General features: G+C 45.4%; 1 protein-coding gene across 1 annotated transcript; it reads left to right on the top strand.

Annotated features, from left to right (window-relative positions):
* Positions 1-21,039: 21,039 nt before the first annotated feature.
* IL7R (interleukin 7 receptor) lies at positions 21,040-229,153 on the top strand. The gene is made up of 8 exons (XM_069233382.1): positions 21,040-21,160; positions 25,587-25,728; positions 42,820-42,974; positions 85,620-85,768; positions 101,528-101,702; positions 140,887-140,974; positions 156,758-156,833; positions 225,321-229,153. Exons 1-8 carry the CDS (start codon positions 21,040-21,042, stop codon positions 225,789-225,791), a joined length of 1,377 nt encoding a protein of 458 aa, XP_069089483.1. The 3' UTR covers positions 225,792-229,153.
* Positions 229,154-288,358: the final 59,205 nt, after the last annotated feature.

Here is a 288,358-nt window from a genome sequence, read left to right on the forward strand (position 1 = left end):
CTAGCCCAGGAAGGCACCGATTAGCCTGGTGCTAAGCCATCAGGATGCAAATGTCACACCCAAGCTCTTTTTTTGGTGTGACTGTCTAGAGGGAATTCACAAAGCCCAGCTGACACCCACCCCAGATGTGTATTCAGAAACAGGCAGAGACGCAGAATAGTTAAAGTAAGAAAATGCTAACTTTCTAAAAGTGGCATTTTCAGACATACAATTTAAAATCTGACTTTGCCATTAGTTGTGGTTTTAAACTGTGAGACACCAAACCCCACATTTCTATCTTGTCACAATTGTAAATTACACTTTAAAGATATTTTAAGGCAATCCCAGTGTTAACCTATGAGACATATAGGCCTTGCAGTAGTGAAAAACGAATGTAATACTTTTTCACTACCAGGACACGTTAAACTTAAAAGTACATGTCCAACCTTTTAAATACATTGCATCCTGCCCTTAGGGTTAACTAGGGCCTAAGTTAGGGGTGACTTCCATGTAATAAAAAGGAAGGTTTGGGCCTGGCAAGTGTGTACAGGTCAGAATGGCAGTTTAAAACTGCACAGACAGGATCCGCAGGTGCACACCTGAGACATGTTTAAAGGGGCTACTGAGTGGGTGGAACAATCAGTGCTGCAGGCCCACTAGTAGCATTTAATTTGCAGTTCCCGGGCACATGTAGTGTACTATACTAGGGACTGAGAAATACATTAAATATGCCAATTGTGGATAAACCAATGTTACCATGTTTAGAGTATAGAGCACCTGCATTTTAGCACTGGCCAGCAGTGGTAAAGTGCCCAGAATCCTAAAGCCAGAAAAAATTAAGTCAGAAAAACAGGAGAGTTGTAACGTGCCCAGAATCCTAAAGTCAGCTAAAATTAAGTCAGAAAAACAGGAGGTCAGAAGGCAAGAAGTCTGGGAAAACCACGCCAAGCATGCAGAGTATAACAGGACTACCACCTCCATTATGTCTGCCGTTGTTTGGATGTAGTATTCAGTTAGTTCTTGCACTCCTTACAATCCGCTCAGGGGTGCTAGATTCCTCTGGCATGGAAAGGCACGGTCATCTGAGTTTAATATTCTTGTGACTCTTGTCCAGTGATTGGGTCTGAGTCCTTGATTTCTAGATTTCTGTAACTTTGCTGAAATGTGAAACAGAATGTAATGATGGCCTGACCAGTCAATTAGGATTACAGAGTTGATGCCTATAGCGCCTTTCTTGGATGTGATTAGATCAAGCATAGTTCCTTTGGCGTGAGTCAGGCCGGTGAGGCTTGCACAAGATTTTGATCAGTGTGGAAGTTGACTGAAGTGGACACTAGTGAGTCATCCTCATTGTTCCAAGTGGGTGACGCATGGAGAGTACTATTATTGTTTCCATTATTTGTTTGAGGAACAGCTGGTTAACCCCTGGGGGTGATATATAAGATGTAATTTACCTAGTGACTTGTCTGCTGTGAAGATTACAACATCCATGTATTTCCATGTATTCTCAGACGAAAAGGTTGTCCACTGGGAAAGGGTTTGTGTGTAGGGAGTCTATGAATGACTGCAATCCCTCCTCCTTGCTGCTGCAGACGGTCTAGGTGTTTGAGGGTACCCACATCCATGAAGGGGCGGATGATTGATTTAGCCACGTTTCAGTCAGAAATATCAGGTCCAGCTCATGGTAAAGGATAGCTTTGGCAATGTCTGTGGCATGTTTAACACCTGGTCTGCAGTTGTGTAACAAGTATTTTAGGGCTACTACTGGCTCCCGGGAAGAGGCTGCATGGGTAGGTATATGCTGTATTGAGATTAGGTTCTCATGGTTTACATGCTGCCCCTTGTGTCGTGCTCTACATGAGATGGTGTTCACCACCAGTGGTAAGCTATAGGAAGGTAAAGAAGGGGTTCTTTATAGTAATGAAGCAGGGTTCCAATCTCTACTGTGGAAAGCTAGCTGCTATATCTCTTGAGTTAGATCTCTTGGCCATGGTAGAGTGCTAGATTCTTGTTTTATGGGGAAGAGGCTGTGGAGAAAGGGAAATAGCCCAGGGTTTGAGCCTGTCTTTAACTCTTGTACTGTTCACTCTTAGGTTTGTCAAGATGATTTTTAACACCTTATTAAGCTTGTCAATTTTGTGTTCCATCAGACTTTGACATTAAAGCCATGGTGGGATGGGCTGTTGCCTACGGTTTCACATGTTCTCAGTAAGTAAATTGCAGAGTTGTACTTCATGATGGTCAGATTGTTGGCTTGCTCTGTGTGTGAGAGCGTTGGAATGCTTGCTATCAGAGTTGCAGATTCTCAGAGTCAAGATGTCTGTTTGATGGCTGAGTAGGTGTCTGTCTCCATATGGGGCAGGCAGTGTTCCACTGACATATTTAGGTAAGCAAAAGAGTTCATGGCAGTCTTCTGTGTGTCGGATGGGCCCTAGTCGATTAGCACCCTGCTGTACATTGTTGGGGAGCCTTGTCGGGTTTTGTAGGAGGTTTATTGATGTTGGTGCAGGGTAATACCTGGAATTTCAGTTCCAAGGGTTTGATAGTGGATTGTTGAGTTGATCCATTCGGCCCTTCTATAGAACAAAGTCTCAGTAACAAGGGGTGGGCTAATTCAGATTTAGGTTTAGTAGTCTTTGCAAAATCGGCTTTCTCGTCATTGAGTCTCATTGAGGGTTGTGGGTCACTGTCTGCACTAAACCAAGAGCCAATCCCTTAGGGTGATGGTGCGTTGTGAGATGGTAAGATGAGGATCTTAGCAGTAGTAGTTCCTGAAGTGGGTGGAGGGCCCTGCCAGGTGAGGTGGTCAGACGTCGCTAAGAGTGGTCAAATGACCATCCAAATTTGTGTGGTCCTTTAGCTTGTGGCAAAGCCAAACAAAGGTAACCAGGTTGGGTTTGATGTTTGATGGGGAGGGCACAATGGAGTGTTTGAACCCATGAGATATCTTCGGTGGAGCTCAAAACCTCTAAGAGTGTATTAAGTGAGCCTTTTCACCGGGCAGGGTGGCATATAAAGGAGATGAGATCAGTTTTTAATGCTCCTTTGGTCATACAGAACTATGCCAGAGATGACAGTTTATGGGAGGTATTTGAGGAGTCTATGATTGAAATTCTTTTTGTTTGAAAGGAGTTTGGGTCTTTTTTTAACCTTTTTTGGTCATTGTACTGGTTAGCCAGTCCTGGTGAGAGATGTGACATCGGCCTAATCTGACCTCAGGCATGTTGGTCCTACAATGGATGGTACTACTGGCAATTGATCATGGTGTGGTGATAAGTGAGATTACTAGTGCTTTAGTATATCTGCCATTTGTATAGGAATAGCACACCATTTGTCTTGGCTTTAGGTACTGGGTGTAAATTACCCAACTCAATGGCACTTCTTTTATCAACCTCAGTAGCATGAAAAGGTAACTGATGGACTAGAATGTGAAACTGTGATCTTCACATTACTGACAGAGCTCCGTACTGGATGCATTATTCCGATCAGTTGTTTTACCGCAATTATTAAGGACATATGCCTCAAAATATCACTCAACCTGCAACATCCAAATCCCACAACAACTTTTCCATCTTACCTCATTTACACGTAAGTGGAATGTTGGTTTCTCTTGTTAAACCTTCACACATGAAGTTCACTAAATGGCATGGAAACTATAACAAGTACTAAAGCAGATTAACCCAGGTTAGTGAAAAGGTAAAAGAATCATGCCAGGACCTAGTAGCTCTGATGTTCTCTGCACATCATGTGCCACTTCTTTCATCTCTAAAAACTTGGTATCGGGCAGTGAATGTCGAAATAGGCAGGCAGGGCTGGTTCTGTGGCAGAGCAGTACTAGGCAGGTGTTTTTGGTGCCACCAACAGAGGTGCACCAGATTGCCACTAAAACTAACATAACTGACTCATTGCCTGAGAAAATGGCTGTATATGTTGTTTGCTTAAGGCATCAAGAGTATTTGAAACAGCCCTGTAGCAGGGGCTTGAAGAAGTTCTACGACACTCCTTGCACATGGCAGCACATGAATACTCTCAGGCTGCTAGGATTGAGTGTTTCTAAAAAAGCAATAACTCTGGGCAGGAAACCACATGCAAGTTGACCGGCTTGAAGGCTATTTTTACATTTTGTTACTAACAGCTTTAGCTGTCTGTTGCATAAGTCTTGTCAGATATTATATTTTGTGTGCATTCCTAAAATTGTAAGACATATTGGCTTTGCCAATCTTTTGTTTAAGTTTTGGACTGTAACTGTAACACCTGATACGATTTATATAATTTAATTAGGTAGTTATATCTCAGTAAAGACCAGTAATAGCTTTATAATATGGTGTTGACTATTGTTCTTTATAGATTCTCAGGAAACAATCCAAATTGCACCTGACGTGAGATGAGATTTACGATAGCAACTGGCCTATCATGTTTCTACTTCATGAAAAGAGATGTGTGACACTAAGGGGGTTATTCTAACTTTGGAGGAGTGTTAATCCGTCCCAAAAGTGACGGTAAAGTGACGGATATACCACCAGCCGTATTACGAGTTCCATAGGATATAATGGACTCGTAATACGGCTGGTGGTAAATCCGTCACTTTTCCATCACTTTTGGGACGGATTAACACCTCCTCCAAAGTTAGAATAACCCCCTAAGTCTTCCAAATGTGTTAAAAAAGCCTCAATAGCTGATTGAAGGGGCTGATCAAAGACTCCTAGAACTTGCCTCTCAATCTGAATGATTACTATATTGGACACAAACAGTTTTTCAGTGAGAATCATGGTCTAATTAGTACACGTGGGTCTTAAAGGAGGTCTTGACCAGCAAAGAGGTTTACCCATGTGTTGTTTACAAACTCAAAAATACTCAGTTCAAAGAAAGTCTCTTTGAAGAAGAAAATAGTATCTTGATGGTGTCATGACGAAGTGTGTTTTTCCAAAGATATACTCTGTGTCTGGCCTATGTACAAATTATTGACAATGAAATGCTTATGGGTATCTTGAACAAGGTCAGTATACTAAGAAATCTAGGTCCAGGCAACTACGTGGACATGATGATGTAAATATGAAACTATGGGTCTCCAGAAAAAACCCTATAGGTACTTCAGTAGAGCTGTTGCGAAGAGTCATGCTGACTCTATGGAGAAGTGTTAGTGTATCATGGATAACCGTACATTAGCTCTTGCATGCGGGTAGTGCATTGGAAAAGTGATGGGGAGTTTGATAGAAAGGATGACTAATTAATTGTTGGAGGCGGCACATTCTGGTTGGCTGAGACAAGGCCCTATCCTGAACCTGTCACTCCCGTCAGGGGTAGGTAATTACATTCACTGCATAACCTGTGCTCACCCTTAGGTGGCAAGGAGCAGTCAGGCTTGTCACAGAGGCAACATGTAAAGCAACGGCACAGCAGTTCCCCACCACAACCATGCTGAGTGGCACAAAGGGGAATTCACACACTGTGTAGGTATATAACAATTGTATTCAACACACACATTTTCAACACATCATGAGTACCGTGTAAATCTGGGCATAAATCACTTTTAGCAATAGATTTCCCAATATTAGGCCCAATTGTGTGTAACACCAACAACAGTATGTACAAGTGAGAAAACTATACTTCACCCCCCACACCCGCATGCTGTGGCAAACGTTGTCAGCACAAGACCCACCCTAGAGTTTAGCAACTTCAAATGTAACACATAAATTCAGGGTGTACCCTGGTTCCCAACGTTAGCAGCAATAAGTACATACAAGGTTTGGAACACTTCTACAAAGCACTGCAGGCTAGGCCGCACTAGTACATCATAATGCCAACCTGGGGAGAAAAGACAAGTTGGGGGGGTGGGGAAAAAAGACAACAGCCGATTCAGCTACAATTAGCAAGGAGACATTAGGGCTCCCAGTAGGAGGTTCAATCAGAGGTCTGCAACACCAGGGACTAGGGCCACCAGCTAGCCTTTGCTGAGCTCAGCCCAGCCAGACAATCCAATATTTCCAAATAGTTACCAACTTCAGCACCTCTGGAACTGGTACTGTTGCAGTGTGTTGACTTGAGTTGCTATCGACAATTCTGGTTGAACACAAAGAGTTACTAGGTCCACACCACCTGTACAAAGAGGTGCTGCATCTGGTGCATGAAGACTTGAATTGCAAGTCCCTTTCACACCACAAGACGTTTTGCTGTGATGTGGTCCCCATGATAAAGGGCTACTCACCTGAGGTGTGGGCAATACTTGGCAAGCTCCGCCCCAGGCAATTCCAGTCACTTGTGGAATGCACAGATGTGCTCTTCCTCCGCAACCAGTGGAATGAAGGTGAATTTACAGGACACACAAAGCATTTTAGAACCTAGAAATGCCCAATTCCTAGAAGTGGCATTTCTAGGGCATTAATAACAAAACCACCTTTACTATCAGAGGGGGTTTGTCATTCTAAATCCAATAATACTAAACATCATGAGGCTGCTCCCCAGCAATCTACTATTACAGCAAGAGCGCATAAGACTCTTTCTCCCATGATACCTTATGAGCTGAGCAGCTGTCATGGGCAGTGCAAACAGACATGTGTATTCCACACTCCCTGGGCACATATGCCCTAGCGCACATACAAGCCTGGAGAGGCAGGCTGGAGACTTAGGTTAAAGCCACTACAAAGATGCAAGTGCGCCAATAATGGCCTGCACTATCAGGCTCAGTTCCTATATTAGAATACACATGTGCAAGTGTGCACACTCTGGCAAGTGATGCCAGATCCAGCATTTATATAGGAAACCACTTGTGTGCCAGTGTGCACATACAGGTTACTGATGCCAGTCTCCATCTACACATGGCAACACCTGTGTGCAAGTATGCACACACTGGCAAGTTGGGTCAAACTCACTATATGTATGATGCCACGGTGCAGGTATGCACCTAGCGGCCAGGTATACAAAGTTCAGCATATATATGAACATCAACGTGCACATGGGCACGGAGAGGACAGCTAGGCCAAGCTCAATATTTCTTCAGACATCCCTATGCAAGGGGTCACATATTGGCAAGCTAGGCCTGGCGCAACATACATGAAACCACCATGTTGTAGGTCAGCACCCCCTGGCCTGTTGTGCCAGGCTCAGCACCTCGAACGTCCCTCTGGTGCAAGTGCACACCCAGAGACCTGCCATGGCTGGTCCTGCGCACGTTGGTTAGAGTCACCTCTCACCCAGTAGAGGACATGCACGTGCACTTCTACCCTTCACATACTGTAGGAGAGTGCCAATGGCCCAAGGTCAATATTAGAGGACTGGCACATCCCATGGGTACAGCCGACCCCCCCCAGGTAGGGGATACTTTGTGGGAGTCTTCCCTACCAGGGCAGACTAAACCTTTGTATACTTGCCCTGTCCTACACCTACCACCTGCCCCTCATCGGGTCCCTCCTTGTGTCACGTAGGTTCTCGTTATCCTAATGAGACTACTGGATCTGAGTGGAAGAATCACCTGTACTGCGGGGGACTGAGTCTGATCCCGCACCATGTGACACCTATCAGCCTAATCCGGGTTTGTTCAGGCTAACTAGCAGTGTCTCATCTCCACCCAAGAGTAGGGATGATTGGGGCAACCGGGCGCATGATTTAAATGACTCGTCAGGGGAATCATGGTCACTCAGATCTCATCTGTTCCTCTCAATTACATTAGCCTCACATATGCAAGGACAATCAGAGGCAGAGTATTGTTCAATAAAGTTTTATTGAAGTAACTGCATCTTAGATAATAAGGCATGTATTGCAATAACTAGGACGATGAAGCACAATAAGATTAAAAGTGTGACAAGGAGAGTAAACACAAGAATAACGCTACCATATTGTCACTAAGGTTTATCAGGATAGTTCCTACCTAAGCTATGCTAGAGCACAGCAGGTTAAGCTCTAATTCTGCCCTTCCGGTTCCCCCTGGGAAGACATCATCCCTAATAAATTAGCAAGGAGCCTGTAGTCTACATAAGCAGCTGCAGCTGCAGCGAAGCAATCAGCAATCAGCATACAGTTGTGGTCATCTGGCTGGAATATCCCTCTAATGTACATGGGTCAAAGTAGTGTTTTATAATAAAACAGTTGATGTTCCAAGAAATGATCCCCACGTAAGAGAGTGCATGTTTCTGTGAACATTGGAGACAAAGTGTACCACTTTTGCCGGCAACCTATCTTACTGCAGCCTTGAGAAAAGCGCAGAGTGAAAGAAATGTCTTGTTTAAGAACGTAATGATGACCTAGGTGAAGAACAGCTAAATAGAGAAAATAAAACAAGACTGCAAATGTGTCTACTGTTAAAATAATATAACGAAGATAAAATAAAACATATCTAGGTTAAAGTGCACAGCGGCAGGCCTAGGTTGCTAAAATAACATGTATAAAACTATAGCTAAAATGGCTACACAACACAGGGGAGGCGTAAAACTGGCTCTAGTTTGGCTCCTGCAAAGGGACTGCCACCCTGAGTGCAGACACACTAGGTCCCGCTCAGGCCAATCCAATTGGGCCTAAGACATGGTTGAAGGGTCTTCTAGGAGGTGACACAAATAGTGCAACTTCCCCCTAGCAGCCAGGGCTGTACCTTTTTTGGAGGGTCCTCCTGGGTTCAGCATCTCAACCACAACCATAACTGCCCCTTCCTAACATAGGTTGGAAGGGCACATGCACTTTCCCACTGCCATGCGGAGTCCTAAGGTCAAGCACGGGGAGTCAGCAAAGACTGGGAGGCAAAAGCAAAAAGTTTCAGGAAAATTTCCTAAGAAGTGCTGTGTCCAACATTAATGATGGATCCATTTCAGGGAATAGAATTATAAAATGTGGGGGTAAATCTCTGCATCTGTAATGTGACCTGCAGTATTGGTAAAGTATTTTATTTTTCTTGGTGAAGCCTAGGAGTAGCATTGAGGACAAATTTAGAAGCTAAGTGGCTGTTGCATCGGAGGAACATGGGATGAGTTCATTTTCCTCAGGAACAGATTCACTACTATCCTGTCTTTTGTAAATGATTTCTAATTCTCAATATTTTAATTTTCATGTACTTTATTTTTCACCAGTTCACTCCACTACTGTCCTGGTCTGCAACTGCTGAGGGACTCCAGAGCAAATTTACCTCTGGCTAGGATTTGGCGAAGTACGTTCATCCATGTCTTCTGCTAGAAGACTTAGCTGCCTTCCCTGCATTGACAGCACCAGCATATAACAGAGGAAAATAATGTATATACTACATCAATGTGGCAGGGACTACTTGAAGAAGGGAGAAAAACAAAACATAGGCCCTCATTCTGACCTTGGCGGTCGGCGGAGAGGCGGCGGTCGGACCGCGAACAGACCGGCGGTATTAAAAATGGCATTCTGACCGCGGCGGTCCCCGCCGCGACCGACCGCCACTTCCCCACTCCGACAGCCACGGCGGTCATGACCGACGGGCTGGAGTCTGCGCACTCCGGTCCGGCGGTCGACCCAAGACCGCCAACGCTATCATGACCCTGCTTACCGCCGCGGTTTCTTGCGTTCGGGAACCGCCATGCGAACCATGGCGGTAGGCACTATCGGGGCCAGGGAATTCCTTCCCTGGCACTGATAGGGGTCTCCCCCACCCCCCACTGCCCCCCGAGTCCTCCCCCCACACCCTCCACCCCCCTGCCACCCCCCAGAGGTGGTACGAACCCCCTCCCCACCCCCACCACGACATGCACATACATGCACCCCGACATGCACACACCCCCAACATGCACATATACACACCCCCTACACACACACATACACAACGGGGACACATACCCGCACACATACATGCCGACATGCGCACCCGCCGAACTACACACATTGCCCATAGGCACAGCAGCAATCCCCGCCCGCATGCACGCACTCACACACCCCCTCTACACACTCACACCCCCATGCACGCACACATCACACAACACCCCCCCACCCCCTCCCCTCACGGACGATCAACTTACCTTGTGCGTTGGTCCTCCGGGAGGCGACGGGAGCCATAGGGACGTGACCGCCAACAGAAGACCGCCAACAGAAGACCGCCACACAGAAATGTGGGTCGTAATTCTGGGGGCGGTGTTCTGCTGGCGTGGCGGTGGAGGTTGACCAGTCTCCACTTTCCCGCCGACCGCCAGTGTGGCTGCTGGCGGTATTCCGGCGGAACGCTCCCAGCAGTCGGAATACGCGCAGCGGCATACCGCCGCGGTTGGCGGTCTTTACCGCGGCGGTAACTCGGCGGTCTTGCGAAAAGACCGCCAAGGTCAGAATGAGGGCCATAGTCCATAAAGGAGTGGAAATGTAAAAAGAGGAAGATTCTGACTAGGGACAATACTTCTTCACTGCAGTCTTGAAGCTCTTTATTTTGCAAGCATTTGTGCATGCTTGTGGTATTTGGTTCCATAGAAGAAATCTTGTCTTGCAGGGCACTTTCCACCAGCTCTTTTATGTTACCATTGGTGGTAGTCAGTTTTGAGTCTCTGGAAGAGCACAGATGTCCTTGTTATTCACCCTGATTCAAAGGGTTTTGTGCAATAATTAAGAGTTAGGTGATGAATGGACGTCCACGTGATGCTTGGTATGTTACTCATAACCTGTGTATCAATGGATACCTAGTTCACTTTGGAATGCGCTAAATGGAGATGCTTGTCTTTTTTCAGTCCAAATATGAGTCTGGTAGCTCTGTTCCATAAACACTGCAGTTTGGATGTGAACTTCTAGGAAGCATCGAGGTAAAGCATGACCAGTAAACTAGTCTGATGGAATGATATCCTAGATAAGGCAAATTAGTCAAAAGATACCTAGCATGTAACAAACATTTGCTAGATAGCATAGGTGGACATGACCATCTTGAGCTTGCAGGTTGAATGAGAAAACAGAATATGTCAAGACTCCAAGGGTGAGCACATTTTTAACAGGTGCTGAAAGAGGATCAATATTCAGTGGCAAGTTGACAGGAATCTCTGAAGGACTGGATGTTTCAAAAGTCAGAATGTTGTGATGTTGTTTCAAAAGGCAGAGGGAGATCCTGTCCATTTATTCCTTTATGACACACAGACATTGCTATGGCTATGGTTTCTGGGTAGTTCTCGTGTAGGTTCAGTAACATTAGGAATTGTAAATAGGCTATATAGGCATCTGAAGGTTAATGTCATCTGCTGCAATTAGGTCTGCCAGCAGGGGTCAATATTTGTTGAAGAGGAGGCTAGAGACTGGCAATCTCTAGGAAACACATAGACCAGTGGTTCTCAACCTGTGGTCCGGGGACCCCTAGGGGTCCGCGAACCCACCTCAGGGGGTCCGCGACTGCTTAGGAAGTAAAACAATATTAGCAGATTAGGTCCACAGTTTTTAGTAATGACTCAGTGGAGGGGTCCCTGGATTCCAATAATGATTCAGTGGGGGTCCCTGTGTTCCGGTGATGATAAAGTGGGGGTCCACAGAAGTGAAAAGGTTGGAAACCACTGACATAGACTATAGATTTGTCCTCAGGTAGTGACTGTCCAAGCTTGCCACCATGGGGCAGATTTACAAATGTCACACACTACAGCATAGCAATTAAAGTTGCTGCACTGACTTGCATGAGGGAGGGAGAGCAGGAAAGCACCATATCTACTATGATTCTGTACTATCCTTCCCTCTCCCTAGCACTGGTGAACAATCAGGCTACTAAGCGGCACACACACCGTCTAAATAATGTCTACCAGAGGTTTTGTACTGTAAGAGTACAATTCCAGTACAAAATATATGTTTGGACTCATCTCATTTTCTCATTCTCATTTTAGATGTGTGCTGTACAGTGCAGCAAACATGGAAAGTGGTAAAGATTAGGATAAATAAAAGCATTTCTACTTTCAATGCTCGCTTCAAAGAGATGTTTTTTGGTGCAAAGCACTATCTACTATAGTTAGTAGAAAGGGGATGCATCAAAAACCATGGGTGATTGCATGGTATTTGTAATTGTAATTGCATTTATATAGCGCTTACTATGGCTGACGAGGCACTTAAGTGCTTTACACCAGGCAGTACTCTGCTCTGGAACCCAAAGTTAATGGTTAGATCATTGTTGTTGGTTACTGTTAGTTATTGGGATTAGTCTTGTTTGCTCAAAGCAAACCATTCTGTGCAGTCATTTCTAATTTTTATGGTGGACTAAAGTAACACTGGTTTTGGGCGGGGGGATTAGTTGAAGCACTCGGTTGGTGAGATTAATGCAGGAGTTAGAGGAGATTAGGTATTTATTGTTAGATTGCATAGCTATGACTATAAGCAGAAGCAGGAGAGATTGTGAAATGAGTTGTGGGAAATTTGCTGAAATAGAGAACAGTCAAGCATGCATGTGTCAGAGTAGGTTATGCTCATAGATAGGAGGCATGTAGAGAATAGAGGGGAAGGAGAGGAACATTTGAAAGAGAGAAGAAAGAAAGGTGAGGCAACAAGTTTTAATCAAAATACAGCTTTTTAAAGGTCGGATTTAAGAAATGTAGTGAATATTTTTGAAATAGCTTCCAGTTTGTTGATGCAAGAATGTAGAAAGAAACAGCATTATTTACTTGTGCTAATTGTGCTATATTTGTAATTTTCAATAGACACTAGAATCATGTAAAACACCTTTCTGCTGCTAGGCGACTGCTAGACCACTGATCCAGACGGATCGATTGATCAGCTCAAGGGTTCAAAGTGGAAAATAATGCCTGGATGCATATATCAAGTAAATACATGGGAAAAAATGTACACATTGAAAAAGAGATTCTGGTGTTCATTTTCAGGTTTGACTCAGAGTGTTCATCATACAGCAGAGTGGTATCACTCTCTGTTGCATTGGCACCTGATGGAAGGTGAGGACAGCTTCCCAGATAGTGGAAGTGTACTACCTTAATTCCACTGGCTGGAGGGCAGAGGATACAAACACTGGTGTGAGTGTGGGGATGGTGGAAGGGCTACCTTTACAAATTCAATTAACGCTTTTGTTAACAAATGGCTGCTGATTAGACTTCCTGAAGCACTGCCGTTTTGTAGATGCTATGGGTGAGTAGGGGTGGAGCTGAAGGTTGAAACGGATCCTTTAGGTTAGAGCAAGCCTTTATCTACCGTGATCACATTTCAGTGCAGAGACCTCACACCTTGTTGTTCCTCTGTTATATGTGCTGGAGACAGTCCTGTTGTGAGGGACCACACAAATGTTGCGCCTGGAGTGCAATGTGGAAGAAATTTGAAATATAAACATATTGACATTTACCTTTCCTGATCAGAAAAGGTAGCTGTTGCGGTCCTTCTGCTTTTGTGGATTAGTGCAATTTTAAAAGCAAGATAACAGAATAAAAACTAAATTCGTAGAGATAAACAGTTTCAAAGTAAGCTGACCGGTGGCGACAGGGTTAAAGTACCTCTACCTAATGGTAGCAGCAAACACACAGTCAGCTTTACGTGTTAGCATATGCCCCTTACTGCTCACATGTTTATACTACTAATAACTGTGAAATAAGTACATGAGAAAGGCAGCTGTGCAGGCAGAGTTCTCAAAGTGCTAACTCATATTCCATTCACAACAAAAACAAACTAGTGCTATGGCTAGGGTCAGACTGGCCAGTCAGGTGTTCAGGAGTTCTTATGACAGGCAAGTGACTGGAAGAAAAGCATAGTTTGTGATGTTACTGGCTCTCTGAGGTGCCGAGGCTTAACCAATGTTAGAAATGGACAGGCCTCTCAGAAAACCCAATTGTTTATTTATAGATCAGTCCGTTGGCCAGAGGTGTAGCAAGAGTGCCATTGGCCTTAAACAAGGAAATGGCTAATGTGCCCTGTTTGAGTAAAATAGAAGCCATGATTAATTGAACCCATTATACCCATTGGGCCTGGTGCAACAAGTCACCTATGCTAATTGGACGAGCACTCCTTAGGCAGATATAACCCTATAAACCATTGATTTAGTCCAATTTATTAAAACTAATTATTCTTGATTTGTAGGGTATTGTGAGTTAGCGATGACGGGACACTTTTGGTTCCTGAAAGACTCCGTAGAACTGTGCCATGAGTATTTGGGTGTTGTGAATAAATTTCATGTTTAGAATATTGAGTTTGAGGTTACAATAAAGACGTGTAAGACTAAGTTCCATATCCTTGTGGCGTAGTCATTTACGAGTAATCCCGCTGGGGAGGATGCTACAACTGGTGATGGGTTAGGGGATATATAACCCCAAGATCAAGGTATGGCATACGTGGAGTCAAAGTGCCACTCCAGGCAGTTTGAAGCTTTTGAAGAAAACAAAAGCCTCATTGAGGCGTAGTCATTTACGAGTAATACGGCTGGGGAGGATGCTACAACTGGTGATGGGATAGGGGATATATAACCTCAAGATCAAGGTTTGGCATACGTGGAGTCAAAGTGCCACTTCAGCCAGTTTGAAGCTTTTGAAGAAAACAAAAGCCTCATTGAGAAGTTTAAGCATGGTTGGACAAGAACTTGCAAGTAAGGCCATGAAAGAAGTGCTGCGCCACAACATGACACTGAGCTATAAATCTTACTATGCTAAAGGCAGTAACAACCAGGTGCAAGCGTAGAAGCAGATAATGCAGAGAAACAGTAGAGGTGGTGATAATCAGATATATAAAGAATACGATCACACTTACTGTTGGACTTTTGCTTATGCAGGGTCATCCCCAGTCTTTTTGCCTACTGCCTCCTATTTTTTTCTGACCTGTTGCTGTTGGCTTTTCAACTCTGAGCACTTTACCACTGCTAACCAGTGCTAAAGTGCATATGCTCTCCGTGTAAATTGTATGTAATTGGTTTATCCATGATTGGCATATTTGATTTACTAGTAAGTCCCTAGTAAGGTGCACTAGAGGTGCCAGGGCCTGTAAATCAAATGCTACTAGTGGGCCTGCAGCACTGGTTGTACCACCCACATAAGTAGCTCTGTAATCATGTCCCAGACCTGCCACTGCAGTGTCTGTGTATGTATTTTCACACTGTAAATTCGACTTGGCAAGTGTACCCTTGCCAGGCCTAAACCTTCCCTTTTCTTACCTGTAAGGCACCCCTAAGGTAGGCCCTAGGTAGCCCCAAGGGCAGGGTGCAGTGTATGGATAAGGTAGGACATATAGTAATGTGGTTTATATGTCCTGACAGTGAAATACTGCCAACTTCGTTTTTCACTGTTGCAAGGCCTGTCTCTCTCATAGGATAACACGGGGGCTACCTTTAAATATGATTAAAGTGTAGATTCCCCTAGAGAGTAGATGGACATGTGGAGTTTGGGGTCCCTGAACTCACAATTTAAAAATACATCTTTTAGTAAAGTTGATTTTAAGATTGTGCGTTTGAAAATGCCACTTTTAGAAAGTGAGCATTTTCTTGCTTAAACCATTCTGTGACTCTGCCTTGTTTGTGGATACCCTGTCTGGGTCAGTTTGACAGTTGGGTTGTTTTTCACCTCGCACTAGACAGTGACACAAAGGCGGCTGGGGTGTAACATGCATTTCCTGATTAGCCATCTCGGCTAGGAGGGAGGGGTGGAGTGGTCACTCTCATCTGAAAGGACTGTGCCTGCCTCTGACAATGCCGGCTCCAACCCCCTGGTGTGTGTCTGAGGCCTTCCCTGGGCAAGGCAGGATTTCACAAGTAGGCGTGAGTCCCCTTTGAAGAAAGGTGACTTCAAAGACTAAAATGGGTATAAGAAGGGCACCCAAATCTACAGACTTTAGAAACACTTCTGGAACCAAGAGGAACCTCTGCCTGGAGAAGAGGAAGCTGAGGAAGAAGTGCTGCCCTGCCTGTGACTGTGCTTTGTGGAGCTTTCCTGCAGTGCTGCTTCTACCAGAGTAAGAGGGCAAAGTCTGGACTTTGTGTGCTTTCCATCTTGTGAAGAAATCTCCAAGGGCTTGAGTTAGAGCTTGCCTCCTGTTGTTTGAAGTCTCAGGGACAGCAAATACTTCTCTCTGCCAGCACCTGGAGTCTCTGGAGAGACTCCTGCTCTGACAAGTGGTGCCCTATCCAGTCCCTGGGCCCTTGAAAGGAAAGCTGGTGGAAATCCATGGAAATCGACTTCGGATGAATCCGGACCGACGCCGCTGCTGAATCCGGTGACGCCGCCTGCACCAGACGCCGTGACCTTCGCTGGAACGCGACGCTCTTCGCAGGCCCGACGCCGCTGCAGCCCCGCTGAAGTCCGCTACTCCGTGAAAGTCGCTGCACCACGTCGTGACCGACGCCGCTCGAAGTGCACGGATTCAACGTTTCGCACAGACGCCGCGATTCCCGACTTAGCGCATCGGCTTGTTTTCACTCGTCACCAAAGGTACTATACTTGGGGGTCTACACGACTCTGTGTCCGGCGCCGCTGGTGTCGGCTTGTTGGGAACGACTCAGTCACGATGCTGTGTTAACATCTCATTGAAGCATTTTTGTTTCTAAGCGCTATTTTTGAGTTTAATCTTTAGAAATTCATAACTTGACTTGTGTATGTCGGATTTTTGTCGTTTTGGTCTTGTTTTGTTTAGATAAATATTTCCTATTTTTCTAAACCGGTGTTGTGTCATTTTGTAGTGTTTTCATTAAGTTACTGTGTGTGTTGGTACAAATACATTACACCTTGCGCTCTGAAGTTAAGCCTACTGCTCTGCCAAGCTACCAAGGGGGTAAGCAGGGGTTAGCTGAGGGTGATTCTCTTTTACCATGACTAGAGTGAGGGTCCTTGCTTGAACAGGGGGTAACCTGACTGTCAACCAAAGACCCCATTTCTAACACTTACCAAAACCTGAGGAAAGAGAGCCATCCAATCTCAGGACCGGGCACTGCAACACAAGCAGAAGCATAGGTTGTGCTTAAGAGGCTGGTGGATTACGTCAGACTGAATGAAAGGCTGTGAGTGGCGATCAGAATAGTGAACTTTTTCAATGGCTGCTGGAAAGAGCGCAAAATATGGCACCGCCACCCTCCTGAAAACACCGCCTCACTTTGATACTGCCAAAAAGCAAAATATTGGTGCCAGATGGACTGCCTGGATGGAAATATTTGATGATTTCATCAATTCACTGGAAGAAACAGACAACAAAAATATTGAAAAATACCTCAAAAATCTTGCTGCTGAAGCAGTAAAAGAGGTAATATGGAAACTGCTGTGAATTGAAGAAGTTACATACTGTCAAATTAAAGAAGTGTTAATTCTCAAGTTCAATCCAATGCTGAATGCCGATTATGAGAGATATGTTTTCAGTCAGGACTGACAGTAAGTTGGTAAAACAACAACATATGTTTTGAGAGGCTTGATACGCTCGTCAGTAAGTTCAATTAATTCAATGATGAAGAAGCCATACGTCTCTGAATTATTGACACTCGGAGACCTGTGTCTACTCTGCCTGCAGCCGCCTCAGTTCTCTGAGCTGGCACAGCAGATCTCAAGGCTAAACATAGCACAGCCCTGCCTTTTTCTATATGTTTCAATATTAATAAAAAACTGCAAATTGAAAAAAGTGAGCTACTGTTTTAATCCAGCAGCTTTCACAAAGTTATGTATAACTTCTCAGAAAGAGAAATTCCCCATGTGAAAAAAAATCCCTGGCCTTACAGTGAGCCAGACACCTATCACACTCACTACAGCACACACTGAACTGTCTTAGCCATTGCGTAAAACGTAATAAGAATCAATGCAATGGTACTCGTATTTACCGCAAAAGGATAAACTGCTGAGTCAGTCCTGCAAGTTATACATTGCTGTCAAAGAGACAGCAAAAAAATGATGGCTGGAAAGGTCAGAATCAATTATCTTTAACTACTGTGGAATCCAATGTCAGCATTCCGCTCCATTATTTTGAGCTCATCTGAGTCATTACAGCAGGGTTCTAACCATACTGTATGCAAACTAACCTTGGCATTAAACGTTTTGGTGCTGGCCTGGGTTGGGTTGCTAAGAGCCATCCTCTGAGAAAAGAAACACGTGTTGGCCTTTCTTGGCCCTCATGGTGAAATAGAAGGAAGGGCTGGACACAGAAGAGCATACACCTACCATTCACGGAGACTCAGAGCAGGGTCAAAAAAGGCGTGCCTGTGGCTACTACTTAAGAAGCAGAGGCCTAGGTAAGGCCACTGTAAAAAGGCAATTGTAAAGCTGTGGCGTTTTATACATAAACATGAATTTGCCACACACAACTACATAATCCAATTCCTACAGCACTATCTGCTGATTTTAAGAAAAATAGTTGTCGATCTCACATGGGTCACAAGTTAATAAACCTTTTCCCATATAGGGCTTCATACCATCGTATTGCTGTGTTTACATAATGAAGTGCTATTTTTACCAAAGTTAAAGGCAAAATAATTTACTGGCCTCAGGGTCCAGGGTGTGTGATACACACTTCATGTAAGCAGTGAGTGTCTGGGTCACACAGGGATGTTGCCAGTAGAAGGCAACGACTTCTCTCTGTTTTCCACAATTAACTTGAAACTCCCGATTTCCCTTCTTTTCTTGCACCCATCAAGTCGCGGCCAGCACACTTCATGCCACTTCCAGTGGTGATGAAGATGCGGATTTAGTCCCATTTGTTTTTTTCCATCAGGGGTTGCCTTCAAGACTTAGGACCATCTGAGGAGGGGCGGGTGGGTGCGGTGCGACAGGGAGGGGAATGGGCGACAGGGAGAGGTGGGAGCAGGGGGGTGCTAAAACATTAAATTATTTTAAAAAAATAAAAATAAACTTACCTTAACTCGCTGCATGCCGCTCCTCTGTCGCAGGGTGCAGGCACAGGCTTCCAGCCTGTCTGGTGCCAATCCTGACGCTGCTCAAAGCAGGGTCAGGATTGGCTTGGAGCGTCCAGCCAGGGTGCTCCCAGACAGACTGGGAGCCTGTGCAGGCTCTCTCCAGCCCGGCAACTATGTTCCTGGGCTGGAGAGAGCCTACTGCGCATGTGTGTTTGGCAGGCCCAAGGCGGGCAGCCAAACACACATGTGCTGTGAGGGAGAGTGCTGAGCACTGTCTCTCAGTGCACGTCAACCCTGTGGCTCGCCCCTTTCAGAACGAAAGGATAATTAACATAGTTTATTATCTTTTTATTCTGAAAGGTTTGCAGCTTCCGCTGCTGGTGGGGGTGGGGGGGCCACGCTCCTCCGCCCATATGGAGGAGCCACCCCTGTTGATTATTTACATCATCTTATGGTGATTATCGGTGAATACTTCTGTTTTTAATTAGTAGAAGTTCGTTGATCCATTACTCAAGAAAGAGTTATCAAGAGGTTTGATGGCATTTTTACACTATGGGGTGTTTCTTCAATTCTAAAGTCTGACAATAGTCCTTGAATAGTCGAGAATTCCGAGACTTTCTTACTCATCACACTGTGAAGCATCAGAAAATCACACATCTTTGGCCACAAGCAAATAATGTTGTGGAACTCTTTATGAGCACACTTAAAAAGACTGTTGAGTGTGTTAAGTTGGAGAAGCTTAATCTGAAGTCAGCTGTCCATGCTACTCTTTGAACTTATTGGTCGACTTCTCATTCACTGACAGGTGAACGTCCTGCCACATTGATGCTTGGGAGAGCCATGACAATCAGCTTATCACAATGGACCAACCGAAGATGGACAACAGATTGCGAACTTCATCAAACAGATTTGTGTCATAAACAAAATATGAAAGTATATGATGACAAGCGATGTGTCAAGAACATTGTTTTCAATTAAGGTAATCGAGTATTGGTGTGACAACAGAGAAAACGCAACTCTGATGCTCCCTTTGATGCAGAACATTTCAAAGTTGTAGCTAGTAAGGGACATGAGTTGACTTCTAACTGTCCTGGATAGCACATTACGCAAGATTCCTCGCACTTCAGACATCTGCCTCATCATTTGCCAGTTCCTGATGTCAGAGATGAGACTGGTTCAATTGAGACTGTAGAGAGCCCCTTGACTGCACCTGTCCCACATCAACGGGACGTCATGGACGTTACTCTTCTCTTTTCACAGCCTAAGGGGACACGATCTGACCATTTGATCAGAGCTCCATGAAGACTAATAGAGGAATTGTAATATGTATATCTGTAAAAAAAATATATTTTTTCATTCAACAAGGGGGAGATGTAATGTCTTGTGATTTAGTAATGAAGAGACCCTTTTGGTTCCTGATGGACTCCGTATAACTGTGACCTACGTGTTCACGTGTGGTGCATAGATGTCATGTTTAGAATACTGACTTTGCAGTTACACACAGAACAATAAAGACGTGTAAGACCAGTATCTGTGTGTGGCATAGTCATTTACAAGTAACCTGGCTGGGGAGGAAGCTACACCATATATCATGGATATTACAAACAGTAAACAGTCAATCAGGTTACTTTAATCTTGAAGATCTGAAACAGAGTTTTTATAGCTATAACAAGGTGCTACAGAGAGCTATTTCTCTGGTACACACCTTCTCACACAGCAGTACTTAATGTAATGGTGAACCGATAATATCTGGGCAAAAGATGTTTACCTACTTCTTCAGCCAAGTCCGTCTTGGGGTCACAGGGGTTGAGCTGGAGCACGTTTCCCAGGAGCAGCAGTAGGACAGGTCTTGGTGGTTGCCAGTGAGAGGGATGTCACAGTCTTCAGAGCTCTAGCACAAGCAGGATGTTGTGCGAGTAAATGAGGCATCCGTGTTCAAGCACAGTGATTTTAGGGGATAGGGCATGTGAGGTTCTGGTACATAATTGTGTTATTGTACCTGCACAGCAGATGTCTTAATTGTGTTGGGCACGACTCAGCCAATCATCCTAAGGAGCAGCACATACTGACGGGCCAAGGGCGATATAGAAAGAGTTATTTAGATCACCCAGGCACCGCTCCTCCGCTATGGTGCCCCGCCAGCAGCTGCAAACCTTTTACTACAAAACGACTATGCCTGGGACAGAGGTGGAGGGCTCAGCACTCCCCCTCAGTGCGCATTTATGTTTGGCAGGCCATCTTGGGCAGGCCAAACCCACATGCGCAGTAGACTCTCTCCAGCCCGGCACTGTGTTGCCTGGTTGGAGACAGCAGACACAGGCTCCCAATCTGGCTGGAAGTGCCGTGGCTAGGTGATTCGGCCAATCCGAATGCTGCTGTCCTGCTGCCCACAGCATGACAGCAGCATTCAGATTGGCTGCAGGGCAGGCTGGGAGCCTGTGCCTGCAGCTGCAGCAGAGGAGTGGCGCGGTGTCGGCGGCTGCGATGCAGGTAAGTGTTTTTTTATTTTTTTGTTTTTAATTAATATCCCCCCACATGCCGCCCCACCCCAACAAAGCCCTGCGAGCCGCTCCTGAGATCACCTCTGAACCACAAGGCCATAGCAATAGCCGATATACTGAAACCATGGCCTTCCATTGTGAATATTTCGGGACGAAAGGACCCAGAAATGCTAAGCACCTTTGATAAATTTTCTCAGTAGCCCAGTGCACCCCCTCCAACCTCCAAGGGTTTTTCCACAGAGATGATGAAATACCAAGCATGGGCACGAACATGTGATTAAGAACGGGCTGCTGCACATCCAGCTAATTTTACAGACCTGCACTGAAGCTAGTCGGCAGCACTGGAACAGAGGAAGAGGCCGCTCCTATACTCTGCACCTGGTGTAGCAAATGAACTGATGAAAAGCTTACAAGGCTATTAATAGGGGAATGTGAGAACCGGCAAGGAACTCTCAAAGGATGATCAGGTTGGCCGAGGGGGGCCATTACACACTGGAACAGGAGAAAACATGACCTAGGCCCATATCTATACTTCTTTAGCGCTGCATTTGCGTCATTTTTTTACGCAAAAGCAGCACAAACGTACAAAATAAAATTGTATTTTGTAAGTTTGCGCCGCTTCTCCGTCAAAAACCAGCGCAAATGCGGCACTAAAACAGTATAAAAATGGGCCTTAGTTCTGATGGCACACAAAAATGTTCTCTTAGTGAAAGTTCCTGGGCAGGAATTTAGCACGCAAAGGAGGGACATTTACCACAATGCACCAATAAAAGTGAAGCATTTAAGACAAATACAACAAAGAACGAATGGCAAGAGTTGGCGTGGTTAAAAGCCCAAATTGAATAGAACACGTCTTGCAGACAGTAATGCGTGCTGCCAAGCTCAATCTAAAGAAAGCGTGGCTCTGGACCTAGAACCACTAACCCCAAATCAGGACCACCGTCCTCAGAACCAGCACACATGAGCCCAAAACGTTAATATTTAGAAGAAGGGCCAGCTTTAGCATTGCTGACTCGGGCTGCGACAGTGTTTGTTGGGGCCTCCCCTCCCCCAGTGACCACCTCCGCCACAGATTCCCTCACTAACACCCTTAAACAGTGCCTGCAAGTCTCCATAACCACTCTCTCTCAGATGCATGTAATTAGTTTTATAGCGCCACTAATAATAGTGTAGCATGTCAGAGCACTTTACATCACAAACATGTGATACAGAGACAAATCAATCATATGTGGATAAATCAGTGTATTGGAAATTTTGATTAAGACAAAAGACGACAAGGTGCAGGAGTCATGTCATCCAAACTGATAGGCAGTATAGTTTAAGTGCTCTGATCTCAGAATGTAAAAAGCACAACCACAATTGGGTTTTGTCTTTTCTAATAAGAATTGAATTCTACCCAAATGAACCCTTTTTGCAACATTAGGATAATGAATGACTGGGGAAAAGATCAAATCTCTCTAACATACCTTGCAGTTTCCATGCAGCTCCTCGATAATAACCCTCTGTGATACCTTGTGAAGAGTTAGAACTTCCACTTGACAAAACTCGAGCTCTCTCCATAAGGTTCATTTATGACCGGCGTTATCTTGACATTTCAATTGTTGAAAATTGCTGGCAGCAAGGAATGCAGCAGCAGGTGCTTTTAAAACCATAACAGGCACCCCCACCCGAAGTCAACGACAGGTGCGGTGGCACCAGTCGCACTGCCCTAGAGCCGGCCCTTTTCAGAAGTGACATATACCCCTAAACGGAGCCAGCATTTGCTGGATCCAGACACCAGGAGCTAGAAAAGAAAAGACAGACCACAGCACAGAATCAGGTATTTCCTCAGATATCCACTGCACTTGTGCCCCCCAATTTCCAGGCCCTCATGAATAGAGTGAGGGTATTAGTGGTGAGTAAGAAGGCAGTAATGAAGCCTGTAGGAGTAGACAGTGAGGGTCACACCTGGTAGGGGCCAGCCAGAGAATAGAGTAGTGTAATTCCTCCCCTCAGCATCAACACCCCCCACCCTCTCCTATGGTGCAAAGGCATGTGAGGCCTACTTTATGGCCTAGGCCCAGTATGCTTATAGCATGCTTTGAAATCATACTAAACTGATGAAATACAAGCAGGATTTCAAACATCATAGAGACATGCTAGGGAACTTGTTGCACTACACTACATGAAATGAAGAGAACAGAAATGTCCTATATTTATTAAGATAATGCCTGTTCTCTCCTTGCTCTGATACACTTGCAATAGCCTAGCGCCAATTCAGACATTCTTATGCCATGGTGCAAGGGTGCCTATGTTGTTGTCAGGAGTGCTTCTGTGCAGGAAATCCGGCTTTACTGATCTAACAAGGGTGTGGAATTCCTATAGCCATACACCCAGGACATATTGTTTGGGATCAAGGACAACAGGTTTTCATGTTTATTTTGTCCTTGGGACAAGTGGGCCCAACCTCCTGCAGCACGAACCCTTTGGCTGCCAGTTTACAGTATCACATTATGTACCAGGGAAGGGTATCACATTATACACCAGGGAAGGGAAGTAAAGGTAATATTTGTGTTAATCGGTCAGTGCCATTCAAACTTATATTTATGGTTCATTAATGCAAAGCCTTTACTAATAGGGTGAGCACTTTAGGGAAATGTTGTAAGCTTGGCCTGCACTGCTGACAGTGGTCCTAGTAAAAAAAATTGTACACACGTTTGTAAATCTTAACAATATGAGGTGACATATAATGCTCCCAGAATGCTCTCTGATTAGATGCAAATATTTGCAGAAGCTTGAAAGCAACATTAAGGAGTCTTTGCTTTAAGTTGAATGGTCACAAAAATATAACTAAAACAAGTTTTGCTAAACTACTGTCAACTTTTAAGTACCATTTCTCTGAAGCATCTTCTACTATAATGTGTTGATGCATGCTACTATTTCCAAAAAAGGAAAATTTGTGAAGCCAGTTACAACAAGATTGTGAGAAACATGAAAATAAATAATCATCGACAAAGCCAATAGGTTTGACATTGGGGGTCGGCCTTTTGTTTTGTTAATGGTGTCTTGTCTTAAGTAAAGTAACAAAAGTGCACCCATGCATTCATCCTGGAATTAGTGTAGATTTACAGATTTCACAGATTCACAATAGTTTACAGAAGTAGGCCACGGAATAATGCTCCTGGAAAATTTTAATGAATTGCATGTTAGCACATGCAAAACTGCATGAATTGATTTGTTCATGTGAAAATCTGTTGAGTGTTTACAAGTTCACTTTCCCTCCAACCACTTTTTTCCCCATTATGGAATATGTTTTACTTCTGCCGTTGTCAGGAGTAAATTTCCAACCTTCCTCAGTATGGGAACAAATCAGAGACGGACTGGTGAAAACCTCTATAACATGTAAGTAAGTAGGTTTGCACAGACTCAAAAGTGCATTCCAATCCTGGAGCTATTGCTTATCACTAACTCCAGCCCTAGTATGTGGAAAGGTGGCAAACTGTGTGAATTGCTGTAATTCAAACACTACCATAGTATGAGCTCTGGCATAATCAGAAGAGCTCATATATAATTAGATGCTTGCCACAATATATCACCACAATTTGTGACAACAAAAGGACAAGTGGAATATTTTCACAGGACAAGTAGCGTTATAAAGCAAACTGTCCCATGGACAAGTAGATATTTTATTATTTTCCACACCTCTGCCTAGCTAAAGCTGGGTTTGCGTCAAACCACGAGTGAATGTACGGGTGAACACCTATGCTCGACCCACGTAATACCTCCCCAACAGGGGGAATGGCACAAAGCTATGGAAATCAAGATTTCCATGGCTTTGTGAATCTCAATTAATATTTTGCATCATGGCTGCACCAAAAACATGGCACAGCCATGATGCAAAATGTTTTTAAATATGGGCCCAGGTGTGGGCAGATCTATTACATCAGTGCTCAGCAGGTGCTAGGCAGAGAATGCACTATGCGACTAAACAAATCATAACATTTACAGTGTTTTGTTCCTTGATTTAGTTTGCTGTCCTATTTACCAGGAGCATATCTCTGTACACCAGCAGTTTTATCCCTGGTTGGTGAGGCTTTCTTAGAAGGCCCCTTTTTACACCAGGAACTAAGGGCATAATATGTCAAAGGGTTTTACCTACTCGGTGACTGGGGGAAATGTGTTGACACGCAAGTGCCTAGAATCCGTAATTTTTAGATGTCACTTAATGAGAATGTTTTGCCAGCCGCCAGGACGTTGTCCACGTAAATCAGTTGCTAACATACTTCTTTGCTTGTGCCACCTTGGGATTGTATTCATTAAACACAATTACCGTACTTTATATTACAGTACCAACATATACATGATTGGAGACACTGTGACGTTAAATATGTTGTTCCTGCATATTATAATATTATGTTTTATGTATTGCTTTCTAGGACAACTTGAAGACATTGAACCAGAACCCCGCGAGTATGAATGTTTTATAGTATTGTCATCACTAGACATCAACATGCACAAGTTAACTTGTTTCTTGAAGGAGTCAATTCATAAATATTCCAACACAACATTCAGTGCATGGTAAGAATCAAACCGTTTGTTGAATTAATATTATACAAAATATATGCCAATAACACACATTACTTTACAAAGGATATAATATATATGCCCTTTAACGACCTCTGACCTTGATTTATACAGTCATCTTATCATCTCTAACCTTGATTTATACAGTCATTTTATCATCTCAAGCTATTTTGCCCGCCATCCTTTCTAATCTATGGTGCTCTGTTTGGTGATAGAATTAGACTGTGATGGCGTGCTGTTGTATTATATCATAAACACATCTGAGTTTATACATGCCTGGGTCTGGTGGGCATCCATCCAGTTTCTCCTTTCTAAAACCAAGGAAGGAGAAGAACTCTGTGATGGGACACCAATAAGTAACATGTTTGGGCATACTTGTACTTAAAACAGATCACTCCTCTTCAGTGTATGTTTTAGCTCCAAAATGCCCTGTTTTAGCTTTGACTGCTTTTGAGTTAAGTTGCAGGAGTAAGGGTTTACAACGGAACACTGGTAGCCTGTGTGTTGCCATTCCCTTTTTGCAGGGCACAAGTCCTAAAAAACAGAAGTGGGAGGACTAACCTAGTTAGGGATTATGCAAATTACATCACAGCACATGACATCACATGTGGCACTGGAGGAATTGATAACACATGAAGTGGCATCACAAAGCATTACTTCACAGGAAGTCGCATCACAAGAAGTGATCTTAAGACCTCACATATATGTTTAGCAGGTCTACAATGAGTACATATGAGTGCATTAGGAGTATACCTGCAAACACTCCTGACTTAGGCAGAAGACTCACACTTTTGTAAGATACACATAAAACAATGTTGCCTTTTGCCAGAGTAAAGCTTCCTTTACCTAAGCCTTTGAACAAACTATCTCCACTGCCAGCCTACTCAACCTGGCAAAACTACCCAAGTGGGAGATGTAGGAATAGCAATAGACACCATCAACTATGCCAAGTAATCAGAATCTATACTAGAGTAAGCTTGCTAATTAGAACTTTGCATATCCTAGACATGTTGCACTGTCAACATGGTGCACTAGAGGCAGCCTACTTGACCTACTTATTTACAGTAACACTGACCTGTGGGCTTGCCTATTAACCCCTTTCGCTGCTAGGCCTTTTTCACCCCAGTGCTGAGCCCTTTTTTGGCTATCTGGGGTAATTTGTGCTTAGGGCTCCATAACGTTTTTCCAGATCTGCGTCCTTTTTGACCAACATCCTGGGGATTGTAAAGGTGCACATGGTTTGTGAACTACCTGGAGGGGGGCAAGAAAGTAGGCAAAATATGTAAAAATGTTGAGTTTTTTTGTAAAATAGGGGAAAAGTGCCCCAGAAAAAAGTTTCAGGAACATGCTGAGCTGAATCAAAAAAACAATTTTCCAGTGACACAATAAATATACCACAAATGAGACTCCACACACAGGATTATATGTAAAAATAGGTCTCTATATTGTGTATGCCTAAGAACAAAACAATATAATTCATACGAATTGGGCATTCAAGGCAAATACTGTAAGATGACTCAATACTCTGATAAGTTGCATTAGGGCATGAAATTCAGTAATTTGGGCAAAAGAAATTCCCAGTTACCACCATAAAAATACAAATCACCCTGTATTATTATCAAAATGCTGGCATTAATAATCCTTTATAGGTACAGGTATTAACAGGGTTACGATAATTTTCAGATAGCCTGGAGGAAAGAAAAACACTGATGTGAACGAGTAGACCGCAGGAGTACCTGCGCGTCTACTACATATAATGAAGTAACTTTTCTGGTACAAGACTTCTGCACATGCAAAGCTTTGAAGGGGGGCCTCCGTGGAGGACTCACCCCACCAGGAAAAAACACGAATGTAATAGATTCCACAAGGTCACCCTGCCAGTGACACACACACCGCCAGCCTATGTGGAAAGACCTCTCCCGGTCCTTCCGCATACAGGATCACTCGCCGGACCCTGCCCCTGCTCACACTTGGTGGTGGAGACGATCAGTCAGGGGCCAGCCTATGCCCACAACCACAGACAGTGAGGTTGAGGGGTAGTCGCATCGGCTATGAAGAGTTCTGATGGCTGCTATGGCAGTGGACCTCTAGACCAGGGCCCTTGGAGATTAATATTCCCATATCCGGCACTCAAGATAGATTCAAACAATGCCTTGCCAGTGCATACACGGAGCACATGACACTTTAGGACAGCCGCTCTCCTCTCAGTTGCCTCAGTATTGTCGTAGTTTGGACTCTTGCTCTAGGCAAGACTGCTGGGTTAAGGATGACAGTACTTTTGTTTGTAGGCGACTATGCCTATCCTACAACAAGTTGCAACTGTCGACCTAACCTTACCGGCTCACTAGCAGCACCTCACCAGAAACACAATAGTAAAAGGTGATTTGTGGCAGCCTTTACGCATGGTCTCGAGAATAGGACATCTCAGGGAGTGTCGTGGTTAAAGGAGATTACCCCTTTCTCGCAGATACATTATGTCTCATTCAAACACAGGCAAATGACAAAGCTGCATCAAAGTTTCAATAGTTTTTATTTAACACAACTGCAATTTGCGATATGTTGCATGGGCTGCAATGATTAGGATAATGAACAGTGCAAGAAACAGAATTGTGAAGACGAGAGTCATTATTACAAAGACCCCCACCATCTTGCAATATTATGTAAAGACATAAGAGGTGTAATATGCCTTAATACCCTAATATGATAGGCCTAACCTCCTACCTAAAAGAGAGCTGGGTTTGTTAAACCTAATCTTCAATGGCATGTCCATGAGAGGAGCCCCCAACCCTCGATACCTTGGAATGAGGTCTCCATCTCAGACTCCGCAGGGACACAAAGACGGGGTCAGCGTCAAGACAACGTGCAGCATCGATATCAGCGATGGTGGCGATGCCCTCTGGCCAGAATCCCTCTGATTATCTGTCTAAAGTGCAATGTATTTATACAGATCTACCAGGACCCCTGACGTAGGTGTGTTCCCAAACAATAGATAACAGACATGCTTGGGACAGCAATTATTATAAACAAATCCCTCGAAAGTATAGAGAGGGAAAATCCCTAAGTGTGAACACCTACTGTTTGTTTGTCTTTGTTGCTTGATCTTGACGCCTTAGCACGGTGGCACTGATAATGCAAAGCATCACAAACGGCTGAACTATAAACAAGGCAGCCAGCTTAGATGAATTAAATAATTAAATGGGCTAAGACAGAGCAGGCTAAGTAGGTTAATAGTCACTAGGTGACGGGGGCACAAGTCTGCAAGCCAAAGGCTAAGCTAACTCCTGTAATTCCATTAAAACAAACTAGGATTCACTACAGTATAGGAGAATCCTGGCTCTCATGGCAACACAAGGGGGCACTCCTCAAGGGTTTTCCTTTGGCGGTTGGGTGCTCTAGCCAGTCTCCTCACCCTGGGTCACTATTAAGATGACAGAAACACTTCACCCACACTGGAGGGAGAAATTAAGCACTCAACATGTGCTATGTGCTTAATCTTTTGTTTGCCACATGCTCACAGGGAAATAAGGTGCTCCTCACACAATAAGTAGTAAATGAAGCACTCACCATGCGCTGAGTTCTAAAGTGCTCTCCACATGCTGTAGGATATTAAACAATGCTCACCATGTGCTAAACTTTAACAGCAGCTATAGTTGCAGGGCCAGCAACCAATGCTCCCCACGCACTGGGCCCCTGGGAGAACACTTGGGGGGGGGACAAACAATAGGCAGGCAGACTAGCACAAACAGACTTGTAGTCTTAGGGGCGATCCCTCATTGTAGTGCCACAGTGTCCTTGTAGAACAGAGTCAGGGAGCAGCTTGCAGCAAGGCAACTAGCAGAATAGCAAGCCAGTGAGTCCTTTATGCCACCCAACAGCAGCAGGGCAACAACAGAAGAGCAATCCAGAAGAGTACTTTTATGCAGGGCAGCAGTCCTTTTGCTGACGTTCACTTCCAAAAGTGATCTATAAACAAGAGTCAGAATCCCTGTTCTTGTACTCCAAAATGTCTTTGGTCAGTGGGTGACTTCAAAGGGACCCTTTTAAGTGTAAATCTACCCCTTTCAACCCAGCCCTTGCTTCAGGCTTCAGTAGGGGGTAAATCAGCCCATTATGTGAGGCGAGGACACAGCCTCTACAAATGTAAGTGTGCCCCGCCTCCCTCTCTCCCAGCCCAGGAAGATTATCAGTATGCAGATGCACACAGCCCCTCCTGTGCAATGGCTGCCTGGAAAGTATGCACAAAGAGTAGCTGTCACTCTGCCCTAGAAGTGGATTGAAGTCAAGCTGAAAAGCACCAAGAGTTATAAGCACAGAGAACTGCCAACTTTCTAAAATAGTAATGAAAAATCTAACTACGCCAGTGAGCAGCATTTCTCACTACCATTCCAAACATACCAAACATGGCCATGCTACTCTCAATTATCAGTTAAGAATATATAAAGGAATTCCCACTGCTAACCTATGAAAGGAGCAGCTCTCACAGTAGTGAAAAACAAAATAATACCTTTTACATACACAGCACACTGCCCATAGGGGTACCTAGGGCCCACCTAAGCGGTGACTTAGGTGTACTAAAAGGGGAGTTTAGGCCTTGGTAAGTAGTTTGAATTGCCAAGTCAATGTAGCAGTAGACTGCAAACACATGTGCTGCAGTGGCAGGCCTGAGACAAGTTTGAAAGGCTACTTCTGTGGGTCCACTAGTAGCATTTAATGTATAGGCCCTGGTATATGGCATACCACTTTACCAGGGACTTACAGTGTTGCATTGGCTCTCATTGTACCAACGAGTCTGCTGGATTGGGTGGCAGCATCTCCTGAATTGAGGGGAACTGAGTTTAATCCCACACCATGTGACAACTGTCGGCCTAGTCCATTTCGGGCCAGCTACCGGCACCTCACCTATGCCCCACAGCAGGGTGATCTGTGGCAACCGGGCACATGACACTGTGACTTCCTAGGGAAATCGTGGTGGATCAGATCTCATCCTTTTCTCTCAGTTATATTTGTCTCACAAATGCAAAGACAACAGAAGCAGGGAATGATTCAATAAGATTTATTGAATCAGCTGTGTCCTAGATAAAATAACATGAACTGCTATAGTTAGGATGATAAAACATACTAGAAGCAGAATGGTGACAAGAAAAGTAAAACACAAGAAAAGTATTGCATACTGTCACTGTACAGGATGTGTGATTCCTACCTATGCCACTAATGTTCTATGTTAGAGCACAGAAGGATAAGCCCTAATCCACCCTTCAGGACCCCTTCCGGGAAGACATCATCCCCCATACCTGAGTATGACAGTAGTGAAGGAGCCTGCCATCTTTTGAGACACCATCCCCGTATAGGCCAGGGAATCGGTAGTCTCAGTGAGCAGCTGTAGCAAAGTCAGACAGCATGCAATAGTGGTTATCTGGCTGGAACCTCCCTCTTTCATGCAGGGGACAGAGAGATGTTTTTTATAATAAAACAGCTAGTATTCTGAGAAAAATGTCCCCATGTAAAAATGTGTATGTTTCTGTGAAATGTTAGAGATGTGGTGCACCACTTGTGCCGACAACCCTATCTTGTTGCAGCCTTGAATAAAACACAGAGGGAAAGCATGTCGTGCTAAGAAATATTAATGCTTTCCTAAGCAAAAGGACCGCAAGGATAAAGGAAAAGGAAAAATCAGCACAAATGTGATTGTTTCTAGAAGGATAAAATGAAATAAAATGAAACATTACTAGGCTAAAGGGCACAGACAGCAGGCCTATTTGCTAAAATAACGTGCCCACAGACTTCACTAAAATGGCTTCACTACAACAGGTAAATTGAAAATGCCAAACAGGTGTAAGCCAATGATACTAAGCTTTAGGGAATGGAGCACATGCACTTTAGCACTTTTTAGCAGTGGTGAATTGCCCAGCGTCCTAAAGCCAACAAAAAGAGGGTAAACAAAATAGGAGGAGAAAGGCTAAAAGTTTGAGGATATACCTGCAGAAAGGGCCATTCCAATAGGGCGCTTCAGCAATTTAACCTCAAGCAGTTAAAGGTGAAGTACTTTCGTCATGGATGGAAGTCAGCTTGTCGACATCTCTCCCGTCTGAAAATTTCACAGCTAGACATTCATCACCGTGCAAGGCACTGTACTGTCCCCGCTCACATTTTTCACAAACAAGCTCTTCAAGGGTAACCTTTACAGTTAGAGTGGATTGTGCCACAAGCAACAGTGTCTACTTCGAACAATTCCCTCAACAATTGCACACCAGTGTAGAAGTTATCTACCTAAAAATGATGACCTTTGTTAAAAAGTCCTACACCAAGTTCCCACACAATTTTCTCACTAACTACGAAAGTGAACAGACAGCCAGGGGGGCAGTAGTGGAATCACTACCAATGTACACCCTGAAATTATAGACATATCAAGTAGTACTGTCAGTCAGCATATGCATCTTAATTCCATGGCATGCCCTCTTGCTTTGAATGCACTGCCTAAAAACCAAAAGGCCCTGGAACAGGACCAAATACTCATCCACAGCTATTTCTTTCCCTGGAACATAGATCTCTGAAAATGGATCTACAAAGTGATCAAGGCCAGGGCGAATATTAAAAAGACAGTTTCAATCAGGGTGATCTTGAGGCAACACTGGAGCATTATGCAACACTATGCAGCATCTGAAACAGAAGCAAATACCAATCATGACTCATGGTTGCAGGAAACATAGCAGTTGCCATCAAGGGACTAGTAGACCAATATGAAAACAGCAACGGCTTCCTAATCAAGCCCATGAATAACCAAAAACCAAGATCATCTTCAACTCATCCAGTTTTGTGGGAGTCCACCTGGTACCTCTAAAGCGGGGTTTAAGCCTGGCACTGTTATCCCTAAAATACTGTTCAGCAGAGAAATTAGTATGTTCAACAATCTCATCCAAAAATACACAATAAACAACTGAAGGACATTTATAGGTAAAAAAAATTCAGTATTCACTCTACACCCTGCAACACCAGTAAAGGCAGGCAACACCAGCTGGACCGTGTTTGGGGCAACCCAGAGTTCAGCACTTCCAATGGGAAGCCTTTCAGCCCCAGGCTTCAATCCAGATGCCTCTTGCTGCACATCAGTTTCCTCCTCTAAAAGAGGCACTTCCTCTGCACTGAGAGTAGCTTCATCATCAGATGATTTCCCTCGGACAGAAAATTCACTGCCAGAATCTTGGACTTCATCCTCTGCCTCAGATACAGAGCCAGTCTCATATTCATGGTCAGAGGAACATTTGAAAAGCATTCCTACTGCCTGCTGAGCAGTAATCCTGTGGCTAGCCATAATCCTTACTCATAAAAGTAACATGACAACTAAATCAACAATAACCAACACTGTGCAAAATAAGTAATAAACAAAGGGTGGCTTTATCAAACAGAAAGTAAAACTACTGACATATAGTAATCTGGAAGAAAAAGTCAATCAATACAAAACACCCAAAAAACCCATTTACTCAAATACAATACCACTCACTTGCCAGAGGCAGCTAGACTCAGGATCACCTGCACCTACTCTGCGCAGACACAGCACGCACCAACAACATCCCACTAGAAATGGAAAACAAAAGAACATTTCACACAAGACAACACAATGGACATTGTGCACAAATCCAAGGAGAATTTCACACACAATAAAACAGAAACCAACAATGCTGCCAATATTACACCATTTCCTAAAAACACATTCATGCAGGGCAATGATACTCATTTGGAGCAAAAAGAACGAAGCAGTTTTTCATTCCAAACACATGCAACCACACAAACTGCAAATATACCAGTGCCAAACCAGCAAGCATGAGTCACAGCAAAGGAAATCAAACGTTTAGCACTAGAATAGAAAGGAGAAATAAAACATTATGATCACAAAAGCAAATAAAGGTAAGAAATAAAACAGTTAACTTGATAAAACACTATGAAGTCTGCCTATCACAATCTAAATGCCAGGCGTACACATTGTCAGCTAGAAGCCAGTCAGCACACATGGTCAGTCAGATGCCAGTCAGCAAACACGCCAGGCAAGCTCCAGTACACACACACCACCAAGCAAGTGCCAGTCTACACACACACTGCCCGCCATGCATAAGTCCACACACACTGCCAGCCAAATGTCAGTACACACACAGCCAGCCAAATGCCAGTACACACAGTGGTTTTCTGCCTCCCTTGCGGGCAGATGGGCCTAAAAATATGGCCAAACTTCCCCAATGGGGGCAGAAATGGGCAAAATACATGACCCAGAAAAAGGGAGCGACCCTGGCGAAAGAGGCCGCTCCCCGACATCCCAAAAAGTAATATCCATAGTGTCTAGTGGCTTTCTGCCCCCCCTTGGAGGCAGATGGGCCTAATTGTATCACCAATCTGTCCCTATGGGGGGGCAGAAACAGCCAAAATATATGCCCCTAGTAAAGGAGAGTTACACTTGCCAAAGGGGTCACTCCCCGACATTCAAATAAATAATATCCCTGGTCTCTATTGGCTTTCTGCCCCACTTCAGGGCAGATCAGCCTAAAAATATGGCCAATCTGTCACCAAGGGGGGCATAAATGGCCAAAATACATTCCTCCAGTAAAGGGGAGTGACCCTTTCCCAAAGGGCCACTCCTCAAATGAAAAGCACACATAAAAATCACTGGTGGTCCAGTGGGTGCACTCCTGAAGCGCGACCACAGCCCCAAATTGCAATCGCGCAGCAGGAATGCAATGCGAAGAGACATCGGGGAAAAGGAAAAACTCTTTCCTTTCTACCAATGCCTTTGTCTGCCCCAAACCCTCCCGGGAGGAAACAATCCTATCTTTCCTACTAAGCGCTGGAAGCAAATGGCTTCCAATGTGTCCCAATGGCTTTTGATGACATTGCCTCGTGCCTGTGCACCAGAGTCATCAGATTGCCATGGGGGTTCGGTGGTGACAGTGGAAGCGCTTCAGCTGCCATCCCTGGAGGTGCTTTACAGGGACGGCCCACGGGTTGAGCCCCAGCACTTCCCCCGTGGATGGGTGCGGGGATGGCTTGGGGCCCACCTACAGACACACGCCTACCGTGTGCGAAGATGGCTTCAAGCATTCCCATGCATGCCAAGGGTTAACAGTAATCTCAACCTGAAGGAGCCAGCTCTAATGATCTTTTGTTTCTTACATAGCATAACTCTGAATTACATCAGTATCTGAGACCTAAGAGCATCATAACAACAAAGCTACCCTGTGCTATTGTGTTACAATACAGTACATTGCAAACTTTGAAACATCGCTGCAGTAGGGAGGTGCTAGAATGACAAAAAACAAGACCACCCACACCTCAGTAGAATTACAACTTGGCAACATTTAACACAGCCATATCCAGTGCTCGAATTTCCAGAGCTACAAAAAATTAACTTGTCTTGCTTTCATGGACTACAACTCCTCAACATTTAGTGATTGGAACTGGTAAATAAAGTGCATAATGTCAAATGTTTGGAAATCACTTTTGTAGTGGTGTGACAGATTTAAATACTTCTGCACAAAATTGAAACATTTGGGTCATGGAGGATCAAGCAGGATTGTGCAAGGCAGTCCTTATTTAAGTTGAAAAGTGTACAGCTGCTGCATCTGCCTGACACCAAAGCTTCAATTAATTAAAGACAAAGCATTAACCATTGATGTAAAAAGTGAGAAATTGGAAAAATAAAGAGATGTCCATCTAATGTCTGAAATGAACAATGTGAGAGCAGAAAACCTAGGTTCAATCCTGGCTTCCTAGTTTGGCCAAATTCAGTGATCCTGGGAGAATCTCTCTCTTGTGTTTGACTTAATAGGCTTTAATGCTGGACCATGTATTATAAGAATTGAGGATGCAGGGGAAGGAGGAACCAAATAGGTTCATGGCAGGGAAGAGACCTTTGATGAAGGTTATACTACAAGGTCCACCTGCCTCCTTACTCTCATGGAGCTCTAAAAAGGATGCTAATAAAGAAATGTGAACATATGAACCACATGGGTCAGTCTGTATGGCAAGTATGAGCCTTGTGAATGGAAGTTACACAACTGAATGCAAACAAATAGGATACTAACAGGATCCTTGTGAGGTCCTGCCGAAAGCCAACTACCCCGGTGAAGCCTTGTTGTGACCCACAGATATAGAGGATACTAACTTCCTTAGTCAATCCCATCTGTTTTAACTCTGTCACGTTGACCTTTGAAAATAAATTAATCTTCAGGACATCCTAGACTATTTCAAATCTAGGATCCCACCCAATAACCAAAGAGCTCCCTTGGTTACCAAGGTTGAGCCCGTCCAGATACACTAGCTATCTGGACAGTGACTCCATGGTGAAGCATGACACAAGTTCTGTGGGTGAAAATCCCTTTAATACCACAGGGTAATCCCCTTGGGCTATTACAGAGAGTTAGGCTAAGCAGAATAGGAGTTCCCTCCTGATGTTTTTGTATGGTTAGGCATTTAGGAAGGTGAGTGAGCCCTGCATCACTTCTCACTCCCTCATTCTTGAAATATAGCTATAAGAATGTAGGACACATAAAGGATGCATTTGACCCTTAACCATGATGTGGTTTTTGTCTGCCAGCCACACTCTAGCCTCATGCACCAAGAATTAAAGAGAAATCATTGATCTTTGCTGTTAAAAAGGAGAAATAAAGAGATGTCCATTTAGTGGCACAAAATTATGTGTTGCCCATGACCTCCATATGCAGGGTTTCGGGGGTGGGCAGGATAGTGATGATTGAGGGCTGTCGCCCTAGTGCACTGGTCTATCGAGAAGAGGGTCATCGTCCTGTGCAATGTTGTGACCTGAAGGGGCCCTTTTCCTTTGTGCGCTGTCACAAACCCTGTATGCTAGAAGGGAGGCCTTGGTGAAGTGAGAGGGCTGTTGACCTGAAGCACCATGCAGCTGTGAAGGAGAAGCAAGCCATTGCCCTTGAAGGAAGAGCAACAATTTGACTACCCCAATCCAGGATGGCCCAATGCCTGCTGTCAGATTCAGGGAGGCTTACCACGTTAGCGGAGGAGCATGTGGATGCCTGCTGCCTCTACCGTAGCATCCAGTCTTCTGCTCACTACTGGGATGCATGCCAGGGCACACAGAACCTCCACTCCAGCGAGAGCGGGTAAGACTGAATACTGGGCTGCCAATACTGGGCTTGCTCTGACTGACAAGATACAGCGCAGAGACACTTTCACTTTCTCAAAGCCATCATGGAACTTCTAATACTTGAACTCACTAGGAGGGCCTAACTGAATGTCGCCTCACATAAATAGGGAATAACCTTGTTCCTTTGACAGGGAAGTGGAACTCGAGAGCTGATCCAAGTGTGTCTGTCCTAAGAAGACTGTGTATAATATTTGTACACAACATACATTCATGGATGTACAGAAACTCCAATGCACCTCCCATGTATGCCTACCTGATGCACAGTAATGAAAGGCAGCGTTTTTCATTTGCAAAGCCTAGCAAAAACTATCCTGTGAGGCAGAATGCAGCATACATGAAAAGAGGAAATGATGAGGCTAAATAAAGATATTTCTCCTTGATAAGCCAGTCACAGTCAATCTGAATTAATAATAGTGGTAAAATAACTCTGGATGCTAATGCACTTGCTGGAGAGATGTACGTGTTGTCTAGCCTCAGTTTTGACTCAAAGTAGCATAGAGGGTTAATGTGTCTGCTGCAACACCTCGTCAGGGGTAGTAACAGCTATATAAGTGCTATTTATTTTGTGTAAATACTGGGAAAGACCAACACATTTGACATTCTTACAGTTCCTGTATATCTCCTATGCAGGGACTGAGCAAAGTCGAAAGAATGCCTCTCTTAAGAACATGTGAGGTCCTAACAAAGTGTGTACCTTTGTTTCCCCTCCACTGTATCTGCATCTATGTATGAGGCACCAGACTGCTCCCCGCCAGGAGACTCAGACAAAAGAAGCCCTGATGACCCCTGAAATTCAGCCTTTGTTATAGACCCAGTCCCAAATAAGAAAGCCTCCCTGCCTGCACTTTATTGCCGATCGAAAGCAGACAATATGCAGGTGCTGCTGAATGTGTCCTGGTGTGTAAAAATTACACTGGAACAAGTTCTGCATATTTTATGCTATGGGCCAACTTCTTGGCCGGGGGGACAATGTCCACCCTGTGAAAATAGTGGGTGGAAGCTATCCACCCACGTGTACCCCCAACTAAAAATGTTACAAGACCTGCAAGTCGAGTAATTTGAATAATCTACTTGACCTAACTGTAACATACTTGACCCGTAAATAGGTCTCAAATTGTGTGATCCTAGGCAAATATTTTGTTTTATAGTCGCCTTTTTCTTCATTCTCACGTATGAGTGCACCTTCAAGTATGCTAGTTCAGCATTTCTGCTGTACAAAAAAAATATTTTATTTGATTAAATAGACAATATGTTTGCTCCATGTATAATAAGTATCTAGCCCACATGTAGCGTACATATAAACCATGACTTGCCTCTTAGTTTACTAATAGCCTTGCCATCAGGGCAGGAGTGTTTCCCAGTATATGTTTATTAATAAATATATTACTAAAGCATGATGTGGTAGCGCACTGTCATTTACAGACAGTAAGGGGCTGATTTAAGAGCCCCTAGCGGTTCCTTGCACCACATTAGTGTCATTTTTTTAAGCTAATGTGGCCTAATGAGGCCAAAATCCCCACTCCACATTTACAAAGTGGCGCAATGCAAGCATTGTGCCACTTTGTAAACCTTTGCACTACATTATGCCTGCGCCATGCATAATGTATGCAAAGGGGACATTCCCCCTTTGGGGGGTTGAAAAAATGGCTCAAAGAAATCTAAGAAATTTCTTTGCATCATTTTTTTCGGCACCTTTAACACCTGCTAAGAGCAGGTGTAGAAAAGCGGCATACCATTGTTTTCAATGGTCCTCAAAGGGCTTTGCAGGATTAGCGTCAAAATATTTGACAATAGTTCTGCAAAGCTCTGAACTAGCGTCAAAATTGTTGACGCTAGTTTCTCTAACTACCTCCATGGTGCGCTGTTTGTTAGATACGGTGCACACATGGTGGTGATAGGGAGGCGCTAAGGGACGCAAGGAAGGTGGCACTGCACTGAGTGCAGCGCCACTTTTCTTAAATCAGGCCCTAAGTTTCCAAGAAATTTCCATAAACCTGCCCACTAACTTGCAGCTTAATTGATAAAACTATATAGTTCCTTAACAATAATTGGCGAAAATTGGGTTTCAGGGGGGCGGGGGTGTTACACCCCTCTAACAAATGTATTGTGTGATAAATAGTAGGGTGCAGGTGCCATCAGTCGGGTATGGTGAGGTGACTGTCGGATTTCATCAGGAATTATTACACACACAGGCAAAAACGCACATACACTCTCTCCTTCACTTTGTTTGGAAATACTTAAAAAATGTTGGTTATTTCTCTATATAATGCGCTTTTTCTCACTTAGTACCCATACCAGTCCTCAGTCCTCTCCCTTTCCACTGCCCCTCAAGCACCTCTCGTACACCCTACTTGTTATATAATGGATTTTAAAATCACCTGCAATCGTGATTGTCAGGAAATCTGAAGCTAACAACCCCCCCCCCACATATACTGACCAAGCTACGCCATAACAGAGTAATATAACAGTACGAACACTGTGGATGCAGTTATATTATGTGATATTTTAAATTATAGAGTTAACCTGCTGTATTTATTAATTGCCCTAATTTGATCTGTCAGTTTGATTTGTTTTCTGAAGGGGTTAAGCTAAAATGGCTGCAGGTAGCTTGTCACAACCATCAAAGCTGCTTTCAGAAGTGGGAGACCTGCTTTCTTCCTTGAAAGGAATGGAAAATACAGTTCGACTGATACCTGATAGCTGTAGAGGTGAAAATGTTTCAGAGGCCAGGAAGCAGGAAATACTTGGTATGGACAGGAGAAATGTTTTTGAGAGTCTTTAAGAACTGAAGAACTGGCTACCAGCAATGGTGGGGATGAAACCAGCGACATTTATAAAATACCGGTGAACAGGTTAGAGAAACATTTTGAAGTACATATAAATGTAGGCTTAGAGAGACACACATTTTTGCAAGACAACGGAAGAAAACAGAGAATGTGGAGAAACAGGGTTGAGAGAGGAGGTTGAAGCCTACGAGTGGCATTGGCCTTTAGAGGTAATGCCAAAAGATGGGACAAAAAAACAAAATCTGAATCATTAGATATTGGTAGAGAGTCACCCACTGTTAGACTTGACAGCCTTAGGGTGGTCATCCCCCAACTTTGTGCCTGCCTCTCTCCATTTTTCTGATCCTTTTTTTGCTGGTTTTAGGACTCTACACACTTTATCACTGCTGACCAGTGCTAAAGTGTTTGTGCAAGCTCCCCTAAACATGGCAACGTTGGCTCCTACCAAATTGGCATATTTAATTTAGCTGTAAGTCACTAGTAAAGTGCACAAGAGGTGCCCAGTGCTTGTAAGTTAAATGCTACTAGTGGTTCTGCAGCACTGATAGTGCCACCTACAACAGTATCCCCTTAACCATGTCTTGGGCCCGCCATTGCAAGGCCTGTGTGTGCAGTTTCACTGCCACTTCAACTTGCCATTTAAAACTACTTGCCAGGCTAAAACTCCACCTTTTCTAAATATAAGTCACCTCTAAGGTAGGCCCTAGGTAACCTATAGGGCAGGGTGCTTTATAGGTAAAAGGCAGGACATATACTTATGTGTTTTACATGTCCTGGTAGTGAAAAACTCACAAATTCGTTTTTCCCTACTATGAGGCCTGCTCCTCTCATAGGCCAGCATTAGAACTGACCGTATATAATTTTAAATGGTAGATTCTGATCTGAAATTAGTAGCCCTGTCAGGTTTAGTATAGCCAGAATGGTAATAAAAAATCCTGCTTACTGGTGAAGTTGGATTTAATATTACTATTTTAGAAATGCGAAAGAGGAGAAAATTCCAGTACATTGGAAAATCGCTGCAAGATCGCCTGCAGAAATCAGGCAACGCCTGCCTCCTGGATGAAAAATTAATGCATCGCCTACCAGATCAATTCAGTGCCTCTTCCTTCATACCAGCGTGTCAAAGATTTTCAACGCATCATCCCTGGGCATCAAACTATCCCCGCATCGCAGTGAAGAACCAAGGCCGCGCTCCTGGAAACCGATGCATCACCTTGCATTGTGGAAAGAAACAACGCATCATCTGTGCCACACTGGAAAATCCAACTCAGTGCCTTATTTTTCAACACATCTCCTTCACTGCACCCCCCTGCATTATTGTTTTTGACGCATCCAAAGGAATGTGTGTTTAAAGGATACAACCACTGACTCTTAAGGATTGAGACTCATTTAAACCTTTAAACAGTGATATCTTGACTTGTGCATATTGGATTTCTGTCGTTTTGGTCTATTTTATTCAGATAAATGTTATCCATTTTCCTAATCTGGTGTGGAGTACTTTTTGTGATGTTTTCACTGTATGAGCTGTTGCACAAATACTTTACACATTGTCTTCTCAGTTAAGCCTGCCTGATCTGTGCCAAGCTACCAGAGGGTGAGCACAGGATCATTTAGGTTGTGTAGTGACTTACCCTGACTAGGATTGTGGTCCCCACTTGAACAAGAGTGTATGCCTCTGCCAACTAAAGATCCATTTTCTAACAGCCATTAACAAATAAAGCTGAAGAATTGGTGATGTAGGAGGATGTATAACGTTTAGGTGTGATGCATGTATTGCCCTCATATCATCAGGCACAGTTGCAGGAAGGATCTAGACATCTTGTCTTGTCTCTGACATGCCCGGGCGACTATTTTTTAATTAGAATGACTTTTGGCTTGGCAGCTGCAGCAGCATGCTTCCAGAGGGTAATGAAAAAGGCTCTAGAGGTGATACATCAGATGATGCTTTTCCAGGATGATACTTCAGCATATGGCAAGGGTAGGGAGGATAGACATTTGATGAAAGTCTTGGAGGGTTAAGAGAGGAGGTGTCTCACTCTAAAGAAAGAGAAATTCCACTCTCATGTGGTTATCTTGGTCACACAATTTCTGATGAAGCATTAGCTCAAAATTGAATTTGATAAAGTTTTTAACTAATGCACAAGTTCCAACAGATAGAGATCAGCTATGCTCATTTCTTAATCTAGCCAAGTACTATTCCGAATTTGTGCAGAACAGTGTAGAGACTGCATATCATATGAGTGCATTGATGAACAGGTGAACTATCTGAGTGGTGAAATGAGTGCCAGCCAGCTTTCAAAATAATTAAGAAAAAAAACAGGGCGAATGCCAAATTTGGGTGACTTTGATGAACGCAAGAGGACAATTGTGACTGGAACCCGGTTTATGTGGATTAGGTGATGTGCTTACTCAGATTGCAGATGGTGAGGAAAGAATGGTGGCATTTGCCGTCAGACCCCGTATCGGTAGTGTGCAGCCACTCTGTGATTGGGTGATCAATTACTTTAAATTTATACTTTCAGTATAGCCTTTGTAGTTAGACTTTTATTTCAATCAAAGGTTAATGTCTTTCATTAGAAAGGTGGGGAAATCTTTTTATGTTACATTTATTTTTAAATAATAACATTACAAAATATTTAACATTAATTTGGGAGATATCCCAAAAATGTTTCTCAATTACTGTCAATTTGCTTGAATAGATAAGAGCCAGTGATCTCCAGTTTAGAACTTCTTACCCAGTTCAAACCATCAGCGAAGTTTCATCAATCAGTTTTTTCAAAACTTAAAAATCAAACAAACACCCACTCTTCTTCACAGCAATTATCAGCCATCATGTGTTTCACAAAAAATCACTTTATCCAGGCTGAAAAGTAATATGCATGATATTACAGTTCAATATTGTCACATTAAATCAGATTTATAAATCAATTATTCTAATTTTAAAAACATTTTTGTGCATTACAATTTATCCATTATATGGATAATATTAACATTTGTATAGTAAGAGTATCTAGGAATCCTTTCTACTAAACCTAGTTCACAAACATACAAGTGCATTAAGTGCCTATTAACATATGAGCATTTTCTTAAGGCATCACAACCCAAGGTAGTAATTCAATGTGTATTATTTTGCAGCTGCAAGAATCATGATCCATGCCCAGAAATGAAGAAGAAGAAAAGGAAATATGTATTGCAATCTGCTAACTTCAGCCTCCTTAATCCTTGCAAAATATGCATTTCCTCCATGAGAAAGGAAAAGCGGTGTGACGAGTATTTATTAGCGGAGATTGGTAAGGTAGACACGTAGCTTTGCTTTTACATCTGCTTTTTTAGGGCTGAATTCCACTCCATTTTCACTAACACTCTTATATAGATTTGCTATAAAGGAATTTTTAGGTGTAAAATAGCGGAGCTTACATTTCTTTTGGATGACCTATCGGGAAAAAAACGTTTGTTATGTATGGCTTCCATTGGAAGCCAGTAGAGTGAACACTGGTTCCATATCTATTTATCAGGTACCACAGCAGCACAGTAGTGGAAAATAAAAGTAAACTGACACTTTTATGATGTCAAAGGGAATTCCATGCTGCGCTGGCATTGCTCACATTTGAGAATGCTCGTATTTGGCCAATGTATTTGTTTTGTTGTTTTCAGAAAAAAAAATCATGCTTGCCTGTGTTTTGTGTTTCAGCTTTGGCACCATAACTTAGGGGGTCATTACGACTTCTGCGGTCTTTTCTAAAGACCGCCAAAGCTGCAGGCGCCACAATACCACCAGTGCTGGTGGTAAGCGTGGCGCCCTATTATGACTTTTCCGCTGGGCCAGCGGACGGAAACAGAGGGAAGTGAAATGCGCGATGGGGCTGTGCCTGGGGGCCCCTGCATTGCCCATGCCAAGTGCATGGGCAGTGCAGGGGCCCCCAGGGGCACCTGAGTCCCCCTTACCGCCAGCCAAACACCGCCATGGACAGGCTGGCAGATGGGGACTCATAATCCCCAGGGCAGCGCTGTTTGCAGCGCTACCCTGGAGGATTACGACCGCCTATTGGCCGCCTGGCAGTAAGCTGGTGGTACCGGCTGTTTGGCCATGGCGAATGCGCCACGGTCATAATACGCCTGGTGGACACCGCCAGCCTGTTGGTGGTACTACTGCCACCGCGGGCGGGGCGGTCCGGGACCACAGGTCTCCTTGTGCCGTCCTCCCCACTTTTCCCACAGCTCTGCTTGCCCACCCCTACCACTCCTCCGGGGTTGCTGCTTGCCCCTCCCACCTCCCCTCGCATCACTGCTTGTTCCTTTTTGAAGTGGTATCAGGATTGTATAGCATAAGTTTTTGCATACCATTTTCCTGTGCCCACGTGGCCTTCCGTGACACGACTTTGTTGTGTTTTTTTCTAACATAAATTATCTCTACTGGCTTGTATAGGCTCTCAAGCACGCCATTAGAGTAATTATATATCATTAGAGGACTTGAATGCTTAAAAGATGTGCTTTATACAGTTTCAGTTATCAAATGTCCCTTTTGGTAGATCACGTTACTGTGGTCGCAATAATGTTGCAGATGATAGACAAACTGCCACTGCTTACGGTTTTTGTTAACTCTACCACATTTATTCCCACTGCTTCGGTAGTTAACTTGTTTCTGCTCGGTAGCTACATATCTTTTTGGCCTGCCCACTAAATTTCAACTCTACACTAAACAGTCAACCATCCTTCAAAACCCAATGCCCCCTTCTCAGTTGAATTCCCTAAACGTAGCCATTCACTTGCTATGATGTACTGCCTGCAGTTAACAGCTACGCTGTAAAATCATACTAAGGCCCATATTTATACTCTGTTTGCCTCATTTTTTTAACGCAAATTCAGAGCAAACTTAACTCCATATTTATACTTTGGCGTTGGACACGTCCAGCGCCAAAGTTGTGGAGTTTGCGTCATTTTTTGGACGTGAAAACCTACCTTGCGCTAATGATATGCAGCTGCGCCTTATTTATCCTCCTGCATCATTTTGACGCACAGGAGGGGACGGGCCTTAAAAAATGCCACCCATCCTGATGTGCGCCGTTTTTTAACGCCTGAGTCAGGGCAGGCGTTAAGGGACCTGTGGTCTCCGACCATGGAAGCAGTCCACAGGTGCCCGTCCCTGCAGCAATGGACACCCCATGCCACCCTCGCCCACCCCTGGAGGACACCCATGGATGGGGGGACCCATGCCAGGTAAGTAGAGGTAAGTATATATATATTTTTTTTAAGTGGCATGGGGGGCCTAACTTGGGCCCCCTACATGCCACTCTGTGCCCAATGGCATAGTGGTCATCACATTCCTTTCTGCTGTTACTCACGCTGCACTTTTTTTCCTGTAGGGAAAATCTTTGTTCTCAAATCTAAAAATAAAAAAAAAACATGCACACACAGGACACAAATTAATTTGAATCCATTGGCAGTGGCAAAGTAAGTTAGAAGTTCGCTATTCGATGTCTAAAGCAAGAGACACCTCCAACACACCTAAAAAAAAATCTTGCTGCTGTGTTGCGGATAATATGCTGCATGTCTAAACACTTATACGGGCCAGACCTATTAGCTATGCCAATGCTTGTTTTATATTTGGGCAAAGTAGGGGAAGGAATTGCACAGTTGGCAGGCAGCTGCTTTATTTTTTATTTGGGCACAAAGGGAAAGGTAAATAGAGAGGTTGGTGGGGTTGAGTGGCTGGACACAAAGGCCATATTACAAGTGGGGCACACCAAATCTGTCCGTGCTGTGACGCACTCTTAAATTGGTGCTCCTGGTGCAAACAGCTACAGTGAACCTTACTGCCATCAATTTGCTGGTCTGAAGGCAAATGTAAACTTTTGCTGCCGTAAAGGAAGCCCACCAGTGAAATACAGGCAGACTGATTGAAGCAGCTGCTCCATCTTTCACTGTTCATGGGGTGCACGCCAGCACCACAGAGATACAGAGATCCCCTGCAGGAAGGTGCTTTGAGTGACTGCATCCGCCTGCATGGGGATGTCTCACCCTCATTCACTCCTCCTCTGCGCCTGTGTCCAAATATCGGTGCGCTCTCTGAGGTACAGTGCTTCCCTCCTTTGCATGAGGCCCCTTCCTCATGTAAATGAGGGAGCACCCTCTGACGACAGGGTTGTGGTCTTCGTGTGTCAGTGCTATCTGTATTGCAGAAGGATCTGCACAAGCATCTGCAGCCCCTTCTATAATGGTCAAGTACCGCTGTGGCACAATAAATGGGCCCACATGCCAATTGCGCTGGTCCCAGGGCACTGTACATAATATGAGTTTAGGTGCATTTTTGTTACATTCAAGTGTGGGGGTAATACTGAGAGTGGTGTAGAAAGGTGTCACAACACCAGATGCTGTTTTGAAAATGTGGGTGGTGGGGGTAGGCGGCATGACACCAGGGGCCGTATTACAAACAGGGAGTATTGTCCTTGCTGGCACCATGAGGGCACTATTAAACTGGTGGCCATGCACAGAAAGGGACATTGCGCTATATTACCGATAAAATGCTGCCAGCAGGTGCCCTGCTGGCAGCATTTTATCGGTAATATAGCGCAATGTGCCATTCAAATATTCCTTACATATCCCTAAAAGAATCACAGGAATAAAACAAAATACAATAATATAAAAAAACTATATAATAAAACCCATATCAATAAAAAGTTAAAAAGATAAAAACAAATAAAGTGACCTTCGGCTACGCACAGGACTCCAAAAAATCTCCTTAGAAACAGCCTATTCACATACAATTTATAGAAGCAAAGTGCATCAAGGTTCATGTTAATCAATTTAAATTACATTGCCAACAATGTTAAAGGTTACAAGAGAAAAGCTATAATTTGGAACAAACATAGTGCACTATGGGATAAATATTTCCATCAGACCAATTGTCACATCTCGACCTCATATGTTAGTGCTTCCAGATGTGACAGGAATTTCCTTCTCTTAATGGCCATTGCAACGAATGAGGATACGGAATTACAAATTACCATGTTTTCGAGGGAGCAAATATAATTACAATCTTCTTGATAATTCATCAACTTTCCATTTATGTATAATGGGCGTGATATTTGCTTTTTAATGTCCTTATAAAATTTACAAAACAGAGTAAAGTGCACTGTTGACTGAGAGGGTTTACCGTTATGTGGACTTCTAGGAAGCATCTGGGACCAGACCATCACTTTAGGAAATGCAACAAAGAAGTGTAGGGTACCCATCTGTAATTTTGTCATGTAAAATCCATGTTGAGTATTGCATACATTTAACAGATACTATTGAATCCCTTTCTCTACAGGGCCTGAATGGTAGCTGCATACTGAGGTCTTATTAATCCCTCACTTGTCCCTGTCAGCCTCTCTCTTCCTTAAAAGAACAGCTTTCAATTCCTTCCTACTATAGTGTAATGTATCAGAAGATTCCATGATACTCAAAGTTTCATCCACCATCTTTAGGAGGCTGTTAATGTAGGCCACCAATGGGATCTTCTCTTTGTAATCAAGATGCAACAATCTAATTTCAACTCTTTGGTAAATTTCGTACCAAACTTACTTCATTGGCTTTGCCAAAATAAAATGGGACTTATATGAATTGAGTCTTCAATAAACAGCATTCTCAGTTCCTTATCACAATATAAGAGGAGGATGTCCTAGGAATGGCCAGAAGTCTGGTTAGAAAGGAGTTTTCCTGCGCCTGTAGCGAGGTGCAACTGACCCATCTCCTCAATGAGGCCTTATAACTAACGCTAGGTAGACATTTGCTTTTATATAGGGTCAGTAGCTGTGCTATTTTGGCAGAGAATCTGAAAAGGGCTTCCGTAGATCTTAGAAATGTGTGATTCCCGACATCCAACTGTGATCCCCAATGACCATTACTAGAAAATTGTATACCAAGATAGGAAAATATTTGAGTCTCTGCTAAACCCTTCCCATGGATATGATGAGTTGTCTTGTTAACCTTCCCTTTTCCATAAACCATGGTGAATATTTTCTTTAAATGCATTTTCACATCTTTATTCTCCATATAAGAAGTAAAAGAGACAATCAAAATCTGGAACCCATTAGCAGTTGTAGAAATCAACACTGCGTTGTCAGTGTATAGGAGAACAGGTGTGGGGAATTTATCGACCCTAGTAGCATCAGCTTTTACTTTTTTCAGCGTCTCATCCACCCTATTAATGTACAGCGAAAATAAAAGGGGGGCAAGGACACAGCCTTACTGTAGCTTGCGTGTGACCTTGAAATGGGACGCACATTCCCCCCCAGGTCCGTATCTTACACAGGCAGTTAAATGATCATGCAATTGTGATAAGAGTGTAATAATTCCAATTGGTGCCCCGGTCTTGGTCAGAGTCTCCCACAATTTAGCATGATTATATAAATCGAAGGTGCTGGATAAGTCTGCAAAACGTAAGTGAATATGTCTCTCTTTTGCTACTGTATATTTAGTAATGAGGAGATGCAGATTGATACACTGTACCAATGTCCCTTCCGAAACCATATTGTGAGTCTGTGACAATGTGATTATCGGACACACAGGTTTCCATCCTCTCTAGGAGGATCCTACCCATTAGTTTAACCGTAGAGTCCATAAGGGATATTGCACAATAGCACTGTGCATCTCCCCGGTCCCCCATCTTCAAGATTGATGCTATGATACTCTATGTCAGGGAGGCTGGCACATACCCTCTAACTGCAGCTTTGCAGACTTGTGTTAATATAGGGGCCTATAAGGTGACATTAGATTTATAAGTATCTATTGGGACCCCATCAAGGCCGGGCACCTTTGAATTGGCAGACATTTCTAGGACACTAGTTACCTCTTCTAAACTTATTGGTGTTAGATGTATGGGTCCTATTAAATGAATTGCGGCAGGAGAATGACCTGTGCTGCGTTCATCAGGGTTAAAAATACCACCATAATGTTTTAACCAGATCTCCTGTTGTCCATGGCCTCCACCCTAGAAGTGGATGAGTCTTTAAGAAACGGCTGAAAATAATGTTATCTTTAGTATCAGATGCCTGCTGCAGATTGACACACGCCCTATCTTGCATCTAGTTTTTCCTCTCTGCTAGGCCTTGTTTATAAATAACTCTCAGGACAGAGATATTGCCCCTGTTTATGGAGGCAGCCTGCAGGGCTTTTTCCAGATTCCGGTTAGCACAAGAACAATTGCGATCAAACCAACTGTTCAACATTCTTTTAGTGGCTCTAATAATTAGTTTCAATTTACGTGCAATTTCTGACGTTAATATACAGAAGGCTTCTATGATTATGTGTGGAAGGGTATTCCAGTCTGTACAAGTCAAAATGTCTATGATAGTCCCTTTGATTACATTGACTAAAAGTGCAGTGCCATCAACATACGTCCACCTAAGATCAATACCATTATTACCCCGGATCTCAATATGATCTGCAAGTTGAAGACCTTGAGAATGGGAGGACTTAATATTAAAAACCAGCAGCAAAGGGTGAGGGTCACTGAAAGGACTCAGGTCAACCACAAGGGATTCAATCAATTCTAAGGCATTTATAGAAACCAAAACATGATCAAAAGAAGAATAGTGGCCATTCCTTTGAATGTTTAGGGTTGGAGCCCTGTCTAAATCTTGAAGATGTTCTAGCAATTCTAGATTAAATTTAAGGATAATTTTCTTATACGAATTATGAGGAAAATGGGGGTACTCATTCCTATTTTCTCTGACATATCCACAATTTTTGGCAAATAAAACATTACATTTACTGATGTTAAAATCTTCAAACAAGGTGACAATGTAATCCCCTGTGATATGCTTTGTAAAAGATTCCATCTCCCTTTCTGAGATCAACAATCACCCTAGTTTTAGTGCTATCAAAGATGTTATTAAAAAAGTTGATCAGAATGATGTTCGTAAATTCATTGGTTTGGCGATGGAAAATCCGAAAATTAAGTGAGCCAGAATAGTACTTTTTCAATAAAAGAGGGGCAGTTATAGAAATTAGCAATGCTAGCCCACCCTTGGCCCTTCAAGTGCTTGAGGGAATGGCAGGGGTAATAATGGAAATATAACAGTCAACGTGAAAATCCCCCTCTGCCCACGTTTCCTATAGGCAAAGCAGGTGGGTTAGTTTCATCATTCTGAGTTCCCCAATTTACTTTTAACACCCTCAATGTTCCAGGACCTAATACCAAGCTTGGCCCTCTCATTACTAATAGTAGGTGTCACTGGTCTTTCCCCTGGTGCATGCAATGAAGCAATTTTGAGGTTAAAAGATGATTTAAGCACAACAGTCCCCTGATGTCAGCCATGTTCATCTCAGCTTGTAAGAGGTGCGCATCTATTGGAAAGTGGAACAGAAATATACATATTGGTATTAGAGACAGAGGGAATATTAGCAGAGCCATTCTAAACATTATTCGGCAATGTAGGATTATGAAAGAAATCTAGTGCTTCAGCCATAATTTTCTCCCACATGTTTCTTGCACTGTTTTGACTACGACCAAGATCAAATAGAAGGGATTTGACCACCTTGGGAGACTGAAAATTTGCCACAATACAACATCCTGGGCCAATGTCCCAAAGGGCCCAACTCAATCAACTCTTCCCACCGTCAATACTTGATAATAATGAAAGTTCAGACTGCAAATCTGTTTTGACATCCAGTGTGTCACTCTGTTTTTCAAAGCTCTCCATGGCTCAAATGAATTGGAAGCTCTACATGGCTCAAATGAAAGAGCTTCTGAACTGGCACTCAGAGTCCCTGTACCGCATACTTTGCATCTTCCACCAGAGGTGATCCTGTACGTTATTGTCCTACCTGTCTTCGGACAATAATGTACAGGATTGCCTCTGGTGGAAGATGCAAAGTATGCGGTACAGGGACTCTGAGTGCTAGTTCAGAAGCTCTTTCAGGAATGCCAGAGATTTGTTCTGGGGCATAAGGTATGAGTGTGGAACCTTCATCAGTTATCAGAAGTACAAGCGACTGCAGTCTTAAGAAGAGGTAGGCCCCCATTTAGTCCCTTAGTTTGCGTTTTACTCTTTAAGTCTGCAAAAAAGGAATTATGCAGTGCAGAAGTTGAGGGCATGCCATGCTATTGGGCTGTGGCCTTATGTAGGGCTGTAGTTTTATTCACAGCTTCCTCTAATGTGGTAATCATTTCTTTAATCTCCTTCAGCTCCAAGATGAGCTTCTCCTCCAAGTTCTCCAACCTGTTGATAACTTTATTTAGTAGCATCTCCTGGTTTTCAATTGAAGCCAGGTCCTTCTCCTTGTCCAACCCTCTCTTGTCCCCCTCTACACTTTCTCTGATAGAAGTGCTCACTTTCTTTACTTTGTGAGCTTGAGGGGCCAGTGGTTGCAGACATTTCTTCTCAGGAGGTGAAGGTGACTAGCTGTTACAGGACAGCTCAGTTATCTGCAGGGGGCATTAGAAATGCAGGGGGTCTGGCTGTATTTAGGTAAATTATTCTTTGGTGGATTATCACAAGAGGGTGTGGTTCCCCGATCTAACAAAGCAATCTTTTCGGTGACATAGCACACGTAAAGCAGACTTTGTTGCACCCAGCCTTTCCTCTGCATTTATTAGTTCCATGTTTAGAATACTCATTACATTACTGAGGTAATTAGTAATGGTATTAGACAATTCTGCTGGCTTCGTACCATTACTTTCAGAGGATTGCACAAGTTTGCATACGCCCATATTTGACCTTATCACTAGCTGATATTTGGAATGATAATCCACAGGTGTCATAGGTGGAGGGGACATTCTTACCAATTTCTGACTTCAAACCCAGAATTCAAATCTTCCATAGCCATGACGGCAGGCTCAGCATGGCCTTGTCTGGCCACAGACAGATGCAGACTGGCCAGCTGTTGGCCCAGTCTTCACCCCCAGGCCTGTCCCACACTGCAGAAGTGCCAAGGGAAAGTTATTCTCACACCTCTGGGTGCAAGTGTGTCAATGGGTGGGCTTCCTGGGGTAGGAAGCAAGCTGGGTCCCATAGTCTTTGCAGCTCCTGCTGCCTCTATCACTCCAGTGCAGTGACCATCATGTACTGTGGGAGCAACAAGCAAAAGTTATCCTTGCGCCTCTGGGCACGGTGTGTGAATAAGTGGGCTTCCCGGGGTCAGGAGCAAGCTCGGTTCTGTATTCTTTGCAGCTCCCGCTGCCTCTATCACTCTGGTACAGTGACCATCCCACGCTGCGGAAGCGGCATGTGAAAATTATCCCCATGCCTTTGGGCACGGTGCATCAGTGGGCAGGCTTCACGGAGCCAGGGGCAAGCTGAGTCCCGTAGTCTTTGCAGTTCTATTGATCCGGCACAGTGACCATCCTGCGCTGCGGTAGTGCCAAGCGAAAGTTATCCTTGCACATGTGGGTGCAGTGTGTAAATGAGCGGGCTTTACAGAGCCAGGAGAAAGCTGGGTCCCGTAGTCTTTGCAGCAAATTCAAATTCAAGCCTGCCCAAAGGGCAGCCTTTTAGTGAATGAATTTCCTTCGGTGATTTACCTTTTATTTCCTTCCCAAACCAAAGTATTAGTACTTATGCTTTATTAAGGAAACACTCCAGTACACATAAGGATAGAATCTGGTAAGTAGATTTGACTGGATCATCTTCCTAGCCCCTTCTATAAGTCACAACTGGGAAGCTGAAATATCTGTTCCATTTATTTAAATTAGAATTCATGGTTTTCTTTAGCAGTATGATTTTGATTATCACATACTGTAACTCTTCAGCACCCATTTAAAAGGCAATCTCCAGCAAAGTTCAGAGAGAAGGCCTCTGTTTTTTCTAATTTTGAAGCCTGAAACTTTATCAAAGACCTCCAATTTCCTTAGCGAGTTGGGGAACAGTATTTGGTGGGTCGGCCAGTGATACCAGGACATTATTATAACCCTCTTTATACCATTAGTTGTCTCTAACTTCTGCACCAATGACTGTTTGGTAATAACAAATGTCATGGGACACAGAACAGCATTGTAATGTAAATAGGTGGAGTGAGAAGTCTTACATATTTTTCCCATCAATGTATACCTTATCTGAGAGGAGTTCATAATGTGTTTTTAATATCAAAAGGCCCTTTTTATCCATAACTTTCCAAGTGTCTTAAATACCGAAGACCAGGTCATTTAGTCAAATGCTTTATCATCATCTAACACATCTAATCTTTTCTATTAGATGTATGACGTGGCACATTTTCAAATGTGTGCTAAACCATAACAGAGTTTCATGTGTTGAAGCCTATTTATGAGTATCTAGCTTTACCATTGTTTGTCAGAATATTCTATACAAAAATATCTTCTGACATAACCATCTATTCTTAAATATAGCTTACAAAAGTATTGTCCCATTGGGTGTAGATTTTGTTTCATTAATTACAGTGATATTTTTCTAAGAACAAATGTTTATGTCAGACAATGTTCTGACTATGATATTCTGCTAAAATACAAATTATGAATCTATAATAGGTGGGTAGGAAACACACTTTGAATTTCCCGGGCATCCCATCTTGAACCAGTGCCCTGTTCATCCTAAGGTCCTTGCCATGATTTGCGGCCTACATTAACTATTCTGCGCTCTGCAGACACACAAGGACAATACTCAAAACTTTCATCCTTTCAGAGGAAGAAAAGACTAGCGATGCACATGGATTGTTGGCACCACTTAGAGAGAGGTTTCATGTCGTCTAAGAGCATACAATCAGTCAAGACTCCTCTACATCCATCACCAGCTGGAATTCAAAACATCATCAAACAATTACACACAGCATGCCCACAGGAAGCAAATCAGAGACCAAACCTTTTTACAACATGTCAGTGAATTTCTTTGTACCTTGCCCCGCATTTTGAGGAGCAATTACGTGTGAAGCAGAAAGAGGAAATAAGGGCAGAAGAACAACATCTTTTGGATGTCCAGGAATTTAATAATTGTCAGATACCACTTCTCACCAGATATGTTCCTTAACATTATATAGGCTGACAGCTGGAGCTAACTTCATCTGCACTCTCTCCTAGGCCATACCCATGTATGTTGAAAATACTATTTGTACTCCACTTCCTGGTCACTGGATCTTTCTAGAGGATCAGTGGGGACAATGTGGGCCTCTCACAAGAAAGCTAATCATTGCGTGTGTGATAGGTACTGAGATACATAAACAGATGAGTGCACAGGTTTAGATCTATGATACAGTTATTGGCAGAAAAGCAACTAGTGGAAAATAATCCTATACCATTGCCAACTTCTTCGGCTCTTAGGTGACATTGACTGCATTCAGTTGGCATTTCAGTCACAGACAGCACTCATTCTACAAAATATACAGTTGACCCTATATCAACGTGCAAGCTGCCCATGATGCCAAATGCTGCCTCACTATTGTATCTGCTCCCTGTTGTGCACACACAACAGCTCCAGTTACCAACAGTGTGCGCTAGCATTTCAGTTGGTTGATAGGAATTTTGGTGACATGTGAATACAAGTTAACTTTTATCTAGTTCAAACTTGGACTGCACATGTACCTGGAGTAATGATTCCCAGAGGTATTCACTTATAACTTTACCATATCACAATAAACACCTATGAGACAAACATTGAAAGCTGCATGTATGTCGGAACTGGCCCTTTCTGCAGGGTTATCCCCAAACCTTTTGCCTTCACCCTCCTGTATTCTGAGCCCATTTTTGATGACTTTTAGGACTGTGTGCACTTTACCACTTCTAGCCACTGCTAACGTGCTTGTTCTCTTGCTTTTCAACATGGTATAATTGGCTTACACCCAGTAATCATATTTAATTTACTTGTAAGTCCCTAGTAAAGTAGTACTGCATGTACCAAGGGCCTGTAACTTAAATGTAACCAGTGGTTCCGTAGCACTGATGGTGCCACACACTTAAGTAGCCTTTTAAACATTCCTCAAGCGTGCCATTGCAGCCTGTGTGTGCGCTTTAAACTGCTATTTCAACCTGTAAAATAAACCTTCCTTTTTAATACATATATCACCCTTAGGGTGAGCCCTACACAGCCCAGATGGCAGGGAGCAGTGTGTTTAAAAGGTTGGACATATATGTGTAAGTTTTGCATGTCCTGGTAGTGCAAACTCTCAAATTTGTTTTTCACTACAGCAGCAAGGCCTACCTCTTCAATAGGATAGCAGTGGGTTTCCTTATTACATTTATTAAGTGATAACTTTCAATTGGGAGCATGTGGGTACATCCAACTTGGTGTCTAAACAATTGTATTTGAAAAACCTTCTTTAATTGTAAAGTTGTATTTTAAGTCACAATTCTAAAAGTGCCACTTTTAGAAAGTTGGCTTTGTCCCAACCACTTGGTGCCTACAGCCTGTATCCTGGCTCACAGGACTAGGTGTAGCTGGCAGTTGGTCTTTGTGTATAAAAAGGGGGAATAGGTGTTGGCAAGTTGCACCATCTCTGTCAGGATGAGGGGTGGAGCTGCCACCTACAACACTCGCACATCACAAAGGCTCTGCCTCAGCACACTCACAAAGGGTTTCACACTAGTTTTTTGTGCCCCTAGACAAGCTGGGACCAGGGTAGGGGGGGGGGGACAAAATTCCAAACACACTTATGAGTGGAAACCTCTAGAAACATCTCCTACTACAAAGATGGCACCACAGATACATAATGAACCCTTAAACCCAACTCTTCTGTACACTTCTGGACCTGAGGAAGACTCAGAAGAAAGACTGTTGTGCTGCTCTGCTGCTCTCCTGCAAGAAGCACTGCCCTGCTACTGTGCTGCCCTGCTGCCTGAGTGAGAAGGACTGGAGCTCCATCTTGAACCAAGTGACTCTAAAGGCTAGTTGTCCATCTCTTGGTTAGAGGCTTAGGGACAGAAATGGCTCTCACCATCCTGAACCCTGCACTTGGACTCTGCCTGCTGTGAGTCCTAATGCCCCAAGTGGTGCCCCCCAGTCCTGTATCCTTGGAAGTGAAAAAGAAACTCTGCCAGCCCAGCTGTGGTCCCAACAGAACTGACCCAGTGTAACGCAATGCCTCGCAGCTCTGCATCAGAACTGCTGCTGTGCAAAGCATCCCTGACGCAGCACCCCACATCACAGCCCTATAGCTCGCCTGAACCAGAACTGAGCAACATGTCCTTGACGCGGGACCTCGCAACACTCTGCCACCAGGATTTAAGTTGCCTTGTTCAGCTGGCCTAACTTGGTCACTGCATCTGGGCCGCACTCCATGGCAGTCGGCCTGAGCTTGTGACTTTGTCCTGGTCCGGCATCACCAGATAACCACAGTTGGTGCTTTGTGCTTTTATTCACTATTTTTACCTAAACTTTTAAAGCTTCATGTCTCTGGTTGTTCTAATTGGATTTTTGTCCTTTTGGTGTCAAATCATTTATTCAATTTTACTTACGTTTTCTAAATTGTTGTGGATTTTTCCTGTGTTGTGTTTTCACTTCAATACCGTCTGTGTGCTGCATAAATACTTTACATATTGCTTCTAAATTAAGCCTGACTTTTTGCCAAACTACCAGAGGGTTAAGCACAGTTTAAATTAGGATTTGCTTGTGTTTCACCCTGACAAGAAGTGTGGTTTTTGATTGAGTAGGGTTTCACTCCCTCAACGAATAACCCAATTTCCTACAATATATAAAGTATATAACAATGGCTAGATAAACTCATTAAATAAAAATATCAGGTCTTTGTTGCAGATGATATGAGGTTTGCCCTCACCCTCCATCTCATTGCCCCTTTCCAACCTCATTTCTCAACAGAAGTACAGCAGGACACACACACACATATGTACATATGTAAATTATCACTGGTATATTCACACTTAGGATGCCTTAATCATATAAGACAGGGAGCTCCAACATTCCCCAGAAGTAGTGTGCAAGATCATTGTAGCCTTTGGAATGCTTTGTAACATTGCTGTGTAACAGGGTTTAGTTTGGTTGCTGCATCACAGTTGTTGAACAGTGTGGAGTCAATGATGAATGGTGGACTATGTAACCAACCCCACATGCCATCCTGAGACACTACTGATGTCACAATCAAACTTATTTCAATATTTCATATAAATAACTATATATATATATATATATATATATATATATATATATATATATATATATATATATATATATAGATATATATATATAGATATATATCCATAATTTAGGAAGCTGGCTCTGTATATACTATATCAAAGTGAAATATAGTGTGCACAGGGTCCAGGGGTTCCTCAGAGGCTTAACAGAGGCTAAAATAGATAATACTAATGTTCTCGTTTGTGGTAGTGTGGTCGAACAGTTAGGCTTATCAGAGGGTAGTGCAAAGCATTTTTTGTACACACGGAGACAATAGAAGAAGCACACACTCAATGACTTAATTCCAGACCAATGGTTTCTATTTAGCAAAGAAAGAATATATTTAAGTACAACACTTACAGTTTCAGTCTAAGGGTTTTAGGAAGGCCCCCGGTAGGGGTTCAAGTTAACCCCAAATACCCACCACTCGCAACATGGGCGGTCAGGTGCAGAGGTCAAAGTTGAGCAAATTTCACATGGGCACTTGCTCGCAGTCGCCTGGGGACCCTCGCTTGCTTGGTGGACCACCTGGACGCCGGGTCGTGGGAATCTGGTGCACAGGGGTCAAGACTCCCGCATCCGGAGTGAGGTGAGAGTCCTTGGTTGTAGATTTTCTTAGACAGAGCAGCTGTCCTCAGGAGTTCTTGGTCCTTTTTGGTGCAGGGCAGTCCTGTGGAGTTGGCAGAGGTCGCTGGTCCTGCTGGACGCATCACTGGTCTTTTGCGGGTTCTTTGAAGCAGAAGACATGTCGGTAGGGCTGGGGCCAAAGCAGTTGTCATCTTCCTTTTTCTCTGCTGTGGGTTTCAGCTCAGACGTCCTTCTTCTTGTAGGTCACCAGGAATCTGGTGATCTGGTTTCAGGGAGGACCCTAAATCCTAGATTTAGAGGCATTTTAGGGGTCAGAGGGCAGTAGCCAGTGTCTACTGTCCCTGAGAGTGGCTACACCCTCCTTGTCCCCACTTTCTCTGAGGAGGGGAGGCACAAACCTAATCCTAATGGTCCCAAACCAAGATGGAGGATTCTGCAGGGAGGAGATCACCTCAGCTCTGGACACCTTAGGGGTGGTCCTGGCTGGGGTGGTCACTCTTCCCTGTTTTCCCTAATTTTCTTGCCGGACTTGCCACCAAAAGTGGGACTTTGTCCAGGGGATGGGCTGCTCCACTAGCTGGATTGCCCTGGGGGACTGTAACTCGAGTCTTGAGCCTTTGAGGCTCACTGCCAGGTGTTACAGTTGCTGTAGGGGTGAGGTGTGAAGCACCTCCACCCAAGACAGGCTTTGTTTATGACCACAGACTGCACAAAGGCACTCACCCCATGTGGTAATAAACTTGTCTGAAAGTGGCAGGCTGGCACGGACCGGTAAGTCCTATACTAGCAGTTTGGCTAACATACAGGGGGCATCTCTAAGATGCCCTCTGTGTGCATTTTTCAATAAATCCCACACTGGCATCAGTGTGGGTGTATTGTGCTGAGAAGTTTGATACCAAACTTCTCAGTATTCAGTGAGGCTATTATGGAGCTGTGGAGTTCGTAATGACAAACTCCCAGACCATATACTCAGTATGACTACACTGCACTTACAATGTCTAAGAATGGACTTAGACACTGTTAAAAATGGGGTCTTTGGTTGGCAGTCAGATTATCCCCTGTCCAAGCAAGGACCCTCATTCTAGTGAGGGTAAAGGAGAATCACCCTCAGCTAACCCCCACTTGCCCCCTTGGTAACTTGGCACAAGCAGGCAGGCTAAACTTCAGAGCTCTAGGTGTAAAGTATTTGTACCAACACACACAGTAAAGCATTTCTCTTCCGATCATGTGATGGGGGCCTGACAGGCTTCAAAGGGAAGGAAAGGAATTTCCTTCACTTTAAAGTCTCTCAGAGCATTTCAGAAGCCGGATCGTGAAGCGATCCGGCTTCTGAAATGCCCAATAGACACCAAGGATTTTTTGTATAAAGGAAATTGGCATCAGGGGTCAATTTGTTTCAAGGCCTTTTCTGCACCCCCTGGCGGCAGGGCGGCCTATTGTTATTAGGCCGATCTGTCCCCAAGGGGGGCAGAAACCCCTAGGCACCAGGGATCATTTCTTTTTTTTTGTTTTTTTTGTTTTTGGTTTTGTAGAGTTGGGGAGCAACCCCTTAGGCAAGGGTTGCTCCCCTAGGGGGCAAATTATATTTAGGCCATTTCTGCCCCCCTTGGGAGCAGATCGGCCGATTTTTGTTAGGCCAATCTGCCACCAAGGGGGACAGAAACCACTAGGCACCACAGATTATTTTTTTGTGCCAATTTCACGCAAGGGGAGTGACCCCATAGGCAAGGGTCGTTCGGCAGGGGGGCAAATTTATTTTAGGCCATTTCTGCCCCCCCTGGGGGCAGATCAACCTATTGTTAGTAGGCCGATCTGCCCTCGGGGGGCAGAAACCTCTAGGCGCCAGGGACCATTTTTGTTTTTGTTTTTTTGTTTTTGTTTTTTAGAGGTGGGAAGTGACCCCTTAGGCAAGAGTCGTGGGGGCAGAAACCACTAGACACCGGGTAATTTTATTTTTGCGCCAATTTCACGCAAGGGGAGCGACCCCTTAGGCAAGGGGTGCTACCCTGGGGGGGGGAATTTATTTTAGGCCATTTCTGCTCCCCTTGGCAGATCGGCGTATTTCTATTAGGCTGATCTGCCCCCGGGGTGAGGGGGCAGAAACCATTTAGGCACCAGGGATTGGTGTGTGTGTTTTCTTTAGGGGGGCAGCCCCTTGAGTAAGGGTCGCTCTCCATGGGGGCACATTACTGTTGGCCATATCCGCCCCCCTTGGGGGCAGATTGGCCTATTTTTGGAAGGCCCCTTCTGCCCCCAAGGGGGGGCAGAAAGCCCACCAGAGACCAGGGAAGTTTTTTTTCTTCCAAAATAAGAGGGTGGGGTTATGGCCATACCTCCACCACAAATAAATTAGGCCAAAGTTGTTCTGCCCACCAGTGGGCAAATGGGGCAATTACCCCTGATCCACACCCCGGGGCAGAAAGTCTACAAGATGCCAGGGATTTTTTTTTTTAAATAGTGGGGTGGTGGCTACCAACCAGTATGGGCCTGGTTATGCCATCTCCCCAACTGAAGGGTGTAACAGTCTTTCAGCTCTCCCCAACACACTAAAACATCTTATCCCACAGCAAGCAACAAGACATTTGATTATTTTGGGTTTTGGTTTTACATTTGGGCCATGAGAGCTTGGCTAACTCTCAAAATCGGCCCACTTGGAATGGAGTGTTCTGCACTTTATGGACTTTGGGATGCTGACATGTAGAAAAATCCACAAGACCTAGAAATATCTGAAAACTAAACATCTGGCTGATTCTAGAATGGTGTGTTTCACATGCACCCCACACCATTTTCTTACCCACAATGCCCTGCAAACCTCCAACTTTGCTGGAAATCACACATTTTTCCCACATTTTTGTGATGAAACCTTCCGGAATCTGCAGGAATCCACAAAATTACTACCACCCAGCACTGTCTCATCTATACCGATAAAAATTCTGCTGCACTTGTCAGCCTAAAAATGTTTTTTTTCAAGCTGCCCTTTTGGACCCGCTTTGGTTTCCCCTCAATTTTCGACATGTTTTTGTCTCTTCACTCTCACAAGCTCTTGGCCCACCTACACAAATGAGGTATAATTTTTACCGGGAGACTGAGGGGAACGTTGGGTGGTAGGAAATTTGTCCCGGTGCGGTGATCCCACACAGAAATGTGGGAAAATTAGATTTTTTAGCTAAATTTTAGGTTTGTCGAGGATTCTGGGTAAGATAACATTGGGGGATCCACGCAAGTCATACCTCCCTGGACTCCCTTGGGTGTCTACTTTTCAGAAATGTCTAGGTTTGGTAGGTTTCCCTAGATGGCTGTTGAGCCAAGGACCAAAAACGCTGGTCCCTCCCCCCGCAAAAACAGGTAGTTTTGTATTTGATAATTTTTATGTGTCCAGATAGTGTTTTGGGGCATTTCTTTTTGCCGGAAAGTAGGCCTACCTACACAAGTGAGGTACTATTTCTATCGGGAGATTTGGGGGAACACTGGGTGGAAGGAAATTCATGGCTCCTCTCTGATTCCAGAACTTTCTGTCACTGAAATGATAGGAGAAAGTGTTTTTTGGCCAATTTTTGAGGTTTGCAAAGGATTCTGGGTAACAGAACCTAGTCAGAGCCCCACAAGTCACCCCATCTTGGATTCCCCTAGGTGTCTAGTTTTCAAAACTGTGCAGGTTTGCTAGGTTTCCCTAGGTGCCGGCTGAGCTACAGGCCAAAATCCACAGCTAGGCACTTTGCAAAAAACAGCTCTGTTTTCTGTGTGAAAATGTGATGTGTCCACTTTGTGTTTTGGGGCTCCTCTCAGATTCCAGAACTTTCTGTCACCGAAATGAGAGGAAAAAGGTTTTTTTTGGCCACATTTTGAGGTTTGCAAAGGATTCTGGGTAACAGAACCTGGTCAGAGCCCCACAAGTCACCCCATCGTGGATTCCCCTAGGTGTCTAGTTTTTAAAACTGTGCAGGTTTGCTAGGTTTCCCTAGGTGCCAGCTGAGCTAGAGGCCAAAATCCACAGCTAGGCACTTTGCAAAAAACAGCTCTGTCCATGTTGTGTTTTAGGGCATTTCATGTTGCGGGCGCTAGGCCTACCCACGCAAGTGAGGTACCATTTTTTTCGGGAGACTTTGGGGAACACAGAATATTAAAACAAGTGTTATTGCCCTTTGTATTTCTCGACATTTTTTCCTTCCAAATGTAAGACAGTGTGTAAAAAAGACGTCTATTTGAGAAATGACCTATAATTCACATGCAAGTATGGGCAGCCCGGAATTCAGAGATGTGCAAATAACCACCGCTTCTCAACACCTTATCTTGTGGACATTTTGGAAATACAAAGGTTTTCTTGATACCTATTTTTCACTTTTTATATTTCAGCAAATTAATTGCTGTATACCAGGTACAGAATGAAAACCCATTGCAAGGTGCAGCTCATTTATTGGCTCTGGGTATCTAGGGTTCTTGATGAACCTACAAGCCCTATATATCCCGCAACCAGAAGAGTCCAGCAGACGTAACAGTATATTGCTTTCAAAAATCTGACATCGCAGGAAAAAGTTACAGAGTAAAACATGGAGAAAAATTGCTATTTTTTTCACCTAAATCCAGCATTGGTTTCTCACCCATCTCTGTCACTAACTGGAAGGAGGCTAAAAGCACGAAAAATAGTAAAAATGGGGTATGTCCCAGTAAAATCTCAAAATTGTGTTGAAAAATGGGGTTTTCTAATTCAAGTCTGCCTGTTCCTGAAAGCTGGGAAGATGGTGATTTTACCACCATAAACCCTTTGTTGGTGCCATTTTCAGGGGAAAAACCACAAGTCTTCTTCTGCAGCCCTTTTTCAATTTTTTTTGAAAAAAACTAAATTTTCGCTGTATTTTGGCTAATTTCTTGGTCTCCTTCAGGGAAACCCACAAAGTCTGGATACCTCTAGAATCCCTAGGATGTTGGAAAAAAAGGACGCAAATTTGGCATAGGTAGCTTATGCGGAGAAAAAGCTATGAGGGCCTAAGTGCGAACTTCCCCAAATAGCCAAAAAAAGGCTCGGCACAGGAGGGGAAAAGGCCTGGCAGCGAAGGAGTTAAGCAACAAAATGTTCACTTTCTAAAAGAGGCATTTTCAAACACACAATCTTAAAATCAACTTTACTAAAAGATGTATTTTTAAATTGTGAGCTCAGAGACCCCAAACTCCATATGTCTATCCGCTCCCAAAGGGAATCTACGCTTTAATCATATTTAAAGGCAGCCCTCATGTTAACCTATGAGAGGGATAGGCCTTGCAACAGTGAAAACTGAATTTGGCAGTATTTCACTGTCAGGACATATAAAACACATTAGTATATGTCGTACCTTAAACATACGCTGCACCCTGCCCATGGGGCTACCTAGGGCCTACCTTAGGGGTGTCCTACATGTAAGAAAAGGGACGGATTGGGCCTGGCAAGTGGGTACACTTGCCAAGTCGAATTGGCAGTTTAAAACTGCACACACAGACACTGCAGTGGCAGGTCTGAGACATGATTACAGGGCTACTAAAGTGGGTGGCACAACCAGTGCTGCAGGCCCACTAGTAGCATTTAATGTACAGGTCCTGGGCACCTCTAGTGCACTGTACTAGGGACTTACCAGTAAAACAAATATGCCAATCATGTATAAACCAATTACATACACATTTTGTATATGAGCACTTGCACTTTAGCACTGGATAGCAGTGGTAAAGTGCCCAGAGTGACTGGGAAAATTTAGTTTCACATTTTACCCACACAAAACCATAGAAATTCAGCAGTTATAGTTATACTAATAATTATACTTATCTGAAGAAACTGTAATTCATGCTGTTAAGTAACTTTACACCTCGAGTTATAGTAACATAAGTATAACAATAAGTGTAACTATAACTGCTGCATTTTTATGGTTTTGTGTGAGTAAAACATTATTCTAACTATGACGTCCCTGTAACCTTTGTCTTTTTCAGTATATATATATATATATATCGCTCCAAAACATTTCATCCGTCCTGCCAAACTCCTTAAGATGGGTGCCTCCTTTATTGTGAGGGTGGACTCATGTATAACTCAACAAACGCACATGGGACACTCACGGGGTGTCCAAATCTGTATCATTCTCCTAAGCAGACGTGTTATATACATATATATATATATATATATATATATATATATATATATCACATTTATTTTTCAAAAATTTCCATCTTACAACTACACTCATCATTTACCGACAATTGTGCTTTTCACTTGCCCCAATGCACCTCACATTTACTCACAGAGACACATAACACATGCAGGAAAACATCCTCATAACTCAGCAAACAGTTTTTTTGTCTTCTCTAATTATTTAAAAATATTTGATAACCTATGTTGTTGTCATATACCGTTAGTTTGCCATTTTGAACTTCATATATGTTCTTGCCTTCTATTTTTATTACATTTCTACTTATTCTGCCTTCTTGGTGAACTTTACTGCCTAATTGCTTACATTTCTACACATTTTACCTATGTAGCAGACTTCACTGCCTCCAATATGTAGGCAGAGAATTCCATAGGAGAAGCAGAGAACTACATATCAGAAGCAGAGAAATGCAGCAATTGTGACAAACAGAAAATGGAAGACAAGTTTCAAATTACACGTTAACTATGTCTTTGGACCCTACACAACTCTCCACTGCATTTCGGCTAGGCTAGTGCCGTATAAAACCACATAGATACATTCTTTTAAGAAATAGGCCATTCCTGAGCCATCTAAGGTGGATCAACAATCCTCCTCCACCCTGCTGATTTTTTTGTTCCAGAAATCTTCCAAACGGCTGATGATAGAGATGAGCTGGCACCCAGTTTCCCCCAGGAAGTATTAGAGATTATGCGGAGGTGTCCTCCTAAAATAACATATTTATCACTTTGCTCATTTACAGACATGGCCAGACATGCAATACAAGTTTAAATGATGATCTGTTTATTTAAACGGTGATCTATATCAGTGGTTTCAGAGTAAAAAAGTCTCCCGCCATGTAGTATAGCAGCACCAGCGTGCAGGAGGAATTTCCCCCAGACTTCCTTGCAGGCTTTATTGAGCGGATTTGGGAGGAAATAAATAATGACTCGGAGACACTGTTGCGTCCCGAGATAAAAAGGCCGAGATGCAGGCAGTAGTCCATGGAAGAGAAGAGCCACAGCAAGCACGTCCGAGGATGCCCTTGAATGTGTCTCAATGAAATAAGGGGAGAATCCTAAGAAATATTTTGTATCTGGATTGAAAGTTACATATTCTCAAGTCTTTTTATGTCCCTGTTGTCTGTATTACTGTTGTCCACTTTTAAAGGGTATTTGAATAAATGAATACATTTTAGATGATTCAAATATAATTTTTCATATTTCATTTGTTTTAATTTGCTGTTGGCCCCTGAGAACTTGTTATGGAAAAATCATATGTGGTTTGACTAAAATGTTAGTCATTAGCGTCATATGGCCTTATGATTCGTAGGAGTTCCCCTGAGATGTTCTCCAGTGTGGGACTAACAATCTCCTCTTCCTCTTAAACTGTGGGGCTGAAGACATGGCACCTTGTAAAATGGTATAGTATCCTCCACGATTGATGGCTGTCTTCTGCTTGATAATGATATCATCATCAGACTCTCAGCCCCCAGGATCTGGAAGAAAATTGTAGCATATTTAGAAAGTAGAACTCGTGTATAGGCATGAGCATGAAATGTTGTGGGTTATTAGTAAGCAAAAGATGACACTTTAGCATAGATATATGATACATTAGGGCACTATACGTTGTTCTTTGTAGATTAGTATATGTCCATATTCATTAGATTAAATTAATATCCAACTTGCTGCTGCTATGAATGCTTCTATGTAGATACCAGCTGCTGAACTCACTGAATGTAGTGAATATGTATCCCTTGATACAACAGCTAGAAAAAAAGTGTAGAAAGTAAACCCCAGGCGTGTGACAGTAGCATTAAGAGAAATGTGATGGTTGACCCAAGTGATATGAACGCCAAACAAATGACTCACTGGATACAATTTTGTCTGAAATAACGAAGAGTGAAAATAAGTTAGAAATGGAGTTAGATAGTAGTACATCTATTCTGGTCACACAGTTACCTAACCAACAAGTAAGGAGCATAATTTCTGCTTGCAAAATGCTCCCTGATGCTGTCTGACAAGTAGGGAGGACGTTTTTGCGGGTTGGATGAGAGGGACACCTCCCTAATAAACTCTCAGCCGGGTCTTGTCTTGGTAGTGGCAGTCGGATTTACCGACGGCACCAAAAGTGAAATTAAGTCGCTGTTGCTACAGATTGGAAACTGGTGGGCGAGGGAACATATTAACAGGGATAGCCGAGCCAAGGGACTGTCTTGGTTCTAAGAGCGGGTACAAATGGAATGGAAATCATGCAACAAACTCCATGTAAAACTATGTTACTACAACATTCAAAAAGCTGTATTCCTTTAACATGCGGGTGCGTTTCATCTTAGATCTCTAGATTATATCACTGCATTTAGAGGCAATTATTAAAAGTGATAGTTGTAAATCATCAACCTCATGCCTTTCCATACCCTGACATCTAGGACACTAATGAAATCAGAGGCTAATCAATTCTCAGGTACTTTATATGTGCCCTAAATTCTCATTATAGATGCAGCAACATTATACATAAAAAAAAAAAATAGAATAGATTTTTGTATAGCTCAATTCTTCAATGAATGTATTTGAATGTACTCTTATTTGTGATTTTGAAGAAAAAGATACACAATGAATATAAAATATTTGCCTAGGATCACACAGTTTGTCAAGCAGGGAAGTCTGGAATGATCCTAGATTTTCTTTTCTGGCTTCATATTATGCTATTCACCATGAGATGGGTATGTCATTCTCTCGCTCATTTTACATGAAAGGTCACTGCTTTATTGTTAACTCTTGCCGCATGTGGTTAGAATGTGGCGGGAGGCAGATTCCACATGCAAGATCAGCTTGTTTTAGGTTTGATGTTTTAAGAGGACCTTGATAGTCCAAGAGGACCTTAAAATGAGCAGGCATCTAGCTCTATTTTCCAGTGGCTTGCCCACCTTTAAGACTGGTCCTGTGAGAGTGATCTTCAAAAAATGTGATACGCAGTCAGGGTTGAGGGCAAGGATCTAGTTGGGCACTCACTTCAGATCAATGTGTGCCTATATGACTTTAGGTGGGTCAGGTTCTGCACAGTGGCATAATGAAACTGGAGGGCCTGCCCCTTGCAAAGTCCTTGGAGCGGGCCCCCTACCCCTGGATCCAGTCAGGGGTCTGCCTCCCGTGCACAGTGTAGTATGCTGAGGGGGGCCCCTGAGGCTCGTTCCCCCCACACCGTGAAGGCTGCAAGGGCCGTTGTTACACCACTGGTCCTGCCAGGTCTCAGATGTGTAGCAATTAAGAATTGTCTTTGCAATGGGTTGCTATTGCATCCTAATTTCATGTCCTTTGCAGGAAAAAACTATGCTCGAATTCCCAACAAGGACTGTAGAAGCCTTGTGGCAATCCATAACAGCAATGCATTCCCTATTGTATTCCCTGTAACCATTTCATTTTAACTCCAACTTTCATTCCATAAGAGTATTTGTTTTTGGTTCCACTCCCCGCTCTAAACAATGTTTTTGTCAACATTCACAAAGTTGAAGGGGTCCCTTGGGACCCCTTCTAGTTTGCGATTGCCTTTCAGTAGTCAGTAAAACATTAATGATTTGGCATTGCATTTTCGTTGCAAAACATTAATACATCCCACTGAGAATTGGTATTTGAAAAGGACATCCTAAACATACTGCTTCCAAATACCAATTCAGTATGTAGTCAGTAACCCAAATTGTGTTACCGAATCTCACTTTGAGAATCATACATATCAAAAAGCCTTTTTTCAGTCACAAACAGCTCAATTCTGTAAATTTGACCTTTTGCAAATGGAAAAAAGCTTCATACATTTGACCATAACTGTCTAACAAAGTAAGAAGAAAATAGTGTGATGGGAAGTAATTGAGACACTTTGAAGACCACGGCCCCCTACACAAATCTTACCAATATTTAATTCAGTGTCAAATGTTCAAATCTGAAAAATTTTCAATTGTAATTATTCACACCAAAATCATTCCTGTTATTTTTTTGTTGCTTCTAACAAGCATTGGCAAAACTAATGGTTCGCTTTTTAAGCATGTTTGTTGCTGGTTTATATGTCTGGATGCAAAAACTTACAACTCACAAAGAGACATCCAAATACTGGCCAGATAGCGTGCTTTGTAAAGAATAGAAATTTAGTTTTCATACATTAAGCCAGTCGCGTAATACAAAGCCTAGGTATTTTTAAAAGGATTCCTAGTTACACCTCTTTGCCAGTACCCCTTTTGAGGACTCCCCACCTTTTTCGTTCCACTTTAAGCAGTGGCTGCCTGTGATGATGAACACAGTGATCTGATCAATGCACAGCTTTGGAGCTTCACATGTCTTATAGGCCTGTCTTATGTATATTATAGACACCTGGAACAGAGAGTTTCAGCATTTGAAATGAGCTCTTAAATTTCGTGTTGCCCATTGCAGTACTGAGTTTCCTCAGTTGCCATGTCCTTGTGTACATGAGTAATATCAGACTGCATACCACTTATTTTATCTTTCGCAGTCAAGACCTAACAAAATGAACCTTCGTTTCCTTTAACTAGGTTTAAGTTGGGTCTTAAAATCTACTGGCACTGCACAACCACTTCCCTAAGGTTCTGTCTGGACTGTAACCCATTTGACACTGCAGTGAAACAGTGGGTCACGGGGCCAGAGTTTTTGGTGGTCCCATAACACTCTGACAATAGCAGCGTGAATAGTTACATTTCATTGACAGTTCATTAGCATCCCAACGATTAGTTCTTATTGCACTTTATGTTGTTTCATTATGATAAAATATAATGGATGTTCTGAGAGATCAGGACACATGATTTACACAATTACTGTACTCCCAGTTGCATTATTGACCTTAGAAGCGGAATATGCATGTCAACAGCATGTTATAAGTCATTCTGATATTGTCCACCGCTATTTTTTCTGCTGTGAGCTTCTCATAGGGCCAGCAGTTGCCCACTCGAAGTGTCATGAAAGCTAAGAGCACATAAGACAAACCTATGTCGCTCAGCATGATCAGGATTCTTCATGTGATTCTGTAGCAGTGCTTCCCCATTACATAGATTTATCATGCTTTGTTGCCCTGCAGGTAGGTGCACATGCCCTTCAATTTCTAGCCCCTTACGCCTTAGCACCTTAGCATGTGCACAAAGGAAGCATCTCTGAACAGCAGGATCAAGGTCATTTACAGACATCCATCCACTTCCGCATCCATCTGGCCACACATGCATTTTCACACACAAGACCCATCCATACCTAAAAACATCCATACCCACACCAAAGGTATACACCTATATCACATGCATATTGTGACCTTTAATCCTCCCATACACACACTAGCCACCCGGCATCCTTGCACAAATATCCACAATTCAAAGCCATTTTCTTTTACATGCATTCTTCATTCATTTACTTGTCCATCTGTCCACGTAAATTCAGCATTCATAAAAACAAAATCATGAGCCATCAAGCCTCTCACTCACCAACTGACACCACCATCCACTTCTCCACAAATGTACTCAAGAATCAATACAGCTATTCACCCCTCCACACCAAAAAAGAATATAACGAAGTATTTTTTTATAATCACATGTTTACCCCTTGGGACACCTTGGAGCAGAAATAATAGATATTTATACTCAACCATTGATACATCACAGTTTTACTTGCTCAACTATCCATGACCTTACCTATCCACACAACCATACAACATGATCAAATAGGAAAGGATGTTTGCAATGCTGCTACATACTGTGTTGTACCTTTCATTTGAGTGAGGAGGCTTCGCTGATGTCTGTGTTCTGACTGTTCTGTGACAGTAGGAAGCTTGTACATCTGCTTAAGTGTCATGAAGGAAAGCTTCAACTGCTTTTACCATGCTGTAACTGTTCCATGAAGGAAAGACGCTTGCACTTTTGGCCATGCTGTACCTGTTCCATGAGGAACTGAAACCTGTACTGCTGTTACCTAGCTGTACCTGTTATGTGAGGGATCTGTGGTGCACTGCGATAATGGGAAGCTTGCATCTGATACACAGGAGTATCTGTTTTGTGAGAGAGGGAACTTGCACTGCTAATGCCCGCCTGTGCCTGTTCTGTGAGCAACACTTGAACCACTGATGGTGTGCTGTACCTAATCTGTGAGGGACGAAAGCTTGTTCTCTTATGTTTCAGGAGCATTAATTACACCCACTATTGTGTACCTGTGAGATATTGGGCTGTTGCTTGACTGGTGGGGTCTGAGCCATGGTCAAGTAACAGCCACAATTCGTTGCAGGGTAAACCACAAAAAGTCACTAAATTATCCTGTGTTTAACCCTGGGTAGCTTGGCACAAATAGGAGTTAGGCTGAACTTACTTGCAATGTGTAAAGTATTTATGCAGTACACAAACAGTAATAAAATGGTAACACAACACAAGAAGCATCCCAAACCAATTTAGAAAAATAGGATACATTTTCTTAAATTATTGGACACCAAAATGACAAAAATCCAATCAGTAGAACCAGGGTTATGAATTATTGAAGTTTAAGGTTCAAAACAGCGCCTAAAAGCACCAACCACGGAACAATGGCCGCGCAAGACTGGATCAAAGTCAAAAGTTAAAGCCTACCATGATGGAGCACAGTTCAAATACAAGAAGCGGATTGGGCCCAGTTAGCGCTTATCTTCAGACTTAGAACATTTTTGAGAGAAAAATGTCTGATAAAGTAGAAGTTCTACAGGGCAAGGCTACAGGAATGTTCAAGAAGGAAGTGTCGTCTTTGGATGGCCGTAGAGCGAAGCCAAAGTGAAGATTTTTACCTTCCGACTTGGTCATCGAAAAGGAAGACGAAAATCTCTTGTGGTATGAAGCAGAGCATTGGAGCTGAAGACAGTTCCATGAGGTCACATACCCCTCAGGCGAAGGACTGCTGAAAAAGATTTGGTGCTGTGGAGAAGAACATAGCAGGAAAACTGCGAAGTCAATCCGGCTGCACCTTGGGTGGATAGATTAGCAGATTCGTTCTGGTCTCTTCCTGGTTTTTTATGCACTTTGGGCCAAATTTTGTCTGTGCTCAGTTTTGGAAAATGGCAATCTGGACACATTTATCACCTAGCCCTTGGAGATACTTCTGGTAGTCCTGGGTGCATGGCTGGTCTCTGTGGGGTCAAGGCAGACTCCAGGCAGCAAAGCAGACCTTCCAGGTACACCAGCAGTCTAGCAGGGTGCACAGAGGTCACAGCAGCATGCAGTCCTACAAGAGTCCTTTTGCTGGACCAGTAGTGAACTGAAGAGTGCACCTTAACTATACAATTAAAGAGGGTTTATCATTGCAATTCCATATCCACCTCCTCTCAATTAGGAATTACAGCTTGTTAAATGTAATAAGGAATCTCCAATGTTATCCTATGGAAGAAGTAGCCCTAGCAGTAGTGAAAAACAAATTTTGGAGTTTTTGACAAGGATAGGTAATTACATAGTACCTTGCCCGATGGGGTCCCTTGGGCATACTTTAGGAGTGATTTACTTGTAAATAAAAAAGGGGAGTTTAATGCTTGCGCAAGTGGTTTAAATTCCAAGTCGACATAGCAGTGTGACAATGCATTCAGGCTGCAATGGCAGGTGTGGAACAAGCTTTAGGGTGCTACTTATGTGGGTGACACACTAAGTGCTGTGGGCCCACTGGTAGCATTTAATTTACAGGTCCTGGGTATATGGTATACCATTCTAAAGGAGACTTACAAGTAAATTAAATATGGCAATTAAATATGTGTCAATCAAACTATGTTTAGAGGCGCAAGCACAAGCACTTTAGCACTGGTTAGCAGTGGTAAAGTGCACAGAAGCAAACATCCAGAAAAAAAGGCAGGCAAGTAGGCAAAAGGTTTGGGGGAAGACCACTCTAATGCTGACAGGTCTTACAGTACCTGTCAATTAGCCCCACGATGGTGCATTTGGCTGTGGATACTAACCACAATTAAGAGCATCTAGTGGGTGTCCCTGATTTTTTTTCCTAAGATTGCAGAAATGGTCACCAATACAAAATATTGCTATGTATGCTCAGGCTATGTAAGGGCTGGGAAATTGTACTTAAATAGCAGCTTGTATAAACTCTGTGTATACTTTTTTCGTAAAATAGCGATTCTGCCTCAGTTTGCATCAAAATAATTAGCAATAGTCTAGACAGCTTTAAAATATTTTTGACATGTTTTCATCTGCTGTTTTTGTGTTCAGTGATCAAAGTTTCAATCCTCTTATAATAGCTTGGATGGTTAAAGTACATGCACCAGAGCATTACATGTAATGGTAGAGTTCACATTTGAAGTCTAATTAAGATAGCTTACCAGGGGAAATGCTTTTGTCCTTACTTGCTTCCTTCCTTTTGAATCTGTCTAAAGGCCCTTCATCATTTTCTGCACATGGGTGGTGGTGGAGGTGTTCATCTGGACTTTTTGTCTCCCATCCTCTTCCTACCTTAATCTGGTGCACCTACACTTTCTCTCATTATACCCTTCACGTTATTGCTTTCTAATGCCATGTGAATGCCAGTGGATGAGGAAACAACTACTGGGGCATCAACTGGCTATAGGCCATTCAGATGGTCCAGTGTTTGGCAGACCACTAGTGCATCCAGCTCAAGCCACACTTACACATCATTCTACAACAAAAGAACACATTAGACAGAATTCTTGCCACTATCATTTACGCAATATAACTCAAAACCATGCACTTGTTTAAGTGTTTGCTACCTCAGTGATATATCATTTCAAGGTATACCGACAAATTATTTTCTATTGTTAATCAACACATGCACAGTGAAAATGTTGGATAAAATCTACTACATTCACCAACAATTAAAGTGGCATCAAAGTTACATAATTAGGATAGATAGCTCATAATGTAACCACAGAGCACTGGACAATTGTACACCAGAGTAGAACAAATAAATTCATGCACATAATGTTTAAAAAAGAAAAAAATTGCACTAAGACAATTTAAAGGATTTTGAATTTGTTTTACATAAAACTGTAACGTGATACTGAACACAAGTACAGGATCCCACCACTGCCACCAAAAATGTTGGAAAATGGGTTATTGGTAAGGGCAGGTAGGTACCTACACCTAGCAACAAGCCACTAACCTCCACCTAGGTACAGTTAGGTCTCAGTAAATTAATCCCAGCTCAACCCTTGGTAGCTTGGCAACGAGCGTCAAGGCTTAACTTAGGAGACAGAGTGTAAAGCATTCAAATATCACAAAACAGTAATTAAATAAAACACAGGAAACAGTTTAAAAATCCAAAACCAATTTATAAAAATAGTTTATATTTTTATCTTTAAAATGACACAAAAACGAATAAAATCGGAAAAAGGGAACCGGAGATATGAATTTTTAAAGAATTATTACTTTTCTAGCGCTTAGAAACAAAAAGCGCCAATCGGGTCATCTGGTTGCACCTCGACCGGGGCAAAGTCAAAGTTTCAGGCCGACCGCGATGGAGCCCTGCTCGGCTACAAGTCGCGGGAGGCCTCGGTTAAAAAGTTACCTTCTGACTTAGTCTTTATTTTGAAGTTTTTCTTCACCGGGACGAACCTGCCAGTTGAATCCGACCTCCTGGAGCCCTTGTCCGGATACGCGATGTGGGTTTCCTCGGTGGAGATTTTTACCTTCGGACTTAGTCGTTTTTTCGAGATGAAAATCCTTCGACCGGGGTAAACCTGGATCTTGATCCGACGTCCGTGGAGCCCTTCTCGGATACGATGGCTGGGAGGTCCCGGTCAACTTTTTACCTTCGGACTTAGTCTCTTTTTCGGATGTTTTTCTTTACCGGGACGAACCACGAAGTCAGGCCGGGTCGCGGTTGAGGCAAGCCGGCTAGAATTTCCGCGGCGGGTCGGTCCCTCTCTGGAGCTTTTTTCCAAAAATTCTCAAATCTTTTCCAAACTTCTGGGGCTTCACCCAGATGTTCTTTTAAGGTTCTTTTGGGGTCCACAGCTCACCCCAAGGGTCCAGAAGTTCTGTGATGGTCCTTGGGGGGTGCGGACTTCAACTCCCAGAATGCACCTGGCGCAAACTCCTTTTTGGCCACTGGACAGTGGTCAGCTGGTCGCTTTCTTCAGGAGTTGGTGCAGGGGACTCTGGTTAGCAATTTTTCACCTGTAGCAAACAGGGAGTCCCTCCTTGAACCAGTTGAAGCCAGGCAAAGTCCTTCTTGTGGTGAAGCCCAAGTGTGCAGCTGGTGCAGTCCTTCTGAGTGCAGGTTCCAGGTGCAGGCCAGGGGTCCAGCAGGGCAGTCCTTCTTCTCCTTAAGTTCTTTCTTCTTGAAATTTGGTGGGGATCTGAGGTGTGGGTGCAGGTCTGCCAGTTTTATCTTTGCTCCTGGGTGAAAAGCAGGGGGGTCCTGGTTCTCCAATCAGGGGCAGGGTCCTTCCCCCTGCGATGACCACTTCCTGGGAAGTGTGGCAAAAATCTATCCCAGAGGGGAACATTCTCTAAAAATCCAACATGGCTGAATCTGATTTTTGGAGGTTACATCTGGCTGAGCCCACCCACTGGTGTGGCTAAAAATCATAAACACACCCCTCTCCTGCCCTCTCCTAATCTAATCAAGGGGGCACCTAGTTGTCTGGGGTTGCAGGATGTGGGGGTGTTGCTGGTTGCTCCAAATGTCCTTCTCTGCCTTTGAAGACCAGTTTGGCAGCCCTCCCCCTTCCTGCCTCACCATCTGCTGAGGGGAGATTCTCTCCCACAGGCACATTCCTTTGTGTGAAGCCAGGCCACTTCACACCTCATCAAGGCAGCTTGGCTAAGCTGCTACAGGCTGGCCAATCAGAGCACAGCAGCAAAAACAATGCAGGGCTGAAATTGGCAACTTTTTAGGTAAAGTCTAAAACTCTTTACCTGAACAAGTTATATTAAATCCAACAACTGGAAGTTGTGGGATTTATTACAACAATTAATTTGATACCAAATTCTTGGTATGCATCTTTTAAGGAGACTTTAAAATTTAAAATAAAGTCTCCCCATTCTAGCCTATGAAGGCCATTTACTTCAATGAGGGAAAAACGAATTTGGCTGTTTTTACCTCACCAGGGCTTATAAATCTATTTTTATAAAGTCCCTGCTTATAGTTACATGGCACCCAGCCCTACGGGCACATAGGGCACACCTTAGGGGTGACTTATATGTAAAAATAAGGTAGTTTAAGACTTTGGAACTACTTTTAATTCCAAAGTCGAATTTGCATATAACTTTAATTTAAAAGCAGCCAGCAAGGCAGGCCTGCCTTTAAAATGACACTGGGCACCTCAGCAGTGCACCAATGTGTGCACCACCTATGCTGTGGTCCCTAAACCTACATGCCCTACCATATACTAGGGACTTATAGGTAGGTTAACTTAGCCAATTATAATTAGCCTAATTTGCATATCCATTTTATACAGAGCACAGGCCCTGGGACTGGTTAGCAGTACCCAGGGCACCATCAGAGTCAGGAAAACACCAGCAAAAAGTGGAAAATGGGAGCAAAAAGTTAGGGGGCCTCTGCAATCAGCCCTGTTTTCTCACAATAGGGGTTTTAACTGGCCTGAGGTTCTGGGAACAGGCTGGCCATAAATCATGTCAGAATGCATGATGGAGAGGATACATTCACCCAAGGTGATGTGATGAAGACAAGTCATGTTCACCTCCAGGAACAGCTTTTGCCACCAGTATTCTGGAAAACATAAGATTCACATGCTGCCTCTCATTTTACCACTTTTTCCCCCATGGTGTATACCTCCACCTCCAATGCATTGACATAGGTTGTATCAAAAACTGTAATCTGAGAAGGTTGCTTGAGTTTTCTTCTTGATTGCTTGAGGTAAGTACATATCCTGCCAGCAGTCACAGTACCATCCTGCACTTAACAATACACTTCAATGGTGTCAAGTGTCTTCTTACAGAGTCCCCCTAGCAGGATACAGCCACAAAGGGTAAAGAAAGACCTCTTTGGCAATCTTGTAGCTCTTGAAGATGAAAATAAATACAGAAGTTAATAGAATGGGATCAAACCCCACCCACTGACATGAGGCAATAGGAAGAACTAACCATGGACATCCAGAAGTAGGTCCAACAGAAGTTTCAACTTTAAGACATAAAAATCTGGGACAGAAATAGTGGCAAGCGGACAAAGACCGTGATGACAAATAAGGGAACAAATGTGTGGTGATGCATTCATCACTTGTCAAAGGGGCCAGATGGTAAATTATAGTTCTCAAAAGCAGATATCAACAAACTAAGCAACATTTTAGAACACCTATTGCTGGTGATCATTAGTCATGCACAACTGGGTAAAATAATTGTTTTTTCTCTCTACACTGTTTTCTGCATTTAATGCCTCCTTATACATCATCCAAACAGGACCTGACATCAAAGGAAAAGACTGTACTTAATTTTGAATTGGGAACATGGGTTAGAATTCTGTAGGCAGACCACTGTCTTGGAAATGGCAGCTTATAAGGCTTACCCATGCTACTTTTCTGAAGCTCATGGTGTTAGACTGGCGCACAAAAAAGAAGCCTAGGCTTGAGAGCCTGGTGCTGAACTCTGAATTCCCATGATCACCCTTCTTGCCTCTCGCAATGACTAAGCACAGAAACACCAGTGTGGTTTAGGTGGTGATGACACTTAACCACACACTAAATGCCGAATCCAACAACTTCCTGCCTTTGTGAGAAGCGTACTGTCTTCTCCTATTTTGTTGCAATCCCTAGAAAGCTCTTGACACAGATATATTATTCCATTAACCCCTGCCAAATAGCCAACTTCTGCGCTCTACTGAGGGTGTTTATAGCCAGACTATATAGTTCCCTGTAGAGATCTACAACAAAATGAAATATAGGTCTATCGCCTCCTCATTGAAGTTCCTCTTGGTAGTGAGTGGAGTGGGCTGCATACTAGAGGTTGTAGCCAATCTCTGCCACTCATAACGTCATGCAGGCCTGTCACGATTTGTCATCCGGTCCCTAGGTGATGTTCATGAGGGCCATCTCTTGTCCTGCTTCTATACCGCAGTATATCAGAACACACTCTAAACATTTGCATTCCTAACTCCACATCACTTTCCATCCCAGTTTCCCTGCCATCATTCTGCAGCTTCATAGTCCTTGTAGTTTCCTCTGTTGCAAACCCCTGCCTAGATCATGTCCTGGTGCTGAAGATGTATTCTGTATCTTACTTCTGAAATCTTATGGTTATGTCGACCCTTTTAAAATTCTGGTCTTTTCTCTTTCTCGGCTCCGATCCACACTGAACTGCAGGTTTTCCTGAATTCCTTTTTGTGCCTTTTAGTTTTACAGGTCTTTCCCTTTCCAAGTCCCAAAGCCGCATTCCCTTCATTCAGTTCCTTGATGCGTACCACTAGAGTAATTGCTAACACTTGACTCTTTTATTTACACCTGTGCTACTGCCCTGAGCTTCTAGCAATTTCATCCCTGTGAGCTCGGTGTACTGTGGCTCGAAACAGTCCTTACTGCTGAAACTCCTTGTGGTCTGCCACTGTCCTGGTGCTCTGTTTGCATGCTTGTTCATTGATTTTGAGTGCTTTGGTTTCTATCATTTCTTGTTCCTGTCTTGCTACAGGACGTGTCCGTTTTTTGTTTTTTTTATGTCTGCATCTCTGCTTCTATGGTTGCCATGGTTTGTAGCTCAGCCTGCACACTTCCTGATCTGTTCTTGTTGCATGCAGGCTACTTGCCTTCTGCATATTTCTGTTCTGTTGATGCTAGTGTGCACATTTCCTAGTCTTGATTTCAGCGTCTATGTTTCTTTGTGCCTATTTCTAGCCTAGTTATGTTCCTGTTCTTTGATTATGGCCCTGATTCTCCCTGCGACCAGTTCTGTATTCAGTTTTCCTTGTTCTATTCCATTTACTACTTTTTTTGTGTCATTGTTGAAAACTTGACCATTGCTACCAAGAGTGCCAGTGAGACTCTGAGGCTTTTTGCTTCTGCCACATAGAGTTACCCAGTGCTCTTCATCCATAAGAGCTGCTGGATGTCTATAAGACTGTGAGATTTAATTGCTCCTTGCCTTATTTTAAGATATTGTGAGCTCATAGAGGGATCACTTTCAAGGAGGGCACAATCTATCATTTATTATCGTGCCTACCATTTTCCTGGTTGTACCTTCCTGTTGTTTGTAGTTGCACTGTAATCCCTTTTTCTCTTGTGCAAGCATTTGAGTATATTCTACAGGATTCTGTGAGATTCATTATTCCTTACCTTATTTTAAGATACTTTTAGCTCACAGAGAGATCACCCTCCAAGGAGTGCATAATCTGTCACTTAGTATAGTCTGTCTATCATGTTCCTGGTTGTACCTTCCTGTTGTTTGCATGTGCATTATATTCCCAGTTTCTCTTTTGCAAGCATTCAAGTTCATGTCTGGATTTTTGATCAGAGGGTGTTCGAACCTGTTTCCACTTCTTTTGTTCTACTCTCCTTCTCTGCTTTCAGGTACTGTCTTGTGTATGATAAAACCCTCCTCCTGAAATCCCTTGAGAATAAGAACTTTAATCGGGGTCCCTGACATGTCCAAGGGGAAGAGGGCAGAGCCAAGGATGGAGGCTGTATTGTGTTGCAGAGTTAATCTTTTCCTGATTTTTTTAGGTCATGTGAATACCATTTGCATATTCTTTTGTATTCAGAGCTGTGCATACCAATGGCAAACATCTCTGCTTTTGCTGTAGAGATATCAAGACAGAATTCTCAGCCTACATGCATACACCTGCACTCCAGTCATAAAGTTACCTGTGGCAACATTACAGTTGTAATGTCAGTCCTTAGAGTTCCACCCCATGGTGATACTTCCATCTGGAAATGGTAAATATATAAGCAGATAGTGGCATGTGCGGAATCTCTGTACATAGACTTCCCTAAATGAATAAGGTCCATTCACATCTCTTGCTGACAACGTGTTAGTGACATTGATATCTATTGACGATATTGATATCTATTTGTAGCATAAACATCTCTTGCAGGCACCTATTAGTCATTGTGGCCTCTGCATTCACCTGGCTGCATTTGCTGATGCTGGATGCAATGCCAGTGTTTATATAGTAAAGTGCCGTGGCACCAGGCTCCCAGTCTGTTCAGTGAAATGATTACTCATCTGTAGCTTTTAATCCACCGGCACCACCCACCAGAATGTTGTGTGAATCACAGTAGATTTATCAGCTCTCCTGCACTCGCAAAGAAAAGGTTGCAACCAGTACACTCGATATTTATTAATCATGATGCACAGCCATTGTAAAGTGTAGTGTACATGACAAGTGATCCAGAGAACGGAGTCACTTGTCATGGAAACGGAATGTGGAATGCGAGGAGATCAGGGGTGAGAATTCGACGGCAGTTTGAGCCGAGTCGTGTTTGATGGATGAGGCGTATTTGTAACTAATAAATGCATCCGAAAGATATACACGAAGATTACTTTTTACTGTTTCTGTGTCAATTTTACACTGGCGACGAGCGTTAAAAAAATGAAACGCCTCAACACCGCATGGTGGGCTTCTAAGTGCGAAGAGCGGCACTCGCTATAGACTCCTCACCGTGAGTGAACATGAGATTGATCGGCTGGAAATACTTACTTGGTTGTCGTTTTCATCGGCAGCAGAGAGGCTGTGTGATTTGTTGACAGCTTCTGTGTTGACAGCTTCTGCAGATTTTGAGAGAGGTGGTATTTCTCAAGTGGCAGACGAGCGTTGGAAGTCGTCAAGGAGCACCACTGGAGAGCGTTTATGGTAGTTCACTGTCAGAGGCCGAATTAATCAATCAGTTGGGGAGACTGAAAAGAAATTGTCTTAAAGGTGCAGTGACATCGGAGCTCTGATAAAGTGTTTAGCAAAACGTCTGGAGTCTACAGATCTTAAAGGGGCAGTGTCTTAAAGGGCCCCTTCGGTCATAAAGGAACAGGCACATTATTATTAAGCCACCAAGGTAACGGGTAAAGACTGTCTACTGTGACAATTAAGAACTGTACAGAAAGGTGCAGTTCTCAAAGAAAAGGATAACATTTTTAGTTTAACTGTTCTTGACTTTTTGTTTACTTATACTCAGTCGAGGAGTACGGTGACAGGCACACCTTAGGTCTGTTCATCTTTGCCTGTCCAGGAGTCTACGGAGCACACGGTGACAGGCACACCTTATCTCTGTTCATTTTTGCCTGTCTAGGAGTCTACAGTGACAGGCACACCTTAAAAAAAAAAAAATCATATTTTGAGGGGTAAATTTGTTTCGTAATGCAAAGGCAGATTTCAGTGTAAAATACACTATGGGGGTCATCCCGAACCCCGCCGCCCGCCTGGCGGGAACCGCCAGAAGACCGTACCGCGGTCAAATGACCGCGGCGGTCATTCTGACTATCCCGCTGGGCCGGCGGGCGACCGCCAGAAGGCCGCCCGCCGGCTCAGCGGCAAAGCCCCTTCAACAATGAAGCTGGCTCCGAATGGAGCCGGTGGAGTTAAAGGGGTGCGACGGGTGCAGTGGCACCCGTCGCGATTTTCAGTGTCTGCAAAGCAGACACTGAAAATCTTTATGGGGCCCCCAGGGGCCCCACGACACCCGTTCCCGCCATCCTGTTCCTGGCAGTAAGAACCGCCAGGAACAGGATGGCGGGAAGGGGGTTGGAATCCCAAGCAGCGCCGCCATGGAGGATTCCTATGGCCAGGGGAAAACCGGCGGGAAACCGCCGGTTTCCCTTTTCTGACCGCGGCTTTACCGCCACGGTCAGAATTGGCCAGGAAGCACCGCCAGCCTGTTGGCGGTGCTTCCGCGGTCGTTGGCCCTGGCGGTCGATGACCGCCAGGGTCAGAATGACCCCCTATATGTTTTTATCCTAGGTTATAGTATAGTTTTATGTAGCAAAGAAAACTATCATTTTTTTTCTTTTTCTTACTGTAGGAGATAATATATTGTTACTGAGTGAGGTTGTTCAAAATGCAGAACGTTACACCCGCCCCCCTTTTTCTTAACTAGTCCTGGTGAACCAATCTATCCTTTGTCTAAATGGAAGAAAATGTTTATTCATTACGCAAGAGTGTGTGGTCCGACTCTTAGTGCTAAGAGGAAGCATGCATTACTTATGCATTGTCTTGGTGGGGAAGGGCAGGAAGTTTTGAAAAATTTACCAGATTTGAACAGCAAGGAAAATAGAAATGTAAATGAGTTTGAGATTTGTATGTTGAAACTGGACAAACACTATTTATCAAGGATAAGCACAATTATGGAAAGATGTTATTTTGGGAAAAGAGAGCAAGGGAAAGATGAGACTGTGGAGGAGTACATTACAAGCTTGAGGAAGTTAGCAGCTTCATGCAAATTTGGGGTATTAGTAGATGAAATAATTTGTGACCAGTTTGTCTTGAAATGTAGCAGTGATAAAATTAGAGAAGAGTTGTGGCTGAAAGATGAATCACCTCTAGAGGAAGTTATCGGTGTGGCAAAAAGAGTTGAACATATGATGAAATGTGTAATGAAATTGAGTGCAAGTAAAAGTATTGTAACGGGGATGCTGGAAAAATTGAAGAAGTAGTGTATGAGGTAAAAGGTAAGGAAATTGTGACTGAGAAAAAAAAAGAGGAAACAGTAAAATTTAAAGGTGAGTGTTTTAGATGCTGTAAAAGTGGCTGCAAAGCAAATGCAAGTAATTGTCCAGCTTTCAATGTAATTTGTAATGGTTGTGGGAAGAAAGGTCATTTCTTCAAGTGTTGTCGCAGTAAAAAGAAGAAAAATGGTGTTGGAAGTCAAGTGAGAGAAGTTAAGGAAGTTTGACAGGAAATTGTTTTTCAGGTTGAAATCCGATCAGATAGATGTGAGCATCCTAGTGAATTTGTTCTCCTAGAAGGAGCTATGATATTGATGCGTTTTGATTCATGTTCTCAGTTGACAATCATTTACATTTTTTTTTTTATACTATAGGCTTAAAGTGCAGGAAGTTAAAGCAGATGGATGTGTATCCTGGAGGTTATGGTAAACAACCTACGAAAATGTTGTTTTTTGTTTGAAGGGCATATTGAATTCAAAGGAAGGCATACTATAGGGAACATTTATGTCTCCAATAAAGGTGATAATCTTTTGAGTTGGACACATCAAACATTCTTAGGTGTAGTGCTTAATCCTAATGCTCAACCACAGGTACAAGTTCAGGAGATCGCTATGAGTGCAAATTTGTAGAGAAATTTCCAGAGGTGTTTTCAGATAGTTTAGGCTGTCTTAAGGGTTATAAGCATAAGATTGAAGAAAGATGCAGTGCCTGTAGTCTCAAGAGTGAGAAGGATACCATTGGCGTTTCAAGAACCGGTAGTAGCAGAACTGAAAAGATTGGAAGAGTTAGGAGTGATTGAGGAGGTAGCAGCTACGGAATGGTTGGCTCCCTTTGTTGTGGCCAAGAAGAGTAGTAAAGAAATTAAGTTGTGTGTGGATCTTAGAGCTCTAAACAAAGAGTTCGCGGTGAGCTGGTTTCCTCTTCCTAACATAGAGGAAAGTATGTCTGTGATAGGTGTAGCAAAATATTTTTTGACTTTAAATTTAGCTTCTGCATATCATAAAGTCAAGTTGGAGGAAAGTTCAAAGGAGTTGACAGCATTTATAACGCCTTTTGGTGCTTATAAGTTCAAAAGAATGCCATTTGGTCTTGTTTCGGCAGCCTCTGTGTTTCAAAAGGTGATGAAAAAGGTACTGAAAGATTTGAAGGGAGTGAAATGTTATCAAGATGACATGTTGATTTTCTGTGATACAGCAGAGGAACATTTTGAAAGTTAATACAGAGTTGGAACGCTTAAGTAGAGCAGGTCTAACTCTTAAGAAGAGTAAATGTCGTTTTGGATTGGCAGAGGTGGAATATTTGGGTCATTTAATCTCAGGGGGTGGAGTAAGACCAAAGTCGGATTTGGTGAATACAATCACGGGGTTGGTCACCCCTCAGACAAAGGAGGAAGTTAGTTCCTTACTCGGGATGGTTGAATATTATGGCAGACATATAAGGAATTTGGCTTATAAGTCGGTGAATATGAGGAGTTTGTTAAAAAAAAGGGAGAGAGTTCAAGTGAGAAGTACGTTGTGAAAATGAATTTCAAAGTGTAAAATAAGAATTGGGGAAAGCACCAAGCCTCCAGGCGTTCAAACCAGGAAGGCAAACTTGTGTTGTCATGGATGCAAGTGCAAAAGGATTGGGTGCTCTGCTGGTGCACAACAATAAATGAGAGAAAATGTTAATTGCATGTGCATCAAAAACTTTGAGTGGAGAGAAAAAAACTATTCAGTAATTGAAGGAGAGTCTTTAGCTATTTACTGGGCTCTTAAATTAGACATTTTATATGGGGAACTGAGTTTGTAGTATTATCTGACCATAAAACACTAATTGAAGTTTTTGGAAACAGAGGACTGAACTGCATCTCTGCTAGAATAAGAAGATGGATAATTGGACTTCAGGATTTTAAATTTGAGGTTGCTTACTTACCTGGTGCATTAAATGTGATTGCTGATTGTCTTTCAAGACTAGTCGATGTTAACATTTCTGGGAATGAAAGTGATCAAGAAGTTGTGTTAGATGGAGATGTTTGTGTAATTGACAGCAATGTGGATAAAATTACCAATGGTGTGATAACTGAGCAGGAGTGGGAAGATGCACTTAAGGATGATACGGAATTGTCTAAAGTTATTGACACCATGAGAAATGAGAATTTTATTAAACTGGAAAAGGTTTGGAGTATGGTTAAAGAAGAATTAGCAATGGATAACCCAATGTTATTGAGAGGTACGAGACTAATTCCACAGTTTAGACTAAGGAAAAGAATAATAGATCAAGCACATGATGGTTATCTAGGAATTGTGAAGACTAAAGAAAATTTAAGGGCTAATTTTTGGTGGTCAGGCATAGATTTGGAAAGTGAAAGAGTAGTTCGTGAATGTGTTCAGTGCTCACTTAGTGACAAAATTTTGAAAACTCGTAATGTTCCCATGGTTTTTAGGAAGTTACCGGATAAACCGTGGAATGAAGCAGCTATTGATATAGTTGGTCCTTTACAGAATGAACATTCAACTCCTTATCTTATAGTTTTGTTAGATTTATATTCGAGATGGGTTGCGGTTAAAAACATGTATGATATTTCTTCTTCCAGTGCGAAGTTATTTTTAGAGGATGTATTTAGAAAAGAAGGTTTTCCTAAATCAATTCTGTCAGATAGTAGACCGCAATTTTGTTCCAAAGAATTGGAAAGATATTTAGACCACTGTGGCATCATATACAAAGAAAACTGCTGTTTATCATCCAGAAACAAGTGACGCTGTAGAAAGGTTCAATAGGTACATTAAAGAGAGATTTCAACTTGCAAGAGTAAATGGGATGGATTGGAAAAAAGAACTAATGAGAAGAATAACTGCATATCGGTTCTCGCCACATGCGACAACTTGCAAATCTCAGTTTGAGCTTTTCAGAAGAAGAGTTCCCAATGGTTGGATTGATTGGAGTAAGAACAAATTTAATTTGTTTGAGACTGACTGGAGAAGGAGAGAGGAAAGGTTGATACTAAAAAGGACACAGGATTATGATGTAAGAAAAAAAGTTTGTGAGAGAAAAGTTAATGTAGGTAATGAAGTGAAGATCAAGGCTCCAGCTGGATGTGCACAGTGGTCAAAATATACTAGACATATGAAAATTATCAAGTTATTTAACAATGCAGTTAAAACATCGGATGGGAGAATTTGGAACATGAACAGGCTTGTTCCTATTAAAGAGTCGATGGAGAAGAAGTTGGTTCCTTCAGGAGAAAAAGGGAACTTAGAGTCAAAACGGCGTTCAGGGTTTAGAAATGATTTTGACTGTCTAGGGAAAGAGTTTGATATGAAGAAAGGAAGAGTAACAGGAGGAGAAAGTTTCCTCAACATTTTAAAGACTATATACTAGATTGAGTGGTTTATCTTTCAGGGTATTGTAATGTATATTTTTTTTGTGTAGTTATATTTATGTATATCATTTTCTACTTTGTTTTGTTTTGGGATGGTGTGTTATTGTAGAACTTAGTTTTAAGTTCATTTAAAATGACAAAGGGAGATGTGTGGTATACATGACAAGTGATCTCGAGAATTGAGTCACTTGTCATGGAAACGGAATGTGCAATGCAAGGAGATCGGGGTGAGAACTCGGCGGCAGCTTGAGCTGAGTCGTGTTTGATGAATGAGGCGTATATTTAACTAATAAACGTATCCGAAAGATATACATGAAGATTACTTTTTACTGTTTCTCTGTCAATTTTACATAAACCCTTCCCAAATCAATGTTACATCGTGCAAAACTGAGCTGTTCTGGTGACGCGAGGGTTGCTCAATTACTCTGTATGACTTTTAAACACACACCATTGTGTGATGATGCTGGTAGTGGGTAATAAGCACTCTGCAATTCTGTTACATTTGGGAAACATTTAAAACACACAGAAGCATAGGACGGATCGATAGTACTGCGGTTTTCGCAAAATAATGTTATTATCATTTTCAGCAGAATATGCAATAGTCAAGGACAGTACTCAAAGTAACCAGAGATGAGTTCTCTCTAAGAATATAATTGGCCTACATTTAGGTTTAGTGTTCAATTATGGTCAGTTGAAAGAACTGAAAGTAGATTTTTATATAGCTGATGTTACAGTCTCACTGTAAATTGGAATTTGATGACAAATGGGGACTGGCTTATTGGGTCTCTCCATTATCCAGCCTGCTTCAGACTACACATATTCTAGAAAGTCTTCAGCCTTACATTTGTTCCCTTGTAAATATTACTATGAGTTGATAATATTTCTAGAATGCTAAAGTAGTTGTATGTCAGAATATCCAGCACAAAATTATTATTTTACAAAAATATGCCCTTTGCCAAAATATTGTGAAAGTAGGTATAGCTAGATAAGTATAGATCTTCTATTCTTTATTCCACATCTATGTATCTGGAAGATATATAGCCAAGGTACATGGACCTGGAGTTAAGTATAGGAAATCAGTACTTACATATATTTCACTTCACAATGTTTTTGTCATCGATGTACTGTCTACAATATTTTTGTTGCAATAATATTTAATCCTCAATCTTCTAGTACTATATAGCTAACAGATATATTTGTGTTAACCTGCCAAACGTTTTCTTTCTATTTTGCAGTAAAACCTGTGGCACCTCATAATTTAACAATAACATACCATGAAGAAGCAAAGGAGTACATCATCACCTACATGGCAGCAGCTGGATACCTAAAAGACAAATTAATCCACCAAATTGCAATACGCAAGAGTAACGGAACATGGGAAGAAGTAAGTATGGATTTGCTGTGTCAAATTTTGACAATGTATTTCAGCTTCCGTTCGAAATTGAAGTATAGGAAGTTTTCAAATAATATTCAGCTACCTTATAAAGTTTTTATCTCATGCTAAACTGCAGTCATCCTTCTAAAATAATAATGTTAAATTAATAATACAGTACCTTAACTAATCACCATATCTACATGCCGACACCGACTAGGGAACCTTCCATCTAGATAAAAGTATTCACTGATGCTAATGCTTCTCTCACACCAGAGTACTTCGACTTAAATTCCGACCAACCTCCTCCTCCATGCTCTGTTCACTAATTTGATGACTGGCTTTCTTTCCTGAAACATGATACAATCAGCCAGAGGAAGCACCAAACTGAATGTCTGACACCCTGTCTTGCTCAAAATAATTATTCACCATCTTAAAGAACATCAGTGGAGACAATCTCAGAGCGAGAACCATACTTTTTCTCTAAAATATTCAGTTAAAATATGATGACCACCTGGTTGGGTATTCCCATAAGGTTTATAATTATCTTTGGATTCCTGGAGGCCCAAACCTCAGAGGCGCTTGCCTAAAATTATACAAGAACTCACAATCCAAACAGACAGCTCTCAAGGAATTTGCCATTTTTAAGACCTGAGGATAAACACTTCCTTCACATCCAATTAAACTCCGATGGCTGCTTCTGTTTTTCTACCACTGAGGCCTGTAATGTTCAAAGGATTCCGAAGGAGCCAGATAATACGAGATGTTTTGTTTCAGGTGATACAGAAACCCATTATCCTAATAGCTACTACAACTATCATCACACCCTCTCAAGGAGTTTGTACAGTAGTTCTTTCGCTATTTTTTCGAGATGAGAACACCGTATTCCATTATATACTTAAAAATAAAGCCAATCCTTTCTGTCTCTTTATTTGCTTTGACTACAACCCATATATATTGAGAGAAAGACACAGAAAAATCTAACTAGCTAGAAACAATATGATACCTGGATGACAAGGTGAAATAACCTGGGATGATCAACATAAGCATGGATCTGAGACACACTCTTTTAACATTCTAGCAACTTTCTCCACCGACATTGGACATGAAGTCCGACAGTATGGCAAATTTCCAATTTCTATGTTAGTTAGACCATTTTTACAGCACATCTCCAGCCAATTAGAGCAAATATATTATTCCCACCAGTGGATCTATTTTGTGCCCCTCCAAAAGTTTGACCTGCTGGGTCAGCCGGAAGAGCCACCTTTGATGTGATAGAGGATGGACCTTCTACTTTGTCCATCTGTGAAACGTCTGAACAAAAGTATTTCAGTGGTAGCCATTTGAAAGGAAACATTAATACCTTGATTGTTTGGAAAGGATAGTTCAAATTGCCAGACAAAGTGAGAATGAATCTGTTTCAATGCAACAATACTGACTGAAAACCCATTTGGAAAATAGTGTCTATTGGATGAGGGATATAAAATGTGTGCATCCATTGTTAGGTTTACAGTTAACAATTTGTGGTTGAAATGCAGCTCAGCAGCACTGGGTCTGTGCCCTGCACGCAGTAGTATTGGTCTCAGCTAGGTCTGATTACAAGCAGAAACCGGACTGTGTTTCCTCTGGTAGTGTACTTCACATTTGTTGTATTATGGTTTGTGTTAGAATCTGTGCAGAGTGTCTCATTCAGGAAGCTTCTGGCTCCAAGGATAACTGCATGGTTTGTGATGTCACCATAGAATGTTGAGTCTGGTGAAGGTCCTGAGTCGAAGTGTGTGTGTGTGTGTGTGTGTGTGCATGTGCGTGTGTGTGTCTGAGTGTGTGTGTGTGTGAGAGAGAGAGAGAGAGACAGTTGAGTCTGAGATAGTGGGGTTGGAAATAGGTGACACGTGTTTGAATCACAAAGAGGAGTGAGCAGGATTTGCTTCTCACTTAAACATGTCTTCAAACAACCAACAACCTGGGAAGCTCTTAATTTTAGAGCACTACCAGTGGCATCTCTATTGTCTTAAACTGAAAAAGGCCTCATGCGCCTGAAATCATGACCAGTTCCAGTGACTTCAAATGCGTACTCACAGGAGTAAAGATGAAACAAGAGGATGCCATTTGTATGAAACTGTAGGAAGGTTCTACTTGATGCTGACCAGATAGGAGAGGTTATATGAGGCGATGACTGCAAGTGGCTGGTTGCCATTTGCAGATATCATATTCACTAAATACCGAGCTAAGGGTTGGAGTGAACCATATGTTTAAGGTAACATCCATGTCTACTGGGAAAAATGTGAAGAATGTTGAGGAGGGCAGCATATCCATAGAAATAGTCAAAATCAGAAAGCAACAACTCTCATTTAGCCTCAAAATTTCTGGGTAAATATAAAAAAATGATTCCTGACCACAGTTTTCTAGGATTCTGTAATGCTTATTTCAGTAGTTCATTTGAGTACCTTTTAGGGTTATTCGCTAGCATGGTGGCATGTTCGAATCGTACACAGGTTTGGTCAAAGCAGTGGTGGAACTGAAGCATACTGCAGAGATACAGAAAGAATACTGTGAGTCTCACCATTAGTACTGAAAAAGAACAGAACAATGCTGAAAAAAGTAGTATGCACTGATGAGAGAACAATGCTTAAAAATGCCATTGAACTGACAAAATAAGGTTCTGTCAGTAGTGACCTATGTAATATACTTTAAATGGTTAACAATTTAGGATTGTTTATGCGTGAAAAAGTAACCTTAATGCCAGCTTGTCTGATCACAGTACCTAAATATTGAAGAGCAATATTAGGAGGAAGGGCTTTGTCTGTGGTTACAGCTCAGGCATGGAATAGATTGGTGATTTAAAAGGTTGACGCTTGAGAGTTGAACCTTTTACAATTTCACAACACTCATGAAACCCATTTATTTACATAGATCCTCCCTTGAACAATTGAGTAGGCGAGTTGGTGTATAGAGTGTATCAGTTTGTCAGTGCCAGGACACCTGTGGGTAATCTCGCACTCTATAAAATAATAAATAAATTAAATAAATACATAATTTAATCCAAATCTATGTATGTCCAAATGTTAGTAACTGTGAAAATGAACTTGACTGAGCCAGCTAAGTGTACCTTTATGCACAGCTATGTCCATATTATGCTGTCAAATATTGACTAATTAGATTAATGCACAACTAGATTCAGTCAATCAAGCAGTAGATTTGTAGAGCGCTTCTTGTCTTCTATGTCGGATGGGTGGTGTGTGGGTTAGAGAAATGGAAGCGGAATGGAGGTGTCTGGTGAGGTAACTGATGTTCAGGTGGTGGTTCAAGCAGACCGGTTCCGCAGTTGTGTTGGGCCTTGTATGCATGGGTCAGGAGCTTGAACTGGCATATTTTCTGTACAAGGAGCCTGTGGAGTTCCCTGAAGTAGGGAGTGGGTTCATCTAGCGAGATCCAGGACAAGTCTGGCTCCAGTGTTCTGGTGTTGGTGGTGTCTTCGGAGAGGGAGATGATGAGTTGATTGCATTTTAAGGCAAGTTTGTTTCTTTTTATTTCATTTGCATTCTTCAAACTGTATATGACTGTGAATAATTAGTACTCATATTAAGTTGCAAACATCAATGCATTTCAGTTAATGTGATACTCTTCAAGAGAAGAAAATTAATCTACACTCTGATTAAATAGTGAGGCCTCTGTTACATGGGCTTCATTGTAAGATGTAACATATATTGCATCTGATCCTATCAAATCTAACATTGCAGTGTTTGAAAGTGTGATAAACTGCACCTATTTCATGCATAGGCACAATGGGGCCTAATATGTGGATTTTGATGTTTACCACACAACACTCTGCATACTCTGTTATTTAATGGGCCCTTTTCTGGTGGTAAATTTTAGCAGGTTTAATCTGCAGAAATGCATCTGGAGAGAGGTTTTGTTAGCTGTATGATTATTCTAATGTAACCTCTGTCCCTAAATGTATTGTACAATCTTTCTTCCTGTTTTTAATATTCACCGGTTTTGGACACAATCCTCTTGTTTCAAATGAATTGAGATCACTGACGTTGCTTCTTTAGTGGCAGGAAACAGAAAAGGTTACACTAGAATTGGCTATTGTGGTTTCAGTACTTGATTGTAATTCTTTTCTATATATGATGACATGGAAACCCAATAATGAAATTCCTTTTCTTTGTATGTTAAGGGTATATCTAATTCTGTTGTACCATGTATTCAGTTCTTCTGTGTTCTGTTGTAATTTGTTTTCCATATCCTTTCCTGAAAGGAAAATATCAGGGATAAATCTAACATAAAGTAGTAATTTTCCTGTCCACTCAAGTCTATTCAAATCCTGCTTGAACATGTTTGCATAGGTTGTAGCTGTGTATTCTCCATCAATGTTCTTCTCAGTTAAAGAAGTATCCTTTTTGCCATGTAAAATAGTTGAACTGTAAAGTGAAGTGCAACAGTTGTATTAAGAACATTGTATTGGTGTCCAAAACCTCATGACTGTGTAAAAACCAATCATCTGCTCCCAAATCATCACGACAGGGAATGGCTTTTCCAGAACCTAAAAACATGAGACAAATTTTCTTGGAGATTGATGGCAACCCTAGTACTGAGGTATTAGGTCTGCCAGCCTGCCTCTTTCTCAGTCCAGTCTAGACTGCAAAGTACTTTACGTCTACACAGGCCTCTTGAGTTAACCCGATACCCCTTATACACATTGATGTTAGCATGAAAAAGAGTGGTCCTAAATTTAATTTTCTCAGTCTATCCACCACTGCATCCAAGCCGCCTAGCCAGAGCTGAAGTGGGCCAACAGTGCCAACATGGTGCCCTGGCCCTTCAAAGATGAAGCCCACCCTGAGTTTGCCCATTGTCGACTTTGAGGCAGCTTCTGCAGCCTGTTTCTTTAGACCCCCCACAACCACGAGTGACCAGGAGACAGAAGATTGATGCCTCAGGTCACCTCTGCACCAATGAGAAAAGAACCAAGGATGTCCCCACATCTCCCAGCCTCGTGAGACATGAGCCTACTTATTGGCTTGGTCAGACCGGACCCTTAGTCCATGCCAGTAAACTGTTTCAGCAGGTCCCTCTGCAACCATGAGGAACTGCATCACTGAACTTGATGCCAAAAGACATCACTGCATGCAAGCCCCACAGCCCTAGGAGAAGTGGACAGACATGCCTGAGAACTTCAAGGTTCAAGCCCCCTTGTTGGTTCCTTCTGTTGGAGGTGGCATGTTCTGGTTGGCTGAGGCGAGGTCCTAGTCAGACAGAACCTACCAGTCCCATCAGGGATGGGCGATTACACTTAGCTGTATGACCTGCGCTTACCCTTGGATGGCTTGCAACAGAGCAGCCAGGCTTGTCGCAGGGGCAATGTGTAAAGCAATGGCACATCACTTCCACACAACAAATACACTGAGCATCACAAAAGAGACTTCTCTCAAGGAATATGTAAATAAAGTTTGTATTCAACACACACATTAATTAACAAACATGAACATCATGTAAATCTGGGCATAAATCACATTTAGAAATAATATCACTAGCAGTATTATGCCCAACTGTGTTAAAACAACATTAGCAGAATGTACAAATGAGAAAAATAATTATTTCTGTCCCACCTCCCTCATGCAGTGCCAACAAGCTGTCAGCACCCTAGCGATTTCCCCAATTCAATGTCACACAATTCTAGGATACACCCTGGTTTACAACGATAGCAACAATTTGTACATAGAGAGAACAGCAATACTTTTAGGTAGTTCCATGGCCTAAACCGCACAGGTAAAACCCAATGTCAACCGTGAAAGTCCTCAGACCAAGAAACAACGTGTACGCCACACCTCTGTGTGGTGTAGTCAGTCACAAATGGTCACTCACACTCTCCGCACTGCTACGCGGTGCCACGGATATCAGGCAGGCTTGTATAACATGCACTCGCTCACACTCACTTCAAGCACCCTAATGCGGTGCACTGATATCTGGCAGGTTATTGGTCACTGCACTCGCAGACCCCCCCCTTGGCTCCAAACCTTCTTCCACTCTCCAACCAGTTCCTACTCCACACCCCTGCCCCATCACAAGCTGGAGATGGTAGCACCCTTTCCCCATATACTAAACCACTTGCGGCTGGATTTGTACTTATTTAAGATCCCAGGGGAAAGGTTGGGGGAAGCCAAGAGATAACGGCTGATCATGCAATATTCGAAAAATGGAAATCTGGCCACCATTTGGGGAGTTCACTCAAGGGTCTCTGCACCATACCTTCCAAGGAATGCCGCGGTCTGCCAACCACGTGGGAGGGTCACTCTGGGACACACGCTGTTCACAGTAGCTCCTAGCCCAGCCAGGTGCTGAAATATACAGATAGTTAACCAAATCCTCACCTCCCTAGTAGGAGGCACAACTTCTGTGGCGCAATGGCACAACAGATTCTTCTGGCAGTATGCACCATGTTCCTGTAAGTGTATCTATACAGTGGGGCACGGGGAGTTATACTGTATTGTGTCTTTGAAGTTGGGGGAGGTTCAGAGGGTTCCCCTTTGAACCACAGATGTCTCCCCTAAATTTCAGTCCTGTCTGCCATGGGGCTATGGAATGCGGATCTTAAGTTTTAGTGGGGCCATGATCTGGCTCCGAGAGGCCAAGTGTCAGAACCTCTCTCTTGAATCTATACAGCCAGGACCACAAATGGAAGAGGTCTTCGTTCCAGGTGCACGCCCAAGTTTTATAGTTGTCGCTGGGGAATGCACAGATCTGCTCCTCCATCCCCCAGTGTGGACTTGAGTCACAATAAAAGGCACACAAAGTATTTTAGGGCAGTGAAATGTCAACTTTCTAAACAATTATTTGACAAAGATTAATTTTCGCAAAACAACCTTTACCATAGAAAGGGGTTTGTCAAGACAAATCCAATGATAGTAAACAACATGAGGCTGCTCTGCTGCAATCCACTGTTGCAGCTAGGTGTAATTATAAAACTTCTCCCATGTTAACCTATGGGCAGAGCAGCTCTCCTATGCAGTGGAAACACACAGGGGTATTCTTCACTCTCTCGGCATACATGTCCTTGCGGACATACAAACCTGCATTGGCAGGCTGGACACATTTTAAAAAGCACCATGTAGGAGGTTGGCATGGTTTGTACTGGGTACCTTGGGTACTTACACCTTATACCAGGTCCAGTTATCCCTTATTAATGAAGTAGTAGTGTTCTAGCAGCTTAGGCTGATAGAGGTAGCTATAGCAGAGCAGCTTAGGCTGAACTAGGAGACATGCAAAGCTCATGCAATACCACTTATAGTTACACAGTACTTATACACAAGTAAAGACAATACTCAGTGTTACCAAAATAAAGGTATGAATTTGGGTGACACAGTACCAAAAATATCTTAGAGACAACACTCCTTCTGGAGGTAAGTATTATGCACAATATATACACTAGACACCAAAATTAGACAAGTAAATAGTCATAGAACAATGCAAACAGTAGGAAATCCTATAGAATGCAATGGGAGAAAATAGGTCTAGGTGCAACAAAAACCATATACTAAAGAAGTGGAATGTGAATCACAAATTCCCCCCTAGACAAGTGTAGTGTGTGCAGAATCGCTGGGAAAGTAAGAATAGAGTAAAGGTAAGTAAATTACCCCACCCCAGAGCCCAGAAAAGCAGGAGTAAAGTACTGCAAGTTTCCTTAGAACACACTATACCTCGTTTTGGGGATTTTGCAGCAGCCAACCAAGTCTGCAAAGAACAACTGCTGGATTATTGGACCTGAAGACCTGCAAAGGAAGGGGACCAAGTCCAGAAGTTGAAAGAAGTTCCAGGAAGGTCAGGAGCCCCTGCCAACCCAGAAGAGGGTGCAAAAGAAGAGTCCCTGGTTAGTTGAAGACTGCAGGAATGCACCCTAGGAAGATGCCAGTGGGCTCCTGCATGATGCAAAAGATGGTCTATGGTGGGAAGATCGTTGCAGATGAGATTTCGTATTGGAAGGTGCCAACAAGCCTTGGCTACGACACAAGAGCATTTTTCATCAAAATGGCACTGGATGGACTCAGGAGGGACCTGGGGGCCTCAACTCTGTGTGAGGAGGAAGAGGGGGCTCTCAGTACTTTAGGGAGCCCTCAGGATGCCAGCCAGCACCCCCAGAAACCACAGGATCCGGGTTCAAAGGAGGTGCAAACCGTGGTGGATGCAGCACAACTAAAGAAGGTCCCACGCCACCAGAGAACAACTCAGCTAGTTGAGCGTCGCAGGGTGGAGTGCTGGGGACCTGGGCCAGGCTGTGCAGGAAGGAATTTTGCAAAGAGTGTACAGAAGCCTCAGGAGGTGAAGAAGACACAATACACAGGGGTACTGTCGTTCTTGGGGAAAGCAATGTCTTACCTCCACCAAACTGCATCAGCAGGACCTCAGGACAGTCTATGTCGATGATGTTCACCCTCTTTGTCCTTAGGAGCATGCTCGTCATTGTGAGAGGAGTCCCAGGGCACAGGTCGTTGTCTTGGAAGGTTCCTGCTTGGAGCAGGGGAGTGACTCTGTCACTCCACTGGAGATTTATTTGGTTCTTCTGGTGCAGGATGAAGACAGGGAGTCCCCAGAGCGTGCACACCATGGAAACTGTTGCAGTTGCTGACTTGGAGCTGAGGTTGCTGAAGAAAGGTGTCTCTTGTAGACACTTTGTTGCAGCTACAGCGTTTCTTGGAGCAGCTGTGTTTGATCCGAGGTCAGAACAGTCTGAAGTTATTGCAGAGGAGTCCTGAAGGAAACTTGCAAGGAGAATCTGAAGAGAACCCACAGGAGAGACCCTAAATTAGGGTTAGTTTTAGGGGTGGGGTGGGGGGTTGGGTATTTTTAGTATTTGGGGTGGGGGTCGGGGTGGTTTAGGTTTTTAGGGGTGGGGTGGGGGATTGGGGTGGTTTAAGTTTTAGGGGTGGGGTTGAGGTGGTTTTAGGTTTTAGGGGCGGGTGAGGGATTCTGGTAATTTTAGGTGTGGGTGTTGGGGTGGTTTTAGGTTTTAGGGGTGGGTTGGGGTCGGTAATTTTAGGGGTGGGGTGGGGGACTGGGGGGGTTTTAGGTTTTAGGGGCGGGGTGGGGGCTCGGGGTAGTTTTAGGGGCGGGGTGTTGCTGTGGTTTTTGGTTTTATGGGTGGGGTTGGGGTAGTTTAGGTTTTAGGGATGGGGTGGGGGTTGGGGTTGTTTTAGGGGTGGGGGTTGGGGTAGTTTTAGGTTTTAGGGGTGGGTTGGGGGGTCGGGTAATTTTAGGGGCGGGGTGGGGGGCTCAGGGTAGTTTTAGGGGTGGGTGGTTTTAGGTTTTAGGGGTGGGGTTGGGGTAGTTTAGGTTTTAGGGATGGGGTGGGGGTTGTTTTAGGGGCGGGGTGTGGGGGTTGGGGTGGTTTTAGGTTTTAGGGGCAGGGTGGGGGTCGCGGTAATTTTAGGGACGAGGTGGGGGTTGGGGTCGTTTTAGGGGCAAGAGTGGGGGGTTGGTGTGGTTTTATGGGAGGGGGTGGGGGAGTTGCGGTAATTTTTAAGGGTGGGGGCCAGGGGGGACGCATGCTGGAACCATGCATGCCGATTACTAATGCCTTTACCAGGAATGCCTTTACAACAAAAAATCGTTGTTAAGGCATTCATGGTAAAGGCATTAGTGGTAACAACGCGGTCATTGTTCCGACCTCGTTGTTCAGGAATGCATTGTTCCAGCATGCATTGTTCCAACATACAATCACATGGAATTGGCTCTCCCAATACCAGATTTGGAATTGGGGGACAATTCCATGATCTTAGACATGTTGCATGGCCATATTCGGAGTTACCATTGTGAAGCTACATATAGGTATTAACCTAGATGTAGTGCAGGCGTGTAATGGTATCCCCACACTCACAAAGTCTGGGGAAATGGCCCTGAACTATGTGGGGGCAATTTTGCTAGTGCAAAGGGTTCCCTCAAAATTAGTACCTTTGCAACTAACCTTCAGCAAGTGAAGGTTAGACATATAGGTGACTTATAAGTTACTTAAGTGCAGTGAAAATGGCTGTGAAATAGTGTGTGCACTATTTCTCCCAGGCTGCAATGGCAGTCCTGTGTAAGGGTTTGTCTGAGCTCCCTATGGGTGGCAAAAGAAATGCTGTAGCCCATATGGATCTCCTGGAACCCCAATGCCCTGGGTACCTAGGTACCATATACTAGGGACTTATAAGGGGGGGTCCAGTATGCCAATTTAAATTGGCAAATTAAGTCACCGGCCTACAGTGACAAATTTAAAAGCAGAGGGAGCATAATCACTGAGGTTCTGGTTAGCAGAGCCTCAGTGACACAGTTAGGCACTACACAGGCATACACATTAGGCCATAAATTATGAGCACTGGGGTCCTGACTAGCAGGATCCCAGGGAGACAGGCAAAACACACTGACATATAGGTTTTTTATCTATGAGCACTGGGGTCCTGGCTAGCAGGATACCAGTGACACAGTAAAAACACACTGACACACACTCACAAACAGGCCAAAATTGGGGGTAACCATGGTAGAAAGAGGCTACTTTCTCACACACCAAAGGTGCAAGTGCGCACACAGACCTGCTAAGTCAGGCGAGTTACATGTTTAAAGCACCATAGGTGCAAGTACACACACCTAGGCCAGCGCCACTTCCCAACACAGGTGGGAAGGCACGCATGCACTTTCTCAATATACTAACAGTGGGAAGAAGCCTAGGGCCCTAAGGCCACTATGGAGGAACCAGCAAAACCTACCAGAAAAAGCAAAACAGTTTGGGGAAACACCACCTCAGCATGTCAGGACAAACAGCCGCGGACTGGTCTTCCAGTCCTAAATTGCAGCAACTTTCCAACCGGACTTTTCCCCATTAAAGTGAATGGGACAGCTGACGCCAAAGCACACCTCTGCACCTGGACGTATCAGAGCCTCCCGAGGTGACTTGTTGGAGTTGCCTTGGACTATGCCCCTTACTCACCTTAAGTCCTGGAGAACAGTCCCGTAAGTTGCTGTGTAGGGCCCAAAACCAGTACATGTTTTCCCCCCAAAGGATGACATTACCACGCCCCAAAAATGCACTGTCAACTTTTGAAAACTGTAAAAAAGAAATATCTTGAAAAGTACTCACCTGATTCCGGTGATCTTGGTATCTGAATTTATATAAAAATATGTGTTATTTTCATAAATTGGTGTTGGATTTCTTTATTGAGTGTGTGTCTTTCTTGCTGTACGAGTGTGTGACTTCCATGCTTAGTACTACCCTCTGATATACCTAACTGCCTGACCACACTACCAAAAAAGAAAGCATTTGGAATGTCACTTGTCCCTCTGTGATACCTATGGGGATTGCTTGGACTCTTTGCACAGTGTACCTCACTTTGGATCACTATATAAAGAGCCAGCTTCCTACAACTCTGAATATCGACTCCAGAATATTGAGGGGACACAATATTGAGGATAAGATATTGAAAACAAATATCAACATGTAAGTATGTCTACGTTTTCTCTGCTTTACTTCACATATATGTACTTATGCAGTACATTATATTCAAGGTACATAGCTGTGGAGAGGATTAGTAAATCTGTAATTTTCGATGTGCACTTATCTCTCAGTAATTTGCCCCTCTATATTCCAACCTCGATATATTCTGGGGATTGATATTCAGTGGTAGAATTGATTAAACCAAAACTCAAGACAGACACAAATGAGCAGGTACAGAGCTCTTGTTGTGGAAAGACCTTGAGAAAAACATACAATGGGGGTATATTTGAAAGGCTGACCTCACTTAATCTGCAGTTTTTGTTTGGCTATCCCAACTTCAAAATGAGGCTACACGTACTTGAACAGTCGGGCTAAATGTGCAGTAGACAGCACTACAATGCATAATGTGTGTACTGTTAAAATGCATGTCAATGTGCAATAATGCAAAGGCTTTGGTAGCACTTTAGGTAGGTATAGAAAACGACTTAATGTATTAATACAAATAGACATAAAATACTTCCTCATCGGTTAGCATAATAAGAATGGGAAGGCATACAATTCAGTGGTCTCAATTCCATCCACCCGGGTTTCCTATTCCATTCTACTTATGGTTATCATACACCAAAGATGAGAGTGAGTCAGGCAGGCATTCATCTAGAATCATATTTTTCCTGCCAAGGACCGTAAAGATTTCTGCACTTGAGCGGTCATCTGCTCATTCCACCATTGGTGCCTTGTAAGCCTGCCTATGTGCGAGAACAAGGCCTAGAGGAAGAACAGGCTTTGCATATATGTTGCTGTATAAAGGGGCCATGTAGGGTTTTGCTGGGTATCTGCCAAAAGCTGACAGATGCCCCACCCACCAAACTCGCAGTCTCTCCTCTATTAAGAGTCAGAAAGGCACCACGTTTTCCACTGTGGATCCTTAACTAGCTCTGCAGGGGAAAACCTTTGGCTAATGGCCTACCACCAGGGAGCTGTCAGCTATTGTGCATTAGCAGGCCCACCCTATTTAGGGATGTCCTTCTCATACACACGTTTCCTGTTGAAGATTAAAATGCAAAGCTTTCCAGCCTTGAAGAGGAAACAGCAGAAGGTACTCCCACATGCTGGAAGAAAGCAGCCAGCATGTAAGGGCCATTTACATTTTTGTTTTGCTGGAATAAACCTCAACTTGATGTGTTTATTTATGTAAAAAAAAATAGAATAAAATGGCAGCTGTTAAACATGCAAGCAGCTGGCAGACATTTCAGTTTTGCAAAAAGTGCTAAAGCTACACCATGGCCAGCTCTGATGTTAGCTTTGTTGTGAATACCCCAAGGTATTTGAATCCCACTGGCCAGTTTGGATGCCCATCCATCAATTCCATTCTCAGCTGAACCAGAAAAGTGTTGTATTTGAACCAATTCATTCGGTGATTGGAATACTCCTTGTACTGATCCAATAGGTACATTGCTTGGAGGCCACGGATCTGTGAATCCCAGTAATAAAGAAGAAGGTTAGCCCCATGAAGTCAGGCCCTATTTTCCATGCACAGTGTCCACTCAAATCCTTGGATAAGCATCAATGTTTAGTGCGTGGATAAATAGCCAACGCATATAGCAGGGGTGATAAGAGGCACCTTTGCCTAGTACTCCATTCCAAGGGAAACAGGTCAGAATGTATACCATTGACCCAGAATCTATCCACAGGTGTCACATAGAAAGCCTGACAGACTCCAGAAATTAAGACCAAAGCATGTATTGGATAAGAGGGCAATTAAAAGCCCCATGAGATTGTGTCCGGGGCTTTTTCAAAATCAATTAATAAATGTGCCAGGGATCCTGTAAGGTGATGGGATGTTTCCAAAGCTTTGAGTAAACACTTAATGTGACATGCAGAGCACCCTTGCATGAAGTCACTGATGAGCATGGATCAGGATCCCTTTGGCATAGGTAACACGGTTTCCCATGACTTTGGCAAACTCCTTAACCTTCACAATTATAAGAGAGAATAGCTTACAGTATAAATAACAGTGTGCCATCTAACAGAAAGGTTTCAATCATTGTATGAGATTATGTTATCAGTATAGGTGACAGCCATTTAAATAATTTAACTGGAAAAAGCTGAACCTCAGGAATTTTCCAAACTGAAGGTGGCCGAGGATCCCCCTCCCTCAAAGTCCTTCACTGTAATTTGGCCTTCAAACAAGTTTCTGCCTTCCAGTGTCACCCTGTTGCAAGGAAGACTGTTAATAAATGTCCTCAGTGTTCCCTCAGAGGAAGGTAGACCGGAGTTATACAGAATCTAGTATAAGTTGGATATATTCCCTAGTGTTGAGCTAAAGTAAACCGATGCAACTTTTGTTCCATTCATATGCCAACTATGGTCTTACCTATTTTTAAGTCAATAAAGAAGCTGAGTATCCTTCTTACCATAATCATAAGCCCAGCACAGTGAGACCATCATGATTCCCCTGGCCTATCCCAGTAAATTCTATTTCAAAACCAATTTAGCCTGTTCCAAGTTGTAGAGCACTACCTGTTTGTCTTGGTATTTGGCATCAATGTCAAGCATGCAGACCCTTACTTACGCCATTTCCTCAGGATTATCCTTCTTTGAATAGGATATACATTCTATGGCCCTTACCTAAGCACTGGCATGAATGCATCCCCTGACACAATGCAGAGCCTACTGATCCATTGTTAGATTGAAAGTAAAGGTCTGCCTCTTACTTAAGATAGTTGATGAAGGCTTTATCTGCCAACCACCAAGCATCAAGGAGCTTCATTCTACTGTTGCATCAAATCAAGACTACACACCCAAGTCTTTAGGTGTGACTACCCAGTGGCAAGTGGCCTCAGAGGTTTTAGAAGTTTCACTGGATTTGAAGAGGACCTTCAGTTTTGCAGCTACTAGGAGTATATTATGAAGCTTTATTCATGAAATAGGAATCATACAGGATCTGTTCCCAGTTTCAAGCTGACATGTGTTGTGGACTATAAACTAGAGAAGCTGTACAAGCAACACCCTTGGAGGTGGCCACTGAAGGACTCCACTTTGGCAGTGTCAGCCATAACATATATTTCTTTGTCAACCATAAAACAGGCGGACAAATCATCATCTGGCACCTAGTTGTGAATACAAGTGTTTAGGAACCTTTTTGGTTAGTACCCTTCTGCCCCTTCAGAAATGCCCACAAATCAGGGATTGTTTCACCTTATGGCCCCTTCAGTATCTACAACCCGCTTCTTGAGTGGTGGTTAAAGCCAAATCTGTGACTTTAAATTCTCTAACCAATTCTGAAAGAACACACATTAGAGACATTGTCGGATTATAGTCAAATATACTTGTCTCATCAGATGAAGGTTTTCTCAGATTTGTTTGAGGGACAGATTTATTTATATTGAACAGAGCACAAGACTACTGTTATTCTCTGCTCTTACTTCAGCCTAGAATACATGTAGTTTCTTTCATGCAGCCCTCAGCAGCAGTGCTACATCCATTCCCACCAAACCAATCATGGTCTTGAGTGCTGAATGGGTTATTACTTGCAGATCTCTAGCCTAGCATCTGGCCTTCACTCCTGGGACCTTGGTGGCAGTCTTTGGAAAGTGACACAGCGGTCTGCACATTTATTGAGGCACTGTCACACCCTTGTGACTACACTACAGTCTGGGCAGCAATTTTTGGCCTCCAAACGAGGTCCCTAGACTGTGGATGGCTTTCTAGACCAAACCCACCATGCCGAACAGACCTGCACTGTAGATGAGGTACCAGCAAGCCCTGATGCAATATCACAGTTCTGCAAATGTTTACTATTTGACTCCAACTCATACCTCTTTCTATCACAACCCTACACTTTCTGCCTCTTTATTTCACTCTGGCAGGTGTTTTTTACATCTGCCTTCTCCTTTCCTTACTGCTTTGATATATTTCTGTTTCTTCTTTGTTTTTCTCCCTTTTCTTCCTTTCGGTCTCTTGTTTTGGTTCGAGTATGACGATAACAAAAATAACCCAGGGTGCACAAATGAGAGTTGGTGCCCGCCCACCTGCACAAATATAACAGAGACCAAGCTGAGGTACAATGAATGGCACATGTAACCTGTTGAAATCCAGTGTATTAATTAAATGGGTTGTGCAGCAAATGAGATATTAAAGCATGTGTTTTCGAGTCTACTAATTGCAGCATACAACAAACAAAATGCGGACTAAATGGGGGTAATAATCAATTTTGGAAGCATAATGTTTCCCACGATTCTGTCTGCTTGAATTTCTCAAACTAAACCCTTCAACTCATTTAAAACTCCTCCCTTTCATTTTAGCTTGAAGAGATCTCTTTTCTTCAATATCGTTTACTCGAACAAAAGTTGTCACGAGGTGCAAAGTATGAGGTTAAAGTTCGCTCCAAGCCACATGGGGATTACTTTAAGGGCAGTTGGAGTGACTGGAGTAAATCTCAGTACTTCGAAACCAGTGAAGGGGTCCCAGCACACAAAGGTATAGTATATGTTGTTTTTCCGCATTTGTATGCTCTTCAATGGTTGTAAGTGCGATATTGCAACAGGTCCCACCAAACCACAATTGTCGAGGGCGACAAAATGGATAGCAGATCTGAAAAGGTAAAAAAAAAAAAAGCAAATAAGAATATCCACCTCGGCAAGAATGTATATTTAAATATTACACAGCCGGCCTTAACGACTTTGCTATTATGGTGAAGACACTTCAAAAAGTGTTTTAGTTTGCTTATAGCACTGGTGATGTTTGACAAATCTGTACCGTGTTATCCAATCAAATAGCATAAGTTTCTAAGTTTAGGCATGTCAAGCTTTGTGCAAATCTGTTAAAAAGTTAAGTGTTCAGCGTAGGAGTAGTTGCTTTTTCCTACCCAAATAGCCCCGAAAGGAATTCCGCCAAATTTAGCGCGAAACTAGAATTTTAATTAAAAGAGTGCCGTACGTAGCTTGATGTGGTTAAACATGTTCAGTAGCTCTTTCAAAATGTCCGTTACAAATAGGCGACAGATATTGTATTGTATTGTAATAGTATTTATCTAGTGCTTACTACCCCTGACGAGGCTTCGAAGAGCTTTTCGGCGAGTAGCAGGCTACTTTGGAACCCAACAAGAATTAGTGATGGATTATTATCCGGAAATATGAGTACAGTTTTAGTATTATTATGAGTTAATTTGAGCCGCGGATATGAGAGTTTGTTAGATTGACTGGATTAATGGAGGGGTGGAGGAGGAAAGAAATCCAAAGTGTTAATTGGGAGTATATCCCTCATTTACCCATCCCAAAGGCTTGGGATGAGTAAAAGGGGATGGAGGAATTAAGAGTCTGTGGAAAGGTTTGGGAGATCATAGTAGCAGGGTGAGATAAAGAGGGAGAATTTAGTAGGGTTGTAGGTTCACTGCGAGCGGACTTCTGTTCCTTTTTGCGTGTTTGCTTTGCGCTTATGGTGGCCGTGGGCTCCCTCAAGTGAAGCTGTTTTACTTTTCAGTTTATGTGGCAAAAAAAGCCCGGTTAGGAGTTTACAAGGCTAATAGCTTTAACAGGAGTAACTGGTAATCTCAGCAGAGTTGAAATTATCACTAGAGGAATTACCACTTCTGAGATTACCACTACTGGGATTACCACTACTGTGACTGCTACCTCTGAGATTACCACTACCGTGATTGCTACCACTGAGATTACCACTGCAGGGATTACCACTGTTGAGATTACCACTTCTGAGATTACCACTACATTGAGTAAAATAGATTCAAGAGTAAGTGTACTGGCCATATGCTAACCTACACCTTAAAACACCACTACTGTGATTACTACTGCTGAAATTATCACTGCAGGCATTACCACTTCTGAGATTACCACTACACTGAGTAAATCAGATTCAAGAGTAAGTGTACTGACCCTATGCTAACCTACACCTTAAAATGAAACCTTACTTTATAGCTACCCACCACCCTATCTTTATGGCCATACAGTGCCCTCTCCTTAACCCAGTGGTTATATTGCGCCGGGGCGTGCCAGTGGGCCCACCAGTACAGATTTTGGAGAACCAGGACTCTTTCACTTTGTCCCATGGTGGTCCTATTGGTCTTAACAATGCATGGGCCTGCGCTGTCCATTAGTCCCACCCAGGCCCAGGCATAGACATGACTGTAGCATTCTCAAGTGGCAGGGACACCAAGCGCTTCATTTTACTGCATCCATTCTTATTTTAAACCATTCTTTGCCCAGGCAAAGACAAACTTTCACTTTCATAAAATAATATTTTGTACCCTGTAACAAGTCCAGCATTTCAGGATGTTTATTGAGTATTTTCCTGTTCTTTGTCCATTTACACAGGCATGCTATCAGTTTTAGATGGACCAGCCCCTTTGATATTTTAGTAGATGCTGCTTTGTTTCACTCTTTGCCTTTTTTTTCGGTAGAACACTAAAAATGTGCTCCCATGACATCGACCCTGTTACATGGATGTTTGCACTTTTGCAGTTACATGGATAATTGCACTTTTGCCAATAAGTTTCACTGCAAGTGGACTTCTGTTTCCTTTTGTGTGTTTGCTTTGTGCTCATGGTGGCCATCGGCTCGCTTATGTGAAACTGTTTTACTTTTCAGTTTATGTGGCAAGTAAAGTCCGTTAGGAGTTTACAATGCTAATAGCTTTAACTCGAGTAAATGCGAGACCCATTGCACTGCAAAAGCTTGTTTTATGTTTACCACCAATTGCTAGGTCCTTTGAGACACCAAATTTTCAAATCCTCCAAGTATAATGAATTTCAAAATGAAAAAATCCCATTGAAAGAGGGAGCATTTTTTCCCTTCATCCAATGCAGGATTCACTGACTGAAAGCTTTGAGTTGGCCATTTTACAGCAGCTCCAAGACAATGACAGTCATTGTTAGAAATTGGGTTTTTGGTTGGCAGTCAGGTTGCCCTCTGTCCAAGCAAGAACCCTCAATCGAGTCAGGGTAAGTCACACACAATCCAAATTATCCTGTGCCCACACTCTGGTAGCTTGGCACGAGCAGTCAGGCTTAACTTAGAAGGCAATGTGTAAAGTATTTGTGCAAGAAATCATACAATAACACCATATCGCACACAAAAATACACCACACAGTGTTTAGAAAAATATATAATATTTATCTGGATAATTGCAGGTCAAAATGAATAAAGATGCAATGTGAAATTGTAAAGATATCACTGAAAAGTGATATTAAGGCCCTCATTCTGACCCTGGCGGTCGGTGATAAAGCGGCGGCCAAGCCGCCAACAGGCCGGCGGTCTAAAATATGCAATTCTGACCCTGGCGGGAACCGCCAACACAGCCCGCCAACTTAACACTCCGACCGCCACAGCGGTACAAACAAACAGCGCGGCGGTTCCCGCCAACAGCCCGGCGGCAGACAAAGTACCGCCCACCCTATTACGACCCACCAATCTGCCACCTTTTCCGGGGCGGGAGCACCGCCGATAAGAACACGGCGGAAACAGACTACGAACGGGAAAACGCTCACCTCTACGCACTCCACGCGAGATTCCGGCAGTATGGAGCCAGAGTTGCAGGTCATCCCCGCACTCCTATTCCTCCTCATATACCAGGAGCACGCCCGGCGGCGCGGAAGACATCGGTGAGTACGGCACCTACGACACAGGGGAGGGAAAAGATTACCGGCACACACCCACCCACCCACACCCACTACAACACACACATCAATGCATTCCCACAGATCACTGTCACAACCCACAAACCACCCCCCTCCGAAATAATGCAAAGACCAAAAGAAGAGATCATAAACGGGCAGATATATTGAAATATGTACACCATTAATCCCAATAAATAAATAAACTATGTACAAAATATATACAGCTACTAAATGTAGTCCAACCACTGTCCGTGGATCACAGGGGTCCTGTGCAAAGGGGCAAGGCCCAGTCCCACGACAAGAACTCCACGGAGAGAACACTGCAGGGGCATCAGAAAGAAAATAGGACAGGCACCTCAGGGGGAAGGGAAGGGGGGGCACCTCAGCCACTTGAGTACACGACGCCAGATCCACGAGGGGACTCCATGACCACTGGCCCATCCTGGGGAGAGCAAAGCCACAGTCCAAACAGTCCATACAGTGGGTGGCCTGCCCACTGGGCCATCCTGGGGAGAGCAAAGCCACAGTCCAAACAGTCCATACAGTGGGTGGCCTGCCCACTGGGCCATCCTGGGGAGAGGAAAGCCACAGTCCATACAGTCCATACAGTGGGTGGCCTGCCCACTGGGCCATCCTGGGGAGAGCAAAGCCACAGTCCAAACAGTCCATACAGTGGGTGGCCTGCCCACTGGGCCATCCTGGGGAGAGCAAAGCCACAGTCCATACAGTCCATACAGTGGGTGGCCTGCCCACTGGGCCATCCTGGGGAGAGCAAAGCCACAGTCCATACAGTCCATACAGTGGGTGGCCTGCCCACTGGGCCATCCTGGGGAGAGCAAAGCCACAGTCCATACAGTCCATACAGTGGGTGGCCTGCCCACTGGACCATCCTGGGGAGAGCAAAGCCACAGTCCATACAGTCCATACAGTGGGTGGCCTGCCCACTGGGCCATCCTGGGGAGAGCAAAGCCACAGTCCATACAGTGGGTGGCCTGCCCACTGGGCCATCCTGGGGAGAGCAAAGCCACAGTCCAAACAGTCCATACAGTGGGTGGCCTGCCCACTGGGCCATCCTGGGGAGAGCAAAGCCACAGTCCATACAGTCCATACAGTGGGTGGCCTGCCCACTGGGCCATCCTGGGGAGAGCAAAGCCACAGTCCATACAGTCCATACAGTGGGTGGGCTGCCCACTGGGCCATCCTGGGGAGAGCAAAGCCACAGTCCAAACAGTCCATACAGTGGGTGGGCTGCCCACTGGGCCATCCTGGGGAGAGCAAAGCCACAGTCCATACAGTCCATACAGTGGGTGGCCTGCCCACTGGGCCATCCTGGGGAGAGCAAAGCCACAGTCCATACAGTCCATACAGTGGGTGGCCTGCCCACTGGGCCATCCTGGGGAGAGCAAAGCCACAGTCCATACAGTCCATAACAGACCCCACTGCCACTGGAGGAGGCAAGTTGGCCAGAGGACATCCTGCAGCCCTGCCCGAGATAGATCCTGCCCTGCCACGTCTGCCAAAGGGCCAGCGGTTCTTGCCCTGAAGGGCCCAGTTCAGCGGTTCTTGAGACGGCGGGGCCCAGTTCAGCGGTTCTTGAGACGGCGGGGCCCAGTTCAGCGGTTCTTGAGACGGCGGGGCCCAGTTCAGCGGTTCTTGAGACGGCGGGGCCCAGTTCAGCGGTTCTTGCCTTGAAGGGCCCAGTTCAGCGGTTCTTGAGACGGCGGGGCCCAGTTCAGCGGTTCTTGAGACGGCGGGGCCCAGTTCAGCGGTTCTTGCCTTGAAGGGCCCAGTTCAGCGGTTCTTGAGACGGCGGGGCACAGTTCAGCGGTTCTTGAGACGGCGGGGCCCAGTTCAGCGGTTCTTGAGACGGCGGGGCCCAGTTCAGCGGTTCTTGCCTTGAAGGGCCCAGTTCAGCGGTTCTTGAGACCGCGGGGCCCAGTTCAGCGGTTCTTGAGACGGCGGGGCCCAGTTCAGCGGTTCTTGAGACGGCGGGGCCCAGTTCAGCGGTTCTTGCCTGGAAGGGCCCAGTTCAGCGGTTCTTGAGACGGCGGGGCCCAGTTCAGCGGTTCTTGAGACGGCGGGGCCCAGTTCAGCGGTTCTTGAGACGGCGGGGCCCAGTTCAGCGGTTCTTGCCTTGAAGGGCCCAGTTCAGCGGTTCTTGAGACGGCGGACGGTCTATGGCCAACTGCTAATTGCCTGGTGGTGCCCTCCTGGGCAGCGGGGATGGTGCTCCTTCACTGCCCACCTGGGCTGTGGGTGGTGGGGCCCTCCTGGCCAGCTGGGCTGGGTTCTCCCTGGGCAGCGGCTATGGGGGTGGTGGGCTCTCCCGGGGCAGCTGTGCCGGTTCCTCCCGGGGCAGCGGCTATGGGGGTTGTGGGCTCCTCCTGGGCAGCAGGCCTGCTGCCTGACCTCTCCAACTTGCTGCCCTTGCCCTCCTTAGTCGTCGGCCTGTGGCCCTTTCCTCCCTTTGGAGCTGTGGCTGGTGACTGTCTCTGGGTGGTGTCCGGGGGGGATGTAGAAGGCGGGCTCCTGCGGCGCCCCTTCCGCCTTCTGCTCCTCTTCCCAGGGGGTGGGCTGGCTGTCCCCTTGCTGCTGGGCGAAGATCCAGACATGCGGGCTGGCGGGCTCCAATACCCCTGCACCCTTGTCAAGGGGGCTGCAGGGCTGGTGGTGGCTGAGGTGCTCTTCTTACCCCGACGAGAAGGAGGGGGGGGCTCAGGGTCAGGAAAGAAGTTAGTAGTGGCGAGGAAGAGCTTCTTGGGACAATGGAGAGTGGTAGGTACAGTGGGAATGGGAGTGGAGGGAGAGGATGTGGTTGTAGGTGAGTCACGTTTGCTGTCTTTGGGTGCAGGTGCAGGAGGGATAGGCTGTCGTGAGGTGGATGGCTGTTGGGTGGGTGGGTGGCTGCGTTTGTGTGGTGTGGAAGAGGGGGTGACAGACACAGTGGGAGAGGACACAGGGGACGTGTAAATGGCAGTGGGGGTGGTGACTGCACGTGTGCGGACTGGAGTGGAGGGTGTGCTGGTGATGGAAACACTGGCTGATGGTGAGGTGAATGGAGGTGTGAGTGTAGACGTCACAGGGAGGGAGGAGGGAGACGAGGAGGTGGGGGTCACAGAGGTGGTAGTGACTGTTGGCATGTCTGCATCGGAATGTTGCGTGTGTGAATGTCTGCGTGATCTGTGGTGCTTATGTTTGGATGAGCTTCTCTTGGGTGTTGAGGTGTGTGCAGGCTGGTCTGATGGTGTGGGTGGGACAGGCAGAGGAACAGGAGACTGGGAGGAGGGAGTTAGTAGAGGCAGGCAGGAGACAGGGACAATGGCTGCCGTCAGTGCTGAGGCCAGAGCCTGGAACGATCGCTGATGGGCAGCCTGACCCGAATGAATGCCCTCCAGGTACGCATTGCTGCGATGAACCTCCCTCTCCACCCCCTGGATGGCATTCAAAAGGGTAGTCTGCCCAACAATGAGCGTTCGGAGGAGGTCAATGACCTCCTCACTGAGGGCAGCGGGGGTAACAGGGGCAGGGCCTGAGGTGCCTGGGGCGAAGGAGATGCCCGGCTTCCTGGCAGAGCGGGCACGGGGCGAACGCGGAGGGGCTGCTGGGAGGGCGGAGATGGTGCGCTGGGTGGCGGCTGTACCTGTAATGGCGGGGGGCACGGATGGTGCCACCCCCGCATGGGAGCCCCCTTCCGAGGACGTGTCCGTGTCGCTGCAGGCTCCAGTCGTCCCCGTCGTGGAGCTCCCCTCGCCCTCCGTCTCACTGGTCCAGTCTGACTCTGTGGCATGGCCCTCCTGGGCCATGTGAGATGCAGCTCCCTCCTGCCCCGATGCCACTTCTCCTCCGCCTGATGATGCTGATGCACACAAGCACAGAAAGACAAACAAAAAGGGGGGGGGAGAGAGAAATAAAGGGATATTGAGTACATGGATCTCCGGTACAGTTAGCGGACATGACAGACACAGATGCCCCCTGCACTAAGTTGCGCACTTGGGGTACGCTACGCATTCCGTGGAACATGGCCTACACGCCTAGAGTTGACAACTGCACCCATGGATGACACGGCCCAGGGATGGCTGTACTGACAAACTACTGAGGGTGGTGGCTGGGGACACAGGGGCTTACGGGGGTGCCCAGCCTACAGATATCGCCCTGGCCTAGGGGGACCCCCAGCCCTCCTCCCCCACCCAGACACCTCCACTGCGCGACAACAGAGTAGATAATGCTTGTACTCACCCCCTTGTGTCTGCTGTGCTGCCCTCACGCGCCCATCCAATTCAGGGTAGGCCACCGCCAGGATCCGGAACATCAGGGGGCTCAGTTGACGGCAGGCACCCCGCCTACGTTGGGAGGCCATCCCCAGCAGAGACTCGGCGGTCTTCTTGGTCCCGCGGCGGATGTCCTCCCACCTCTTGCGGCAGTGGGTGCCCCGTCGATGGTGGACCCCCAGGGCCCGGACTTCCTTGGCGATGGCACGCCAAATCCCGATCTTCTCATGGGCGCGGACCTATGTGACACGTACAGGGAGGGAGAAATACCACGTTCAAGTTTCTCAGCATCGCCCCCCATCCCCGCCAGGCCCCCCGCCATGCCCAACATGCCCCCCATCCCCGCCAGGCCCCGCGCCATGCCCAACATGCCCCCCATCCCCGCCAGGCCCCCCGCCATGCCCAACATGCCCCCCATCCCCGCCATGCCCCCCGCCATGCCCAACATGCCCCCCATCCCCGCCAGGCCCCCCGCCATGCCCCCCGCCATGCCCAACATGCCCCCCATCCCCGCCAGGCCCCCCGCCAGGCCCAACATGCCCCCCATCCCCGCCAGGCCCCCCGCCATGCCCAACATGCCCCCCATCCCCGCCAGGCCCCCCGCCATGCCCAACATGCCCCCCATCCCCGCCAGGCCCCCCGCCATGCCCCCCGCCATGCCCAACATGCCCCCCATCCCCGCCAGGCCCCCCGCCATGCCCCCCGCCATGCCCAACATGCCCCCCATCCCCGCCAGGCCCCCCGCCATGCCCCCCGCCATGCCCAACATGCCCCCCATCCCCGCCAGGCCCCCCGCCAGGCTCCCCGCCAGGCCCCCCGCCAGCCCCAACATGCCCCCCATCCCCGCCAGGCCCCCAAGCCAGCCAGTGGCCCCAAATCCATATTGAATTAAACTCACTTGTTGGTCTGGAGGACCGTAGAGTAGCGCATACTGGGGGAGGACCCCATCCACAAGTTTCTCCAACTCCTCTCCAGTGAAGGCAGGGGCCCTTTCCCCAGTCGCAGCAGCCATTGTCCCTTCCAGACCGAGGTCACAGCAACACTTGCAGTATAGGTCCTCTCCTGTGAAAGTTCAAGTCGCAAGTGGATAAGTAGATAGAAAATGGCGGTCACGTCCGCGGCGGTGCGTACCGCGGCGGTGCGTCCCGCCACCGCCGGCGCCCTTCGCCATTGGCTCCTGAAACCCATAGGCTTCAATGTTAACCAATGCGGCTTCGCGCCGCGGTCTTCGCCCGCCGCCCGCCGCGGTGTGCCACGCCAGCGCATTGACCTCACATCCCATTGTCACACTTCACAGGTCAGGCAGCCGCCATTTCCAGGGCCCACATGGCTCAATTTCAACTGCGTCACACAGGCCTAGGCCTTGCATAGCCACTCAGACACGCCATTCACTGCATAGAGAATCGTATACTGTGCTAGCTGTGAGTACGTACCTGTGGGTTGCCTGACTGTGTGCTCCATGTTGTCCTTCTTAGGCACCGTCCGCAGGGTTGGGCGAGGAGACGGATGAATCCTCCCGTGTACCGACCGCTGGTGGACCTGTCGACAATGGAAGAACGCCACATTATCCTGACCTACCGTCTTAACCGTGCCACTATCCATGAACTGTGTGCCCAGCTGGAGCCCGACCTGATGTCCCCCATCCGCCAACCCACAGGGATTCCCCCTCTGGTGCAGGTCATGTCAGTACTCCATTTCTTGGCAAGTGGGTCATTTCAGACAACCGTGGGAATTGCTTCTGGGATGTCTCAGCCCATGTTTTCGAAGGTGTTATCCAGAGTGTTGTCTGCCCTGATGAAATCCGTGAGGAACTACATCATTTTCCCTGAGGTGGGCGAATTGGCTACAGTGAAGGGTGATTTCTACGCCCTTGGACATATTCCCAACGTAATTGGTGCCATTGATGGGACCCATGTGGCTTTGGTTCCCCCAAGAGACAGGGAGCAGGTGTACAGGAACAGAAAAAATTACCATTCAATGAACATCCAGGTGGTGTGTTTGGCTGACCAGTACATCTCGCATGTAAATGCCAAATTCCCAGGGTCAGTGCATGACGCCTACATCCTCAGGAATAGCAGCATCCCTTACGTGATGGAACAGCTACAGAGACACCGTGTATGGCTAGTGGGGGACTCTGGGTACCCCAACCTGTCGTGGCTACTGACCCCAGTAAGGAATCCCCGGACCAGGGCAGAGGAACGGTACAATGAGGCCCATGGGCGTACTAGGAGGGTGATCGAACGCACCTTTGGCCTCCTAAAGGCCAGGTTTAGGTGCCTGCATATGACCGGTGGATCCCTAATGTACTCACCTAAGAAGGTGTGTCACATCATCGTGGCCTGCTGCATGCTTCACAACCTGGCTTTGCGCCGCCAGGTGCCTTTCCTGCAGGAGGATGGTCGAGACGGTGGTGTTGTGGCAGCGGTGGAACCTGAGGAGAGTGACGAGGAGGAAGACGACGGGGCTGAAACAGACAACAGGGACAGAATCATTGAACAGTACTTCCAATAGGACACAGGTAACATTTCAAAGATAATTTAGTAAATGTTAACTACTCTGCAGCATCTCTGCTGCCTGTCTATTTGCCCCAGTGTATGATGACTGAGTTGTGGCTTTTCCCTCCCTATTTCAGATCTGGGGTCCCCACTACGAGTCCTGTGCTTCGTTTCCCCATGGACTACAGCTTTGTGGCAGCTGTTTGTTGACTTCACCATGTACAAGGACATATTTGCACTGTCATGTCAATTACAATCTATTGAAATCACAGCCAGACTCCTGATATTTTGGTGCAAAATAGGTGTTTATTGAAGTGCTCAAAATGGGATGGGTGGTTTCAAGTGGGTGGGGGCTATGGTGAAGGAATGTCCATGGCAGAGTCCAGAGTAACAGTCACACAGGTGCATTGTCCAGAGGCCTGTGGAGAGATGGAGCATGGGCAGTTCAAGGATGGACAGGGTGACAATGTGGGACAGTGGGATGACATCAGGTGGTATCCTTTGCTGGCGGGGGTCTTGACATCCTACTCTGTCTTCTTGCGAGATCTCAGGGCCCTCTTGCGGGGTGGTTCTTCTCCTGCAGGAGGTGGGGGTCTGGTGGGCTGCTGCTGTGCGGGGGCCTCCTGTCCACTAGCGCCGGCGGAGGTGGATGGCTGTTCTTGGTCCAGGCTAGTGGCAGGGGCCCTTGGGTGTTGTTCAGTGTCCGCCCTGCTGTTTACGAGGTCCTGCAGCAGCCCTACCATGGTAACCAGGGTGGTGTTGATGGCTCTGATGTCCTCCCTGTACCCCCGATAGTGTTCCTCCTGCAGCACCTGGATCTCCTGGAACCGGGCCAGTACCGTCGCCATCGTCTCCTGGGAGCGGTTGTATGCTCCCATGATGGTGGTGAGGACCTCGTGGAGAGTGGGTTCCCTGGGCCTCTCCTCCCCCCCCTGTCGCACAGCTGCCCGCCGAGTTGCCCTGTTTCCCTGGGCCTCTGCCCCCTGGCCGGTGTGCCCACTACCACTGCCCCCAGGTCCCTGTTGTTGTTGGGGTGGTGGGTTATCCTGGGTGCCCTGTAGTGGTAGACACACCGCAGATTGACGCGCCCTGGAGACAGAGGCATGGGCCCGCTGGGTGGGAGCTGTGCTGGTGTTCCCAGAGGGGTTAGGGTCTATAGTGGCCTGTGCCTGTGTGAGGGGAACCGACTGTCCAGAGGTCCCCGATGGTCCGGGCTGGTCATCGGTGTCCAGATCGACAGAGCTGCTGTCATCGCTGACGGCCTCTTGGGTGGGGGGTGTGGATAATTCTGGCCCCTCCGCCGCGGTGTGTTGACGGTCGGGTCCTGCAGGGGTATAGAGGTATGGTTATAGTTTCAATGTGTGGCATATGGGTGTATCTGTGGGTTCTCGTGTCCCCAAGTGCTGGCATTCGTGTGTGGGGGCTTTGGTGAGGGTGGCTTGTGGGGGGGATGTGTATATGCATTGGGCATGCTTTGGTGATGGGTGTCCATGCTTAGTGGACGCATGCAGGCCTAGGTTTTGGGATGTGTGGGTTGTGATGGTGAGACATTGGCGGGGAATAGGTGTGCTGGGGGTGGGGGTGAGGATGGTGGTGGGGGTGAGGATGGTGGTGGGGGTGAGGATGGTGGTGGGGGTGAGGGTGGGGGTGAGGATGGGGGTGGGGGTGAGGGTGGGGTTCGAGGATGGGGGTGAGGGTTGGGGTCTGATTTGGCATGCAGGTGGGGGGGAAGCAGTATTGAAGCTTCAACTTACCAGTATCCATTCCTCCGCCGACTCCTGCGAGGCCGTCAGGATGCAGGATGTTCAAGACTTCCTCCTCCCATGATGTGAATTGTGGGGGTTGAGGTGGGGGTCCTCCGCCAGTCTTCTGCACGGCGATGTTGTGCCTGGATACCATGGAACGCACCTTCCCCCGTAGGTCGTTCCATCGCTTCCTGATGTCTTCCCGATTTCTGGGGTGCTGTCCCACTGCGTTCACCCTGTCGACAATCCTCTGCCATAGCTCCGTCCTCCGGGCAATACTGGTGTATTGTATCTGTGTGCCGAACAGCTGGGGCTCTACCCGAACGATTTCCTCCACCATGACCCTGAGTTCTTCGTCTGTGAAGCGGGGTTGTCTTTGGGGTGCCATGGGGTGGTGTGTATGATGTGTGGGGTGGAGTATGTGTATTTAAGTGAGTTGAGTGTGGTGGTGTGTGTTGTTTTGTGTGTGGATAGTGTGTGGGTGATGGTGTTGAGTGGCTGTGGCTGTTATGTTTTGGATGCTGGTGTCTCGCTCTTGTCTTCTTTACGAATTTTTAAGCGTAGGGGTTTGTGGGTGATGTGGGTGTGTGTTTTATATTGTATTGTGTGTGTGGGAGTGGTGTGTGTATGTGTATCAGGTGTGTGGGATTCAAATCGTCCAATGTGGCTGAGTTTTGTTCGTTTGTGTGTATTCTGACCGCGCCGGTGTGTCCCGCCAATGGAATACCGCGTTTGAATGACCGCCGCGTGGATTCGTGGGTCGTAATGGCATGGGCGTATTTCTGTTGGCGTGGCGGTGGAGGTTTGGTCACCTCCACCTTTCCGCCGACCGCTGGTCTGGCGGTCTGTTGTGGCGGTCGGATTTTCGGAGGTTTGCCTTCTGCGGGTCAGAATGACCGTGGCGGGTTTCCGCGACCGCGGCGGGATTATGGAGGATTTCTGACCGGCGGTAGGCGCCTTTTACCGCCGAGGTCAGAATGACCACCTAAGTGTCTTAAGTCTTTAAAAAGCAAACAAAGTCTCTTTCAAGCACAAAGTACCTGGTTTACAGTGGAAAATCTCTGCAAAGGGCCGCAGAAGAAAAGATACGTGGAAAAATGGTGTGCGCGTCGATTTCTCCCCTGCACACACGGACTTGCGCCGTTATTTTTCACGCGGGGAAGTCAGGCGTCGTTTTCCGGCGCGCGGACAGTCTCTTTCTCTGGTTCGCAGGATTACCAGATGTCCCGGGGTCTGTGCGTGGATTCTTCGGCTTGTTTTCCAGCTGCGTGTCGTTCCGGGAGGCTGTGCGTGGAATTTTCGTTCTCACAGCAGGCGTCACGTCGATTTCCCCTCTGGAAGTCAGGCGGCGTTGTCCTTGCGAGGCTGTGCGTCGAAGTTCCGGTCGCCTCACAGGCGTTGCGTCGATCATCTTCAGTGTGCAGCGATTTTCTCGCCGCGGAGAAAGCTGTGCGTGAAAATTTTCGCCGCACGAAGAGTCCAAATGAAAAAGAGAAGTCTTTTTGGTCCTGAGACTTCAGGGAACAGGAGGCAAGCTCTATCCAATCCCTTGGAGAGCACTTTTACAGCCAGACAAGAGTTCAGCAAGGCAGCAAGCCTTTGTAGAAAGCAGACAGGTGAGTTATTTGAGCAGCCAGGCAGTTCTTCTTGGCAGGATTTAGTTTCTGGTTCAGGTTTCTTCTCCAGCAAGTGTCTGAGGTGGTAGGGCAGAGGCCCTGTTTTATACCCAAATGTGCCTTTGAAATGGGGGAGACTTCAAAGAGTGGCTTAGAAGTGCGCCAGGTCCCCTTTCAGTTCAATCCTGTCTGCCAGGGTCCCAGTAGGGGGTGTGGCAGTCCTTTGTGTCAGAGCAGGCCCTCCACCCTCCCAGCCCAGGAAGACCCATTCAAAATGCAGATGTATGCAAGTGAGGCTGAGTACCCTGTGTTTGGGGTGTGTCTGAGTGAATGCACAAGGAGCTGTCAACTAAACCTAGCCAGACGTGGATTGTAAGGCACAGAAAGATTTAAGCGCAGAGAAATGCTCACTTTCTAAAAGTGGCAATACTAAAATAGTAATATTAAATCCAACTTCACCAGTCAGCAGAATTTTGTATTACCATTCTGGCCATACTAAATATGACCTTCCTACTCCCATCAGATCAGCAGCTGCTACTTCAACAATGTGGGAGGGCAGCCCCAATGTTAGCCTATGAAGGGAGCAGGCCTCACAGTAGTGTAAAAACGAATTTAGGAGTTTTACACTACCAGGACATGTAACTACACAGGTACATGTCCTGCCTTTTACCCACACAGCACCCTGCTCTAGGGGTTACCTAGGGCACACATTAGAGGTGACTTATGTGTAGAAAAAGGGGAGCTTGAGGCTTGGCAAGTACTTTTAAATGCCAAGTCGAAGTGGCAGTGAAACTGCACACACAGGCCTTGCAATGGCAGGCCTGGGACAAGGTAAAGGGGCTACTTGAGTGGGTGGGACAACCAGTGCTGCAGGCCCACTAGAAGCATTTAATCTACAGGCCCTAGGCACATACAGTGCACATTACTAGGGACTTATAAGTATATTAAATAGTCCAATTGGGTATGATCCAAGGTTGCCATGTTTAAAGGGAGAGAGCATATGCACTTTAGCACTGGTTAGCAGTGGTAAAGTGCGCAGAGTCTAAGAGCCAGCAAAACAGAGTCCAAAAAGTGGAGGGAGGCAGGCAAAAAGTTAGGGGTGACCACCTTAAAGCATGTCAGGTCTAACATGTGTCCCCCCAACTGAAAGTGGGGAGAGCTACCCGACCTCCTGGGAGCTCTCATCGCTCAGGCGGAAGTATCTGGAGAGACCATCAGCGTTGGCTTGGTCAACCCCTGGGCGATGCTTCACCGTAAAGTCCATCCCCTGTAGGGAAATGGACCACCTCAAGAGTTTTGGATTCTCACCCCTCAGGCAGGCAAAAAGTTAGGGGTGACCACCCTAAAGCATGTCAGGTCTAACAGTCATTTTCTGCAGGTTCCCCCTTACTCGATTCTGTTAGTGAGCTCTCATGTTCCATTCTCACACTAAAGCAGTTGCCACCTAACATTTAGCAAACATTTTGTAAAATAAGTTTGTTGCCATTTAGGGACTCTATCAATGGCCTCATTGCTTTTCCTGAGATGCACTGAGAAATTAATACCAGTCCTAACAACCATAAGGTTTGGTATGTCAACTTTACGCAAGTTGCGGCCTATTTGTGGGATAACATTTGCACTGTTTAGTCAATAATTGGCCTGCTAGTAATGTGAGTCTCACCGCTGACTGTAACAAGGATATAATCGGTCTTTTGAAATTCATATTTTTATTCCTTATGGTGCTTCAAATGAAAACTGTTCAAATTTAAATAATACAATGATTTACCTGTATATTTCGGTCAGGCACAAGAGGTTGGTGCAATACCCGGCTTTGGGCCAGGCCAAGAAACTAACATTTGCTGTGCATAGCCAAAGCCTTTGCGTAGCCCGAGGAGGATGTGCAGGAGTTTGAAATCAGGACCTGGCCAAAGGTCCACAGCTGGCGAAGGGTGTTCATGGTGCTGGGTTAGGGCTTGGCTGCACACCACGTCCCAGGGCAAAAACCTGCTGCACACAAAGGAGAACATTAACGTGATGTGTGGATTGTTTTAATTAATTTCAGCTCTCATAATTACTCTTGACCACAATCCAGTTCAATGTTCTTTTATCCTACATGCCACCTCCGACAGGAGCCACCATGTACAAATCAGTCTTGGCCTTGTTCCCATAGAGCAAATCCATCCTGAACTGCCAGATCAGGTCTCTTCTAAATGGGAACGCAAACACCACCAGATCAGTTTCCTTCTATCTGGGCCTCGTCAGTACGGTGTCGCTTAAGGACTAAGACACAGTGAGCATGGTACTCATGAGTGTACACTGAGTAATTGCCAATGGCTGAGATTAATTAATCTCTGTAGATAACATTAGTTTGTACCTGACCTGTTTCTGCACCTGTAAAGTAATTAACCATCATGAATATGCCACAGTTTCTATTAATATTAGCCTCATTCCCCATCAATAGTGTCTAAGATCCCAAAGGCTGTGCTTGGCACAGATGGGAAAGGGGATGGGGACATGGAAGAAGACACACTAGAGACGTCATCGATTTATAGTCACACATGCTTGTCTCGTCAGAGTAAGTTTGTCTCAGATTTTTCTGAGAAACAGATTTATTTATACTAAACAGACTGCAAGACTACTGTTATTCTCTGCTCTTACTTCAGCTTAAGCTACATGTAGTATTTTCATTTATATGGATATTGCATGAATGATAACATTCACCAGGAAATGAGACATAACATTTACTCTAGTAACTAATGCACTATGGTCAACATTCAAAATATAAGTGGCAAACTATCTTCATCTTGTTAGAGCAAAAAGCATTGTCAGGAGACGGGTTTTGTTTTGCTGTCCTAAATCAGATGTTAATGCTCCACAACTTGAGGAACAGATCTGAAACAAAGGTTCATACAGAATCTACACACAACACTGCATAGGCTCAAGAGACAATCATTACTGCACCTCTTTGAGATCATGACAGCATCCCAGTAGGTAGGTGCAGAGGACAGTACAGGGGCCCAACAGGAGTTCCACAATCCTAACAAGTAGTATCTAACTCTCCCCCGCTATCATGAACCTCAGGTCTCTAAAGATGGCACTAGGTGAGGTTCAATAATTCCACAGATGAAAGGAAAGTCTTTGAGGTGACAATGTGGAATACATTTCAAGTAATGCTGCAAACAAAAAGCTTCTGGAAAAATGTTCTTGATAGGTGGCCTGAAGATAATCTCAACTGCAGAACCAGGAACAAATGGGAAGAGCGAAGCCCAGGCAGAGAAACACATGTAAAGAGCAGTGACTTCTCATTAAAAGGAGGGAAAACCAAGGAACAATCTAGCACCACTATTCTGGCATTGTGCTCCACCGCGGGACCCCTACTTCACACCCAGAGTGAGACACACAACAAGCTCACGCAACATTATACACTCTTGTACCAAACAACTGTGTTGGCAGACTCTGCGGACTTCAACGCATTTTTCTCCCCACTCTCCCTGCCTTGTCTCACGACTGAGCAGCAAGCAGAGCTGGATGACCCTATAACGCCATTTGAGATACAGGAAAGCATACGTGCCCTGGCTGTTGGCAGAACTCCCTGCCCAACAGCCTCCCGGCAGAATTTTATAAAGCTTATGCCCCCTAGATTGCACCCCGTCTGCTGTGACTAGACAACTAGCAATGCTCAACGCAGATTACATGATTCTGGCTAAAATTCTGGCGACACAATTAGCACCTCTGGTCCCAAAGGTGGTCCATTCGGACCAAAACGGGTTTGTACTAGTGTGCAGTCCTTCATTGAATCTCAGGCATTTCTTCTTTGTCCTGAAGTACCCATCACTTACTTGGCCTGAAGCTGGTTGTCTTGTATTGGACTTGAAAAGGCCTTTGATTCGCTGGAGAGGCCCTTACTGTTCGAGGTACTGCACCGATGTGGTCTCGGCCCCCACTTTTTGTGATTAGTGCAGTTGCTAACCACTCAGCCCCTGATTAGAGTCAAGACTGGCTCCACCATCTCCGGGCTGATTTTGTTTAGCAGGGGGACCCATCAGGGGTGCCCCCTTTTCCCATTGCTCTTTTCATTGGCGATGGAGCCATTGGCAGCGGAACTCCGACTTCAGGAAGAGGGCTGGGCATCCCACAGGGTGATGGGTCACATATTGTGTCCCTTGATGCAGACAATCTTCTTCCATATTTCAGAGACACCTCAGATATCCCTGATGATATCGCTGAAAGACTGCAGTCTTTCACCTCCTTGTCTGGTCTGCATATGAATTGGGTGAAGTTGTGCTTATTCCCTTTCACATTAGAATCGCAGGATACAGGCCTCGCACTTTCGGGTGTGCCCATCCTTTGGTAGCCCAGAACGTTTCAATACCTAGGTGTTCTCATATACCATTTTATGGAAAATCTGCATGAAGGGAATCTCAAGTGTGCGGTCACATCTATCCAAGCCCAGATGACTTTCTGGCACATGCTGCCACTCTCCGTGATAGGGCGAGTGGCCCTCCTGAAGATGGTGGTTCTCCCCCAGCTCCTATATTATTTCTCCAATTTACCTTTATACATCCTGACTAAGTTCTTTAGGGAATTTGAGCCCAGGATCAGAGAATCATGTGGAAAATGGGCCGCTGTTGAGTGGGACTAGCAAAATTATATGCGCCGCTGGATCAGAGTGGTCTTGCGATGCCGAATCTGGAACAATATTATTTAGCCTCTCAATTACAGTGGGTGGGTAGGTGGCTCTCGGGCCTCCAGGTGTTGGATACAGCTACCATGCTGCCACCTTGGATGCTATCCAATTTGTCCCATCTGTTCCATACGATCACATGCACAAGGGCACTAGACTCCCTGCTTTTGGGCATTGCACATTGCTGTTATCATCAGAGTCTCCATCTCACAAGTACAAAGGTTCATTATGCACCACCACTAGCTCTAATGGGCACACCTAGGAATGCCACGCCCACATCCACAGCAGAGCTAGAAACCTGGCACGCTGCAGGACTACGCATGTTGGGAGACCTGAACAAGGATGGCACTCTGACCCCTTTCAACAGCCTAATAGGCGGCAATTGCTTGTCGCTGGGCAGTTTCTTCTATACAACTCCTTATTAGCATCACTGGCTCGCACTGGGGAGACCTATCAACTGAACCTTCGAACCACTTGATGGTGAAGTATCTGCAGGTTATGGGAACGGGTAGGCACCTGGTGCATTGGCTAGCTAGTTCACTGCAAGCTCACACTACACCCACACATGCTACCATGCTCGCCCGCTGGGAAGGTGATCTTGCCCAACAGTGTACGGATAAAGAATGGGCCACAGTCATGGAAAGCCCCACTATTGTACCACACAATGCAAGATTTCACCTGATTCAGTTGGGCCTATTTCATCTGTGCTAAAATCAACCGGTACTTCCACTGCGCTATTTCAGCCTGTCCCCGATGCGCTCTGGTCGTGGTGGACCTACTCCATATGCTATGGTATTTTCCCCTTCCTGCACTCTTACAGGCAAGGCGTATTGGCCCGGCTATCTATTTGCACTACACGCACACCACAGCATACATGGGAATAATGTATATTAGATTTCTTCCCTAAGGCTAAGAAACATCAATCGACCTGAAGGTTCCTAGACATAGGCCTTCTGACGGCTAAACACCTTATCACCAGAAGGTGTAAAGCAGCAGAACCCCCTGAATGTGATCCCTCCTGGTGTGGGCACAGGTAGAGGGGGTGGTACTGTGCAGAGAAGATAACATGGGGTTGCGCAAGTACCCATTGGCTTCGAGATGGGTTGCAATACTGTCCGAACTTAAAGTGCTGAACAAGGTAGATAGAGACCCCCGATTCCGTGAGCTGCACAAGTAGGCTACTGTGGTCTGGAGGAGCTCCTCGGGCTCCACTCAAGGCCCTTTCACCTGAACTCATTCTTGGTTACGATCCAGGTGGGCCATCCTTAGCCTGGGCTTGCAGCTGTGGCGTGGGGGTGCCTGACTAGATGGGCCGGACCGGAGTATGGGGAGTATGGGTGAAGGGTAATTGCTGGGAACTGCAGACACAGGCTCCCGTTGTTGTCCCCAAATTCTTATGTTTTATGAAATTACTGAATCTTTCCTCCTTGATTGCAAAGCTATGAATAATCAATCATTATGGGGCCACTTCGGTCTTACTACCATTCTGTATTGTTGCATACGCTGATGGTCAGGGGTACATGTAGACCTTTGGTGTCGGCATGCTGCTCTGACTGCATTGCATGCCATGCTTGTTGTTAACTGGTTTATGTACCGTTGGGATAATACATGCTTTGGTTATACTGAATGTACTCAGGGCTGAATCCCTGGCTATCTCTTACTGCACATAATGTGTATTGATTGAAAGTATCAAAACTCTGACTAAAAAGATTTTTTTTAAAACAGGAAGGAAAGCCAAGTACTTAGCTATGCCCTAAGTGTGGCTGTTTTAGACTCAAGGATTATTGGATCCTGCAGTAGATCCTTGAATACCAGGATCCTAGAATCCTGCATGGATACTCCAATAAATGCAAAAAAATAATGGTCCAAACGGGGACTATCAAAAAATTTTTACAACAGGAAACAAATTCCCACAAAACAAATACTAATACATTACAACTCTATAAAATAGCAGAAAAAAAGAAGGGGTGGGAAAAGCAAAGAATAACAATAACACCACCAGAGCCATAAAAATTGCAATCAATCATGTATATTAAAGTTTTGTGATAAAGATGGAATATGAATTGCAGTGCACGCAGGCAGCCGCATATAGCCTTTCTGTTTTACTAATGAAAGACTTCTCCAATATCATTATAACAGAGGGTCAAGTTGTCGACTTTTCAACCCAATAACAATGGTCATTGAAAACCTTAAAGCAGGTTCTTCATCAGGACAGACAATGAGGGGAAACCTAAGATATCACAAAATACTGAACCAATTAGTATGGGAGAGCCCTTTACAATACTATTTGAATGAGTTTTCTTGGATACAAAGTTTCACACGATCACTCTCGGCCTGATTTGTCCTTTGTGTTTGCCCTATCCACATTGTTGAGGAAGGGTAATGTTTCTTGACATACCGCACTCAAGGACATTCTGGTCCTGCTTGGAACAGTGAGGACACACTCCCCATAGACGCAAAGCTCTTGCACCCTCGTCTGTACACATTTGCCTGCCCTACCATGGGTCGGTATTTTGTGCTAGCCTAGGTTGCCTCATCCTCAACATCCCTTGCCAAAGCCACATATCCGCCCACCTGAAAAACCTACACTGGCTCCCCGTCAACAAGAGGATCACCTTCAGGCTCCTCACCCACGCACACAAAGCTCTCCACAACATGGGCCCCGAATATCTCAACAGCCGCCTCTCGTTCTACACGCCCACCCGTCAGCTTCGCTCAGCCAGCCTCGCCCTCGCCACCGTCCCACATATCCGCAGAACCACCGCAGGAGGAAAATCCTTCACCTACCTGGCAGCCAAAGCATGGAACTCCCTTCCCGCACACCTAGGAACTACCCAGGACCATCTCGCCTTCAGGACGCGCCTCAAGACATGGCTTTTTTGAGCAGCAGTAACCCACCCCCCCTCCCTCCTCCCCAGCGCCTTGAGACCCTCTCGGGTGAGTAGCGTGCTCTATAAATGCATTGATTGATTGAATAATCTCACAGACTTTCACAAAATCACCAGACTTTCCACAGTACTTACACAATTTCTGTGTGTGTATGTCTGTTTTTTTCTTCGGTCTTTGGATGTAGGACTCGTTGCACTGTCTTACTGCACAAGTTCCTAAGATTCTAAAGTTTTTTCTCTTCTAACTGAGCATATACAACTTACGCTTCTCCACTCTTAGCAGGCAGATTTACTAGCTCTGCAAGAACACTGGTCGATTCTGTCCTTAGCTCTAATAAAATAGTGACACTTTTCTCCCTTTAAGCCAGCCAGTTACAGCTGCTAAATGATTAGCCCCGGGGGGCTTCCATGGTCCGCACAATTTAACACTTAAGGAAAGGGAGGCACTGACTGATTTGAGAAGGAATTATACTATTGTAATAAGAGAAGCTGGTAGGGGTGGAAATGTAGTTCTCATGTATAAAATTGATTATTTACAGGAAACTGCAAGACTGTTAAGTGACACAGATTGCTATGAATTGGTAACCTACAACACTATGAAACAGGTTGCCTCCTTTATCAACATGAGAGTTACTGAATGGGCAGAGTTGTTTAATCTCAGATGATGAATTTCGCTACTTACAGGTTAGGAATCCCCATTTACCGTGTATTTACCTCTTACCAAGGATCCATAAGGGGTGTGCCTTCCCTCTGGGTAGGCCCATCATAACAGGGGTGGCTTCCCCAACTGAACGGTTATCGGAGTATGTTGATACATTTTTACAGCCATTGGTTCAGAATGTACCATTGTATGTAAAGGAAAGTAAGGATATGTTAAATGAATTTGATGATGTGGAGTGGTCAGAGGATCTTATATTTGTAACATTGGATGTAGTAAGTCTTTATACCTATATAAAAAAGGACTTCAGTACCAGGGCAGTGAATCCTTCCTGCGCACCAAAACAGCTGATTGGTTAGAACATAATAAAATGATTTTGGAAATGATAAACAATTATTTTTTGTGTAATGGATGCTGGTATCATGGCTGGTTTCCGTTTGGCATATTGAAACTAATAAAAGCTGCACAGGAGCAACATATTTGGATGTTTTTACATTTGTTATGAATTTCGTTGGTGCCCCTCCATTCATAATACTGTTTTAAATATAATAATCATTATCTAGACAAGGGGTGTGTGACTTCCTATATAACAATCTTCAGCTTTCTCCAAGAAAAGGCAGACAAATGATATACTAAAAAGTAATTTCTCTTCACTAGTTGATAGACCTTTCCAAATAATCATATATATATATATCATGAATATTGAAAATCTCTGTGTGCGATAATTCTGCCCATTCCTCTATGAGAAGTAACAGGAGTTTTTGCTAAAGCATAAGCATATTTTGGTGGAACTCTGTCATTGCTGAAACATACAATAACTATTAGTAGGTTTTGATTTCTAAACGTGCTTGTTAAAAGTAATGGCACTGTTCCTTATTGTGTTTTATAAGGAATGTCATGCCTTACAAGCGAGTGATTCAACTGCTATTACCATTCTACTTGAACAGAAGGTTGTCACCAGCATACACTGATGTATGATTTTCTGGCCCAACACATTCTAGTCCCTATAATGTCTGTCTGGGTAGCAGTGACTTGATGGTATTAATGCTGCATCATCTTTCCGAGAGCAGCCCATGGCCACTACAAAATAATGTACACATCAACATAGAGATTGGGATTTAATCGCTGTTTTAAATATTCAGTGACTCAAAACTTGTTGTACAGTTGCCAGCTGGATAAAAGCTGTGTAGCATTTACCAAGAATGTAAAGTGTAGCTGAAAGTTCCTCTCAGATTTTTGTTGGGAATGACCTAGAGCACCCTTTCAGGAAGGAAGTGGAGATCAGGTCACACCTGGAGATGTGAGGCTTGCCTGAGTGAGTCTATACAACCACAATGTCCATGGCTGCCCAAGAGGGGAGCAAAGGAAGCATGGAGCCTGGAAGAATGGCCCAGGCAGCTGTTGCACTGCAACCCACCACATCTCAGCTCAGCATTGAAACAACTGCTGTGCGAGGCATCCCTGACGAACGGCACAGCAGCTGTTCAGAACCACCACTAAGCGACACATCTATTACAAAGGACCCCGCAAATAAGCCCTGCAGCTCATTGAAGCCGCTGCTGCATGATGCATCACTAAAGCAGGACTTTGCATCACAGTCCGCAGCTCATCAAAACAACCACTATGTATCACATCTTCAATGCCGGATCTTGCAAAACTATTTAACCAGGATCTAAGGTGCTTTGTTCAGCAGGTCTAACTTGGTCCCTCTATCTGTCCTGCACTCTCTCACAGTTGGCCTGCACTTCTGATGTTGTGGCAGTCCGATGCAACCAGATTACCACAGTTGGAGCTTTGTGCTTTTAAGCACTATTTCTACTCAGATCTTTAAAACTGCATATCTCTAGTTTTACTATTTGCTTTTTTGTTTTTTTGGTGTCAAATAATGTATTAAATTCTACTCTATTGTCCAAGTTGGTGTTGGATTTTTCTTGCTTTGTGATTTCACTTTTCTTACTGTTTGAAGTGCTGCATAAATTCTTTACACATTGGCTCTAAGTTAAGCTTGACTGCTTTTGTGCCAAGCTACCAGAGGGTTAAGCACAGGTTAATTTGGGGTTTGCATGTGTTTCACTCTGATGAAAATTGTCGTTTCTGCTTGAGTAGGATTCCACCCCCTCAACAAGTAACCCAACTTCTCATAGTCATCAATACATTATTAGACTCAGAAACAATTATCATTAATTATTCATTGCCCAATGATGAAAAAGCATAAAAGTCTATAGGCATATGCATATACTTTCTGCATCAAATCATACGAAAGTGATGACGTATTCTAAAACTACTAACAATATGAAGGAACATCAATGTCGGAAGGAACATCGATGTCGCAAAACATTACAAGATAACTAACTATGGGGGTCATTACGACCCTGGTGGTTGGCGATAATATGACAGTAAGTACTGCCAACAGGCTGGGGGTACATACCGCCATATTATAACATTGGAGGGTTGGCTGTAGCCAACCCGCCACTGTACCACTCCGATCACCACGGCGGTAACAGCCGCCGGGCTAGAGATATCCATCTCCAGCCCGGCGGCCGTCACTGTTCCACCTGCGGGATTATGACCCCACCTTCCGCCATGGTTTTCGTGGCTTTCTTAATGCCACAAAAACCATGGTGGTAGGCACTATCAGTGACAGGGAATTCCTTCCCTGTCACTGATAGGGGTCGCCCCTCCCCCTCCAGCTAGCCCCCCCCATAGCCCTTCTCCAAAGCCCACCCACCCCCCTACATTCACGCCCCCTTCACACACACACATTCCCTTTCAATAACTCAGATCCATAGGTCAGGGATGGGAGAAATCTGGCACTGAAGATCTGGAGCAGGTAAACCTGAGATGTGCTTCCAAGTTTCTTCTGCAGTAAACCATTTGCCAATTTCTGGGCCAACGCTCTCCTATGGAGGAGGTGATCCTTATAGGATAGTTTTGCATCTAAAAGCACTCCCAAATATTTATAGGATTTCACCTGCTTCATCTGGTTTTCGGCTACCTTCCAAGTAAATTTGTTGTAGAGAACACACAGACTGGCAGAAAAATTTATGACTTTTGTTTTCTTATAATTAAGTTCCAGGCCCCGAGTTTCAGTGTACACGGCCAGCTTGGTTATTAAACATTGTAAGGCAATCGGGGTCTGACTTATAATATATCATCCACTTATGGCAAACAGTTCACTGGTTCCCCACCTAACTTAGGTGGATCATATTTCACGTCGGACAAGAAGGCGGCTAAATCTGCCGTACAGATGTTAAATAGGAATGGCGCAAGGACATATCCTTGCTTAAGGGCCAATGGGTGTTGCAATCTTCAGAGTAAGCTTATCACCCTTACCAATTTTAACCTGCACCCAAGTATCAGAGTACAGATTCACCATGATCTCCAGTAACTCCTTGCCTGGCCATCTTGGACCATGCAAATGCCGCTTTCAGGTCCATGAAGCAGCATAAAGATTAGCTAATTTGTTCATTCTAGGCAAGAAGAGTTACTGTTAAGAGATTGATCAATGTGTTCAATCCTGCCGTAAACCCTGTCTGGGTTTTGGGTATGATGTTTTTAACTAACTCTCTGGCTTCCAGCTCTCTTAGAAAATTGGAGACAAATATTTTGTCCTCTACATCATTAAGGGTGATTAATCTGTAGTTCACAGGATCGGACCTGGTGCCAGATTTAAAGATAGTGTGCAAGATACTGCCTCTCCAAGATGACAGAATGGAGTCAGTAGAAAATGCCAGGGAGAGCAGGGGCGTAAGATAACCAGCCCAAAATGTTTTGGCACTGTTTAAACATGGTATTTGGGATGCCATTTGGTCCAGGAGCCTTGTCTGATCTCAATTTCTGCTGTACTTTGAATTCGATCAACCATGCACCTTCAGTGGTGGTCAGGTAGGGTGCTATTGAACTGGCTCCATCGGGGTTTGTGACAACTGATGGTGACGTGTTAGCTACTGGAGTCCCCAGATGCAATGCAGTGACATGATTTATCCAGTCCACTTCACAGATGCCTACTTTGTGATGGGCGAACCTGCCATTTGCCAGTGTGTTAATATGAGCCTAGAAGAACTTGCTGTTGTTCGATCTAGTTGACTGAAGGAGATTTTGCCACACGCTAGCCAGATGTGACTGTTTTACAGACCAGACGGCTTTCCAATTAGTTAATCTTAAGTTTGCGATTGTGTTTCTAACAGGGTGGCTGTTTAATGACTCCATTTTCCGTAGGTTCCTGATTTTTCTATTTAACTCCTTTTTTTGCCAAGAGAGTGACTTTGAGAACCAGACAGCCCCGTTTCTTTCTTTATAAAGACATTGAACTGTATTTATTGAAAAGTTCGCCATAAGAGCGGAGGTCAGTGTTTCCCATGGCATTAGCACAGATGACCCATGAGTAGTGTTCTGTTGGGAGATAAAAGCTGAGATAAAGAACATAATGGCTACCACTCCTACTGATGGTAAATTCGGTGACTATGAACAGAGGATACAACCACAATATGTCTTCCTCTTTGCGATCATAAATATTCACTTCGACTGATAACATTATCAATTTGTTGAATTGTGGCAAGCCTTTCATGATAACCATAACATTTTGTTTTTTTTGCATCAAATCATGTAAAAGTGGTGCAAACCCCGATAATAACTAAGGCTAGAAATGGGTGGTGACGCGATAAAACAATTAATGTTAACCATCTATACATAGGTATCCTGGCCCTTTCCTGACCTTCCCATTTCAGTTAACCAAATCACCAATGCACCCAAATGTCCTTGCTGCATACTTTAGATATAGACTCATTGGATTACACCCTTAACCACTCCAACATGGCCACCTTGAACAACATTGGACTCCCCCCACTCCTCTACATACTACTCTACATACATTTCTGACCTCCTCAATATGGCTATCACCATAGGACAGCAGACTATGCCCCCCATCTTTTGTACGTGCCCGTGCTTTAGCAATGCTTAAATACAGAGATATGAGAACCCTTCAGCCACACCAGACCTTAGTCATAAGTGAAAATAAGCTGCCTACAGTGGCCTCTTCACTCTCCGATCCTAAATACCCACTACAGAGGTAAGCTCATCCTCTCCCCAAATTGCTCCTTAATGTACTACAGTGTAGGAGGCTGGACTGGTTTGTAGTGAGTACCAAGGGGTACTTGCACCTTGCACCAGGCCCAGTTATCCCTTATTAGTGTATAGGGTGTCTAGCAGCTTAGGCTGATAGATAATGGTAGCTTAGCAAAGCAGCTCAGGCTGAACTAGGAGACGTGTGAAGCTACTACAGTACCACTTAGTGTCATATGCACAATATCATAAGAAAACACAATACACAGTTATACTAAAAATAAAGGTACTTTATTTTTATGACAATATGCCAAAGTATCTTAGAGTGTACCCTCAGTAAGAGGATAGGAAATATACACAAGATATATATACACAATAGCAAAAATATGCAGTATAGTCTTAGAAAACAGTGCAAACAATGTATAGTTACAATAGGATGCAATGGGGAAACATAGGGATAGGGGCAACACAAACCATATACTCCAGAAGTGGAATGCGAACCACGAATGGACCCCAAACCTATGTGACCTTGTAGAGGGTCGCTGGGACTATTAGAAAATAGTGAGAGTTAGAAAAATAACCCTCCCCAAGACCCTGAAAAGTGAGTGCAAAGTGCACCAAAGTTCCCCTAAGGACAAAATAGTCGTGTTAGAGGGAAAATGCAAGGAAAACACAGATCAGCAATGCAACAACGATGGATTCCTGACTGAGGGTACCTGTGGAACAAGGGGACCAAGTCCAAAAGTCACAAGCAGCTCGGAGATGGGCAGATGCCCAAGAAATGCCAGCGGTTGGTGCAAAGAAGCTCTTACTAGGCTGAAGAACTGTGAATACTGCAGGAACGACAAGGGCTAGAGACTTCCCCTTTGGAGGATGGATCCCCCACGCCTTGGAGAGTCGTGCAGAAGTGTTTTCCCGCCGGATGGACGCCAACAAGCCTTGCTACACGCAAATCGTGCGTTTGGCGTTTTTGGACGCTGCTGGGGCCCAGGAGGGACCAGAAGGTCGAAAATTGGACCTGCAGAGAGAGGGGACGTCGAGCAAGACAAAGAGCCCTCACTGAAGCAGGTAGCACCCGGAGAAGTGCCAGAAACAGGCACTACGAGGATGCGTGAAACGGTGCTCGCCGAAGTTGCACAAAGGAGTCCCACGTCGCCGGAGACCAACTTAGAAAGTCGTGCAATGCAGGTTAGAGTGCCGTGGACCCAGGCTTGGCTGTGCACACAGGATTTCCGCCGGAAGTGCACAGGGGCCGGAGAAGCTTGCAAAGTCGCGGTTCCCAGCAATGCAGCCCAGCGAGGTGAGGCAATGACTTACCTCCACCAAACTTGGGCTGAAGAGTCACTGGACTGTGGGGGTCACTTGGACGGTGTCGCTGGATTCGAGGGACCTCGCTCGTCGTGCTGAGAGGAGACCCAAGGGACCGGAGATGCAGCTTTTTGGTGCCTGCGGTTGCAGGGGGAAGATTCCGTCGACCCACGGGAGATTTCTTCGGAGCTTCTGGTGCAGAGAGGAGGCAGACTACCCCCACAGCATGCACAAGCAGGAAAACAGTCGAGAAGGCGGCAGGATCAGCGTTACAGAGTTGCAGTAGTCGTCTTTGCTACTATGTTGCAGGTTTGCAGGCTTCCAGCGCGGTCAGCGGTCGATTCCTTATCAGAAGGTGAAGAGGGAGATGCAGAGGAACTCGGCTGAGCTCATGCATTCGTTATCTAAAGTTTCCCCAGAGACAGAGACCCTAAATAGCCAGAAAAGAGGGTTTGGCTACCTAGGAGAGAGGAAAGGCTACTAACACCTGAAGGAGCCTATCAGCAGGAGTCTCTGACGTCACCTGGTGGCACTGGCCACTCAGAGCAGTCCAGTGTGCCAGCAGCACCTCTGTTTCCAAGATGGCAGAGGTCTGGAGCACACTGGAGGAGCTCTGGACACCTCCCAGGGGAGGTGCAGGTCAGGGGAGTGGTCACTCCCCTTTCCTTTGTCCAGTTTCGCGCCAGAGCAGGGGCTAAGGGGTCCCTGAACCGGTGTAGACTGGCTTATGCAGAATTGGGCACCTCTGTGCCCAACAAAGCATTTCCAGAGGCTGGGGGAGGCTACTCCTCCCCTGCCTTCACACCATTTTCCAAAGGGAGAGGGTGTTACACCCTTTCTCAGAGGAAGTTCTTTGTTCTGCCATCCTGGGCCAGGCCTGGCTGGACCCCAGGAGGGCAGATGCCTGTCTGAGGGGTTGGCAGCAGCAGCAGCTGCAGAGAAACCCCAGGAAGGGCAGTTTGGCAGTACCAGGGTCTGTGCTACAGACCACTGGGATCATGGAATTGTACCAACAATGCCAGGATGGCATAGAGGGGGCAATTCCATGATCATAGACATGTTACATGGCCATATTCGGAGTTACCATGGTGAAGCTACATATAGGTAGTGACCTATATGTAGTGCACGCGTGTAATGGTGTCCCCGCACTCACAAAGTTCAGTGAATTGGCTCTGAACAATGTGGGGGCACCTTGGCTAGTGCCAGGGTGCCCTCACACTAAGTAACTTTGCACCTAACCTTTACCAGGTAAAGGTTAGACATATAGGTGACTTATAAGTTACTTAAGTGCAGTGTAAAATGGCTGTGAAAATAACGTGGACGTTATTTCACTCAGGCTGCAGTGGCAGACCTGTGTAATAATTGTCAGAGCTCCCTATGGGTGGCAAAAGAAATGCTGCAGCCCATAGGGATCTCCTGGAACCCCAATACCCTGGGTACCTCAGTACCATATACTAGGGGATTATAAGGGTGTTCCAGTAAGCCAATGTAAATTGGTAAAAATGGTCACTAGCCTGTCAGTGACAATTTGGAAAGAAATGAGAGAGCATAACCACTGAGGTTCTGATTAGCAGAGCCTCAGTGAGACAGTTAGTCACTACACAGGTAACACATACAGGCACACTTATGAGCACTGGGGCCCTGGGTTACCAGGGTCCCAGTGACACATACAACTAAAACAACATATATACAGTGAAAAATGGGGGTAACATGCCAGGCAAGATGGTACTTTCCTACATACAGGCATCGAATAATTTAACTTTTCTTCTGTATCCCTTCTTCTTTACAGTACTATTTATCTTCAGCGAAACCAGAGGTATTTATGAAGCCTATATTATTGGCTGTTGGCAAACTATACTTAAACTTACAGCGTACTAGATGGCTTTTAAGTCACATTTGCTATTTATTTAGACCCATACCCATTTGGCCGAGGGGGAATTCTACACACTAACCCACACTGTAACACTGACAACTTGGGGAATGAACACGACACAAATAACTGTACGAATCAGAAATTAGATATTAAAATCTAGAACTTTGACTATGTTGATGGAGACCACGCTAGCCAACTTATTCCTTTATGCATTGATATCCAATCTGCATATTTTAGGAGCAATGAAGAACTTCAAAGCTCAAGCTTTCACTCGCAGCCTTCAAATTTCACATGGACTTAAGAATACTGATCTTTCAAAAGGTATATGAGAACTAGACATCTCCCACAAAGGCTCAGGTCCATCTGCTACCTAATACTTTATTTCCCCATATACTTCCAATTTAATTAGGCCTACCCACCCACTCCCTCTGATCGTGAGATGAGTACTGAATGATAACTTAGAGACTTTCCTGTCAATAAGCTTCCCCACCACCATACAGGAAACTGCAAAACCATGAAAGCATGTCCCTAACCCTGTTTGTTGGGGTCCCATGATATCCCACCTACTAGGCCCTTAAATTTGCTACCAAAAAGATATGTCCCATTAGTACCCTCCATAACCACAGCATGCGGATGAGACAAGTAACTAGAGTACTGCACTATCACATCCTTACTCCTTCTCAACTTCAGTGTAGTGTAACACTGGTGTGGTCACACAAAACAACCTTGAAATGTATATATAAAAGATTGTCAATTAGTTGTGTTGTACAATGTCTTAGAGCCACCTTGAAAAAGCCTCAGGCCTCGAACAAGACGATGCAAAACATGAATTGGCTACCCTGAGTTCTAAAGATTCTACATCAAATGAAATAAATGAACGATCTTCGTTAGATTCAAATTATAGGGCAGATTTGCTCAAAATCCAAGCAACGCAGTAGAGCAAGGCAAGTTGCAGCACTGCATTGCATAAATGAGAGAGAGCTGAATAGGTCCATATTTGAGTTATGGTGCTCTTCAGCTGTCTTCCTGCACTGGCTCACTTGAGACTGCCTAGCACCAGCGCAGGGAGCCTGCATTATGGGCAGGATTGTTTTTCTGCAGCAAGGGATGCCTACCTGGACAAATACAATCCTTAGAGGCATATCCATATTTCTATTTGTGCTGCAGAATGCAACACACATACAAAAAGAAAGTAACATGGAGGAATAAACATATCTCTCCTTGATAACCTTCACTGGGGAAGCATAGCATTTTGCTGCATTATCAGGTCTACTAGCTTTAGTGAATCTGGGAATGTGTTAAAATCCATGGCTGGATGCATGGGAATGCCCATGCTCCACCCATGGACATCTTCCCAGCGCAAAGCAGCAGTACTTTGTATTTACGAAAACAAAGTGGATTTACATGGCTTAGTAATTGGCAAAAATGATTTTGCACTGGGGCTGAGCCACAAAAAAGATGTAATCCTGATGCAAAATTATAGCAAATCTGCCCCATCTGTTTTTCTTAAATCCATATGATTGTTATTTGAGACTAATAAGAGCACTATTTTAAATTAAGGGTGTTAAGCATTCATGTATAAAAACATTTGTCTAACTGTGGAGCTATAGGCCCACACTCTTATCAACTGCATCACTTTCACCACCCTACAGCTAACTGGCAATTCGAATTAGGCAGGGCCTCGGGCTCTTCACTTTCAGGGCCTTACTATTTCAGGATAACGTTTGTAAAGTGGGCAGCCAACTCCTACAAATGTACAACGTTTCTTAATAAAGACGATATATGTCTGTGGTACCTTCAAATGTGTACATGTGAAATCATTAGCAGTGTGCAGACAGAATTCTGCATTACTTTACACGAGCTGAGGGTGGGATTCTTGTTCCCTGCAACACTTTTTGAGTCAGAATTTGTTTCCACCGCTGTATTTAATACATATTAGCTACTATTTAATACATGTTAGCTACTATACCACTGATCACATTAGTCCCGAACCTAAGCACAGTGCTGTATATTTCAATAAAATGGAGCTTAGCATGGTTACTGAGTTAAAGAGACATCATTTTGACTCATAGTTATCCATCACAGAGTGGATGACAGTCCTTAATGAATACTTTCTACCTCTAAACATTTAAAGGAGAGGAATTGGCGGGAGAATGGTAACAATTACAGCCCATCACTAATAAGGGAAAGTGCATACTTTAAAGTGAATTTGAATTTCTTATTCTAACTTCAGTCCAACTTGCATTATGAAAAGTGCCTACACTGAGCAGGTCGTATTTACTATTCTTCCTCCAGTCAAATAAACATTGAGGAAAGTGCATGTATTTGAAAGGAATGCATATTTACAGTTTTAACTAGGCCCACAATTATTGGGACATTTCAAATGTTCGAGAAGGGGGGAGTCTGATTTACTATCCATATTATACATTAGGGAAAGCACATTTTTTGTGGGGTTCTGATTTACTGTGTTAACTCCAATTCAACTTATGTTGGGGAACATGCATATATTTTGGAGTCAGATTTACTATTCTAACTCTGTTACCACTTACACTGGGGAATGTGTTATCTAATTGGAGTGGGAGGAGGGAGTCAAATTTACTAGGCTAACTACATTGTAGAATTGCGGGGGACACATTTTCTATTCTAAGCACAGTCAAACACACAATAATGGAAGTGCTGAAATTTGATGGGAGTCAGATTTACTAGTATAACTTCAGGCGCAAAAACATTGGTGGAAGTGAATATATTGTGGAAGAAGTAGATTTACTATTCTAAATTCAGACCCACTTATTTTGACCAAAGTGTTTATGTTGGGGGTGTCAAATATACCATTCTAATTCCAGGCCCATAGACATTGGGGAAAGCCTCTTTACTGAGCAATAGTCAGATTTACACTTCTTATATTGTTGTGGTGGCAGTTCTGATTTACAATTCAAACTCTACATTTTGGAAAGTTCATATATATGCGGAGAAGTGCAAATTTACTATTCTGACACCAGGCCACAAACACTGGAGTAGCGCAAATATTTTGCAAGGGAAGGGCTCAAATTTGCAACTCTAAGTCCAATTCCAATTACATTTACCTGAAAAAGTGCATATATTGGGCAAAGGGGAAAATACTATTTTAACTCCGCACCCACAAATGGTGAAGAAAGAATAGATGAATAATGGGGCTAGGGTTACATTACTATATTCTAATTGTAAATAATTAAACATGTTTAAAATTAAATATGTACTTGATACATATTCATGAATATCATATTATCAAGCACAGATTTTATTTAAATGTTTATATATACACACATATATATATATTTTATTGTTTTGCGGTACATGTGAGGTATTTAATTTATTTAAATATTGAATTTATTTCTGTATAAAACAGTAGGTAAAATATTGTAAATAAGTCAGTTTTATTATAAAATTATAGGAAATGAATACAATTAATGTAATTAATGTAAAGGTCAAAAACAATTCTAAACGCTAAACTGTTTTCCTTTAAAGTGAATATTAATTTAAACAGAGCACCCCATTTGTAAACTGAAATCTTCAAATTTTAAAAACTAAAATTAATATCACTAACATTCCCGAAATGTAATCTACAATATTTTTAAGCATTATAAATCAACAGATAAAATTATAATTATTTAATCCCAAAAAGTATTTTTAAAGTTAATCGGTAAAATTTACATATAACTATAAACTGCACTCCAAGCAACCCCACAACCATTTAATAGCATATTCTAAAACTTATTATATTTAAAATAAATTAGTAATGGAATTGAAAAAAGTAATAATGAATACATTAAAAATAAAATTGTAAGCAGAAAATTTAAAGAAGGGCAGTATTCAGTATTCAGATCTCTGGGTACATGAGGATTTGCACAGAGTTCAGAATTTACCAGCCCATGTGTAATAAGGGCCTATAAATTGTGTGATAAAGTGCAAATAAACAATTTCTCGCAACAGAAAGATAGAACAAATGTACTAGTAGTCTGTGGGATGTAGGACCTGATTACGATCTTGGGGGATGGGATACGCCATCACAAATGTGATGGGTATCCCGTCCGCCATATTACAAGTTCCATAGGATATAATGGAACTTGTAATATGGCGGACGGGATATCTGTCATGTTGGTGACGGAATGACCCTTCTGCCAAGATCGTAATCAGGCTTTGCTTTTTCATTTAGTTGTTTATGTCTTCTAGTGCTTGCTCTTAGTTTGCCCAAGATCATGGAGAATTGGAATTGGTATTTAGGTGCATCACATCATTCTACAGCCTGTCTTTCTTATGTTAGGTGTTGGGATTCACATCTTAAGGATTTCTGGTGTACTAAGCTGGCTGGGTCAATAATGGACTACTGATTGCCAAAAAGCCGTTTTCAGCATAAAGAGGGATGGGAGCCCAGAACAGCCTACAGTAACTTGTAGTGCTTGTGGTTTTGATCTAGAGCTGCATGCCTAGAAGCCCTCAGGGAAGACAGGTAATATGTGGCATCCTAAGTGAAGTCTTTGTTTAAGGCCTACTCAAGCCACTTAGAGATACATTTTGTGAAGGCTACTGACTGCTACCTACTGAGCTCCAGAACCACGATTCCTTGTTCCAACCAGCCACCAGCTCCACTAAAATGTCCAGCTAGTATGGGCTTGCCAGGCCAGAGCAGTGGTTTCCCTTCCCAGGTATCCTCCTTATCGCCAATGAGTGTTTGTTTCAACAGGGACATCAGTAGAGACTGATGGCTGATGCTGCAGACCTCCAGAAAAGAACCATTTGCTCAGACCAGCCAATAGCTTCCATCCCAAATTCCCTAAACACCCCCAGTTTTCAGTTATGTGCAGGATCTTGGCCTTAAGAGAATTTACGGACAATGTGAACCACAGACATCAACTGCAGAAAAGGCCCAAGCAAAACCAGTCCAAGGGTAGGACTGTCAATGACCAGCCTAAAGACAAAGGAGACTAACCTGAGCTCACCATCTAGGTTCTGCAGACTCTGTAATTTTACATTTGAGAAACTGTATCTGCCAATGTGTGGAGCCTGGTCTTGCTAAAAATTTAATGAATTGATCTAGCTCAGATAAAGGGAAGGTGGCCAATGGCAAGTAGGTAGCTTGTATTGAGAGGAGTGTCTGCCATAATTGTCAATATTTTACAAGATACATATGAGTTCTAAATTAATGTATTTTTAAAATGTTAAATGCTCTTCAAAGTGTATTTAAAGAGGTCCAACATTTAGTCGGTATAAGCCACACAGCTTAAGAAGTGAATTCAATTCAGACACGAAGGCTTGTTAAACCTGCAGCCTCTCAGATTCCTTTACCGTCATTAGACACCAACATACTTTTCCAGGTACATAAAGAGAGGACCAGAGGCCTTTTGGCTCAAAACCTTTCACAGTAGCTATGCAAATATCAGATCCGGGATTCTTAATTATGGGCCCCTTACATGAGTTAAATACATTTGCAAAGCGGCTCATGACAAAGTTTAAGTTTCTATTTCTATGTGGTATTTCTAAAGTGTGTTAAACCAGAAGGCATCAAAGCGCTAGAAAAGATGAGAGACAGAACATACCATGGCAATCCAAGCAAACATATCCACTACAAAAACAGGCCTGAAAGAATCTAATGTACAAAAAGCCACATTTTAAGTTATTTCTATTTGGTATTTTATCCTTCTTGAGTGCTTTTAAGACTGATTTTGAGACAGGAATGTCACCTGCTTGGTAAACAGGTGTTACCCCCCTTACCTGAGCACCAAACTTCACGTGTATCTTGCATGGTGGTTTTTATTTTAATCTAGCCTGTGCACAGAGGCCTGTACCTGACCACGTCAGGTCCTGCACGTGTCCTGTTATTCGGAGGGGCACACAAAGCATGCCTTCAATGTAGGCAAAGAACTACTGTCCTGGAAAGAGTGTATAAATTGGTGGTGGCAGCATATGGTGTTTTTAGAAGGGATTAGTAATGTGACCAAAACGTTTTATCTGTGCCACAGGGACTGAGCTTGTCGAAATGCTTGTTAGTATGAGTATTCCCAGATCCTTGCCCTGGCATCCTGTGGGTGCTCCAGGTTAGAGACAGCGCCAGAGCTACCTGCAGTGAGAAGCGTTGCTCTACACAAAGGCTGTGCCTAGAGTGAAGCTCGAGGAGGACACTAGAAAAGAAGAACCACTCCAACATATTTCTGCAGTGCCAGACAGTGGATCCACATCCAAATAAAGCAATATGTTTTTCTTTTTTTTAAATGCAGCCCGTTTTTGCTTAAAGGAAAATGGGCTGCGTTTAAAAAGCAAAAAATGAAATATAATTTCTTAAGAGTAGGCAGTGCTCTGTGGGGGCAATTTGAAATTGGTGTTTACTGCGATTCCTTTGCGAACGCATTCATGGTCACAAAACAATCATACATACCGCTGTGACTTGCAATTAGGAAGGGACGCCCTTGGCACCCCCCTTCCTAACTGCAACTCGCAAACCTATTTTGTGATTCAGTAAATAGATTACTGAATCGCAAAATAGCATTTGTACACACCAAAATTCTTTTTTTCTGTGCGCAAACGTCCTGATTCTGCGAATCAGGCAGTTTGAGCACAGAAAAAAACCTTTGTACAGCTGGCCCTTTGTGCTTTCGTATAATTACTGTTTTAGGAATGTACAGATAAGGGCTAAAAATATTTGTGTTAGTTAATTTTCTTAATTCGCATATACCACCTGGGACATTAAACTACTGGACATGTCAGTTCCAAAAAAGCCAGGTGGCAACCCTACCTGAAGTACTGAGAAGCCTGGCTGACTTCTGAGGAATGGAGAGAGCCTGCCTGGTCCTGGAGGAGTACAGCTTAGAGGAGAGAAACCCAGTGTGTCCTCGGAGACTGTAGGACATACAGAAAGCTGACTGCACAAGAACCCCACTGGTCTCTTATCCAGGGTCCAGGCAGGAAAGGCAACTGCCGTTATCTACGCAAGCCTAGTCTGGGGTGCAACTGTGTGATCAACAGAGACCCAAACAGGGATTTAACTGCCATGATAGTTGTAGGCTGAGAGAGGGGTTGCAACTACTGTGACTGTTGGCCCAATCCCAGGTGGGGCCATATTACCACATCCATTTCAGAACACTGCACCAGGGCTGCACCTGTGCTAATGCCACGGATTCAAAGGACTGACACTGGGACGGCAATCAGATGGACACAGAATGCACTTGACTTCCATGAACACCCCAGAGAACTTCTTACTCATTATGGCCTCCACAGCAGAAATGTAGGAGGACTGTGTGGGGTCAATGAGGACATGAATGTGCCATCACTGTACAGCAAGGGAGTAAGATTGAACAGTGTGTGTATTTGACTGTGAGCATGGAAGTGCTGCACCTGCACTTGATTGTTGACACAGAGGGATGCACGCAGCAGAGAGGGGGGCACCCAGTAGAGCATTGATAGGGATCTGGGAGAACGCAGCACCACAAAGACAGATCGCACCAACGAATACTAACATGTATAACACATTGCATTTTGCAGTGTTGAGGACAATTTAGTACAATTGTGTGATTAAAAAATACTTACTTTCTTTGAAAAACCAAGCCTCAGGCTGGGTCTTGTAAACATTGCGTCTCTTGAGGTATTGTTGACTGCTGAGCTTGTGTCCCCCACACCACCTCACTGAGAAGCCTGTGACTGCTTGCTCTCACTATCATGTGTGTGAAATGTGGTTGTACTTGGCTGAGTTTACAGAACTATAGTAGGACAGGCTCCAGGACACCAGTTGTAAACAACCATTGGCCCTACAGTTGGGACCCAGTAACTTCTGTCTGCCCCGTGGAACCTCAAACAAAATCTGACAACTGTATTGTATTTCTGGAATGGGTCCCTGCCCTCCCTAGAGGTACACATGAAATCCAAAATGAAATCCAAGATCCATGAGAAAATATAGCACTTCATTTGTTCTGCAATGTTGACAAGTGTTCTCCTGCTGTTAGAGCTGACCTAACCCAGGTAACAAGAATTTGCTTATTGTTTAAATGTTGTTCTCTTTGCAAGGGAAACCTCATTACTATTGGTTGGGTAGTTATCTCCAAAGTGCAGGAACCCCAACCTTTTAATGTTAGAGGCACCGGGGCCAGATTTACAAGGCCCTAGTGACACTTAGCGCCAGACTAGCTTCATTTTTTCTTTTTACACTAATGTGGCATTAAGGAGGACATTCTCCTTTGCCGTATTTACAAAGTGGGGCAATGCTTGCATTGTGCCACTTTGTAACCTCTTGCACCACATTATGCTTGCGCCAGGCATAAGTTATGCAAAGGGGGTGTTCCCCTGCAGTGAGGCCTATAAAATTGGTGCAGTGAAATTTACAACAATGCACTATGCCATTTTGTGCGTCATTTTTAACACCTGCTCAGAGCAGGCGTTAAAATTACGCACCCATTACTTTCAATGGGCCTCCCTTTACTTTACAGGATTAGCCCCACAAATTATGGTGCTAATCCTGCAAAGTACCAAAGTGGCTTCATACATTTTGACCATACTGCCCTAACGTGCACCATGGGGCGCTGTGTTGTAAATATGGGGCACAAATGGTGTCGTTAGGAGGGTTCAAGGGGGCGCAAGTAAAGTGGTGCGTCACGGCTGATGGGCCACTTTCTTGTAAATCTGGCCCGAACTATGAAAACAAATCTCCAGCTTGCTGATAAAGTTCTACCTTCCTTCCTTTTTCCAGGCATTGTATCTTTTTTTAAAAACTACACCCAATGTGTGGTACATAAAAACACACTCATTCATTTATGCAAGGGGCCTAATAGAAAAGTCTTTGGGAAGCATGGATTTGGGTGAATACATCTACAATTCATCCTTGTGTGTTTTATTTAATATGAATGCATTGGTAATCTTTTATTTTACAGACCAATTTCATGGTGTCCTTGTGCGCATTCCATAGCCCCACCAGCTCACTGGTGCATATAGCGCCCACCCATGTAAAATCTCTTGTATTTTTTGCAAGCAATTTGTTCACAGTACTGAGTGTGAATTCAATGTTATCTCATTTTATAGGCACAAATGTGACAAAATAATTGCGATATGTGCTTGGTCACATGTCCCTTGTTGTTTCATCATATGGTGCAAAGATAGCATGATTGTGGGACGATGTGCGGGTATGATCGTGACTGTAGTGTGGCCACCTCTTGAGTTATTCGTTGGATTGCTGAGCCAACCACCTGCACACTCTCTCCATCCGGTGTGTACCCGTTATATTAGATACTGCTATTGCCATACATATCGTCCTCCATTTGCCCGCATGCTATGATCCCCATTTCCTGCTCTTTTGACAATGTATATGCATGGCCAGTTAAACCCAAATCCCCTAGGGGTGAGCATGCTCCTTCCAGGTCTCTCAAAATGTGTATAACAAGTGAGATGAATACGTCTGTGGAGTATGTATGTATAATACTGATGTCTTTTGCTCTTCCCAGGGTTACCCCTGATGACCATCACACTATCCACACTGGGCATCATTCTGCTGGTCATCATGATTGTCATCGTTTTTCTGTGGGAAAGCAGGTACAGTGTTCCACTTGACTTAGGTACCTTGTCACCTTGTGCGAGTGACAGGCCTGTGATGTTCATGGACGATATGGGGATATAGGGTAGAGGTCCTTGAGGCATGCTGTATACCTGCTGTTTTTGTATTTATATATTGAATAATGTAATAGCTTAGTTTCATGGAGAGGCTACTGCACTTGATCAGCTCTTGATTCCCTAACCTCAAAAAGATATGGGCACCTCAAGTTCACTAAAAGGGAGATGTGGTTTTTATTAAATTCAATCTAATATTACCGAAAATATATATTGGAAATATTTTTGATATTGTAAAAAATAGAGATATATTTGTAATAACTTTAACTGTGCTTTTGGTCATGTGAGTCCTAAAATCTGGAACTCATTACCTCTGGAGCTTCAGCTAGCCCCCTCCAAATTGATTTTTGGGGAAAAGTTTGAAAACTTGGCTTTTTGATCAAGTTAAGTTTTTCTTGTCTGTGCGCAACTCTTCTTTCCAATCAGCCTCCTACCTCTGGGACACTTTGTGAGAAGTCGCCATGCGCTTTACAAGTAGCATAATTATTATTATTATTATTAATGTTTGTAAATTATGAACTGGCAATCTTTGCTTTTTCGCAGCCTTTCAACAAAAACAGTATTTTGTGACTCAACCTGATCCTAAAGAGGATGAGATGGAATCTCAAATGTTATACAATGAGCTGGTCCCTTTAAGGAAGAAAACCTTCATCTTGGAATGGAAGAGGCTCCCAGTTATGGAATGTTAAGGGATGTTCCTCGTGGAACTGCCTTTCCATGTTGAGATTTATTTTAATATATCTGGAAGTTTAGAAGGTTAGATGATAAACTAAACTTTACATAACGAATGCAGTTCATAATATATGTCATGTACAACACAAAAGATAAACCTCGATTTCCATATAAAACTACTTCTATACCCATGTTTTCATGTTTAGGTTGGATGTATTCTTCCAGTTTCTTACAATACGCCTCTTCATAGTTGTCAAACGGTCATGTGTATTGCATGATATGCTGAGTATGCGATGAGGTCGACTTTGGAACTGGCATCAGCTCAGCATCCTGTGATTCTCTGCACATCATTCAATCTTTCCGAATAGAAAAAAAAAACAATCTGACCTTGTGCAATGACACTGGGGCTCATAAAAATCCCTCAATGCCCTTGGGCCGAGTTTGCACTGAATAAAACTGCAAAAAATGGAGACTAAATCACTTTGTTTCTGGAAGTCCATACTGAGTAATACTCCACATCACCAAGACTACGGGAAGAAAGGTGTCATCATGACCACGCTAAATAGGACCACATTTTGATAGTGGGCTACTTCTCAGGATCAAAATTGTCATTTACACAATTTGCCAGATAGAGTTCTGTAAAGCCAATTTCTGTAGCCAACACAAGTGAATCAGTTTTTCAAAATGAATTACATTTGAACATCCATTAATTAGGACAATATGCGTGCATTTGTGCCATGAGGTTCTCCGGGACAGCCTATGTCCATGAATCAAGAGTGTAATTATACGCATTGACGTCAATTCACCAAAATGCCAAACATCACATGTTCTTTTCCCTCAGTGGCATCACAGAAAGTGACTCCAACGGCCTTTGATCCACTCTCAACTCCCCCCTACTGTCTGTTAGCTAACTTTTTTATTATCTTTCTCACCTCTCTTTCTTACCTGTTGCTGTCTCTTTCCCACTCCTGCTGTCTATCTGAACTGCATCTTTCTCACAGATCTTGTAATACACGTCTTCCTCTCACTCACCTGACTTTCTCATCTATTCTGTCTTTTTGTCTCTATTGCACCTGTCTTCCACCTCTCGTCTGTCTCTGTCCCAATATCAACATATTTCTGATGGATACAACTACCTGTGGATTCCTCACCTCATGAATACTCCCATGGCGCCAGCATTCGACGGAAATCTTCTTACTAGTCTCTGCACGTCGACGAGGACGTCACTGTTGCCCACGCAACGCCGTCTGACGTCATACAGGCAATAAGAGGTCCTCGACGACGTGCGGACGTCAGTTCCCTTTTTTCCGTGCATTCAAAACGGTTATCTTCGAGGGAGCAACTGTTACTCTTGCGGTTACAGTGTATATCTTGCTGCGTACTCTTTCTCTGTGGAAATAATGTCGCAGAGAAAGTCTGGATTTAAGCCTTGTCGTGAGTGTGGAGGCAAGATGTCGGTGACGGATCCTCATTCCGATTGCCTTTGGTGTTTGAGCTCCGACCACGACGTCTCGACTTCTGATTCATGTCAGCACATGAATCCGAAGGCCCTTAAAGAACGTGAGGCGAAGCTGTTTATGGCCAAGTCAAAGGAGAAGCATCACAAGAAGTCTTCTCCGAGACATCGGCGTCATCGAGACTCCCGGCGCCGTAGAGAATCTCGGCGTCATTCAAGGGAGGCTCGTTCCAGGTCTCCGGATCGGCGCCGAAGAACATGGGAGGTCAGCCCCACAGTGACGCCGCATCCTTCGACGCCGTTGCCCTCTCCGGCGTCTCCAACTTCGCCTGGACAGGCGTCGGTGATTGAGGTATTGGAGCCTCAAGTGTTTTCTCCGGCGCAGACGCCGAGGCCGGCATCGGGGTCGCCTCCGAGACAGGCACCCCAGTATCCGGCTTTTCCCACCCCTGGAGCCGATAGTTCCGCATTCTTGAATGCGATGTATGCCATCTTCCAACAGATGGCTCCAGGGGGTGCTCCGGCTGGGCCTTTGGCCTTTTCTTTGGGTGATCCTGCGCCTCTTCGGCCGGCACCCTTTATGCCCTTTCTCCCGTTTGGGAACGTGGGCTCGGCGCCAGTGTCGGCGCCGGTGGCCGCTCCGGTGGCTTCGGAGGGATTGGCCCCAGGGATTTCCATCCCGTCGACGTCGAGATTTCGGCCTGTGACTCCGTTGGGTCCATCCGTTTCAGCTGCTCTTCAGTCGGCGCCGAAGTTACCTGTGGCGCCGGATGCGGCGTCGGTGGCTTCGGAAGATCGGCGCCGATCTCCGACTTCGGCGGAGGCATTGTCGACTCCGCGGATTGAGCAACGACTGCATTCAAGGAGGCGTGCTCTCCGGGTACTAGAAGAGCAGGAGTACCAACGAGCCCTAGAGGAAGGAGAGCTAGAGGACTCGGGTGATGGGCTGCGTGGACTGGAGTCGGCCAGTGGGCTGGACACTTCCCCTGAGTGGGACCTTTCGTCCCCGGGGGAATATACTGAGGAAGCTGCTTCCTTTCATACAGTGGTACGGAAGGCAGCTAGTTTTTTGGACCTGCCTTTGCCGGTGGTGGAGGCGAAACAAAACCTTTTGACAGAGGTGTTGCATCCGGCCTCAGCCGCGGCGGAGCCTCTGTTACCTTTTAATGACGCTCTGCTGGATCCGGTTTTAGAGGTGTGGAAGAGGCCGGCATCTTCCCCAGCAGTTCACAGAGCCGTGGCCAGGAGGTATCGGACGGCTCCAACTGATCCTGGTTTCCTATCTAGGCACCCTACGCCGGAGAGCTTGGTAGTGCAGGCCTCCTGTTCGTCCAAGTCAGCGCCTGGTTCTTTTCCGACGGTGCCTGGGGACAGAGATTCAAAAAAGCTAGAGGCGCAGTCGAAGAAGATTTTTTCGTCTTGCAGTTTGGCGTTAAAAGCCACCAATGCAACCTGTATCCTGGGGAGGTATATTCATGCTCTGATGGATGACATCTCCTCTTCGTTTACAGAGCTTCCCCAGGGTCTTTTGGATCTTGTCTCTGATGCCCAGGCTGCTGCGACCCAAATTATCCAGACGGGACTGGATACCACCGACTCGGTAGCCAGAGCAATGGGCACAACTGTGGTGGAAAGAAGACAGGCCTGGCTCCGTAACTCGGGCTTTTCGGCAGATGTACAGTCCACATTGTTGGATCTCCCGTTTGATGGGGACAAACTGTTTGGGGCTAAGGCTGATTCGGCCTTGGAACGTTTTAAGGAGAGCAGGGCCACGGCTAAGTCGTTGGGACTCCAAGCTCCTTCTTCCACGGCCTCTTCCAGATTCTTCAGGAGGTTTCGTGGATTTGGGCGTGGCTCTTCCTCCTCTTCCTTTCGGGGAAGATATCAGCAACCTGCCTCCTCCCATCCCTATAGATCTTTTAGGGGGAGGGGTAGGGTCCGCACCAGGGGAGCCTCTCAGCAGCACTCTGCCTCTTCCTCATCCTCTGGCGGGGTGCAGCAGGGGAAGCAGCCTTAGGCTTCCACCATTTCCCACTCACTCCTCTCCTGTAGGGGGAAGATTACAGCATTTTCTCACCAAATGGGAGACTGTTACGTCGGACACTTGGGTTCTCAGTGTTGTGGGAAAAGGCTACACCCTTCCCTTTCGGGAGTTTCCGCCCCTCATCCCGCCCCGCCCTTCGTATTGTTCACAAGAACACCTCCTGTTGCTAGAACAGGAGGTAGAAGTCCTCCTTTTAAAGGGCGCGGTGGAGTTGGTCCCGGAGCAGGAAAGGGGTCAAGGAGTTTACTCAAGGTATTTCCTGATTCCCAAGAAGGATGGTCGTTTGAGACCAATTCTGGACCTGAGGATCTTGAATTGGTTCCTCAAGCAGGAAAAGTTCAAGATGCTGACCCTAGCACAGGTGCTTTTGGCGTTGAACATGGAAGACTGGATGGTGTCTGTCGACTTGCAGGATGCTTACTTTCATATCCCGATACTCAAGTCACACAGGAAGTATCTCCGGTTTGTGGTGGGATCGCAACACTACCAGTTTGCGGTACTTCCGTTTGGTCTTACTTCAGCACCTCGAGTCTTCACGAAGGTGATGTCGGTGGTTGCGGCAGAGCTCAGAAGGAAGGGGATAGCAGTATTCCCTTACTTGGACGATTGGTTAATCAAAGCCAAGTCCCCGGAGCTTGTGTTGCGTCATCTGCAGTCAACAACCCAGTTGTTGTTCGACCTGGGCTTTTCGGTGAACGAGCCCAAATCTCACCTAGAGCCCTCTCAGCGCCTCCTGTTCATAGGGGCAGTACTGGATACAACATTGGGTCGGGCCTTTCCTCCGCCTCAGCGGATTCAAGATATTCAGGATTTGGTTCCAATGTTTCGAAATGGAGCGGTAGTTCCAGTCCTCAAGGTCCTTCGTCTGCTCGGTCTTTTTGCCTCCTGCATTCTGTTGGTCACGCATGCTCGCTGGCACATGAGGGCTCTTCAGTGGTGCCTCCGAAGGCAGTGGTCTCAACACAGAGGGGATCTAGAGGGTACTGTCAAGATCTCCAGAGATGCTGCTGTGGATTTGAAGTGGTGGATTGCAAGCAACAATCTTTCACAAGGAAAGCCGTTCCAGCAGTCGCCACCAGTGGCCACAGTCATAACGGATGCTTCCACTCTAGGGTGGGGAGCTCATCTGGGGGATCTGGAGATCAAAGGTCTTTGGTCTCCAGAGGAACAGATTTTTCACATCAATCTGTTAGAGTTACGGGCTGTACGTCTGGCTCTCAAGGCCTTCCTCCCTTCCCTTCGTGGTCAGTCGGTACAGGTCCTAACGGACAATACTACCACGATGTGGTACATAAACAAGCAGGGAGGAGTGGGGTCGTACCTTCTCTGCAGAGAAGCTCTTCGACTATGGTCCTGGGCAAAGGACCATCGGATTTGCTTGATAGCAAACCATCTGGCCGGAGTTTTGAACGTGCGTGCGGACAGTCTCAGTCGCCACTTCTCGGCAGACCACGAGTGGCGTCTCCATCCAGATCAAGTCCGTTTAATCTTCCAGAAGTGGGGGTTTCCTCGGGTAGATCTGTTCGCCACTCGAGAGAACGCGCATTGTCCGTTGTTTTGCAGCCTTCAGTATCCGATGCAGGAAGCGTTGGGGGACGCGTTTCAAATGACCTGGTGCGGCCAGTTGCTTTACGCGTTTCCTCCCATACCCTTGATTCCTCGAGTATTGAGGAAGATTCGCCAAGACCGGGCTCTAGTAATCTTAATAGCTCCGGATTGGCCAAGGAGGGTGTGGTACTCCGACCTTCTCCAACTCTCAATGTGCCCGCCGCTCCGTCTCCCTTTCAGGGCAGACCTCCTCTCACAGTCGCAGGGGCAGGTTCTACACCCCAACCTCCAGAGTCTGCACCTACATGCCTGGAGATTGAACGGGGCAACCTGAGTTCCTTCTCTCTCCCGCCTGAGGTAGTGGATGTTATATTAGCGGCCAGGCGACACTCCACTAAATCTATCTACGCTAATAGGTGGTCTAAATTTGTTGCGTGGTGTGGAGAGAGGCAGATTGATCCTTTACATGCTCATCTATCGGACGTTTTGTCTTTTGCTCTATCTCTGGCGCAGAAAGGTTGTGCAGTGGCTACCATTAAAGGTTATTTATCGGCCTTGTCAGCCTTCATATGTCTTCCAGACCAACCATCTTTATTTAAATCCCCTATTGTTATCAGATTCTTGAAAGGTCTTCTAAATCAATATCCTCCAAAGCCATTCGTTATGCCGCAATGGGATTTGTCCTTAGTCCTGACTTTCCTTATGGGGTCCCCTTTTGAACCTATGCATTCTTGCCCCTTGAGGTATTTGGTTTTAAAAACAGTCTTCCTGATAGCTATAACATCAGCAAGGAGAGTGAGTGAGTTGCAGGCCTTATCAGTAAAACCCCCTTATACAACTTTTTATGGGGATAAGGTGGTGTTGAGGACCAAGGCTGCTTTCCTCCCGAAGGTTGTTTCACCCTTCCATTTGGCTCAGGCAATTACTTTGTCCACGTTCTATCCTCCGCCTCATCCTTCCAAAGAGGAAGAAAGACTGCACCGTCTGGACCCAAAGAGAGCGTTGAGCTTCTTTATCGATAGAACAAAGGATTTCAGGCTGGAGGATCAGCTGTTTATTGGATACGTGGGCAAGAGGAGAGGAAAGGCAGTCCACAAGAGAACACTATCCAGGTGGGTTGTTCTTTGCATTAAAATCTGTTACTCTTTGGCAAAGAAGGATCCTCCTGAGGGCATTAGAGCTCATTCCACCAGAGCTAAGTCGGCCACTTCGGCCTTAGCCAGAGGTGTTCCTGTGGTCGACATCTGCAAGGCCGCAACTTGGTCGTCCCTTCACACTTTTGCAAAACATTACTGTTTAGATTCTGAGGTTAGAAATGACGGCCATTTTGCACGGTCAGTGCTGCAGGATTTCTTGGTTTGACCATTTAGGCACCCACCGCCGGGCGTGGTACTGCTTTGGGACTCTATTCATGAGGTGAGGAATCCACAGGTAGTTGTATCCATCAGAAGAACGAGTTACTTACCTTCGGTAACGACTTTTCTGGTGGATACATTAGCTACCTGTGGATTCCTCACGGTCCCACCCGCCTCCCCGTTGCCTTTCTGGTCTTACCAAGTAATCTTTGAGTGTGCTCCTCTTAGTCTTTGAGGGTGCAATTGATATTGTATATAATATATTTATATATGTGTATATATGTATATATCTTTGTGTATATACTTGATGTGTGTATATATTTTAAAAGAGAGAGTTATATATATATATATATATATATAAAAGATTTATAGTTATTCATGCAATGTTGTGTATTTTTACAATATAATGCGATGTTGCCTTGCTCTTTCATTGCATTGCCTGTTTGTTCTCATGCACGTAAAAAATGATTGGTACTGACGTCCGCACGTCGCCGAGGACCTCTTATTGCCTGTATGACGTCAGACGGCGTCGCGTGGGCAACAGTGACGTCCTCGTCGACGTGCAGAGACTAGTAAGAAGATTTCCGTCGAATGCTGGCGCCATGGGAGTATTCATGAGGTGAGGAATCCACAGGTAGCTAATGTATCCACCAGAAAAGTCGTTACCGAAGGTAAGTAACTCGTTCTTCTCACCGTTCCTCCTCCCTGCCAGTCCCTCCTAAGCTGTCTCTCTCTAACTGGCATAACCACTATATATCCTTTTGAACTGTCTCTATGTCAACACTCTCAAATGGTTCGTGTCTATCAGCGACCACTTTCTCACTTCCCCCTCTCCCCGTCTCTCTTGGGTGGCTTTCTTACCTGTCTCTTTATTGTGCCTCTCTCATACCTGTCTTCCCTTCTTTCTAAGCTGTCTCTCATTTCATTGTTTCTATAATCTCTCTTAACTATCTCCCACATCGTTTGCCTCTACTTCTTTCTGAACAGACTCTTTCTCAAAATCAGTGCTTTAAATGGGCCGGTACTCTCCGGTACTGAGTACCGGCACTTTTTTATTTTGAGAGGGAGAGTACCGGCATATCTCAAGATAAACGTAATACTTTTAATTGGAGAGTACCGGCACTTCTCGGAAACAAGCAGGTACTCTATCACAGAGTACCTGCACTTCTATTTTTCCATTTAAAGCACTGCTCAAAATGATCACCTCTTCCACCTGCCTGCTTTTCTTTCTCAGCTGCCTTCTAATTACTTGCCCTACCTGTCCATCTCTGCGCTGTATCTTTCTTGCAAATCTCACCTACCTCCTTGGGCCTCTCAGGTGTCCATCGCCAGCTGTCACGTCATCACTTCTCTCACACCTGTTTGTCCTTCTCTTTCTCTCCTTTTTCCCATTTTTGTATATTTAAATATATGTCACAAACCTCACCATCATCCTCTCTCGCCGTTCCTCCCTTCTTTCTGACTCTCGGATGTCTTTTTGTCACTTGTCGTTGGATCTCGCACCCTTCTCTCTGTAGTGTCCTCTCGTTGCTCTTCCTTTCGTTCTTTAGCCCTCGTTTCCTTTCGTAGTATTTCCTCTCTTTCTATATCCCCCCACCCTTACCCCCTCTCCCTGTCTCCTGTATTTCATGCTTCCTCCACGTCCTCGGAGGCAGCAGGCGACAGTGAGGCGACTTTTCACTAAGGGCCGCTCTGCTTGCAACAAACTTTGCTTTCCAAATGTGTCACTTTCCTCTGACGCCAGGGGATGCAAGCACAGTGCTAGGCGGCGCAGGAGGCGTCAGGGGTCGCAGCTCCAACCCCTGGAACCCCCTAAATGACGTCTATAATTGTACACCTGCAAGTCTGTTTCCTTTAGTCCAATCTACAGTGCCTAAACCCTAACTCCCTCAGGAACAGGACTGGAAAAAAGTACATTGTACTCTCCACCGTAAATAGGGCGGACGGCGTTGTGCCATTCCTCGGATGGCCCACTACTCCGTCAAACCTTCGGAACAAGATTTCCATTGGTGGAATCCGCCCGACTCATGAGGCAAGTGGGCCAAGGGTGTGAAGGTCAGGGTACTCCGCCGTATTTGCTCTAAATCATGCAGTTAGTCTTCAAATAGCACTTCAAATGCAAAATAAAACTCACCTAATCTCTATGGACTCCATTTAGGGGTTGCCATGGGTCCCAGCTGTCAACCCCAACTTGCGACCCCTGGCCTCACAGGCAGCAACATCAGTTCCATGATCACTGGGGAAGCTCGTCTTTATGGACGCCGGTTGGGGCTCCACTCACTTTGTTTTCTGTCAATTTTGTACTACACTAATAGTGAATAATAAAATATTATTCACTATTAGTGTAATAAAAATTGAGTACAGCTAGCTGGAATGTGCCCTCCTATGGCAGGTGAGGTAAGATGTATGTTGTGTGCGCAATTGTGGCTGCGAGTGCGTTTATGTGAGAGAGTCTCTGTAAGTGTGAATGTGTGTATATGTGGAAGTATGTGTGTATGAGTAAAAGTGGAGGTCACAGGGCATGTGATGTCCCTTCCCCTACCCCAGGCATTTCGGTGAATTGACGTCCATGCTGATCACTTCCCATTTTTACATTTGTTGTCACCTCTCTCTACATTTTTACTAGGCATACATGAATAAACACCTGTCGACCCTTAGGAAGCCACACCCCTGATCCTCTTTTACCTTTAAGAAATGAACCGTATCTAGACTCAAAACATACATTGTAGTAAATAACAGCCAGGTTTCAGATCAGACCACTGAAACCGGCCCACGAAGTATTCTAGCCCAAATGTACAATACCATAGTACGAGCGCTCGCACATGGGCAAACTATGGCCCTAGTCCAAAGCAGCACAGACCGCCAGCACCGATCAACTTTCTCCCACAAAAACCAAAAACGAATTGAGTTGTACAGGACCAATCCCTGGTAATTAATGCAAAGAGAGCGCAACAGAAAAAGTTGTCCGAACAAACAGTCCAGGGATTTGGCACTAAGCTAATAAACTAAAGTTTATTTCTCGGTTTTGTATATCACGTTCAAACGGCAGTTTTTGGGCGAACCTCCTCATGAAAACATCATCACGCAACTCACTGTAGATTGTGCGGTGTACGGGTTTTCCTAGTTCGCACAACACAGAGCTGCAGTTTCTCAACTATAAGGCACCGAGAGCTGAAATTGCTTTAAGAAGGATACTTGTGTGTTAACTCAATACGCTTGACCTTAAGTAATGTGCAATGTCGTTAATTAAATATTTGTTCATGTTCATACTGCGGCTTTAAAATTGAGAGGCCTTGGAAGGAACGTACAAAGTTGGCCTAGTTCGAAATTCCCAAAGTACACAAAGAACAAGATATTGGTTCTTTTACTTAAAATAAGATATTGAGAACTTTATGGAGCAAACGTGTTGCACTGGAATTAATGATATTCAAAAAAATGAAATCTGATTGATGAATCATGTTAATAAGAATCATATGACCTCAAAGGCATCTTGTCTTTCTATTTTATATGGTGTCAGGGGATATTGACACTACATTGAGGTCTGCTCTAAGTCTAAAAAGAACCCTTTTGTGCCCCCCTAAACCTATAGTTTCTAAGCGATTTAATGACTAGTCTCCGTTGTTCTTACTTCGAAGCTAACCTGATACAACAGTTTAGGATTGGAGATAAATCATCTCGTGATGTTGAACTAAAATGTAGAACGCTTCAGCTTTTACACATCTATCTTCCATAAATAGGTTCAATCTTCATAAGGAGTTATGAAGGACCCAAGTCAAGTGTAGGAAGCTGGCCCGGTGTGTGGTGAGCACATATGGTGTTAACACCTTACACTAGGTATACCCTTTTAGCGAGGTGTAGACTGTGTCTAGGAAGCCAGGGCTTTCTAGAGGTAGCTGTGGATGAGCAGCCAAGGCTGTCTAGGAGACATGCAAAACTTTTGCAATACCACTGTAGTCACACGGCACTTACACAGATGAAAGAACCATGCAGTGTTACAAAAATAAAGGTACTTTATTATGGTAACACAAATACTAAAATACGGTATAGGCAAATTAGCAGGTGAGTAAACACACCATTATATACACATTAGAAGTCAGGAATTGGCATAGAAGGCAATAGAAAACAGTGAAATAGCAGAATGCATTGGAGACCCTAGGGGGAGACCAAACCATACACTAAGTAAGTGGAAGGCAGGAGTCAGTCCCCCACCCTAGGAGGTGGAATCTGTTGAGGTGTGCTATAGGTACTAGGAAACCCAAAAGGTAAGTATTAGGGTGTCCCTCAGTGACCAGGAGAGAAGAGGCAAGTACCTGTTTTTTCCTCAAACCCACAGGTAATTTTTGGAAACGGACTGTGCAAGACCAAAGCAAGACTGGAAGGAACAGAAGATGGATCCTGACAGAATAGGACCTGCAAGAGAAGGGGAGAGACCAAGTCCAGTTCGATCTGGAGTGTCCAGTTGGGCACGAGCCACTACCCACCCTTCTGGAGATGCAGGACCAGGTCGATGGTGGAGTCTAGGAGTCGGCTTTGCAGCACAGGAGCAGAAGAGTTCTAGGAGTGATGCAGTCAATGTCCCACGTCGGGAGATGAGTTGTCAGTGATGTAGAAAAACCACCAACAAGCCTTGGCAGAGCTGCCGGGTACCAGGAAGGTTCAGGGGGACTCAACTTAAGGAGGGGAATACCAGGTGAACCTCAGCAGTGAGGGGAGCATGAAGACGAGAATGCAACCCCCTACAGGCAACTCACAGGCAGCAGGCAGAGGAGTCACAGCGAAGCCACTCAGCACACCTGGAGAGGAGTACCACGTCACTGGAGCAGCAGGCAGGAGACTGTGCTTTGCCGGGAAGAGTGTTGGAGGCTAGGGCCACACGGAGCCTGGAGAAAGGAGAGCCAACAAGCCTTGGTAGCTGCAAGAGTCACAGTGCACAGGGGTACTATTCTGCAATGAGAGGCCGGGGCTCACCATCTCCCAAATTGGACAGCCGGAAGGGAGGACCACTCCAGACCACCACCTGTGTTGCAGGATCCACGCAGCTTTGCCTCAAAATAGATCCACGCGGCCGGACGTTGTTGCAGTTGGTGCCTGCAGATGCAGAGAAGTGACTCCTTCACTCCATGGGAGATTCCTTCTTACTTCTTGTGCAGGCTGAAGACTTGTCACCCTCGGAGGATGCACAGCCAGGCAAATGTTGCAGTTGCTGGAAGGAGCCAGAGAAACAATGTTGCAGAACAGATTTGTCACTGGAGTTGCAGCTTGTCAGTTCCTGGAGGGTCCAGTTGCAGTCCCGGCGGCCAGAAGATAAAGTAAACATTGCAGAGGAGTCATGCTGGAATCTTGCACATCAAATCTGAGGACCCACCCTGGAGGGAGACCCTAAATAGCCCATGAAGTGGGATTGGTCACCTAGAAGGGTGACCACCACCTGTCAGGAGGGGGCTGTGACATCACCTGCCTGACCTGTGCACTCAGATGCTCCCAGAGACTTCTGCCTACCTTGGATTCAAGATGGCAGAATCAAGTGGCCACCTGGAAAAACTCTGGGCACCGCCCCTCGGGTGGTGATGAACAGGGGAGTGGTCACTCAACTTTCCATTGTCCAGTTTGGTGCCAGAGCAGGGACCGAGGGTCCCTGGACTGGTGCAAACCGGTTTATGCAAGGAGGGCTCCAAATGTGCCCTTCAAAGCATACCGGTGGCTTGGGGAGGCTACCATCCCTATTTCCAAAGGGAGAGGGGGTTGCCTCCCACTCCCAAAGGAAATCCTTTGTTCTGCCTTCTTGGGCTTGAGCTGGTCAAGCAGCAGGGGAGCAGAAACTTGTCTGTAGGATGGCAGCAATGCGGGTTGCCAGGGAAAACTTTGCAAACTGGTAGGAGTAAAGCTGGTGGTCCTCTAAGGAGAGCATGGAATCATATAACCAATACTTGGAACAGTATTGGGGTATGATTCTGACATATTTGATACCAAACATGCCAGGGCCAGAGTTAGCATTATGTAGCTGGACATAGTTAGTTACCTATGTCCAGTATACAGGTAAAATGCCTTCCCTGAACTTACGAAGTCCAGGAAAATGGAGCTGGAGTTCGTAGGGGCACCTCTGCTCATGCAGGGGTGCCCTCACACACAGGTACTTGCATCCTGCCCTCTGGGCTAGGAGGGCTTACCATAGGGGTGACTTACAGTGACATGGTGCAATGACCTGTAGTGAAAGGGTGCATGCACCTTTTCACACAAGCTGCAATGGCATGCCTGCAGACAGATTTTGCATGGGCTTCCATGAGTGGCACAATACACGCTGCAGCCCATGGGGAACCCCTGGTGCCCCAATGCCATGGGTACGTAGGTACCATATACTAGGGACTTACATGGGGGCTCTAGTATGCCAATTGTGGGGTGTACTAAGTTAGGGACAACCACATTTAGAGGGCGAGAGCACAGTCACTGGGGTCCTGGTTAGCATGATCTCAGTGAACACTGTCACAACATACCGACAGCAGGCAAAAAAGTGGGGGTAACATGCCAAAAAGTGGGTACTTTCCTACACTAAGGACCTGATTTAAAAGGTTACGGTGAGTCATCTAAAGAAATCATATGGTGTATTTGGTGATAGAGCTTGCTGGGAACCAAGATGGCCAGAGCATCCTTGTGAGGCCAGGAGCAGCTCCAGCTTTGGGACACCTCTCTGTTGGCAAAAGCTAGAGGAGGGGTTGAAAACCACAGGGAAAGTGTCTGCAAATTGGCAGCACCTCTGTGGGTGCATCTTGGAAGACCTTCTGTTCTATAAATGCTGTTGTACAAGACTGAGACCCTGCAGCAGGAAAGATGACAGTTTGAGCACGCAAATCAGTACTCCTGGACTGTGGAGCAGCAACGCTTAAAAAACAAGCATTTGAAATGCAATGGGTCTCACGTTTGCTTGAGTTAGAGCTATTAGCATTATAAGTTACTAACCGGACTTTTCTTGTCACACAAAGTGAAAATAAAAAGTGAAACAGTTGACATGAGCAAGCCGATTCAAAGTGCCGGCGTGAGCATGAAGGAGACACACAAAAGAAAAAAGAAGTTCACTCGCAGTTAAAGTTATTGGCAAACGTGCAATTATCCATGTAACAGGGTCGGTCCTCAAGGCGGTAACAAAACCACCCTAAGGAGGGACAAATGTAAAGCAGTTACCAACGAAAAGAAAGGATTTTGAAATCACAAGCCCATGAACGAGTGATAGTGATGGGCGTGCGGTGGGCGTGGTTAAAAGCCCAGATACATACCAACACGTCAGAAAAGCAGCGCTTGCGCTGCTATGCTCAACCTAACAACAGCTCACTTGAGTGCAACACGCAAGCTCTCCTCTCCTCAGTGGAACCAGATTTTAAGGAGTGCTTTTGCGGGTGGAGACGAAGGCATAACTGAGTTAAGGTGAAGAGAATCAGCGAAAGGGGTAGAAGTAGATAAAAACCTTGATTGAATACACCCCATTTTCCTGCCACATTGATTATCCAGTTCTGGATACAGGAGTCTGTTAAAATGTCCAGAGCACAACAAGAGCTTATATCTCCAAAAATAAAAATATCCCCTTGCCCGAAGCAAGGGAGGATTTTTTTGCCCCAGACCTTCTTCCTCACTTACAACCCAAGGCTGAAAACAAGAACTGACAGAGGTCAAGGGAATTACCTTCATACAAGGAGAATCGCTGATAATGCCAGCCCTCAAAGCACTGCATAGTTTCTAGAGGCTGGAAAACAAGTTGTCAGCCTTGGTGCAGATGTGTGAAGAGATCAAGAAGCTATACAACAAAGTATGACAGCAGTGGCAAAAGCACCAAGAATCTTGTAGAGTCTCCCAGAAACTAGAGATTCCAGCGCTGTGCACATGCATCTATTGTTACTTTAATGAATAAAGTGCATTTCTTTAGAAAACAAAGCAGAGGCCACCAAGATCCAGATCCTGAAGATTCCAGCCTTTGCTGAAGGTGAAGGTCTACAACGAGAGATCTAACATTTCCTATGAGTAGTGACGCTTGAATGGGAGACTGGGTAATGGAGCTCAGTCTCAGTCATACGACTATCCACCACAGATGGACTCCTGGAGTGGGGGGGTATCAAGAGCAAGTGTGGACACATTGGCATTCATGTCCTTAACATGCTGACACACACCCCCAGCATTTTAAAGAAACCTCATTTGCAGACAGAGACATTAAAGCCCTACTTCAAGGATACATGACATGTGCCCCTGGAATAGGAGTAGATTTTACGGTGGCAATTCCACCATTTGAGATGGGCATTTGTGACATTTCTGATGGAGTTTCTTCCCCAAAATGGTTTTCCTAATGATGAGTACAATAATTTTGGCAGTGAAACTCCTGCTTTCCAGGCAAATGCATCTTGACATGGAAGACTGAGTTAGCCTCCCAAATTCTGGATGAAATTCTGCAAGTGCTATTTTTTTAATGTTTATTTCAAAGTTCCTTCATGACACTTGTGATTCTTCGGAGGCCTTAAAAATTAAAATTACCAATTGAAACATGCATATAGCTGCACATTTCTGCACCTCTTTGTACTGTTTGGCGTGTTCAATGCCCGCTGCCTTTTTGCTGCAATTTTTAATGTTTGTTTTTCATATTTCTCTAATTTCAGAATCAAACCCTATGCATGGCCCCATATTCCAGATCATAAAAGTACTTTGGAACAGCTGTGTAAGAAGCAAAGAAAGGTCAGCAACTTTCAGTGTTAATTGTACTACTCATTGTAATCTCCAATCTGTTACTATGGTCCCTAATGCAATAATCCAATATAATACTCAATATCAAATACTAGGTTTAACCATAAGTTCTATAAAAAAAATTGTAACAGTGCAGTGGGTGCCAGTGAACAACTTGCTCGTGCACTCTTATGTGTGAGGCACGTGTGATAGTGGCCCTCATTGTGGGTATCAAGTATAGAAGAACTGCACAGCCAGCTAATATAATACAAATTGTTAGAGTTCGGTGGTGAAGCTGCTGGCGTTTTGGTCCTTTAAACAATACCAGGACTCGCTAAAGTTCGGAGCCCAAGAGAGATCCAATTGAAGTCAGAAACACTTAGGAAAATGCTGGGTGCCAGATGGGCAGGAGAGGGAGCATGGCACTGTGGTCTTTCTTAGAGCAACGGACAGTCGGTCTTGGTTCAATAGCAGGTATCCTTGTTGGTATAAAAAGTGTTGTGAATGGAAGAGGTCAACAGCACGCACTGCAGGATGTGGGCTAGCGGGGAACACCAGGAGCCGCTGATATTTGGCGACTGCTCAGTATATTGAGACCGTTGGAGCAATGTCTGTGTGGTCTACGATCAGATCTCTGACAGCAATTCCAGTGCCAGCATATCTATCTATCAAGCCGTCTGTCTGATGCCTGTCTATCTATCTATCTATCTATCTATGTATCTATCTATCTATCTATCGATCTATCTAAATTATATATATATATATATATATATATATATATATATATATATATATATATATATATATCAACTGTTGAGTCCTGTGTGTTCGGACGCTGGCACTCTTGGACATGCGAGGTGCGGTACTCTAGCGGATGGACCACGCCGCTCAATATTTAACATGGCGTTGCTCCTCACAAAACAAAAATGAGTCACACAATTGTCCGGCTGCGCTCTCTCTCACTTATATTGCCTAAGATGTACAGTTTGCAGAAACCAATGTTTTTCGGTCCAAAATGAGTGCATTAGCGATCAATTAGGGGCCAGAGATATACAAATTTATTTCCACTTCATTTTCTCTTATTCTACTAAATGGATTTATGGAAAATACACAAAAGCATAATCTGCGTACCAATAACTACCTTTTTACTAATTTTCGTGTAATTCTGTCCAGCAGCCTGAGCTGTCGCTTTGTTCAAAGGCCCCATGGAAATAAATATGGGAAATGCAACTTTTTTTACCACCCCTTTTTCTCAGCCCCGGCTTGACAGATCACCATTAAACTTTCAGTGTGCAACAAGAATCACTGGCACACTTTTTTGGAAAATTTCCTCAAGATTCGCCAAACTGTGCCAAAGATATAGGCAAGTATAAAAAAAGCTTTTTCTAATGGTCCTACTTATATCTACAGGCGGTAGGTAAGATATATATATATATATATCTTACCAGTCACCTGCAGGTAGTTATAGTTAGGACCTGGTTTCCACAGAAAAAGCGATTTTTGACTTGCCTATATCTTTGGCGTCATTTAACACACGTCACAGAATATTTTAAAAAAGTGCCTTCTAGAGTCTTGTTCATGGAAAGTTTCAGGGTGACCTGTCAAGCGGGGGTTGAGAAAATGAGAGGGTCAAAAAAAGTGTGTTTCCCATGCTATTTCCCATAGAGATTTTAGACACAAATACACCCGATCCGCTGGACGGAATTACACCAAATTTGGCAGAAAGATAGCTCTTGGTCCAGAAAGCACGCCTTTTGTTATTTGGTGCAAATCCCTTTGTTAGTTTTTGAGATATCAAAGAAAAAATAGATTTGTATATCTGAGTTGAGTCTAAGAATAGATCTCATGGTAAGATATGATTGCCTGTCAGCACTTCAACCTGAAGTGCTGGCAGCCATCTTGGGACCAATATACATGATAGCACCCCATTGAAATGCGTTGTAGCGAATGGCAGGTTTTGAGGCTCACAAAAAGGAAAACATTTAAAGAGTTGTTAGAAATGGTCCTTTCTGCAGGGTTTTCCCTGTCTTTTTGCTTCTGACCTCCTGTTTGCGATCCATGTCCTAATAGTGAAATACTGCCAAATTCGTTTTTCACTATTGCAAGGCCTATTTTTCCCATAGGGTAACATGGGTATTGCCTTGAAATATCTTTCAAGTGTAGTTTCCCATTTAGAGGTGATAGAAATTTGGAGTTTGGGCTCTCTGAACTTACAATTTAAAAAATATATATTTTGGTGAAGTTGGTTTTTAAATTGTAAGTTTGAAAATGCCACTTTCAGAAAGTGTGCATTTTCTTGCTTAATCATTCTTGCCTCCTGCTAGAAGTCTCAGGGACATCAAAGACTACATCTGCCAGTACCTGGGTTCTCCTTCTGAGAGTCCTGACTCACCAAGTGGTGCCAAACCAAGTTCCTGGGCTCTTGGGATTAAGTTCTGGTGAAACCAAGAAGAAACCAAGTACATCGACTTCAGAGCGACTTCGGAACCGGCTCTCCTATCCGACTCTGCGCCGCTGCCTGCACCGGAGCCATGGTCCCCGCTGATTGCAACGACCATAACTGACGCTGCAGGCCCGACACCACTACAGTGTATCCGAAGTCCCACCACAGAGAGAATCTCGAGTGCTGTGTTACGGACATCCGTGACACCCGGCTCTGACTCTGCTGCAGCACTTATGGCCTCGTGGTGTGATCACGACACAGCAAAGTCCATACCTGGCATCTTGACCTGTTGGATTCATTGACCCCGTCAGATCGTAAGGAACCGACGCCTCAACACTGATGCCGCATCACCTTCCCTGCAACCGTAAAGGACCTACGCCTCACCTCCCCCTGCCTCACAATAAGGACCTGATGCCTCACATCCCTGATAGCAGTAAGGAACAAAAGCCACAACGGCTCCAGCGACGCGTCACCTCCCCGATTCCTTGCAACGTCTTTGTTTCCTTGTTTTCCAAAGGTACTGTGCCTGGGGTCCGTGCGACTCAGTGACCTGCCCTCAGTCCCTTGCAAGTGGCATGGACTGTTGGGAATGACTCGGTCAAGACGTCGTGATAGTCCCAGTTGGAGCTATTGTGTTTTTAAGTGCTTTGCTGAGATTTATTCTTTAAAAATTCATATCTTTTCTTGAGTATGTTGGAATTTTGTCTTTTTTGTCTTGTTTTATTCAGATGAATATTGGCTGTTATTCTAAACTGGGGTGGATACCTTTTGTAGGGTTTTCACTGTGTTAATGTGTGTGTGTGTGTGTGTGTGTGTGTATGTACAAATACTTTACACATTGCCTCTGATATAAACCTGACTGCTCTTGCCAAGCTACCAAGGTTGTGAGCAGGGGTTATCTTATCTGTGTGACTCCCTTACCCTAGCTAGAGTGAGGGTGGAATTACACGCCAGCCACTGCCAACTAGAGACCCCATTTCTAACACTGGTGATCAGCGGTGAAGATACAACTTATATTTTGTACTTGACATACAGTGATTGGTGTACACTACTTCCCTATCACAGGCCAAGACATAACCACAAACCGTTTTTTCTTGGCCTTCTCTTTTTTGCCTTCTTGAAACTTTGCAACCTTTTTACTATCCAGAAACTTGTCTCAGTCTGGGGACTCATCAGCATTTGCTGCAGCTTCGATGTTTGAGCAGGAGAGGTTGGAAACCTACTCGGTGCCTCAGCTCAAAAAGTTCTGTAATGAGCTGAAGTGTACTGATAAGGCCTCACTAAAAAGGACGAGCTGCAAAAGGTGCTGAGGGCCTGGTCGGCAGCAAAAGAAGCTGATGAGCACACAGAGGAGGAGAATGTTGTTGTGAAGGGAAGAGGAAGGAGGAGAACCTGCACAGGATTTGGTGGATAATCAGGATCTGCCTTGGAGGAAGGCACCTTCCAGGGCATGCAGCAGTGTTTCCTCAAGAGGCCTGACCCCAGAGGAGCAGGTGGAGAGGCAGGAGTCTAGACTGCTCCAGTTGGAGCTGGAGAAGCTGAAACTGAAGCATGAGATGGAGCGTCAGTTGGAACTAGCCAGGTTCAAAAAGGAGGCAGAGAAAGAGAAAAACGCTGTGGAGAAGGAGAAAATCACCATAGAGAAAGAGAAAATAACAATAAAGGAGAAGAGCATTCTTTTAGCTCAAGAGCTGAGCTTGAAGAAGCTGGGTCCAAAGAGCAGATCCAGCACAGATTGTGGCAGCAGTACTACAGTGCAATCTGAGTAGAAGGTCATATACCCAAGGATGTGGTAAAGGAATTTGTTGTGGGGGATGACATAGAGCAGTAGTTCATGGGTTATGAGGTGGCACTAAGGATGCACAGGGTCCCTGCGAGAGAGATTGGGGGGGGGCAGGAATGTGGAAGTATTTCTTAGTGGAGGGGAGGTACACCTTGTTGGCCTTAGAAGTAAAGGATCAGATGAGGTATCCTGCCATGAAGGATGGTCTGACCAGGAGGTATGGTCTCACCCCTGAGAGTTACAAGGTGAAATTTAGGGAGAGTGCTAAACGTGAGTCTCAAACTTGGGTGGCATATGTTGATTGTTTCTGTGGAGCACTGGATGGTTGGGTGAAGGGCAGTTAGGTAACAGACTATCAGGGGCTGTACAATTTAATTGCATGAGAGCACTTGTCTAGTCAATGATTTACAGAGCTGCATCATCATTTGATTGACAGCAAGCTTACTGACCCAAGGAAGCTTGCCAAGGAGGCGGTCCAGTGGCTCAGCACCAGCAAAGAAGTTGTATGTGGGAGACTTAGCCAAGGGTGAACAGGGTCCTCAGCAGAAGAAGGAGGGTAAGGTCAAGAGAGACACAGACAGGGTCCAGGATAAGGGGGAGTAAAAGGTTCCCATGTCCCTTCTGACAGTAACGAGGGAGGTTCTGGTGGCCGGTGGCCCAGGGCACCCCATTCTCAACCCTGTTACTTTGAGTGTTCCCAGCTAAGACACATGAAAGGAGACTCTGGCCCTCATTCTGACCTTGGCGGTCTTTTCGCAAGACCGCTGAGTTACCGCCGCGGTGAAGACCGCCGACCGCGGCGGTGTGCCGCTGTGCGCATTCTGACCGCTGGGAGCGTTCCGCCGGAAAACCGCCAGCAGCCACACTGGCGGTCGGCGGGAAAGTGGAGACTGGTCAACCTCCACCGCCACGCCAGCAGAACACCGCCCACAGAATTACGACCCACATTTCTGTGTGGCGGTCTTCTGTTGGCGGTCTTCTGTTGGCGGTCACGTCCCTATGGCTCCCGTCGCCTCCCGGAGGACCAACGCACAAGGTAAGTTGATCGTCCGTGAGGGGAGGGGGTGGGGGGGTGTTGTGTGATGTGGGCGTGCATGGGGGTGTGCGTGTGAGTGTGTAGAGGGGGTGTGTGAGTGCGTGTATGCGGGCGGGGGGTGCTGCTGTGTCTATGGGTAATGTGTGCTGTTCGGCAGGTGCGCATGTCGGCATGTATGTGTGCGGGTATGTGTCCCCGTTGTGTATGTGTGTGTGTAGGGGGTGTGTATATGTGCATGTTGGGGGTGTGTGCATGTCGGGGTACATGTATGTGCATGTCGGGGTGGGGGTGGGGAGGGGGTTCGTACCACCTCTGGGGGGTGGCAGGGTGGTGGAGGGTGTGGGGGGAGGACTCGGGTGGGTAGTGGGGGGTGGGGGAGACCCCTATCAGTGCCAGGGAAGGAATTCCCTGGCCCCGATAGTGCTTACCGCCATGGTTCGCACGGCGGTTCCCGCCCGCAAGAAACCGCGGCGGTAGGCAGGGTCATAATACCCTTGGCGGTCTTGGGACGACCGCCCGGCCGGAGTGCGCAAACTCCAGCCCCGCGGTCATGACCGCCGTGGCGGTCGGAGTGGAGAAGTAGCGGTCGGTCGCGGCGGGGACCGCCGCGGTCAGAATGCCATTTTTAATACCGCCGGTCTGTTCGCGGTCCGACCGCCGTCTCTCCGCCGACCGCCAGGGTCAGAATGAGGGCCTCTGTCTGTCCTCAGAAACCCCCCACTGGTGGATCCTCTATAAGGGTGACCAATGTGGCCATAAGAGTAGATAATCCAGAGGGACAGGTCATAGACCATGCTGAAATCCCCCTTCGTTGATAGGTGAATTCAGAGGGTGAGTTGGTGATCCCAGAGGGTGGGAGTCATAATTTCTACCAGGTAAAAGTGGACCTCAGAGCAATGACACTAGGGCTAGCCGGGCCATGGTTGTGAAAAGGTTAGATGCCCCAGAGCAGTATACCGACCAGGTGTGTAGAGTGACTCCAGCCCATGGGTAGGACTTTTCCCGTCCTATGGCTCTGGTGTCCCTAGAGTGGGGTTGAGAGGTGGTCCAAAGAAGGGTCATAGTTAGTCCCCAGATACCTGTAGACTGTATTCTGGGGAATGAGTTGCCCCCAGCATCAGAGGAACTGGGAAGGGTGGCCGCCAAAGGCGCTCTAACAGTTCAGTTTTCTGGGGGTCCACTCCAAAGTTGAAGTTACAGGACCCCAGAAATAGGGACGGGGGAAGGAGAGCCTATCCCGGTCCTCTCCTCTGCACAGCCTGAGGGTACAAACCTTAAGTTGAGTGACCAGTCTCAGGATACCACCCCTGAATTGGTGAGAGGTGAAGTCAAAAAGGGTGCAAGACACCTGAGGCTGCTGTGCCCCACTTTTCAAAACCACAGAGGCTAGAGACCCTCGGATGGCCTGGGGCCTGGCGTTTGACACTGACAGCTTCAGTTGCCTCTGTTGGTTGTTGTCCTTGTGGTCTGAGTTTTCCCTTGGTTGGGGACCGAAGTCAGACCCAAGGGATGGAATGGGCCACATCACACTGCTGGCCATAGTAGTACTGGCTGCTTACTGGGTTGCATTTGTGAGCAAGGTAAGGCTAAGTGCTTCACAGATGGAGTCCACATATGAGGAGAAGTGTTCCCCCTGGGGTAGTTCAGTGGGCCCCTGAGAGTATAGCCAGAGGGATCCTCCTGGGTTCAGAGAGGCATAGAACTGGCAAGAACCCCTGCAGTAACAGGTCACTGTCTATTACCCTAAGGAGTTAAATCCCGCAAGATATTGACTGGCCCTTTCTGCAGGGTTCTCCCTGTCTTTTTACATGTGACCTCCTGTTTTGGATCCTGTGCTGAATTTCATTTTTGCTGGCTCTAGGACTCTGGGCACTTTACCACTGCTGACTAGTGCTAAAGTTTAGGGGTCCCCGTGTAAATTGTATTTGTGATTGGTTTATCCATGATTGCCATTTGATTTACTAGCGAGTCCCTAGTATAGTGCACCGTGTGTGCCTAGAGCCTGTAAATCAAATGCTATGAGTGGCCTGCAGCACTGATTGTGCCACCCACATGAGTAGCCCTGTAAAGATGTCTCAGACCTGCTACTGTGGTGTCTGTGGGTACAGTTTAACTGCCAGTTCGACCTGGCAAGTGCATCCACTTGTCAGGCCCAAACCTTCCCTAAAACTACATGTAAGTCACCCCTAAGTTAGACCCAAGGCAGCCCCATGGGCAGGGTGAAGTGTATTTAAAGGATAGAACATGTACTGCCGTGTTTTACATGTCCTGATAGTGAAATACTGCTAAATGTATTTTTCACTATTGCAAGGCCAATCTTTCCCATAGGGTAACATGGGGATTGCCTTGAAATATCATTCAAGTGTAATTTCCCATTGGGAGCAGATAAAGATTTGGAGTTTGGGGTCTCTGAACTCACAATATAAAAATACATCTTTTGGTGAAGTTTGTTTTTATATTGTAAGTTGGAAAATGCCACTTTTAGAAAGTGAGCATTTTCTTGCTTAACCATTAGGTGCCTCTGCCTGTCTGTGGAATACAAGTCTGGGTCTGTGTTATCTGTGAATTAACTCTAGACAGTCGCACAAAGGGAGCTGACGTGTGCACTGCATATCCTGATGGGTCTTCCTGGGCTAAAGGGGTGGGAGGATCTGACACCTGCACTCGAATAGGGCTGTGCCTGTCCTTACACAAAGCAGTCTCCAACCCCCTGGAATATGTCTGGGGCCACGGCAGGAAAGGCAGGGTCTTGTGCACTACAAAGACTTTCCTTTGACGTTTGTCTACTTCAAAGGCAGAAATGCGCATACGTATTAGACCTCAATTTTAGAACCCTTCCGGACTTAGGACATATTGCCAGGAGGTAGAACTACAGGGAGTGCAGAATTATTAGGCAAATGAGTATTTTGACCACATCATCCTCTTTATGCATGTTGTCTTACTCCAAGCTGTATAGGCTCGAAAGCCTACTACCAATTAAGCATATTAGGTGATGTGCATCTCTGTAATGAGAAGGGGTGTGGTCTAATGACATCAACACCCTATATCAGGTGTGCATAATTATTAGGCAACTTCCTTTCCTTTGGCAAAATGGGTCAAAAGAAGGACTTGACAGGCTCAGAAAAGTCAAAAATAGTGAGATATCTTGCAGACGGATGCAGCACTCTTAAAATTGCAAAGCTTCTGAAGCGTGATCATCGAACAATCAAGCGTTTCATTCAAAATAGTCAACAGGGTCGCAAGAAGCGTGTGGAAAAACCAAGGTGCAAAATAACTGCCCATGAACTGAGAAAAGTCAAGCGTGCAGCTGCCACGATGCCACTTGCCACCAGTTTGGCCATATTTCAGAGCTGCAACATCACTGGAGTGCCCAAAAGCACAAGGTGTGCAATACTCAGAGACATGGCCAAGGTAAGAAAGGCTGAAAGACGACCACCACTGAACAAGACACACAAGCTGAAACGTCAAGACTGGGCCAAGAAATATCTCAAGACTGATTTTTCTAAGGTTTTATGGACTGATTAAATGAGAGTGAGTCTTGATGGGCCAGATGGATGGGCCGTGGCTGGATTGGTAAAGGGCAGAGAGCTCCAGTCCGACTCAGACGCCAGCAAGGTGGAGGTGGAGTACTGGTTTGGGCTGGTATCATCAAAGATGAGCTTGTGGGGCCTTTTCGGGTTGAGGATGGAGTCAAGCTCAACTCCCAGTCCTACTGCCAGTTCCTGGAAGACACCTTCTTCAAGCAGTGGTACAGGAAGAAGTCTGCATCCTTCAAGAAAAACATGGTTTTCATGCAGGACAATGCTCCATCACACGCGTCCAAGTACTCCACAGCGTGGCTGGCAAGAAAGGGTATAAAAGAAGGAAATCTAATGACATGGCCTCCTTGTTCACCTGATCTGAACCCCATTGAGAACCTGTGGTCCATCATCAAATGTGAGATTTACTAGGAGGGAAAACAGTACACCTCTCTGAACAGTGTCTGGGAGGCTGTGGTTGCTGCTGCACGCAATGTTGATGGTGAACAGATCAAAACACTGACAGAATCCATGGATGGCAGACTTTTGAGTGTCCTTGCAAAGAAAGGTGGCTATATTGGTCACTGATTTGTTTTTGTTTTGTTTTTGAATGTCAGAAATGTATATTTGTGAATGTTGAGATGTTATATTGGTTTCACTGGTAATAATAAATAATTGAAATGGGTATATATTTTTTTTTGTTAAGTTGCCTAATAATTATGCACAGTAATAGTCACCTGCACACACAGATATCCCCCTAACATAGCTAAAACTAAAAACAAACTAAAAACTACTTCCAAAAATATTCAGCTTTGATATTAATGAGTTTTTTGGGTTCATTGAGAACATGGTTGTTGTTCAATAATAAAATTAATCCTCAAAAATACAACTTGCCTAATAATTCTGCACTCCCTGTAGATGCTGTAGGATGCCTGTTGCTTGCTGTGCTGGCCTGCTGTTTGTTTCTTCTGCTTGGGAGTGAATGGACTGCGCTTTGCCTCCTACATCCCACTTCCAAAGGTTCTCGAATGGCTTGGACTGAGCTTGCCTCCTGTTAGAAGTCTCAGGGTCATCAAAGACTTCACCTGTCAGCACCTGGGTTCTCTTGCTGAGAATCCCGACTCACCAAATGGTGCCAAATCCAGCTCCTGGTTCCTTGGAAGTGAGTTCTGGTAAAACCAAGAACAAAACAAGTACATCGACTCCAGAGCGACTTTGGAACCAATGCTGCTGTCCGACTCCGCGCTGCTGGATGCAATGGAGCTGTGGTCCCCGCTGAGTGCCACGACTGGATCAATGCAGCTGGTCGGATGCCGCAACAGTGCCTCCGAAGTCCCGCCACAGCGTGAGTTCCGAGTGCCATGTCACTGATGTCCGACTCCGGCACAGCACTTGTGGCCCAGTGGTGTGATCACTATACCTCAAAGTCAATGCCTGGTGTCTTGAACTGTGGATTCATCAACCCCCCAAGATCATAAGGAACTGACACCTCGCTACTGACGCCGCATCACCTCCCCTGCCTCCCAGTAAGGAACCGGCACCTCACCTCCCCTGTAGCAGTAAGAAATCAATGCCTCACTGACTCCAGGGGCACCTCACCTCCCAGACTCCCTGCAACGTCTCTGTTTCCTCGTTTTCCAAAGGTACTGTGCCTGGGGTCGGTGCAGCTCCATGAGCTATTATGCTTCTAAGTGCTTTACTGAGATTTTGGTGGTCATTATGACATTGGCTGTGTACTGACCGCCACTGTTAAGGTGACGGTAATACTGCCAACAGGCTGGTGGTAATTATCGTCAGATTATGACCATGGTGGTGAGACCTCCCATAGACAGCCAATGTACCATACCAACCACCAGGGCGTTAACACCACCAACCACGGCGGTAGCCACCTACAGCTAGGCGGAAGACAAGGTACCACCCACCATATTATGACATAGCAAAGGGCTAGGATTTCCGGGGCGGTGGCAACTCCATCAAAAGCCTGGCGGAAACACTTCACAGAAAAGGAAAGACTTACCTTCAGGGACACAGAGGACTCAACGGCCGCCATGGAACCGAAACTCCAAGTCTTTCCGATGCTCTACCACACTATGGCCATCCTGGAGCACCAATGCCTACGAAGCCAACGATGGTGAGTACACCCGCCTAGCACACAAAGGAGGGAGGGAGGAAAAGGAGAGTGACACAGTCACGCACAACACACACCAGACACACACATAACCAGCTGCAGAGTAAATCGACTGCAACAGGACCATCGAGCAAAGAATGCAAGGACACATACCTGTACTACAAACACTGGTTCTGGAGGGGAGTCGTAGGCCACAGTCTCTGGAGTGGGTTTCATGCCCACTGATTCTGGAGGGAGCTCCTTGTCCACTGATTCTGGAGGGGGCTCCCTGCCCACTGGTTCTGGAGGGGAGTCTTAGGCCACAGTCTCTGGAGGGTGGGCTACATGGCCTCAGGTGGTGGATGGGGATCCTAGCCCCTCAGGTGGTGGAGGGGTATCCTTGCCCTCAGGTGGTGGATGGGGATCCTTCCCCTCAGGTGGTGGAAGGGTATCCTTGCCCTCAGGTGGTGGAGGGGTATCCTTGGCCTCAGTTGGTGGATGGGGATCCTTCCCCTCAGGTGGTGGAGGGGTATCCTTGCCCTCAGGTGGTAGATGGGGATGCTTCCCCTCAGGTGGTTGTGGGGGATCGTTGGGTTCTTTCCTGTGACGGGCCCCCTTGGCCTTTGTCATGTGACTTGCGTCCTTACATTCAGGTCTAGGAGGTGCTTCCACTGACCCCGTCCTCTGTCCCTTAGGGGTCACCACCATAGACCTCCGTTTTTGAGGTGTAGGTGTGTCCTTGCTAGGAGTGGCTGCCATCCAACTCAGGGGCCCCTTAGTGCCAGCAGCAGATTTCTTGGTGGGAGCAGTGGCAATCTGGTTGGCTGAGGTGCTGGGCTGGGTGGTTGTGACCTTGCACTTACTGGCAGGACAGTGGGGAGGGGAGGGAAGAGGTCAAGATGGACATGCAAAAGCTTCTTAGGGACTTTGGCGCGGGATGTAGGAGGAGGGATGGGCGTGGAGGTAGAGAGAGTGGTTGTAGGAGGTGTACGTCTGCTGGACTTGGGTGTAGCTGCATGGACAGTGTGCGTGTGTCAGGTGGATGGCTCTTGGGGTTCTGAGTGCTAGCGTTTGTATTTCTTTGGAGGGGGGCTGCCAGGGTTGGAGAGGCCAAACATGAAGTGTGGATGGATGTTGTGGTGGTGTCTGCAAGTGAGGTGGGTGTGCAGCATGAGGTGGTGATGGTGATGATGACTGTGCATGTGGTGTGGGGGGTGCATATCTGCCAGTCTGCTCTTGTGGTGTCTGTGGGCAAGGGTGTACAGGTGGCAGGGTCTGGGACTGTTGATGCAGTGCATGCAGGTGTGAGTGAGGACGTGACTGTGAGGGAGAAGGAGGAGGTGGAGGAGGAGGGGGAGACAGTGGAGGCAGTGGATGTTTTTGTGTGTGAAACTGTCTGTTGTTTGTGTGAGTGCTTGTGGCTTGATGTTTGGTGCCTGTGTTTGTCTGTGCCACTCTTATGTGATGTTTTGTGTGCATGGTTGTCTGTACGTGTGCATGGGATGGGTTGGGGTTGAGGAGACTGGGACTGGGAACTGGTAGTTGGAAGGGGGAATAGTAGGGCCAGGGACACTGGCTGCCATCAGAGAGGAGACCAGAGCCTGAAACAATCTCTGCAGGGCTGCCAAACCACTGTAAATGCCCTCCAGGCAGGCACTGCATTGCTGCATCTGGGATGCCAGCCTCTGTATGGTATTCACTTGGTTGACTGCCCTACAGAGATCGATCTCAGGAGGTCAATAGGCTCCTCACTGAGGGCAGCAGAGCTGACGGGGGCAAGGCCTGAGGTGCCTGGGGTGAAGGAGATGCCCACCCTCCTGGGGGAGCGGGCACGGGCAAAACAGTGGGGGGCTACTGGGACGGCAGTGCTGGTATGGGGGTGGCAGCTGTACCTGTAGCTGGGGTGGTTTCAGAGGTGTCCGCCACCACCAGGGAGCACCCATCGGAGGAGGTTTCAAAGTCAGTGTTGTCACCTCCTGTCCTCGTCGTGGTGCTTCCCTCGCCCTCCGTCCCACTGGTCCTCTCGGTGTCTGTGGAATCTGCCTCCTGGGTCCCGTGGGCCTCAGCTCCCTTACTCGCTGGAGCCCCTGCTCCTTCGCCAGATGATGCAAATGCATACATGGACAGGATGACTGAAGAAAATAGGGGTGGGGAGAACGAAAGTGAGCACTGGGTCAATTACAGCACCAACACCACAGATGGCATACACATCACCATCACACATGGGGACCAAGATTCCCTTGGCTAGGTAGCACAGCAGGATAAGAGCCAAACACTGCCATCTGCACCCCTCCTGAAACCTACTAAGCCCTGTCTGACATGGAATATCACCTAGCAAGCTATCCAGATTTTGCTATTCACCCTGTGGTGGATCACACAGCAATGTATGAGCTGGCATAAAGGGGCATCAACTGATCAAAACCCACCACCAGAATTCTATGGCAGGCAACAATGATGGTTGTCGCACACACTAGACTTACCCCCTTGTGGCTGCTGTGATGTGCTCAAGCACTGATCCAGCTCTGGAGAGGCCAACCCCAGTATGCGGGCCATCGGGGGTCCTGTTCCGATGGGCACCCCTTTCTCGTTGGGAGGCAGTGCCCAGCTGGGCCTCTGTGGTCTTCCGGGCCCAGCGTCTCAGGTCCTCCAAGGGTTTCATGCAGTGGCTGTAAACACCCAGGGTCCGCACCTCCTTGGAGATGGCACGCCACAAGCCCTTCTTCTAATGGGCGCTGACCTGCAGGGAAAACACAAACAGAGGGACACCATCAATCTGAATATCCAGCCTGACACACACATGGCGTTCAGACATCATTTGCCTCTCAAATGACACACACACATCACTCGGAGCCCTGCATGTACACTACCACCAGCCATACCCCCCCCAAATGACACACTTCCAGCACACACACACATCTCCATGCAGCCTTGTTGCATGCAACGTACCCATGCTGTACTCACCTGTTGGTCTGGAGGCCCATACAGCTGTACATAGAGGGGTAGGACCTCCTCCAATAGGCGTTCTAGCTCCAGGGGCCCTTTCCCCTGTCACAAAGGCCATGGCAGGTTCCAGACACAGATCACAGCAGCACATGCAGTGGAGGTGTTGTCCTGTGGACAGTCAGGAATCAAGTGCGGTTATAGTCAGAAAATAGTGGTCACGTCCGCGGCAGTGTACACCGTCACCGCCGCCGGTGATCCTCATTGGATACTGTACTCCATAGAGACCCATTTTAGCCAACGAGGAATTGCACGGCAATGCAGACCGCCTTCCGCCATGATGCCCAACGCTGTCAGAGTGACATCACTTCCACCTGTCCCTACATACAAGACAGGTGGTCACCGTGTTCTATAGCTGGTACACAATTTTCGAATGAAAACTGCGTCTTTGGTGTCGATTGAACATACATAGCCATTTACATTGTCTAGTTACGTACATTCTCTATGTTCACTGATGTGGTGGTTCCATTTTTCATTTTGTCACTTCCTTCTCACTCTTGTGTCCCTTAGGCACCTACCACTGTGAAGGAATAGGAGGAGGAGGCAAGCCCCCGTGTTCAGACCCCTTTTGGACTTGGCTACACTGGAGGATAGGCACATGATAGCCACCTATAGACTAGACAGGGCCACAATCACAGAGCTGTGTGCTCAATTGGAGCCTGATCTGATATCTGATATCCGTCATCCCACTGGGATCCCCCCTGTTGTGCAGGTCCTATCAGTGCACCATTTCTTGGCGACAGGCTCTTTCCAAGTGACAGTGGGCTTGGCTGCAGGAATGTCACAGCCAATGTTCTCAATATTCCTGGCAAGGGATTTGTCTGCATTGCTCAAAAATATGTGTAGCTACATCGCTTTCTCCTAAGTAGAAGATTTGGCCACTGTGAAGGCTGGATTCTATGCAATAGGACATATTCCAAATGTTATTGGGGCCATTGACGGAAAACATATAGCTTTTGTCCGCCTCGGGCAATGAACAGGTGTTCAGGAATATGAAGAGTTTCCACTCACTCAATGTCCAGATGGTGTGCCTGGCTGACCAGTACACCTTCCACGTCACTGCCAACTATCCTGAGTCGGTACATGATGTCTTTGTCCTGAGGAATAGCAGCGTCCCACAAGTGATGGCACAACTACAGAGGCACCGAGTGTGGCTTATAGTTGAGACTGAGTCCCAATGTATGTCAGTGTATGCCTTCAGGAGTCATCCCCCATGCCATTGTACAAGGCTGTGTGTCCCTCACTTCTTGCAGGCGACCCTGGCTACCTAAACCTGTCCTGGCTCTTGACCCCTGTAGGGATTCCAAGGACAGGGGCTGAGAATAGGCATAATGATGTTCATGGGCGTACCAGGAGGATTATTGAAAGGACCTTCAGTCTCCTGAACGCCAGGTTCAGGTGCCTCCATCTGACAGGTTGATCCCTCTGCTACTCCCCTGAGAAGGTCTGCCAGATAGATGTTGTATGCTGCATGTTGCACAACCTGGCCATCAGACGACATGAGGAGGGTGAAAATGCAGCTGTGGCAGCAGTGGACCCTGAGGACACTGAGGATGATGAGGGAGAGGATGAGGATGTGGACAACAGGACATAAGTTAAACGGCAGTACTTCAAATGACACACAGGTAAGACTGTAGAACTGACCATTCTGCTAATTAATTCTTTTTCTGTGTGGCAGTAGAATGATAGCAGTCACTTCCTTAGCCACTCACTTATGCCTTCCCATCTTGCAGAGTTTGGTGGGGTTGCAACTGTGTACTGATGTGATGACTACAAACTGCTACAGGCCATTTTTTGGATGGAAACACAAAGTACTGGACAATTGCACACGATGATACAGGTCACTACATTTCACATTTCTGTCGGATAAAGCACTATTACTCCAGTTGTGTTCAGGGTGTTTATTGAAGGGAAAATGATGAAGGAATTGTGCAATGGAAAGGGGTGATGGTAGAGGAAAGTCCAGGGTATTGGTCCAGTCTGTTTGTAGCACAGGTCCAGTGTCCAAAGGGCCATAGGAAGGGGAGCAATGGCAGTTCAAAGTTGACAAGGTGACACAGTGGAACACAAGGGGGACACTCAGGAGGGGCTCATTTCCTGGCAGTGGTCTCAGTCTCGACAAGTGTCTATGGTGTCTGTCTGGGTTGCAGGGAACGTTTGCGGTGTGGTTCACCTTCTGCAGGGGGAGGGGTGCTGGTGGCCTGTGGGTCCTGTGGCAGGGCCACCTGTCCACTAGCTACAGCAGATGTGGAGGGCTATTCAGTTGACTGGCTAGTGGAAGGGGGACGCTGGTGTGATGTGTACTCCCTCGTGATGTTGGGCATTTCACCCAGCACCCCTGCTATGGAGACCATTGTGGTGTTGAGGGCCTGCAATTCTTTCCTGATCTCTTGCTGGTGTTCCTCCTGCAGCCGTTGGTCCTCCTGACTGAAGTCTATCACCTGACCCATCTTGTCCTGGGATTATTGGTAAGCCCCCAGGATATTAGTGAGTGCCTCCTGGACATTCGGTTCCCTGGGCCTGTCTTCCCCCTGGCGCACAACTGTCCTCCAACCGTCCCTGCCCCCTTGTGTCTGTGTCTCCTAAACGGTGTACCCACTGCCACTGACCCAGGCCCCTGATTGTATTGGTTGTGAGGTGTGGACTGGGGTCCCTGTACAGGTGGGCACACTGCTGATTGACATGTCCTGGGGACAGAGGTCTGGGGATGTTGGGTGGCTGCTGTGGAGTTGAATACTAAGGGGGGAGGCTCTGTGGTGAACTGGGTGTGGCTGGGGTATCTGACTGACCAGTGGTCCCTGATGGGCCAGGGAGGTCATCAAGATCCAGTAGTCCAGAGTTGCTGTCTTCACTGGGGGCATCTTCTGGTAGGGGACTGGGTAGCCGTGGCACCTCCTCACCGCTGAGACGGGCTGGGGCACCTGTGGGGATGTAAGTGATGTATTATGCTTCATGTCTATGACATATTCTTCATCCCTAGCTTCCCCTATATTGTTGCTGTTGCCCTGCCACCTTTGTTTGTGTATGGTGATGTATTGTGGGATTGTTAGTTCTCCATGCTGTGCATCCATTGGTCATGGGTTATACATGCAGAGCTGGTAGTGATGTGAATGCAGTGGGTATGGCATGCAGGGCTTGGCATTCAGGTTAGTATATTGTGGTGGTGCACTTTGGGGGAGAATGGAGTGGAGTGATGGGTGGTGGTGGCATGCAGTTATGTGGGGGATAGGTTGTAAATATTGACTCACCAGTGTCCTGTCCTCTGGAAATTCCAGTGAGTCCCTCAGGATGCAATATTGCCAAGACTTGCTCCTCCCATGCTGTCAGCTGTGGGGGAGAAGGTGGTGCCTTGCTGCTATGGAACGTACCTTTCCAGGTAGGTCATTCCACCTCTTCCTGATGTTGTCCCTTGTTCGTGGATGCTGTCCACGGCATTCACCCGGTCCACAATTCTCCACCATAGCTCCATCTTCCTGGCAATGGAGATTTGCTGTACCTGTGCTCCAAACAGCTGTGGCTCTACCCTGACTATTTCCTCCACCATGATTCGCAACTCCTCATCAGTGAAATGGGGGTGCCTTTGTGAGGACATGGGTGTTGTATGGTGTGTGTTGTGCAGAGGGTGTTGAGTAATGTGGTGGGGTGTGGGGTGCGTGCCAGATAAATGGGTGTTTGTGGTGTGTGTGTGTAGTTGTCTTTGTGATTTGCATGGCTAGCTATTGGTTTTTTTTCATGTTAGCAAAGGGTTGTGGGTAATGTGGGTGTGTGTTTTATAGTCCTTTTGTTGGGTGTCTGTGGTGTGTGTATTAGTGTCAGGTTTGTGGTTTTGGTATTGGCCAATGTTGTGTTGTTTTGAATTTGGGTGGCCATTCTGACCGCGACAGTGTGTACCGCCAATGGTTTTCCGCCGTTGAATGTCAGCTGTGGTGATTTGTGGGTCAAAATGTGGAGGGGATTGTTTTGTTGGCGTAACTGTATGGGTGTTCGTACCAACAGTTTTCCACTAACCTTTGGTCTGGCGGATTTTTGTTTGTGACAGTATTCTGGTGGTTTGGTGTGTGTTTGTCATAATATGGTGAAAGGATGTTCGCCTCCGTGACGGTATGTTGGATGACATTGGCGGTAAGTGGGATTTACCACCAATGTCACAATGAGGGCCTTAATCTTTAAAAATGTGCATCTTTGCTTGGGTGTGTTGGATTTTTGTCATTTTGGTCTTTTTTTTATTCGGATAATTATTGCCTATTTTTCTAAACTGGTGTGGAGTCATTTTGTAGTGTTTTCACTGTTACCATGTGTGTGTGTGTGTATGTGTGTGTGTACAAATGCTTTACACATTGCCTCTGAGATAAGCCTGACTTCTCGTGCCAAGCTACCAAGGGGGTATATTAGCTGTGTGACTCTCTTACCCTGACTAGAGTGAGGGTCTCTACTTGGCCGGGGTGCAAACCACTGCCAACTAGAGACCACATCTCTAACAAGGGTGATAACAGACTTCATTTAGAATATAAATAATTTGTTGCTAAGGTGATTTTACCCTGTGAATAAGCCTTCTGCTGTGATTGATTTCATAAATCATGTTTGAGAGAAAACTGATTTCTCATGATTTTCCAGTAGAGGTTGTGGAAGGTGCTCCAGAGGCTAAAATGAGAGCATGTTATCTGTAAATTTGTACGATCTTTCTCAGCCATATGAGATTGAAGTCTGGCATTCTCAGTAAAACATGTACTTTCAACAGAAGCAGCCTGCCATTTGATTCCCTTATGTTCTACTGCAGCCTCCCAGTGTTCTAAAGAACAACTAGAGCGCTAACAGTCTTACTTATGACAAAAGTGTGGCACACATGAAGCCTCTCTTTTTTACTCAAACTAATAAAACTTAAAACATTTAATTTAGAAAGGAACAAAATGAGAGGGTTCATTGTATGATAGAAATTATGGTTAGTGCTGTAGAAAGACAAGTTAGGACATGTTACAGTTAGGAAACAGAATGTTAAAAAACATAGAAATTCACAAAGGTTACAAGGATGGTTTAAGCGTACAAAACCATAGAAATTCAGCTGTTATAGTTAGAGTTACTTCAAGTAATTATAACTCGTGCTCCAAGGTAAGTAGAACTTGCGCCTTCGCCATGGACTGCTAATTACCCCAGATATTACAGCACTCAGGACATCTTTTATAACACCATTGATAATGTCACTAACATTTACAGTTACATTATTGACAAGAAAGGCAAGGTCACGCATTAGAGTTAACTTAGGGCACTAGCTATAGTTACTTGAAATAACTCTAACAGCTGAATTTCTGTGGTTTTGTACGTATAAAATGTAGCCTAACTATAACGTCCCTGTAACCTTTGTTTTTTGAGTGAATTTCTGTGTTTTTTTTAATTCAATTTTGTAACTAAATATATATATACAGGGAGTGCAGAATTATTAGGCAAGTTGTATTTTTGAGGATTAATTTTATTATTGAACAACAACCATGTTCCCAATGAACCCAAAAAACTCATTAATATCAAAGCTGAATATTTTTGGAAGTAGTTTTTAGTTTGTTTTTAGTTTTAGCTATGTTAGAGGGATATCTGTGTGTGCAGGTGACTATTACTGTGCATAATTATTAGGCAACTTAACAAAAACAAATATATACCCATTTCAATTATTTATTATTACCAGTGAAACCAACATAACATCTCAACATTCACAAATATACATTTCTGACATTCAAAAACAAAACAAAAACAAATCAGTGACCAATATAGCCACCTTTCTTTGCAAGGACACTCAAAAGCCTGCCATCCATGGATTCTGTCAGTGTTTTGATCTGTTCACCATCAACATTGCGTGCAGCAGCAACCACAGCCTCCCAGACACTGTTCAGAGAGGTGTACTGTTTTCCCTCCTTGTAAATCTCACATTTGATGATGGACCACAGGTTCTCAATGGGGTTCAGATCAGGTGAACAAGGAGGCCATGTCATTAGATTTCCTTCTTTTATACCCTTTCTTGCCAGCCACGCTGTGGAGTACTTGGACGCGTGTGATGGAGCATTGTCCTGCATGAAAATCATGTTTTTCTTGAAGGATGCAGACTTCTTCCTGTACCACTGCTTGAAGAAGGTGTCTTCCAGGAACTGGCAGTAGGACTGGGAGTTGAGCTTGACTCCATCCTCAACCCGAAAAGGCCCCACAAGCTCATCTTTGATGATACCAGCCCAAACCAGTACTCCACCTCCACCTTGCTGGCGTCTGAGTCGGACTGGAGCTCTCTGCCCTTTACCAATCCAGCCACGGGCCCATCCATCTGGCCCATCAAGACTCACTCTCATTTCATCAGTCCATAAAACCTTAGAAAAATCAGTCTTGAGATATTTCTTGGCCCAGTCTTGACGTTTCAGCTTGTGTGTCTTGTTCAGTGGTGGTCGTCTTTCAGCCTTTCTTACCTTGGCCATGTCTCTGAGTATTGCACACCTTGTGCTTTTGGGCACTCCAGTGATGTTGCAGCTCTGAAATATGGCCAAACTGGTGGCAAGTGGCATCGTGGCAGCTGCACGCTTGACTTTTCTCAGTTCATGGGCAGTTATTTTGCGCCTTGGTTTTTCCACACGCTTCTTGCGACCCTGTTGACTATTTTGAATGAAACGCTTGATTGTTCGATGATCACGCTTCAGAAGCTTTGCAATTTTAAGAGTGCTGCATCTCTCTGCAAGATATCTCACTATTTTTGACTTTTCTGAGCCTGTCAAGTCCTTCTTTTGACCCATTTTGCCAAAGGAAAGGAAGTTGCCTAATAATTATGCACACCTGATATAGGGTGTTGATGTCATTAGACCACACCCCTTCTCATTACAGAGATGCACATCACCTAATATGCTTAATTGGTAGTAGGCTTTCGAGCCTATACAGCTTGGAGTAAGACAACATGCATAAAGAGGATGATGTGGTCAAAATACTCATTTGCCTAATAATTCTGCACTCCCTGTATATATATATATATATATATATATATATATATATATATATATATATATATATATATATATATGGTTATATTAAGGAAAATGTATTTCCCCTATACAAACCAAGTTTAAATTACACAAACTTTACAAATTCCTAAGTTATAGTTACAGCTTTCATTTACAATGTATTCGCCACCTTCAAATTATTTGAAGTAGTGACCTTGTTACACACTCTTTCAGGCCGCAAATCAGACAATGCTAACTATACCGCACCATTATACCATGCAGTGAGTTGTGACAAATAAAGTCTTTTGAGAAGTTATAATTGTTGTTAGTAGTGCTATGATTTCACATGCTATAAGTGATGTAGTATGCAAGGGTGTATTTTAAAATGAGTTTGCATATAAAGAATTCAATATATGTTAACTATAAATTATCCTTAACCCTTGTTTTTTCATTGTATGTTAACGGTTTTTATTTTTTAATAAAAATGTGTTTCAAATCACAGTGTCGAGTGTCATTGATAGGAGTGTTGTAAAGTGGAGTGTAGGACAGAACAATGAGGAGAGTGTTGTAGCATCCAGTGTCAGGGTGGAGTATTGTAAAGAAGAATAGAGTCAAGTAAAGTGGACTGACAGCGCATAGTGGAGTAAAGTGTTATACAGTGAAGTGGCATGTTGTGTCTTATAGTGGATTCAAGTGTCGTAGACTGGAGAAGCGAGTTGTACAGTGGAATGGCATGTTGAACAGTAGAGTAGTGTGTCGTAGACTTTCAGAGTTGAGTAGAGTGTTTTAGAGTATAGTAGGGTGAAGTAGAATGTCATAAATTGGAGTATTGTCAAATGTAGTATCATAGAGTACATTGGAGAGTGTTGTAGAGTGGAGCACCATGTCATCTAGTGGAGTGACGTATCATAAAGAGGAGTTGACTGGCGTGTTGAGTGTCATACAGTGTAGTACAGTGCAGTAGAGTGAATGGCATAGAGTGGAATAGAGTGACAGAGTGTCATCTAGTACAGTACAATACAGTACAGATGATACAAAGGGTTGTTTACAGTGTTGTATAGTGGACTAGAGTGGAGCTGAGTGCTGCACAGAGGAATACAGTATAGTGCAGTTTTGTACAGTGGAGTGATGGTGTATAGATAAGAGTAACGTATGGGAGAGTGGCATACAGTGTAGGAGAGTGTTGTAGAGTGGATTTGCATAGAGTACAGAAGTGTTTGAAACAGTGGAGCTTCATAGTGTGGATTGTTGTCAAGTAGCAGAGTGAAGTAAAGTCTTTTACAGTGGAGTATAGTTTAGTGGATTGGTATAACGTAGTGTGGAGCAAAATACAGTTGAGTGTATTGGTGTATCGTACAGCTGAGTGGAGGGTACTGGTGTAGTGTAGGAAGTAACCTGTTATAGGTTGGAGTTGGGTCCCTTACAGTAGAGTGGAGTCTTGTGTTGTAGAGAAAAGTGCGATATAGTGGAATAGAGTGTTGTACATTTGTGTGTACAGGCATAGAATGGAGCATAGAGTTGGACAGTAGAGTGTGTGGCGACAGAGTGGAGTACATTTTCGTAGAGTGCCATGAGGTGTGGCAAACTTTTATAGAGTGGATTAATATAGAGTGGATGAGAGTGTCATACAGTGGAGTGGTGTAGAGTAGAGTGACGAACAATGTAGTGGTGTAGAGTGGATTCCCATAAAGTAGACTAGCATACAGTGGAACAACACACAGTGGAATACTGTACAGTGGCGTGCAGAAGAGTGCAGTGGCATAGATTTGAATAGCATAGAGTGCAGGGACACAGAGTGCAGTAGGGTACAGTGGGTTTGCAAAGAATGTGGTGGCATACAATGAAGTGGCTTAGCATAGAGTCAAGGAAACTGCTATAAATTGGAGTGGCGTCTCATACAGTGGAGAGTGGAGTGCTGTGTCATGCAGTGTTGGAAACTGTCGTACAGTGTTGCACAATAGAGTATATCGGCATAGAGTTGAGTTCAAATTTGGACAGTGGAGTTTACATGGATAGAGTGGAGTAGAGTCTAGTAGAGTGGCATAGAGTGTAGTAGGCTTTTGTAGAGTGAGTTATATATAGTGGAGGATACAACACTGGAGTGACGTAGAGTGGAGTAGCGTACAGTGGAATAGCATAGAGTGAAGTAGTGTGGACTGGAGTGTCATAAAGTGGAGTGGCATAGAGTGTAATAGCGTATAGTGGAGTAGGGTACAGTGGAGTGGAGTACAGTTAAATGGTTTAGGCTGAAGTGGTGGATTGTGGGGTGGGGTTGAATGTAGTAGCATAAGTGGAGTGGAGTAGATTGAAATGTCACGCAGTAGAGGGGCAAAGATTGAAGTTGTGTACAGTATAATAGCATAGAATGGTGTGCCATACAGTGGAATAGTGTAGAGTGGAGTACAGTGGAGTGGCATACAGTAGAATAACATTGTTTGGAACAGTGTAGAGTGGAATGGCGTACAGTGGAATGGTATAGACTTGGGTAGTGTACAGTGGAGTGGGGTATAGTGAATAGCATATAGTGGAGTGGCATCCAATGGACTAGCGTAGAATGGAATGGCACAGAGTGGAGTAGAGTATAGTGGAGTGGCATACAGTGGAATAGTATAGAGTGGAGTGGTGTAAACTAGAGTGGCATAGACTGTAATAGTGTATAGTGGAGTAGCGTACAGTGCAGTGGTGTATAGTGAAGTGGTGTAGACTGGAGTGGCGTACACTGGAATGGGGTATATTGTAACAGCATACAGTAGCGTGGTCCACATTGGAGTGGCATCCAGTGTAATAGCATAGAATGGAGTAGAGTGGCATACACTAGAGTGGGGTAGAGTGGAGTAGCATAGAGTGGAGTGGCATACAGTGGAATAACATAAAGTGAGTTGTATACGGGGGAATGGCATAAAGCGGAATAGCATATACTAGAGTAGTGTATAGTGGAATGCCATACACTGAAGTGCTATACACTAAAGTGGGCTACAGTGGAGTGGCATACAGTGTAATAACATAGAGTGGATTGGCATATTGTGAAGTTGTCTATAGTGTAAATAGCGTAGAGTGTAGTGGCGTAGAGCAGAGCGTTGTACAGTGGAGTATAGTAAAGTATAATAATATATAGTGGAGTTGCGTACAGTGGAGTGTCGTATAATGGAGTGGTGTAGACTGGAGTGGCATACAGTGGCATGGGGTAGGGTGTAATAGCATATAGTGGAGTGTCCTACATTGGAGTGGGGTCCAATTGGATAGTGTAGAATGAAGTGCCTCAGAGTTAAGTGCCACACACTGGCGCAGAGTGGAGTGGCATACAGTGGAATAGCATACAGTGGAGTATTGTAGAGTAGAGTGGCAGGTAGTGAAATAGAGTAAAGTGGAGTGGCATATAGTAGAATGGCATAGAGCAGAATCGCATATAGTGGAGTAGTGTCCAGTGGAGTGATGTAGACTGGAGTGGCATACTGTGTAATAATGTACAGTGGAGTCTCAAACAGTGGAGAGGCATAGAGAGGAGTGGTGTAGAATGGAATAGCTTATGGTGGAGTGGCTACAGTGGCATGGGATACGGGTGTATGAGAACTTTAGCAGCAATGTAGATTATGGTGTGCAGAGCAACGCAAAACATCGAATTGTGCTGCCTTGCATTTCTCCGGATTCACCAGTCACAAATGGTGGCCTTGTGTTCCTTTGTAAAACTGACTTACATATTACATTGCCTATCCAGCACCATGAGTGGTACAAGGCCACAGCAATCCAGTAATACAGCTAGACCTTAGTTATATTTTGGGCCATGTTACACTGTAATATATTTGCAGTATACTGTGTAACATGGCAATGGTATGGAAGTTTATAATTGGGCTCTTCAATGTTACGGTCTTAGACATATTGGTAAGTTAATAGGTCCCTACATACTACCACTTTATTAAAGTGGTAGTAAGTAGGGAAGTGTACTTTTATTTTTCATTATATTTTTAAATAGATTTACGGTCATGTACTGCAGTAGTTCCACAAAATTTAGTGAACTTCTGTGAAAGTACAGAAATGACAAATGACAGATGTCACTAGGTTTAAATGCCTAGTAACTTAAAAAAGACTTACTCTACTTAAGTTTAGTACCCCAAAAAGTATAATCTCTGCACTATAATGTATAATCCTGCCAAATTCCATGTAAATCTATTCAGTCGTTTTCGCGCTACATCAAATACAATAGTCTATGGAAAATACATTGAAAAGAAATACTTTTTAGGACCCCCATTTATCTTTGCACCCCCTTACCTGATTCACCACAAATAATTACATCATCTCAAAATGTGGAAAATGCTATAGGTCTGGAAAGTTTTGTGGATTCTTCAGAGTGGTGGAACGGTATTAGGGTGGTAATAGCCAAGGAATTCCTATCTTTGGGAATACTAACTATAACTACAGAGGGGCAATCAGATTTAATGTGATTTATTTGTTTTTATCTATTGTCTTTGCTATATTTCTGTTTTAGTTTACTTAATCATGTGTCCATAAATGTGTCTTTTATTCATGCAATAATTCTGAAACTTTACATATGTAGTCTACTTAAATTTTTGGGCTTTCTTTGCTACTTTTAGTAGGATTGTCCTACATATCATACTCAAAGTGAATGAAAGCCAATCATTATTATTATAAAAAAAAAAAAATATATATATATATATATATATATATATATATATATATATATATATAAACACTTCGTTTGGCGCTTCTCTCTCTGCACCTAATCGCCGATGGTGCTTGGACTTAGACGCACGCCACTTCGTCTTTTACTTGAAATACACTTCCTTAAGTAAACATTAAGGCTCCAGCACTCCACGAAGGTTTGAAAGGTTTATTGTAACAAAGCAGGAACGCGTTTCGGCGTGACCGCCTTCTTCAACCTGCGGGCCGCCATTTTGGCCCCCTTTAAATATCCTTTGTAGTAACATTGATTTAAAGCAATACACTCCGCCATCTCATCACCTTCCCCAGCAGACGTGCCCTTTGGATGAGAACAGCGACCAGAGGGTCATCCAACACTTAGGTATCACAATGTGTTATTTGGTAAAACATTGGAAATTCGCCATGTGCCTTTATCTGTCCATATTCCAGGCCTAAATAGGTGTGATGCAGTTGTTTTCCCTGCCATGTGGCCCCCTGAAATTGCGGCAGCCTGACATGTAAGGTGGGACAAGGGGAAATGAGGTAACTGAGCTGGCATTGTACACCGTTGCGGTAGGCGGTTGAAGCACGCAGAGCAATTCAGCATTGGTTAACATTGGACCCTATGGGTCCCAGGAGCCAATGACGATGCACGCCGGCGGTGACGGTACGCTCCACCGCGGACGTGGCTGCCATTTTCTTACTGTTCCCTCACTTGATATCTGACCTTCAACAGGAGAGGACTTGCACTGCAAGTGCTGCTGTGACCTGTGTCTGGAAGTGACGATGGCTACAGTTTCTGGGGAAAGGGCCCCTGCCTTCACTTCGGAGGAGTTGGGGAAATTGGTGGATAGGGTCCTTCCCCAATACACGCAACTGTACGGTCCTCCAGACAAACAGGTGAGTACACTGTGAGCATGGTGGATGGAACATGATTGTATGGAGTGTTGTGGATGGAAGAGGGTGGGGAGGGGGACAGGCCAGCATGTCAGGATTGTGTGTGTATGTATGTCTGGGCCAGGGTGGGAGGTGTTTGGCAATGCATGAGATTAAATGTATGGGATAGAAACATATATTTTTACTTCACTTTTCCTCTAGGTCAGCGCCCACCAGAAGAAGGGTATTTGGCGTCCCATCGCCAAGGACGTCCGTACCCTGGGGGTCTACCATAGACGGAGCACCCACTGTCGTAAAAGATGGGAGGACCTGCACCGCTGGAGCAATAAGACGGCGGAGGCTCAGCTGGGGATGGCCTCCCAACGTGGAAGGGGTGCCTGTCGCACTATGACCCCCCTGATGTACCGGATCCTGGCGGTGGCCTATTCGGAGTTGGATGGGCGCTTGAGGGCATCACAGCAGCCACAAGGGGGTGAGTAGACTCTAATTCAGCCGACTTGGCGCACTTTACGAGGTGTCTGGGTGGGCGAAGTGGGCTGTGGGTTCCCATAGGCCAGGGCGAACTTGGTAGGCTAGGTCCCTTGTAGGCAGGCTCTGTGTCACCCCAACCCCACTACTGGTAATAGCCATCTATACCTAGTCAGGCTCCTGTGACTTCCAGGTGTGCAGCAATTGGGCTTAGGCCTCGTCCCCCATGGGCATGTGAACTTGCTAAGAACTGTTAGTGCATTGCTTAGTGCATAGGGCTGCTCCCTGTGTGTTGTGTCCGCCAATGGTAGTGGTGTTGCATGCACTGAACATGTGTTTCTTCTGTCTTCCCCCCCTTTTTGTTTTGTCTCCCTGTTCTTGCATGCATTTGCATCATCTGGCAGAGGAGCAGTGGCACCGGAGCAGGAGGGAGATGCAACCCACATGGCCCCAGAGGGTGAAGCAACGGAGTGTGAAGCCACCAGTGGGACGGAGGGCAAAGGGAGCTCCATGACGGGGACAGGAGCATACACCAGCGACTCCTTCTCTGATGGGAGCTCTCTTGCAGTGGTGGGCACCTCTATGCCCACCGCATCAACAGGTTCAGCCCCCCCCACCAGCACCGCCCTCCCAGCAGCCTCTCAGCGTGTGTCCCGTGCCCACTCACCCCGGAGGGTGGGCATCTCCTTCGCCCCAGGCTCCTCAGCCCCCCCTGCCACAGTCAGCCCTCCTGCCCTCAGTGAGGAGGCTATTGACCTCCTGAGATCCCTCACTGTTGGGCAATCTACCATTTTTAATGCCATCCATGGTGTTGAGAGGCATTTGCAATAAACAAATGCATAGCTGGAGGGCATTCATTCTGGGCAGGCGGCCCAACAGAGAGCATTTCAGGCTCTGGCCTCAGCACTGATGGCAGCCGTTGTCCCTGTGTCCAGCCTCCCCCCTCCAACTTCCTCCACCCAGACCCAATCCCCTGTACCTCAGCCTATCCCAAGCACACCATCAGACCAGCATGCACACTCATCAACACACAAGAGTTCACCACACATCCCACAAGCACTCACACAAGCACCATCCCCATGCAGACCCAGCAACATCCACTGTCTCCACTGTGTCCCCCTCCTCCACGTCCTCCTCCTCCCTTCCAGTCTCATCTCCACTCACACCTGATGCACTACATCCTCAGCCACTACCTCCATCACCAGCACGCACAACACCACACACTGCTCACGTGCAATCACCACCCCCACTGCCATTCACACATCCCCAGTGTCCTCTACCAGTGTGTCTGTGAGCCCTCCTCCCAAAGTACACAAACGCAGGCACACACCCACCCAACAGCCATCCACCTCACAACAGCCTCCGGCCCATGCACCTTCACCCAAATTCAGCAAACGTAAATCTCCTACAACCAGTACCTCTTCCTCCACTCCCAAACCCCCTCCATCTTCCCGTCTCAGTGTGTCTAAGAAGCTTTTCCTGGCTAACATTGACCTCTTCCCTACACCTCCCCCCATACGCCCCCCTAGGGCCAGGCTTTCCAGGTCCCAGCCCAACACCTCAGCCACCAAATCCCCAGGCACAGTGGTGCCAGCAACTGCGGTTTCATCGAGTGCGCCACCCATCAGGGCTGCCAGTGTGCCACCTAGCGAGGCCAAGGACATTCCACCACTTGCCAAGGTGAAGAAGATGCACACATCCCGGAGGGAGAAGCCGCACCTACCAGCCACCAAGGGCTCCTCCAAAACAAAAGGGGACAGTGGCAAGACACCTGCAGCACCATCAAAGGTGGAGAAGGGACACAAGCCGAAGAGCAGGTCAGGACAGGGCACAGTGGCTCCGACTGAGGGACTAGAGTCAGCCCTTCTGTCAACCACTACACCAACCTGTACGGCGGCGAACACTGCCACCTGCACCGCCACCAGCACCGCCACCTGCACTGCTACCTGCACGTCTGCAGCCTCAGCAACAGTCCCCAGCATCTTCCCCAGTGGGCAGCTGTCCAAGGATGCAGGAGACGTCCTGCTGTGTCCCTCAACAGGTGCTGACACATGCACCACCGCCAGCACCTCCGCCTCAGACACCGCCGCAAGCACCGCCACCAGCCCCGCGACGTGCTCAGACAGTGGCACCACAGCTGACATGGCTACCATCCCCAGTGGGCAGCCGTCCGAGGCTGAAGGAGACTTCCTGGACCCTGCCCAGCTTCCATGAGGCATGACTCTCATCACTGTTTGCACCTGCAGGTTGCAGGCAAAGCCACAGCAGGGTGGGGTATGTCTCTGCCTCCATGGCGGATCATGCTATCTGTTCCTAGGCAATCTTGTGGCACACACCTATGTGAGGTAATGGGACCAGCCACACTGCATGTGGAGCACTCTGGGCACCAAGCCCCCTCCAGAACCAGTGGATAATCACATCCACTACCTCAGTCCTTGGCACGATGAAGCACTCTGGGCACCAAGCCCCCTCCAGAACCAGTGGAGAATCACATCCGCTACCTCAGTCCTTGGCACGATGAAGCACTCTGGGCACCAAGCCCCCTCCAGAACCAGTGGAGAAAAGCATCCACTACCTCAGTCCTTGGCAGGATGAAGCACTCTGGGCACCAAGCCCCCTCCAGAACCAGTGGAGAAAGGCATCCACTACCTCAGTCCTTGGCAGGATGAAGCACTCTGGACACCAAGCCCCCTCCAGAACCAGTGGAGAAGCACGTCCACTACCACAGTCCTTGGCAGGATGAAGCACTCTGGGCACAAAGCCCACTCCAGAACCAGTGGAGACTGTTATCCAAGTGGGCAAACCACCCACTGGAAAGACTTGAGAGTCTGTGGCTTTGCACTCCCTAGGATAAAACAGTGGGCAAACCACTCACTGGAAAGACTTGAGAGACTGTGGCTTTGCACTCCCCAGGATAAAGCAATGGGCAAACCACCCACTGGAAAGACTTGAGAGACTATGGCTTTGCACTCCCCAGGATAAAGCAGTGGGCAAACCACCCACTGGAAAGACTTGATAGACTGTGACTTTGCACTCCCCAGGATACAGCAATGGGCATGGAGCCCCCTCGTGCAGCAGTGGCGTCATGCGTTCATCCGGCTGAGGTGCCCCCCTCCCCTTCCCCCTGAGGTGCCTGTTTAATTTTGATCTGATGCCCCTGCAGTGTTGCCTCCGTTTCGAGCCAGGTATCTTATGTGGGCTTCGCCCATGCATTTTGGGACCACTGGTCCACAGACAATGATTGGAACACTATCCGGATTAGTGTAGTTGGTGTACATATTTGTAATTACTGATTTTTGAACTTTCACTATCTGATTTTTATTGATTACACTTGTTACAATCATTTCCTTTTGTCCTTGCATTCTTCCAGGGGGTGAGGGGGTATATATGTAATGTTGCTGCATGCATTTGTGTGTATGGTGTTGTGGGTGAGGGTGGGGGTGGGGGTGGGGGTATTGCGTGTTGCGTACGTGTGTCACTCTCTTTTCCTTTCCCCCTCCCCTCTGTTGTAGGTGCAGTACCCACCATGGTCGTCAACGGCGTCTGTCCAGCTCCTCATACAGAGGAGGAAGACCAGCAAGGGCAAGACGTGTAACTCGGGCTCCATGGCGTCCTGGTTCCTTGTTTGGTGTCGAGAGGTGAGTGGTTTCCCTTCTGTGTACTGTTTCCGCCGTACTTTTGATAGGGTTGGTTCCGCCCCGGAAAATGTGGCGGATAGGCGTGTTGGAATACAGGGGGCGGTACTTTGTTCTCCGCCTGTCTGTTGGGGGTGACCTCCGCGCTGTTTGTTTCTACCGCCGTGGTGGTCAATGTGTTAAAGTGGGTGTCTATGTTGGCGGTTTCTGACATGGTTGTGATTCCATTTTTTTTTCCGCCGACCTGCTTTAACACCGACCACTAAGGTTGTAATGAGGGCCATGGTTTTTGTTTGGCTTGTTGGCTATAGCTTTATTTTGCGAGCCAGAGAGCACAGAAATAAAACGTATGTAGAATAAGATGTATTTTATTTGTTATGTATTTTTTTAAAGTTTTCCAATACCATGTGACCATAAATGGGTCTTCCATATATATATGCTTCATTGAAACTGCCTTTAGCACGATAGCTGAACCATGCGCTGCAGTTAGAACATTCCTTCAACACACATGTTGTTACAACAACATATCTTAGGGAAAGAGACTTTAAATTCCGTACTGTAGCTCAGACTGCAGTTGGAATAGTAAATTCCAGCGCTTTCCCTAGGGTCGGTTGTTGACACGATATGTGTGGTAAAGGAAAACATGGTTAAGACACAATTGTAAAAAATGTAATGTAACAGCATGGGTGGTAAAGGCATGCATTGTTCCACCATACATCTATGCTTCATACCACCTTGTCCTTGCCCTTTGAAAAAGACTAGGACACTCCTGTGCAGTGCTCATCAAGTGCAGTTTATTGCGAAAGCTTCTCACCGACACATGTCAGCTGTAGCCTTGGTCACAGGTCGTGGGTTACTCACAACAACAAATACAAATAGGCCCTCATTGCAACCCTGGTGGTTGGTGTTAAAGCGGCGGTAATACCGCCAACAGGCGGGCGGTAACAAAAATGGAATCATGACCACGGCGGAAACCGCCAACACATACAGCCACTTTAACACTCTGACCGCCACGGCGGTAGCAACAAACACCGCAGCGGTAACCGCCAACAGACTGGTGGAAGACAATATACCTACCACCCCATTACAACCCGCCCATCCGCCAGCTTTTCCGGGGCGGTACCAACGCCATCAAAAGCACAGCGTAAACAGTACACAGAAGAGAAACCACTCCCCTCTCAACACTCAAGGAAGAACCAGGACGCCATGGAGCCTGAACTACAGGTGTTACTCATGCTAGTGTATCTTCTCATATACCAGGAGTACCAACGCTGGCAACGACGACCACGGTGAGTACTGCACCTGGTACAAAGGGGACGGGGGAAGAGAGTGACACACACATAAAACACGCAACACCCCCACCCTCACCCCAAACACCATACACACACACATGCAACAACATAACATATACACACCGTAACCCTCTGGAATAACGCAAGGACAAAAGGAATGGAGTCAAAATAGTGTAATATTAGAAATTTAGAGAAATACGTTCATATATGAATAAACAGTATGTACAATATACACAAAATGAGGGACAATGCCCACACAAAAATAGTCCGTGGCCCACTGGGCTATAACACATAGGCCAAGCCCACACTTGACTCCTGCCTCAAAACTGAGAGAACACTGCAGGGGCATCAGGTCGAAAACATACAGGCACCTCAGGGGGAAGGGGAAGAGGGGCACCTCAGCCATAAGATGGTACTACGCCACTGCTCCTGGAGGGGGCTCCATGCCAACTGTTTGGTCCTGGTGTGTGCAAAGCCACAGTCTCTCATGTGGGTGCTTTGCCCACTGCTTGGTCCTGGGGAGTGCAAAGCCACAGCCTCTCAAGTCTCTCAAGTGGGAGGTTTGCCCACTGCTTGGTCCTGAGGAGTGCAAAGCCACAGTCTCTCAAGTCACTCAAGTGGGTGGATTGCCCACTGCTTGTTCCTGGGGAGTACAAAGCCACAGTCTCTTAAGTGGGTGACATGTTCCACTGGTTCTGGAGGGAGTTTTGTGCCCAGTGTGCTTCATCCTTGCAGGGATAGGGTGAGTGGATTCCTTTCTCCACTGGTTCTGGAGGGGGCTTGGTGCCCAGTGTGCTTCATCCTGTCAAGGATAGGGTGAGTGGATGCCTTTCTCCACTGGTTCTGGAGTGGGCTTGGTGCCCAGTGTGCTTTATCCTGCCAAGGATAGGGTAAGTGAATGCCTTTCTTCACTGGTTCTGGAGGGGGCTTGATGCCCAGTGTGCTTCATCCTGCCAAGGATAGGGTAAGTGGATGCCTTCTTCCACTGGTTCTGGAGGGGGCTTTGTGCCAAGTGATGCAGTACATGGGGGGTACCAGGTCACAGTCCCTCACCTAGGTGTCAGAGCCACTAGACTTGATGTGACCAGGATGCATGATAGTCCATTGAGGGAGGGCTACAGTCCATCCGCCGGTGGCTACGGCTGCACAGTGTTGGTAGTGCTGGTGCTGGTGGTGGTGCTGCCAGTGGTGGGGGTACGTTCCAGCCCTTCTCCTGCAGCCTCGGATGGCTGCCCACTGGGGCTGCTGCTGCTGGCAGTGGTGCTACTGTCAGCAGTGCAGGTCGTGTTGCTTGCGGCGGTGCAGGTGGCGGTGCTGCCCGTGGTGCAGGTGCCGCCAGTGGATTGGGGAGGCTCCAGCCCTTCTCCTGCAGCCTCGGACGGCTGCCCACTGGGGCTGCTGCTGCTGGCAGTGGTGCTACTGTCAGCGGTGCAGGTGGCAGTGCTTGCAGCGCTGCTTGAGGCGGTGCAGGTGGCGGTGCTGGCCATGGTGCTGGTGCCGCCAGTGGTGGGGGGAGGCTCCACCACTTCTCCTGCAACCTCGGACAGCTGCCCACTGGGGGCTGCTGACAGTAGTGGTGGTTGCGGCGGTGCAGGTGGCGGTGCTTGCGGCGGTGCAGGTGGCAGTGCTTGCCGCGGGGCAGGTGGCAGTGCTGGCGGTTGTGCTGGTAGCCACCAGGCCTTCACCTGCAGGCTCGAACAGCTGACATGCCTTGGCTGGTGTTTTGTACCCCTTCCTGCCCTTGGCAGATGGTGGTGTCACCTTGGGTCTAGCAGCTGGAGTCTTTGAGGTGGCCTTGCTGGGTGGTTGTGGCTCCTTCCCCTTGCTGGATGCTGTCCCCTTCTTCACCTTGCCAGGTGGTGGAATGTTCTTGGACTTGGCAGTGGTTGGTGGCACACTGGCTCGGCTGACAGGTGCCCCTTTAAGCCTCTGACAGCTGCAGACACCACAGAGGACGTGGATTTGGTGGGTGAGGTGCTGGGCTGGATTTTAGCCACCCTGGCCCGAGGTGAAGGACGGGGGGAGGGATAGGGAAGAGGTCACTGTTTGCTAGAAAGAGATTCTTAGGGACATTGAGGCGGGAAGAGGGTGAATGTTTGGGAGTGGAGGAAGAGGGAGTGCTTGTAGGAGGTGTCAGTCTGCTGTGTTTGGGTGCAGGTGCATGAGCTGGATGCTGTTGTGAGGTGGATGGCTATTGGGTGGGTGTGTGCTTGCGTTTGTGTACTTTGGGAGGAGGGGTCACAGACACAGTGGGAGAGGACACAGGGGACGTGTGCATGGATGTGGGAGTGGTGACTGCCAGTGAGGGGTGTGTAGTGATGGGTGTGCTGGAGGTAGTGGATGAGGATGTAGTGCATGCAGGTGTGAGTGGAAACGCTACTGGGAGGGAGGTGGACGACGACGACGAGAGGGACACAGTGGAGGCAGTGGATGTTGGTGTGTCTGCATGGGGATGGTACTTGTGTGAGTGCCTGTGAGATGAAATGTGGTGCTTGTGTTTGCCTGAGTCACTTATGTGTGTTGATTTGGGTGAATGCTGGTCTGAAGGTGTGCTTGGGATTGGCTGGGGTTGAGGGGATTGGGACTGGTTAGAGGAAGTTGGAGGGGGGAGGCTGGATACAGGGACAATGGCTGCCATCAGTGCGGAGGTCAGAGCCTGAAATGCTCTCTTTTGGGCCACCACGCCAGAGTGAATGCCCTCCAGGTATGCATTTGTTTGTTGCAAATGCCTCTCAACACTATGGATGGCATTCAGTATGGTTGACTGCCTAACAGTGAGGGATCTCAGTAGGTCAATAGCCTCCTCACTGAGGGCAGCAGGGCTGACTGGGGCAGGGCCTGAGGTGCCCGGGGTGAAGGAGATGCCCACCCTCCAGGGTGAGCGGGCATGGGAAACTCGCTGAGGGACTGCTGGGAGGCGGTGCTGGTAGGGGGGGGTGTCAGCTGTACCTATTGTTGGGGTGGGCACAGAGGTGTCTGTCACTGCCAGGAAGCTTCCATCGGACGAGGAGTCACTGTCTGTAGTGTTCCCTCCTGTCTCCACCATGGTGCTCCCTTGGCCCTCCATCCCACTGGTGCCCTCACCGTCGGTGATTCGGCCTCCAGGCCCATGTGAGATGCAGCTCCCTCCATCGCCGGTGCCTCTGCTCCTCCGCCAGATGATAATAATGCACACAAGGACAGGGTGACAGAACAATAAGGGGTGGGAGAGACAGAGGATACACTTGGTCAAGCCAGCAACACCACTACCGTTGGTGTACAAAACACACAGGGAGCTGCCCTGTGCACTAGGTCATACACTACCTGTTACACAGCTAGTCACCAGCCCATGGGGTACAATGCCTAACGCCAAGAGCTGCACACCTGAGACCCACAGGACCCTGCCCAGTAGTAGATGCCCACTAACACTATTGGGGTTGGAGTGCTTCTGGACTTGCCCAAATAGGGACCTACCCTGCCATGTTCGTCCTGGCATAGGGGAACCCACAGTCCACATCCCCCACCCAGGTAATACCTTAACGCGTGCAAAGTCATGATTCTGAATTTGTACTCACCCCCTTGTGGCTGCTGTGATGCCCTCAAGCGCCCATTCAACTCCAGATAGGCCACCACCAGGATGCATAATATCAGGGGGTCAAGGTACGACAGGCACCCCTTCCTCGTTGGGAGACCAGCCCCAGCTGGGCCTCCGCCGTCTTCCTTGCCCAGCGGCAGAGGTCCTCCCACTGTTTGTGGCAGTGGATGCTCCGTCTGTCAAAGAGCCCTAGGGTCCGCACCTCCTTGGCGATGCCAAATACCTTTTTCTGATGGGTGCTGACTGCAGGAAAAAGACAGCAGAAAAGGGATTAGTCATACCGTCCGGACAGTCGTACTCAAGGCCCACCATATCCCTCCTATCCCCTTATGCACATACATTGACCACCATACATGCAGCACTCTGCCCAGGACACCTCAGCCCCCCCATACATGTGGCTTACACACACACCACTCCATACATTCATGGCCCACTCATTATACTCACAGTGTACTCACCTGTTTGTCTGGAGGACCATACAGTAAAGTATCCTGGGGTAGGACCCCATCCACCAGTCTCTTCAACTTCTCCGAAGTGAAGGCAGGGGCCCTTTCCCCAGACACATGAGCCATTGGCGCGTCCAGACACAGGTCACAGCAGCACTTGCAGTATAGATCCTCTCCTGTTGAAGGTCAGGTAGCAAGTGAGTGAACAGATAGAAAAGGGCAGTCACGTCCGCAGCGGGCGTACCATCACCGCCGGCGTACATGGCCATTGGCTCCTGGAACCCATAGGGCCAGATGCATCAAACGATTTTGCACTTGCAAACGGTGCGAATCGCAGAAATCGGCTGTTTGCGAATGCAAAAACGTGGTCTGCGATGCATGAAAGGCATTCGCAGGCCAAAAACAAGGAATCACAAATTTTGCGATTTTTAGCGAAGCGACATGGTTTGCGTGTCGCATTTTGTGTCTCGCAATTTGCGACATGAAATACCAAATTGCTATTAGCATTTCGCAAATTGCGAGTCCGAATAGCGACTCGCAAATACAGATTCGGTATTTCACGTCGCAAATTGCGAGGTGCAAAATGCGACTCGCAAAACCATGTCACAATTCGATGCATCAAAAATTTGCAAATTGCGAATTTTGGCAGAATGGCCTTTTGCACATGCAAATTACCACGGATTGAGACCAGGTGGTAAACAGGTGCAACCTATATAAAGAGGCCCGGAATGCCTCAGACTCTTTTCCACAATGGCTGCACTCTATGTCATGGCGAGGAGAATGAGGATCTTGGCAGGTTTGAGGAGAGAGAGGAGGAGACAGGAGCGCTTTTTGAGAGGGTGCATTACCCTTTTTGACCAGACTGAGGAAGACATTTTTGAGAACTACAGGTTGAGCTCAGCCATGATACTTGACCTGATAGCTGAGCTACAACCCAACACACAGGACTAATAGCACACCCACCCATGTGCAGGTATTATGCTCCCTGCACCTACTTGCCTCAGGGAGCTATCAAGGGGTCATAGCAGCAGCTGGAGGGGTATCACAGAGTGCCCTCTCTAGATTTTTCAATGCATTTCTAAACGCCATGCTGAGCAGGATACACCAGTACATCAGATTCCCCAAAACCCCACAAGAAATACAGCAGACAAAAATCGATTTCTACCAGATAGCACAGTTCCCCCATGTCCTAGGTGCCATAGATGGGACACATGTTGCAATCTGTCCACCATCGGCCACAGAGTATGTGTACCGCAACCCTAAATACCAACATTCCATGAATATACAGGTGATATGCAATGCCTCCTATATCATAACTGATCTTGTGGCCAGGTACCCAGGGAGCACACATGATTCGTCCATCTTTCACTACAGCGGGATTCACACAAGACTGCTAGATGGGGAATTTGGAGAAGGATATCTACTAGGTATTTTCCCTCTTTAGAATGGTGCATTGATGGCAGTGTGACGTCAGATGGCTCAGCTACTCATTATACCCTCTGTTCCTTCCAGGAGACAGTGCCTACGCAGTGCGCACCTACATGATGACGCCCTACCTAAATCCTGCAACACCAGCAGAGCGGAGATACAATTCAGCACACAGGGCAACCCGCAATGTGGTGGAGCGCACCTTTGGCCTGCTGAAGAGTCGCTTCCGGTGCATCCACAAAAGTGGAGGGGCACTACAGTACAGCCCGGACATGACCTGTAGAATAGTGGCCACATGTGGGATCTTGCACAATATAGCTACCAGGGGCATACCTGTGGAAATATCAGAGCCAGCTCAGATGAGGATGATGATCCCATTCCACCCCTAAGCCAGCAGACAGGACCAGTGCAGCAGAGGGCAGGCCAAGGCGTGCTGACATCACGCACAACCATTTCAGATGTAAATTATGACAACACAGCCTCACTGACATGTATTCTGGTAGTTAGCACCTTTATTACCTTGACTTCAGGTAACATACATGTCACTAGGACAAAGTAATACACGAGTCATACATGAGCCATTTACAGTGTTGCACTATTGTCTTCATAGTTTACTGTAATTCAACATGTGAAGTTAGTCCCCTGTGGCCATCAATGTCACTTTTTACGGCCACGCATTCCACTTGAGTGCGCAGTGGCCTCACCGGCACCTCTTGTATCAGGCTCAGTGGCAGTGCTGTGCCTGGCACTGCAACGCCTAGGATCCATCATGGACACTGCAAGGCTGCTGAGGCTAGATGACTCCTCAGTATCCCCAACTCCAAGTTCACTGGGTGTAGCACTGCGATTTGCCAGCATAGTATCCAGAACGTTGGTAATCTGGACCAATCCCTGGGCAACATCCGACTGCTATGTGCTGCCTCCACCTGTGCGGCCACAGCATGCCGTGATATGAGGGCAGTAAATGTAGCTAGGCGATTTACTGATCTACAAAAGACACTGAACATCCCCATGAATTGCCTTTCATGCCTTCGGTGGCTAACTCGCTCATGCCTGATCTCAGTACAGAGTTCCTTTACTGCATTGGTCAGTTCCTTGGTGTTCTCCGCAGCTGTCCCTCATGCAGCTTGCAGATGTTTGTATTCAGACACTCCAACTGCTTCTGCAGCCCCTCCATGTTGGCATTGTGTGTCTGTATCTGCCTGTGCATTGCCCTCATGTTTTTGTTTTGCAGGCGCTGCACTTTGAGCATTGATGCTTCCAGGCCACCTAAGAACGATGGGCCCTCACCTACTTCCGTGTGCTGTGTGCCTGCATCGTAAGGCCTCATGCGGGGAGTTGAGTGACGCTGGGGCAGGGACTGCTGCCTTCCGGTGGATCTGGTTCTGGGGATGGAGTGTGGCCTTCATCCCGCATGTCATCGGAGTCCTGGCTCAAATCGGGGAGAGGTGACACCCTTGCCCTGCGTCTGATTGGCACGATACTCAGTGACTCGCTGGTGTTGGAGTCGGATGGAGGATGTGTTTCTGCATCCCCCACAATGGCACATTCTGCTGCTGCTGGGCCTGGGCCATCTGCAACGACAATGTGTAGCATGTCATTTATGTATGCATCACCAAATGTTGCACAATGGTAATAAATGTACACTTACATCGTATCACTATGTAGTGGGTGTTGTGTTCTTCTGGGTGTCGCTCTACTTAATTGCATTCTACGTGCTAATTTCAGCTCTGGGTTATGGACTACCACTCCCATAAGGCATTATTGTGCCACATCTGAGATGTGGAATGGAGTACTTATCAAAATGGTTTGCACTACTTGCTATTTCCTAAGGGGCATTTGTACATACACATATGGGGTTACATATCATTATTGGACTTACCTTTACTGGTGCTGGGTGTGCCGGACGTGTCAATGTCAGTGACCCCACTGACAGCTTCTGGAAGCAGTGTGGACTCCACCAGGTCTTCCATGGGGGTGGAGGATGTCTGGGTGGATGGTCTGCCTCCTGTGCTCCTTGCCTCCTTTAGCCTGCTGGCCACCCTCTCCTTGGCACGGGAACGCAGGTCGTACCACCTCTTTCTCATCTCCTCCACTGAGCACTGCGCAACCCCCACTGCGCAGATTTTGGTCTGGATGTCGGCCCAGAGTTTTCGCTTCTCACTCTCTGGGACCTGGAGTGAGCTCTTCCCAAATAGCCGGTCATGGCTCCTCACCACCTCCTCATTGAGCACCTCCAATTCTTGCTCACTGAACTTCAGCTTCCTCTTCCTCTCTCCCTTCTTCTTCCCATTAGCAGCATTGGCCACGTTGATGTCAGGTCCTGGCTTGCTCACAAACTTGTTCCCTGGGGCTGGTCTGGGACTCTCTGCTGCTCCTGTGGGTGTGGCACCTGCAAACAGCCTGGGCTGACTCACTTCCTGCTTGTGATGTCATCAGGCTGTGCCAGGTGTCTGTTTTCGCAATTTGCGATTTTCAAATACCGAATCACAAATAATTTTGCATTATATTGCATTTGCATTAGCGATTTTTAAGAAATCGCTATTTACAAATCGCAATTTTGTTACATTGCATTTTGCGACTCAGAAATAGCGATTTCTTAAAAATTGCTATTTGCGATTCGCTGAGGGTTTTTTTCATACATCTGGCCCATAGGGCCTAATTTTAACCAATCCCAAGTTGTGTGGCGGTCATCGACCGCCGACTGCAACGGCGCACAGCGCCAGCAGAATCACCTCATTTCCACTTGTCCCTCCTCACAGGTCAGGCAGCTGCCATTTCAGGGGGGCACAGGCCATGGCACCTAACTGCGTCACAGCAGACATTGGCACATCAACTGACTCTCAGATTCAAATACTGGTTCTGTAAATGAAAATATGCATCATTATTTCAATAGATGTGTGAATATGACCCTCGGCTTACCGTTCTCCTCCCTAGACTTCAACCGCTGAGGATGAATATGAGATGGAGACATCCTCCAGTGTTCAGACCCCTGGTGACCTGGCGACAATGGATGACAGACACATTATCCTAACCTACAGACTTGATAGAGCCACAATCCAAGAACTGTGTGCCCAAGCTATCTGCGAGCCCACAGGTATTCCCCCTCCAATGCAGGTCCTGTCAGTGCTCCATTTCCTGGCAAGTAGTTCCTTCCAAACAACAGTGGCCATGGCATCAGGGATGTCTCAGCCAATGTTCTCCAACGAGTTGACCAGAGTGTTGTCTGCTCTGCTGAAACACATGCGTAGCTACATCGTATTCCCCCAGGTAGAGGATTTGGCCACAGTGAAGGCCGGCTTTTATGCCCTGGGACATACCTCCAACATCATTGGTGCCATTGTTGGTACCCATGTAGCATTTGTCCCCCCCCCCGGAGAAATGAACACGTGTTCAGGAATAGAAAAAGCTATCACTCTCTGACTGTGCAGATGGTGTGTTTGGCGGACTAGTACATCTCCCATGTGAATGCCAAGTATCCTGGCTCTGTGCATGACACCTTTATCTTTAGGAATAGCAGCATCCCATATGTGATGGCTCAACACCAGAGGCACCGGGTGTGGCTAATAGGTGAGCCCAAGGTCCACACCCAGTTATATTTGTGTATGGGGTTGTCCCTAAGGGTGAGTGTGTGGCTAAAAGGTATCCCTTGATATCTGCAGGTGACTCTGGTTTCTCCAACCTCTCATGGCTACTGACCCCAGTGAGGAATGCCAGGAGAAGGGTAGAGGAACGTTACAAGGAGGCACATGAGCGAACAAGGCAGATAATTGAAAGAACCTTCGGCCTCCCGAAGGCCAGGTTCAGGTGCCTCTGTCTGACTGGTGGATCCCTGTTCTACTCACCCAAGAAGGTGTGCCAGATCATTGATGCATGTTGCATTTTGCACAACCTGACCTTGAGACGCCAGGTGCCTTTTCTGCAGGAGGATGAGCCTGGAGATGGTCTTGTGTCAGCGGTGGAGCCTGTGGACAGTGAGGAAGAGGAGGCAGAGGATGAAGATGTGGACAACAGACATTCTCTCATACAGCAGTGCTTCCGGTGACACACAGGTAAGACACTGTAACTTCACTTTGCATTGCAGTTTTGTGTAGGACATTGGACATGGCAGCATGATTTCCCTATGTCTATGGCCACTTACTGTACCCTTTGACATCTCTATTTTCAGATCTCTGTGCCCCACTCTGGCTCCTAGTGTGTTTACTGCTGCCCACTACAGGTCATACCAATGTATATATAACTGTACATATGAATTGCAATGTTTACAGATTGTTGAACTAATACATATTTCAATCAATTGACAGACTCCAGACTTGTATTTGTTCCAAGGGTGTTTATTTAAGTGCGAAGAAGTTGAGGGGGATGTGCAAAGGGCTTGGGTGATGGTGGAGTAATATCCAGTTAGAATCCTGTCTCTTTGTACCACAGGTGCATTGTCCAATGGGGCATAGGAAGGGGAGCAATGGCAGTTCAAGGTGGACAGGGTAACAGAGTGGGACACAAAGGTGACAAGCGGGAGAGTCTTATTTCCTGACGGGGGTCTTGGCAATGTTCTCTGGCTTCTGCCTGGATCACAGGGACCGTTTGCGGGGTGGTTCTACTTCTGCAAGGGGTGGGGTGCTGGTGACCTGTTGTTCCAGTGGCGGGGCTTCCTGTCCAGTAGCGCTGGCGGAGGTGGAGGGCTGTTCTTCGGTGTGGCTAGTGTCAGGGGCCCATTGGTGTGCCACTGCCTCCCTCATGGTGTTGGCCATGTCAGCCAGCACCCCTGCAATGGTGACCAGGATGGTGTGGATGTGTTTGAGGTCCTCCCTGATCCCCAGGTACTGTCCCTCCTGCAGCCACTAGGTCTCCTGCAACTTGGCCAGTATCTGGCCCAAGGTCTCCTGGGAATGGTGGTATGCTCCCAGGATCCCTGCAAGTGCCTAGTGGAGTGTTAGTTCCCTGGGCCTGTCCTTCCCCTGTCGCACAGCAATCCTCCCAGCTTCCATGTTGTCCTGTGCCTCTGTCCCCTTAACCGTGTGCCCACTGCCACTGACCCCAGGTCCCTGATTGTCTTGGGTTTGAGGGGTTGCCTGGGGTCCCTGTAGTGGTGGACACAATGCGGATTGACGTGTCCTGGGACAGTGGTATGTGCCTGCTGGGTGGGTGCTGTGCTGGTATTTCCTGAGGGGGGAGGGTCTGTGGTGGTATGGGAGTGTGCCTGGGTACCCGACTGTCAAGAGGTCACTGATGGTCCAGGTTGCTCATCGTGATCCAGGTGTGCAGAGCTGTCATCACTGTGAGCCTCTTCTGTGGGGGGACTGGATGTTGGTGGCACCTCCTCTCCGGTGACGTTGAGTGGGGATGTAAATGCAGTGTTATTGTATCTGCGTGTGCCATCTTGTGCATGGGTGTGTTTCCCTGTATGGTTGTGATTGCCCTGTCAGCTTTGCCTTGTGTGCGTGGTGATTTTGTGGGCTAGGTGATTCTCTCTAATGGGCATGCTTTAGTGATGGGTGTCCATGCAGGTCTGTGATGGGTGTCCATGCATAGGTGTTGCATGCAGGGCTTGGTATTGGGATGGGTGGGTTATGATAGTGGGGTATTTGTGAGGTGGTGGAGTGATGGGGGTGAGGGTAGGGGTAGCAGTTTGTGATGGCATGCAGGTAGGGTGGGGGATATAGTAGTAAAGATTTGACTTACCAGAGTCCAGCCCTCCTGCTACTCCTTCGAGGCCCTCAGGATGCATAATTGCCAAGACTGGCTCCTCCCATGTTGTTAGTTGTAGGGGAGGAGGTGGGGGTCCACTGCCAGTCCTCTGCACGGCTACCTGGTGTCTTGCAACCATGGAACGCACCTTCCCCCATAGGTCGTTCCACCTCTTTCTCATGTCATCCCTTGCTCTGGGGTGCTGTCCCACAGCGTTGACCCTGCCCACGACTCTGCCATAGCTCCATCTTCCTTGTAATGGAGGTCTGCTGCACCTGTGATCCGAATATCTGTGGCTCTACCCGGATGATTTCCTCCAACATGACCCTTAGCTCCTCCTCTGAAAAAATGGGGTGTCTTTGGGGTGCCATGGATGTGGTGTGAGTGGTATGTGTGAGGATATGTAGGGTGATGTGTTGTGGTGTGTGTGGATGGTGGATGGGTGATGGTGTTCTGTGGCTCAGATTGAGTGGGTGCTCCTGGCTTGTACCTCTCTCTCTGTTAGCTATCTTTTTTTTCATTGAAAGGGTTGTGGATAATGTGGGTATGTGTTTTATAGTGGTGTAGGTGTGGTTTGTGTATGTGTGTCAGGTGTGTGTAGTTTGAATTGTCCAATGTGGTGGAGTTTTGTAAGTGTGTGTGTATTATGAGCGCAGCGGTGTGTACCACCAATGGTTTACTGCGTTTGAAAGACCGCCACTGTGATTCGTGGGTCCGTATACTTTGGGTGTATTCCTGTTTGGCGTAACGGTGTGGGTTTTGGTACCGCCAGTTTATCACTGACCTTTGGTCTGGCGGACTTGTGTGGGTATCTGTATAGTGGCGGATTTCTCTGTGTGGGTCATAATACCCGCAGCGTTATGCCGCCGCGGTCACGGTATGTTGGCGGCCGTCAGCACAGCGGTAGGCATCATTTACCGCCAATGTTGTAATGAGGGCCATAGTGTTTTAGTGATGTAACAAAAGTGAAAAGGGACTCCCTATTCAAAATGTCTGCTCACACAGTTTCAGTGGTGGGCATCTTATAATGGAACTCAGGCCTACATCAAAGTAACTTATGTATTGGTGATGTATATTTGTTACATATGTTGCCCACATTGTTTGTGGTCCAGAGTGATCATGAAGACCCTTGGCTTAACTTTTTGAATCTTGACATTGATGTAGGCCTGAGTGCAACTAGTAACTTTAAACCTAAGTCCATATTTGTGAGGCGGTAGAGGTTTTTGAGAAAGGAATACTAAAAGAACTAGAAGTGATGAGGGTTAAACATATGGTGCACACTAAGAACAATCTACGTATATCTCAACGCACAGCGTTAGAGCAGCTTCTTAAGAGAGAGCATTGAGAATGCACAAGGTGGAACAAGCAGAAATGGAGAACATCGATGTGGAGGTTGGTGCCTACACCAGGGAGGGATACACTCCTAACAGTACTTAAGGAGATAGCAAAACCCAACCCCCGTATGAAGGATACACTGATGCATTAGTCTGGTTTAACTCCTGAAGATTGGAGAGACCCTCTATGATTCTCAGCAGTCTTGGGTTGTCTTGGTAGATGTCTCATTAAAACACTAAATAGGTGGGTGAAGGACAGTGAAGTGTAAACATATGATGCGCTATACAATTTGGGTATGTAGCTGCTCATCTTTAGTTTTTCTGAGTTACACCAGCATCTAGTAGACTCCAGGATGACTGCCCTCAGAAAGCTTGGAATGGCAGCTGATGTGTGGGTCCGTAATAGGGTGTCCAAGAAATCCCAGGGGGGTGATCCCAAAAAGGAGAGACAGGCTGTTTGACACATCTTCATGAAACCTTCTAAAAAAAAATGCTACTTTTTGCCTAGTTTGTGCATGGAAGGTTTGGGGTGATCCGTCAAGTGGGAGCTGAGAAAAAAAGAGAGGTTCCAAAACGCAAATGCCATATGCATTATCCAAAAACCATTTTGACCAGAGCTACTGCAAAAATTGCTGAACAGAATTATACCAAATTTGACAGGAGGCTTGATTTTAGTCCAGAAAGTGTGTTTTTGTGATTGGTGTAAGTCAATTCAGTAGTTTTTGAGAAACTGAGGTGCAAAGATCTTGTATGTATAGACGGTTGGGTTTGAGGGAGTCTCTCGAGTTCCTGGAACCACATTTTAAAAAATAGAGCCTTCTCATTGACCCAGGGAGCATTTCTTTTCCCTTGGGGCACCATGCTCTATCAGGACCGAACAGTCTGATTGGCTATCAGCAACATTGAGTAAAATGATGCTGGTAGCTGTTACAAGACTCTGAGACTTTGGGCCTTATTATGACCTTGACAGAGGGGTTTCCTCTATCACAAACATGACGGATATCCTGTCAGCCGTATTATGATCTCCATAGAATATAATCAAATCATAATTCAGCAGGTGGGATATCTGCCACGTTTGTGATGGAGGAAACCCCTCTGTCAAGGTTGTAATAAGTCCCTTAGTCCTCGGTCCTAAATTTAAAAAGTACAAAAAGTAAAAGGGGGCAGAGTAGGCATACTTGCACCCCCAGACCTTGTGAGGGGGGCCCAGAGGGACCACCCCTATAGCCCAAAATAAATAAAATTAATCTCGTTTTGCTGCAATCATGTGAGATCACAGCAAAAACAAGAATAAATACATGGTGGTCTGCTATTTTGCAAGAGTGGGGGTCCACTCTCCAAGCCGATTCAGGCCCCAGAGATCCATCCCCTGTGGCCAACTCTTACAAATGAGGAGGAGAGTGGGTGCCCCCCACTTCCAGAGCACTGTGAAACCCACCCAGGACCAATTTGCATATTAGAGGAGAGCCATAAAAGGCCCTGGGGACCCCTGTTTCCAAGGTGGACTGGTGCAAAAAAGGCAAGGGTTTCATGAAGTCATGAAGCCCCCAGCACCCCACAAGCCTCAGAAGGCCCCGGGGATCACATTCCCTGGTTCTGAAATGAACTGTAAAGGGAGGGTGGCTGCCTTGCCCTCCTCCCTGAGTCTTAAAAGGATCCCATGTCTTAGGGTCAGCTCAATTACTGTGTCCCGGGGAGCCCACCCCTGAGATAGAGTAGTTTCTCTGCGCGCACAAGCAAGGGCAGGGAAACATATGTTTGTTCCTGCTTGTGGGAGCATTTTTAAATCTTCTGCCCTGCTACGGATATCTGTTAGCCTTTATAAAGCCCTTCACGGTTAGCAAACCTCTTGTGAGGTACGTAGCTGACATGAGTAAAAAGTGGGTACTGAAAACAGTGCAGAGAGTTTACACTGTACCACACTATTTGCAGACAGCCAACCTCATGCCTCCATGTACTCCCTATACCCTTTCATATTTTGGCCTTCATTATGGCATTGACAGTAAATGCCACTTACCGCCGCGAGACAGCCGCCAACATACCGCTACGGTGCAAATATCCGTTCGCCATATTATGACACACAGACACACCAAACCGATAGAATACTGCCACATACACAAATATGCCAGCCCACAGGTCAGTGGTAAAGTGTCAGTACAAACACCCTTACCGTTACACCAACAAAACAAAACCCATCACATTATGGCCCACGAATCACCACGGCGGACATTTATTGGTGGTAAACCATTGGCGGTACACACAGGCGTGCTCAGAATGGCCACCCAAATACAAAATACCACAACACTGGCCTAAACGAAAATCACACACCTGACACTGATACATACACCGCAACCACCCACCCATAGCACTATAAAACACACACCAAAATTTCACACAACCGTTCACGAATACCAATAATCACCACAAGACTAACACAAAGACCACTGAGACAACTACACACACACACCACAAACACCCATCCATCTGTCACGCACCCCACATCCCACACCCCAGCACATCACTTAACACCCTCTGTACAACACACACCACACAACAATCATGTCCCCACTAAGCCACCCGCATTTCACTGATGAGAAGTTGCGGATCATGGTGAAGGAAATAGTCAGGGTAGAGCCACAGCTGTTTGGAGCACAGGTACAGCAAATATCTATTGCCAGGAAGATGGAGCTATGGCGGAGAATCATGGACAGGGTGAACGCCGTGGGACAGCATCCAAGATCAAGGGGTGACATCAGGAAGAGGTGGAATGACCTACAGGGAAAAGTACGTTCCATGGCTGCAGGGCACCAGCTCACCACCCACCTCCTCCCCCACAGCTCACAGCATGGGAGGAGCAAGTCTTGGCAGTACTGCATCCTGAGGGACTCACTGGAGTAGCTGACGGACTGGACACTGGTGTGTCAATATTTACTACTCACCACCCCCCATACCTGCATGCCATCACACACCCTCACTCCCATCACTCAATTTCATCCCATACACTGCACCTACACATCTGATTAACGCCAATGCCAAGCCCTGCATGCTATACCATTGCATGGACAGCCCTCTGAGCCCTGCACGTACGCCCATCACCAAAGCATGCACAGCATGGAGAACTAGGGCAAAAGCAACAATAGAGGGGAAGCTAGGTATATACAATATGTCACAGACATGAAGTATAATACATCACTTACATCTCCAAAGGTGCCCCAGCCAATCTAAGCAGCGAGGAGGTGCCACGACTATCCAGTTCCATAACAGAAGATGCCCGAGGGATGTCAGTAACTCTGGACTTCAGGATTTGGATGAACTACCTGGCCCATCAGGGACCACTGGTCAGTCGGCCACCCCAGCCCACTCACAGTCCAAGGCAGAGCCTCCCCATCAGTGTCCAACACCACAGCACCCACCCAAAATCCCTACACCTCTGTCCCAGCACATGTCAATCAGCAGTGTGCCACACCTCACCCCCAAGACAATCAGAGACCTGGGGTCAGTGGCAGTGGGCACACTGTTCAGGGGACAGAGGCACAGGGGAACAGGGACACTGGGAGAACCGCTGTGTGCCAGGGGGAGGACATGCACAGGTAACCGACTCTCCAGTAGGTACTCACTAATGTCCTGGGTGCTTACCAACAATCCCATGACAAGATGGGCCAGATCCTTACCAACATGCAGGAGAACAAGCGGCTGCGGAGGTACACCATCAAGGAGATCAGAGAGGTTTTGCAGGCCCACCACACCACCATGGTCTCCATAGCAGGGGTGCTGGCAGACATGGCCAACATCATGAGGGAATGAACAGCACACAAGCGAGCCCCTACCACTAGCCAGTCTACTGACCGGCCCACCACTTCCACTGCAGCTACTGGGCAGGAGGCCTTGCCACAGGACCCACAGGCAACCAGCACCCCTCCCCTGCAGAAGGTGAACCTCACCGCAAACGTTACCTGCGACCCAGACAGAAGCCAGAGACACTTGCCAAGACCACCGACAGGAAATGAGACCCTCCTGAATGTCCCCCTTGTGTTCCACCCTGTCAACTTATCCACTTTGAACTGCCTTTGCTCCCCTTCCTTCGGACCCTTGGACACTGGACCTGGGCTACAAACAGACTGGAACAATACCTTGGACTTTCCTCAACCATCACCCCATTCCTTTGCACTTTCTGTCAATAATTTGCACTACAATAAACACTCTTGAACACAACCTGAGTGAAAGTGTTTTATGTGCTGAAAATGGGCATATATTGGAACAGTCTCATCATGTCAACATCAGGACAGTGGGCACTCTACGGGCGACGAAAATGCAAAAACCCAGCCTTTATGCAAGAGCATAATTCATGCATTGTGTTTATATGCAGTATGTTAACTTTAGGCATTGCAGACTTTAATCTTGAAAAACACTATTAATGATGTTTGCAATAACTGTTCATTTGCAAGGTATTGCTGCAGACTTACTGAGTGTGTTAGGGTGTGGTCCCTTTCTAGGACCTTCTGGAAGCTTTCTCTGCAGCATGACTGGGTATGGTCTGTGGGCTGGGCCAGACTCTATATAAGAGAGCCAGCCCAGCTCCATGTGCTCACTGTTCAGAGGTCCTGGTGCGGAGCAGCAGCAACTTCCTGAGCTCCTGTTCCGGAGGCCTACCTTGAAGTTCCAGGCCTGCCCTGCATTATCTTGGTGATCCTTGAGCAGGGTGGTAAGGTGGAGGTTGGGCTGGGCCCCTGACCCCGTTCTAAAAAGACTCTTGAATTTTTGGGCCTACTCTTGAAACTTTCAGAGTACGCAAATCATTGCTCTGATGTTAACCGTGGTGTTCGGATTGGCAAAGGAGTGCGCGATCATTTCATGGCATTTGCATATTCTTGTAAGAATTGGCTATGTGCGCGATTCATTTCCTGCATGTCAAACTTCGTGTTCGGCTCGGCAAAGGTGTGAGTGATAATTTCATGGCATTTGCATATTCTTGGTAGAATCGGCTGTGGGCGCGATTCATTTCCTGCATGTCAAACTTGGTGTTCGGATCGGCAAAGGTTTGCGTGATCATTTCATGGCATTTGCATATTCTTGTTAAAATCGGCTGTGTGCCCGATTCATTTCCTGCATGTCAAACTTGGTGTTCGGATCGGCAAAGGTTTGCGCAGTCATTTCATGGCATTTGCACATTCCTGTTAGAAACGGCTGTGTGCGCGATTCATTTCCCGCATGTCAAACTTGGTGTTCGGATCAGCAAAGGCTGGGTGGAGGGAGTGGTCCTGCGACCAACCACATGCCATGCATAATGAGAGGCTGTGCTCACCGTGGGGTTGGCTGCCTGTGGGGAGTTTGGCTGCCTCTTGGTGGATTTCCATGAAAAAAACAAAGGTTATAGTAACTTCATAGTTAGGTGAAATGTTCAGTAACAACATAACATTGCAAACTTTAATAAACACAGAAATTCACCAGTTGTAGTTACAGTTATTGCAAGTAATTATAACTTGTGCCCTCAGGTAACTATAACTGGTGCCCTTGCCATGCAGTGCTAATTACCCCACATATTTTAAAATTTGCAATTAAATTATTGATGAGATAACTGTGTAGGGCTGGGCCCAAGTTATGATCTCAGAATTTAAAATTTAGATTTGTAGTACACACATACAATTTCACAATGTTGTTAATATTTGGACTCAAATACACTTGCTTTATTATTTTATTGTTCCATTTTTTATTTTCATTGTTAATACTGTAATCCAGCAGGAAGTTAATACGATTGTTGTCAAGTGTCTTGCTGAATGGCACGTTGACCACTCTTTATTATACAGGGACGCCACTGATGCTTGAGTGAATCATAGTAGCTCAATCACAAGCTGCTTCAATCCTAAACTGAAGAACGTGTTGGGCTACTGGAAAGGCAACAGTGACACAGTCAGCTGTTTAGGACCATGATGTGCTCTTGAGGTCAGAGGCGCTCAGCTGCTCGTGGGACATTTAAGAGAATAAGCACGAGGGCACCGGCATTTTGCCAAGTGACCCCATGTGATGTGTATTCTGCCAGGCCTCATAACGATGACCGATGTCTCATGATGTTCTGGGAAGAAAGCCTAGAAAGCCGGAATTGCATTGCGCAAAGACGCACTAAGAAATACAGAATCCAGTGCGGTTCGTATGAGCTACACCCTACAGGCAATGAAAGTGGCAGTCACAAAGAAACACATCTGTGTATGAATGTCGCTGTGAACAGGGCCGGAAGTATACAGACAGAACAAGGAATTCTGGGATGCAGGTCGAAGCTAATCACACCATCAGAAAGTAAGATCAGAAAAGATGAGCTAAAGCCTCAAGGCAGTAACTAGGAAATCAAAACGACATGAAATTTACAAAATCACACATAAACTAGACATCGGCTTTGAAGTATAGAGTAAGCCAGACCAGGTTCCCGCAATAGGACGATTGGAAGAGCTGTGAGCTCGTTGGGAAGATATAGCTGGCAGCTCAGACGGGGATCACTGGTACGAGGTGACTGGGACTTGAAAACAAAAATCAAGAGAAAGCTTGTGGCACAAAAAGAGGAACGGGAATCAGCAATGGAGGGCAGTTTTGAGTTCAGACAGAGGAAGGCCCAGAAAGCATATATGTCTGGATCAGTGAATCCAAAAGGTCTAGGAAACATGATAACACAGACTTCACCTCCAGGATGCAGCCTAGGCATTGTCCATGGGCCATAATGCATCAGAATGGCGGCGTGGAAACCAGGACTGAAATGAGATGTGGAGCAAGGTATACAATGGTGTAATATACAGAGTATTGTGTGGTAAACTGAGGCAAAGGCAGGATCCCTGGTGAGCACCACTGGGTGGAAGGATGGTAGAATCCTTGACACTTCCCTACTTTTTTATCTCTGTGAGGACATATATTTGTTGACACCGTTAGTACAGATTTCAGTCTCAATGCAGTCTCTATGAGCCAATCTCTTTGGCATCTGGTTTGCTACTTTACCTCTGTATGTAGCTTCCTTCAAGTGCAATTTTAACCATGGCTGGCATCTCCTGATGCTTTAGAGAAGAAATGTGGTCGATAAAACTATCTATGATGTAATTCATGAGATTATAAGCAGCGCATTGGAAGTGTTATTATTTACACTGCTGTTACTGTAAAGTTTTTAAAGTCTTCTAAATATTAAATGGCAAAAGGGCAGTGCTTAATTTGCAAAAGAATGAATGCCGGTCCCCGAAGCTTTGACTATGATACCGTCGTCGGCGCTAATAAATGTTAAAGCGTCGATTCCAAATCTGAATAGTGTTTAATCCAACTCATCCCTCTCTAATGCACTACGGGACACTTCCTGACCCTTTATCGCACTCATGCAGCTTCCTGCTTGCTCCTTTATAGACCTTTTGATAACTTTTCTTTCCCCTTTGTGTGTTTTGTCTCTCTGCCACTTGGGAAAAATTAAGAAAAATAAGTTCTGGTCCCAAAAAATTAGTGCCGGTGCCAGTGGCGGCCAGTCACTTTAGGAGGGAGAGGGGCGGTGGGAAGCATACTCACACGCATTCATTCACGCACGCATGCACATCCATTCACAATACTCATCAACATCCACACATACACGCATGCACCAAACATTCATTTAAAAAACACACACTTACCTTCAGCTCGGGAGTCCCATGAGGGTTGGGACTGCTGCCTTCCCTCACTGGCTGTCACAGTCACAGATCTGGGTTTAATCCATCGTTATTTTGCTCACCATGCCACCCCAGTTTGGACCCAGCCATATGCAAATCAGTCTTGACCCTGTTCCCCATGGGAACAGTCCAGCCCAAACTGCCATGCCAGGTCCTCCCTGGACCGGAAACAAGCATCCTAGGACCGGTTTCAGGGTATCACCTTTCATCAGCTAGGCTAGCTTGAATCCAGTGGCACAGTGAGCAAGGGACCCATGTCTGGTCATACCCTTTCCACTTAGGGCAACTTTAGCAACACAAAAGGATGATGGACGGAGTGTTGAAACTTTTCAAACACTCACCCCCAGTCACAGATCTGGGTTTAATCCATCTTTCTTTTGCTCACCATGCCACCCCAGTTTGGACCCAGCCATGTGCAAATCAGCCTTGACCTTGTTCCCCATGGGAACAGTCCATCCCCAACTGCCATGCCAGGTCCTCCCTGGACCGGAAACAAGCATCCTAGGACTGGGGTCCTAACTGGAATGGCATGGGCAGCAGAAAAACGATGGATTTAGGCTCAGATCTCTGTACTGGGGTGAATGTTTGACATTGTTCAGCATTCCGTCCATCACTTGTTCTTTTTGCATGAAAACTGTCTGTCAGGCTGACCTTTGCTCAGCTTGACAGCCAGTCTTCATGAGGGGCAAAAAGTGTGTGGGGGGGGGGCGTGGCCCCTCCGCCCTAAAGGACAGACCGCATCTGGTCAGTGCCCCCTTCCCCGGCAACCACCGGCTCAAATTAGGCACTGTAAAAGGCCTGTTCTTGTTGTAAAGCCAACTTGATTATTAACAATCGAGTCTTAAAAAACATAAATTGGTAGGTTGCCACCCTCATTCAGTTTGTGAAATTCATAGTTCCCCTAGCTATTGCCCATCACTTGAACATGTTTTGCCAGTACCCAGCAGAAGTGGCCTAAATGCAAACAATGTAGGTCTGTGCACTTCTGCAAAAAAATATCTGTCAAAGAGATTTTACTAAGTATTCGACACGTTGCTGCCATAATGGGCCATTACGACCTCATTATATGATTAAAATACAATTATAGACCTGGGAATTATTTTGGTTATTTACAATTGGCATAATAATCTTAATAAAAAACATTTTGCCATGGCTTTTGTTCATATTTCAGACAACGTCCTGCAGGCTACCTCGTTCTTCTCTTGAAGAGCTAAACTCAGGGTAGCTGAGTCACAAAAGCATTTACGATTAAGGGAAGTAGTACTGGGGGAGTACTCTTTCACATAGTTTTACATGCCTTTGTAAGTCAGTCCCAATTTGTCCAATTCCTTATTACTAAAAGTGCAAAGAGACCACAGTCCTTTCCGTTTCTATTAATTATATATAAATAGTTCCTGAATATAACCATATTACCCTTTTAGGTATTTGAAGACAGATCATAAAGGGGTATAAGAGGACATAAAAGTACTGCAGGAGTAAATGTGTTTGTGGATAGTCCCCTTAATTTTTCAAATCGCTGAAGGTAGAAGTGTAGTGTCAGTCTCCTCAAAATGTACTTTTACTCACTAGATGGTGCTAAGCACATATAGACTTTGATTAGTATTTTTTATGTCCTCATTTGTATGTTGCAAGGGAGCTCAGAATGGTAAGAACATGGAAGGCCCCCCCAAATCCTCATCCCAAAGGGGCGGAAGGAGCTTTGGGGGACCTGTTGCTCTCCCAATATAGCTCACAAGCCACCCAATACCAAACCTGTCATTGTGAGAGTTTGCTGCGAGGCAGGCCGATCGACCTCCCCTTTAACAGGTTTGTCTTGTGACAATACTTAATCATAGGACACCATTAGTCTATATTCCGGATACTAGGGGCCCTATGCCTGTGTCTATGAGCTGTACCAATTCTCCTATATCGCCCAAAACCTGAATCTCTTAGTTGGGGGTTGTGGGGGGGCATTTCGGTATAATCTATTGAACCTAATAATCAAGATACTGATTCCCAGACTGTCGGGGCTGAAGAGAGCACCCACTACAGACATATCTTGCGGCAATCCAAATAAAAAGAGTGATCATTTTTGATTTGTATGCTTTTTTTTTAGAAGGCCCTCCACCATCTAGCTTCTGTACCCACCACCTCCATAAACACCCTACCTACCTCTTGCCAAAGCTACTAGATCATGGGGTAGCGCCAGAACATATGGACGTCATCTGAATGTTCCTCATCACATTTGGGGCACCTCTTCCCCTGTCAGTTAGCCACAATTTTCAACTTCTTCAGTGTCCAGGTTCCATGTGTGGTGTAAACAGATGGTTTTTCCTCAGGAGTATAGACCTAGTTGTGATCCATAGCATACACATTGATACTTGCCATGGAGTTGTGGCATCCAGCAATGGTAGGTCCCTTCCCCAGATCTCTAAAGGCAAGGTGAAAGTCTCTTCCCCAGCATCCACTAGCATTCAGTACCGTTTTGAAACCTTCTTCCCCTGGGACTGTCTCTCAAGCAGTTTCCCCTCCCAAACAGAGTTTCCTTTTCCATCCTTGAACAAAGCCCTCACTCAGTTTGCAAGCTGGTAATACTTAAACTTACACAGAGCACCAACTGTAATTTCCATGAGGAAAGCCCAAGGAAGTAGAATAGTACCCTCCAAAATGTGTTCCCACTTAACAACTTTCTTTTCCCTCAAAGTAGTTGACGATTTATCCTTGAGACATTCAGGGGTTCCAGGGGAGTTCCAGATTGGTGCAAAACTACTGAAGTAGGCTATTCCTAATGTTCGCCTGATCTGGCACCAGAGCTTACAAGTGGCCTCCGGAATCTTTAGCCTGACCTTTTTGAAGCATCTTGGGTGTCCAAATGTAAAGAGAAAATTATCCTCTTCCGTGCGCTAATGATTCGTTGTGGCTTTAAAAAGAGGGGGTAAGGTAGAGTTATCAAACAGCAGCCCTCTTACATTCTTTAATTGGAATGCCATACAGTATTTATAGAGATCAGGGCTCACAGTACCTCTGTGCTCTTTCTTCCTATGTAACTTCCTCAATGTAATTCTTATCTTACTGGAGGACCATATAAAGCCTATAAAGCTACTCAGCTCCCCCTGCAGCTTCTTGAACCAGGCGGATTCACATTTTAAAGGGATTGCATTGAAGATAAGGGTAAACTTCAGGAGAATTGACATTTTCAAAATGTTTGACCTTCCTAAAAAAGAGAGAGGAAGCCCACCTCACACCTTTAATAATTTTCTGGTTGTTGTTACTTATTTATTAAAATTGACCTGGGTGATTTTATCTAGGTCAGTCATCACTTGAATCCCTAAATACCTTATTTCCTGTTTAACTAGAGGGCTGTTACAGTGGTAATTCCATTGCATGTTTTCTGTATTCTGCTGGTTAATACAGTGACTGGATTCCTTCCCAAAATCCTCCAATGTGCTCAGAATCATTGGGAGTGAGCCAGCCAAATCTCTTGTATAGACCATTAGGTTGTCGGCATGGAGTGCCACGTTCTTCTCTCACCCCTTGTATTCAAAGGGGATAATGCTTTGATTTGACCTAATTTTATTAGTCAAAAGTTCAATATAGACATTTACAAGTAGGGAGGAAGTGGGCAACCCTTGCGAGTCCCTCTTCAAGTCTTGATCTGTCAGGAAAGGCTACCATTTATCAATATCTTGGCTCCTGGAATTTTATGTAAAGATCCAACTGCCCTAGAGAAGACATCACCCAAATTATGTAGCTCAATCACACTTTGCAAAAAGGGCCAGCTGACTCTATCAAACGCCATAAGCATATCGAAGGTGAGCACTGCCAAGGGGAGATTATTCTTGATGGCCAGGTTGATGGAGCCCAATACAACATGCGGCAACTCATACAGTTGCCTACCTTTGATGAACCCTTTTTGATCATGTATTAGTGATCCCATCACTTTCTCTAGCCGTTTCACCAAACTCTGGGTATGGATCATATACTCTGCATTTAAGAGTAAAATAGGCATATATGATTCACAAATCTTAGGATCCTTGTTTGGTTTTAAAATTAAGTCAATAATAGCCTCATCCTAAGAACTTGGTGCATCTACCCACCCGACAAAAGCCGGATTTAATACTTCATCAAAGACTGGCACCAACTCTTATTTTAATAGAGCATATAGCTCATTTGGTAGGCTATCAGGACTGGCTGCCTTCCCTCTCTTTAATCTCCTACGTGCTTCTAACACTTCATTGGTACTCATCTCTGCGTCCAATTCCTGGATTAGATTGTCTTGTAAGAGGGGAATAGCAATTTCACCAAGATAGTCCATAATCTGCCCACTTGATACTTCTAAATTCTCTGTATGCAGTTTTTGGAAAAAAAGGAAGTAAAGGCCTATTCTATCTCCCTGTTGACTGTGCAAATACACATGGTATTCTCATTCAGAATAGACTTAGGGCCTCATTCTAATATCGGCGGGCGGCGGGCACCGCCCGCCGGACCGGAACCGCGAAATGGCCGCTCCATGGTCAGAAGACCGCGGATGCCATTCTGGCTTTCCCGCTGGGCCGGCGGGCGACCGCCAAAAGGGCGCCCGCCGGCCCAGCGGGAAAGACCCTGCAACAAGGAAGCCGGCTCCGAATGGAGCCGGCGGAGTTGCAGGGGTGCGACGGGTGCAGTGGCACCCGTCTCGATTTTCACTGTCTGCAAAGCAGACAGTTAAAATCTTTATGGGGCCCCCAGGGGCCCCACGACACCCGTTCCCGCCATCCTGTTTCTGGCAGTGAAAACCGCCAGAAACAGGCTGGCGGGAAGGGGTTCGGAATCCCCATGGCGGCGCTGCAAGCAGCGCCGCCATGGAGGATTCCCTGGGCCAGGGTAAACCGGCGGGAAACCGCTGGTTCCCCTTTTCTGACCGCGGCTTTACCGCCGCGGTCAGAATGGCCCTGGAAGCACCGCCAGCCTGTTGGCGGTGCTTCCTTGGTCCCCGGTCGTAATGACCCCCTCAATGTTGTTCCTAGTTTGCTTGACCTTTATTTTATAGGGTAATAGCTAGCTGAATTCCTCACCATACTCGTAATGAAACAACTTACTTGCCTCTCATGTTTTCCTCATTTTGATCTGTAAAGAATTTGCAAGGTCAGCCCTCACCCCCTTAATCTGCCTTTTTATCTCCTCCAAAATATGCATGTTGCTGCACAGTTCAGCCTCCCTCTGTAGCTTCTGGATAGTGAGCTCACAGTTTCTTATCTTTTTTTTTCCTATTTACAAGCAAATGCAGCTACTAGTTAGCCTGCCTCTAATGAAAGCCTTCTAGGTATCCTATACAACATGCATGGGATCCGAGCCATAATTTAACTGATAAAAATCCCTAGGCTCTTGCTTCAAATAATATATAACCTGTGGGTCCGAAAGCAGCGCTCAGTTTACCATCCATTGAGGTGGGGGCTGCGGGAGGAGGATTTATCCAGACTAAAGTGTAAACTCACAGCTGAGTGGTCAGATAGGTGTGCAGGCATGTGCTCAACCTTTTTAAAATTCCTACATAATTTCATATCTGGTAAAAAATAAAATAATTTCTAGAGTGGTGTCTGTATCCCGCAGGCGGAACAATGACGGCCGCCGGGCTGGAGATGAATATCTGCCGCCCGGCGGCTGTTACCGCCATGGCTGTCGGAGTGATACATTTACAGGTTGGCTTCAGCCAACCCGCCAATGTCATAATATGGCGGTAAGCACCGCCAGCCTGTTGGCAGTACTTACCGCCATATTATCGCCGACCGCCGGTGTCGTAATGACCCCCTAAGTCTGCTTCTACCATTGACAAATGTTGACACAATTCCTAGCTCACTCACAGTGCAGCCTCAAACATGACTACTCAGTTTCCCAAAGAAATCGTGAATACAGATCTACCCATTTGTTGTACCTTAAAGTACCCAAGATTAGACACAAGAAAGAATGTGAAATTGTCATCTAGAACATTTGTTGCACTAGTCTTATTCTTGCATAAAAAACATGAGCTGCGATTATTATGCAAACAAGACAAAGCAGGGTAACCAGCATTACAAAGATAGTAAAAAAGATAAACAGTTAAACCATGGATTAGTGATTATTTTGGTAAACTCCTATCTGTAACTACCTATACTGCTGAGGGCATAGTGGGAGCACCCTAAGCCAGATCTATAGGAAAAACCCATATGCCCATACCCGGATGAGATGTACCAAGATGGCAGGAAACAGGTCTGGTGTAGCACAGCTATTGGTCCTGGAAAAAAGGTAGGGTTGGCTTCAGAATCACCATCAGAGTCAGCCAAGCTGCATCTTGGGCACTGAATGCAGGCACACTTCCAAGATAAGCCCAGCGGAAGTGCTTCTCTGGCGCATATAATGCAGAGATGTTTTTTTAAATACAAGGACTCTCAGTGTCACACGGAGTCAGAGGTGCACGTTTGATGCTGTGATATGTCTATAAACGTGGAGCTGTATCCACTGGCAAACAAAATGTTCAGGCACCATGTTCTCTGTGCTCAACTTTGGACGGAGTGCGCAGATAAGATGTCTTACTATGAATGAGCAACATGTACAATGATTTCTCAGTACATTATCACATAAACAAGAAGCCATGAAAAAGGGAACAGACAGAAAAGAAATGCTAAGTTAAAAATTTGCATTTAAAAGTGGAGTCTCTAAACGGGCCCTAACGAGCCTTCACTACAAAACTTCATGGTTTTTCTAACACCATTCAAGCAAACAAGCCAGAAGCGGAAAACAATTGACTTCTGAGGTGCACATGTTGGAATCACACCTGAAAGGAAGATGACTTTGTAGAAATTTTGTCTTGGAAGGCAAAAGAAAAAGTAGCATTAGCTTCCATAACTTATATATACTTCTGCAAAGGGCCACTGTTTAAAGATTTTGTAGCAAAGCACGAGCTGAACAAGAGTGACCATTTCTTGCTCCATAAGACATCATTAGTAACAAAGATATGTAAGGTGCGGGTACAGAGGCGGAGTGGACGATTGGACTGGTTGCTGAGGGGACATGGCAAAGATTTTAATTCTGACTGCTGACCCGATAATAGCATAAGGTATGCGGGGAAACTATACCTGGCTTACCATATTAAAAGCTTAATGAACTCATATACCTATTTATGTTGGATGCCTAAACCCATTATTGAGCCACATGCTAACAGGTTAGGGATACGTGATGAAATATGATTAGGCTTTTCATTTTTTGCCCATGAATTATATATTAACTGCTGAGATGTTCATAATAGTCATGATCATTCTGAGACACTCGTTTTGTAGAGAAGTACTAAATAATGAATAATCATATTTTGAAGCCTTTGTACTGAACAAGCTTGTTATGTGGGTGAGTTTGAAGGGAAATTAAGTCTTGCTTAGTGCAGTTAAGGATTTGTTATATATGACTGATTACAAAAACAACAGAGGAGGCAATGGCTTTTTACATCTGGCATACATGCTTCCAAAATTAATAGATAACGCAAGCCTGAGATAGATGGTGGTTTTCAGAAGGAGTCTTGATTTGGGCAAAAGTGAATTATGCCATCTTGTATCTTTGTTTAAAGAATATGAGACCCTCATCCACTTTATCCACTTATGACACCCTCGTCCACTTTAGTGGTGTCCTGCACCTTCAGGTCTGCTTCTCACTCATCTGTAAATGTTTGAAAGCTCAGGTGGACTGCTATATAGGAGTCGTTATGAGAAATTATAGAAATGTGGTGCTAACCCTGTTTGTACAAATATTGTAGTCATGGGAACCAATGCCTGTCAAAATTATCTAACAGTGAACACAAATCATTTATTTATGTCCCCTGTAGTATGATTCATATGTTATAAGAGTGTTGCTCCTCCCTGTTATCTTTGAGTAACCATGTTTCTGATGGATACAACTACCTGTGGATTCCTCACCTAATGAATACTCCCATGGCGCCAGCATTCGACGGAAATCTTCTTACTAGTCTCTGCACGTCGACGAGGACGTCACTCTAGCCCACGCGACGCCGTCTGACGTCATACAGGCAATAAGAGGTCCTCGACGACGTGCGGACGTCAGTTCCCTTTTTTCCGTGCATTCGAAACGGTTATCTTCGAGGGAGCAACTGTTACTTTTTTGGTTACAGTGTATTTTTGCTGCGTAGTCTTTCGCTGTGGTAATAATGTCGCAGAGAAAGTCTGGATTTAAGCCTTCTCGTGAGTGTGGAGGCAAGATGTCGGTGACGGATCCTCATTCCGATTGCCTTTGGTGTTTGAGCTCCGACCACGACGTCTCGACTTGTGATTCATGCCAGCACATGAATCCAAAGGCCCTCAAGGAACGTGAGGCGAAGCTGTTTATGGCTAAATCGAAGGAGAAGCATCACAAGAAGTCTTCTCCAAGACATCGGCGTCATCGAGACTCCCGGCGCCGTAGAGAATCTCGGCGTCATTCGAAGGAGACTCGTTCCAGGTCTTCGGATCGGCGCCGAAGGACATGGGAGATCAGTCCCACGGTTACGCCGCATCCTTCGACGCCGTTGCCCTCTCCGGCGTCTCCGACTTCACCTGGACAGGCGTCGGTGATTGAGGTATTGGAGCCTCAGGTGTTTTCTCCGGCGCAGACGCCGAGGCCGGCGTCGGGGTCGCCTCCGAGACAGGCACCTCAGTATCCGGCTTTTCCCACCCCTGGAGCCGATAGTTCCGCATTCTTGAATGCGATGTATGCCATCTTCCAACAGATGGCTCCAGGGGGTGCTCCGGCTGGGCCTTTGGCCTTTTCTTTGGGTGATCCTGCGCCTCTTCGGCCGGCACCCTTTATGCCCTTTCTCCCTTTTGGGAACGTGGGCTCGGCGCCAGTGTCGGCGCCGGTGGCCGCTCCGGTGGCTTCAGAAGGATTGGCCCCGGGGATTTCCATCCCGTCGACGTCGAAGTCGGGATTTCGGCCTGTGACTCCGGTGGGTCCATCTGCTTCAGCTGCTCTTTTGTCGGCGCCGAAGTTACCTGTGGCGCCGGACGCGGCGTCGGTGGCTTCTGAAGATCGGCGCCGATCTTCGACTTCGGCGGAGGCATTGTCGACTCCGCGTATTGAACAGCGACTTCATTCCAGGGGACGTGCTCTCCGTGTATTAGAAGAGCAGGAGTACCAACGAGCCCTGGAGGAAGGAGAGCTAGAGGACTCGGGTGATGGGCTGCGTGGACTGGAGTCGGCCAGTGGGCTGGACACTTCCCCTGAGTGGGATCTTTCCTCCCCGGGGGAGTATACTGAGGAGGCTGCTTCCTTTCATGCAGTGGTACGGAAGGCAGCTAGTTTTTTGGACCTGCCTTTGCCGGTGGTGGAGCCTAAACAAAACCTTTTAACAGAGGTGCTACATCCGGCCTCAGCTGCGGCGGAGCCTCTGTTGCCATTTAATGACGCTCTGCTGGATCCGGTGATAGAGGTGTGGAAGAGGCCGGCATCTTCCCCAGCAGTTCACAGAGCCGTGGCCAGGAGGTATCGGGCGGCTCCGACTGACCCTGGGTTTCTATCTAGGCACCCTACGCCGGAGAGCTTGGTGGTGCAGGCCTCCTGTTCAGCCAAGTCAGCGCCTGGTTCTTTCCCGACGGTGCCTGGGGACAGAGATTCAAAGAAGCTAGAGGCGCAGTCGAAGATTTTTTTTTCGTCCTGCAGTCTGGCGTTAAAAGCCACCAATGCAACCTGTATCCTGGGAGGTATATTCATGCTCTGATGGATGACATTTCCTCATCGTTTACAGAGCTTCCCCAGGGTCTTTTGGATCTTGTCTCAAATGCCCAGGCTGCTGCGACCCAGATTATCCAGACAGGACTGGATACCACCGACTCGGTAGCCAGAGCAATGGGCACAACTGTGGTGGCAAGGAGACAGGCCTGGCTCCGTAACTCGGGCTTTTCTGCAGATGTACAGTCCACATTGTTGGATCTCCCGTTTGATGGGGACAAACTGTTTGGAGCCAAGGCTGATTCGGCCTTGGAACGTTTTAAGGAAAGCAGGGCCACGGCTAAGTCGTTAGGGCTCCAAGCTCCTTCTTCCACGGCCTCTTCCAGATTTTTCAGGAGGTTTCGTGGATTTGGGCGTGGCTCTTCCTCCTCTTCCTTTCGGGGAAGATATCAGCAACCTGCCTCTTCCCATCCCTATAGATCTTTCAGGGGGAGAGGTAGGGTCCGCACCAGAGGAGCCTCTCAGCAGCACTCTGCCTCTTCCTCATCCTCTGGCGGGGTGCAGCAGGGGAAGCAGCCTTAGGCTTCCACCATTTCCCACTCACTCCTCTCCTGTAGGGGGAAGATTACAGCATTTTCTCACCAAATGGAAGACTGTTACAACGGACACTTGGGTTCTCAGTATTGTGGGAAAAGGCTACACCCTTCCCTTTCGGGAGTTCCCGCCCCTCATCCCGCCCCGCCCTTCTTATTGTTCAGAAGAACACCTCCTGTTGCTAGAACAGGAGGTACAAGCCCTCCTTTCCAAGGGCGCGGTGGAGTTGGTCCCAGAGCAGGAAAGGGGTCGAGGATGTTACTCAAGGTATTTCCTGATTCCCAAGAAGGATGGTCGTTTGAGACCAATTCTGGACCTGAGGATCTTGAATTGGTTCCTCAAGCAGGAAAAATTCAAGATGCTGACCCTAGCACAGGTGCTTTTGGCGTTGAACAAGGAAGACTGGATGGTGTCTGTCGACTTGCAGGATGCTTACTTTCATATCCCGATACTCAAGTCACACAGGAAGTATCTCCGGTTTGTGGTGGGATCGCAACACTATCAGTTTGCGGTCCTTCCGTTTGGTCTTACTTCAGCACCTCGAGTCTTCACGAAGGTGATGTCGGTGGTTGCGGCAGAACTCAGAAGGAAGGGGATAGCAGTATTCCCTTACTTGGACGACTGGTTGATCAAAGCCAAGTCCCCGGAGCTTGTGTCGCATCATCTGCAGTCAACAACCCAGTTGTTGTTCGACCTGGGTTTTTCGGTGAACGAGCCCAAATCTCACCTAGAGCCCTCTCAGCGCCTCCTGTTCATAGGGACAGTACTGGATACAACACTGGGTCGGGCCTTTCCTCCGCCTCAGCGGATTCAAGATATTCAGGATTTGGTTCCAATGTTTCGAAATGGAGCGGTAGTTCCAGTCCTCAAGGTCCTTCGTCTGCTCGGTCTGTTTGCCTCCTGCATTCTGTTGGTCACGCATGCTCGCTGGCACATGAGGGCTCTTCAGTGGTGCCTCCGAAGGCAGTGGTCTCAACACAAAGGGGATCTAGAGAGTACTGTCAAGATCTCCAGAGATGCTGCTGTGGATTTGAAGTGGTGGATTGCAAGCAACAATCTTTCACAAGGAAAGCCGTTCCAGCAGTCGCCACCAGTGGCCACAGTCATAACGGATGCTTCCACTCTAGGGTGGGGAGCTCATCTGGGGGATCTGGAGATCAAAGGTCTTTGGTCTCCAGAGGAACAGATGTTTCACATCAATCTGTTAGAGTTACGGGCTGTACGTCTGGCTCTCAAGGCCTTCCTCCCTTCCCTTCGTGGTCAGTCGGTACAGGTCCTAAAGGACAATACTACCACGATGTGGTACATAAACAAGCAGGGAGGAGTGGGGTCGTACCTTCTCTGCAGAGAAGCTCTTCGACTATGGTCCTGGGCAAAGGACCATCAGATTTGCTTGATAGCAAACCATCTGGCCGGAGTCTTGAACGTGCGTGCGGACAGTCTCAGTCGCCAATTCTCGGCAGACCACGAGTGGCGTCTCCATCCAGATCAAGTCCGTTTAATCTTCCAGAGGTGGGGGTTTCCTCGGGTAGATCTGTTTGCCACTCGAGAGAACGCGCATTGTCCGTTATTCTGCAGCCTCCAGTATCCGATGCAGGGAGCGTTGGGGGACGCGTTTCAAATAACCTGGTGCGGCCAGTTGCTTTACGCGTTTCCTCCCATACCCTTGATTCCTCGAGTATTGAGGAAGATTCGCCAGGACCGGGCTCTAGTCATCCTAATAGCTCCGGATTGGCCAAGGAGGGTATGGTACTCCGACCTTCTCCAACTCTCAATGTGCCCTCCGCTCCGTCTCCCTTTCAGGGCAGACCTCCTCTCGCAGTCGCAGGGGCAGGTTCTACACCCCAACCTCCAGAGTCTGCACCTACATGCCTGGAGATTGAACGGGGCAACCTGAGTTCCTTCTCTCTCCCGCCTGAGGTAGTGGATGTTATATTAGCGGCCAGGCGACACTCCACTAAATCTATCTACGCTAATAGATGGTCTAAATTTGTTGCGTGGTGTGGAGAGAGGCAGATTGATCCTTTGCATGCTCATTTATCGGACATTTTGTCTTTTGCTCTGTCTCTAGCGCAGAAAGGTTGTGCAGTGGCTACCATTAAGGGTTATTTATCGGCCTTGTCAGCCTTCATATGTCTTCCAGACCAACCATCTTTATTTAAATCCCCTATTGTTATCAGATTCCTGAAAGGTCTTCTAAATAAATATCCTCCAAAACCATTCGTTATGCCGCAATGGGATTTGTCCTTGGTCCTGACTTTCCTTATGGGGTCCCCTTTTGAACCTATGCATTCTTGCCCCTTAAGGTATTTGGTTTTAAAAACAGTCTTCCTGGTAGCTATAACATCAGCAAGGAGAGTGAGTGAGTTGCAGGCCTTATCAGTAAAGCCCCCTTATACAACTTTTTATGGGGATAAGGTGGTGTTGAGGACCAAGGCTGCTTTCCTCCCGAAGGTTGTTTCACCCTTCCATTTGGCTCAGGCAATTACTTTGTCCACGTTCTATCCTCCGCCTCATCCTTCCAAAGAGGAAGAAAGACTGCACCGTCTGGACCCAAAGAGAGCGTTGAGCTTCTTTATTGATGGAAACAAAGGATTTCAGGCTGGAGGATCAGCTGTTTATTGGATACGTGGGCAAGAGGAGAGGGAAGGCAGTCCACAAGAGAACACTATCCAGGTGGGTTGTTCTTTGCATTAAAATCTGTTACTCTTTGGCAAAGAAGGATCCTCCTGAGGGCATTAGAGCTCATTCCACCAGAGCTAAGTCGGCCACTTCGGCCTTGGCGAGGGGTGTTCCTGTGGTTGACATCTGCAAGGCCGCAACTTGGTCGTCCCTTCACACTTTTGCAAAACATTACTGTTTGGATTCTGAGGTTAGAAGAGACGGCCATTTTGCACGGTCAGTGCTGCAGGATTTCTTGGTTTGACCATTTAGGCACCCACCGCCGGGCGTGGTACTGCTTTGGGACTCTATTCATTAGGTGAGGAATCCACAGGTAGTTGTATCCATCAGAAGAACGAGTTACTTACCTTCGGTAACGACTTTTCTGGTGGATACATTAGCTACCTGTGGATTCCTCACGGTCCCACCCGCCTCCCCGTTGCCTTTCTGGTCTTTCCAAGTAATCCTTGAGTGCGCTCCTCTTGGTCTTTGAGGGTGCAATAGATGTTGTATATAATATATTTATATATATGTATATATGTATATATCTTTGTGTATATACTTGATGTGTGTATATATTTTTAAAAAAAGAGAGAGTTATATATATATATATATATAAAAGATTTACAGTTATTCACGCAATGTTGTGTATTTTTACAATATAATTGGATGTTGCCTTGCTCTTTCATTGCATTGCCTGGTTGTTCTCATGCACGTAAAAAATGATTGGTACTGACGTCCGCACGTCGTCGAGGACCTCTTATTGCCTGTATGACGTCAGACGGCGTCGCGTGGGCTAGAGTGACGTCCTCGTCGACGTGCAGAGACTAGTAAGAAGATTTCCGTCGAATGCTGGCGCCATGGGAGTATTCATTAGGAGAGGAATCCACAGGTAGCTAATGTATCCACCAGAAAAGTCGTTACCGAAGGTAAGTAACTCGTTCTTTAACCACTAAATGATAGTTGCAGCTGCGGTCAGTGCATTCTTCAGGACAATGATCCATATGGAAATACTCTCTATTTAACTGTTCAGTCAAGACTTAACATCCCGTGCAGTAATAAGGGTGCTTGGTAGTAACAACAAACATTGGCAAAGTCAATAGGTCGGGGTTTAATGTACTAATGCATGGAAAGTAAAGTAGACCCTCGAGTAGAAAAGTGCAGCACAATGTAGAGACAGAGGCTTACAACCAAAAATCCAATAGCATGGGGTGAAAGAAAAATACTCCACTGGGCGGAGCCAATGCATGATTAACGAAATCTCAAGCCAGTTGCTGAAAGAGGCTGGTTGAAGAAACACCATTTTTTAAAGGGATAAATCCAAGGCCCACTGCATGTACATTGTGAGCAACAGGTCTGTTTGACAGCTACACTATCAAAACCTAGATCAAAATATGGAGAAAAAAAATAGTCTACTGGATCAGTTCTTGGAGCAGACAGGTGTTATACCCTGCTCCAAATACGAGAATGCAGCATATAAGCCCTTGAGGGTCCAATATAGGTAATCTTATTCAAGAAGTTTCCACAGAAGCATACCAACTTCTGAAATATGACCTAAAAAAGCACCATTCTGACTTTCGAAGTGTGATGTTCCTGAAGCTGGAAATCTGCTTCTCCTGTTCTGTTCTCTTTGTTTTCTTCTTTCTTTCCCATTTTCATTGTTATTTGATATCCATTAACTTGAATATTTTTCATGTATTTTCTAGTTTTTTTCTATGCTTAGTATGCTTGTAAACAATAATAAATTGTTTATATCAGTATTTATGAGTTAAGTGTTACATAATATGGTATTAATGTTAGAAATATTACCTCGGTTGGTCTTATTGTTATTGTTGTTTATGCAAGCTGCTATTAGAAGAATATTAAAGTCTACATATACCCTCCAGTAACGTTACGTCTAGATTTGGAGCTTACTGTAAATTTTTCAGGAAATCACTAACAATTGCTGGTGTTCCGCTGATTGACTGCGACAATCGAAGATTTCCATGATTACTTTTATGTGTAAATATTTTGGCATAAGGAAATGTTAGCGGTTACATTTCTGCAAGCAGACACTACAGTTCAGTTGCACTTATGCCCTTTGCACTATTATTTTTTCATGGGGAAAATGTTTTTCCTGTGTTAAAATCACTTCCCTGGATATTAGTTGTGGGGATGTTCCTCTAGTTTCACCATTTACTTATAAACATTTGGTAGCTTGTTTTAGATGTGAAACTTTCTGCAAATGTTTGGTTAATGTTCCCAGTAATTCCTTCAGCATGGTGGAATTCCTGTGTGAAAAGTTCCCATATCTGTAGGTAGAAATTAAGCTCTCCTGAGTGAGATTTGGAAATTAGTTTTTTTTTTTTTAAAGACGTTTTTTATTGAGTCAAGTACAAGAACATTTACTTAACATTGCCAGGACAGAGATATGCAGTTGTGAATATATATGCATAAGGAATATTGTACTTATAAATGCATATTAAACATGTACATGAGTTAGGCATATACAGAAATATAGTATCAAAGACTCCAAGTTTGAATAAAGAAAGAGAGAGGGAGAGGGAGAAGAGCTATAGGGATAGAAAAGGGAATCAAGTGATAGCCATGTGGAGAGAGAGGTAATAGACATTAGTTACAGCGAATGTAAGATGAAATAAGTATATATAAGAAGAAAAACAGGAAATATATTGACATTTTTTAAAAAGGAGGAGAAAAATCCATTTCCTTTGCAGTGCGTGAGAGATAGTTACTTAATGGCAACCATAGCTGATGACGTTTGAAGAAAGTTCCTGTTGAATCAAGCTTGTAGCTGTCAAGTCTATGATGATAACATACAGAATTCCACCACTGTCTGAGAGTAATGTTCTCAGACGATTTCCAGTTAGAAGTAATAATAGAGATTTCAATAGAAAGCAAAAGGTCCACCAATTTTCCAAGGGGCCTGAATGAACTCCAGATATTGTGTATGCCACCCAAAAACAGTAATTCATATGACATTGGTAAGGAGATCTGAGCTATTGCTGAAATGTGGGACCATATTGAGGACCAAAAAGTAGATAGGGATGGACAGGAAAAAAACATGTGAAAGTCAGTACCCTGCTGAGTGTGGCAGCGCCAACAATTGTCATTTTGTGCAAGTTTGAGTTTCTAAAGGCATACAGGAGTGTAGAAAAGTCTATTATAAAAAAATATATAGGGTCTGTGTGAGGTTTGCAGTGCGTGCAGTGGAATGTATCTTATACCATATTCTATCCCATAAAGAAGTAGGCCAAACAACACCAAGATCTGATTCCCACAATGTCTCAATAGGTGATTTGAGTCTAGGTGAAACAGACGTTCTTAAAAGTTTATAATGGAAATTAGATTTTGACCTCAAAAATACAATGATATGTGCATCATAAGCTTGCTTGTGTAGATCGCAATGTAATATATATCCGAGAGACCAGGTGAATCTCTGGATCATTGTTTTACCTTCTTTTAGGTCTCCATATATGGAAAGTAATCTAGCAGATCTATTTAGTTGCACTCAATGTGTGTGCCATCTTTTTATCCAATGTATCCCAGTGTATTCTTTGGAAATAACGATATGACTGCAAAATATTGACAATTTGGGAGGTGTTCTTCTGCAGCTAAATGTAACAATGTCTCGTAAATGATAATATTGAAGTCTACCTTTATTTTACTTACAGAGCCATGAAATAAGCTTCAATCCCGATTACTTTATGGATCTCCATATACATAAAGTGGATGGAATTCAGGCAAAGAAACAGAAAGACTGTTTCCTGGAAACCTCTGATATCCAAGGTCTGGTTGTGTCTGGAGAACACACAGTGGGATCTCCGCCGGCACCTGACATGTTGAAGGAATGTGCACTGATACAAGTAATTCCACTTGAGGGCCCCCAGGATGGAAGCCTCTGTGAGAGTGATGGTACCAGCTTGGTTACATTGGATGGTTCTACTGCACATGAACTTGAAAGAAGCAACTCTGGTGTTATTCAATTGTACGACTGTCGCAACGCGCACAACTGTATATGCGTTAAAAAAAACAGTGAAACTCCTGAGCTGCTAACCAATGCAATTAGGGGTTTGCGCCAAGAAGAAGCCTATGTCACAATGTCAGCTTTTCCACCCACTGGCATAACACAAAGAAGGCAGTAGCTTGATTTACCCTCTCCCACTGATAGCAATTAATACATGAAATGACGCACCCAATCCACGGCTACAAAAAATAGGACTGCAGGTGGACCTGTGCACATAAAGTACACCTGCAGTTCTAGGAGTTCCTTCAAGGTAGAAGTAGCACTCATTATTACTAATCTTGCATGCAGTGCTGACTATGTAAGCCCAGTTTATATCTATATCACACAGCATCCATAAACTGCAGGCTGGCAGCCTTAGACCAACCCATCTTCAGAACCTGCAGTCCATAAGCCTCACAATAATTCCTAGATACAAATTCCATTATGCATTCAAATATGACCAAATATGCAAAGGCGTAAAACATAACCAGTGTGTTTATCGCTTACTTCAATGCAACTACCTTACAGTAATACCTTCTCCCCTGAAGTGTTCCTTGAAGAACCCTGCTGCACTTCCTATGGGCATTACTGTCATACTATTAATGGTCATCTGAACTGCAAACTGAATTGCATTTTGGCACAGTTGTAAGTTGTTGCTAATACCAAACTCCCTGGCTTCTTACTAAAAGGTTGAACCTAGGGTCTGTTTAAGAAATGAAATCAGAACTAGGGATGTGCAAAGTTTGATTTATTGCAGCCTTCGTGTGAGTCCATGGAAATGTTTCCAACTTTGCAGTTAAGTTTTCGATTAAACACACCTGTGTAAATTATGACACTGCAACAATGTATGTCGCATCTATACCAACAACAAAATAGCTGTGCCTAAGATATAGACACCAGACAAAGTTTAGTGTTCTGCTACTGATTACACACATTGTGCAGTGAAAAGATCAACGAATTATAAAATTTCACAGAATAATAATTCCCAGCTTGATGTAGTTCCCTAAAAGGAAAAATTATTTTGCTATGGAGAAACAAATTGGCAAGTATATAATGGAAAACAACTCAGCCTTAGCAAAGGGTGATAATTGGGAATTCTGCAAACCTTCATCAGTGAAAAAAGACTTTGCATCTCTCTAATCAATTCCCATCAGATGGATTCCAAACAGCCCTCGCTCTACCATGATACTATAAGAATAGGATCAATTCACAGCAGATGGATTTCACACAGCCTTCAATGTACTGGGGTACTATTAGAATAGTAACAATCGCTACAAGATGGATTTCACACAGTCCTTGCTCTACCATAATACCAGAATAGTATCATTGCACACCAGATGGATTCCACACAACCCTCACCCTACCATGAAAAAATAATAATATTCATATCAGTTCTCATCATATGGATTTCACGCAGCCTTTGCTCTACCATGTTACTATTAGAATAGTAAAAATTCCTAGAAGATGGATTCCACACAGCCCTCACCATGACTCTATTAGAATAGTATCAATTCACATCAGATGGTTTTCACACAACCTTCGCTCTACCGTAATATTATTAACATAGTAACAACTCCCACAAGAATGGATTCCACACAGCCCACGCTCTACCATATTAGAATACTATCATTTCACACCAGATGGATTTCACACAGCCCTTGCTGTACCATGACAGTATACGAATAGTATCAATTCTGATGAGATGGACTTCACACAACCTTTGTTCTACCATAATACTATTAGAATAGTACCAATTCACACCAGATGGATTCCACACACCCCTTGATCTATCATGATACTATTAGGATAGTATCAGTCCACACAAGATGGATTCCTCTCAGCCTCCACTCTACCATGATACTGTTAGAATAGTATCAGTCATTTGAATGTACAAATCACGGGAGAGATAGTATGTACAAACTGGCTGCAGCAGAATCCTTTCCCTCTCACCAGCTTTCATTATTTTCATTCCTGTGAGAAGTGGTCTTTCCATTAAAGAAGCATACCCCAAGGGAAGGCTGGTTTGCACCTAAATAGAGTTCTGACCTATTATACTCATGAATTTAAATCCCAAACCCGTCTTAAGTATTTAGTATCTTTCCTAAGTATACTGAACCATGTGAATGTGAGAGAAATGGTTTGCAGCACTTAATCCACGTTTCTTTTCCTCTGTGACCATGGGACAGAAAATGTAATACGAAACAATTCTATGTTTAACTGACAAAATTACAATGTTCACTAAGTTGTTAGACTTTTATGTGGTATATTTGCTAAGATCCAAAATGCCATCCCAGCCTAGATCCTACCTACTCCATCCCTTTCCTGCTTCCGTAGGGACCTGAACCTCATCCGTTCAAGCAACACCTTCTCTTAGTCTCACAGGCGACCCTCGAAGAGTTCTCACCCTCACAATATCCCAGCTCACTGCATCTCCAAGCTGGAGACCTTCTGCTCCCCTCCATATAAACCTCACCCACACCCTCTCCACCTCCGGTTGGCACTCCCCCCTGCAGATGTGCCATTGCTCTCACCTCCCTCTCCCTGCGCTACCTGCGGTAAAGGCCCCCATGGTGTAAAATGCTTCATTGCTTTGTAGTAACGTTCATGCTACACATGCAGTGGTATACCTTGATTTTCCCTCTGATTTACATTACCTCGTCCTGCACTACCTTACTCACTAGGTAGGTCTCCGCTCTACAAATACCTATTCATTCACACATACCATATTACCTGGCAGTACTTGAAGTTCATCCTTTGGCTTCGGAACATGACTGCTGCTGCTCCTTGCTGCTAGCGCCGTTGTGCACACCAGAGACATATGTGCACAGGCAGTCATGCACACAATGCGCTCTGCTGCAAAATAGGCATACCTCTAGTTCTGCACGGTCTTCAACTTTACGTGTAAATAATGGGCGCACTAAACAACAGCAACATTACAATGCAACAAGCTGCCTCGTTTCATTCCACAAACAATAAAACGGGTAAAGCCAACTTCATGGAACATTCCTTCGGTCCCGTAGGCCTTAACAGAAGATTGTCAAGCACTACTATAGCTCACACTGACAGTAACTTGCAAACACAGGTTTGCCAGCTTTCCAGATTGTTTGCATCGCTGCTAACGTCCCTTAATTCAGTTAACAGTATCACATCAAGCCTGGGTGTATAGCGGTTGTTGGAGGTAACTGCATCTCATTGGCTTTCATTATCATTATACTTGTGGTCGCCTGAAATAACTCTGTCGCATATTAAACATTAAGGTCGCAGTTACCTTGGATATTTTTTGAGATCATCTGAATGGTTCTTTGTTATGGCTGCTTAACATTTTTTGACATTGTCCTATTTTGCTTGCAATAGAAATAGCCCATCGTGTTTTACAATGCTTGTGGTTGCCCGAGTTAATTGTTGAATCATATTAGAAATATTACAAGTAATATTTTGCACTGCTTAAGTTACATGTGTCACGTGAAATTTTATTATACAATAAACGTATGTTCGCTCGAATTAACTGTCTTTTCATTTGTTTCATATTCATTGGTTTTGGACAGCGCTGCACAGCACTGCAACGGTGTCTTCAGAATGGGCACCCACAGGCACAAACGTTTGGTGGGACAAGACTTTATAAAGGGCGATGAGTGGAAACATACCTCTGATATGTTTTAAAAAGGTCCTGACAGGTCCTGACATATTCCCAGGTCATTGATTGGGATGGTTGTTGGTTGAGCTGGTTGGCACAGGGCGGATTTTCAGGGGTGTTTGTTGTTATTGAGGATCCAAAAGTCAAACAGGGAGAGAGACAGTCAAAATAAAATGCATCAGTCTACTAGTGCACCCCATTTCCTCCACTCAGATTTCTGCATTTTGGCACAATGTTTAAGGTTTGGATTAGAATGGTAGAGAGGCACCAATGCTGTTTGGATTTTTTCTTAGTCTAAGCAAACATTCAAACATCAACTGATCCTTGGGATGCAAGGATGGCAACAGAGGCACATTTTTGTGTCGCATTCAGAAGCTGGTTGGGGGGTAAATTTTTACCTTCAGATAAGAAAACTCCAAACGACTCTGGCTCGTTGCCGTATCCCACACATGTACATCAGTTTTTTCCTAGGCCAGAATTTGTAGGGAACAGCAAACGTCCCATTTCCCAGTGTTCCCAAGCTTTTATAAATAAAAATAGTACCTCACACGTGTGGGGTGGGCCTATCATAACTGAACAGGCCACACCTGCGATTGGGTGAAGTAAATATAGTGTCAATGTGGTCTTCACATGGTCAGAATTTTAGCCTTTGTATGGCCCGTGTAATAGGCTCATTCAAACATGTAGGAGATATTTTTTATCGCCTGGATGTTAACTTTGTGGCTTTCTAAGAAAAAGTCAAGCAACACAGCGCATTGCGCTGCTTTGCACTACTTTGCGTCAGGTAGGCGTTCTGTGGGTAGTACATAGATTTTCTCATGTATTGACCAATGGATTTTGATGCACCACAATACCTACAAAGACATGTAGACATATGCGTCAAAACTGTCCCTGCCTGACACTGGCATAACATGGGTAATATTTTTATTTTGCCTTATCATTACCTCTTTGCATGTGTGCTGCATTTTGCATCACACATAGAAAGAGGAAATAGCCGCAAAGAATATTTATGTCCAGGAAGGTACCTACTTCTAGCACAAAAACTATCCTGACGACGCAAGCACCCTTGCACTACGGCACAATGGTGCCTGCGTTGAAGCTAGGCAGCTCAAATTGCGGCAGGGTATGGAGACAGCAGATCTGTGCCATTTCTTTTAGGACATGGCACTGTTCTGCTCTCTCAACGTGATGCAACACAGAGCATCGACTTTATTTGCTGAGCTGCATTGCACCACTTCTTTCTAAATATACCCCTAAGGGTGCATTAAGAAGGTATTGGACTCGAAGAAAAGATTCTCACTATTTCCTTGTGCCAAAAAGAGTACCATGACCTCAGGCCTATTTTAGACATTTGACCTCTGGATGCCTTCATGATGGCCCACACCCTGTCTGTCCTGGGCCATGATGACTGGATAGAGTCCTCGAACCTGCAGGATACGTATTTGCATATTTTCATTTTCATATTTTTTCATATACCAGTCCCGCAGTTCCACAAACGTTACCAGTGTTTCACAGTAGGCCAGGAACATTTTCAGTTTGCTGTGTTCCCTTTCAGCCTCATCAGCACCCTGAGGTGGTCACGAAACTGAAGGTGGGAGGCATGGAGCATCTGCAGAGGTCAGGGATGCCTATCTTCCTCTACCTTGATGACTGGCTGTTGAAAGTGCCACAGCCAGTCATAGACAAAGTACTGCAAACCTTCTGACATTATTAGGGATTACTGTCAATGAGCCAAACAATCAACCGACTTCTATGTAGAGTCTTCCATTAATTGGAGCTTTCCTGGACACAGTGCAGTTCTGGGCCATCCTCTGCTGCAATTAGTTCTAGACATTAGGCTGTGATCCCAAAATTTCAGCCTTACTCCTGGATAATGTTGATAGCATTCTGAGACTCCTTGCCCCCCAAGCCTTCTGCATCCTCCTTGTCAGCTATGCCAGGTGGCACATGCGGGTTCTGCAATGGAATCTAAGTTCCAGTGGGACCAGCATCAGGAAAGTCAGATGAATGTCATCCCAGTGTCGAGAGATCTGCAGTGGTGGCTGTTCGAATGGAACTGGTCACAAAGGAGGCACCTCTCCCTTACCCATCCAGAGCGGACAGTGGTGATGGATAATCCCTGTTGGGCTGCAGGGACTATCTGGGGGAGAGGATATCAGAGGACTTTGGTCTGCACATCAATCTGTTGGCGTTGAGGGCCATTCATTGAGTTCAGAAAGTCATCCTACCATCCATCAACGGACTGTTGTGGGCTCTCACTGACAGCATCACTACATTGTGGTATTGCAATAAACAGGGTGAAGTTGCAAGGTCCTGGACTCTGTGCAAGGAGGTATCTCAGACGTTGGTTGGTGTGCCAGGGTATTGCCCTGATGATGAACCACCTGGCAGGGTATCTAAATGCCAGAGTGGAGGAGTTAAGCAGGTGGTGTATGGCAGATTAGAAGTGGTGTCTACATCCCATGATAGCGCTGGGTATCTTCCAACATTGGGAATAACCCTGGCTAGATCTTTTCACCACTGTCTAAAACATCCAACGTTGAAAGTTTTGCACATTGGAGTTTCTTTATGAACCCTCTTTAGGAGATGCCTTACAACTGGAATGGAGCATGGGATTCCTATATGTCTTCCTGGCCATGTCTCTCTTTCACCTAAGGTCTGAAAAAGATCAAGAACAAGCAGTCCCACTTCATCCTACTGGCTCTTGATTGGGCCAGGACAGTGTGGTACTCTGAACTTCTGGGCATAAGCTTCTGCCCTCCGATCAGGCTACCACCTCAGCAACAAGACAGGATTCTCCATTTGACCCTGCACAATCTATAACTACATGCATGGAGAACGACACTCAGTAAGTAACTGCATTTGACCTATCGCCTGATGTGTGGGATATCCTTGCCACCAGGCACCCTTCCACAATATCCATTTATGCTGGCAACTGGGACAAATTTGCAGCCTAATGGGCAGCCATAGGATTGATCTCTTACAAGCAAAGCTGTTGGGCAGCAGATTCCTCACTATTAGCCTAATTCTACTGAGTGGCATCTTTTCAACATCTAGAAAGTCCTACGTTCGAGATCAGCACAGTGGTACCAACAATTGTTCAAGCTGAAAATCAGAAAGGGGAAATAGGAAATTGACATACTTATGCAGGACAAAGCTTATATCGCTTTGCATCCATCACTTCGGGCGGTACATCGCCACATGATGCCACCAACCGACACGTGGGATCACTCTTAAAGAAATATTTCCAGATCCAGTCTGGCACCGGAGAAGTATTCTAAGATAAGGAATCTGTGGATACATAGAGTATCCACCAGAAAGAGCAGTACCAAAGGTAAGCTGTTCTACAACATTGTTGTCACTGAATCATTTTATTACAGCTCTTTTTATAAATAGCCTTACCTAGGATGTGCTCCTATTTTTCTTATGACATGAATATCCAGGTATTTCCTCAATTGTGCTCAAGATTCAAGCGTAAATGCTTCTGTGGTATTCTTTCAATTTTACCTTCTTATGTTCGTAACTAGGGTCAGAATAAGGATACTAGTGAAAGGAGAGATTCTTTGCAAATGTATTTGTCGAGTTCAAAATAATCAGAAATGGGCCTTTTTTCAAAGGCTTTGCAGCATGATAATTAGTGTGGGAGGAAGACCATGCCAAGAAAACACTTATAGTTTATCACTGACATTGTTAAACAACTTGTTCAGGGCCAAAATGGCCTTTAATAAAACCAATGTGTTCGACTTTTGTTAACGGAGAATGTGCTCTATTCCACATACAATAATTTCGCCAAGATTCTCCTTTCCATATTAATCATTGAAAGTGTTGTACAGTTTATAGTATAGGAGCGTGTTTGTCTTCTTGGGTGGTAGGTTAATAATGGATTCTGTTAGAGTTCCTTGTGCTTCACCTAATCTTGTGAATAAAGTTATTTAGTGAAGGCAATTTCCTAAAAGACTCCATAGAATTCTCTTTTCTAGATGCACTAGATGCAGGGGCAGCGGAAAATAAAAATTCAATAGTTCTAAAATCAACATACGAATTAGTGCAATTCTACAGAGGAGCGTCAAAGGAAAAGGGTCCCATTTTTGAAACAGGGATTGTATTCTTTTAAGTATAGTTTAAATCATAAAGTTCATCTGAGTTTAATGCAGATTAAATCTTGAAACAGTGCATTGCTTGAGGATTGTACGACTTTTGTAAACTAGTTATTTATGTTTCTGAAACGCAAGTTTGACGATATAACCTCTGTTTCGGACTTATTCATTTTATAGCCATCCATTGCTTGAAGTTTGACAGATGGTTTACATGCTCTCTCCTGAATCTGCCTATCAGGTTAAAAAAAGCAATATATCTTTGGGGTATAATTTTTTTCACTATATTTGGAAGAAGTTGGGCTATGACATTATCCTTATTATTACAGTTGCAAACAGCTCTACAAAATATGCAAATTAAATGAGGAAATGGGGGCATCCCTATCTGGTTCTACATTGCATTTCAAAAGAGCCGACCACAGCAGAACTAATAATTAATGTGGCTTCAGATGTCATATACAAATTACTTAAAAGTTCAGTAAAGTGTACAGGAAAGTCAGATTTCCTAAATGTATTAAAAAGGGGTATCTGAAGAAAAAAACATTTTCCTGCATTTAATAAAAAAAGGCTGTAGCCAAAATCTATTTCGTATTAAAAACATCTAGAGCTTCAATTAAATAATGTGTATTAAAATATAGTTGATGTCCTGCAAGAAAACCTCTTTGATCATTGTGAATGAGAGTAGAGGCAACAGTTTTAATTCTTTTTGCTATCCATTTAGCTATAATCTTAGAATCTGTGTTCGTTCAGTATAATTATAAGGCGATAGGAATTGGAGTCTTCCGAGTTTTTATCTTTCTTCAAAATTTTTTATCTAAAGTAAATGAACCGGGTGCTTTTCCTCCTTCTGTAATACAACTAGCCAATTTTGATAACGGAAGGTTTTAATATGCTTGAAATGTTTTTAAAAAAAATTGTCCTTACAAGCCTTCACATTTAGTGATTTTGAAAATTACTGCATGTAAGTCCTCAAGATAAGAGGGTTGTATCATCAAAAGTGCAGCAGTGCCTATAAAGTGTGGGGTCTAGAAGGTCTGAAAAATATTCTCCAATTTAATCAAATCAGTCACCTTGCTTTTGGCAAGATCTGTTTATAATGTTGGAAAAATGTGATTTATCTCCTCCAATTTGTAATCCTATTGGCATGTATCTCTTTAATAGTTCTCCAAGGAGATATTTTGTGAGCCTGGCACAGAATTTACTCTCTCCATAAATCCTGTGAAGATAGGTGTCATTACTTAATTAACAATTTAGAAGATCATCCTTCAGCTGCGTTAATCAAATTCTAAAAAAAAATGCAATTAAATGACTACATAATTCTCATGTACCCTCAAAAATTCTGTTTCCAATATTTTTTTTAACCTCCTGTGTCTAGATCAAAAAGCGATATCTCAGTTTATTATTTGTGCTCCTATTGCTACCTTAAAAGCATCAGAAATCATAGTGGAGTTCATGTCCCTTGATTACTTCTGAAAAAAAATCCTTTATTTCATTTATTAGCTCTTGCGCCATATTTTATTCTCAATGTATATTTTATTATTATTACAATCTTAATCTTAATGTATATCCTATTAAAAGTCCAAGCCTTGGGAGTATCTAATTTGTCACAACCTCTGATAGTTATAACTTACAAGGAGTGATTCAAAAAATCATACGAAAGACATAAAAGTTACAGCAAGTCAATAACAGATGATATTCAAATAAAATTGATGGAGGCAGCAGAGTTATGTCTTGCTGAGGTGCAGTTGTACTCTATTTTAGTTTGAAAACGTGCCCTTCAAGAATCAAGGATATCTGACAATTCAGGCGCTTCAGTCCACAGATATAAAGTGCTCTGGGCACGGCAGTTCAGGCGCTTCAGTCCACAGGTGTAAAGCACTCTTGGCACGACAATTCAGGCGCTTCAGTCCACAGATGTAAAGCGTTCTTGGCACGGCAGTTCAGGCGCTTCAGTCCACAGGTGTAAAGCGCTCTTGGCACGACAATTCAGGCGCTTCAGTCCACAGATGTAAAGCACTCTTGGTACGGCAATCAAAGCGCTTCAATCCACAGGAGTAAAAGTTTCTTGGTACAACAATCAAAGTGACTCAGTCCACATACGTAGAGCGCTTCAAGTTCAATGAGTAAAACCTTTTCGGCCTTTATAGCTGTGAATGTGAAAGTATTTCTGGAGATAAGCAAATCATAGTTTTCTGTGTTTTTTGGAAAACATAATATGTGAAAAGCATATTTAATTCTTTGAGATTTTCTAGGTCATGATAAAAGGTTTATGTTATGAATGCATAGATGTTACAGGATTGATATTCTGAGTATAATCATAGTCCAAAGCTCTTGCCATCTCTTGGTTCTGAGGTCGTAGTTTATTCTTGTTCCATGATGATCATAGTCTAAAGTTCTTGCCATCTCTTGGTTGTGAGGTCGTAGTTTATTCTTGTTCCATGATTCAAAGAAGGGGCTTTGCCCTCATTTCAAAAGGGGTCTCCATCAGATATCGGAGATGCATTTGAGTCAAGAGTCTATTGATGAGTTATATTTCTATGAATGAGTAAATGCATACTTGTTCTAACCTTTTCTTTTCAGATCTCTCTCCCTGCTGTTCTGTACCCTAACTCCCTTCCCCCTGACTGGCTTCATCATAACTCTGTGCTATAATAGCTTTCTGAGTTGGTGATGCCGGAAGGTGGGCCTTTTGTTCAACAACGTGCAGATCCCAAGGAAAGATCACTGTGACAGAATAGTGAGCCCATAAGTTTTATACTTTCCTATTGGTCTGTACGTGAGCTGCGCAAAATGGCCACCCTAGATACCCTTATGCAAGTAGTCACTCAGATGCAAAGGGATTTGACATACTCCAAAAATGTTGCAGCTGATTAAGTTAATAAAGTAACTCAGTTACAGAGTAAGATGGATGGTTCTGAATCTGAGTCTCATCCTACACCTTCAGCACCTACTAACATAGCTGTGAATGTGCCGACACAGATTCCTTTGGCTGCATCAGAGAGATTTTCTGGGGACCCCAATAAGGTTCACATTTTTCTCACACAAGTGGAACTACATTTTACGTGTTGGCCCAGTGCCTTTCCGGATGCACAATCTAGAATTGCATTCTTTATATCATATCTGAATGGTGATGCAGCTACTTGGGCAGTGCCATTAGTCTGATTAGACAGTCCTCTTTTATGTAACTGGCGTCGTTTTGTAGAGGAATTTGTAAAGGCTTTTGACAGATGCGCAATAACTATGTCTGCAGACAAAGAGCTACTAGAATTACGTCAAGGAAACAAAGACCTGAAAACTTATTTGTCACACTTCAACCAGTTAGTAGTGAAAACCGCTTGGCCTGAGGAAAAAAGGTCAGCAGTATTTTATCAAGGGCTAAAAGACGAACAAAAAGATGTATTGGCCCAAGTTGAGCCACAACCAGAAACTTGCACTGATTTAATTAATCTAACCCTACGGATAGATCACAGACTTTCTGAAAGAAAAGGAGTAAGGAGAAAATGGGAAAAACCCAACTGGTGAATGGAAGGATCCAGACACTTTCAATTGTCTTCAGATCCTATGATAGAACCAATGGATATCGGAACTGTCCGCCCACCACTGACCAAAGAGGAGAAAGACATGCGACGAAAAAATGGTCAGTGTCTGTATTGTGGAAAAAAGGGTAATTTCGTAAAAGGATGTCAAAAGAAACCCAAAGGTAAAATTGATCCAACATTTGTGACAAAGAAAAAGATAGCGGGTGCTTTGGAAAATTCACAGGAAAACTAAAGTGCCCAAGAAAAAACAAAGGGGACCTCTTGGGCAAATTGATAATCCCTTCAGTGTGTTCTTGCACAAACCGTTATGTCAAACATTTTAGAATTTTAGTACAAATGACTGTGCGGGGAAAAAGACATAATATACAAGTTCTAATTGATTCAGGGACAACAGGAACTTTTGTGGACCAACAAACTGCACTAGACTTGCATATACCCAGCGTCAAGAAAAAGGTCCCAGAAGTTGTGTATGCAGTTGATGATAGTGAGTTGGCAGGAGGTCCAGTTACAAACCTCACGAATACAAATGATTTGCAAAGATGATGAGAATCAAAACCACTATGAGATAATTTGCTTCGATATAATCCAAGCACCTCAATATGGTTTTATTTTAGGAATACATGGTTAATGTTACATGATCCATGCATAGACTGGGGCAACCAGGTTTTGCATTTTTCTTCTTGTGCAAAGAAATGTTTTCAATCAAGACGAAACAAAGAAGGAAATCTTCAACACTCTATTTCTATTGCAGCTGAGAAGGACATTGATCTGCCACACAGTATTCAGAATATACTGATGTTTTCAGTGAAAAGAAAGCAAGCTCATTACCTGTTGTAGTTTGGACTCTTGCTCTAGGCAAGACTGCTGGTTAAAGGATGACAGTACTTTTGTTTGTAGGCGACTATGCCTATCCTACAACAAGTCGCAACTGTTGTCCCAACGTTACCGGCTCACTAGCAGCACCTCACCAGAAACACAATAGTAAAAGGTGATTTGTGGCAGCCTTTACGCATGGACTCAAGAACAAGACATCTCAGGGAGTGTCGTGGTTAAACAGAGATTACCCCTTTCTCACAGATATATCATGTCTCATACAAACACAGGCAATGACAAAGATGCAGTAAAGTTTCAATAGTTTTTATTTAACATAAATGCAATTTGCGATAGGTTGCATGGGCTGCAATGATTAGGATAATGAATAATGCAAGGAACAGAATTGTGAAGACGAGAGTCATTAGTACAAAGACCCCCACCATCTTGCAATGCATAAGAAAGACATACGAGATGTAATATGCCCTATTACCCTAATGTGAGAGGCCTAACCTCCTACCTAAAGGAGAGCTGGGTTTGCTAAACCTAATCTGCCAATGCCATGTCCATGAGAGGAGCCCCCCACCCTCGTTACATTGGAATGAGGTCTCTATCTCAGACTCTACAGGGACACAGAGACTGTGTCAGCGTCAAGACGACGTGCAGCATCGATATCGGCGATGGTGGCGATGCCCTCTGGTAGGAATCCCTCTGATTATCTGTCTAAAGTGCAATGTATTTATACAGATCTACCAGAACCCCTGACGTAGGTGTGTTCCCAAACAATAGATAACAGGCATGCTTGGACGTTAATTAATATAAACAATCCCTCAAAAGTATAGAGAGGGAAAATCCCGAAGTGTGAACACCTACTGTTTGTTTGTCTTTGTTGCTTGATCTTGACGCCTTAGCGTGGTGGCACTGATAATGCAAAGCATAACAAGTGGCCTAACTATAATCAAGGCAGCCATCTTAGAATAATTAAATGATTAAATGTGCTAAGACAGAGCAAGGTAAGTAGGTTAAAAGTCACTAGGTGACGGGGGCACGAGTCTGCAAGCCAGAGGCTAAGCTAACTCCTGTTATCCCATTAAAACGAACTAGGATTCACTACAACCACCTCACAGGCTGTACGATTGTCAGATCAACCTTGTACCTGGCACCAATATACCAAATTGTAGAATCTATGCACTATCAGAGAAAGAAAATCAAGTCCTATGAGAATACCTTGATCAATGTTTAGCCAACAAGCTAATTCGGCCATCACTGTCTCCAGCGGCTTCTCCACTGTTTTTCGTACCTAAAGCTAATGGCGATTTGAGGCCTTGTATTGACTTTAGAGCGATAAATAAGATCACAGTTAAAAATAAATATCCACTACCTCTCATAACAGTCTTGTTAGACCAGCTAAAATCTGCCGCTATCTATACCAAACTTGACTTACGAGGTGCTTGTCACCTAGTTCGAATTCGAGAGGGAGATGAGTGGAAAACTGCTTTTAAGACTCGTTATGGCCTCTTTGAGTATCTAGTGATGCTGTTCGGTCTATGTATTCCCCCAGCAGCCTTTCAGTATTTCCTAAACGATGTTCTGAGAGAATATCTAGACATCTTTGTCATCATTTATATTGATAATGTATTAATTTATTCAAATTCTGAAGATCTACATGAAGAACATTTTAAAAAGGTATTAAAAACTCTACAAAAACATAATTTGTTTTGTAAGCTAAGTAAATGCCAATTCCATACCAAAGAAGTTGAATTTCTAGGAGTCATTTTAACACCTGACGGCATGCAAATGACTGAAAGAAAAATTCAAGCTGTATCCGAATGGCCCACACCAAAATCAATACGTGATGTTCAATGTTTTTTGGGTTTTGCAAATTTTTATTGACGCTTCATTCATCACTTCTCCTAAAAAGGTGGCACCAATCACTAAATTGCTAAGGAAAAAGGCCGTATTCAAATGGCCCCAAGAGACAGAGGAAGCATTTCAAGATCTAAAAAAGGCTTATACTACCGCTCCCATTGTAGCTCACCCTAATGTAGAGGAACCATTCATCGTGAAAGCCGATGCATCTGATGTTGCTGTTGGGGCCATCCTGTCTCAACGTCATCGAGAAACTGGACAATTACACCCGATAGCATATGCATCAAGAAAATTGAATGAAGCAGAACAGAATTACACCATAGCAGAAAAAGTATTACTAGCAATTCGTAATGCTTTTAAAGAATGGAGACATTGGGGGTTATTCCAACTTTGGAGGAGGTGTTAATCCGTCCCAAAAGTGACGGAAAAGTGACGGATTTACCACCAGCCGTATTACGAGTCCATTATATCCTATGGAACTCGTAATACGGCTGGTGGTATATCCCTCACTTTACCGTCACTTTTGGGACGGATTAACACTCCTCCAAAGTTAGAATAACCCCCATTATCTATTGGGAGCGAAACACACCATAACTGTATATTCTGATCATAGAAATGTACAATTTATGAGTTCTGCCAGACTACTAACTCCTAGACAACTAAGATGGATGCTATTCTTCGCAGAATTTGATTTCATAGTGACTTTTAGACCAGAAGTAGATAATCGTAAGGCCGATGCATTATCCAGGCAAGATTCTTCAATCACACCTACTTAACAAAAACCCATTCGTATTATAACGCCTTCAAAAGTGTTGCGTTTAGTAGCTGCCGAGAAATTCTTTGATCTCATTCGTAATCATTTTCACATTACTAAGTGGCAAGAGTGGCTACAACAAGACACCAAGAGGTCTATTCAACAAGGCTTACCTCTACGTGAATCTCAAGTATGCCTGCCCACTGAGGAGTTAAGAGAGACAGCTTTTCATTGGTTACACATTCATCCTCTGGCAGGTCACCCAGGTCCTCAAAAAACAATAGAACTCATGAAAAGGTATTTTTGGTGGCCTACATTCGTTCATGACCTTAAGCAAATGCTACAATCATGTGAACTATGTGCAAGATGCAAAAGCGAACATAGCAAGCCCAAAGGTCTCCTGATACCTCTTACCCTTTCCCAATCATCCATGGGAGCATATCTCTATGGATTTTATTACTGGTCTTCCTCAAATAAAACAATTTACAACCATTTCAGTGGTAGTAGACAGCCTTACCAAGTATGTTCACTTCATTATCTGTAAAGGACTCACAACTTCCGACACCTTAGTGACTATCATTTTAGAAAATATAGTTCTTCTTCACGGACTCCCAAGAGTTATCCTCTCTGATAGAGGAACCCAATTTTCCGCACGTTTTTGGCAACAATGGTGTAAAGCTTTACATATTGATTCAACTTTGTCTGCTAGTTATCATCCACAAACAGACGGTCAAACAGAGAGACTAAACCAAACTCTGAAACAATTTTTACGATGTTACACAACAAAGACTCCTAAAACCTGGCTGGATCTTTTGTGGCTTGCAGAACTGGCTTCTAATAACTCTCACCACTCTTCAATAAACTCAACTCCTTTCTATGGCTTATAACATATAAGCTAAAATTACCATCGTCTTTGAAAATTCATCTGGTGTTTCACACTTCGCTACTTAAACTTGCTTTGCCCTCAAGCGTAACACAACTTGCTCCTCTATAAGTCCCAGGTTATTGGGAGAATGAGGTGCGATATATTTTAGACTCTAAATATAGGGGGTCTTCCCTTTGGTACTTGGTGTCCTGCAAAGGATATGGACCGGAAAATTACTCGGGAACCTGCAAGACATGTTCATGCACCACGTTTGGTGCGACGATTTCACCTCCTCCATCCTGGTAAACCGGGCCCTGGACCGCGCTTGGGAGAGGGATGGAATTTCAGGAATAAGACCATGCACGGTCCAGGTCCTGCCCGAAACTCCGCTGCGCAGCTCTGTGGCGCTTTCTGCGCACCACTTGTCATCCCCTCTTGCTCCAAAGGTGGCGATCAGCTTAGTCTGCCCTGTGGCAAAGCTCATAGAGCTGCAGGTTCAGGACATTGGAGGACAAGATGCACTTATCAGTGCTATTCCATGAAGGGACTACAATTCCCATGTTTTTAGAGGCATCAGTCATCTTGGGGTGTGGCAGGCCTAAAAAAACCCAGCCGCACCCAAGCACGTTGCTCACTATTTTGAAGACTTCGATGCAGTCAGACCTCGTGGGGGATTCTCTGAAGAAGAGCAGAGTTCCTGCATGGCAGAGTGGCATCCGATCGAAGTATCCTTGTTTCCATGGTGAATTCAAAAACGAGTAGGTCGTACATGTAGCAGTAAGGCCTTGATGACTTCAATTTTGGAGGAAGTCATTACTTCCAGAAGTAAAGCGCCCCTTAGCACAACGAGCAAAGCGTTTTCAGTTTCCAGGTTACAGTGGTCTAGGCACGACAATTCAAGTGCTTCAGTCCACAGGTGTAAAGCGCTCTTGGCACGGCAGTTCAGGCGCTTCAGACCACAGGTGTAAATCGCTCTTGGCGTGACAATTCAGGCACTTCAGTCCACAGATGTAAATCGCTCTTGGCACGGAAGTTCAGGCGCTTCAGTCCACAGGTGTAAAACGCTCTTGGCACGACAATTCAGGCGCTTCAGACAACAGATGTAAAGCGCTCTTGGCACGGAAGTTCAGGCGCTTCAGTCCACAGATGTAAAGCGCTCTTGGCACGGCAGTTCAGGCGCTTCAGTCCACAGGTGTAAAGCGCTCCTGGCACGACAATTCAGGCGCTTCAGACAACAGATGTAAAGCGCTCTTGGCACGGAAGTTCAGGCGCTTCAGTCCACAGATGTAAAGCGCTCTTGGCACGGCAATTCAAGAGCTTCAGTCCACAGGTGTAAAGTGCTCTTGGCACGACAATTCAGGCGCTTCAGTCCACAGATGTAAAGCGCTCTTGGTACGACAATTCAAGCGATTCAGTCCACAAATGTAAAGTGTTCTTGGCACGGCAATTCAAGCACTTCAGTCCACAGATGTAAAGCGCGCTTGGCACGGCAATTCAATCGCTTCAGTCCATAGGTGTAAAGCGCTCTTGGCATGGCAATTCAAATGCTTCAGTTCACAGATGAGAAGCGCTCTTGGCACGGCAATCAAAGCGCTTCAATCCACAGGAATAAAAGGTTCTTGGTACCACAATCAAAGTGATTCAGGCCACATAAGTAAAGCGCTTCAAGTTCAATGAGTAAAAACTTTTTGGCCTTTATAGTTGTGAATGTGAAAGTATTTCTGGAGATAAGCAAATCAGTTTTCATTGTTTTTTGGAAAGCATAATATGTGAAAAGCATATTTAATTCTTTGAGATTTTCTAGGTCATGATCAAAGGTTTATTTTATGAATGCATAGATGTTACAGGACTGATATTCTGAGTATAATCATAGTCCAAAGCTCTTTCCATCTCTTGGTTCTGAGGTGATAGTTTATTCTTGTTCCATGATGATCATAGTCTAAAGCTCTTGCCATCTCTTGGTTCTGAGGTCATAGTTTATTCTTGTTCCATGATTCAAAGAAGGGGCTTTGCCCTCATTTCAAAAGGGGTACCCATCAGATATCGGAGATGCATTTGAATCAAGAGTCTATTGACGAGTTATATTTATATGAATGAGTAAATGCATATTTGTTCTAACCTTTTCTTTTCAGATCTCTCTCCCTGCTGTTCCCTACCCTAATTCTCTTCCCCCGACTACCTTCATCATAACTCTGTGCTATAACAGCTTTCGGAGTTGGCGACGCCGGAAGGTGGGCCTTTTGTTCAGCAACGTGCAGATCCCGAGGAAAGGACACTGTGACAGGTGGCTTTCGAATCGTGATTGGATCAGAGGCAGAACCCTCTCTCATCCTCAACCAGCTCTCACGGTAGTGACAGATGCGTACCTCGTGGGACAGGGAGGTCACATGGAGAAGGCAGATCAGAGATCAGAAGTCAGAGGTGTCTGGTTTCCAGCAGAGGCTGGGCTCCACATCAACTTTCTGGAAGTCAGGGCAATCAGGCTTGCATTGAAAGTATTCCTTCACTCTCTCCAAGGGAAAGTAGTAAAGGTGCTCAGGGACAATGCCACCACCATGTGGTACTTCAACAAGCAGGGCAGAGTGGGGTCACGGACCCTTTGTCAAGAGGCTCTGTGCCTCTTGCCATAGCTGGAAAATCAGGGCATATCCCTGGTGGTTCAACATCTGGCGGGCTCTCTGAATGCCCCAGCAGACAAACTCAGCTGTCGATCCCGAATGGCATCTCCATCCGGAGGTGGCGCAAGGTCTCTTTCAGCAGTGGGGAGAGCCATGGTTAGATCTGTTCACTTCCCCAGAGAACGTGCAACATCAGCTGTTTTGTGTGTTAGAGTTTCTAAGACGGCACTTGCCCGGAGATGCTTTTTATCTTGAGTGGAACTCAGACCTCCTTTACACCTTCCCGCCAATACCACTTCTGCAGAGAGTTCTGAAGAAGATCAAGAACAACTGGGTCCAAGTAATCCTGGTGGCTTCGGACTGGGCACAAGACTATGGTATCCTGAGCTTCTGAGCATGGCTATTGATCCTCCGATCAGTCACTTTACCTACTTTTTACACACCCTCACATTCTTCTCATGAGGAGGAAAGACTCCACCGTCTCGTTCCAAAAAGAGCGTTGGCGTTCCACCTTAAATCGCAGAAAAGATTTTTGGGTGGACGATCAACTCTTTTTAGGTTATGTGGGTGCGAAGAAAAGACCAGTGGTGCAGAAGCGGACCATCTCTCGATGGGTTGTCCTTTGTATCAAGATGTGTTATGCTTTGGCAAAGAAGCAACCCTGTGAGAGTTTGTCTGCTCATTCCACCAGAGCTACTGCTGCAACCACATCGTTGGCACGCGGAGTTCCGATCCTGGACATCTGCCATGCAGCAACATGGATGTCTCTGCACACATTCACACAGCATTACTGCCTGGACAGTCAGGTCCACAGCAACAGCTACTTTGGCCGTTCGGTCCTGCAGGACTTTTTTGTCTGATCTTGGTTTGCAGCCCACCGCCGAGGATGGTATTGCCTGGGTATCTATTCTTAGGTAAGGAATCTGCAACTAGAAGTCTCTATCAGATGAGCAAGTTACTTACCTTCGGTAATGAATTATCTAGTAGATAGATATTCCAGTTGCAGATTCCTTAACAGTCCCACTCTTCCTCCTCGCTTTGTGAACTGATTTCTAGGGGCAGGTACTCAGTTTTCAGTGCCCTAGTTCTGGCGCACCAATATCCGTGTTCTTCATGGCTCTGCGCTACTGGCGTGTAAAGTAATGAAAAGGAACTAACGTCAGCGTGCCGGGTGACGCCTATTTACAACTGTCATCCCAGCACCCACGACGCCAACGAGGAACGCGGAGTCGACCGACGGCACCCGACGGTGCGCACGGGTACTGCTCAAAGAAAATCTCTGGATCTAGTCAGGCGCCAGGGGGATATTCTAAGGTAAGGAATCCCTAACTAGACTATGACTCTACCAGATAATTTGTTAGGAGAAGGTAAGTAACTTGTTCTTTTATTGTCAGAGATTTCTTTCTATTATTTAAACTATTTACTTTAAATGAGATAATCCTTAACTTATCCAGGATTAGTCAAGACATTTCTTCTTATTATTGTAACAACTTAATTCTTGGACCACAATATTAATCAAGTCAAACATTTTGTGCAAATAGGCCTAAGTGACGTGTGCAAGATGTGCAACATTTTAAAACATGACAAATCGTTCAATCATCTTATGTATTACGGTCTATTGAAGCAAGAAAAAAATACTTCCCCCTTTCATATTGCTCAAAAGTAATTGTTTCTCTCCCTATTCATAGTGACGCTAAAGGTCCAAGATGTATATCAATATTGGTCCTAGTATATATAAAGTGGCCTTTGCATAGTGTGCAAATGATATCAAAACATACCTTAAGCTTCTAAAGTGCCTGTGCCTTACAGCTTATTATAGAAGCATCAAAGAATTGTCTGAATCATCATGTGTAGCCTCCCTTTTGCACTTTGGTTCATTGTTGCATAATAACAAAAAGTAATACACATCACTCCATAAATCCAGTGCCCCTTGGAATCACACCCTTTTACATCTCATATGTGTTAGAAATGGGGTCTTTGGTTGGCAGTCAGGTTACCCCTGTCCAAGCAAGGACCCTCACTCTAGTCAAGGGAAAGAAGAAATACACCTGGTTAACCCTCACTCACACCCTTGGTAGATTGGCACGAGCAGGCAGGCTTAACTACAAAATGGACACCACACCAGTTCAGAAAAATAGGTAATATTTATCTAAATCAAACAAAATCAAAATGACAAAATTCCAACACACACAACTTAAAATATGAATTCTTACGCCATAGAAAACAATGGAAACGATGTTTTTGCACAAAGTACCTGGTTTGCGCCAAAAATAACACTGCACGGACAAGCGTGCGTCGGAAAAATCAGTGATACGTTGATTTCTTCCTCGCAAGGGAGGCTGTGCGCCGTTTCTTCTCTGGTCGGGTTGGCGATGAGTTGTTTTTCTCCCTGGCAAGCGAGCGATGTGACGATTTCTGGACGGGGCACCCTGGATCCGCGCAGGTTCACAATGATTTTGACCCCCCAGGTGTGGAAAATCCGGTCACACGGTGTTAGAAAACCACGTTGCGGGGGCTTGTGTTATTATAAGCAGCCACAAGCTGGTGTTATGCTCATTTCTCCAGCTGCAATGCAGGTGGAGCATCAGTTTGAGCTGCAAAGCCGGCGGCGTGTCGTTTATCAGCCGTGTTCTGGATGGTGCCTCAAAACTGTCCCCGCACGTCGTTCTGTGCGTGGATTTTCAGCTCTTGTTCTGTCAACTTCATCTTTCAAGGGCACAGGGACTGGATAGGGAACCACTTGGGAGGGAAGGAGTCTTACCAGAGAGTCCAGGTGCTGGCAGAGGAAGTCTTTGATGGCCCTAAGACTTCAAAACAGGAGGCAAGCTCAGTTCAAGCCCTTGGAGATTCTTCTCAAGCAGGAATGCACAACAAAATCCAGTCTGTGTCCCCTTTCACAGGCAGAAGCAACAACTGCAGGATAGCCTAACAAAGTACAGTCACAGGCAGCACTTTTCCTCAGGTCTTCAGCAATTCTCCTTGGCAGACATTCCTCTTGGTTCCAGAACTGATCTAAAGTCTGGGGTTTTGAGTCCAATACTTATACCTCTTTCTGTCTTTGAAGTAGGCAAATTTCAAAGGAACGTCTCTGTTGTTTACAAGATCCTGCCTTACCCAAGCCAGGCCCCAGACACACACCTGGGGGTTGGAGACTGCATTGGGAGAGGGCAGGCTTAGCCTATTCAGGTGTAAGTGGCCACTCCTCCCTCCACTCTAGCACAGATGGCTCATCAGGATATGCAGGCTTCGTCTCACAAACAGCCCAACTCTCAAACTGACCCAGACAGAGAATTCACAAACAAACAGAGTCACAGAATGGTTAAAGCAAGACAATGCCCACTTTCTAAAAGTGGCATTTTCAAACTCACAATCTAAAAACCAACTTTACTAAAATATGTATTTTTAAATTGTGAGTTCAGAGACACCAACCTCCACATTTCTATCTGCTCCCAAAGGGAATCTACACTTTAAAGTTATTTAAAGGCAGCCCCCATGGTACACTATGAGATAGGCCTTTCAACAGTGATAACCGAATTTAGAAGTATTTCACTGTTTGGAAATGTACAACACATCAGTACATGTCCCACCTTTAACATACACTGCACCCTACCCATAGGGCTACCTAGGGACTACCTTAGGGGTGCCTTACATGTATAAAAAGGGAGGGTTTAGGCCTGGCAAGTGGGTACACTTGCCAAGTCAAATTGGCAGGTTAAAACTTCACACACAGACACTGCAGTGGCAGGTCTGAGCCATGTTTACAGGGCTACTAATGTGAGTAGCACAACCAGTGCTGCAGGTCCACCAGTAGCATTTTATTTACAGGCCCTGAGTACCTCTAGTGCACTTTACCAGGGACTTACTAGTAAATCAAATATGCCAATAATGGAAAAGCCAATTACACATAGAATTTACACAGGAGCACTTGGGAAGCAGAGGCAAAAAAGACAGGGGGGACCACGCCAAGGATGTCAGGTCTAACAATATGAATCGACAAAAAACAACATATCCCTGATTTTAAAAGCTTACACCCCTGCAACCCACCCATTTTGCCTCCCACTGAACCACAGCATGTGAGCCAGTGGGCTGCGCTTCCACCCTAGCTAACACCATTCCATCCTGTCATTTCCTTCCACCTTACAACGCTTGGCTCGTGAATCTCAACCTATACTAACGAGCACAAATAAGCAATAGAATGTATAGTAATCACAGAGTAATTACGCTGCAACTTGTTGAATGTCTTTCAAGAGCATATGAGCTTCTTTTAGTTCTTGAAAAATCAGAAATTTTCCTTGGAAAATAATTTTTAGTTTCTTAGCTTGTTGGACCATGGATGCGTGACCCCCAAGCTTTCAAAATCGTGGAATCATACTTCTGAATTCTGTGCGCCTCCTGACAGTTCCCCGTCATGTCTGAAAATATCTGAAGTTAATGTTTGTGGTTTTGAAATACTTTCTCCTGGAATACCATTGTGATTATCAGTTCTTTAACCCTTGTAGGAGTTTTAGAGTAGGCATGTCTTAAATGTTCATATTTATGGTAAGAAATAGAACCTTTAATGTTATATTTATGCACGTTTGTTTTATTTCCTCATGCGTGCATCTGTGCATGAGAGCATTCCCTTGTATTCTATTTGGAATGTATTGTTTGATTAATAATTTGCCAGTTCCCTCTCAATGCTTGTTTCAGTCAGCCAGCCGCTCCGTTGCTGGGAATTTTACTGAGAATGAACAAAACATTTTCCATCTTACTTCTGGAACTTCATTACTACATTTTGGCGCCGATCGTTCCCAGCAGTCCCATTCACATCGGAGGAAAATTATGAGTTGGTTTAATTAGTTACTCACTTTTTATTTACGACAACTACTGGATTTTGTCTTCTCCTCAACTGTCACTCGGTAGGAAATGGATGTTTGTCTTCAGCTATTTCCTTAATTTATTGACTTGTTCAGTGTGGGGCAGCAATTAAGGCTGTTCAGAGCTTGTAGCTTTCCTTTTTAGTTCTGTGTTCTCAAGTATTGCTGTTTTCTACATTTCAAATTCGGAGTTCTGGCAGCACTTAAAGCTTTTTAACAGCCAGTAGCCTTCCTGTTTGAAGTAACTTACGTGACCCCATTTCTTTCTCTTCATGTGCATTCTTCAAATTTAGTCACACATAACGCGTATATGCGTTTCAATCATATTCTAGGAGCTTTGTTTTCCTCAAGATTTCAGCAACCTAATTTCCTTATTTAAAACTGTCAAAAAGTGAGTACCAACTCCTATTTTTTTTATTGCTGATTTGATCATATAAATATATATATTTATTTGCATTTTTTTCAATTAACAATGCAACAGTGTTGTAATCCACCTCCGCCACTACAACGAAATCCAGGGGATGTACCCATGAAGTGGAGTGAATGGCATGGTTTTGTTAACGCAAATGTATTGATTAGAAAATATTATTGAATGTTTATGTAATTCGAAAAAGAAATACATTAAAAAATGAATAATGTAGAAAATAATGTGCATGTTTGAAAATGTGACCACGGAGTGTGGCCGTCAATGTTAACAAAGATATTAAAAGCAGACTAACTTATGAGTAAGTGAAGAAAATGTAATAAAAATAATGTAGTAATGTGACATATTGAAAGATATAACCTATGTTTTATTAATTATGTGCCTTATTTTAGCAATTGTCTTGGCCTAGTCATACCAGGCCTCATTGCAGAAGCTGTGTTTCTAATGGTAAAATTAAAAACGTTGGTGAGCTGAACTAGCCCATTGTTTAATAAAATCTGCTTAGCAAAGAACCTTTGCGTGAATCGACAGACAGGAGATATTAGAATCAGAATTGTAGCAATTGTCATGTGAGTCGAATTGAGTGTACTTTCCCAGGACCTGAACAATCAAGACACTGACTAGAGAAGAAGATGCAACATTTTCGATTCCTGACGAGCCGGATGATGAGGACATCACAAGGCGAACCAATCAACAGTCTGAGAACTATGAAATATTAGAATCCATAGATTTGGTGTGTTTAATTCATTGGTTAAGTAAATAACGTGTGACTAATTGACCAATTAGGAATTAGGGGATAGTCTAGGTGACTTTGATTATAACATCGTGGCAGAGGGGAAAGGGGGCAGAGATAGAAGGATAGGGAGAGGAGAGCAGAATTGATTGAAATTGCAGAGGTGACTCAAGATTCTGTCGTTGGGCTCGACTCTGACTGTGAGCCTGATGCGATGCTGGTTGACTGATGACCTGAGGACAAAGGCTGATTCTGTTGCTGACCCATACCGAGGATAGGTAGATATGACAATGTGACTGTATTGCATTGCTTTTCTTTTCTAGGTACCAACTGCACCATCTATATAGTATTCCTTAGTTAGATGTTTTTCTTCAAATTCATGTTCTAAGTTGTTTTTGCATGACGCCCCACATGCTAATGCTGATCTGGGTTAGATAGGGTTTTTTTCTTGCACATGAGAAAGAACGATGTTCCCTTAAGCCCAGAAATGACTTTCCCAGGTCCTGATCCTGCTAGTAATGTTGGGTATGTTCTCGGCGTTTTAAGCAACAGCGTGTATGATAGGTTGCACTTGCACAGCTTAAGCAAATCGCAGGTGAATTGTGACATATGTGAGGCAAGTTAGGGAGTCTGCGCACTCCACGAAAAGTTTAGTAGGGGTGTGCGTACTCCGCAGTGTGAGAGTAGGGAAGTCGAACTTCATATGTGTGTGGCGCTTTGTGCTAAAAAATTGTCCACGTGGTTGTTGTTGATGTACGGACCCTGCGTGGTCTAAGACTCCGGAGTATATTGACAAGTGTAGGAGACACTTGGTTACATGCTGTAATCTGGCTGGTTTAAGTAGGTTGGTCAGGCGTGGTCAACAAGTCAGTGTGTGGGTTAAAGTGAGTGAGGGAAAATTTCGACTGAGATTTGGCAAGTCCTATGTGCACCAGGACAGACCATTTGACCAGTTGAGAGTAAAATATGTGGGTTGAATTTTGCTTGCAAATCTGGGGAACTGAGAAAAGGGAATAGCTGCATGAGCTAAAGTGCCATCCGTGAAAATCTGTAAAGTTTCTGAAGTGAATGTGTTACCTTTCCTGTAGCAAACCAGCAGATTTGTTTTGAGTTGGTTTTGATTAGTGCTTGCAAAATTATGCATTAGTTATGAGAGTTCTGAGTTTAGGAGGACAAGCCACAAGACTTTGTCAGCCACAGTACGTATGAGTGTGATGTTAGTGAAGCCGCGCTGGGATAGGTTGGTTAGTGAGAAGAGTAGCAAATGGATTGGCAGCCATCCCTGAGAGACAATTGGTTGAGAAAGCGGGTGAAGGGAATCCTGGGAGTAAAAGTCATTTACTTATCGAATCGAATAAACACAACAGAAGCAAGATGAAGTTTTTCAAGGCATTAAAGAGTGCTCTGAAGGGAATCATACATTAAAGTGACTGTAGGGAAGTCTACTCCACCAGAATACTCTCCAGCTTATATTGTGATGGAGGAGCGAGGTGTCAAGCCATGTATCTGGTTAAAGCAATGGTGAAAATTGACAGAGAAAGAGGGAGTTTTAGTGTTTCCTGAGCATGGATCGTTTAACTTAAGAGTTTTGGATCAATTACGAATGTCACTGTATGACATGAGACCGCTGCCAAGACCGGCACAGTTTGAGGCATTAGCTGTTTGGGAGCTGATAGCGAGGCAACAGCAGGAAATATAATTTCAGAGAAGAATGAAAAGGGTAGAGAAGTCTCTAGCGGAAGCAAGATGGGATTGGAAACAGAAGAAGTGGAGGACAGTGACACCGCAGGATGTTAAGTTGTTCCCTGCTATCACAGAGGAAAATGAGGCAGAAGGGAAAGCTCAGACTAGCAAAAGTGAGTCGGGTACAGGTTAATGGTGAGCAGATCTCGAATGGAATACATGGTGACTCTAGTGTATTGACTACTTCAGTGTTTCAGGCACAGTTGCATCGGCCACCGATACAAAGGATTTATCCTGAAATACCAGTTCTTGAGACAACTTCAAACTTAATGGTGCCCACAGAGCAAGTGGTTCCGAGACCATCGCTGGTCCAGATTGAGCCGACTCCTATAATGATGCCCCAGGCACAGCCACGGGGTATACCAAGGTTTACACCAATGACAGGGACACATTCAGATTTGACTCCAGTTATGATCAGAGTATGGGAATAGCTCTCCAACAAAATGAAGTTGCTAGAGCAGCATCAGATGCAATATCATTGCCAATTACTGTTGGTCCACCAGTACCATTATTTGTGCAGAAGAAACCGATCACCAAAGAACAGGGTGAGATGTCCCAGAGCCTAGTGAGGAGGGGGATGAGTGAACAGGTTCAGGTAGTCTCTTCCATGGGTCAGACTTTTGATGGCTCAAGGTCCTTGTTGGATCTCAGTCCACTTGTCACACTTCCTGATGCAGTAAATGGCCAGAGTGCAGATCAGACCTTGAAGTTATTGACTCCACAGACTCGAAGAGCAGTGGTGCAACAAGTATCCACACCAAATGCCAGTAACATTTTGTTGAAAGGACTGACAGCACAGCAGCTCAGCAGCTGAATGAGTGGTTAGATAGTTTAAAGACACCAGAAAATGCTTACAAGGGGGAAGAGCAGATTGATCGTATCAGGTTGATCACTGAAGCGGCAGAGCTAGTTGAAGGATCAATGGGGGTTGAATAGGTTAGAATCCTATACTGAAGCAGAATTAAGATACATTTGCCCCAGAATTACAAGAGAGGTGAACAAGGTGCATCAGAAATTGGCAGACTTGGCAGAAAAACATGACATAGATATTGAGAAAACAAAGCACCTGAAAAGGAGTTATAGATTAGATTTTGAGGCAAAGGATTTTGAGCATATGAGATCAGGCGGAATGAAGTCACATCTTAAGTAGTTACTGCAGCGTGCACAAATTTTGGGAGCCTTAGAAAAGTGGGAAGGCAGATGGGCAAAGAAGAATGATAAAAGGAAACAAGGTTCACAAGAAGGGTCTGAGAGTGTACAGAAGGATAAGGATCCAGTAAAGATTTTGCCAATGAGAGAAATCCCAGGGGGGCAGTTCGTTCACGTTCCTTGGCACGGGAGTGACATTCTGTCCTTTACAAATGATTATCCAGAACTGAGAGAGAAACGGATTGAGTGGTATCAGCAGACGGACAGGTTTGTGAAGCTTTCAAAATGTCTCTGGGAGGATCTGAATACCTTATTAGAAATAGTAGTTCCAGCTGACTTGTGGGTCGAGTGTAAAAGAGCAGTAGATTGGCCGACAAGTGAACCAGAAAGAGACAGGACTACAGGTGAACCATCACCTGAAGTAATTAAGCATTATTATAAAGTTATTGAGTTCCTGAAGACGAGAATTTTGCCAAAAAATATTGACTGGCAGAGGATTGACAGGACAGTGCAGGAGGTGAAGGAGTCGATACATGCGAACTATGAGAGATTGTTAAAATCGTTCAAGGAGTACAGTGGCAGGGAAGCGATTGAGCCGGAAGACATGTTGCACTTTGTGTTCAGGTTCGTGGAGGGACTAAGACCTGAAATAGGTTAGATGATTAAGAGTCATTTGATTTGTTGGCAAGCAAAACCGATTGATGAGGTGTTGCAGGATGCAAAATACTGTAGTGATGAGATCGAATTGAAGCAGAAAAAGTTAAAGGAGAAAGCAATGGTGATGCAGATTAAGGCAGCTCAGACAGGAGTACAGGGAACTTTTGTGCAGCAGATACCTCAGCAACAGGGGACTGTTATGTTCCAGCCGCAGATGAGAGGTAGGGGACGTGGAATTAATGTGAATCGCGGTCCTGATTTGAATACTGTGGTGGTTCAAAATGATGTGCAAGGGATGAAGAAGGTGTTGCTGTGTCACATTTATGGGGCTGTGGGACACTGGAAGCGGGAGTGTCCGTCAATGATGCAGGAAGGTGTGGTTCAGCAGAATGGTGATGTCAATACAATGCAAAATGTCAGAGTACCCAGAATGAGAGGTATTAATCAAAATGTTCAGAATAATATGAATCAGATGCTAAATTTTCAACCCATGCACGAGGTGCAAGTGCCGCGAGCACAGATAACACAGTTGCAACCAGTGCAGCAGCAGGTTTCTATGGTACCTGGACAGCAAATGCAGATACCTCAAGCCCCAATGGAACAGCAATAGATAATACCTACTCCACAGGTCACAGGTCAGAGACAAGACAGAAATAGTGGCACAGTGCACCAATTCCCCCTAAACAGTGAGAAATAAATAAATGGTGAATGGATGAGCGATAGTTCAGATGAGGAGACGTGTGCTTGCAGCTTCCTTAGAAGTAGATCAGTGAGGTCCCTATGTGAAGGGAAAGGTGATTGATCACAAGGTTTCATTCTTGGTGGATACCGGAGCTACACCCTCAACTGTAAGGAGTGCAGAAGTACCGAATTTACCTCTTTCAGGCAGAACGGTCCAGGTGGTAGGGGTGGCAAATAAGCATCTGACTAATCTGATTACAGATCCAGTGCAAGTTGAGATTGGTAACTTCCAGGGACTACCCATGTTTGTAGTCTGTGATTCAAGTCCAGTATCCCTACTGAGAAGGGACTTATTGTGTAAAACAAGCTGTTCAATCACTTGTTCAACACATGGAATTGAAATTCAGACAAATAGTGATGATGAGGAGGATACAGTTCCCGAAACGGAGTGTGCAATTATGAATGAAGAGTATCCATTAATTAAGTTGTTTCCCATGTTCACAGTGAAAAAGCTACATGCAGACTTACAGGGAACAGTGCAGGAACATGTGTGAGACTTGACAGGAAAAGAAGTAGGGTTGTTCAAGGGAGTGGAACCAATTAAAATTACTTTGAAGCTGAATGTAGTGTTTCCGCAGCTTCTACAGTACAATATGGCACAAGATTTCTTGATGAAAGTGGCGCAGATAATCGGAGACTTTGTGAAACAGGGAGTTTTAAAAGAAGTGTTGAGCAACCCATAGGATTCACCAGTAATGGGTTTAACGAAACCATGTGGCAAAGTACGAATTGTTCAGGACTTGAGGAAAGTGAACGATATGGTGGTCAAGTGTTGTCCTGTAGAGCCAAATCCAGCAGTAATAATGTTTCGGATACCTTGGATGCAGAGTGGTTCACAGTGTTGGTTTGTCAAAAGCTTTCTTTTCTGTGCCTCTTCATGAGGATAGTCAGTTTCTTTTCAGTTTCAAATTCCTAAACAGAGTCTACAGCTGGTGCAGGCTTCCTCAAGGGTAAACAGAGTCTCCATCCTTGTTTAATCAGATCCAAAAAATAACTTGGAGTCATTAGAATTACCGTATCAATCGACTCTGGTACAGTATATTGATGATTTGTTGATTGCATCCAAGACAAGGGACGAGTGTAAGTACGACTCGATTGCCCTGCTGAATCATTTGGGAAAGTTTGGCCATAAGATGCCACCATTGAAATTGCAGTACTGTCAAAAAATGGTTAAGTACTTGGGTCACCAGATTGAGAAAAGGTTGAGAAAAATATCCAGAGAAAGGATCACAATGATTTTGCAAAGAATCCCTCCGACTTCACAGAGAGATGTCACGATGTTTCTGGGAATGGTAGGTTACTGCCGACAGTGGATTCCAAATTTTGCCAAAATCTCAAAGCCATTGCAGAAGTTGACACACAAGGATGTTACTGATCCCATAACCTTAGATGAGGAGCAGATGAAAGCGTTCACTGAGTTGAGAAAGAGTTTGTGCAGAGCTCCATCTTTAAGTATGTCTGATTACACGAAACCATTCACATTGTTCTGTCACGAGCGTGATGCATGTTCTTTGTCTGTCTTGACTCAGGTCCATGGAGGTGCTCATCGCCCGGTAGCATATTTTTCAGCTACCTTGGACCCGATTGCAGCAGCCTTACCAGGTTGTTTGCGTGCAGTTGCCGCAGTTGGTCAAAGCCTTTCACAATGTGAGGGAGTAGTGATGGGATATCCCCTGACGGTAATGGTCCCTCACTCAATTGAGATTTTATTGACAAGGACGAAAACGCAGTACTTGATGGGTGCTCGACTGACAAGGAATGAGATGAGTATTTTAGGTGCTCCTAACGTGACACTTAAAGGATGTACAGTGTTGAACCCAGCAACTTTACTTCCAAATGACACTGCTGAAACTGAAAAAGAGGAAGACATTGAGCATGATTGTCTTGAAGTGACTGAGTTGTGCACTAAACCGAGACCTGATATTAGAGATATTCGATTGGAAGAAAATGACCAAATTGTCTTTGTTGATGGTTCTAGTCTTAGAGATGGTACAGGAACTTCAAGAGCAGGATATGCTGTGTGCACAATTATAGGTACTTTAGAAGCCTCCTGGCTTCGAGGAGTGTATTATGCACAAGAAGCAGAGTTGGTAGCTCTTACTAGAGCGTGCCATGTTTCTGCAAGGATGAGAGTCACAATCTATACTGATAGCCAATATGGATTTGGAATTGTTCATGATTTTGGTCAATTGTGGTCACAGAGAGGTTTCCTGACCTCTACTGGTTTGCCAGTAAGGAATGGTGAGAAAATTAAAGAGTTGCTGTATGTAATACAATTGCCTGAAGAGATTGCAGTGGTAAAATGCAGTGCACATCTAAAGTCACAGGACTACATCTCACTGGGAAACGGATATGCGGATCAAGTCGCAAGATTTTGCGCATTGAACTGTATATCGTTCAAGGACAAGTGGGAACTGATGTCGGAAGAAGATAATACCTGTACAAGTTTTGCATTGAGAGTAATCGATACTATAGAAGAGTTGAAAACCTTACCGAGTAACGTTATAAAAGAAGAGAAACTACTGTGGTTCAAGCTAAAGTGTGTTTAAAGGCCTGATGAGATATGGGTATCCGAAGAGGGTCAGGTGGTTTTGTCAAATAGCTTGGTGTCACAAATGGCGAGGTATTACCATGGTCAGGCACACATTGGGAGGGATGCCATGGTTCGGTTGATCTTGATCTTGAAATTGATCTGTTCAATCCTAAATTCAGACAAGCAGCAGAAGCGGTATGCCATCGCTGTGTAATTTGTCAGCAGCTTAATGCAGGAAAAGGGACAGTGGTGAATTTGAGCCACATTGGAACAGGAGGAGGGCCATTCAGCAGAATGCAATTGGATTTCATTGAAATGCCTGTGTGTGGAGGTTTGAAGTATGTGTTGGTGATTGTGTGCATTTTTAGTCACTGGATTGAGGCGTACCCTACAAGAAGGAATGATAGTCTCTCATTAGCAAAGCTATTGCTTAGAAAGTTGATACCACGTTTCAGATTTCTGATCTCTTTAGAATCAGATAGGGGAACGCACTTCAATAACGAAGTGATTAAACTTTTGTGTGCAGCACTAAACATTGAGCAGAAGTTGCATTGTAGCTACCGCCCTGAAGCATCCGGACTAGTGGAGCAGATGAATTGTACTTTAAAATTGAGAATTGCCAAGATGTGTGCAGCAACAAATCTGAAATGGCCAGATGCATTGCCTTTGGTGTTGATGTCAATAAGAAATACACCTGACAGGAAAACAGGATTGTCTCCCCACGTGATTCTTATGGGCAGAGCAATGAGGTTGCCAGCATTTCCAGCCAATGCACTTGTACATATTACAGATGATATGGTGTTGAACTACTGCAAGGGTCTAGTTGATGTGGTTCGCTCTTTCTCTCCGCAGGTGGAGGCTACTACACTGCCACCAATTCACGATCCAGGACATAACCTGAGAGTCGGTGACTGGGTAGTTGTCTGAAAACATGTTCGCAAGACATTTGAGAGGGCCATACCAGGTGATTCTAACAACTACAACAGCTGTGAATTGTGCAGGAATCCCAAACTGGATTCACACCAGTCACACGAAGAAAGTGGCACGTCCACTGGATCATGAAGAAGCTTTATTGAGAGCTCCGGTGATTGCGAAGCAAATCGCAGCTCCAGAACTGGAGAAGGAACAGAGAGGGACTAATGTCGAACCAGAGCTGGTGGAAGAGGGTTCTATTAGCCCTGTAAGAGATGAAAGTGAAAAACTACAGGAGGGTGCAGGAGAACCAATTGCGACTGACACAGCACGAGAATCTATCATAACTGATACAGCTGGAAAGCCTAGCTCAGTGGGAGCTCTCCCAGAAGCAGGTGGTTCCGAGAAACAAACTGAGCAAGGAGCAGACCCAGAGGGTGAAGGAATTGAGCTGGATCAAAGTCAAAATGATTCAACCCTTCCTGAGCCTGTTGCGGGTCCTTCAAGAGAAAACACCACAGAAAAAGAGAAGAAGAGTCCAATCCTGAAGAGAATATTGACTGAAGGAACAAGAAAAGGAGACAAATGGCCAGAATCGCAGATAGGTAAAAAGAAAGAGTTAGTTATAAATGAGACAATAGAGGAAGAAGTAGCTACAACAAGAAAAGAAGAATTGAGTGAAGGAGAATTAAGTGGTGATCTTAACTTGAAAAGAAAGAGAATAGCAAGTCGAAGATATGCAGGTCCTGAATGGGCATATGCAAACACAAACGAATGGCAACACAAGTTTATGTCTTTCTGCTTTAATAGGGATGTTCCGAGTCAGTATGTTGATGTAACCTGAAGGTGATCAAGGAACTGAATTGCTGGAAAATCTGAAAACAGACTGTTAAAATAATCTGAAAAAAGAGCCATTAAAAACCTGATTTGACAAATGAAAAACCGGATGTGACAAGCTACTGATCGATTTTGACAAAAAGGGTTCCTAAGAGTGAATCTGAATTGCTGAAGAAGAATTTTTGTTTTTGATTTTTGTTTTTGCACTTTATGAATGTTACTTCTGCTTTCTGATTCTTTACAGATCTTAACTGAGCTCAATAACAAGATTAGAAATGTTAAGTGCTGTAAATATATGAGCATTGGTTTGGCGATGATGTGTGGAATTCTGTTTGTGGTAATGATTGTGGGAATGTCTGTTCTTGATATGAAAGGAGCCAGCCATACTATTGCTTCTAAAACTACTACAATGACTGCTTTAGAGAAGTTTAAGCTAGATGAGAAGTATTTCCATGACTATACTAATGCTCAAGGAGAACTTTCTTCTAACGTTTTCTATCGCTTGTTGAATGAGTTTGTTGAGATAGTGGATGCAAAGGATTGTCTTGTGTGAACGCAAATTCCTTCATTAGTTGAGGAAGGAGCTGCTTACCATAGCTTGCCTTTGACTTAGGGGATAAGTTGTAGTCTGCTTCTAACAAGGTTTTATGATCAGAAATATATACAGTATTTTTACTCTAACCACGACATGGTGTTTTAGTTTGTACTTATTATTAGATATTTGAGTAGAGTAGCTAAAGATCATGACATAGTACTGGTTAGAGGATTCTTTGAGCCCACACTAACATTTGGAACTGTTTATGCTCATCGCAATAATCTTACATGCTTGCTTACACTTTTAGAGAAGAGCTTTTTAGGTCATACTGACAATAGGAGAAAAGCATTACAAAGAAAAATTAGAAAAAGGCTTAGAGAAAAGGACTTATAAAAATGATTATGCTTATACTGCAATTAAGACACAAGGGAAATTAGCTCTAGATGCATTACATGTAGGAAAGCTTTGTATATCTAGGCCAAATTCACGCACTGACACTTTATTTGTGGGAACGAGTGAATGTAGGCATGAGTTTTTGTTTCAGAGTAAATAGACTTTTATGTTGGATGGTCAGGACTCTGCGATTCCAGGTTTCTATTATATTTGTGGACTTAATGCTTATTATCATTTTCCAAGAGGATGGTATGGGACATGTTATTTGGGGATAGTATTCCAAAAGATGTATCAGATAGATGACTTGAAAATGTTTCAGAAATTGACTGAGTTACATCACAAAAGACAGAGGAGGGAATCCTCTTCTGCAGTGGTGGGTGATATATTTGGTGCAGTGATTCCTTTACTGGGAGTCATCCTGAACTCGATCAAAATTTGAAAGTTGTCTACTATTGTGGATAATATGCTGACAAATTTTACAGGGGCAATACTCCTGACTGATACCGAATTGGCTGCGGATAGAGCTATGACGCTTCAAAATCGCCCTGCTTTAGACATCCTTCTAGCGAAGGACAGCACAGTCTGTAAAATGATTCTAGGCGTTGCTGTTCAGACAATCCTAACAATAGTAAAGAGATAAGAGACTTACTTACTAACCTGACTAAGTAGTGATTTGAAGGAATTGAAGGAACCAGGGCCCTCATTCCAACCCTGGCGGTCTCTGACCGCCAGGGCGGAGGGCAGCGGAAGCACCGCCAACAGGCTGGCGGTGCTTCCAGGGCTATTCTGACCGTGCCGGTAAAGCTGCGGTCAGAAAAGGGGAACAGGCGGTTTCCCGCCGGTTTTCCCCTGGCCCAGGGAATCTTCATGGCGGCGCTGCTTGCAGCGCCGCCATGGGGATTCCGACCCCCTTCCCGCCAGCCTGTTTCTGGCGGTTTTCTCCACCAGAACCAGGATGGCAGGAACGGGTGTCGTGGGGCCCCTGGGGGCCCCTGCACTGCCCATGCCACTGGCATGGGCAGTGCAGGGGCCCCCTAACAGGGCCCCATACAGATTTTCACTGTCTGCTTTGCAGACAGTGAAAATCGCGACGGGTGCCACTGCACCCGTTGCACCCCTGCAACTCCGCCGGCTCCATTCGGAGCCGGCTTCCTTGTTGCAGGGTCTTTCCTGCTGGGCCGGCGGGCGCCCTTTTGGCGGTCGCCCGCCGGCCCAGCAGGAAAGTCGAAATGACCCCCGCGGTCTTTCGACGGGGGAACTTTGGCGGGCGGCCTCCGCCGCCCGCCAAAGTTGGAATGATCCCCCAGGTGTTTGGGAAAAGGATTTGCTTCAGTGGGAAATTGGCTTGGACAAATTTGGAATGGGTGCTATTAAACATTATACAGGGAATATTGATTGTAATTGCTAGTGTATTAGGCTTATGGGGATTATGCAAGTTATGTCAAAAGATTAAATTGAAAAGGTCAAAAAATCAGAGGAGGGAAGAACGAAACAAGGAAAGAACTTTATAGAGAAGATTTGAGAAGGCAAAATGTTGAGGAGATTGAGTTGTGAAACGGTCAAAGGGAAAAGTAGTGTGATGACACATTTAGTCATCAGAGGAGGGATTGTTAATGCAAATGTATTTATTAGAAATTATTAATGAATGTTTATGTCATTCAAATAAAGAAATACATTGAAAAATTTATAATGTAGAAAATAATGTGCATTTTTGAAAATGTGACCACGAAGTATGGCCGTCAATGTTAACGAGGATATCAAAAGAAGACTAACTTATGTGTAAATGAAGAAAATGTAATAAGAATAATGTAGTAATGTGACATATTGAAAGATATAACCTATGTTCTATTAATTATGTGCCTTAACTTAGCAATTGTCTTGGCCTAGTCTGACCAGGCCTCATCGCAGAAGCTCTGTTTCTAATGGTAAAATGAAAAACGTTGGTGAGCTGAATTAACTGTGAACTACCCATTGTTTAATTAAATCTGCCTAGCAGAGAACCTTCGCGTGAACCGACGGACAGGAGATGGTAGAATCAGAATTGTAGCAATTGTTGTGTAAGTCGAACTGAGTGTACTTTCCCAGGACTTGAAGAATGAAGACACTGACTGGAGAAGAAGATGCAACATTTTTGATACCTGACGAGCCGGATGATGAGGACATCATAAGACGAACCAATCAACAGTCTGAGAACTATGAAATATTAGAATCCATAGATTTGGCGTGTTTTATTCATTGGTTAAGTAAATAACGTGCAATTAATTGACCAATTAGGAATTAGGGGATAGTCTGGGTGACTTTGATATAACATCGTGACAGAGGGGAAAGGGGGCAGAGATAGATGGATTGGGAGAGGAGAGGAGAGCAGACTATCGAAATTTCAGACGTGACTTGAGATTCTGTCACTGGGCTCGACTCTCTGACTGAGAGCCTGATGCGATGCTGGTCGACTGATGACCTGAGGACGAAGGCTGTTTCTGTTGCTGACCCATACAGAGGATAGCTAGATATGACAATGTGACTGTATTGCATTGCTTTTCTTTTCTGGGTACCAACTGCGCTGTCTATATAGTATTCCTTGGTTAGATGTTTTTCTTCAAATTTATGTTCCAAATTGTTTTTGCATGACGCCCCACATGCTAATGCTGATCTGGGTTAGATAGGATTTTTTTCTTGCACATGACGGTACTTGACATGACTGTATGACAGTTGATTGACTGACAGATCCTGCTGAACTTATGCCACTAACTGGGTCATTGGGATTGATCTGCTTGTTGATTTGTGCTAATGCTTTAGAATGTATCTTGATGCAAGCTTTGATTAGATCATGTTCTTGACAAATCATGGTAATTGAATTAAATAAATTTTGATTTAATCTTATGACTTAGTATTGTAACAAAAAGGGCAATAAAACTACTAAACGGATATTATAAGGTGTGGGTATTCATGACTGAAAGGTCATGCTGTGTCTATCATTTGGTGTTCTTGATTATTTGTTAATGCGTTGACTAATGTTATTGAAGCTGCGCATTTGATTATTGTGTACAGTTTTCACAGTGTGACTAGGATACTCCATGAAAATCCAAAGGTTAATCAACCTATACGCGTCACCTTGTAAGTTTACTTATTAAGGACCGACGTGCTAACAGTTTATTTAATAATTTTATGATTGCCATTGATGGGAATTCCTTTTCTGCGACTATTAAATGTTATTCGTACAGAAGCTCAGGAAATATTTGATAACTTACCTCTACTTAAACCACCTGAAGGAACTGATATAAATGATTATGATGTTTTCTCTAAAGCTTTGGACAGATTACAATTACATTTCACAGTTGAACCAAATGTAGTTACAGAACGCTTTAACTTTTATTCACGGTACCAATTTGCCACAGAACCTGTCGAAAGGTATGTGGCTGCCTCTTCGCATTTTGGCTTCAACCTGTGATTTTGGTGCCATTACTGATCAATATATTCAGGATCAAATTATTATGCACTGTTATAACAAAAAGATTCAAGAACAACTTCTGAGACGCAAAAATTGATCACTTAAAGAAGTAATAGACGTTGTTAAAGATATTGAAAGGTAATACAATCTTGCAAGACATTAAATGATTACAAAGTTAATCAGCTTGAAGTAGCTGCCATACGCAATGTCAACAAATATAAGTACAGTAAAGGGTACAACAAAAATAATCTGAACAAATTAAAATGTAAACGATGTGGATCAAATTCGCATACCAACAAATCAACCTTTCCTGCCTTATTTGAAGAGAGTTTCAAATGTGGTAAAACTGGACATTTTTCTATAGTTTGCAGATCTTAAAGAAATGTTAATTACATTGTTGGAAAACAATTGGAGATTGAACATGGTACCCAAGATGTCGAAAGTGTAGTCTTGATGATTACTGAAGATAAGCCTAAACAATATAATATTCTCGACACTGACATTGACAACCAGTTATATATTCCTCCAAAGTGCCAAGTTATAATTGATGGATTCTCAACTATAAGACCAGTGGATTCTGGATCACCTTTTTCAGTTATATCTGAGGTACTTTTCAACAAAGACTGATCTGGACAGAAGTTGGAAAGCAATGACATTAAAGCTTATGGTTATAGTCAGACAATAATTAATATTTTAGGTTATTTTGTAGCTTCTATTTCTTGTCATGACCACAATATTTTAGGTAAAATGTATGTGGTTGACAAAGGACAGAGCATTTTGGGATGGAGACATCAAGGTAATCTCGGAATGATTTTGGATCCGTCTGCTGATGTTCTGGTGTATTGCATGACCATACAGCAAGGTACTGAAGGGATTATTTCAGAGTACAAGAATATCTTCAGAAAATAATTGGGTACTGTTAAAGGATTCACACATCACATTAAATTGAAAGTGGGAGCATTACCAGTCAGACACAAGTTGAGGGATGTTTAACTTAGTGTTAGGAAAGAACTTAGGCCCATATTTATACTTTTTTAGCGCCGCATTTGTGCCGCTTTTTGACGCAAAAATGCGCAAACTTACAAAATACAATTGTATTTTGCAAGTTTGCACCGTTTCTGCGACATAAAATGACGCAAATGGGGCGCTAAAAAAGTATAAATATGGGCCTTAGTATTTTGCTTATCAGTTACTTAAGGATGGTGTCATTGAACCAGTAGACTCCTCTGAGTGAGTTTCTCCCATAGTTTTGGTTAAAAAAAAGAATGGGTCTTTGAGATTATGTGCAGATTTGAGATCATTAAATAAACAAATTATTAATGTTTGCCATCCCCTACCAAAGATAGAAGAACTTTTTACACTTTTGGTTGGAGGGAAATTGTTTACATCTCTTGATCTTAAATCAGAACATCATCAGATTATTCTTGATGAGGAATGCAGACATTCAACTACATTTATAACTCCAGAAGGGGCTTTCAGATATACCCGAAAAGCTTTTGGGTTGGAGTCCGATGCATCCGTATTCTAAAAGCTTATGCCTCAGCTATTTGGAAACATGGATGGACTTATGGCTTTTTAAGACGACATTCTAATATTTGCTGATAACATTGATTCTCATAATATGAGATTGTCAAAAGTACTGTCGGTTTTACAAGGAAAAAGGACGACACTACAAATCGGAAAATATAAATTTTTAAAACAGGAAGTAGAGTATTTAGGACACACCATATCTTCGAAGGGTATAGCTCCAAAAGCTTGTTTCTTACAAGCTATTAAAGAGATGGGAACACCCTCTGATAAAGATCAATTAAGGCAGTGGAACATTTTAAAACATATTTGTGGGGCAGAGAATTTACCATTAAAACGGATCACCAACCCCTATTAGCTTTGCTAAACAGTAATGGTACTAGTAGAGCATCTTCTCGTCTAGTCAGGATTTTGTCAAAAATATATAAATTCAAAGCAGTACATATTCAAGGAATTCTCAATTGTGTGGCGGACTGCCTATCCAGATTACCTGACAATTCTGCTAAATTGTTTCCTGAGACATTAGAAGATTGTGTGGTTGCTGCTGTAGGTGATATATAAAAATTATGTAAGGATGAGTTTTCCAAGGATGCCTGGTGTAAGAGCTGTAGTGAGGATGAAGAATTACAAAAAATTCAAACATTTTGTAACAAAGAATGGCCTTGTGAAATGTTATTGTCACCATATATGCAGAAATGTTGGAAGGTCAGAAATTCTATTTCAGTATCAGGGGATTTAATCTTAAAAGAGGATTGTGTGATTCCCCCTAAGGCGATTTGCCCCAATATTATTAAGTTAGCCCATGCAGGACACTTAGGGAAACCGTAACTAAAAATAAAATAAGAGAAATGTTTTGGTGGCCTTATATGGATAGGCAAATTTTGTGATTTGTCAAACATTGTGTCATTTGCTTTAATTCTGATAAGCCTCTTGTCACCAGTAAATGTGTACCTGTTAAATCTGACTATGGAACAAAGTAGCGTTGGATATTTTGGGACCGTATGATAATCTAGCTAGGTGCAAGATGTATGTCATTGTACTTATTGATTACCTTTCTAAATAGGCAGGGGTCAAATGGATTGCTCAACCTACCACTGACTGAGTTGTAAGATTTTTAAAAGAATGTTTTTTTTAAAGAAGGGTTACTATCAAGCATTGTCACGGACAATGGTAAACAGTTCACATCCTTCAAGTTTCCAGAATTCAAGAAAGTTAATAATATTTTGCATTTACAAACTTTGCTTTATGCTCCAAATATGAATGGCCTTGTTGCAAGATTAATAGGGTTATTGTGGAGGCTGTACAATCATCAATAATCAATAGGTTTAATGTCAAAGAATTTGTTGAAGAAAAGATTTGGGCATATCATTAGTCCCCCAATTTAACAACTGGATTTTCACAATTTTCCATGCTCATTTTTCATAGTCCACGTACTACACTATCCCCTGCATGGTTGAGAAAAGAATTGTCAATTTTTTATCTTAAAAAATGTATTCTGAGGCTAAAACAAAGGTTGACAAGAAAAACAAGAGAGAATTAGACAAAAATAACATTGATAATACTAAGGTGAAAATTTGAGATTTTTTCAGGATCTAAATTCCTTATCTGGTGAGAAAGGGTGAGTCAAAGTTTCCAAATGCATTCAAGGTTGTATGTGTAGGAAAAACCTCAGACAAGTTGAATAATAGTTCAGGGTGGAGTCTAAGTAGAGTTGCTAAAATCACAAATGATACTGAAAAACATGATGCAAATTCCTATATGGATTTGTCTTCAGGGGATATGAAGAATGTATATGTGGATAAATAGCAATACTTTTCTTTTTCAGATACTGAACGTGACAGTAACACGGAAACATCTCAGTTGACACCTGGTATTCTGGGTAATGAGGAAACTCATATTGATTGCAATTATGACTTTGAGATTATTGATTCCACTACTTTGCCTATTGTGCCAAATGTAAAATCATCAAGATAATATACAAGTTAAAGATTATGTCCATCAGAGAGCCAACAATGATAGTGTAGATCGTCCTAAAAGAGTATCTGTCCTACCCAAAAAATATGCTGATTTTGTTTTGTGCTGTTATTTTTTTTTTTTTTTTTTTTTTTTAATTTATAATATTGAAGTGAGGAGATATGTAGTACTTTGTAGAGTAGGCATGTTTAACTGTTCATATTTATGGTAACAAATAGTACCTTTAATGTTATATTTATGCATGTTTGTTTTATTTCCTCGTGCTTGCGTCTGTGCACAAGAGCATTCCTTTGTATTCTATTTGGATTGGATTGTTTGATTAATTTGCCAGTTGCTTCTCGATGCTTGTTCCTGTCAGCCAGCCGCTCCGCTGCTGGGAACATTACTGAAAATAAACAAAACATTTTCCATCTTACTTCTGGAACTTCATTACTACAACCCTATCAGTAGAAAAATTAACAAGAGCTGTCCTGTGATATTTAGAGTTTGTAGGAATCCATAAAGCCACTGTGTTCCCTAGTCTGTCCCCACACTGCAAAATGCGAGTTTTAGACTCTACTATCCTCTCAAGTCACCGTGACAGTTTGCTGTCGAGTTTATCAATATATGAATTCAGTGAATGAATACATTCTTTTTAGAATTGTTTCAGTTCTGGATTCTCGCACAAGATTGCTTCCAATAAAGGTATAAACTTTAATTCTTTCCAATGTGCTATGTAACGTGGCAGTACCTATTAATTCTCCACCTAAAGGTTTATCTAACCAACACTGCTGATCATCAATGGGTAGATCCTTTTGAATTAAGAGTGCATATTGTCTTAGCCCGTATAATTCAGAACAAAGGGGTGATAGTGACTAAGGGGGCTTAGTAAAGGAATGTTGCTTTCTGGATTGAGATCTCTATGGGTTTCGATGTGTAAATATAAAAAAATATAAATGACTAAATCTGACTATGTCACAATTGTCGTCACAGTTTTTGTACCAAGCTCCTTTAGGGTTCCATTTGTAACAATACAGTCGCAAAGCAGTAATGTTGGAAAGTTATCCTTATCTGATAAATCAAAATGTTGAGCTGACTGTTCCATTGAGGAGCATAAGGAGCATGTCTGGTTTGACATACTAGATGAATCTGCTTTGTCCAGTGATTGCATCCTCCATCTTGACCCCACTGCGGCTGACCCCCTTGTTGAAACATCTGAAACTACTGTATTGAGTTTTGCCCTGACTGTCGCTGTTCTCCAAGCTGTGGTTGCTCTTTTCATAAACTCCAAGGCTCAGCACTTTTCCACTACCAGGTAGGAAATTTGCTGTGGTCTGCCTCCCATTTCACTTTAATCTAATACCCCACCCTAAACCTGCCATTTCTTATACTGTAGTGATTAGAAGGGAGAACCTCGTAACTGTCTGATGGTAACCAAGCATGTTTCAAAGCCCCACATTGATCTTACAGATGCACCCATTGTTGTATCTGAACATCCTTATGCAAAGGGTGCTTAGCAACCGATGCTCTTGCACAGGATTCTAGACTGTGAATTCCTGAGCCAGAGAGAGCAGACAGTTGCTGTACAGGGAGGCCTGTCAGGGGTTGTTGTCCTGTACTTAATTAAACTCTTCAGACATACTTAGATGGTGTCATTGGGCTTAAAACCCATACCAATTTGTAAGCCAATGTATTTTGTGGGTGGATCATACCACAGAAACGATGACCGTTAGCTGGTTGGCAATTACTGTATTTGTAGAAAGCCACCTACTGACTGATGTGCGATCTGCCCAAGTTGCTGAGCTTCTCTTTACCTGAGCCTGCATCCTGTCTGAGAAAAACATTGCATTCATTTGTGTGCACTCAAAGGGGGCTATGGCCCTTCCCACTACTCACCCTCCTCTTTGAGGTTCATTTGTCTATCTACAGATGGACTTTATTCAGACGTCAAAATGTTCCTTTTAATCCTATGTGCTTTTAATTGTTTGCATGTTTTTGGGATGAGTGGGAACATATCTGTACAAGAGCAGATTCTATTATTCTAGCTAGGCATTTACGTATGGACTTTATCACTCATTTTGGAATACCGAGTTGCCTTTCGAGTGACAGAGGGACACACTTTATTTCAACAACAGAGAAGGATGTTGGCAAAGCACTAGGAATCAGTAAACATTTTTGTTGTGCCTTAGCAAGAAAGGTAGAGAGACATAATAGCACATTTCAGCATAAGATGCAAAGATCTGCTCCAAGACTCAACTAATGTGGCCTGAGGTCTTGCCTTTGGCACTACAATATGGCCATATTAACCCAAAAAAAGAGGTAGGCCCAATGAAACAGTCATGGAATGCCCAGTGATAATACCCAAGAGGGATGGGGGTCAAAGGAAACAAGACCTGCAATTAAATGATAATTCTGTCTCTAATACTGCAGTAAACCTTTTCACTGTCTACAGTTTATATTCTCAGGTTCAAACTGCCTTACTCGACTGTCCCTCTGAAGTCTGACACCTGCCATTACAGAGACTGGGTGTTTATCTGAATCCATCAGAAGACATCCGAGCTGCAGCCTTGCTGGTGGGCCAATATCTAGTGCTTCTCATCACTACCACAGCCATGAAGTGCCATGGACTGCCGACAGAGGTGTACTCCTCCCAATGCAAGCATGCATCCCCTTTTTGGGACAACACCCACCAATGCCAATTTCTGGACCTGCATCAAGCCTTAGGCTAGGGTCTCCTGCCGGAACTGTTCCTCTGCTGCCTCGCCTCCTGCCAATGGACCAGATCTCTGAGGCCAACCAGCTTGACCTGTTCCTCTGCAGCAGCACAAAAATGTGCCCATCATCCCTCCCATTGTTACAACCTCTATCTGAGGTGAGTGAACATATCCCTAATGCTGGATCCCTCTTTTGGTCTACCTGGTCTCCTTACTGACACCCTCAGCCTCTGGCTTCTGGTAGGATATCTCATTGCTGTGAAGTGGGGAGTTGTCAAGCGTGTACTTGAATGGAGCTACCTCTCTATGTATTAAAAACAACTCATATTTGCTATTGCTTGTGAAATATTGCCATATGACTAACCTTTCTTCATGTTGGATCTGGAATCATTTGCCCTTGGATGTTTCTGGGAAAGTGCCTTTAATCAGAGTGCCCCGCAGCAAAAAATGAAACTTGGTGTGATTTGTACTACCAAGGGCAAGGAGGATTGCCCTCTGCATCAAGATTATTACAGTATCTACCAAAAAGCATGTTAATACACGTAAATAATTTGTTCTTCTACAGCATTATTGTCATTGAATCATTCTATTATTGCTTTTTTAGAGATAGCCTTACCTAGATTGTGTTTGCTTGCCTTTTGATGTGAATATCCAGGTATAACCACAATTGTGGCTATAACTTCAAGCTACAATGGCTATGTGATATTTCCATTTTCCTTGTTATGTTTGTAACTTTAAGAGTTTTGCGAAACTATTTATCTCCTTCAGTGTTACTTGAATGGAAATCCTGAGATTTTAATGAAGCAGGGGTGTGGCATCTGCATATATCAAAGATATTACAGCAAATTCCCTCATTTTGATACCATGTGTGTTTGTTGTGTCTCACATTTTCCTAACAATGGCTCTAGGATACATAAAGGTATCATTCTTGGCTAATTCATCTGCCAAGCTCAAAATAGTCAGATATGGGCCTGTTTGCAAAGGCTATAAAATATGTTAAATGTTTTTGTAGGAAGACCATGCCAAGAAAGTGCTGGGAATACAAAGGGCCTTTCTCTTTATCAAAGGCATTCTCTGTATCCAAGACCACAGAGCAGCAAGCTTCTTGTGACATTTTGGCGAGAGCGTTGACATTGCTGAACAACTTGGTCTGAGAGAAGCTGGCCTTTAATAAAGCTTGTTTGTTTTGCATTTATCAATTTGATGGGGCATGTTCTCTATTCTACATACAATACTTTAGCCATAATTTTCCATTAAACATTAATTGCTGAAAGTGGCCTACATTTTATATTTTGGGAGAATGTTTATTTCTTGGGGACTAGGGTAATAATGGATTCCGGTGCAGTTCCTTGTGCCTTACCTGATGTTGAAAATATAGTAATTTAGTGATTCTATGGTTTTTTTAGTGACCAAATATCAGGTTTTAAATATACTGCTAATATTTAGTGCCAATTTGTAATCTACTTTTTAGGTCTGCCATCAGGGAAAACCTGTTGAATTTACTAAACTTGCATGTATAATTTAGTCTTCATCCACTGATCTGTTATTGCCTCATTCACGTACTACAGCATGGAGCAATGGGTCAGTCCAATTCAGCTATTGGCTAACTTCAATAGGAGTGACAATATTTTGCCCATTCACAAGGCGTACACCCACACACAAAGTAGTACCCTTCAGTGAATGTTACTTCAATGGCAATCTGTGATGTTTGAGACCAAAATAAGTATGCTTTAAGCCAGTGTCTTTTTTTTTTTTTAGATTGAGGGCCCGGACGCTCCCCCAACATTTTTAAACAAACCATAACAAATCAAAACAAGCACTGACAAAGCCAAAAGGCTGGCAGCCAACACCAGAGCTACTGGCTTTGCTGGCTTTGTCAATGCCTGATTAAAATGTGATGCCAATGCACAAAGGATTTTCATAATGAGAGCATAAACAACCTACTTCCAAAACCACTTTTCCACACTGTTCCTTCAGATTATCCATCTTCCCAGTCCTGTCATAACCTTTAAAAAAAAAAAGTTAAAAGTTTTATCAATAGGGTGCTTGTCAAAAACAATTAAGGGCTTTTTCAGTTGTCTATAGTTAAGGCATTTGAAGAGATTTGAATAGGGGCAGGAAGCTTGTGGTGAATAGATTGTATGCCAAAATGTGAGATCAGACACCCAAAAGAGGTAGAACTTTTAGATTTAACATTGCTCTTTGTATCTCCAGTTGTCTTACTTCAACGCTTACCTGTACACATAGGTTTTTATTGTTTGTGAAATGTAAAGAAATTGACATCAACACATACAAAACTTATTATCATTTTATGAAGAAATGTTTCAACATAATGAGAATATAGAATTTCATATATGGGTGAATAAATGCGCTGTAGGGTAGAGGAAGAGTGGGAAGGGGAACAGGAGAGGTACAGGAGAACTACAGGTGTAGAAGGGTCATATTTTGGCTGCAGGAAGTTGGAGCACTGGACAAGAGAGTGTCTTAATGGTGCTTCAAATTTGCCTTGTCTTACCGACCCACCCAAATTTAACCAGGACACATAGAACCCTTTTTCTGAATATGAGAACAGCCCACGAGTTGTTGACTGTGCTCTGTATACCTTTATTCCAATAGACCATAAAGGTCCCAAGTTTACTGTAGGATAAATGGTAAACTCAACCACTTGCCTCAGTGGTACCATGGACAAGCTGCTCTTAAAAGTTCCAAATACCCTTCATTATCTCTCTCAGCTTTGTCCATAGACACAGTCAAATTTCAAACCAGCATACTCCATACCACATTTCTAAACCTATCTCCATCACCATTGGTTCCGTCATAGATGAGCTTGCCTTCCCTCTATGTCCTACCTCACTATCCAGTCTATTGGTTTATCTTATCCTATGCAAACTCAATTGCACTGTATTTTGTTCACCCGATGGAGTCTACATCAATATACCTCACAACAGGGAGAGTAAAGTCCTTGGGTTGCTATGTGAAAGAAATTGGCAGCCTGTAATAGTAACCCTGAAATTCCTAAATAGCTAGCTGAATTGCTTCCTCAAAGGCTGGCCTCTGGTGCCAATGATCACTGCAAAGCTGACTTAGGCTACCTTCTCACAGAATTGTCTCAGAACGGGCATAAGGTTCCAAAGGAGTACCTGCATGTCAAACCCCATTTCAGAGGTCCAAGGGGCAAGCAGAATTACTGGGCCCAACTTTGGTGGCTGTAGCCGCTTACTTCTATTGTCCTGGGGACAGGCCTCCTGTGGGCTCTGAGCAAATGGGCCAAGTACCCATCAGCACTTCACTGTCACTGCTATTGCGGGTTGGGCAGTCCAAGGCTTCTTGAGGAGAAGGTAGTCTAGTCAAATACTTGCTGTTATGTAAAAAGGAGTATGTATGTATCTACTAGCAAAAAGTAAAATGCAATACAATACAAACAATATACATAGTCTTCTTGAGGTAAGCTTACTAGTGTTACCCGGGTCAGAGTTCCAGTCCCACTTCTCTGTGTATGGCTGATGGTTATTCCCCATTCAAGTGTAATGACATCCAAGGGAGGCTCCACTAAGGTGTTCAAGCTTCAGACATTCTATGCAGCTTCTTCAGTATGATACTCAAGTCCACGCATTGGAGCGTATTAATTCAGAACAGGTTACCCCGGGTCCAGCGACCTGTTTAACAATCTTAACCGCTCTTCTTCTGGCGGTTCAGAGTCCCAAGGTGTCTCTCAGCAGGCCAGCTGGGTCTAGAAGGTGCAAACTTAGGGTCTCGGTGGGTGGCGTCCTCCAATGCGATAAGTCTCTCCTGGGATCCACGGGCAGATCTCCTATGCTCCCGGATGGGAGAGTTGAAGTTGTTGCTCTCACTCTCCAAGGGTCATGGCCCCCGATCTCTTCTTAGCAGTGTATGGGCTCGGGGCTCGCAACCTCTTCCTTCTTTATGGCCCCTTTGTCCTAAGATGAAGGTATTGCCCTAGCAGCACATACAGGGTGACGGTTGTCTCTCTCTTCACCGTGGCTTACATGTGGCACATGGGGTCCGCAGGTGGCACAAACAAGATGATGTCCTTCTTTGGGTCACAGCGCTATTGAGAAATACTCTGTTTCTTACAGTGCAGCACCAAAGGTGCTAACCCTAATTCTTCATCACGGCCTCCACTTGGCAAAGGGGTCAGAGACTTTGGCACACAGGCCAGCAGTACCAATGGGTTCAGTGTTCCTGATGGACCTTGCTCTTTCCAAGTCAGTTCCTTCACTTCACAGGGCCCACTGGTTTTTGATGAGACAGACACTTTTGCTCCAGACTACTGTTTTTGATCCTCCTAGTTGAGGCTCCCTCATCTAGCAAGGGAGAGTGGCATACACTTAGGCCCTCATTATGAACTTGGCGGCAATCACCGCCGACCGCCGTGGCAACAGTGAACAGAAGACCGCCAGTGGCCGAATTATGATGCCAAAAAGTCAAACCTCCAAACATCCTGCAACCTCCACCCACCGCCAGGGCCTACAATGGTGGAAAGGCAGTACACCCCACCTTTCCACCGCCATACAGACAAATCCTCTGCCCACCAAATAATAATGCACAAATCAGCGTGGCAGATAGTGGATGCGGAACGACAATTGGCTGAACCGACGGCCAGCAATGGGACCCAACAACAACAAATGCACACATTGGCAACTTTGAAACCCACACACCTGACACACATCCACACCACTATAAAACACTCACATACACACCTCACAATCCTTTGCATCGCCAATAGCACGAATGAGACTGACAACACAACAAGCATACACTGAACACAGCATAACAAAATTTACATGCAAAAATACACCAACAAAACACACACAAACCCCAATCATCCTCATAAGCCACACATAACCACACGACAGCACCCTCACTAATACACCCACAACACACACCATGGCACCCCCTAAGTAACCCCGCTTCACAGATAGGAAGCTAAGGACCATGGTGGATGAAATACTCAAGGTTGAGCCACAACTATTCGGGGCACAGGTGCAGCAGACACCCATCGCCAGGAAGATGGAGTAATGGCAGACGATTGTCTACAAGGTCAATGCAGTGTGAAACCATCCACACACAAGGGAGGACATCCGGAAGAGATGGAACTGCCTGCGCGGGAAGGTGAGGTCAATGGAATCCAGGCACAACATCGCTGTACAGAAGACTGGTGGCGGACCCCAACCTACACCCCCGACTACACCGACTGGGAGGTGAAAGTACTGGCTATCCTGCACCCAGAGGGCCTCACTGGACTCACTTGAGGACTGGACTCCGGTAAGTCAACTACAATACCTTAACAGTCACACCACCTATGATGCATGCAGCACCCCACCCCTCTCACTCCCATCAGGACCCCATCCCCTCCCAGGCCACAACACCCACATCCAGTTTCCCTGCATGCCCACAATGCCACAAACAGGCCCCCATCCTGCCCCCTGTGGACAGTCACCTACCCCTGCAAAGATTCACAGTGGCACTACAGAACCCACAATGCACCTCCACCCCCACACAAAATGTAAAAATAAGTACACAAAAGGACCCTGCATGCCACAACAGGGGAATAAAAGCACGAAATAGGGCAGAGCTGTGCATCAATTTCTGAAATAGTACATGATACATACATGTCCATTCCCCCCACAGGCACCACCACCCATGCCACCCGGACGGAAAGGCCAAGGAGTGCCAGCGCCTCACACGGAGACAGAGGCCCCGCTCAGGAGACTGGAGAGGGATGCATGGAAAGTGAGGAATATGCTGGCCCGTCACACAGTCCTGGACTGTCAGCCTCCAGCAGTCCCACCCAGGATACCACTGACAGCCCTATCACCCAGCCACCAACATCAGATCTGCCCAAACGACCCCACACCGGTGTCTCCCGGGCACAGACTGGCGACCCACATGTACAGAGGCCAGAGTCTCCACCCACCAACAGGCAGGATGATGAAGGCCCTATTGCAAGTGGGACTGCCAGACCTGTGAAGGGGACACAGGCACAGGGGGCAAGGGCCAGTGGGAGGGCATCATTGCCAAAGGATGGATGCTGCAGCCCAGGAGGTGATTTCTGAGGTCCAGGACAGGATGGGCCAGATCCTGGCATCCTTGGAGCAGAATTAAAGGCTGCAGATAGCACACCGCCAAGAGGCCATGGAGCAATTGAAACAGCTCATTGCCACCATGGCCACCATTGCAGGTGTGCTGCATCACCACTGCCCTAGCCAGCCTGAGGCCTCCACCCACCTGTAAGCCCCTACCGATAGCCAGGACACTGCCCTGCCATCTACATCTGCACCAGCTACTGGACTGGTGGCACTGCCAGAGGACACACAGGAGACCAGCACCCCTAGCCCTGCATCCCAGCTCCACTCACTCAAACATGCCCTCAAACCCAGACATGCCACTGGAACATCAGCCAAGACCAAGGCCCCCGCTAAGAAGTGACTCTGCCCTGAACTGTCTCCCTTGTGTGCCACTGTGCTACCTTGTTGACCTGCCACTACCAACACACCATCTACCAATGGATACATGGACCAAAACCCAGTGTCACCAACAGCTGAGCACATGCACCAGAGTATGGAAATGCACCATGAGCCCACTCCCTATCACTGTACAACTATATAGCAAATTTGTGTCACTTAATAAAAACAGATATGCACTCAAATCCTATGTCCCTCGTCATTATGAGTTAAAAATTGTGAGTTTGTATGCATTAGCCAGTCAATTTTATATTCATACCTTTATTGCAGGGGGGGATCCTACACACTATAGGCCCTCATTACAACCCTGGCGGTAAATCCTGCTTTCCGCCGTGCAGAAGACCGCCAACATACCGCTGCGACCGTGGAATTCCGCTACAGGTATTACGACCCACAGCTCGGAATCCGCCACAATACAGACACCCACACAAGTCCGCCACACCAAAGGTCAGTGATAAACTGGCGATACCAAAACTGACACCGTCACACCAACAAAAATACGCCCACAGTATCACGACCCACTAATCAACGCGGCGGTCTTTCAACCGCGGTATTCCATTGGCGGTCCACACCGCCGTGCTCAAAATACACACACATTTACAAAACACAACCACGTTGGACAATTCGAAATACACACACCTGATACACATACACACACAACACCCACACACCCAATCCAATATAAAGCACACACCCACATCACCCACAAACCCTTACTACCAAAATTTTGAAAGAAGGCCAGAGAGAGACACTACCAAAAACAACACCAACATCCACAGACACACAACACCATCACTTACACAACATCCATGCACCTCAAACAACACACAACACATCCCCTCACACATCACAATAGACACCATCATGGCACCTCAAAGACACCCCAGGTTCTCTGAGGAGGAGCTCAGGGTCATGGTGGAGGAAATCGTCCGGGCAGAGCCACAGCTATTCGGATCAGCAGACATCCATTGCAAGGAAGATGGAGCTATGGCGCAGAATTGTCGACAGGGTTAACGCAGTGGGACAGCATCCAAGAACACGGGATGACATCAGGAATAGGTGAAACGACCTACGGGGGAAGGTACGTTACGTGGTATCCAGACACCAGATTGCTGTACATAGGACTGGCGGTGGACCCCCACCTCCTCCCCCACAATTAACAACATGGGAGGAGCAGGTCTTGGCGATCATGCATCCTGAGGGCCTCGCAGGAGTAGCAGGACGACTGGACTCTGGTAAGACATATCTTTACTACTTTATCCCCCACACCCCACCTGCATGCCATCACATACCCCCACCCTTACCCTCACACCCATCACCCCAACAACCCACAGATACCCCACTAACACAACCCACACATCCCAAAACCAAGCCCTGCATGTAACACCAATGCATGGACACCCCTCACCAAAGCATGTCCAGTACAGAGACTCACTCATGCCCCAAAATCAACAATCACAAAAGGACCAGCCCAATAATGCAAGCACAGGAGTAGAGGATCACTCACCCATTGCAAAAGATGGCACACACAGATACAATAACTATGCTTTTACACCCCAACAGGACCAATACCCAACGTCACCGGACAGGAGGTGCCAGACATATCCAGTCCCCCCACAGAAGAGACCCACAGTGATGACAGCAGCTCTGCACGCCTGGATCAAGATGACCACCCGGCCCATCATGGACCTCAGGACTGTTGGTTCCTCCGACACAGTCACAAACCACCACAGAGCCTCCCCCCTCAGGAAACACCAGCACAGCACCCACCCAGCGGGCCCATCCCTCTGTCCCCAGGACACGTCAATCAGCAGTGTGTCCACCACTACTGGGAACCCAGGCAACCCCACTAACACAGGACAATCAGGGACTTGGGGGCAGTGGCAGTGGGCACACGGTTCAGGGGACAGAGGCACAGGATAATAGGGAAGCTGGGATTACTGCTGTGTGACAGGGGGAGGACAGGCTCAGGGAACCCACTCTCCACGAGGCACTCTCCAACATCATGGGAGCTTACCACCATTCCCAGGAGACCATGGGCACGGTACTGGCCAAGTTTCAGGAGATCCAGGGGCTGCAGGAGGAACTCTACCTGGGGATCAGGGAGGGCTTAAAGTCCATCAACACCACCCTGGTCACCATTGCAGGGGTGCTGGCAGACCTTCTCAACACCAGGAGGGACACCAACGGTCCCCTGACACTAGCCTGGACGATGAACAGCCCTCCACCTCCGCCTGCAGATGGATAACTACCCCGCAAACGGTCCCTGAGATCCAGGAACAAGACAGAGAACATTGCCAAGAAATAAGACCCCCCTGAATGTCACCTTTCTGTTCCACTATGTCATCCTGTCCATCCTTAAACTGCCATTGCTCCACTTCCTGTGCCCCTTTGGACAATGCACCTGTGATCAAATAGACTGGACTCTGCCATGGACATACCTCCACCATCACCCCAGCCCATTTTACAACCCCCTCCACTTGTTTGCACAGAAATAAACACACTTCAATCACAAAACAGTCTGCAGTCAGTCTGTGCTTTCACAAATATGTAATTGCAATATCTATGGAATATAGCAATGTCAATGTATTTGTGCACATACCAATGTTACACAGCTGTAGGCCAGGAGTAAACATAGCAGAGGGCACAAAGTGGGACCCAGATCTGTGAAATGGAAGGTCAAAGTGACAAGTCAGTGTCCATACACTGAGTGAAAATGACAGACTTATGCTAGCTCCAACAATAGTCTGAGATGTGGGAAGCAGTGACATCTTACCTGTGTCTCACTGGAAGTACTGCATGATGATGTTGTTTCGGTTGTCGGTATCCTCTTCTTCTGCCTTCTCTTCTTCACTGTCCACAGGCTCCACAGCTGCCACAAGACCACCATCTGGCCCATCCTCCTGCAGAAAAGGCACCAGGCGTCGCAAAGCCACATTGTGCAGCATAGAGCAGGCCATGATTATCTGGCACACCTTCTTCGGTGAGTAGTATAGGGAACCACCTGTCAGATCGAGGCACCGGAATCTGGCCTTCAGGAGGCCGAAGGTGCATTCGATTATCCTCCTTGTTCTCCCATGTGCCTCATTGTAGCATTCCTCTGCCCTTGTCCTGGGATTCCTCACTGGGGTCAGTAGCCATGACAGGTTGGGGTAACCAGAGTCACCTGCAAATGTTGAGGGACAACTGTTAGACACACACTAACCCTTAGGGACAACCTCATACCCAGACACCTATGTCAACTGTATTGGGACCTTGGCCTCACCTATTAGCCACACATGGTGCCTCAGGAGTTGCCCCATCACATAAGGGATGCTGCTATTTCTCAAAATGTAAGCGCCATGCACAGAGCCAGGATACTTGGCATTGACATTGGAGATGTATTGGTCTGCCAAACACACCACCTGCACATTCATCGAATGGTTGCTCTTCCAGTTTCTGTACACCTGTTCATTCCTGCGGGGAGGGGACAAATGCCACATGTGTCCCATCAATGGCACCACTGATGTTGGGGATATGTCCCAGGGAACAGAAGTCACCTTTCACTGTGGGCAAATCCTCTACCTGAGGGAAAATTATGTAGCTGCGCATGTGTTTCAGCAGGGCAGACAACACTCTGGACAACACGTTAGAGAAAATTGGCTGGGACATCCCTGATTCCATGGCCACTGTTGTTTGAAGAGACCCATTGGGCAGGAAATGGAGTACAGACAGGACCTGCACTAGAGGGGGTATCCCTGTTGGATGGCGGATAGCTGACATCAGGACTGGCTCCAACTGGGCACACAGTTCATGGATTGTTGCACAATCAAGTCTGTATGTGATTATGATGTGTCTCTCTTCCATTGTCGACAGGTCCACCAGGGGTCTGTACACCGGAGGATGCCACCATCTCATCACCTGCCCCAGCAGATGTGCTGTACGGAGGAGAACAGCGAGCAGAGAGTCATCCAACACTGATGTATCACAATGTGTAATTTGCAGAAACGTTATAAATCCTCAAAGTCCCAGTATCTGTCTGTATTCCCGGCCTAGATAGGTGTGACACAGTTATTATCCATCCCATGTGGCCCACTGAAATGGCGGCTGCCTGACCTGTAAGGTGGGACAAGGGGATATGAGGTAACTGCGCTGGCGTTGTGCACCGTCGCAGTGGACGGTCGAAGACCGTGGCGCAATTCTGCATTGGTTAACATTGGGCCCTATGGGTCCCAGGAGCCAATGACGATGTACGCCGGCGGTGACGGTACTCACCGCTGCGGACGTGACCGCCATTTTCTGTCTGTTCACTCACTTGGTACCTGACCTTCAACAGGAGAGGACCTACACTGCAAGGGCTGTTATGACCTGTGTCTGGAAGCGACAATGGCTACAGTTTCTGGGGAAAGAGCCCCTGCCTTCACTTCAGAGGAGTTGGAGAAACTAGTGGATGGGGTCCTCCCCCAGTACACGCAAGTGTACGGTCCTCCAGAGAAACAGGTGAGTACACTGTGAGCATGCTGCATGGGCAATGCCTGCTTTGAGTGGTGTGGCTGAAAGATACATGGGGGGGGTGCTGAGGCCTGCATGTGCAGAGGGTGAGTGTATGTGCGTCAGGGCATGGGTGGGAACTGGTGGGCAAGGAGTATGATGGCCCCAACGGGTGAGTAATTTCCTTTCCCCCTGTACAATTCCTCTAGGTCAGCGCCCACCAGAAGAAGGGTATTTGGCGTGCCATCGCCAAGGACGTCCGGACCGTTGGGGTCTACCACAGACAGAGCACTCACTGCCGTAAAAGATGGGAGGACCTGCGCCACTGGAGCAAGAAGACGGCGGAGGCCCAGCTGGGGATGGCCTCCCAACGTGGAAGGGGTGCCCGTCGCACCATGACCCCCCTGAAGTCCTGGATCCTGGCGGTGGCGTATCCGGAGTTGGATGGGCGCTTGAGGGCATCAGAGCAGCCACAAGGAGGTGAGTACACTCTCATTCAGCTGACTCTGCACGCATAACAAGGTGTCTGGGTGGGGGAGGTGGGCAGTGGGTTCCCCTAGGGCAAACTTGGTAGGCAAGGTCCCTTGTGAGGCAGGCACCCCATCCCACTAGTGGTAAGAGCCATCTACACCTAGTCAGGCTCCTGTGACTTCCAGGTGTGCAGCAATTGGGCTTAGGCCTCGTACCCCATGGTCAGGTGAAAATTCTAGGAACTGTAAGTGAATGGCGTAGTGCAGAGGGCTGCTCCATGTGTGTTGTGTCCGCCAACGGTAGTGGTGTTGCATGCATTGAACATGTTTTTCTTCTGTCTCCCCCCCCCCTTTTTGTGGTCTCCCTGTTCTTGTGTGCATTAGCATCATGAGGCCGAGGAGCATTGGCACCAGAGCAAGAGGGAGCTGCAACCCACTTAGCCCTGGAGGGTGAAGCAACGAAGTCTGAAGCCACCAATGGGACGGAGGGCAAGGGGACCTCCACAGCGAGGACAGGAGCAGACACCAGTGACAGCGACTCCTCCTCTGATGGGAGCTCCATTGCGGTGGCGGGCACCTCTGTGCCCACCGCATCAACAGGTACAGCCGCCACCCCCCCCTACCAGCACAGCCCTCCCAGCAGCCCCTCAGCATGTGTCCCATGCCTGCTCACCCAGGAGGGTGGGCATCTCCTTCGCCCCAGGCACCTCAGGCCCCGCCACAGTCAGCCCTGCTGCCCTCAGTGAGGAGGCTATTGACCTCCTGAGATCCCTCACTGTTGGGCAATCTACCATTTTGAATGCCATCCAGAGTGTTGAGAGGCATTTGCAACAAACAAATGCATACCTGGAGGGCATTCATTCTGGGCAGGCGGCCCAACAGAGAGCATTTCAGGCTCTGGCCTTAGCACTGATGGCAGCTATTGTCCCTGTGCCCAGCCTCCCCCCTCCAACTTCCTCCATCCAGACCCAATCCCCTGTACCTCAGCCTATCCCAAGCACACCATCTGACTAGTATGCACACTCATCAACACACAAGAGTGGCTCAGGCAAACATAAACACCACACATCCCACAGGCACTCACAAAAGCACCATCCCCATGCAGACACACCAACATCCACAGCCTCCACTGTGTCCCCCTCCTCCACGTCCTCCTCCTCCCTCCCTGTGTCGTCTCCACTCACACCTGCATGCACTACATCCTCAGCCACTACCTCCATCACCAGCACGCCCATCACCACACACCGCTTACGTGCAATCACCTCCCCCACTATCATGCACACATCCCCAGTGTCCTCTCCCAGTGTGTCTGTGAGCCCTCCTCCCAAAGTACACAAATGCTGGCTCACACCCACCCAACAGCCATCCACCTCACATGGCCCATGCACCTTCACCCAAAATTCAGCAGACGTACACCTCCTACAACCACTACCTCTTCCTCCACGCCCAGACCCCCTCCATCTTCCCGTCCCAGTGTGTCTAAAAAACTTTTCCTGGCAACCCTTGACCTCTTCCCTCACCCCCCCCAACGTCCTTCCCCTAGGACCAGGCTTTCCAGGTCCCAGCCCTGCACTTCAGCCACCAAATCCCCAGGCACAGTGGTGCCAGCAACTGTGGGGTCATCGAGTGCGCCACCCATCAGGGCTGCCAGTGTGCCGCGTAGCGAGGGCAAGGACATTCCCCTACCTGCCAATGTGAAAAAGGTGCCAACATCCCAGAAGGAGAAACCGAAACTACCAGCCACCAAGGGCTCAGCAAAAACAAAAGGGGATAGTGGCAAGACAACTGCGGCAGCATCAAAGGTGGGGAAGGGCCAAAAGCAGAAGAGCAGGTCAGGAGACAGCATGGTGGCACCGACTGAGGGACCAGTGTCACACCTTCTGTCCACGACCACACCAACCTGTACGGCGACGAACACCGCTAGCTGCCCCGCCACCTGCACCGGCACGTCTACAGCCTCAGCGACAGTCCCCAGCCTCTTCCCCAGTGGGCAGCCGTCTGAGGCTGCAGGAGACGTCCTGATGTGTCCCTCAGCAGGTGCTGACCTATGCACCGCCACCAGCACCGCCACCACAGATACCGCCGCAAGCACCGCCACCGGCCCCGCGACGTACTCGCTGACAGGGCTACCATCCCCATTCGTCAGTCGTCCGAGGCTGGAGGAGAGTTCCTGGACCCTGCACAGCTTCCATGATGCGTGACTTCCATCACTGTTTGCACCTGCAGGTGGAAGGCGAAGCCGCAGCAGTGTGGGGTATGTCGCTGCCTCTATGGCGTATTCATGGTACCTGTACCTCACCAATCTCGTGGCACGCACACCCAGGTGAGGGAATTGGACCGGCCACACTGCACGTGGAGCCCTCTGGGCACAATGCCCTTCCAGAATCAGTGGAGAGATACATCCACTACCTCAGTCCTTGGCAGGATGAAGCACTCTGGGCACAAGGCCCCCTCCAGAACCAGTGGAGAGATACATCCACTACCTCAGTCCTTGGCAGGATGAAGCACTCTGGGCACAAGGCCCCCTCCAAAACCAGTGGAGAATGACATCCACTTGAGAGACTGTGGCTTTGCACTCCCGAGGATGATGCAGTGGGCAAACCACCCACTGGAAAGACTTGAGAGACTGTGGCTTTGCACTCCCCAGGATACAGCAGAGGGCAACCCACCCACTGGAGAGACTTGAGAGACTGTGGCTTTTCACTCCCCAGGATACAGCAGTGGGCAAACCACCCACTGGAGAGACTGTGGCTTTGCACTACCCAGGATACAGCAATGGGCATGGAGCTCCCTCGTGCAGCAGTGGCATTGTGCGTTCATCTGGCTGAGGTGCCTCCCCTCCCCCTCCCCCTGAGGTGCCTGTTTATTTTCGATCTGATGCCCCAGCAGTGTTCTCTCTGTTTCCAGTCAGGTATCTAATGTGGGCTTCGCCCATGCATTTTGGGCCCAGTGGTCCACGGACAATGATTGGTACACTATCCAGACTTGTGTAGTTGGTGTACATATTTGTATAAACTGAAATTAGATTTTTGACTATCTGATTTTTCATGATTACAATAATTTCCTTTAGTCCTTGCGTTCTTCCAGGGGGTGAGGGGGTGTATATGTAATGTTGCTGCATGTATTTGTGTGTATGTTGTTGTGGGTGAGGGTGGGGGTATTGTGTGTTGCGTGTGTGTCACTCTCTCCCCCCCCTGTGTTGTAGGTGCAGTACTCAGCGTGGTCGTCTTCGCCGCCGCCGTTCGTACGTCTGGTAGATGAGAAGATACACCAACATGGGCAGGACCTGTAACTCGGGCTCCATGGCACCCTGGTTCCTCGTTGGGTGTCGAGAGGTGAGTGTTTTCCCTTCTGTGTACTGTTTCCGCCGTGCTTTTGATCGCGTTGGTTCCACCCCGGAAAAGTGGCAGATAGGCATCTTGAAATACAGTGGGCGGTACTTTGTCCTCCGCCTGTCTGTTGGTGGTTACCGACGCAGTGTTTGTTTCTACCGCCGTGGCAGTCGGAGTGTTAAAGTGGCTGTCTATTTTGGCGGTTTCCGCCATGGTCGTGATCCCATTTTTTTACACCGGCCTGTTGGCGGTATTACCGCTGCTTTAACACTGACCGCCAGGGTTGTAATGAGGGCCTATAGTGTCTGAAGTAAGTCACAATGTACACAATATTGGTTTCCCGGGCACGTGCCACTTCAGTACTCAGTTAACAGTGTCAATGACTACAGACACCATATTACCAATTACATGAGTCAGACTGAAACTATGCAGGGAAGACAACAGCATCATTGAACAATACCTTAGGGTCACTGGAAGTATAGGCGGATCAGCTGGATCCTGGAGTTAAGATTTTCCTCCTCACCATCACTCTCATCCCCTCTCTGAGGTTGCTGGGCTGGTTGGACAGCACACTCCTCTTCTAGAAGGGGGATAGCTTTCCTCACAGCCAAGTTGTGCAGCATGCAGCAGGCCACCACTATCTTACACACCTTGTAAGGGACATAGTACAGGGATCCCCCAGAGAGATGGAGGCAATGAAATCTAGCCTTCAGGATACCTATAGTGCGCTCAATCACCCTCCCCGTACGTCCATGGCCTCATTGTAATTCCTCTCTGCTTCTGTCCTGGGATTCCTCACTGGTGTCAGGAGCTGTTGCAAGTTGGGGTAGCCAGAATCCCCTGCAACAGTGGATGTAAACAGGACCATAATGAATTGCTGCACATACATATTGGCTGGCTATCACCTATGTACAGAACCATTGTCATACACACTCACCTATGAGCCAGCCTCTGTCCCCTTGTAGTTGTCCCATCAAGTGTGGTACACTGCTGTTTCTCATGACAAAGGAATCATGGACTAAGCCTGGGAACCTGGCATGTGATATATACTGGTCAGCAGTATACACCAATTGTATATTCATGGAGTGGAAGTTCTTTCGATTCCTATACACCTGTTCATTCACTCTTGGGGGTAGGAGAGCTATGTGGGTTCCATCAATGGCACCTATCACATGTGGGATGTTAGCAAAGGCATAAAATCCAGACTTGATGGCAGTAAGTTCAGCCCTTTGGGGGAACTGGACATATGTCTGCAGATGTTGGACGAATGCATCCAGGAATTTTGACAGGATGAGGCTAAACATTGGCTGTGAGACCCCTGCACCCATGCCCACTGTCCCCCGAAATGAGCCTGTGGCCAAAAAATGGAATACAGATAGCACTTGCACTTCAGTAGAGATGGCATGCTGATTCCGATTAGCCGGTCTCAGTACAGGATCCAGTAAAGTACAGAGCTCATGGATTGTAGCATGATTGAGTCTGTAGGTGACAATGATGTGACGTTCATCCATGGTTTCCAAATCAACCAGAGGTCTGTACACAGATGGGGCCCTCCCTCGCCACATGGGTCTGTACTTATGGGAGAGGAAAGAACACATATGAAGGACACACATACACCTGCAACACATGATGTTACTGTATCAATTAATGTGCGACACGTAGGTTACACACACAGATGCTAAGTATTAAGTACACCGTCAGGCAGATATGTGGAGTCAACTCTGTTGTAATGGCATACCAGTGTGGACACATTTCCAAAGATGGGTGAATGTGAGGATCAGAAACTCATGTCAGCAAGAGACTAAGGTTGGATACTAGGAGGCCCTGAATGGGGCCCCTGGCCAGGCTATGCAAACGTGGTGGCAGCGAGATGACAGCCTCCTGCCTTCCAGGTCTGAGGGAGTGGAAGTGACATCATTCTGCTGGCGGTAGTAGTCATGGCGGAAGGCGGGGTTCACCGCCGTGCACCCAATCATTGGATTACATGGTTGTCAATGGGGAACCTGGGCCTATCATGATCACGTCGGCTGTGACGGTGCACACCACTGTGGAATGTACGACATGTCGTCAGACTCGTGCCACTTGACTCCCGATTCCCGTGCAGGGCAGTACTCCACTGAGTGTGCTGCAGTATCCTGACTCTGGTCCCTGAGATGGAGCCAGTCACAGGGGAACGGGCCCCGGCCTTCACCACGGAGGAACTGGATGAGCTGGTGGACGGAGTCCTACCCCTGTATGCCAAGTTGTATGGGCGACCAGAGGAGCAGGTGAGTTGGCGGCTGTCATCTTGGATGTGTGTGATTGTGGCGGATGCCTGTATGCATGTGTGTTTGATTTGTGACTGCCCAGCCAGACTGTCTGGCATGTACTGTAGGCGTGTTGATAACATGGGTTTCTAAAATGTACATTACATAATGGACATGTCATCTGTATTAGGAGCACACATACTGACGTCTGTTTTTCTGCTCTGTGTGTCCCATGCAGGTCAGCGCACATCAGAAGAAGGGACTGTGGCAACCCAAGGAAGTGCGGACCCTGGGGGTTTACAACTGGCGGAGCACCCACTGAAGGAACCGGTGGGAGGACCTGAGGCAATGGGCCAGGAAGACCGGAGAGGCTCAGCTAGGGAAGGCCTCCCAACGAGGAAGGGGTGCCCGTCAGACCCTAACCCTCCTAATGGCCCGCATTCTGGTGGTGGCCTATCTGAATTTGGATGGGCACTTGAAGGCAGCAAGGCAGGCACAAGGGGGTGAGTATCAACACTGTTGTAATACTTCTTTGATGGATGTGTTTGGGTGCTGTGCTATGTATGCTGTCTAGTGCCAGGGACTCGGTCAGGTGTGTTCCTGCAGTCCTGCCCCCTCAAAGACCCAGGATGATGTGAAGGCATGTTTGGGGGGGGGGGGCATTAGGGCTATGGGGGGTCCCCTTTCTATAATCTTGGATGGTTTGTGGGCTCATTGACTGGTGAGTACATTCGCTGGACATGGTCTCCCATGTGTGTACTCCTCACAGTTTATCAGGTCTGGTTTCCAGTGGGTAATGTGGTGTATTCTGGGGTAGTGACCACTAGGCAGGGGCACAGCCATGACTATTGTTGTAGGTGCTGCGTTTAGGTGTGGATGGGAGTGTGTGTGAGCCAGGGATGTACATTCATTCAGGTATTTACAGAGTTCTCCCATGTTTTGTCTCTCCACCACTGTGCTCTTGTGTCCTTTGTGTACATCAGCATCATCTGGCGAGGGAGCAGTTGCACCAGCGAGTGGAGATGCAGCAGCCCACGGTTCCAAGGAGGCAGAGTCAGCGGATGCCAAAGGGACCAGTGGGTTGGAGGGCGAGGGGAGTCCCACAGAGGAGGCAACTACCACTGGCGGTAGTGACTCTGATACCTCCTCCGATGGCAGCTCCCTGGTGGTGGCAGACCCTACTGGGCACCCCCATTCTATGTCATCTTCCGCCACCCCCCATGCCATCTCCGCCCTCCCAGTTGCTTCGCACCCAGTTGCCCGTGCCTGCTCACCCAGGAGAGTGGGTGTCTCCTTTGCCCCAGGAAACATCATCCCCTGCCCCAGTCAGTGCAGGTTTGCGACAAAAAGTATAGCGCTGGCTAGCGCCATTCCTAGACGCCAGCCGGGCGGCATATTTAAGGAATGGCGCTAGCCAGCGCTAAGGCCTTAAATATGGATAGTAGCAGGGCCTGGGAGGCGCAGGGGGAACAGGGGCTTGTGCGCCATATTATGGCGCTACACTGTTTAGAGGCAAGCAAAAAAATTTGCCTCTAAGCAGTGTACCGCCATGTTCTGGCGCACAAGCTCCATGGCCATAGCTCCTATCTTAGTAAAGATAGGAGCCATGTCCACCACCCCAATGACCATACCCAGGGGACAAGTGTCCCGTGGGCATGGCCACTGGGGCCAGCGTTGTGCAGGGGGCCCCAAGTCAGGGCCCCCAAGCGGTGTTGGGCAGAAAAAAAAAAATACTTACCCGGACTGGTGACCTCCTGGTGTGGGTAGGGGTGGGTGGGGGTGCCCCTGGGGACAGGGAAGGGCACCTGTGGGCAATTTTCATGGTCTCCGACCATGGAAGTCTGCCTCCAGGTCCCTTTATGCCTACCCTGACCAAGGTGTTAAATAATGGCGCTAAGCAGGCTTAGCGTCATTATTTAAGGCCCTCCTCCTCCCGTGCGTGATTTTTGCACAGGGGATAAATACAGCACTAGGGCCTTTGAGGCATTTTTTGCCCAGGAACGCCTGCCTTGCATCTCATTCAAGCAAGGTAGTTTTCCGCAGGCAAAAAATGACGTTAACTACAATATTTTGGCGCTAGACATGTCTAGCGCCAAAATATAAATATGGAGTTATAAATATGGAGTTAAAAAAAATGATGCAATCCGGTGCAAACAGAGTATAAATATGGGCCTAAGTGTGGAATTAAACAACTAATAAGGCCATAAAGAGCAATTTAAAAACAGCATACAGCGTAACACAGTAGCCACATAATATAGCATACACTTGCCACTTAACAATGACATCAGTTACATAACAAACACCGTTTTTTGCTTATTACATAACATAGCATAGACACTAGTTCCATAACATACTATAGGCTCAG

This window comes from Pleurodeles waltl, chromosome 1_1 (genome assembly GCF_031143425.1).
Source record: "Pleurodeles waltl isolate 20211129_DDA chromosome 1_1, aPleWal1.hap1.20221129, whole genome shotgun sequence".
Classification (NCBI taxonomy): Eukaryota; Metazoa; Chordata; class Amphibia; order Caudata; family Salamandridae; genus Pleurodeles; species Pleurodeles waltl.

Coding starts and splice junctions, on each gene's coding strand:
- IL7R (XM_069233382.1), top strand. CDS start 21,040: ATGCTGCTGTCCTGCTGCCCACAGCATGACAGCAGCATTCAGATTGGC. Junction 21,161..25,586: donor TGTCGGCGGCTGCGATGCAG/GTAAGTGTTTTT, acceptor ATTGCTTTCTAG/GACAACTTGAAGACATTGAA. Junction 42,975..85,619: donor GTATTTATTAGCGGAGATTG/GTAAGGTAGACA, acceptor TCTATTTTGCAG/TAAAACCTGTGGCACCTCAT.